We start from the raw sequence: 266,398 nt of genomic DNA on the forward strand, positions 1-266,398 counted from the left end.
CACATTACACGCTCTCTTTCTCCTTAGATAATATGTGGGTCTCCTATCGAACGAATCTATCACTTGCCCTTTCATTGGTGCAATCGTTGGAAACCTCTGCCTATAAAAAAATGAATAGAAAAAACCTACATAGCCCTTTAGAGAAAATAACTATAAGTGATGAATTCAAAATTTTGTATTGGAGCCTTGATTATGGAAAGACATCAAACTTGTTCCCCAACCGTCACCAGGAATCAGTATCGGATCGATCGATTTGTATCAGTATCGATGGAGACCGATATGATACTGATCCAGGGATATTGACCAAGGGTAAAAATATAAATTAAATATTTTTTATTTATTAAAATTTAGGGGTAAAACGTCCAAGATCAATATCATATCAGTATTGGCCGAGACCGATTACTGATCCCAATACCAATTATTATTATTATTTTTTGATAGAACCAATATCGATTACTAAAACCTTGCCCATTAGAGGCGCAGTATCATCTACTTCTATATTAAAGTTTCATCAGTACCCCTTCCCTCATAATGTTAACAACTTTTAAAAAAAAAAATTTACACTAATCATAAAGTTTTATAAGGTCCCAGATATTTAAGCATTGCAAAAGATCCATCATTAGGAGAAAAGAAGAAAATAATATTATCTTTGTCCTTTGCTTTTTCTTTCTTCCATCTTTTCTCTTTTTTCCTTGGAGACCCTTTATTGGTGGGGGTGGAGTCACTAGAGTGTGCTAAAGAATGCTATAGAGAGAGAGAGAGAGAGAAAAGAATCTAAAGTAATTAGGGTTCTTAGATAAATGATCATTTCCCAACTAAATTTATGAAAATTAATTTATACCAGCCCATGAAAAGTATCAGGGACACTTATGATTTTAAAAAAAAAAAAAAAAAAAAAAAAAACAAAAAGAAGCAAAAAAGATCAGTGATATTTTTGCGTGGACTTGAAAGAGACATCATTGAATCGTGTCGCTGCTTTGACTTACTTATTCAATTAATCCTCCCATATCACAGAATCCCCTTAATAAATTGTCTTCATTTTTTCAGAAACCAGGTATTTAAAAATATTAGATTCCCAGTAAAATTATATATCCTTCAAATTTGCTATTTTCTTTTAAAAAGATAATTCAAGGGAAAAAGATTTGATCAAATTTTAGACTTCAATCATATTACTTGACCGATACTAGATTGGTGGTAAAAATTCTGGTGGGTAAAAAATGTATCAAATTATTGGGGACAAAATTGTCCAATATGGGCTGATATGTATTGATATCAGTTTAACCGGTGATCGATACCGATACCATGAAGTTTTATTTTGCCACTTGACATATGACACAAAACCTACCTTATAATCCATCTGACCAGCAAATTTCAACCTCATCCAACATGCCAAATAGCACAAATGAATGTGCCAACCATTGCAATATTAACTGGGTGACCCAACTAAAACACTTTTGGCCAGATTCGGAAGTACAATAAAGAAAAGACAGTTCACCCACACCATCTTAGGGTTCACAAACCCCTCCTAAGGTTTTGGTATGTTCCAAAATACCCTACCAATATCTTTTCCCACCCCTCGATGAATGGATCCCATTCACCGTGGGTGGAAAGAAACTCAGACCATAAAGAAAAATGAAAAATATTAGGGATAAACACAAAAAAAGATATTGCACAGCTCATCAAGGAAACCTTTCCTCAACAATTCAAATCATTGTCACAGAGATGTGATGTGGCAACTTGAGCTTCTGAATGGAAATTATAAACTGTTCGGATTGACCATTTATTAAATCTCAGAGCCAAGTTCATAAGAAAGACTTTGCACAACCCATCAAGAAGGCATTTACCCTTAGAATTTCTGGCTATCTATTTGTTTTCACACATCTTTCAGTAACTCCATTGAACCTAACAATTGACATGAGAACAAAGGACTCCAGAACTTCATGGAAAATATTAGAATCGTGTTACACGCTTAAAAGCACAAACCCTTACATAGATGAGTTCTTTATGATAAATATGTAGACTTGCTTTTCACTGATTTGCAAAATGAATGTGAATGTAATACAAATCCTTGCAAAGTGTATGTGAATGTATGTGACTTTTTTTTCCAAGTGGCCAGAAGTCAAGAAAGCACTGACATCATAGTCTACGCGCCCAGGTAGGACCCTGGCATCACTACCTTTGACACAACGGTCACCTGGTCCAACACACTATCATGGTGGCTACCAAATTGTTGCCCAAATAAGGGGCAACTGGTCCTCTAAAAGAAAGAACTAATCTGAATCAGAAAATCCACTTCTATGTGGTTTCACAATATCTGGAACAGATTCATTATACCAGATTAGAAGCAAAAGGGCCCAATGATAGAAGTGTAAATCAGTTTTAATTCCTAAAAGCACATAATCAGATGGCACTAGAACTGTGACCGAAATTAACCAATATTTGACCATTTCCACCGGTAACAGCTGGACGTTGCCATACCATGACCGGAAAAAATGCTTGAAGTCCTGCCCAGAACTTGTACTGCCAGTGTGGATTGGATCCGGTGTCATAGCAGATTAGTATTTGTCTATGGTTTAGACATGCTTCAGAAGCAATTCCTTTCATGTATACATCTGGAAGCATACACCTTGGACAATCCGACATCAAATTTCCCTTCATACATTCTGAGGAGCCGACAAACCGAGACCAGATGACTCTCACAAGAAGCTCATGCCAAGAGAAAGATCATTCAGGTTTGACAAGATTTGAGCACGGGTTGTGCCAATTTGATTAGCAATCTCCAGCTGCTCCTCCAATGGCAGCATCTCGTAACTGCAGAAACATGGGAATGCCTATTTAGATAGAATGGTGAGCTGATGGGTAAGTATCAGCCTAATGGAAACATGAGCAGTGTGCTTGGCTGCAGACTAAAGGAGAAATTATACAAGACCCAAAAAATTAAGTACATTTTTTTCCAGAAGACATTTCCACAGACAAACAGTCAAATAAGCTATTCTGATCAGGATAAATGCCCCTCAAATATGGCATCAAGAAAAATTAATTTGTCCAGGCTTGCACCATCAGAAGATGATCACTCTATAGACATTTAAACTGAAAAACAATTTAATTTTTGAGAGTGATTGGCTTCCTAAACACACCAAGGGAACTACTAACATTCCATAATTACTTGGAGAAAGGTAAGTAGAAACATACTGGCAGAGCAGCTCACAATCGACAATGTTGTCAGGGCCCGGCTTATGAGCTTTTCCGTTTGAACGGAACTGTCGAAAAGCTCTTGGATTCAAGCCAGCTACATGGGGAACAGCATCGACCAGCTTTCTCTGCAAACTCTGAAGCCTGCGGAAAGTAAGCTCCTCAACAGGTGCAACACAACCAAGGCTCCCATCAAGGGTACCAAATAATAGGGCAAAGCGATTCGTTTTTTCAGAGCCTGGGCCGCCACTCCTGTCAGAAGAAGTTGGGAGCATTTGCAAGCGCAAGAACTTCGTCACATGGGCACCAACGTGAAACTCAGCTCTGGATAGAAGCTTCTGCCCTTTCCAACTCTCCGACATCTTTGGTGCATAATAGAAGATCTGCACAACTTGCAACATGTTGGAATTGTTCCAGATGATCATGATGAGCAAGACAATACAGTAGACACAGCAAGCCAAATAGAAACAAAATAGTCGGACAATGCAATTGACACCTAATTGCAGCTACTAAAGAAGTTCTATGACACAAAGTGGTTAATATATAGATTTCAGAGATCTATATGCTTTTAAGGCATACTTATTCCAGCAGAATAACATGTTCTTGATTTAAGTGATGAGAATGATGCTATCGTCAGGTCATAACAATCCAGAAAGGCAAGCCTATAAGATAAGATACTTGTTGCAAGATAATAAATCCTTTACAGTTCCCATCTGTACTCAGAACATTTCATCAAGAAGATCCAACAACAAACTTATTTGTCTACAATAAAGATCTGTTTGCATGATGGTATCATGTAAGGACCTGCATTTTAATTACCTCGGACAAATGGGAGGAAGGATAAACTGAAACTCAATTTTCAGAAGAGATTTGGATGGAAAGGAATACCAAATATTGAGTCAGTGAGAATTCTGCAAAAGATAAGGTGGACAGCAACCAGAAGGGGCTTATTCAAACTAGGTTTTTCCAATGAAGACATCATCTGCCAAGGCATGGAACATTAACCTGATCACATTGAGGGAAGCCAGTGCCTGTTTGAGTAATAGCTATTGTCTGAAAACTTGTTCAAGATAAATATCTAACAATTGATAGAGTCAAGTACGGGCTTCAGTCTGTTACCAAATGCATGACGTGAGACCATGAGGAGGATGCCTAACATCTATTTGAGGACAACTTTTGGTTGTGAGGGATGTATGGTCATTCCTCAAGGGTTTTTGATGTCCAATGCATAGTTATCAAGGCATCCAAGCTCCTTGGTCGCCTAGACGGGCGCCTTGCTTTTTGGACCCTCTCCAACGCCATGGTCTCCTTGCCACCTTGATAACTATGGTCCAATGGGAATCACATAAAGAAATTAAAAAAATCATCATTCTATCTATAACATTTGGAGAGATTTTGAGGACGTGCCTAGAGAATTCTGTGAAGATGAGTTTCAGTACATTTTATGAAACTGAAGATAGAAATACTTTTGTCCATATCTATCTTTTATGTATTAAGTGCATGGTTGTCTATGTGATAGTATCGTTGTACAGATTCTTGGAGATTGATCGATAAGAATTTGTTACCACCCCCACACCCCCCCCCCCCCCAAAAAAAAAGATTTTATACCATACAGCAAGCTAGATTTGTACATACTCCAGTATACAATCGGTGACAATGGGGGGCATAAAAATCAGATGCTCACCTGAACATTTTTTTGTTCATCTGCCACCACCAAACTCAAAGTAGTTCCATCAATCAAAAACTCTGTGGTGAAACAATCAAGATTACCAAAATCTTTGGCCAGTAAGCTCAATTGAGCACCTTGTTCCTTCCAACTAAGAAAGTAAATGCTTTTGTGAATGTCACCAAGCAGAATAAAATTCTTGACCTGCAAAAGTATTTAACGGCATGATAAGGATTTCATTAACGCATCTCAACATATACATTAGTACCCCAAGGGAAGAAAGCACTGCATAATGTGTACAAAACAATGATCATCTCTCTCTCTATATAGACGTGGGTTCAATTCCTGTCGTTCGCCCATCAATAAATGGACCATTTGTTATGGAGACACAAAAACAAACCTTTCCCAACAAGAAAATAATTTTTTCTGCAAGAGTAATCTCGAGGCTCTCAAACGCATCCAAGCAATTGGTATCTCTCTCTCTCTCTCTCTTTCTCATATATATATATACCCTCGGCTCCCGCCACTGCAGGGTTTGGGAAGGGTCATAATGTATGCAGACTAACCCATTCTTTCGCAAAGAGGCTGTTTCCAGACTTGAACCCATGACCACTTGGTCACAATGGAGCAACCTTACCGTTGCACCAAGACCTGCCCTCATATATATATATGAGGGCAGAGAGAGAGAGAGGTAATAAGCTTTGTTTCAAACTCAGAGAGAAGAAAAAGAAAGGAATCAAGGTCATGGAAGGGATACACTCACAATATTTAAGCTCACAACATACAGTGGTGGTGCATCATAAAATGCAACACCATTCAACTCAGTACCAGTCCACTTGTGCAAGATGATTTTAGGGCCAGATGCAATCAGCAAATGACCTTGAAGTGAGGCTAAAGCAGAGATAGCTCCTTTCAATTCTTTTGTATAAACCTCAGAAACCTGGTCAGAAAAATGAGAAGAAAAGGTAAACAACAATTAGCAACACTCACCAGAGTCCACAGGCAACACTTCCACTTTGATGAGACAAGCAAAAGGAATAAATTTCTTTAAGTAAGCATCCGAAAGAAAAAAAAAAAAAAAAAAAAAAGGGAGGTGGGGGGGGGAGAAGTGGATTTAAGGAATAAGATAAAAAGAAATCCACACAGATACCAAAGTTTGAGGATTATCAGTATTTCTTCCAATTGAATATAGAAGCACGCGTCCTCTCGCAGCCACATCTTCTCCTTGCACATATGCCGTCCCAACGGCCAAAAGTGTTTCATTTTCTTTTGTGGTGGTATTCTGAAAGGGTAAAACAAGACAACTGGTTAGCCGATCCAATCATGCTCTTCTTCTTGTTGTTTTAAATTAAGCACAAGAGACAAGACAGAAGTAGAAAGGTGCATATGCGTTTCACTATAGTATTGGAAAATGTGCTCAATCATTTAGAGAAAAAAGAAGAATGTCAAAGATCAAGAACCAAGTATTAATACAGAAATTGTCAAGAAAACTTACAAATAACGTAACCATTCGTACAGTTAGTGCATTTTCAGAACTTTGCATTGAAATTGTAGCCTTTGTTTGCCAGGGGCCACCAGATTTTTCTGGTTCCAAAATCCGAATCTCAAATTCATCCACAGTGTAGGTCCTATGAAGGTCATCAGAATTTAGGCCATCGTGCTCTACTTGATTTCCACCTTCTTGATCAACAAGAGATGAAAGGACTTGATTCAGTGGCTTAACAACCTGCAGAAACAGAATAAAACTCAGTAGCAGCCACAAAATATTGTCTAAAAAATTACAAACAGCTACAAAGCTTAGGGCCTTCATCAGTAACTAGGCAAAATATTGTACCAGCCTTGTTTAGAAATGCTTGCAACCAGGGTTTATATGCTTTAGTACACAAAGCAATATGATGCACGAGCAGTTCTTTGGACCGGGCCAAACCTGTTTGAGAACTCAGACTGAGAACCGGGTCTGATTGGGTTTTGTGGTCTAGTAGGATACTTAGGATTTTATTTATTTTTATTGGGATAATCATATTATCTTTATTTGGGTAGGCTAAATAGGTTTCCTTTGTTAGTTGGCTTTTTCTTCTTTTATATAGCTTGTACCTAGGATGAAATTTCAGAATGGAGATTGAAGAAAATGGAATTGTGAGTTGTTTGGTTGAAGCCTGTGTGGCTAATGCAATCCCTCCCCCCCCCCCCCCTTCCCCTCTCATCTCTTCTTCTCTTCCCTTCCCCTGCTATACGTACTTCTTCCTCCTCCTTTCTTTTATTCCATTCTTGTCTATCTTTTTCTATCCTGGTTTCCCTTTGAGTTCCCAAACCCATTCCCTTGGTACCCTGTTCCAGCTGTACCTAACAGTCCCTCTTTTTGGTTTCGATCTATCTCATCTCTCTCCTTCTCTCTCTATGATTTTGGATGTGAGTATCTAAAACCTAAACAATCCAAACTCTTGAATCTCATTCCCCCCAAGCCCTTTTCTGTTGGGAGTCATAGGTCTGCAAATGAAACCAGATCTAAACCTACCACCAGTTCGTCTTCTCTTGCTGTTTGAGTGAATAAGAATTGCACTTAAGAAGGTAGTTCATTAGGATACTTACTGATACTCCCAGGTTGACAATGATAGGGGGGTGGATTAGGGTTGCAAAAATTCTTTCCTAATTTTCATAAAAAAAATCTCATCTTAACCATTGTGTCCACATTATACCATTCAGCAAACACAGCCAGCCCCAATCCAGTATTTATTACATCCCTAAGCTTCTCAATCTCTTCTTCAAAATATTCATCCTCAAGATCCACCATCATGAGTGTCCCTTACTGCCAAGCATCAAAGCATGTAAGAGGTCAACCTAGTGTTTCAACATGGTAGCCAGCATCTCTCAACATGTTGAAAATAATATGGAAGTTGGTATGCAGGTGTTCTCCATGCCAGTCAAGGATGTCGTTGCAAACATCCAAAGAGTCTTTTGGGATATATCCAAGAGGATATTTGATACTGTAGAATTGATCGCACATCATTCGTTTTGACCTTGGAGGGGTTTGAACCACTTTTAGCTTCAGCTGAAGCACACAAGTACTATCCCTTACTTAACACCTTCATCCTTGATTTGCATATGCAGTCCAACATAACCAGTCCAAGGCCAGATGACTTCTGAGTAGGTGAGAAGCAGGTCGTCGATTGTCGCCGAAGTGAGAAGCAGGTCGTCGGTTGTTGCCGGAGTGAAATGCAAGTCGTCGGTTGCCGCAGGTCGTAGGTTGTAGGTACTAACTCAGATCGTCGGTTGTTTAGTTGGGGAAGAAGATAAGGGTTTAAAAATGGTTTTTGTCTCAAGGATAGAAATGTCATATAAGGGCATTATCATCTTTTTTTTAATCAAACAGGCCGCCAAAACTTAACAGCAAATGACTAACAGACTGGCCCAGATTATAATTATTTTCTAAAAGTAAGGGATACACACGTAATTTTAGAGAACGTAGGGGAGGGTCTTAAATATATGGTATATTCCAGGGAGGTCCATGTAATTTTCCCAAAAATAAAGAAAAAGAGGGGATGAACAATAAAGACGGGTATTGATCTAATTGACCAAAATGGGGTGTTCTTTTTATGTTTTTCCTTGCCGAAGTTCTACTCGAAGGTGAGTTAAACTGCACTACTCTCCCCAAATTATGCTCTCTTTTCTCCATACACTTCCAAACCCCCCCTGTTCTGATTCTTGTTTTCTGTTCATTTTTTTTTTTGTCCGCTTATTTTGTTCCAAGGAAAGTTTATCAAACTCGGGAGACAAAGAATTCATCAAGTCTGTGGTGCAACTGTTGTGTAATCCATGTTCACAGGTTTGGACACATGAATCACCCAGGGTAGGGACGAATCCTGGTAAAGTAGGTTTATCACATAGTTATGGTTGGATTGTTTGAAAACATATTTATGCCAGACGAGTGAAATAAGTAAATAATTCAACTGATTCTAATACAGGGTAAACTATGCAGCCCACTCACGGGAACCGAAACTATAAGAGGATATAAATTCTTCTCGGCAAAGTAGGTGACTTGATGCGGAGTGCCCTTCAAAGGAATCTGTCCAAATTAAAAAGGGGGGGGGGAGGGGGAAGAGCAAATGATTAAATGATGCTACAGTTACCACAAATATAGAAACAAGCACTCAAGAAAAAATGGAGTGAGAACAAACCACCCACTTTTTGAACTGGCCAATAGTTGTCATAGCTTGATACAGATGGAAGTTGACAAATTTTCAAGAAACCCTGAAACAGAAAAATTGATAATATGTAGGTCATTGTATATGTAAAGACAGTTGTGCTAAAAGCATCGACAAGATCAGATGCAAATGAAAAACTATACAACCTGTGAGGTAACATATATAAGCCCATGATTGCAATTTACATTGTGAAGAACCGTGAAGGCAACAATAGACCCATCACATAGCTGCAACATGGGGGAAAAGAGAAAAAATAAAAACAAAGAAAGATACAGTGAGGTCATAAAAAATTAAAGAAACTTTCTCTGAAAAGCGTAAACAGCAAAGCATCAGTTGAGCCATAAGGTCAAGGTCAATCTATGCAAAACAATCAGGTAGTAACATTAAAAAAAACGCAGTTCAGCATGTCAAGTAAATTATCACAGCCCATTCAAGTAAAGCCGCAATAAGAAAATCAAAGAAATAATAGTAGGAGAAAAAAAAAATGCAGTTCAGCATGTGATGTAGTCAAGAAAATTATCACAACCCATTCAAGTAAAGCCACAATAAGAAAATCAAAGAAATAATAGGAGTAAGAGTAAGAATGCGAGGACTGTGAGCACCAAAACCTAATATATCGTATGGCTAGAGTTCCTTTCAAGTTCATATATAGAGCAAGACATGCCACAAATCTGTAACTAGACTACATGGAAAATGTTGCTTTGTAATTTGTATTTGTGGTCTAGTGATGAGATAACTCTTAAATTTGAAGCAAACAATAATCTACATATTCATCAAATGAAGTGTAACACACATTAATATTTCGAATACAAAGTAAGTCCCTGCTTTGTGATGCTTTTAACAGAATCCACTTCTCATTGAGATATTTCAGCTGTCTTACCTGTGGATGGACTCGAAGCCTCTCCCTGCAGACCATGAACCAAGCTGGCCTTGCCCCACAAAGAAACAAACCTTGGTAACCCCCAACATTCTTGAAAATGGTGATTCTTTGGCATGGGCTCACCGCTGAAGCCTCTTCCCTCGTGAAGGTTTCCAAGGGAACACGAACAAATCTTAAATTTCTAAGCCTAGAAGAACTTATACCGCTAAGATCAACTGAGTTCTGTCCAGAAACTGCTTCTTCAGTTTTTGGTATAATTTCCTGTCCTTCATATAGGTAAGCATGGTAACAAAGCATTGTTCCATCAGTCAATATTCCAAAAAGAAATGGGCGGGTATGCTGCCCTGACCACCTATGCATCGCCAATTCAACAACTTTCATGTTCTGTACAGTTTCTTTCTTGATTTGCCCAGCCACTTCCTCGGAGTTCTTGTTCCTAGATAAATGAGGATCATTGGATGGTTCCCGGACAAAAGTATCTACTAGGAGGGATTTACCAGACACAAATTTATCCACAGAGAAAACACATTTGAAACTAGGCACATCAAAGATTTCAAGGGTACCGCTTTCATAACAAACCACACAGTATATATCACCCTGGTCATGTGCCCCATCAGCTCCATCAATGGACTCACCAACTCCAGTAGAAAGCCATGCATCTGTACTCGCTTTGCGAAGCCATGGCTCAGGTCCCTTATCATGATAAAGTGTACAGGAAGATATTGATTCCCTCAAACTTTCAAATATTGAAGGAATAGTAACAGAGACGGTGCAAGTTGAAGGATCTGCAAACATAATTCAAAGCAACAACAGCCAATAAGTACCAGTATAATGGCATTAAGGAACAGGATAAAACCTTAGTGGAATAGTTTGAAGAACATTTTGGACCTAAAGGAAAAAATCTGTACCTAATGAAATCAAGGACAGGCTTGCTATTCAGTGTATAGTCCAGATTTTTTTTTTTGTTGGGGTGGGGGGGGGGGAGAAGAGGAGTTAATGGCAGTTGTCAAGGTGTCCAGGCACCCTTTGCTGGAAGGGTGCCTTGGATGCTTAGGTGACACCTTGATATGTTGTTGGTGTCACCTTGATTTTCCCCCTCCTCCAATGCCTAGGATCTCTGTGACAACTATGGTTAATGGTGTACAAAGATCCAAAATATACGAGTGAGTATGGAGGTAAAAGAATACAGAGTAAGAACCCCCCCCCCCCACCCCCAAAAAAAAAAAAAAAACTCAATTTACCTAAGATTTCAAAAGCCACAGCAGATCTACTGATGTAAGATGGTTTTAAGATCCTACAAAGAGTAATGGGCCCAAAGATGACAATTCCTACTATGTCAAGGATAGGTTTTCTGTTTGCCATTCAATCTCACAGTCTAATGAATAGGGTTGATGGACGCAGTTGATGGAAATAAGAGAATAAGGGATGAAAACTGAAATTTTATCAAGAAACATTAGGAGTACCAAGAGGTATCTCAAGAACAAGAATGATTTCACATAATTCCACTCCTATAAAGAATAGAAAGATAACTACAAAATTATCAACTTAATTACTAAATTAACACACCTAATATGATTCCCATAACAACTATAGCAACTCCAATGAGTGTTTAACCTTCCCAAACAGAAACCTTAAAGAATAGAATACTAAGTTTTGTAATAAAGGCAGGCCTAAAATGACCATAGAAGAAGTTGTGAAGAAGGGCATGCATAGTTTAGGTCTTGTACCTACCTACCTAGTATGACCTCGGATAGAGCCTACTGGAGGGCAAGGATCCACATAGCAGACCCCATTTAGCTGAGATTCTCCTGACTTACTGGGCTGTGCCTCTTTCCTCTTACTTTCATCTTTCATTTTTCTTTTACTTTCCACCTTTCATTTGTCTCTTTCCTTTTTTTTTTTTATTTACTCATCTTATCCCCCAGCCCTCTTTTCCCATCTCTCCATTCCCCCCCTTGTTTAGACCTCAATTTTACTTTTTTTGTTGGATCCATGTAGCCGGCCCCATTAAGTTGGGATAAGGCTGAGTTTGTTGCTGTTGTACTCAGTGCACGAGGCTCCCGCCACTGCAGGGTCTGGCCATCTGGGGAGGGTCATATGTACGGAGCCTTACCCCTGCTTTCGCAATGAGGCTTATAATTGCAAAATCTTGCTCTCATTAGAAAGGTCAGAATTGTCAAGGTGTCCAGGTGCCTTTAGGATGCCAAGGCCATAGTTGTCAAGGCATGGCCTAGGCGTCAAGGCTTTTTCTTGGGTCCAAGGCGACAGCATGCCCTTTTGGCACTTCATTAGTTTATGTTGATTTATGTTTATTGTTTCGTTTTCTAATGAAAATGCTTACAGTATATCCTATGCTTTGTTTATTATATGTTGGTTCTCACCTATTAGGTCATTACTAGCATAATTATACAATATTGCATTGATATGGCTTCTATGTTGCATGCAAGCAATAATTGTCTAAAATTATCATTGCTATATTATGTAGTCATATACTACATGTCTAGGGCCCCGAGTCGATGCCTAGGTAGGCGCCCCTCCAATGCCTTGCGCCGCCTAGTCGCCATGACAACTATGGTCAAGACGAAGCCTCGCCTTACTAGAAGTAGGTAAGGCGACTGCCTTGGCTACCTCAGCATCGCCTTGGTCCGCCACGGTGGCTAGCGGGCACCTTATGCTGTTTTTTTTTTCGTAACATAATATAGATTCTTCGTTCTTCCCCTAACCTTTTTATTTGGCAATGTACAAGATTATAATGCTCGATATACATGAAATCATTGAATCTTAAACCTTGTTATACTGTTGACTGCTGTATCCGGTTATAACGTTATAGTTTATCGCTAGTTCTCTGCTAGAATCAATTCTGATCTTATGTGACATCAAATATGATTGAACTGAATTACAGAAGTATCTTCTTTGTTCAATTTATCTGACTGCTGGTTTTTACTGCTGATTTTTTTTATTGGCTGTTAATTTACTTATGATGTGTCTATACTAGATATATGGGATAGGGGGGAAAACAGTAGACAAGGCACCCCTCCACCGCCTTGGGTCACCTTGGCCCTTGATAACTATGGAAAAGGTAACATGATGAACTTTTGAAAGACAACAAAATAATGCTAAACAGATAAGTTGTCGATCCCCTAAAAGCTGAGCCAAAGTAGGGAAAATAAACAAAATAATGACACAAATACCGTACGCTTCTCTTGAACCTTTGATCTTACTCCCTATTTCTTCGGTTCTTCCTGGCTTGCAAAGCTGTGATTGCAGCCCCCGAGTGGATCTCCTAGAGGGGGAGGGGGGGGAGATTTAACTGAAGCGAGACGCACCTACATCATCTATTCCAACCCCCTCCCAAAAGAAAAAGGAAGGCCAAATCAAGGAACAACAGAACATCAAAAGTACCAAACCACAAGCTTTAAGGTGAGAAACCAGCTCTGAATTGCAATTTGCAAAATGGAAATCCTTGCACCCCTAGAACACAAAGTAACACAAACTGCTGAGTTAAATAAACCTCACACCCAAAATGTCTACAAAATTTTAATTGTTGAATGATGTACTCTCCTACTAATGGAACACAACAACCCTGCCCCCAGGTAATGAACTGTTTGATTGAAGTCTGTTCATCCCAAATTATTTTTTGGAGCTACAAATGAAAATTTTTCGTCTCTCAAGTTGTTATATGTTAAGAGGACCAGATTTAGAACTCGATGCTTGGATGATTAATCCATCCCAAGCACCTTCTTATTTATAAGAATAATTGAATAGTAAAATATGTACATGAGCAATGTGGGACTAAACCACATAATACAAAAACTAACAAAATAACAAAGAAAAGGTCCAGAATACCCCCACGGTATTCTGGCCATATATCTAACACTCCCCCTCAAGTTGGAGCATATATATCATGCATGCCCAACTTGACTAAGATAGGATGAAACAGCTTGCTACTCAGTCCCTTGGTGAACACATCAGCCAGTTGATCAGTAGACTTCACAAAAGGAACACAAATGAGGCCGGCCTCAACCTTCTCCTTGATGAAATGGCGGTCAACCTCCACGTGTTTAGTACGATCATGCTGGACAGGGTTATGAGCAATGCTAATGGCTGCTTTATTGTCACAATAAAGCATCATGGGAAGATGAATAGCAATACCGATATCCTGTAATAATCCTCTAAGCCATAGAAGTTCACAAATTCCTTGGGCCATCGCACGAAACTCGGCTTCAGCACTGGACCTGGCCACAACATTCTGCTTCTTGCTACGCCATGTGACAAGGTTCCCACCAACAAAGGAACAGTAACCAGAGATAGATTTCCTGTCAGGAGAACCAGCCCAATCGGCATCAGTATAGGCCTCAATATTAAGGTGACCCGTGGGAGATAGAAGGATTCCCTTTCCTGGAGCAGACTTCAAATATCTCAAAATACGACGGACTGCATCCATATGAGAGGAATAGGGATCATGCATGAACTGGCTCACCAAACTCACAGCAACTGCAATGTCAGGTCGTGTGTGAGAAAGGTAGATTAACTTGCCCACTAACCGCTGATAAATACCCTTGTCAACAGGCTCACCCTCTTTCTCCCTAAGTTTTGTAGTAGCTTCCATAGGAGTATCTCGAAGGATGATGACCTAGCAGCCCGTGTCGGTCAATAGATCAAGGACATATTTTCGTTGAGAAAAAAAGATGCCCTTTGAAGAGCGAGCAACTTCTATCCCTAGAAAATATTTCAGAGGACCAAGATCTTTGACCTCAAATTCACGGCCAAGGAGGAGCTTCAAATCCCTGATAGCATCACCATCATTACCAGTGACCACAATATCATCCACATAGACTATGAGAAGAGTTACCTTGTCACCAACTCGTCCGATAAACAAAGTGTGATCAGCATTACTCGCCTATAACTCTGCTGAAATCATAGTCTTGTGAAATCGCCAAACCATGCCCTAGGTATTGTTTCAGCCCATAAAGTGCACGCTTGATCTACTGACCTTGCCCTTGGTCCTGGTCATCAGAGAAGCCTGGTGGAATGTCCATATATACCTCCTCCTCAAGCTCCCCATGGAGGAAGGCATTCTTGACATCTAACTGTTGAAGATCCCACCCAAGATTTATAGCACAAGATAATAGCACCCGGACAGTGTTGAGCTTTGCCACTGGTGCAAAGGTCTCCTGATAGTCAACTCCATAAGTTTGAGTGAACCCCTTTGCAACCAGACGTGCCTTATATCGATCCACAGAACCATCAGCCTTCTGTTTGACCACGAAGACCCATCTACATCCAACTGGTTTCTTTCCCGGAGGAAGAGTCACAAGCTCCCATGTATTATTTTTATGTAGTGCTCTCATTTCTTCCAACATTGCTGCCTTCCACTTTCCATCTGTAGATGCTTCCTGCCAAGTTTTAGGAATCGAAACAGAAGAAAGAGAGGATACAAAAGCACGAAAAGATGGAGAAAGAGAGCTATAAGAAACAACACGAGATATGGGATGTAAAGTACAAGTCCTAGTACCTTTGCGGTGAGCAATAGGTAGGTCGGATGAAGAGGGATTACCAGGAGATGGAGGATCTGGATCTGGGGCCGGCAATTGGATAGGTATTGGTGCTAAAGGGGATTGCAACTACCCTCTGTTGGTTCTGCCCCTCGTGTAGGTGAGTATGTTGGAATTGTCAATTCTCTTCTGAAATGCACCAATAGTTCTCTGGACTGGAGTCAGCTCCCCCTGAAGAGGAACATTAACAACACTATTTTCTATGGTCTCCCCCTGTAAAGGATTCCCATTAGGTGAGGGAGGAACAGCCGGAGGAGTTGGGACATCATCCAAAGGAGGTTGGGCATCAGTCAAAGGAGGCTGGGCAGCAGCCAGAGGAACCTCTAGTGGAGGAATCTCAAAGGGCACATCTTCACTAGAACTCTCCCCTTGAAGAGGTGGTGAAGAATAATAAGAAAGGGTCTCATGGAAAACAACATCCATACTCACCAAGGTACGACGGGAAGGGGGATGGTAACACTTATAACCTTTCTGGGTTGGAGAATAACCCAAGAAAATACAACGGAGCCCACGAGGCTCAAGCTTGCCTGGAGATCTGGTATCCCTAGCATAACACACACACCCAAATACTTTGGGAGGGACAATAAAGGAGGAATGACCCAGTAAAATATCAGAGGGGGTACGGGAATTAAGAACCCGAGAAGGGAGCCTATTGATAAGATAGGCGGCAGTGAGAACCGCATCCCCCCAATATTGAGAAGGAACATTCCTCCCAAACATCAAAGCCCGGGCCATTTCCAACAAATGACGGTTTTTCCTTTCTGCCACACCATTTCAGGCGGGGTATCAACACAACTAGTTTGGTGAATGATGCCATGATCAGCCAAATATTTTGAAATTGTGATTCAGTAAACTCGGTTCCATTATCACTTCTCAATATTTGGAGAGTAGCCTGGAACTGAGTTTGAATCAGCTTATGAAAATGCTGAAAACATGAGAAAACCTGATTTTTAGTGTGCAAAAGATATACCCAAGTGTTCCGAGAATGACAATCAATAAAAGAGACAAACCAGCGATGACCAGAAATAGAGGGCTTGCGACTAGGGCCCCAAACATCAGAATGTACCAAATTAAAGCAAGAAGAACTCCTTTTATTTGAAATAGGATAATTTGAACGTGTCTGTTTGGCCAGAACACAAGCCTCACAAAAAAAGTCATCATTAGTATGTAGGGTGACCAAACGAGGAAATAAATGAGCTAAAATTCCTAAAGGGGGTGACCTAACCGAGAGTGCCACTGGTAAAGTTGAAGAGACCAAGGAGTTCGATGCGGCGGAGAAGGCAAAGGTGGTGGAGAGAAGCGACCGTCATCAAGCGGTACAAGCCACCATGCACTTTACCCAATCCAATCGTCTTCCCGCAGGCCGATCCGAAACACACAATGAGAGGGAAAAAAAGTGACTTTGCAGTTAAGATCACGAGTAATACTACTAATGGAAAGAAGGTTAGTAGTAAAATTAGGAATATGTAAAACAGAAGACAAAGGAAGAGAGGAAGTGCAGTTGATGAGTCCTTTTCCAGATATTGAAGAAAGGGACCCATCAGCCACTTTGACCTTATCTTTCCCAGAAGTGGGAGAATATCTGTGAAACAGACTAGAGGAACCGGTCATATGATCTGTAGCTCCAGAATCTATGATCCAAGGATGGGAAGCCACAGAAGCACAATGACCTACAAATGGAATACCTGACCGGGCAAAATGTGAACCTGAAGGAGCTGAGGAATTGGCAGTAGCTGATGTAGTAGAGGCAGCCGCAGCGGAAGTCCTGAGCATACGAAGGAGGGCCTGTAGATCATCCTGGGATAGACCGGTGTCGATGCGGGAGTTGCGATGTGATCTCGATCGATGGGCCTTGGTCTTTGTCTTTATCTTTGTCTTGGCAGCCCTTTTAGCTTCAAAATCAGCGGGTTTCCCATGAAGTTTCCAACACTTCTCCTTGGTGTGGTAAGGTTTGTGACAGTACTCACAAACAACAGACCCTGTAGTAGAATCACCAAGAGAAGCAATGCCACTAGGTGTAGGAGTGGCAGGGGCAGCAGCTTGGAGAGCTGATCTGTCAGTAATAGGAGGGTGCAACATGGCAGCCCTACGGTTTTCTTCAGAGGAGACGAGGGCATAGGACTGTTCAAGTGTGGGAAAAGGCTTGTGACCCAACACTTGAACCCGAATCTGATCATACTCCACATTTAATCCTGCCAAGAAATCATAAACCCTGATCTTGTCCATGTGTTGCTTATAAGAAGTAATATCTGCAGCTGTACTTGGGTGAAAATCAGAAAAATGGTCCAATTGTTGCCAAAGGCTGCGCAAGGTAGCATAGTATTTGGAGACTGTCAATTCTCCCTGAGTAGTGTGAAGGACCTTCTTCCTAATTTCATATACCTGGGCATCATTGCCAAGCTGTCCATAAGTCTCCTTGCAAGCAGCCCAAATTTCTGAGGCTGTATCAAGAAGAAGAAAATTGTGTTGTAGATCTGTAACCATAGAACCAATCAAGTAGGACATAAGAACTCCATTGTTGGCAAGCCACTTGTCTTGAGCAGCCCCAACCTCAGTAGGCATAGGAGTGGATCCCCTAATATGACCAGTAAGGCCACGGCCAGCAATGGCAAAGGAGGCAGACCTAGACCAAAGTAGGTAATTGGTGCCATCCAACTTGATTGGATTTGGAGAGAAAGTATGATACTCTGGTTTGCTGTTTCCATCACCAACATAAGTAGCAGTCGAATCCATAGAGTCACCCATGGAGACAGTGAAGAATCCCAAATCGGAGAAGAGGGCTGTTGTGAAGAGAAAGCCAAGAACACCTCCAAGTTAAGGGCTGAAATTGCTGAAATCGATAAGATGATATGAGGCCTGGAAAATGACTGTGTGAGGCTGAAATTGCAGTCGAAGTACACTTGAACAGATGTGAAGCACTCCTCAAAAAATCAGAATTAACTGATAAGTGGAACCCCAAGATCGACAATTGTCAGGGTTTTGAAAAAAACCCTGAAAGTGTGAAGAGATATCGATCTTGAGGGCTGGAACTTGATGTAGCTTGATGTAGGTGCTGGAATACTGATCGCCGCAGTCCGAAGCTCCAATATAGTGAACAAAATCCTTGTAATATAGTGTGAATCTGTCCAATGAAGGCTGAAGTCTTCAATATTCGCAGCAAAGGAGTGCAGCACCTTATCGATCAATTCTTCATATCATGGGATGAGGTAAAGGAGGGCAGCAGCTGGATCAATTGATCACCTCATCAGTGCTGCCCTATGGGACAGAGAAGAACAAAACGAAACAAAGGGAAGAAGAGAAGAAAAGAGAAGAGAAAGGGAGAAAGATCGAGAATTAGAGAGGGAAGGAGATCGTGGATTGCAATCTGAGTTCTAATCCAGCTCTGATACCATGTTAAGAGGACCAGATTTAGAACTCGATGCTTGGATGATTAATCCATCCCAAGCACCTTCTTATTTATAAGAATAATTGAATAGTAAAATATGTACATGAGCAATGTGGGACTAAACCACATAATACAAAAACTAACAAAATAACAAAGAAAAGGTCCAGAATACCCCCACGGTATTCTGGCCATATATCTAACATTATATGTTCCATAGGCGGTTTTATAAATAGAATGATTGGAGAGAAATAAATTAGTATACAATTTTGTATTACATGCCAGAAGAGTCATACTGTTCTGTTAAATTCCATATCAGTATTGATTTGGTTCATTCTTTCGGCAGTTAATCCTACCAAATGTTTCAATGGGTCCGTCTGCTTGATTAGCTTTCTTGCCCCCATCCCCAACTCTTTCCCCATTTTTGTGATTGAAACCCAAGATACAAAAAATATATATGCAATGAGTTGATGTCAGAGAATATATTTAAGGGAACTAATGAATCTAGGACTTTGAAAATTGAAAATAATTTGTATTCACATTTATAAATTAAATTTTACTCCAACAAAGTACCCCTTCCCCCCAAAAAAATGCTCACTTCAACAGAGAAAAGGGGGAGAAAATAAATAAACAAGACAGTTGGATAAAGGATGTTCATGCTAACGCCTTCCAAGTTCCAAGATGAAGTATTAATATAAGATACTAAATAGTGTCCACGATATAAAGGTTCAAATATTTAAGCAACCACATGGGAAGGCAAGATCTGTATGTTACACATAGCATGCATAATCATTACAAATCATAAATCCATTAGATCACACATACCTCCAACAAGAAGTCGAATACTTCCATCACTCATTCTTAGCAAAACATATGGATCAGCTATAGAAACCGATGATACTGCTGAACTTTCAGCATTTGAGCTTGATTCAGAATTAGGGACTCCTAGGCTTAAGTCTTGAGTCATGTAGGAACCATCAAGAATACGAGCACCACGCGCGAACACCTGGATAACTCGGCGCCTAGAAAGTTCATGCAAGGTAAGTCACAAAAGCTCTCTGCATTTATCATTAACATAAATTACACCATTCCTCTGACCCTTAGTATCAATTAAGAAATGCAAATACTTGGCACATAAAAGAAAATGATGATAAGATAAAAAGGAACACAAAAAAAAAAAAATTTGGGTGCAGGAGGCTATCCTAGGAAATGTATGGAATTGAAATTACACATAACAAATGACATTCTTAGTGAACATTAAAAATATATATATATATAACCAAGAGCCATATAGAGGTAAAAAGTACAAACAACTTAGGGCATGTATGACAATGTTTCTGTTCAGCGGGAGTGTTTCTGAGCCAGAAGGTTTTTTTTTCCATTCTTGGGGAGTACTTCTGTGGGGAACAAATGCGTTTGGTAAGTATTTCTGTATCAGAGAAGAAACAGAATCGTGTTTGTAAGGCATAATTGGGAGAAAGAGATCAGAGACGCCACCATTGGTGCAAACGGTGCAATAGCTTCAGTTAGGGGAAAGCCCAAAAGAGCATAACCAAATGATTGCTTAGCCAGTGATGGATTTCACACTACAGAATGGATCGAGGAAGTAAGGACGTTTCCAATGCCGACTAATTATCCATTTGATGGACCACACCCAAGATCCAATTGAAGCAGGAATCAATTCAAACATTCAAAACGATCAAATAGCTAAAAGGGAAAATGATGTGAAACACTTGGACCAGATGTCTTTTCATAACACAATTGGGTTTCACATTCGCAAGCTTACATAATTACTGAGGAAAAATCAAAGAAGTGAGAGAAAGAAAGGAAGAGCATCTCGTGTTTCTGCTTTGAACCTCTTTATAAACAAAAAAACCTGTACTTCAAGCCTTTCAGCTTTGAACTCGTCTATGGCTTTCAAATTCAAAATAAACTTCTTTTCTACCCTTTCAGATTTCAAATTCCTTGGTACAATCTATTCTTTTCTACCCTTTCACTTCTTCGTCTTCTTCGCTTCCAGCGACTCCTCTTCTCCTTTTTTTTTATAGGTAATATTCAGTTATTCACAGGCCTTGCAGGCTTGCACAGAGTCACAGAGGGGTTTTTTTTTCTTTTTTCTTCTTCTTGCCTTGCAGACTTGCACACAGTCACAGAGAGGGTTTTTTTTTTCTTTCTTTCTTCTTCCCTTGCACATGACCACACACACACACACAGACAGAGGGAGAGAGTCGTGAGACAAAGCAGGGGGGTATTTGTAGAAAACCTAGGACCTGTAACCAGTAACTTGAGAGAGAAGAAAAGATGAGGAAGAGGAGAGAACTGTTAAACTTATCAGTCTCCCTCATAATGCTTGTAATTATAATCTCAGATTACAATAGAAAGGGGAACTCCTGATCAGATTAGGAATTCCTAATCATGATAGGATTCCAAGTTACAATAGGAAAAGAACTAGAACTAACAACTCAAACTGAAACTAAGACTAACAACTCACAGTAGAATTAGGACTTGACATAATTAGAAACTAGGACTCCAACTAGGACTAGGAAAATAGAAGATACACATATCAACCAAATCATTGTTCACGTGAACAGTGTCACATGAACAGTACTTCAACATTCCCCCTCAAGCTGGATTATACAAATATGTAAAGAAAGAAGATCCAGCTTGAACTAAAAGGAAAAAAAAGAACTCCATAATAATGCAAACACTTCCCCTCAAGTTGGCGCATACAAGGTATCAATGCCCAACTTGAACAAAATGAGAAGAAACTAAGTTGCAGCAGAATCCAGCTTGACAGTAGCTCCCAAATAAACTTTCAAGAACTTGAAATAATTGATCTTCAAAACCTGGGCAGACTCGAGCAGCAAACTTTCACCAATCTTTAACAGCTGTCCAGTGATGAATCTCTGACTGATAATCTTGAAGATAAGCAACTAGGGCAGCAAGCAGATGAATCAAGCAGCAGAAAAGATCAAGCAGCGGAAAAAATCAACCCAACTGTAGAACCTCATATAGGCAGGCAATAACCAAACATGATCCAAAAAATATCTTCAATACTTCAAAACTTCAATCTCCCCCTTACGGCACACTCAACCCAATAACAAGGATACCCAATAGCAATGGTGGAAAACACTGATCTTCTATGTTTTGCACCAATGTTCCTGCAAGTTCTGCGTTCTGCAATGTCTGCAGGTGTACTGTACATAATCCCCCCCTCACGTGTAGTACACGTGGACATAACAGAGATGATGTAAGAGATAGGGCAAAAACATAATATTCCAGATTTTTCCAAGAGGTGCTAAGGGTAATGGAAAAGGAAGAAATGGCAAATTAGAAAATACCATGAACTTCCAAAGGGGTTATGAGTATATGCCAAAGGGATGTTTTGGGATATGAATTAGAATTATTGAAAGGGAACGGTGTTGGAAAAAAGGATGGCATGACTGTAATTTGGTGGAAATCCACTTTTAAATACAATCCAAGCCAAAGGGCAAACTGGTAATAAACCAGAATTTTCAAGGGTCAATTGGGTAGTCAAATAGGAGAATGTATTAAAAAGGTAATGGCAGTTCCGTAAATAACCAGAATTTTGCAAGGTCAATTGGGTAGTCAAATAGAAGAATGTATTAAAAAGGTAATGGCAGTTCCGTAAATAACCAGAATTTTGCAAGGGTAATGGCAGAATTCCAAATAACACAGAGTTGAAAAAGGGATGGCATAGCTGTAATTAACCAACCAGAGGAGGGTCACTTGATAGATTAAAGAAAAGGATACAAAAGGAATTACCAATTATTAACTAGGGATAGACTTGAAAGGGGAAATAAAATAAGGACAAAAGTGAATGAAAGAAGCAGCAGAACTGGACATAAGGAATTAACCAACAATACCGTCTTCAACCTCATGACTCGATCGAATCAGAGAAAGTAGCGAAGAAATCGATCACATCAGAGGAAGTAATGAAGAATTCTTTTACTATTCCAACAGAAATACCATGATACCAAGAAGACACCTTCAAGTCCATCAATTGAGCCAATCGAACCACACAGCAGCAGCGACAATGACGAATTTGATCAGCATATAATCCCAAGATAAAATAAAATAAAATAAAAAGGTTGCGTCTTCAACCTTGCAACCGAGAAATCTGGGAAAAAACGGCTTCAACCTTGCAACCGAGAAACCAGGGAAAGGAGGCGTCAGAGACCGCCGGAGATCAAAAACCTCTAACAACCAGCGAACGAGAACAGTGAAGAAGATTTCTTCTTCCTCACGACAAGCAAAGAGAAACCGAGCAAAAATTGGGCAGGTCGTGAACTTCAGCCCCTCGATCACCGTCAAATCGAGAGAAAAAACAAAAGGGTTTGTACCTTCAACGAAAGCAGGTTCTTCAAAAGCAACTATAGCCTAGAACCAGGTTCCTCATTAATCGATCAACAAATCAGTATGTAGTCTGCAACGCATCTCAGCAGAAAAGCAGAAATCAGATTCGAAATCTGATGTAGAGTTTTCAGAATCGAATAAATCTTCAACAGAGATATTCAAACATCAACGATGGAACCAGCAATAGCAAATCAATGATGGAACCAGCAGTAGCAAACTAGAGTAAAATCAAATAATTCAGCACCAGCAGTATACGAAAGTCATACGAACTCAGTACATGAAACCCTAGTTCTTCTTCTTCTTTGAACTAGGGGTTTCTTCTTCAAACCAGAAACCCAAACCGACTCTCAAAACGGCAATCTTGGAGAGAATCAGTCACTGGTTGCCTAGCTTTGATACCATGTAGAAAACCTAGGACCTGTAACCAGTAACTTGAGAGAGAAGAAAAGATGAGGAAGAGGAGAGAACTGTTAAACTTATCAGCCTCCCTCATAATGCTTGTATTTATAATCTCAGATTACAATAGAAAGGGGAACTCCTGATCAGATTAGGAATTCCTAATCATGATAGGATTCCAAGTTACAATAGGAAAAGAACTAGAACTAACAACTCAAACTGAAACTAAGACTAACAACTCACAGTAGAATTAGGACTTGACATAATTAGAAACTAGGACTCCAACTAGGACTAGGAAAATAGAAGATGCACATATCAACCAAGGATTTAAGTCTCGGACCGTATCGTATCGTCTCGGCCGATACGTCTCGGTATCGGTCGTGGTCGATACGATACAGGCCGAGACGTATCTTTTTTTAAAATGCAAATGTCTCGATCAGATCGAGACGTATCAACCGAGACGCGACGATACGATACGATACGATCGATACGTATCGATACAGCCGAGAGTTTTTAAAAAGATTATTTTATTATATTTAAAAAGCGATATGTATCGAGACGTATCGAGTCGTCTCGATATGTATCGATATGTATCGACCGATACATATCGAGACGACTCGATACGTCTCGATACGGATCGTTAACTTAAAAAACACATGGCCATTTCATTCTTTTCACCTAAAACTCGATTTCTAGCAGTCCTGCGGAAAAAAGCTCTTCCCAACTTTGAGAAACCCTTCCAAAAACACATTTAAACTTGCTTTTTGGGTAAGATTTCTTGAGGGCTTTCAATTCTTTGCCAAAAACGAACTCAGAGGAGCTGAAATCACATCATTTGGTGGATCTAACAGCCCACGTTCGAATTCAAAAGCTGTTCTTGAAGGGTTAGGTAAGTTTTTTGAAAAAAACTTGAATCTTTTGCTTTAATCTTTGATTATTGGTATGTTTTTTGGTATGAATCAAAGAGAATATGTTAAACAAACATAGAAATTGCTTTCTTTGTATGCATTTACAAAGATTTGGTTTCAAATCCATGTTTCTTTGACAATTTTTACCCAAAACCGAAAATTCCTTCTTTAAAATGAGTTTTTTTTTTTTTCTTAACTTTAAAACAAATGGTAATGTTTATAAGATATGGAGTACATTATGTATAGATGTATGACATCCCAAGAAGATTATACATTTACCCTAAATCTGTATTTTTTATTTTTTTTTGGGTATTTTCTGAATTTATAAAATACTTAAAAAAATGTAAAAAATCTGATTTTTCCATCTATACTCTTTCATTATAGTTTGATAAAATGTATAATTGACTGAAATAGAATCAAAGGCTTAGATTCATATATGTAGTACATTATGTCATTTTTTTTCATTATTTAAAAAATTAAATAATGTGTAACTAGTTGTAGAAAATATAAAAATGTTTAAATATTGTTTAGGGCAACTTTGCTAGGTAGTAAATACATGAAATGATGCAATGCATGACATGCATCATAATTCATAATGTCTGTCTATAGTTGTATAAATAATAAATTATTGATGTGTGGATTTGAATATTGTTTAATATATATCTTATATAGTTATCTACTTTTGTTTGGTAGTTAGGACGATGCCGCGACAACAAGACATTGGGTGGTCTTATTGTACCAAAATAAACAATAATAGATTGCATACACAGTGCAACTTCTGTGACACCCAACATCTTAGAGGTGGGGTAACTCGGTAAAAAGAGCACATGGCAGGAGGATATGGAAATGTTTCCAAGTGTACAAAGTGCACTGTAGAGTTAAGCAGGGCAATGCAAAAACACTTTAGAGATTCCAAAAAAAAATCCAAGCAAGCACATGATGATGTTGATGCATTGGTGAAAGATTTGATGGAAGATTTTGAAGATTATGAAGGATCGGATATGGAAGCAGAGGAGGACCCAGAGTTGGCATTGGCGATGAAACAATCAAGACATGAAGCAAAAGAGCAACAATGGAGAGCTGAGCAATTGTTTAGAAGTCAATCAACTCGACCCAACCAGGGCCCTGTAGATATTGGTGTTGGCTCCTCTTGTCGTCCATCTCTAAGTAAGGGTAAGCAGCCTGTTGGCCTTAGTAGAGCAACCAGTGTGAAGGGGATGTTTGACCGGTTTACAAAGAGTGGTAAGGGTAAGAGAAAGAAGAGCCCAGATATCAAAGACATGGATCCTAATGTCTATAGAGCAAGGGATGCTAGCCAACAAAGGATTGAAGAAAGCTTTCAACCCAAAACACTTAGTAAAAGGATAGGCAGAGCAATCTCCAGATGGTTCCACAGTTCTATGATTCCACCACATAAGGCCAAAGATCCCCACTTCAAGGCCATGGTAAAGGAGATTCAACGGTGTGGGAAAAATGTTAAGCCACCCACACCTCATGAGATTGCTGGGCCTTACTTGGATGATATTGTCCAAGAGGTGCATGAGTATGTAGAGAGGTTCAAGGAGAAGTAGCCACTTTATGGAGTGACCATCATGTGTGATGGATGGAGTGGACCAACAAGATTATCCATCATCAATTTTCTTATCTACTGTGATGGAAGGACGATCTTCCACAAGTTGGTCAATGCATCTAGTGAAATCAAAGATGCCAATTACTTGTACAAGTTAATGGATGAAGTTGTGGAGGACATAGGAGAAGAAAATGTTGTCCAAGTAGTAACTGACAATGCAGCAAATTTCAAGAAGGCTGGTCAGTTGCTTATGTTAAAGAGGCAACATCTATTTTGGACACCATGTGCAGCTCATTGCATAGATTTGATGTTCAAGGACATAGGAGAATTGCCCAAGGTCCAACAGTTGGTTGGTAATGCAAGGAAAATCACCAACTTTATTTATAACCATAGTTGGGTTTTGGCATTGATGAGGAGTTACACACAAGGGGATTTAGTGAGGCCTGCAACAACAAGATTTGCAACAAATTACATTGCAATTGATAGCCTCATTTCCCGAAAGCATGGGCTGCTATAGATGTTCACCTGTACTGAGTGGTTGACTAGCAATTATGCAAGGTCTGAAATTGGGAGATTTGTTCAAGATCTTGTCACCTCCTCAAACTTTTGGGCTGCAATGGGCCGACTTTATAATGTTATGATGCCACTCTTTTGTCTGCTTCGAAAGGTTGATGGGGATAAAGAGCAAACCATGGGTAAGATGGTAGAGGCCATGGGATGTGTGAAGAGAAAAATACATGAGAATAACCCAACATCAAACAAGAAGTATTTGAAGATTATATCCGATCGATGGGAAAATATGTTGGTTCAAGATGTTCATTGGGCAGGTAATCTTATAAGTATATGACTTTGGTTTCATTTTAAACACTTAGTAGTTAGTAAGTTACTATTTATTTATTTATTATTAGAATTTCTAGGTTTCTAACCATCCATTACAAACCATGTGCAGCATATTATTTGAATCCGGATATCCTATACTCCAATGATATAGGGTGTAGACCGGATCTATTGCGTGCCCTAAGGAATGTTGTGAACAGAATGGAGCCAGATGTAGCGAAGGCCACACTTGCCATGGATGAGGTTAGAGCTAAATTAGTTGTATAAATGATTGAAACCAAGAATAGAGTGATTGGTAGAAGTGGAACTAATATATATTTTTTTTTAATACCTCTCTAGGCTAAGTATTTTCGGGAGGCCACTCGTGGTTTTGCTGATAGAATGGCTATCCATGCTAGGAGCACACAACGCCCAGGTAAGTTAGGTTTACCTAATTTATTATATCATTTAAAATTTGTTTTAAGGTTTTGTCTTTTAATATTTCATTTATTATTGTGCAGCTGATTGGTGGCTCAATTATGGGGGTACTAGTGCTCCACACTTAACCCGAATTGCAATTCGAGTATTATCCCTGACGGCATCCTCTAGTGGCTGCGAACATAACTGGAGTACATTCGGGTTGATACACACCAAACCCCGGAATCGTCTCAGTTATTCAAAGTTGGAGAAGCTAGTGTATGTCCATTACAACATGAGTCAAGCTTAAATATTTAGAGCTGGAAAGAGAAGGAGATGATGTAGATGTCAACCCAATCGACATCAACCACCTACTTGACGATGAAGATCCAGTTAGAGCATGGATAGAAGATACCGATAAGGTATTGGTGATGGATCAATTAAGTGAGGATCGTCAGACAACCAAACCTGATTCAGTGATAGAGAGCATCATTCAACAGATGGATGAGGATGCAACACAGCCACCATCACAAGATCCTTGTCCTAATGTTGAAGAAAATGAAAGTAGCTCTGAAGAAGGTTTAGTCAGGAGGACGAGGTCAGGTCATCCGTATGGAGGAACTCAACAACATGTTGATGATGAGGATGAAGACGACGATGGTGATGATGATGGTGATGGTGATGGTGGTGGTGGTGGTGGTGGTGGTGGTGGTGGTTTTGTTGCTACTCCTACTGCTGCTGCTGCTGCTTCTGATGATGATGATGATGATGATGACGATGATGATGATGGTAGTGGTGGTGGTGGTGGCTATGGTGCTGGAGGTAGTGGTGGTACTGGAGGTAGTGGTGGTGGCCATGAGGCTTCACAACATCGTGTTGGGGTTCAGTTCACATGTGAGGCAGGATACACACATACTACCCAAGATATGGATCATGGTCCTGAGCCTGCTGACCATAAGACTTACTCGCGGAAGCCGCATAAGGGCAAGTCTGCCAAGCGCTCCCACAATCCATATGATAGTGATGTGCTTATGAGTGGCATGGAGTCACTTAGTATTAGTTCTGATTATGCTGGTGCTTCATCAGGCCATGGGCATTATGCATCAGGTTCTTCTTCAAGCTATGGACATAGGGCTTCTGTAGGGTATGGAAGTTATGGATATGGAGAGAATCAAGCACAAGCACAACCTAGTGTTGTCGTGACATTAGCTACTCCAGAGCAGTACACACGATTCTACTATGAGTGGGAGAGTCACTACCATCAGTATTTTGACTGGGCTCATTATTGTGCTTATGTTCGGACAGTACACAACATCATCCTAGTCGCTCCTATTGTTGAAGACCCTTACAGACATGACTTTGATCCACCCCGACATTCTTCATGGCAATAGAGTGACTCTACATGTAAGGAATTTCATCTTTTAATCTTTTATAACAATTTCAAAGTGACGCACTTGTCTGGTTATTGATTATTCACAATTCTTAGTATATATGCATGATATATGACACAAATTGCTTGTTTATATTGTTTTTTGTGTCCAAAAGTGTATTTTCATGTGTATTTTGATCATTTTCATGCGTTTCTGCACCGATCGATACGTATCTCTGATACCGATACGATACGCCTCTTAAAATCGCCTGACCGATACGATACCCGATACCGATACTTAAATCCTTGATATCAACCAAATCACTGTTCATGTGAACAATGTCACATGAACAGTACTTCAACAGTATTGGTAATTTTTTCATGTGACAGCCAAATACACATGGCTGTCGTATTTTTTTTGTTTGGTAAAGCAACAGCAACAGCAACAGCAGTGTTTTATATCATGTTTAGTGTTAATATCAAAGTAATTTACATTTGATAGGCTAATCCATGATTTCATATTTTCATATACACTAATGGATATTACACTTTCATGAACTAAACCATAGTAGTACACTTTCATGTTGATTTTTGATGTTATAGTGTATATATTATAGCATACTAAATGACATTAAAAATAGGGAAAATAAAAAATAAAACATGGTCACCATGATCGCCGTGGCATTGTGGCAACACCATGGCGGGCGACATGTCAATATATCGATTAGACACCCCTCCACCGACTTGGATTGCATTTCAACTGGAGAATCTCAGTTGACAAACAGTACTCATTTCAACTAAAGAATCTCAGTTGACAAGTTTTGCTCTCTATTAGCTCCTATATAGTAGTTTTCCAGCTAACCAAAGGACTTTTTATTTCTCTCCCATAAACATGTGGTGAACGCTAGAAGCCAAACTAGGTAAGCTGTCAAAAACTCAAATTTATCACACATCAAAAGAGGAGGGAACAAGGGTTATGAAAGAAGTTTATTACCACCAATGAAATGAAACAACAATGCCGACAACATTCAATGAAGAGAGGTGACATTCAGTGACATCTTCTTATTAAAACAAAGGGCATACCCAGTGCACGAGGCTCCCGCCACTGCAGTGTCTGGGGAGGGTCATAATGTATGCAGCCTTAACCCCCGCTTCGCGGAGAGGCTGTTTCCTGACTCAAACCCGTGACCACTAGGTTGCAATGGAGCAACCTTACTGTTGCACCGAAGTCCACCCCCGGCACAACGGTAAGGTTGCATCAAGGGTGGACCATAACAAATAAATGGTTTGTTCATAATAGGCTGAAAAGAGAGAATAAAGCTATACATTCACCTTCCAAACAAATTCCCAGCAGCAACAGTACTTCCTTGAACATAATAATCAACACTTTCAGTAACTTCTCCCAAAAGATCAGCAGTTTCAAGTACCTAGATTATACAGGTATTAGGTATCAGGTAAGCACAAATCTCAAAAGAAAAAAACTGCAGCATCGAGGGGGGAAAAAGAAGGGTAGTCTGGGGGAATAGAGTGACAACATAGACTTCAATATGGTGTTGGGAAATAAAGCTCTAGCAAATTGAAATCTTCCTTCGGGTTTTCTGCAAGGAAAAAACCTTTAACTGTGAATCAAGGGGCAAACGAGGGAGAAAACTCTAATTGCTGCCTCCAGTAGCTACTAGACACTTTATTTGGTGTCAAAGAAATAGGAGAATATGGTGTTGGGAAATAAAGCTCTAGCAAATTGAAATCTTCCTTTGGGTTTTCTGCAAGGAAAAAATCTTAACTGTGAAGCAAGGCGCAAACAAGGGAGAAAACTCTAATTGCTGCCTCCAGTAGCTACTAGACACTTTATTTGGTGTCAAAGAAATAGGAGAATTTTGAGAATCAAATAGATAATGGTCATGAGATTGCAGCAAGGTTTGCAACAGGAAAAGGAGTTGATTGGGGATGATTATCCACTGTGAGAATTTTTCTTGTGTATTGACCTTTGCAGGTGGAGTTAAGGTTCCTTTCTTGTATATCCTACCTCTATCATTCAAATAATCCATTCTTCATCACCCAAAAAAAAAAAGTAGATTATATTATGAGAAGCTCAATTTAACAAGATTACTTGGGCCACAGATCAATAAAAGGTAAATTACATGAGACATTAATATGAAAATTACCATAGTTCGGGATTCAAGACTGATAACCAAATATGCATGATACTCGTCATCCTCAGATCCCACTTTAGAATCTGTATTGAGACCACGTGCACTCTTGTGGTAGACAGTCCAAATTCCTTTACAGCCAGGTAACTCAACCTGCATGCACAAGTAAACATTAAAGCGCTGTACATAATGGTCATGAACTCAATAAACTTCCATGCACAAGCCCTTACACCTACAAATAAATGTGCATATCTCAATGTAATTGCATCCAATCTTTAAAAAACAGACCTGACATAAGACCATCATCTCTTTTTCTTTGGCGGTCTGACAGTCCTTCTGGTATTAATGTATTATATATCAACAACAACAACAACAACTGAGCCTTATCCCAACTAAATGGGGTCATCAACATGGATCCTTGCAAAGACAAAATAATAGTAAAAAGGAAAGAGCCAAACAACATCAACATCAACTCAGCAATAACCCACCTAAATGGGGTCGGCTGCATGGAACCTTGCCCTCCAATCAACTCTATTCGAGAATTTCGAGGTCATACTTGAGCCACGGCCTAAACTATGCATGTCTTTCCTCACAACTTCTTCTATGGTAATTTTAGGCCTGCCCCTAGCTCTTTTAGATCCTTCTATCTGAAGAAAATCACTCCTCCGTACTGGTGCAGCCCAAGGCCTCCATTGAACATGGCTCTGCCACCTCAAACGACTTTCACGTAGCTTATCTTGTATCAGGGCAACTCTCAAATCCGCTCTAATGTGGTCATTCCTTACTTTATCCTTCCTAGTTTTGCCGCACATCCATCTCAACATCCTCATCTCTACTACACTTAGTTTATCTATATGACGCTTCTTCACTGCCCAACATTCCACCCCATACATCATAGCTGAACGCACGACTGTCATATAGAATTTTCCTTTATGCTTTAAAGGAATACGCTGATCACACAGCACCTCTCCACTTCATCCATCCTATTTTAATTCTCTGGGCAACATCGTCTTCTATATTGCCTTCTTCATTTACGATAGAGCCCAGGTATCTAAAATAATCATTTTGATGAATCTCCCTCTCATCAATATTGACCACCTCCTTAACCGTCATCGTATGACTAAAGTTAGACAACATATATTCTGTCTTTGTTCTACTTAACCTAAGACCTTTTGATTCCAAGGTTGATCTCCATAACTCCAACTTAGCATTAATCTCTCTGCTTTTGTCTCATCTACCAACACAATATCATTAGCAAAAAGTACGCACCAAGGAACCTCGTCTTGTATGTCTCTAGTTAAATCATCCAAGATCAACAACACAAACTGATAAGGGCTTAAGGTTGAAACTTGATGTAGCCCAATATAATTGGGAACTCACTACCTTAGCCCCCCATAGTTCTTACGCTAGTCACCACACCATCATACATATCTTTAATTATGTCCACATATGGACATAATGCCAGATTAGCTCTCTTGGGACTCTGTCGTAGGATTTTTCTAGGTCAATAAAAACCATATGGAGATCCTTCTTGCCCACTCTAAACCTTTCCATGAGTCTCCTAAGTAAGTAAATAGCTTTCATCGTGGATCTTCCTGGCATAAAACCAAATTGATTCTCCAATACAGCAGTTGCCTTTCTTAGGTAGGCTTCAATAACCTTCTCCCATAACTTCATAGTATGACTCATAAGTTTTATGCCTCTATAGTTATTGCAGTCCTGAATATCCCCTTTATTTTTGTAAATCGGGACCACAATGCTTCTCTTCCACTCATCTGGCATTTTCTTTGTGCTCAGTATCTTATTAAAACAGCTTGGTTAGCCAGGTTAAACCACATAACTCTAAGCGCTTCCACACTTCTATTGGGATTTGGGACTCCATTTAGGCCTGCTGCCTTACCTACTTTCATCTTTCTTAAAGCTTCTTTTACGCAAACACCCTAATTTTCTGTATATAGTAGTGGCATGTGATGTCTAGATTAGTAGTACTGCCCTCAAGGGAACTATTACTAGAGAAGTCTCCATTAAGTAGACTGTAGACTACCTTCTCCATCTCTCTGTAATGTCCTCGTCCCTAATTAGTACACCATCATCAGATTTAATACATCTAACATGGTTGAAATCTTGACCCTTCGTTTCCCTTACTTTAGCTATCCTATAGGTAGCTTTTTCCCCCTCCTTTCTGGCAAAATTATATCTGTTTAGATCCTCTACCTCTTTATTCCTTTGCCATGTCTTAAAACTAGTTTTCTTAGTCTTAATGGCTGCTTGGACCTCTTCATCTAACCACCAGGTCTCCCTAGGAGCATGGAGTTTACCTTTCAATTCCCCTAACCTACTTAGCAACCTTCTTAATACAAGCCACCATCTTGTTCCACACCGTATTAGTGTCGCCTTCAAAGTCCCACTTTATCAGTAAATGAATTCACAGAGTCTCCTTTTAAGCTCTACCATCTTATCTTAGGGCAACTATGCTCCCCTTTCTTATGATTTTGAATACTGAGGCACATATCTAGGACCACCAATCTATGTTGAGTGGTTAGGCTCTCCCCAAGTATAAACTAAATGTTCCCCTCTCTTTTCAAAAAAAATATTCACAATGGATAATCATAATCTACCACAAAATGCAAACATAGAGATCCCCCCCCCCCCCTCATTCCTCTCTCCAACTCCACAGCCTCCATAAATGCCTTATAGCCTCTAAGATCTCTGTCTACGTGTCCATTCAAAGCACCCCCTACAATGATCTTTTTTTCTTGACTACAACCTTGTACTAATCCATCCATTTGTTCCCAAAAAAGTAACTTACTTTCCTCCAATCCCACTTGGGGTGCGTAAGCACTAATTATATTAACAACCTCGTTCTCCAATATACCCACTCCTCTTCTATTACTTTGATCTCCTATATACCAAAGTTTAAATCCGTCCAACACCTTAGCTTTTATACCCTTCCATCTAGTATCTTGAATATAGGCAATATAGATCCTTCTTCTACTCATAACATCAATCAACTCTAGCCTCTTACCCATTAAGAAATCAATGTTCCAAGATGCTATTCTAATCCTACGCTTTTGGATTAACTTCTTAATGCGCATTTGACCACAATATGAAAGCCCTCAACTACTTGTCACCGCATATGGGCTCCGATGCAGCGTGTCACTTACAAGGGACACCCTAGCATTAGGTCGCACAGTAGCTAACATAAAACTTAAGTAATAAGAATAAGATGCTCAAAAGGGGATCCATGCAAAAGTGATTGGCTGAATATAATACGGTGCCGGCTGCCTACTTGACACACCAAAAATATAGAAATAAAGCAAAATATAAAATATACAAAAATACAATAGACTAAATAAAAAGGGCAGACTCCTAATACATTGATAGTCAACCTCTACACTTGAACAAGAAAGCATACAGGATACATAAACATGAGAAAGTAAGAAACTAGGGGCATTGATGAAAATGATTTTTTTTTTTTTGGGGGGGGGGGGGGGAATGACTTGTGTCCTTAGGGATCACAGCCAACTTCTATTTATAATAAAGGAGAAAAGAACAAAATTACAAGTATACCCTTAGGGCAGAATACACCTATGAGTATACCCAAATTACATATCACACATGCCCAACTTGCACAAAATAGAATGAAACACCTTACTATTAAGCCCTTTAGTGAAGACATCGTAATGTAGTCCTAGATAAGTAGGAGACCTACTAGGAGCCAGTTCAACCAGGATCTAATCTGAACAGGTCATCCGAATGGGTGAAACTTGAGTTTTAGGTCAAAATTAGGGTTAAAGTTAGGTTTAGGTTAGGAATGTCTTATATAGTAATGATGGGCAGGTGTAGGGAAGTCTAATGGTATAGGTTTTATGATGTTTGAGTGAATGGAAGTAGGTTAGGTGAGTTGGGCAGCAAGATAAGATAAGGTTATTTGAGACAATTCCTAATGGAGGTAGGAGAAGGGGATTCTAGGGTTTAGAGATATGATTTGGTTACTAATTTCAGAATTATCATGTCATGAAATCAACTACTTATCCTGAGCATGAAATCAGAATCGAGTATGGTTGAAGGTCTGAAACTGTGCTTTAATGGAGGTAGGGGCAGAATGGGAAATATGAGAATATATTCAAATCAGGCCACAGGAATTAGGTCAAATTTGAATCACTTCCCAAATTAGGGTTAATAGAGGTATGGTGAAAATCTGAGTTCAATCGGATGGCTGGTTTGGTAGATCTCAAAAATCACCTTGTATATGACCTTCTAGAAGAAAGAAGAATAGTTGCAGAATTTCTTACTTGTTGCAGGTCTTCAATGGTAGCAGCTTTGAAGATGAACAATGGGGTCTCCCGATCTTCACGATGCAAGGAGATAAGTAGCAGCCCTCCCGATCTTCACGATGCAAGGAGTCGATTGGAGATCCACCAATCCCTTCACCTTGATATTACTCACAAGGCAACCTTGATATTACTCACAAGGCACACTCACGATGGAGCAAAGGCAGCAAGCATAAAGCTGAGTTTTTATTAATCAAATTCGTATTCAATGCTGGCCTCCCTTACAAACTTATATAGAAGATTCAAAAATAGACTTAGACACTAAAAAGGAATGGCCTAACCCTTTCCCTAACCTATTAAGTAACTTAAACTGACTAGGAAACTAGAATACCAAAGGAAATAGACTCAAAACATGGCTGGACTTATAGAGTCCTAATCCAGCCCAACTTACATCACATGACCACTTAACCAAGTCACATGATCACTTAAATTGAACCAATTGGATGCAACCAAATTGAACCAGTTCAATTAAAAAACATAAAAATAAACTAAGTATTGGGCTAATCCCGTATGCAACCTATATACCCATATTTTAGGCCCATAAAAGTGGCCTATTACATTAGAAACCCATGGGATCAAAGGCCCAACATGTATGTAACCCAACCCTAGACTTATTCCCAATGAAACAAGCCCTATTTGGTGATGAATCTACATCACATCGGCAATTGATCACTATATTGAAAAAATGGGATACATATAACTCCTTGATCCAGTTTCTCCTTGATGAAATGGTGACCTATCTCCACATACTTCGTCCTGTCATGCTGAACAGGATTGTGGACAATACTAATAGCAGATATTCTATCACAGTACAGCGTCATGGGTGAATTGGAACTAACACCGAGGTCATGAAGAAGACCCTTAAGCCACAACAACTCACATATGCCATGTGCTATAGCACAGAACTCTGCCTCTGCACTAGACCGAGCAACCACAACTTGCTTCTTACTACGCCAAGTCACAAGGTTACCTCATACAAAGGTACAATAGCCAGATGTGGACCTTCGATCATTTGGAGATCCTGCCCAATCGGCATCAATGAAAGCTTCTACATGCATGTGACTATGAGGAGAAAAGAGAACCCCTTTTCCTGGAGCTGACTTTAGGTGGCTTAGAATACGATACATAGCATCCAAGTAGGTAGAGTATGGGCCATGCATATATTGACTCACCCGACTCACAGGTTGGTCAAGTATGGGAGAGATATATCAACCTTCCAACCAGTCGTTGATAGCCTCCTTTGTCAACTGGCTCACCATCTTTGGCCTTCAAATGTGTGTTAGTCTCAAGAGGAGTATCAATGGGGAGACAACCAAGCATCCCAATCTCAAATAAGAGGTCCAATGTAGACTTCCTTTGAGAGGAAGATTCCCTTTAAAGAAAAAGTAACTTCAATCCCTTCAAAGAAAGAGTAACTTCAATTCCAAGGAAGTAACGCAATTGCCCAAGTCTTTGATCTCAAACTCTTGTCCCAAATAGATTTCAATTTTTCTATTTCAGCTGAGTCACTTCCAATGAAGACGATGTCATCAACATAGACAATGAAAACAGTAATGTGATCAAAAACCGCTTAATGAACAATGTGTGATCAATATTACTTTGAGTGTACCCAGCTGTGACCATAGCCTTATGAAAACGCCCAAATCAGGCTCTAAGAGACTGTTTCAGCCCATATGATGCACACTTCAGCTTGCACACCTTCCCTTGAGTTTCCTTACTTGAGAATCCTTGAGAAACTTCCATATACACCTCCTCTTCAAGTTCGCCATGGAGGAAAACGTCTTTAACATCAAGTTGTTGTAGTTCCCAGCCCAAGTTAACAGCAATGAAAGGATAACTCGAACGGTGTTCAGTTTTGCAACAGGTGAAAAATGTCTCCTGGTAGTCAATCTCATACGCTTGGGTTAATCCTTTTGCAACCAGCGTGGCTTTATACCGATCCATTGTTCCATCCGCTCTCTATTTCACTGTACATACCTATTTACAGCCCACAGGTCGCTTCCTTGGAGGAAGAGAGACTAGATCCCATGTATCATTTTTTCCAAGGGCTCTCATCTCCTCTATCATAGCTTCTTTCCATCTCGAATCTACCATTGCATCCTGCCAAGACTGGGGAATAGAAATAGAAGACAAGGAAGACATAAATGCATGATAGGAAGAGGAGAGGGAATCATAAGACATAACATGAGAAACAGGGTGTCGAGTACAACTCCTCTTCCCTTTATGGACAGCGATAGGCAAATTCAAAGAATCAACACCGCTAGGAGCAAGAAGATTACCAGGTATAAATGAGATGATGGGAGGCCCTGGGTCTGAGGAGAGCGGTTGGTTAGGTAGAGCAATAGTAGTGGTAATATTTGTTGAATCTTTGCGAGACCGAGAGCGAGTAAACACCTACAATGGTTTAGCACTTGGTACACTGTCAGTATTCAGTTACTCTCCCTGCATAGAAGGGTGCACATCGAGCTCAAGAAGAGACAATGAGGAGCTGTCAAGAAGCACAATCAGCGGCACATTGTCACTAGAATGCTCCCCTTAAAGAGGTGCCGAGGAAGAATAATAAGCAGCGGACTCATGAAACACGACATCCATAGTGATGAACATCGACAAGAAGGCGGATGGTAGCACTTATAGCCCTTCTGAGTAGCAAAGTAGCCAACAAAATGTGAAACACACACAGCCAAAGACCCGCGAAGGAAGAGTAAAAGAGGACCGATGCTAAAGAACATCCAAAAGAGACCAGGAATCCAACACGCGACAAGGCATGCGGTTGATTAAGTAAGCAGCATTAAGGACAGCCTCACTCCAATAGTGTTTAGGGTCATGCATTTCAAACATTAGAGTGTGTGCGACCTCCAATAGGTGGCGGTTTTTACGTTTTGTGACACTGTTTGCGCAGGAGTATCCACACAACTAGTCTGATGAATGATGTCTTCAGTAACAAGATAGGACTGAAAAGATCCCTCAAAATATTCCCGACCATTATCACTGCGGAGAACCTTAACAATAGCATTAAACTGGGTTTTAATCATACAATGAAAAAGCTAAAAGCAATGAAACATCTCACTCTTATAAAGCATCAAATATACCCAGGCAGCATGAGAATGGCAATCAATAAAAGTCACAAAATAACGATAACCAGAAATAGACACACAATGAGGACCCCAAATATCAGAGTGAATTAAAACAAAAGGTTCAGTACTCATAAGAGGGTAAAGAGCATGAGTTTGCTTGGCAAAAACACAGACATCACAAAAAAGTAATTAGGATCACACTTTTGAAATAGACTAGGAAAAACAAGAGATAAAATCCTAAGAGGTGGGTTGCCTAAACGCCGATGCCCCCGATGTAACTCTGATACGGTGGAAGCAAATGAATCTAACTAATGAACTTGAGGGGTAAGAACTGAAGCCACAGAGTGACTGTCCTCTAGCAGATATAGACCACCACTCAATCTACCAATGACAATTGTTCTCCTTGTCACCAAGTCCTGAAACACACAATGCGATGGAAAAAAGGTAACCTTACAATTTAAGTCCCGAGTAATATGACTAATAAAAAGAAGATTAGTAGAAAAATTAGGCATATGGAAAACAGACGACAATAGTAGAGAAGTAGAACAGGAGATAGATCCTTCCTCAAAAACAGAGGAAAAAGAACCATCAGCAACCCGAACACGTTCCTTACCTGAACATGGATAAAAGGTAGAAAACTTACTAGAGGAACTAGTTACATGGTCTGTGGCGCCAGAGTCAATTATCCAAGATGAGGGAACAGTAGAAGCACAATGACCAACAAAAGGGATACCTGAGTACACAAAGTTGGAGGCAGAAGAGTACGAACCAGAGACGGCAGAAACAACAGAAGGCGGTGCTGATGAAGAAGTGGGTTTCAGCCCAGACATTAGTCGGCGGAGAACAAGTAACTCATCTTGAGAAAATTGGCCGTTGGTGGGTGCAAGAAGAGGCACCTCAGTGTGATGTGCATGAGCAGTGTTTGAGACACCACGTCCACATGTACCGGTGGTGGTGGGACGGCCATGTAACTTCCAACAATACTCCTTTGTGTGGCATTCTTTCCACCAATACTCACATTTCACGATCAGATGCTGAGCGACCAGAAGTACAGGCAGAACCACCCCATGATTGAGAACCAGAGCCTGAGCTAGTGTAGAGAGCAGATCTCTCATGAGGAACGGGTTGTAACATGGCTGTATGCCAACTTTCCTCAAGCTGAACAAGGGTATAAGACTGCTCCAAGGACGGAAAAGGGTCCCGACTGAGAACTTGGGACTGTATACGGTCATACACATTCAATCCAGCCAAAAAATCATAAAATACGGATAATATCTTCACGTTTCTTGAAGTTGGCAGCATCGGTAGAACATGTAGCCTGAAAGGTCTTGTAGAAATCAAGTTCCTATTACATGCTGCACAACTCAGAGTAGTACTGGGACAAGGATATCTTCTTTTGGGTAGTCCCATGAATTCTCTTCCGGAACTCATAGACTTGAGCAGCGTTTTCAACCTGAGACAAGGGTTAAAGCATCGGTATGTATCGTAACATATCGGCTTGATACGTATCGGTATCAGTTGGTACCGATACGTCTCTTTTTTCTAAAAAAAAAACGGATTGCCTAAAATGGTATCGAAATGTATTGGCCGATACAGGTCGATACGATACACTATGACCGATACATATCGATATGTCCGGTAAAGGATTATGTGGGTGCTTTAATACGTATCGGTATGTATCGATACGTATTGGGGATACGGTTCGATACATACCGATACCATTGATACAAACCATTAAAAAAAAAGTCATTTTGAGTCACAAACTCGATACAGCACACATCCTGGAGGAAAAAATAAGGGAAACTCTCAACTGAGAGTCTGAAATCTTCCATTTAACCAAGTTTTTTCACACTTTTGGAGTTGGGGTATCTAATTTACACTCAAAAACGAATCAAGGAGTGCTACAACATCATCCAACAAGCTGAGATCAGAGACTGAAGGAGATTTCACAGAAAAAGGTAGGTTTTCTGAAAAATGGTCAAGATACACATGGAAATACACTTTTTTGCTCCAAATGTGTATTTCCATGTGTATCGAGACCATTTCTATGTGTTTCTGTAGTGTACGATACGTATCTTTGATACGATACATCTCTTAAAATCACCCTTCCGATACAATACCCAATACCGATACTTTAAACCTTGACCTGACAGTAGGTTTCCTTGGCTGATTTCCAAATCTTCGCAGCAGAATCGAAGAGAAGATGGCCATGAGCAATCGAGAGTTGCATAGAGTTAATCAAGAAGGACATGGCAAGAGAGTCATCAGATATCCATTTTTTGTAACAAATTACCAGCACTCGTAGGCTTCACAACTTCACCCGTAAGGTATCCGGTAAAGGCACGGGCAGAAATAGAGAGGAAGCAAGAGCGTCACCACATCAAATAGTTGCTGCCCATCCAACTTGATGGAGCTAACAGGGAATGATGGGAACTCACTATTAAGGCAGGTAGGTTGATAGAGCGAGCAGAAAAATGTTTATAGACACAAACCTACCAGCAGATGCTCAGCAAGAGGGGATAGAATTGTTAGAGAGGACCTGGTGGGAACCAAGACACGTCTTGAGTCACTGCAGGTGTTCCACGCAGTAGGCCATAGCCAAAGCCGAACATAGCAGGTCGAAGCAACGGGACAGATCGGAACAAAGCAAGATAGCTCCAAGCACGATAGCTCCGAGGGAATAGAATTGTTAGAGAGGACCTGGTGGGAGCCAAGACACGTCTTGAGTCACTGCAGGTGTTCCACGCAGTAGGCCGTAGCCAAAGCCGAACATAGCAGGTCGAAGCAAACGAGACAGATTGGAACAAAGCAAGATAGCTCCAAGCACGATAGCTCCAAGCCGAATCACCAAGATCAGGACAGACCATAGCAGCACGGGCCAGCTGCCAGGCAGAATCCGAAGAAGATTGACCTAAAGGGACAGATCACCGCTTCGATGCTGGAGTAAACCTTTGATTGAATTTTTGGCAATCTTCGATCTTTAATCTTCAAACGATGGATAACATTCAGGAATACTCAAAGAGAGTAGAACCACAAAATCAGGAAAGCTGAGCCTCTGCTTCAACCCAAGCGAGAGCAAGGAGAAATTTAAAAAAGAAACCAAAAGCTCTGATTACCAACGCATTTATTCAAAACCTCGAAACCCTATAGGCAGACAACAAGCACCTATCGAACCCTATCAAGATTTCGACAATCTCACCAGTAATCTAGACAACAGAACCTTCTTTTGGATCAGAGCCCACGGATCTCGAACTCCGCTGAACAGAGTGCCGCAAGAAGAAGAAGGTAAATCCCCTCCGGAGCCGGTGCTGAGATCTCTGATTTCATTTTCTCTGTGAAAAGCAGACGATGATGGCGCCGGTGAAGTAGTACTTTCATAACAAGATAAAAATATTGTGAATCACAACAAAAGAGGATGTGTGCATTTTATAAAGTCAACACACTTGACTCAGAGCACATAACATTGTGGCATGATTCACTCTATCCACCTCTTTTTATGATCAGTTGTTTAACTCTATAAATAAGAAATATTGCAATGTTATACCCAATCAGGGTTCGGGCCCAATGTTATGAAACCCCTTTTTGTTACCCAGCAGCCAGAGTTCTTCTAACCACCAGGCACCAACACTTCAATTTTCAAAGTAAATGACTGCCAGCATTCAAATGTTTGAAATGCTCTGAATTCTGAAAGGTCTTGACCATCCTCCAGTCAAGGACTGGAACAAACCATTCCCCCTTTCAAGGGAATGGTCCAGACACTGCAACTTCGGCCAAACAGTCCTTAAAACATTGCTTACCTTGTTGCAATATTCAGTTAATTATTGTTCACAAAGACTGCAGTATGAGTAAGAGATCCCCCTCCCCAGTATGCTGTGTGGCATTTATACCTTGTTGAAGTGTGCTTTAATGGCCTCAACGGTGTGCATGATTGGGGACTCCATGTCACAGGTATGTTACATGCTAAGGAGCCTCTAAACAACACGAGAACTTGTAGGCCAGCTTGGTTGGAGGGGACCCTACAAAAATCACCCTAAGCACTTTTGGTACTTCAACTAGCTTTTAGGGATTAAATAGCTCCCCAATTAGGGCACCTTTGAACTCATTTGATGGAAATCTAAATAAATAATCTTGCACGTATGGGGAAATTCTAGCATGCAAATGATGTCACACATCTTTCTTCTTTCAATAATCAAATGATCTGAGTCAAACTGTTTAATAAAGAAAAGGTAACACATTGGACAACAAAAGAAACTTTGCCCACACCTCAGTGATTAGTTCTGGGCGTATTGACTGCTGCAGAACACAGAGAGCACCATTTTTTCCATGACCAGAACAGCACACCTGATAATCCAGAAAGAGCAATAATGTAAGGATGTAGTCCTAAATAAAAAAATGAAAAGCATCTAATAATAAAAAAAATAAAACATTCTTTTCTTTTCTTTCTTTCTTTTTTTTTTTTGGAAATTAACCAATAAAACATTCATTTGATGCATCTTCAACAATTTCACCCAACCATCACCCAAAGAAGAAATACAAAACCAAAAACAGTATATGTTGAAAGATGATACCAAATTACTCATGCAATATCAAAATTAACATACACTATATTGTTACCAACCAGTTCATAATTGCTTTGCTTAGCAATTCCTGTTGCGTTTGGGTCGGCATTAATCCTCAACCCATAAGAGAAGTCTTTCAGAGGACCAACATTAATCAAGGAATCCCTGACTGCAAATGAGAAAACCTTCTGCATATATTGAGAGAAAAGGAAAAGACTATAAAATATGTAATAAAATTTTCAGAGAGTAAAAGGTTTAGATTGAAAAAGAAAACACATAGCAGCAGCACTACACGGAGTAAGTAAATGACTTGGTTAGAGGATAAACAGTTAAGTGAAAATAAAGAAAATGGGTAAATCTCCAAACACAAGTAACCAAACTGAGATGCAACGCACAAGTAATGTCAAAGGGCATGTAAAAAAACTACCGAAAACAACGGGTGAGTATTACTCAACCTGCGCTGACTCTGAATTGTTTGGAGCTGTACCATATAATGAAAGCTCCTCACCACTGACAATATCTTGCAAAGCATCAGATGATGATCTTCGTAACCGCTTAGCTGAAGGGGCATCGGCTTCAATATCTCCCCCCTGTCACCAAGATGGCAATCAAAGATGTTACAACCGCTTATCCCAAAATCTCAAGTTGTTAAGGGCCAGAACAATGTATATCAACAAACTCCAACACCCCCTACACATGCAGGCCCTCCTACACACACACACCCACACACAGCTCTGCATGTGGCACCAAGGAGAGACAAAGCGTAGGGGCACAACAACACAGAACACAAACCCCTCACACTTGCCAGTGATTGAACACCCGACCTCTTGGCTCCACTACCATATTAGATTCCACCCCAATAGCTCGAACTATTAAGTGGAGGGCCCAACTAGTATATGAAGTCACCCAAGGTCCTAGACTAACCAATGTGGGGATATTCCCAATACTCCCCGTCACGCACGGAATGAGTGTACACGGGGTGAAACTATTCCCAATACTCCCCTCATTTGTAGCCGGAATGAGCATACATGTGGAAAGATAATGCGGGGAGGACCAATAGATGGCTTAGAAGATGGGACAAAAGAATGTGCCAATTATAGATTTGGCATTGGGATAAACATGAAACTAAGAATAGACAAACATAGTAAAATAATTGTAACAAGTAAACAACAGTCCACCTAAAACTTTATAAAGTTTAGTTCCTTTCCATTTTTTGTTTTTGTCCCTAATTCATATTGTTGACATTCAGCACAGTAAGATCTAGTAAAACATGTTCAGACAATAATAAACTATAGTATAATATGCTGCTAGACCTTATATTTGTCACCCTGCTAACTCTATCATAGATTTTATATGACAAACAAGATCAGAAGCATTAGTGATAGTTAACATTCCCTGGTAAAGGCAGTGAGAAGTAAAAGATTTTGAAGTACTGAAATAGGGGTTAGAGAAAAAAGCTTGTAAAGCAGAAAGCAAACAGTAAGAAAAAGGTAACCCAAATAAGTATTTCACTCCCAATTAATTGAAATAGTAAAGAAGAACTGTCAACTTTTGATATGAACCTCTTCCTTCACATGGGCAGAAGTTGACATCGATGTTCCCATCCCACAAGTATATTGCACAAGCATACTATCTCCCAAACGACTGGCCAAGAAAAAGAATGAGTTGCCAAGTGTTGCAATTCCCTATAAAGACAAATAGAAGCATCTTTAATTAAATTTTAGATAAGCTGCCAACTGACAAAATACATTTACAATCAAGGTATATTCAACTCAAATCTATCAATGATTATTTAAATAAATGAAGCCAACCGAAGTCAAAACTGAAGCTCTAGACTTTGAAAGTTCAAGTCTTTGCACGACCCTGCCAATTAAAAATAAGAAAATAATGTAAGAATCAACCACAAAATCGCTAGTAAACTTTGAACATAAATATAATAGCAAATATACAATTTCAAATAGAAATACCAAAGGGTAAGGAAGAAGTTCTCCTTTTCCCCCTTTCTTTCTATTATTTGTTTTCTCATCCCATATGGAATGGAAACTCTGCAGATTGAGACCATTACAGATTGGTGTAGGGTTGCTATGGAAATAGACCATATATGTGCAACAGCTAGAATTTAAAAAGATGGACTAATGAAAGTGAGGTAACTGGGAAAGTAGATGTAGCTTTAGTTTGAAACTAATACATTTGACAAGGGAAAAAAAGGATATGATGTGTAAGTATCAGTAGTTTAATATTGTTAATTTAAGCTTTTTAGTAAGCCAATATTTACTATTTATGGTAAGTACAGAGATCACTAGTCAAGTATAAGTTCTACTTTTCTTAGTAAGCTTCTGTTTGAAGGCGCCAACTAGTGCAACTGGTAAGGACATAGGCTTGAAGTCACCAACTCCTAGGATCAAAACCCTTCTTCATAGGATACATAAACTAGTTACTTATGGCGTAATGATAGTAGGTATGTTCACATGATGTTTGCGTCAGAATCTGTGTCCCCAAGTGTCATAGACTCATACACAGGTGGTGTGCCTATTCTGAAATGCCCAGGATTCGCGGCATCTTCATTATAAGAGAGAACTGCCATGAAACAATACAGCTCCAGCAAAAACAAATCCCAAATAAATTTTATTGAAACTAAATCCAGAACACTTCTCAACACATGTATCCCATCTACTAGTAAGACGCTGCACAAGTCCCACACAACATAACTTGAACATATAGAAGGCTTTGGGTGTTTCGCTTTCTGTATCAAACCTCTATTAATTACGGCATGCCTTAAACTCCCACTGACCTACAAAAAGAAAACTAATCAGCCAATAATGGCATGGATTATCTAATAAATTTCAATACCATAGCCAAACTAACATAGAATAGATTGGGCGTACTAGATATTATAGGAATGGACAGAATTTATCCGGGCTACAGTCAGCAGCCTTTACTGAATTAATCATTTGTTGTTCTATAAGTTTCATAGAGGGCGGGCCTTGGTGCAATGGTAAGGTTGCTCCATTGTGACAAAGTGGTCATGGGTTCGAGTCTGGAAACAGCCTCTCTGTGAAAGCAGGGGTAAGGCAGCGTACATTATGACCCTCCCCAGACCCTGCAGTGGCGGGAGCCTCATGCACTAGATACGCCCTTTTTTTATTATTATTCTGTAAGTTTCATATTTTTGTATGTTTGGAACAAGTCAAAGAGATGATACTACATGAACCCTTGCAAGCAAATGTTATCAGAATGAGTAAAGAAATACTTTATATTGTTGATCAAATGGGGAAAAGAAAAATTAGATGGAAGAACCGGAAGTCACTTACCGCCCATCATAAACCAATGTCAGCAGGAGTAGTTCCCCAGATTTAGTTGATAGCATGGCTACATCATGCAGCAACCAAGTTGCATGGGATGCATCAAGCTCCACATTGAAACTTGATCGAGGCATCTCTTGACTGAAACACAAAGGAAGAGCACTCTGATGTTTGAATTTTGGTTGTTCTATCAAAGACAAATAGCCAGCAACAATTTAAACCATATGATAGAAGTTACCACCAACTGAAGCAAAAACAAATAAATTCATTCATAAAAAACATGAAGCAACCTCCACTAAAAATTTTTAATATAAAAGCCATTACCCAGTGCTGGTCCCACCTATGCAAGGTAGTGGGAGGGGTGAGTTTGTATGCATATAAACAATATGAACACTAATGTGCATAGTGACTCATGCATGAAACCTTGATTCGCAGAGCAATGCAAATACTAATGCCTGAATTGTCAGAAGCAAAGTGCAGCTATACATAATATATTAGTCTAATCAATTGAAAATGTGGCCTTTCTATCCAACATAAAGTAGCCATGCACAAATTGGAAGTCAACTCTATTGAGTAGCAGCAAGCCACCAAGAGCATTTATTCATGCCAAAGCATAGCATCAATGAACTAATATGTCTTAAGATGGTAAACAACAACCCAACAGCCACATCATCCAACCAAAAACCAGTTTTTAATAAGAAAATTTGAATCTTTTGAATCTGAATTACAAAATACCTAGATAACATTCAGATAGCTGATGCTAGATCTAAACATTAATAACAAAAGATATAAAAAAACCAATATCGCATAAAAAAGAATAAGTGGACATGAAATTACCTACTGTCAACAGGAAGAGCAAAAGGGTTCAAGGCCAATGTGCAAGATGCTGACTGCAAAAGCAAACAGGGAAACAGAAGATGTCAGACCTAGGAAAATCCAAAAAGCATATGCAAGATTCTAGGTATCACTTAAAAAGAAGAGGATTTCATCAACTCAAAGGGAGAATGTTAAAAGAGTAGCAGGTATAATAAGCAAAGCAAATACACAAAGCACAAAGTTATGCCGGAAGCAAATGTGCATAAACAAGGACAAAATTTCACCTGACTGTGATAATGAATAGAATTTGCACTAATTACAAGAACACCGCCAATAGGAGAAGGCACTGCAAGAAGCTTGTAGGCATCATGGGGAAGATTCTGATGACAAGAAGAGAAAAACAGATAATAGTTTGAGGGTGAGAAAGTTCATCAGAGAGAGGATAGAGCATGTTGTGCAATTCTGGGTTGTTAGGAGCCATATTCCCAACTTATTATCACAATATGAGTTCAGTTGTACCTTCCTTCTTGATGAAACTCTAATTGGTGCAGCTCCTATTGATTTGGTTTAGAGTAGCAATTAGATCTTAGGAGCCATTAACCTTGATCCAAGGTCCAAAGCCCACAAATACAATTACAAAGATCCCATGGCTTCCCGAGTAATGTAGTGCTTCAGATAAAGGGTATTAAGGTCTTTACAACCTTGAAAGAAATCTAGTAGCATTGTAGGCATTTTAGATTATATTTTAAAGGTAGATTAGAAATGTTCTCATCTTTAATAGAATCATAGATGTTACAGGAATGTTGGTGCTTTGGTCAACTTAGTATTTGCAATCTTTATTCAGGCTCATTAATGACAAATTGTGGGAACTGGGTATTTAGTTCAGTCAAAATGTCTTATTAGGCTCTTGACTGCATGTTTTTAGGAGGCTGCAACTTCAGCCAGTTTGCTATCAACCCTAATCCATCCTGAGGGTACATCTCCACAATCCTAACCCTGCTGAACCAGACCTCAGGATGATCTATATCAGCATATTAATTGTAGTGTATAATAATATATCGATAGTATATACACAAAACTTATAGTCTTATGCACTACAGTAACATACTAAATGTAAACTAGGGGCAAGGCCTCAACACTAACCCACCTCAGCCTATACAAAAATCAACTGGTGCCTGATCAAACCAGGGTTATTCCAGCAGCCAGCCTAAGGTTGCACCCTTATATGTTCTTGAAGAATTCTGGAATAAAACACAGGCAAATTAGCTGTTGCAGTAGTTGCTTTATATTACCTATTTACACTGAAAAGTTAAATTCTGCCCTTTTAACTTCTTTTTTTCACAAATAAGCAATGAATTGAAGAGATTGAGCCATATAATTAGGGTATGACTGGTTTTAATGAAGTTGATGCAGATCTGAAGACTTATTCAAGGAAGAAGAAATCCAAGTGAGTGGGCCAATCCATGGCCTACTAGTTACTGTTTTGCTTTTGTTTTTACTTTTACTGATTTCTATACTTAATTTTATTTTCAAGTCTTTGTTTTGTTAATTGAACGATGGTCTAATTCTGGTTCAATGTTTGGGTAAATTTAACTGTTTAAGTTGGACTAAATGGGCTTATTTAGTGGAAATAAGCTTTCGGTTGGGCTATATATGTGTTGGGCCTTTGATCCCATGGGTTTTATTGTGGCTATAGGCTAGAAATACGGGATTAGTTAGGTTAGTGTCTTTATTTCTTTGTTATTTCACTTTTCTAGTCAATTTAGGTTACCATATTAGTTAAGTATTGGGTTAGGCCTTTCCTTTTCAATGTTTTGAGTCTATTTTTTGAGTTTTCTATGCAAGGTTTTAAGGGTGGCAAGCATTGTACACGAATTTTAGAAAAAGAAATCAGAGTTGCTGCTGCTGCAACTTGTCTTCCTTGCTAAGAACTCCTAGTGTTTGATCGAGGATGAAGGAATCAGTGTTTGATCCGATTGACACCTTGCGGTGTGAAGCCCGGGTGGATCGTTTTGTGCTCTTGTTCATATACTAATGCTGGTTTCTTGTTCTAGTTTCTATTTTCAAATTATAGCCATTAACAAGTAAGTTGTTCTTGAATTTTTCTGCAACTAGAACCTAGCTTTCTTTTAGATCACATACTAGGTGTTTTTCTAGATTGAGCAACCAGTCACCCAATTGATTTGAATTCTTACCATACCTTCATCATCCCTAGAAAATAAATTGATTCAAATTTGACCTAGTTCTGATGGTCAGATTTGAATTTTGAAGATATCCCTGTTATTCCCACCATGGTACTAAATCTCGTTTCGTTTCGGTGTTTCGGTTTGACCCAAATTTCGTCGAAATATGGTATTTTCTATGGGTGTAAAATGCCAAAAATGACCTAGATTTCCGAAATTTTCGAAACGAGATTACCGAAATTACCGAGATTTCCGAAATTTCCAAAACGAGATGACCAAAATTTCCGAAATATTCGAAATATTGCATTTTTTCATATCGGACTTGCGTTTCGTTTCGGACAGGTCGAGATACTCGAAATATTCGATATTTCGACCGAAATTTCACGAGTTTTAGTACTATGATTTCCCGCCCCTACCTCCATTAACACACTGTTTCAATCCTTTAAACCTTAACCGATCCTGTTTTCTACCCTGATTTGGCCACTGTTTACAAACCTATTTCAAGTCTGAAACCAGTAGCTAAATACTATAGTCTAACCCTAATTTCAGAACCTAAAATTATCCTTTTACCCCTACTCCTACTGCAGCTAGGATTCAATCATAACTCCAAATCTAACCATCAGATTTGGCTGATACTTTCAGCATACTTTCTCCCCTAACCTACCTACACTCAACCTAAGTTCTAAGCCCATCCAATCATCTGATTTTTGTTATTACAATTCATCATAATCTGAACTTATCCTTTGATTCAAAGATCTTGTTATTGGCTACTGATTTGAGCATTCAAACCAGTATTACATTAGAAGTCCTTTGAGCTATTTTCCATTTCCAACTCTTGCTAGCATAATTGAGGCATATACTGCTCTAGAAAAGTACTAGCTTGTCCCAATAGATATATGCAATTCTATCAAGACGGAGAACTATGAGACATGCACATGTCCAACAGGCCATGTGACTGCCCAATACATTGTCGCAGCTGCTGCAAACCCTGTTGGTTCCTACTTTTTATGATTATGCAGTAGCCACATCATAAAGTTTCAACAGTAGTCCAAACATTAGAGCCCATAATACTACTGCAAGACAGACCTATATGAGGTTTTGCATTCTGTTTCACAGATTCAATAATCTAAAGGTTTTCATTGAATTGTTACTCTTTCTTTTTTTTTGGATTAAAAAAATTTTAAATTGCTTTTTAAAAGTTAAATTACTCACTACAGCAGACCATATGAGGGGATGCTGCTTCAAAGTAGTGCTAATACTAAGCGCAGAAATCATGCATGTGTGATGCTTCCAAGAGATACGTCCTGCCCATGTAAGCTCGCGTTCATGAAGGATTACCATAACAGGCTCAATGTAACCTGAATATTGAAAAATAAATTATTAGACAATGGTTACAGAAAAATAAAATTGGCGGAGAGACATTGCTCTAGTTATAAAAAAATCCCTCCGAAAAACCAAATATAACCAAAAAAAAACCCACTTATACCCTGGCTACATGTCCACCATTATCTAGCCATACAGAGGAATGATGAGTCCAATCTAGATAATGAGGGACCCTCTTGGTTAGCTACAATTGCACTAGTCATCTGCATCGTGTCTCACCATGCAAGGCACATTTCCCTCTGAATTAACAAATATTAATGACTTTCTTCTAAGAAAAAACGTGAGACACAAACAGCTTTCCTACATAGTACTACTGAGATGAAAATCATGTAAATAAAGCTGATGCAGACAAATTTTGAAGTCTTTTTCTGCTTCCCCCTAAGCTGGCATGTGCAAAAATCCAAGCCGGTGAAAGCTCCTTCGCAAAACAAACTCCTTAAACCCATTTTCCAAGGGAACTTAGCAAAACTATCATACATCTCTAACACATCCAAGAAAAATGGGAAATTGAAGCAAAACAGATCACACAAATTCCAAGAATAACAAGGAAAAGAACAACATAAACAGTAATAAACAAAACTAGCAGCAGCAATAAAACCTCAGTAGCAATCTATGATAAAGGCAAGGGCAGCGTGCTTCTCGTGCCAAGTCGAGATCTTTGCCCCAATTCTCCTTAGACTTAAAGAGTTCCTGCGTGGGTGGATTCCCCTCCTCCGATAGGGCCACCTCCGATCTGGACGTTGTGATCTATATCACATCGATGCGTTATGTGTTTAGATCTGTACATCTCATCGGTATAAACTACTAACGATACCCCTCACTCCGAGGTCCCCTACCAACCAAAGCCGTCCCTATGCCATACTGTTCACGTAATAATTTTATAGTTTCTAATGTTATAATCTCGTGGCTATTGTAGATCAGCAAACTACAATAATTATTTGCTGATTAATTATCACTATCTCCGTATATTGAATATTAAACACATTCCAAGAAAAACACTATTTCCTCTTCTGACCCCTTTTTTGCCCCCTACCTTCTGTACATCCTTGTCAACCTTCCCCTGCTCCCGCCCACCATTGGCCAACCACTTGTTCCCATCCTTTACTTGACCTGCCTTGAACCATCCTGAAGACTCCTCTTAAGTGTCTTCCGCCCCTTCTCCCTAATCCCCCTTCAAACCGTGGTTATTCCTCTTTATCTGTGCCCCCAGCCCTAATCACTACCCCCAACCTAACCAGGGCCCTCCCCTTGGCCCTCTTTTTGGTTCTGGCCCTAACCTTAGTCCCATTTTGTCACAGCTCCACCTAAACGCCCAAACCAACCCCATCCACCATGACCCCACACTCCTGATTTGCCCCTTGGGTCAAACCCACCTAATCCTACCCCCTGGACCCGACCCACCCATTCTGCCTGACCCGTCATCCTCTTCACCCGCTAGCGCCCCTGACGAGTCCTCCCTGGTTCAATCCCCACCCCCTTGATCCCATCCCCTTCACCCGCTAGCGTCCCTCTCATCAAATCTTCTCATTGTGCCTTTTGTTGTTTGCTTGAAACCCGAGTTCTCCCTGAAAAATGCCTTCCGCATTGCCTCCTCGATTGCCCCTTCTTGGTCCTTCCTCTCCAATTATGATTGCTGCCCTAATAGTCTTTTTGCATCCTTTGGGACCCCTCTAAAATTCTTATCTCCATCTCCTCCTCCTTCCCCCCCCCCCCCCAATTTCTGCACCTCCAACTCCTCTTCCTGTTTTCACCTCACGGTCGTTTATGCCTTTAACCGTATTGCTGCCAGGATTCCTTTGTGGGCTGACCTCTCCCTCCTTAGCACCCAAGTGGGTTCCCGTCCTTGTTTTTTGGGAGGAGACTTCAATGTAGTCAGATTTAGACATGAGAAAATTGGCAGTACTCCCCTGGATCTCACCTCAGTTAATGCCTTCAATGACTCCCTTGAAGAATTAGGCATCAATGACTTCAGGTAGTGCCCCGGTTCTCACCTCAGATAATGCCTTCAATAGAGTTAACCATACTTTTCTTTGTCTCATCCCCAAGAAGGAAGGTACTTCCTCCATGTCTGACTTCAGATCCATCTCTCTTTGCAACCTCCTCTATAAATTCATTGCCAAAATCTTGGCTAATCGTCTCCAATTGGTGGTCCCTTCCCTGGTCAGCTCTAATCAATTGTCCGAGGTTTTGATCGGAAATCCCATTCCCAAGCTACTCTAATGAAAATTGGCATCCACAAAGCTGTCGACTCTCTTCGTTGGGATTTCCTTTGTGATGTCTTAACTCAGATGTCCTTTCCCCTGTTTTTATCCACTAGATCCACTCTTGTATCTCTTTCCCCCAATTCTCCATCCTCGTGAATGTCTCTCCAGCTGGCTTCTTCTCCTCTTCTATCGGTATTCGCCAAGGTTGCCTCTCATCTCCCCCATCCCCAAATGCAAAGCCCCTCAAGCTCAACCATCTCACCTTTGTTGACAACCTACGATCCTCTCCAAGGTCAATCCCTCCTCTATCTCTTCCATCATGTCCTCCTTGCACCTCTTCGAGAGTCTCTCAGGCCTCTGCATCAACTTCCTGAAATCCCACCTTTTCCTCTCGGGTGTCTTCGAAGTAGAGAAGGATGCCCTCCTTTGCCTAATGGGGTTTTCCCTTGGTTGCCTCCCCGTCAAGTATCTGGGTCTGCCCTTGATCCCTGCTAGGTTGACTGGTCATCACTCTACCCCAATGCTTGACATTATTCCTCAAAAGCTCCAGCTTTGGAAGGGCAAACTTCTATCTTATGCTGGGAAGGTTGAGCTGATAAGATCCGTTCTCCAATCCTCCTATATTTACTGGTGTGCCATTTTCAGGCCGCCTAAATCTGTCATCACAGCCCTAGAATCCGTACTTTGTACTTTTCTTTGGAAAGGAGCGGAATCCTCCAAATTCCTCCATCCCCTCAGTTGGGCTGCTACTTGCCTTCCCAAAGCTGAGGGTGGCCTTGGTTTGAGAAGAATCTGTGATTCCATTATAGCAAGCATTCTCAAACTAATCTGGAAAATCACCTCTAAGCATGATAGTATCTAGGTCAACTGGGTTTACTCCTACCCTCTCAAAAAGGATTTCCTTTGGACAGCCCACCAGTCCGTAGATTCCACCTGGGCTAGCATAAAATCCTCCTCCTCCGCCCCATTGCTCTTAGAGCTACCATCTCTAAGATCGTCGATGGGACATACACCTCCCTCTGGCTTGAACACTAGCACCCTATGGGAGTCCTCTTTTCCACGGTTGGTGCACGAAGGGTTTACTCTTCTGGTGATGTAAATAAGTCACTTAGAGGGCTTATTTTATTGAAAATAAGCTTTGGGTTGGGTTATGTAGTTGTTGGGCTTTTGATCCCATAGGTTTATTTTGTTATTGGCCAATTTAATGGGCCTAAAATATAGGTAGAAAATAGGAAAACGGGATTTACTTCCTTAGTTTAGTTAGAGTCCTATTTTGAGTTTGTTTTCTTTATTATTTCACTTTCTTAGTCAATTTAGGTTACCTTATTAGTCAAGGATGGGGTTAGGCCTTTCCTTTTTAGTGTCTAAGTCTATTTTTGAGTCTTCTATATAAGTTTGTAAGGGAGGCCAGCAATGGTACACGAATTTGATTAATGAAATATTGGCTTTAGCCTTTCCAAAAATCCTGAGATAGGTTGGGGGAGAAGCCCACGCTGAGATAGCCATTCCCTTCCTCAACCCCCTTCCATCGCTTATTGAATCCAAACCCTAATTTTGTTCAAATCGAGTTCAACAGTGCTACAAGCTGCAGGGATTTCTTTCAACTGATTGTCACATTGATTTCTTGAAGATTATTACATCAAGATTATTGCTGCTTCAACAGGTTACAAATTTGTAGGTTTTTATTTGTTACTTCAACCAAGGAAATTGTTCCCTCATTTGAGTTCCCATTGTTCTCTTGTTTCCCTTATTTTTAGTTATTGTTCTCTTGGTTCCCTCATATGATTCTTTTTTTTTGTTTCCATTGCTCTCTTTCTTGTTCTTTAGAGACATTATATACAAATCAACATCAAAATATCCCCACTTCCAGATCTGACGAACCGGAAGACTTTCTATCTCTATATTTTCCTTTTCATCTTGCCTGGGATTAGACCTATTCAGGTTCTAGTCTTACATTATCTGGTATCCCCAAATTTTCCTTTGTTTCCTCTATCATCCACCAAGGTTCCTGCCCCCCCCCCCCCTTCCATCCCCCCTGGCCTCTGTCAGGTCTGGGCATCCCTCCCCTCCCAACCCCTAATCTCTCAATATCTGACACTGTTTCCTGGCTCCCCTCCCCAAATGGCCTCTTTAGCTCCTACTCAGCTTGAGACTTTGATAGACTTTATGCCCCCACTATCCCTTGGCATAACCTTGTTTGGTTTAAAGGTCATATTCCCCCGTCATAGCTTCACTATCTGGAGAGCCCTCAACCATTGCCTTCCCACCCAATCCTTCCTCCACCTCCAGTTGACTATTTCCCCCTCCAATATCCTTTTTTAGAATGGCCTCGAGGACATTGACCACCTTTTCTTCTCCTACCCCTTTGGCCTCTTTAGTTTGGAAAAAAGCTTTGGAAACCTGTTGTCCCCGCCATAGAAGATCCCTTCCCTTCTCTAGGGAAGGATTGTTCATTGATGAGGCCATTACTTACTAAGGACCCCTTTTCAAATAAGTAAGTTAATTTAGATGCATAATATTATAACAAAAATGGAAATCGATTGTCAAATAATTATCGATCACAAGCAACGATAGCCAAAGCTATTATAGTGACCATAAAATAAAAATTAAAGCAGTTTCTCCAAGCAAATTAACTTTTCAAATATGTAAACAATTTCAATTTAATTGATTTCCACTACTGCCTTTTTGGAAGGTGGCACGAAAGCCATATACAAGGCAATTCTTTAAACATCCTAAGTTTAACAGCTCCACATCCTAGCCATTCTCATAGTTACCGATCACATATCTGCTCACAAATGATAAATAGACATCATGTTTTAAGTACATGGTCAACAAAGAATAATTGATAAATTGCCCTCACCATGTACAAATGTAAAATCTTTCACATGCTTCATATCCAAATCACGTAGGCTGATTACATACGATGACTCTATTCGAACAGATACTGTGCCTCCAGAACCACTAGCCTCATCATCTCCAACTAAGCCATAACCAGCCTAAGAAAACACAAGAAAATTAAGAAGACCAAGTAATCAAAATGGAAGAAAACCTCTGGAACAAAGTTTACCAAGTAATCAAAATGGAACAAAACCTTTGAAGCCAAGTTTACTCATGAAAACAAAGATACCCTTTTTTTCATTTTCTACTCAGTAAACTAATTTCTGGGGCAAGCTCAATTCAATGTTCCCCTTGTGGAGGATGTACTACCATATACTTCTTAAATATAAATTAAAAAAAGTTAATTATTAAAAAATATATAAATATGTGTGCTTAACATCCATAACAAATGGATTCTAGGCAAGACAACAGTACATTTCAACGAGTCCAGTCCATCAACAAGAATGTATCACACTATATCAGAAGACAAGCATTGCTACTGCAGCAATACATGCATGTCAAATTGCCCCATACAGTCAAATTGTCTTGTCATGCATCTCCATGCATGTTAATGGAAAAGTCACAGCAAATGAAGGATTTCTGCAAAATTTCTTATCGCAAAAATGTATTAATTTTCTAAATTGTTGCACTTCCTTCAAAGGCAAAACAAATTCTGAAAAAAGACATGTTATCAGAAGGCACCTGAGCAGCCCGAAGTATTATCATTTGCAGGCCATAAACAAGAACTCCACCGCAACGGCCCAAAGGATCAACCTTTACCAATGGACCTCCAGCAAATGATTCACGACCTCTTTTCAAATAATTCCACTCTGAACCCTCGAAACAGTGCAAAGAGCTGCAGAAAGGATAATAACAAAGATGCAAATCATGAAATTACCACCCCACCAGATAAAACAGATAACAAGAAAAAGAAATGTTTTTGTTAGATAAAACAGAAGTGTCCTCCTTTTCAATATTAATAAGAGTTGTCTTCTGCAATTGTCATCTTCCTTTCAAGGGCAGACAACTTAAGAAGAAAGAAGAAGGGAGGCAAACAAGGTACGTAAACAAAAAAAATTAAACAAAAGATAGCTTTCTGGATATCATTCATAAAGTCATTTGAGGCCCCAAAAAAAATTGGGGATGGGGGGGCAATATCCACATACATTTGTCATACAAAGGGTGATTATGAATAAGTTTGATCCGAAGCACCATCTATGCTCTAGAAGCATGGTTCAAAATATTATCTTGTAGCATTGTGCTATAGTGCTTGATTGTAAATTTTATTTTAAAGGCCATTTCAGCCTGACCGAAATGAAATTTTTGGGTTTTATGGCTATTTCATTCTGCACTTTTGGTGGATGTATGTGTGCACGCATATGTAAAGACACATGTATTAGATATTATATATCAAAGAGGAATTTTCCGGTTGACACCTCAAGAGGTGTCAAATTGACTTTAACAGGACTATCTTCACCCACAGGTTCATATGGTATCATTTTAATGATATAACATAGTAATTTTGTTTATTCCCTTCATCCCTTACTAGAATATCAACGGGTACCAATGCAACTGTCTTGATCCTTCTTATTCTCCTTGTTATTCTTGCAATGCTCTGGCAACTACCTCTATTTTTTGGGTGGAAATTTTGCCCCCGTTTATCTCGCCACTCACAGAGGATTCATACATTTGGAGGGAGGTTTAGATTTTAGCTTCATGTTTAACGTTTCATGATCTGAGGTTGTATGGTCTAAGGTTTAAGGTTTCAAATGGTGGAAAAGATTATCTGAGATGGAGAAGATTACTGGTTTCATGGTTTAGGTTCAAAACTTAAGGTTTTACATGGTCAGAGAAAAAGATCAGAGGGAGAGAAGATGAACATTCTCAGTCATTGTGTATTGGTTGTTTTGGTCAGATGACCACTTTTGCCCTTAGCTCAAAGTGCCACAGTGAATAACTATAGGTCAAATAGAGTCAGGTTACAACCAAACTTCACCTATAGAGGTGAAGTTCAGACAAACCTTTTCAAAAATTGAAGCACAAAAAGTATGGATGGAATAGTGAATTGGGCTTGGTTGTAGTTATGAGAATTTTTGTGTTAGAATCTTGCGACAATAAATTGTTTTAAAGTATTTCTTAACATTTTCCAAAAAAGAGCATTTCAGCGTAAATTGTCAAGCTAGACCGGAATGGCTGAAATGGCTGAAATGGCTGAAAAGCTGATAACCCTAAATCATTAAATGAATGATATCAGGAGCCCAGATCATATTGAGCCCATCACTAGTACTAAAATTTTGTCCAAAATTTAGAAACCAAGGCATTGTTAGCAGTGATATGATACACTGTTGGACTAGATTGTTAAGTCATAAGTGTCATAAATTATCGTACCATCTACCATATCATCAATTCATCATACACCATATACTGTACCAAACAAAATGGACATGACCGATAGGCCCAATTTTAAGCATCATTTTCACGATAGTTTTACTATTCAAGCGAGACTAATTCGACCATTTTGTTACAAGGTAATAAGTTGTAGCATTATTAAGAATTAAAACCAAAATCTGAAGCAAGAATAAACTGAATGAAAATTTTGTGTGGCCATTTCCATGACTTCATTCATATGGCCAGTTCACTTTCCTTTCTTTGCTGATATAAAATGTGAAATAGATTAAGGATTACAGACCTATGGAATATCAGTTCCCTAGAACTCAAATAAAATTATAATAAGATAAAAATTCATCAAAGATTACTGGGACCTAAAATTTGTAGGGGAATAATAACTATTAATAATAATGTTATGTTGTTGACTTCTTGTTGTTATTATAATTATTCTTCTTGTTGTTATTAACAACAACCACCACCACCACCACGACGATGATGATAACAATAAAAAAAAAAATGTATGGCATTGTCATTATTGTATTTCTTAGTTTAATCAGTCAGATACCCAATGATCAAAAACTACGTAAAATGACCAATCCAAGAAACCACTACTTATGAAACTAATCTGATAAATTCACACTCCTGTGGCCAATGCCATATTTAAAATTCCAAAAGTAGTTTGCAATTGCATCAAGCTGGTAGAGAGATTTTAAACCTCAGTTTTGAACTTGGTTCCAGCCTGGCTGCAAATCCAAAAAGTTTCTAAAACGGTAAAACCTTAAAGGAGTTTGAAGCTATTCAAAACCAAAGAGAAATACAAAAGTAAACAAAAAATGTCTTGTCCATTCTTCCAATCTTTTCTCCCTGTTTCCTATTCTTTATCCATATAACATGTAGGCAAAGCAAGAAAGCTCTGGTTGAACACTTTGTCCTTCCATAATTCCATCTCACCTTGTACGAAGTCCATGTATTGAATCATCAAATTCAAGCACTGAAATTTTTGCATCTTGAAAGGCTAAGATAATTGAATCTCTTCTCCTGCTACCATCACCACCGCCCATGGACAACACTGCCATTGTTTCCACATTACCATGCAACCTAAAACAGCAAGAAGTGGACATATAAATTGATGAATGTGAATAGAAGGACAAAAATATTTATGGTTTGATTCATGCACTACGTTCAAATCATACATGGTCGCACTAAAATATAAGTTACCTTGACTCCATAAGACTAACATGAACAGTATTATTCACCATGTATCCAACTTATTAAGGTTCTACAGATTCACAATATTCATAGGAGGCTTACACTTAGTGCCCACACTTAACATTTTTCTCCTTCCAAATTGTCATTGATAAATTTTGCCAATCGCATTCTTTTCATGTATGATGAATTTTATTCAACCCAAAAGCAAACTGCAAAAGCAGCAAGTACATCACATGATAAATTTGGCCTATCACATTAGGCTCAATACACTGGTTGGTGCTAATCTGTGATATGTCATGCATAAATGCAAAAGGCAAAGATTCAACGGTAAAAAGAGCGAGAAAATAATACAAGGTTTTCCATAAAATGGCCTTGCCTAGTTCAAATTAAACTTTGTATGCACTTTGAAGATTAGGAGTAGATGATAGGCAGATCATATCTAGTCATGCAGTTAACCAATATAGTGGTCTTATTAAGTAATCATTACTAGAAAGACCTAAGCCTCAACAGCTCGAATTTGAGGTGCTGTCAAATAATCAGCAAAACTGGCTGAAAATGACCTCTAGAAAGGAATTAAAATGGTGCTGGTTTCCTAGGAGCATGATAAATAACCAGTTTCAGATGGTTTTTCAAATGGATACTTGAAGCATTGCTGGTCCACCTGTATTTTGATTGGGACAGCAATCATATATTCCCATCTCTTTCTCCTATGAAGAGTTTATAACATATTAATGAGTTTCAGGGAAAGTATTTAGAGAATCCTTCGCAAGGTCCACTCCTGTCGATTCCAAGTGGTTATGGATATGGTTATTTTGCCTTCCAAAGGGCTTATGTCAGAAGTCCTGCAAATAAAGAACATGAAGTAGTTACACCCATTGTTCTCTTTTCCCGATCACTTTGTCTGGACTCTGGACCATCCTTCTTCCAGAAACTTGAAATCATCATTGAAATCACTACTTCCTCCATCCACCCCTCCTTCCAGAAACTTCAAACCGTCAATGAAATCACTACTTCCTCCATCCACCCCTCCTTCCAGAAACTTCAAACCGTCAATGAAATCACTACTTCCTCCACCCCCTCCTCTATAATCCCACAGAATCAAAAGACATTTCGATGAGAAAAGTAATCTTTGGGAAACAGGTATAATAAAACTTTGCTCGACAAGGGCGGAACTCACCAACATTGGACTTCCAAAAACAAATTTTCACTACATGATGAATTTTAAAAAAAATTGAAGGGGTCCTATAATTCCACAGCTGCACTGGAAGTTCTTGCTTTCAGTGAAATCCACTGAAAAAAAACTCAGAACTCTTCTTTACCTATTATGGAATAAATCATCAGAAAAGAATGGCAGAAAACGGAAGTTCTTCTCGTACTATTGAAATGACACTAATATCGATGACGGTTATAGCTAGACTATTATTGTACCATGTAATGTGAACATTGTGAGTACTATTTTGAGCCAATCGTAACGCAGGCAACACGAAATTTTCTTCTAAACTTTAACTATTAGACAGGATGCGGGGGAAGGGGAATGAATAAAAAGGCAGAAGTTTGGAAAATACTTATAGTTGCAGACTAGCTCAAGCGAAGCGCCAGAAATTCCAGCCATGATACCACCACGATTCGCTTCTGAAGGAGGCCGTGAAGCTCTGTTATCCTCTTCCTGAACTCTGACAACGTACACCTCGAGAACGTTACCAGAAGTTACAACGAGGTTAGGGACGGGCCCAATTCCTTTCCTCGCCGGCCATTCTGATTCCATGTCGTCGGCTTGGATTAGAGGGATCTCTGGAACCAAATCGGCACGATGCGTGATGAATCCGGAGGCACAGTTCTCGATTCCGGTCGGCCAGTGCATCATCTTGAACGCCGCGTAACTCATTTTTGTAAGTACTCTAGGGTTTCAGAAATGTGCTGAAGCTCAAAGCTGTAGAACGATGAAGGTATACCTAATTACTTATGCTTAGAGTAACAGAGAATGGCGGACTATGATCCGCGGCTGAAGAAGTGAAAGAAAGATGATTGGAGATTGTGTTCTTGAATGTAATAAACCCCGCTTAAACCCTGAAGCCTGAGATCCGTTGGCGGGAGAACCGACGTTTTCTGCTGTTTAATTACAAGAGTCGAATCGCAACTCATACATTACGGTTATGAGTTGCGGACAAAGATCAGTTGAGTTGACACTCGAGTCCACAACCCGAACCAGCACTATATCATGTGGTGAATTGCAAAACTTTTTTTTTTTTTTTCCCCTCTATTTTTTTGGCTCTAACAACTATCGTCAAGTATATTTTGTTTACAATAAACAACTCATACTTGTGCTAAATAAATGGGATCGACTACATGAATCATTGCCCCCGAATCAGCTATATGTGAGGTTATATTTGAAACAAGTCCTAAGCTGTACATTTTTTTTCTCACCATGTTTCCTAAGGTCAGGTTAGGCATGCCCTAGATTTTTTATTATCACTTTTTATTTTATTTGGATTGTAACTTGTAAGAAACAAGGTTGCGTTATGTGCTAATAAGGCCGATCTCATATCGATCATTAAGAATGTCATTAGATGGTTGAATGACTTAAATATTCATCCCCCTTGCCAAAAGTCAAAATCAGACCATAACAATGAGCGTACACACCTTCTTCTCTGCAATTTGTTACCTGTTAACATTAACTCCCAATTACCTGGTTTACTGATCGCAGGAATTTTTGAACCCGCACTTAAACTAGCTCAGTGGGCTTTTTACCTTTTGATAGATGGACATCATATGCTAATAAATGCAGGTTGCTTACACACTTCTAATAGTACTGAGGCGGATCTGGTTGGGCTCTTCCATGGATGGTAGATGGTGGGACAATAATCTATTAAGTTAAAGAGCATCTGGACTACGAACAGAAGTTTATATGACCTGCTTAATTCTCCTTTTTCTCTCCCCATATCGTGGATTTCCTTAGGTGTTTATTGTGAACTTATGGACTGAGCCTCGAACTCTTCTAGCATAGCTTATACTATCTAACTCTACCTCCTTCAAATGAATGCTATTTTAGGAACAGAACTAAGATAAGACTGTAGCTTTTTCAGTGGTTTTAATATATGCTTTATTGTCAAAAAAAAATAAATTTACTCATTCGCATTGGAGCATCCAAAGGCCTCCGTTGAACATTGTCATGCAATCTCAAACGACTTTCTCATAGCTTATCATATATTGGAGCTATTCCCAAACCAGCTCTAATATGAGCGTTTTTTACTTGATCCTTTCTAGTTTTTTCTATTCATCCATCTCAGCATCTTCAGCTCCGATACATTGACTTTATCTATATGATATTTCTTAATTGTCAAACATTCTACATCATACATTATAGTCGATCATATGATTGTCCTATAAAATTTTTCTTTTAAGTTTTAAATAAATACATAGAAAGAGACTTGCTCGTATGTTAAGTTTCAACCTAAACAAAGTCAATCAAGTCACAAAATAAAAATTTGAAAGGCAAGTATAATTCGACAAGTCCACCATGTGACAAGTCATAGACGAGGCCTTCTCCCTTATGATCTAGAACAATATATCACAGTATCATGTGACAAATCATTAAAGAAGGCTACTCCACTATTTAGTTGAGGGATTTATACGAAGTGGGGTTCCATTTCTAATCGACATGTTGGCCTAATTTGAAACACAAAGAGATTGTGTCCCAAAAGGATCACCAAAGTGTTTGGCAGAACTCTTGATGGACATAATGACTTGCCTTTGTTGGAGACTAGATTTTTTGACAAAAAAAAATGAAATCATTGCAAGCTTTCAAGAGATACCAATAGATAAAGCAACGAGGGCCAAGTGTTTCATGACTCATCTTCTTTCCATGTGTTAAGACAGGGTTTCAACTTTGAATCCATAAGTACGTTTGGGGGTTTCTCAAAAGATGGTACAATACATGACAAGGGGCCACCAAACCAAACTACTATTGTGAACGTGCATCATATGGTCAACAGTTTCTGAAGTGGCTATGCAGCAAAGGTAGTATGGGTCGATTGGAACATGACCATATCGATTAATAGCTTCCCCGTAGATAAGATTGAGGGTACAAGGTCACCTTTAAAAAAAGGACCTAATATTTTTTGTTTGGCACGGTTTGGCAATTCCATATTTGTTTTCATACAATATTAGGATTATGATTATAAGTGCTACTCCTTGTGAAGAATGATCTTTGAGATTCATTCTTATTCACTTGGCTGTAAAGAAGGCGGTACTTCGTCTTAACTAAGAAAATTCCGTTCATGTAACCACCCCAAACATGAGAAACCTTCATTGGGAAAAGATTGAGATTGAAACAAATCATTGTTTCTATATCAGATGGACAGAAGGAAGTGTATAGCAAAACCACAAATTTTTATCCTATGCTCTTACAGCACAGTAACAGCAAAGGATAACGATTCACATGATCTATCATCTTGAATGCGGCTTTGATGTGAGACATTTGAGAACTAATGTAGTTTTCAAAATCCTTTCTATGATGTGTTTGTTTGGCAAGCAATGAATTGAAAATAAAAAATAAAAAGAAAAAACGCTGCCTGGTCGGGTGGAGCCTGCGCCTCGTCACAGCGACAGATCCGGACTTTGCAGCTATCTAGTATTGCCCAGGCTTGCATTTTGACCAACTCTGAAGTTTATCTTTTCATCTGTCATCATTTCCCCCCCCGTTTTCTTTCCTTTTCCTCTATCAGTTATCAAATTTATTCGTTTATCGACACCCGGTTTCTGCTATTTGCTGTAGTGTGATCGGGTATGAGCTTCTCTGGTTGTTACATGCAATCTTACTCTTACCCAGTTAAGCCATTAATCTGTGTCATTTGGAGAACCCATCATGACCCTCCGTGGAGGGTCTCATTCCCTTGGAAACCCAGAACACTTAAGCCGGTTAAATCCCCTATACGGACAACAGTGGTTACTATTAATGGGATAGAAACAGAAGAAGATGGTGATTTGAAAGAAGAGAGACCGAGGTTGAAGTGGGTTGAGGTAGGCCACAGCGCCACAGAAGAACAAAAGCAGGCGATATCTCAGCTCCCGCGGAAGATGACCAAACGATGTAAGGCCCTCATGAGACAGATCATGTGTCTCTCTTCTCAAGAGAAAAATCTATCTCAGTTATTGGACGCATGGGTGAGAATCATGAGGCCCAGAAGAGCCGACTGGCTTTCAGTTCTTAAAGAATTGAAGAGGATGGAGCATCCACTGCTATTCGAGGTGATTTTTTTTTTTCCGTATATTGTTTTCTAATTTGAGTGTCTTGGTGACATTGTTTTCATATTGAAGGAACTAAAAGAGCCAGGGGCAGACCTAAAATGACCTTAGAGCTTAGGCTTTGTATCAAGTATGACCTCGAATAGAGCTGATTGGAGGGCAAGGATCAACGTAGAGGACCCCATTTAGTTGGGATAAGGCTGAGTTGTTGTTGTATCTGTTATTTGCCCATGTTTGCTGTTTTCTGGATGAATGAATGTGTCCATTTTTGGGACTGTTTTCTCTAATTTTAGTTTAAATTATGCTATATTTATTGCAAGGTGTTTAATTAGTTTACTTTGTTTCTGATGGTTGTGATCTACGAAATTTGTCTTCTTTGAACTTACCAGCCACTCTATCCTTGAATCGCATCTGATTTTGTTTCTTGAAATTCTGAAAACAAATAACAAACCATTTGGGAGCTCAGTACTTCCACCTTTTTTTTTTTTCAATTGCAAGTTGGGTTTGAAGATGCCGGTCATGTTTATTAAAGGTTTGATTGCCCCTAGAGATTTTAGAAAGAATTTCTCTAGAAGCTTTATGATGTATCTGGTACTGTAAAAGGGTTATCTTGGAATTTTTGTTTACAATGATAGGTACTAGAATGCCAGTGGATGGGAGAGCTTAAATTCATTGAATTACTTTGCTCCTACTCTAGATTATCAAAAAAGCGTCTTAGTGCATGAGGCACCTGCTACTCTAGATTAACAATGAGGAAAATTATTTTCATTCTATATCCTTTTGATGGAATCTGTGTTTTATTGCCACAAGGATGGCCTTGCATAGTTCTTTAGGACTCTTGTTCAGTACTTCTGTTCTCCATATCTTACATTCTTCAATCTTTAACTCTTAAATTTAGGGTTACCTTTAAGGTGTACCACCATTTAAATTTTCCCACTGAATTTCTCATGCAACAACCTAGATCTCCCCACTGTACATAGCTTATAACTTGCTCCCTGTTTTTGACATGTTAATGTGAATTACAATATTTTAGTATTGTTATTAGAGGGAGGGAAATAAGTGGTGAGGAATGTCATGCATAGCTTAGGCCTTGTATCAAGTATGACCTCGAACAGAGTTGATTGGAGGGTAAAGATCCATGCTGCCGACCCCTTTTGGTTGGGATAAGGCTGAGTTGTTGTTGTTGTTGTATTAGAGTGAGTGACTTAATAAATACAGATGATCAAATGCTCAAATTCATGTTGGATAATGACCTCCTTCTAACTCAGAGCAATTTTGATTTATTTCAACGAATGCTGTTTGAGATACTTGCTGTAAAAGTATCAGTCATTGTCAAAAAAAAAAATTTCCAACCCAGAAATTGTACAAGTATCCAAAAATCTCTTATCATCCTTGGACAAGAAGTTGGGATCGAAAAAAGGAAGTTCTAGTTATCATGGTGATGGCCTTAGCAACAGCTTCTTTCTGCCAAATACTTGGTTGGATTCTTTCCACTCATCCCTTCCAATGACCAGAATTGTGATTTTGGCCTAGGGCTTTAATCTGCCAGCTTTGAAGGAGCACCTTGAAATTGAGAGGAGGAGACCAACTCATCTCAAACTCTCTCCAAGAAGAAAATCCAATTGACCGAGAGAAAGGGTAGTAAATAAGATATGTAGGAATCTGGATGCTTTCTGCGACCCTTTTGGCCTCTGCAGAGAAGATGTCTATTTGCCATTTAGGAATTAAGGTAGTCAACCATTAAAATCTTGATTCTCACAGTCATCCAGGCAAGAAAAACAATTTTGCTTGGGGTTACCTCCATAGAGCTTCAGAAGGGAAGGTTGAGTAAGTCATTGCATGGAGTTGAATGCAGAAAGATCAAATTAAAACATAGAATCAGTGCTTGGGGCTACCCCCAGTCTTCGTGAAAAACAACTGGTCACTGCAGTCTTCTGGGGCCAGTCAACTCAACATTTTGATAGCATCTTGGACAATCAGTGCTCACATTTGCTGTTTCATAGAAAGATTGTCTGACTAGTTTATGAATTGGTTAGTCGAAATGTCTGACATTTTCACCATTCCAAATTTCCAATTGCTACTCCCAAATGCCATCCTGCTGTCCCTTAAAACACAGACAAAAAGATGAAATTTTGGACGTTAATTCTAGAAATGGCAAAGCTACCCTGGCATGACTGACCTTATTATTGTGTTATCTCAGTTTCTCCATGTGTGATAACCTAAATAAGATCAAATTAAAAAAGACCTAAAAAAAGGTATGCAAACAAGGAATGACTAAAATTTGACTCGTTGTGGGCCCCCAATGATCAAACAGTCTCCATTCTTACTTCTTGAGCTTTGGTTCCCACATAAAGGTGTCTTCCTTTTATTTATTTATTTATTTTTTTTGGGGAGGGATGGTTAATAAAGATGTGTTCTTTTCTATTCAGATAATCACATATGTATTATAATTTATTGAAGCAATAGGCTTACATAGGAACATGGGTTGGACCGTGGCTATTCATGTTCTTGAATATTATTAATAATTATAAGGGAAAATTCTGGGATGCCACCACAGTGCCCAGCATGAGTCTTCCTCTCTCCTCCCTCTTTGGAAAAGACCCCCTTGCCCTCCTATGTCCAGCCCTGTGATTGATGTATGCCGCTGGCTTACTGAAAGCTGGCAGCATGCCCAACCATCTCCCTAATTATAATCTCATTCTCTGCACAAGTTATTTCCTACTGACCTCTTAAATTTGTGTTAATTTTACATGCAAATGAAGTATTGAGTCATGTGGCTATATTTTTATTGTCTGATACATTCTTCTTAGGTAACAGAACTTGCCCTCCCACAAGAATCATTTGAAGCCAATGTTCGTGATTACACCAAGATAATTGATGGTTATGGAAAGCAAAATCGGTTGCAAGATGCTGAAAATGCTCTCCTAGCCATGAAGAACAGAGGCTTGTCCTGTGATCAGGTGACACTAACGGTTCTGATTCACATGTACAACAAGGCTGGTGATCTTAAGCAGGCTGAAGCAACATTCGAAGAGATCAAGTTGCTGGGGGTGCCAGTTGATAAAAGAGCTTATGGATCAATGATCATGGCTTATGTGAGAGCTGGAATGACCATGCAAGGAGAAAATTTACTAAGAGAAATGGAAGTTCAAGAAATATATGCAGGAAAAGAAGTTTTTAAGGCATTGTTAAGAGCTTACTCCATGGTTGGTGATACCAAAGGTGCTCAAAGAGTGTTTGATGCTATCCAGCTTGCTGGGATGACCCCTGATGTTAAGCTGTGTGCACTTCTCATTAATGCTTATGTAGTGGCAGGTCAGAGTGACGACGCACGTAGTGTGTTTGAAAATCTGAGGAGTGCTGGACTAGAGCCTAGCGATAAATGTGTAGCGTTGATGTTGGCTGCTTATGCAAAGGAGAACAGGCTTAAGAAGGCAATGGACCTTCTCATAGATTTAGAAAGAGATGGTGTTATCATTGGCAAAGAAGCATCAGAGATATTGGCTGGGTGGTTTCGTAGGCTAGGGGTGGTTGGTGAGGTGGAGTTTGTATTGAGAGATTATTCGAAGTTAGATGTGAACAAACTGCCCTCTAGTTTCCTTAGAGCTTAGTTGAGTTGTTTACTCTGGGGCTCATCCCCATAATAAATCACTGTGCAATGGGGCTAATGGCATATGCAAGGAATGAGACTTTCCATGTACTAGTTTGGAGTTCTGGTCCATGTATAAAGATAGCCCTTATGAGTGACAAAATCATCCGTTAGACGGACACTGGTTTGATTTTTTTCTCCTTGGACTTGTCTTTCCCCCCCCTCCCCCCCCCCCCTTTGGGTAGGGGGAACAAAATGGTTAGGTGTTGTCATCTTTGTAGCCAACTAGAGCTTGCATCTGCATTCTTCAAAGCTAATGATTTACATTAGTCATTTGACATTAAATGACGGTTTGGAAAGACATAATACGTGATGTTTCCTGCTCCATGCTTCCACCTGCTGTTTGGAATCAATTCATTATGCATTGCTGCCTGCGGTTTGAAACTTTATATCACATTCCTGTGCAAAGATATTATAGTCGGCCTGAATTTTAGTAATGAGATGATGAAAATAGGCCATGATCTTTGAACAAGATGATGTAGGTTAACATCTTCAAATTTCCCATGGAGTCAGGGTCTAGACCACCCTGGGCCATAGCTTAAACTATGAGATATTGGACTGATTTGAACCTTCTGAGGGTACTTAATACACCCCAAAATGTGTGATTGTGTGGATTTGGATAAAATCTATTCATTTGGTCTAGATACACACCAAACTGTCTGTTTGGGTGCATTTAAAAATATAAATTCATGAAAAAAACATATATATTTTAAAATTGCTTACAAAACATGTCTTCTGATCCTCACCCTTTGGTGAGGATTAGAAATCACGTATTTCTTATTCAGTGTATTTCGAATAATTTTTTTCTCTCATCATATTGACATTGCCCTCGAATCTTGATTGAGCCAAGTTCATAGAGAGAAGTTCTTCCTTGCATACAGGAGTTATTCGATTTGTTTATGATCTCACCCTCTCTCTCTCAGGTGAGTTTGTTCCTCACAGACTCACAGTCCTCTGTAATGGTCACTTGCAGAGGTGAGGTTTGGCTTTCAGATCTGCAATCATCTGTAGCTCTCTCATTTGTCCCACAAAGATCTGTGTGCCAAAGAATTAGAGCCTTATCCGTGACACTTATACTATTAATGCTCATTTTTCTTTTGCATTTGGGCCAAATCATTCCCTGTGCCCTAGATCTGCTGCCGTCTGTGGATCTCTGTATTTCCTGGCGATATTCTTCAATGCTGATGAAATATAAACTCCAGCAGTGTTTGATCAATGATCCTTTTTTTTTTATATATATTTGTTTTTGCAAGGATGAAGATTGAATTTGTTGGCAAGAAGATCGTGACCATAGTAGGTGGTTAATGAGTGAAGATCCAGAGGCCAAAGCACCCGGGTTCAGGTGATAAAAATGCTTTGTTATCATTAGAATTGATCAAATTGGATACAAATTATAGTGATTTGATGTTCCAGTGATGATGCCCGGTCTCCCTATTTTGTTTTTCGTTGACTAGGTCACTGAGTATTAGTAAAATGTGACTGCAATTTGGTAATTGGTATTGTGCTTTTACTTAGCAGCAATATTAGTAGTGAACTTCGCCCATATGCACCTTCAGTCTCCTGCTTTGTTTGTTTTCCCCTTACCCTTGTTTGCTCCTTTGCCCTACTTGAATTCTAGTAAGAAGCAGCAATCTGTTTGCTGTTGCCTTCCATCCAGTCTTGAACTGTAATTGAATCTTAGGAACCCCTCCGTTCAACTGAGACTGGTTCATGGGAATCTTTAAGTGGGAATTAATTTCAGTCTCCTGTCATGTTATTTGCTCCATTGGCCTCCTTGAATACTAGTGAGAAGTTGATGCAAATAAATCATATAATTGGGTTTATTTTATTAGAAATAAGCTTTAGGTTGGGTAATACATGTATTGGGCCTTTGGTCCAATGGGTTTTCATTGTAATATAATGGACTCCTGTATCTTGGGTGACTTGTTTGTAGACCTAAGTCGTGTAGTTCTATTCACAATAAAGCTGTATTACTTAATTTAGCTTGGTGCCTTCTCGTGAACCCTGACCAGATTTGGGCTCGCATTTTTAAAGGTAAGTATTTCCTGAGTAGCTCTTATTGAATCCTTCTACTTTGGGCAAAAAAGGTTCTATTATTTGGAACGGTCTTGTAAAACTTCTCAATTACAGTGCTTCATGTGTCGAAAAATTGGGAGTGCGTTGTCCTTATCAATATGGGAGGACCCGTGGATTCCAAGGTTTAATAATTTTAGACTTCCTAGTACTGTTAATGTGAATCCTCTGTATTATAAGGTAAATGAGCTCATTGTAAGTGGCAGGTGGAATACTAACCTTGGCAGGTGGAATACTAACCTTGTACAGTCTCTCTTTCCTAGTAGTATTGCTTCCGCTGTTCTTCAAGTGTCAATATGTTCTAATCTTTCTAATGATGGTTGGTTTTTCCCTCTTAGTAAGACTGGGAAGTTTTCTACAAAAATTGCTGCTAAATGGTTTACTAAGATCCATGATGGTATGAGTTTGAGGCCAGGTTTTGCCAGTTTTTGGAATTATATTTGACATCTAAAGATACATCCAAAGTTTTGTGGTTTTTTTTTATTTAATGGAAAGTTCTTGTTGGTACTTTAGGTACTCGATCTAAAGTTATCCTCTATCCTTCCTGTTGATCCTTACTATATTTTTTGTAAGACTGAAATTAAAACTGAGTGGCATATTTTGTTGTCTTGTGAATTTGCGAAAAGGATCCTTGCTGCTGGAGCACTAGGTTTAAGGACTGAACACCTTCAATCATCGTCCATTCTTGAACTGTTTAAATCCTTTGTTGCTACTTCTCCTATTGATAAGAATGATAAGCAGATGTTATTATCTGTTCTTGCTGTATCTTTTACTTCAGTTGGTTGGCCCGAAACTATGCTATTTTTGGTTCTCATAAGCCTAATCCCCTACGAAAACAATCCAGGCTGATTTTCAAATGGGCCAATGCTTTAAACCTTTGTCCTCCATTGGACACAAGGGAGTTATGTTACATGGGTGAGTACTATAATCTATCAGTAGGGGGTCATGTATCTTACTTTGTGATGTAGTTTTAATCAGTTAAACAAGGACTGCAGGTTGGGCATCTGTCTTATTAGTTAAGTCTCAGTTTCTTGCTCTATATATCGATTGTGGTTTTGTTGGGAGGCCACAGGAATCAGAGTTACGAGGGGTTCTTCAAGGGTTGAAAGGAGCAAAAGAGCATGGCTGGTTAAGATTAGAAGTTCGCCGGATTGCCAAGAAATTGTAACATGGTTAATGCAGGGAAGCTATGAAGGATGGCCATGAGAGTAGCTGTGTAAAATGCAAAATTTTATAAATTTACTAGTGAGTGGGTTATGCCTTATAAGTTATAAAGCAAACTTGAAAATCTGTTAAAATTACTAATGGATGGGACTTTCATTTGAGTGTTCAATTGTTCATATTGCTTATGGGATAGCAGACAACATTTAAGAATCAAAATTTGAAAGTCAGGGTAAAATCAGAATTTCAAAAAAACACAATTGGAATCAATTGTTATCCAAACAATTGGTGAAGTCTTACAGATTTTTGTTCATAATCCAAACAGGCTTCAGGTTCTCCAAATGCAAAGTAGAGGGATTGAACCAAATGCCGTTACTTATTCCACAATCAGCCCTATATGAGGGAAAAGCTGGGAATTGGATCGGGCAGCAATGTTGTACCAAAAGCTGAGGACATCTGGATCACGGTTTTAGGAATTGGTATCACGGATGGAATCGGTCTTTGCCGATACCGATCTGATACCAATTCTGATTGCCCGTATCAAACAAATTTGCTTCTGATTTTCAATAAAAATTATTTTTTAACTTTTTTAACCCTTGACCTGTATCGATCCACCCCAAATCGATATCATCCTCTGTCAATTCCGGCATCCAATACCAATTCCAGAGAGATGACCATCTCAACAGCCGGTCGGGTTGAAGAGGAATAGGAAGCTGTCAGAATGCAAAATCGCATTTCAGAATGGCCTTCATTCTTCAGCCCATTCCTGAATCTGAGAATGGGAATGGAAAACAAACAATTTTTTTATATTTCAGAATGTATTCCAAGAATAGAGTCCTTTTTTTGGTAAGAAAATACATACACAGTCGAGAAGTATAAATGAAGTTAAATCTTATCCTTTCACATGGTCATTATTGATAAGTTATTTTTAAATTTTTTTTAATTTTTTTTTTAGCTAATATAAATAATTTTTAAAAATAAATAAGAAACAATCAAAAGAAAGAAAAAAAAATGTGAGATCAAGGGGAAAGTGGTTGGCCATGGAGAATTTGACATATGGTCAATTCATAAAGTAAAGTTCCTATTATCTGGAAGTAGAATAGATTTTTTCTTACCAAAAAAAAGAAAAAGAAAAAAGAATTAGAATAGCCACACCAAATTAAACTTTCCAGGGGTGTCAAACCCTAAATTGGACATGTCAAATAGGCGAAACCGACTCAATTCCCTACCGGGTGAGCTTCGAATTGGGAGTATAATGAAACTGATTGAAAACCGGACCACACTAGACCGATAAAAAATCGGGCCAAAATCAACACAAATCCGATAAAAAAAGCATACAAACCCAAAAATTGGAAAAACCTTGTTTTCCCTCCTATAATTGTTTATATATACATGACTAACCGAAACTGAATTTGACCATACCCGATATCAAACTATTAAAATCTGATAAAAGAAAATAAAAAAAAACCAAACCTAAATCAGACCAAAACAAAAAATAGATCGAATCCAAGTCTTCCTTTATCAGGCCGGCTTTGATTAACCCAGTCCAACCTAAAACCCAATTTAGCCTGATCAAAACCGGACCGAACTGACCGTTAAAGGCACCCCTAAAACTGTCCATATAACTCAAAATAGGTGACCACTGACCATGCAAAGAAGCTTCTATGGTGGTTCGCTTTCTTGTTCCCCTCTCACTTTTCATTTTAAAGCGGTTGTGTTATATACTGAAAGTGGGAACTGGTGAGTTTTTTGGCCAACAGTAGACACTTTGTTTTCTTCAATCTCTTGTCCCTGCATACAAGTTCCAGATAGACTCATAGAGACCTAATTAGGTAACAAACAAGATGGATATATGTGTCATTTAAGTAATAACAAATATTGAGTAATCTTTAGCACATTAGCTGTTAGTGTCAATATTTTTATTGAAATGGCCTTAAATATCATATATATACTATTTTCTATTTCAATGCCACGTATGTTGCGTAAGTGGAAAGTACCATGCTATATACACTAAGCAAAACCTAGCATCTTCTCTACTAAGGCACTTAGAAGTTGACCTAACAAAAAAAAATAAAATGAAATTCAGGTTAATAGAAAGGCTTCTTTTAAGTATCATTATGCCTAGTGAAGTCTAACATGTTTCATTATTTTATTTTATTATATATATATTTTTTTGAATTTGACTGGCGGTTTTTATTCTTTAAGTTGGAGTGCTCTCGAGAGGATAATGTTTTATTTGATTTAAATAACAATTCAACGTTTTTATGTTCACAGGGGAGCCGTCGGGGTAAAGCACATTATTAGGAGCTTATAATAGATATATATTTCTTTAAGGGGTGGGGAGGGGGATTGTGGAGAGGTTTTGGTAACAACTAGGAGACTCAAACTCGAGACCTCCTAGTGAGCATGGGCATGAAGCGCACCACAGCTCACCAACTACGCTAGGCAGCTGTTGTTATAATGTTTCATTATTTGCTACTTGATAGTTCACAAGTTAATCCATGTCATAGAAAACCCTACATACATGATACATCTCAATAATCAAATTTTAGTCCAAAGTAAGCAAGGAAAGTTGCTCAAACTCTGATTCAAAGTCTTTGTAAAATTACCATAATGCCATTGAATCGAAATAAAAATAAAATACAAAATGATATATTTTGTAATTTTTATTACTTTCTCTACTCAATTTAAGTTGAGATGCTTGGCCATGTATTGTCATATAACAAATAGTGAAACGTTATACTTCACTAAGCATAGTGATGGGGAAGAAATAGGTAACTTGGTTGATCTGTTTTCATAATAATAACTGAAAGAAGCACCTAAAAGACCAATCACTATCAATTCATTCTTTCTTGTTTTGGTAAGAAACCTCCTCATTTCTAACTTCCTCTCTCTTGTTGTCACACTTCACTCTTTGTCATTTGAGATGAGAAGTGATTTGAGAAGAAACATGGTAGGTGGAAGTGAAGCTTTCAGCTGATAGATTGGAATCCAAATAACAGTCTCATCTACTTGCAGTTACACAATTGCCCCTTGGAATTTCCCCCACTTGCCTATAGCCTCAGTAACACTTACCATGTCAAAATTTTCAATCACTTCCTTTTCTTTCATGATGAAAATTATAAAGGGAAATTATTTTAGGATGGCTTTCATGATTTTAGGTTCCTGGAGACCTAATAGGCTGAGGTTGACCATCCAACCTAGTGGATAGATAGGAAATTTTTAATTTTGGATTGGCCATGTAATATTCTGTGGGGCATCTTAATTATATGAACTTTTTCACAATTTGCATTTTCACTATCATGTTTTTAAATGCTTTTGATAGTCCTCATGAAATGATTTAATTATCCCCTTTATTCTTCATTTAGCTACAGGTCTATTCTTTTGGGAAGTAAGTTAAATTTTTTTTCACATCTTTTCTTGTAATTGAGGTTGATGTTCTCTGTGCCGCAGCACAGCCTGTGCCCAGACACATGAGCCTGCCATTCAGGGGGTAGAGTGATCATTTTGCCCACCTCTATGTGTCTGAGCGTAGCGTGCGCCCCCGGCACAGAGAACATTTGGTCTTTTATTTATCATATTAGTAGGGTTTAAATATATTTGGCCGTTTAGTAAAATGGCAAAAATCCTCAAACTTATGTTGTATTAATTGAAAAATGAATGCTTTAAGAATAAAGTGTGACATTAAAATGGACATTTGTATACATTTATCTATGGTATTGATAAGTAGTTAATGGGTTTGACATATAGATTGGACATATATATATATATTAGGAATAATCTCTGGCAAAGCAAAGCGAAGGTTTTCTCTCCCCTCTATGAGTGTAGTTCTCTCCTCCTTGTGAGTGAGTGTAGTTCTTTCATCTATGGATAAGTTATTGATTGAGGAATCGTCAGACTTCACCCACTTTCTACCCCTCTTCAATAGAACCTCTTGCTCCACCCCCACCATCAGAACCTCCTCCTCCTCCTTCTAGGGTTGAGGATGTAATTTTCTCCTCTCTATGGATATATTGGTTTTCTAATTGAGGCGTCTTTCATCTATGGATATGCTTTGCCTTGCTGTGTAGCGATCTATCAAGAGGGTGTCTAGAAGTTCATATGCTTGACAATGCAACATCTCTTGTTTGTGAATTTTCAATTTTCTATCGTTTTAATCTATCCATGACATCTTTGAGAATATGTTGGATTTTGCTACTACTAGTGAGTTCTTTGTTGAAGTTTAGATGCCCACCCCACATTCGGCCACATTTGATTGACCATCTCTTATTGGCGAAGAGGAAGAAGAAATGCCATGGGTGAATTTCAGATGATTGGAGAGGCACTTGGTAGATTAGGGGCAGAGGACATCTCATTTCAACTTACTATTTCGAGTAACAGTCCATCAATTCAATGCCCATTAATTCCATTTACTTGCTAATTGGTCGTGTCCAAAGCGTGGACATTGTGCCTAGACACAGCTGGGCGTGAAATGACCGCCCAAACCTTGCCATGGCGCCTGGAATTTTCGCCATGGAATGGGGGCTGGGCGGTCATTCCACGCCCAATTGTGTCGAGGCGCAGTGTCCACACCTTGGACACGACCGATTAGTGTTCTTTATCCCTTATTTATTTATGGGAAATAGTTTTCTATCTAGGAGTGTGGCCTACACCAGCACTCCCATGAGTCTATCTCTCTCCTCCTCATGAAAATACACATCTAACCCCTTGTTTTGAGGAGGAAAGAGATAGAGACATGGGAATGCTGGCGTAGGCCACACTCCCGAACAAAGTACCTTCCATTTATTTATTCATAAGTCCTTCTAAATGTCACTATTCCTAGTGAGGTATAACGCTTCCCTATTTGCCAATTGACAGTACATGAATTAGTCAATGTGATAGAGGACACCACATACATCTCAATGGCCAAATCTTAGTCCAAAATAAGCAAAGAAAGTTGCTCAAACTCTGATTGAAAGTTTTCCTAAAATTGTCAAAATGCTATCAAATGGAGATGGATATAAAATACAAAGATGGAATTTTTTTTAATAATTGCTATGTATTGCAATATGACAAATAGAGTGAAGCATTATACTTCACTAGGCATAGTGAAGCAATATTATATTATTTATCGGTTAAAGAATGCTAACCGTTCGCGCTCTAAGCGTGATTCCAACGCTTAGACACAGTAACCGCTTTGCATGTCCCATGAAAACGCGGATATCCCGAAGAGAAGGCGTTCATTTCCAAGACGGTGAGGTGAGGTGAGGTGGTTACTGTGTCTAGGCATGAGAGCCACGCCTAGAGCACGACCGGTTAACGTTCCTTTTCCCATTATTTGTTTTAATTTTATCAGTAAAATCCATACACATCTAGTTCTTTGATCATATGTTCAGAAACTAGAAAGGATTTAGATGTTAAAATGCATGCAGCACTGCAACAATTGTATACTAATTTCTTGATTTCATCTAATATATTGCTAAACATAAAGAAGTCAAATTCCAAATTGGACCATCACTTGCCTATTAGGATGAAAACAAATAGGAGACACCCCAAAAACCAGGTAATTAGATATTCCATAATTTTTAGCCGGATTTCCATCGTCGCAGACACCTACGGCCAGACAAGTAACAGTCAGCAATGAGGTCAGTTTCAGAAATTCTTTATCTATAGAGAGGCGGTGGCGGCGGCGGTGGTGGTGGTGGTGGTGGCAGTGTAGTTGTTACTACAGATGATGGTTCCATTGAATGTGATGAACCCACCGAGGATCCATGTCTGAAAAGAAGCTCCCTTGCCAATGCATGAAGATCACCACTACCACCACCACCACCACTTCCTCCTGTGGCAGTAGCGGCGGTGGAGCAACCACTGTATTGTCGGTATTCCATTTTCACTTGAGGATCAAAAAGCATCGATAGATCGAAGTTCGATGCTGCTTGCATGCTTGAAGCTGAGGCAAGATCCGCAATCGAAAGTGAGGGTGAATTCAGTAACATCGTTGGTGACGGAGGTAGAGGCAGCGTTGGAGCTGGAAGCTCCAAGGTTGCCAGGTGAGCTTGCAAGTATGATAGCTCTGCCTGCAAGTTCACCACCTACACCCACAGATTCAAAGACTTTTTCAATAAAAATACAAAACCCTAGAAAGTTATTTATAAAAACCCAAAAGAGAAATGAATTATTCCATTTCTTTGGTAGAGAAAGTCTCTTTCATCAATCATCATGCATAGGTGTTACCTGTTGTTGGAGAGCGAAGATTTGAGCGACGCAACCATAGATAGGATCATGGAGACGAGCCTGAGCTTCATAACAAATGGTGACGACTGCATCAAGGCGTTTATGAAGAGGAATCTGCTGGAGAAGCTTAGAAACGTTGCTTGCACCAAACACCTTATGCACTGCTGCAAAGTGAGCCGCTCCTTGTTCAGAGTCAAAGTATGGAGCAAATATACAACCTGCCAAGCACTTACGCCGCAGGAATTTGCATGCACCACAAGGCCCACCACCACCACCGCTACCACCACCACCACCACTACCACCACTGCTGCTACTACTACTGTTGTTTACAGTGCTACTCATCATGAAAAAAAAGATACGAACTTTAGATGGTGGGGGGGGGGGGGGGGGGGGGAAGAGGTAAAGAGAGTGATTGAAGAAAATGAGAAAGCCAAGAACCAAAAATCTTTGGTGTAAAGATGGAAACTATAATCTTTGGTGGTGGGTCTTGTTTTGATTTTTAAACCCTATTTGAAAACTTTAAAGCCACGCGATACATCCAACCCCCCCTCCTTTAGCTGCTTGCGTGAAGCAAACATGCAAATAACCCTAGCAACTCCCTCTCCAACTGTGCTTTTCTCTCTTTCTCTCTCTCTCTCGTGAAGGTACCACGGCCACGATACGCTGATCGCATTCAATCTATCATTCCAATTCTCTGTGTCTCTTTCTCTCAAGTACTGTCAAGTCTGAAATGTAGTCAGTCACTCACTCTATCAATCCCTCCCTTGCTGATCCTCAAATCTCAATTGAATAAAAAACAAAAAACAAAAACAAACAAAAAATTGCAAAATTTGAGAACTCGAAACGTGTCTATAGCCAATTAGCAAGTCTATATATGGCTGCGTAGAGGGCAATAGACTCCAACTTTCTTTTCTCCTTTTTTGCCCTTTTGCTTCAACCCAAGGGGTGTCAAAATAGAGTTGGAACAGGAAAAAAATCGGTTGGATCGAACCAGGAAACCAATCGAACCAGATCAGATTTTTATTGAATTAGCTTTGGTTTTGGGTTCTCGAAAACAGATAAAATTTGAAACTGATTGGACCAAAAAAAATGGATAAAATGGAAGAAACCAAACAAAATAGTATAAAACTAGCTAAACCGTTAATAGACCAACAAAAGACCGGTAAGAGACTGTTAAAATAAACCGATAAACAATACTGAAACTGAATGGACCAATAACTAGAGTTTATAGACAGAACCTTAGTGGTTCGGTTTTAATCTGACCCAAATCAAACTGAACTGAACCGCCCATTTTACACCCTCTCAGCGGCTCTCTCTCGTTTTCCTCTACATACCCAACCATGGCATTCCCCATAAAAAACAACAATTTTAGTGTTACTGTGCTACTGAAGTGCACGTCCTACTCACCCTACATACACGGCCAACACCATCATGGATTATTATTCTCTCCAATTCCCTATAGTTTGGCAGTGCGGCAGTGTGGGTGTGGATGTTTGACACGTGGCGGCTTAGACATCCAACGATCTGAACTCAACATAATTAATGAGTTCAGACCATTGGATGTCCAAGCTGCCACGTGTCAAACATCCACACTAGCACTGCCGCATTGAGAAGCTATAGGGAATTGGAGAGGATAATTTTCCCACCATCATTCAATTATTTGAACTTTGAATGTTTATTGAGGTCAGCAATCCATTATGATGGGATAATGGTTTTAAAAATCGGAATTGGATCAATCAAATCGGTCAATTTGTATCAAAATCAGCAGTAACCTGTGTGATTGATTCACAATGATTCCTACTGATTCTTTAAGAATCGAGAATTGGATTGATGAATTGGCTGTGATCGATCCGAATTATGACTGATCGGATATGGTTGATTCACAAACCAAAAACCCTAGAAATTTCATGATATTAGATATGAAGATTAATTCTAGAGTTCAGGGAGACCGATTCCTATCCGATCCGGATCGAAATCGCCACAAAACGATCCCACGTTTTCAAATCCTGAGTCAAAGTCAAAAAGCGTGTTCAAAGTATTACTTACGAAGGACCACTTTTTTGCAGTTACATAAATAGAACAATGACACGTGTCTATCGATGAGATCTAAACATAACTGCGGCCTATGACTCGTTTTTATTTGGGGTCCACTGGTCCACACGGACGTTTTCGCTTCTCTGCTCCCGACTACAGCTGTTATATGATTAAATCATTTTTTATTACATTTTTTTGATTTATCAAATAAAAAAAATAAATTCTAAAGCAGTTGGTATTGGTAACGGCACATCGCCGCGCCGTCCGGCTACTGTCCAAAACAAGTGAAGCGATAAGCAAGTACCATACTCTTCAATTGACACGTGTCTTGAATGAAATGTAACCGTACGATCCAATAGGCGGTTTCTTATGCTGAAACAGTTCTCTCTGGCCTTTCAGAAGAAAACTGAAACACCTTTCACTTCACGTTTCATCAGTTATTATTATTAATTTTTTTTTTTAGGGTGGGAATGGGATTGGGAGGGAAAGAAATAAAAACCCCATAAAAATTTATCTTATGGAATAACTATCGGAATGTCAAGATTACCCCCCTAAAATGAGTGGAAAGTCAGAACAGTGCCACCATGGTTTGAGGTAGGAGTGTCAATTGGTCGGGCTCGATTGGACTTAATGGTCCCGCATGAAAACACTTCTGTTTCTAGGTCATGTTAAATTTCTTGCCAAAAAAACTTGTTTAATAATGCATTAGTAAATTCTATTTTTGAGCCAGAGAAAACAAAAATGTGTTTGTTATGCGTAATAATTTCAGTTTTGGAACTTTGATAAATTTTAAAAAATACCATTGAATGCCCAAAAATTTGTGGCGGTGGAAGTGGCTCTAGTGGTGGCGGTAGAGATGGTAGTGGTGGTGGCAGTGTAGTCTTGTAGAGATGAGAGTCGTGGAGATAGTCGAACACCCCCATCCCTTTATTTCTACGTTTTATTACGAAATAAAGAAATTCTAAATTGAAACTTCTTTTTTTTTCTATTTCTCAACTATGATTTTGTCCTATAAAATAATATAAAAAAAACTATGATTTTATCCCGATTTATTCCCAGAAACAAAAAAAAATGAACCAATATTAATAAACAGATTTCTACTCTTATTTGTCCACATCAATTTAAGGCCTTGTATAGTTTTTCTCCGTATTGTATGTTGGGGCATTGATACATTCCTAATTGGTTGATTGGTTAACGTTCCATAATTAGACTCAAGGTAATGGGGTTATACTCAGGTTTTAAATGGGCTTACTGACTCATTAGGCAATAAGAGGTCCTTAAATTGCCTTAAAAGGTCCATAAACAGATTATAATCGGTCTAAATGGCCTTAATCAGGCTATAATTGGTCCGTGCTTGAGCTGGACATATTTAGTAATGGGTAGTGCCGGTATTGGGCTTCAACTAGACTGTTCTGCAGGCCAACTTTTGACACCTCTAGGTTAAGGTTAATTGGCCAATTATGATTGGGAGTTGACCGATTCGTTTCGAACTTTTAGGGTTCTATTAAATTCCGACAGTTTTTTTTTTTGGTAAAATTAAATTCCGACAAATTACAACTGAATCAGAATTGAAATCAGTCCTTGAATTATATTTGAAATTGACGAAGGCTAATCCCATTGCCAATTCTGCTTAGTTGAGCCAGAACTGTACACCAAATTCTGTGATCTTAACAAGAATAAAAATTTAAGGTTTAGTCTTTTTTGTCTCAAACCAGAGTGGAGTATGGACACAGCAATATCCCGTAGAACCTGGCCACTGTTTCTCTCCGCTTCACCTTCACCCTGGTCTTGAACAATTTGCAGAAGAACCCGACATGGACTCTTGCATGGGACATTAATGTGGTCTTGATAGCCTAGTCTTTATTTTATTATTGGGGTAATCGTTCTCTGCATGAGAGCGCAGAGGTCACGTGCATGCAGCAGCCAATGAGAACGCACTAGGACATTGGGGGTCGGTAATTCCATCATTCATGGGGACGGGCAGTCATTTCCAACCCCACCCCCCAATAATGTGTCTAGGTGTAGCCCGTGTCCCATGCAAGGAACTTTTCTCCTCTATTATTAAAAATCCACCTATTGCAAATTATATAAAAAAAGAACCCTGGAAGACAGCATGACAAATGCTCCCAAACAAAACATGACCGCCCTGCCCCAATGAAAGGCAGAAATTCATCCTGCTGATGCCTCTTTGCATGCTTCCATTGGTCCCCATGATGGAACAGGGGCTGCGCTGCCTTTCAAAAATCCCCTCCATAGCATTAGATTATTGTTGTCAGTATCATATGCATTGGACCATCAAGGCCTGACCCGATTTCCAAGGCTACATTTTTTATGAGCTTTTACAAACCTACTTTTATAACAATTAATCACTTCTATTTTTTGTGCTAAATCACATTAGTATCATATGCATTGGACCATCAAGGCTTGACCATGTCACACTCTCGAAGGTCGAGGCCGCAGCAGACTGCATACTCCATATTTGTGTGCAAGGGCAGCTGTAGTATCATGCTGGATCCGCGGTAGACCATACAATAGTGATGTTTGCCAGGTTGGGCAGATGGTTGCGTTCCATGGCCCGCGACAAAACCCACCTGAAATATATACCAAAAAATTGGCACCTGCCCAGCCAAAAACCATAGTTTATCAAAAGCCTGGTCTAAAAATCCCAAAAAATGAAGCAGTAATCAAACACAAGGAATTATTCAGAGCAATATCAATGAACAGCGATGGAATATCTGTTAGATGATTAGGATATCCCATCTTTAGATATTAAGAAGGGCTGTCTTTCTTTCTAGTTGGTTTGGTAGACGGATGAAAGTAGAGAAAGAGAGAGTCCAATAGGACTGACAATTGATGACAAGCAAACACTCTAAAAATAGGTCTTTAAGCAAGTATGACCATGGACTCAAAAAAGATGTCTTTTAGTGTTAACTGAAGTACAACAACTTTTCTGTCCTCATATCAAAATCCACCAGGTGTTGCTTGCATCATCTTCCATGCACCATCCGTTTATTTCTTATCACACAGCAAGTGGCCATCTACATGCCCCAAGCTATACTCTTCTGTGTGCATAAGAAACAAAATCTTCAGTTGATAAAATGAGAAGTCACTAATCAATACTCTGAACAAGGCAGAAAATGAAATAAATTTAGACAAGACAAAAATGGGAGTGTTTTGGATGTAGACTAGCAGTTACAATAGAAATCCTGTCACGAAGTTGAAATCAAATTCCATCAAGATTCCTTCTGACGAATTGTAGAATTTTCAATGATGGTTACACTAGCACCTGATAGTGCCTTACAAAATCAAACATACTTGTATGAAGTCATGCAGAACAACTTCCATCATAACAAACAATACCACAAAGCAGCTGATCTTTTCTGAGAAGTCTTGCAAAGAAGCTTTGGGCAAAGAGCTAGTTTTGAATCTTTTCACATCCCTACTGATTGCTCAAAACGACTTCCTCATCCATCTGGGAGTAACAGCAATTACATAAATGGTGAGATTCAAGATGTTATTTACTTCAAGAAGAATCCAGACTGGAAATCTCTAATATATAGAGGTGTGGAAAGAGGGGATTAAAAAAATATATTTTTAAACGTTCGACTAAAATATCTGAGGGGCTTATTGGTTTGATGGGGCTCAATTGGATGAAGATTTGAGTTTGCATTTCCGTGTGCCATTACATCCTAAATTATCGTCAATCTATGCACCAGAAGGTATGCTTTTCTATTAAAAAGAAAAAGTTTTTTTTTGAGCTGATATATATATATATATATATACATGTATGCATGTATGTATGTAAGAGAGAGAGAGAGAGAGAGAGAGAGAGAGAGAGAGAGACCAAGCTTGGAACTTACTGACTTGGCGAGCTCTTTAGCTTTCTCATCGTCAAAACCAAGAGTAGCCATTATCTTGTGACCCGCTGATTCTTCTTCAGACCATATGCCAAGAAGCAAATGGGTTGTGGTAATTTCCCCACTTTCACCTGGCGTTTCAATAGTAAACTAAATAAAAAGGTTGAGATTTTCCAATCGGCAATTACAAAAACAGTCGTACATCAAAGAAGAATCAGCAGCCAGAATTTAACACCTAATTACATATCAGCTAGTCATCTTGCCTATGCATAGCCTTGGCATTCAACTGGCTACACTAATCTTATTTTTATACTTCACTGGTAAAGGAAATGGTGGCACAGGACTTGTGTGGCCAATAACAAGTGCAGTGCTATGTTGTCCAGGTGGTGTGCCTAAATCTTATCAAGGACGACCTGATATTAATGCGAGCCACAGTGCCCTCTGATTTTCCATTCCTTATAGTATTAGTTTGGTCAGTGAGGGGAATCTTATACAGTTGACTAGTTCTAGGGTTTGGGTGGAGCTCCTTAGAGATGCTCACACTTTTAAGTAGGTTTCTTTTATCAGAACCAGGTTGAACAGCTTGTTATAACAGATAACTAGAAGGACAAAACTTCAGCTGAGAAGCTTCAGAGAATGAAACACATATATCAGCATATCATTAATGGTGAAATCTCTTCATATCTGAGTTGCCATATACCTACGCTAGGTTTAAGGTCTTCCTCATGATGCAATTTTCTAGGAAGAAGAAGAAAGGATTTTGTCCCCTCCAGCTTGCTATTAATAGTGCCTGTGTTGGGGACTGAGAATGATCTTTTGGCTCTCCAAACCTTCTATTTCGTCTTGGGATTTTCAGGAACACTCATTCCTTCAGCATCTTGAATGTACTTAATAGCAATCTAGTGAAGAATTAGCATTGCCAAAAGTAACTAAAACTAGCACACAAAAAAAAGTAACTAAAATTATATATATATATATATATATATATATATAAAATAGAGAGAACAGCAACAATGTTTCCAACAATAACGAAGAAAACAAGCAGGAAAAATATCCAAAAATTTCATCCATTAGAGGAAGAATCTCCTTTTCCATACAGATACATTGAATTTCAATCAAACCTTAGGCTATGTTAATATTTTCCTTACATGGATGTCTTCAAATCTTTTTTTATTATTTTTTTTGTTGGGGGTGTAGTAGTTTGTTTATAAAGAATGAATACTTGATAAAGAGGACCCTGAAGGATCAAAGACTACATAGATCCATCTACACATATACTTCCCTACCCCATTACAATGCCCTGCCAATCATAGTTCGAAATCTAAATCAAAACCACCGAGATTTCCTGAAATATTTAGGTTTCAACAAAGGTTGAAACAAAACTGGGTGCAATTAAGTTGACCGAAGTTTTGGCCATTTGGTTGAAAGTTCTGGTATCGTTTTGAAACGATACCTTCAAATGGTTTTTTTGATCGAAATGGGTCAAATTTTACCCATTTTGACTCTGAGAGGGAGAGAAGTCTGGTCCACCAAGCAGCTACAATGGGTCCATATTTGCATCGTCTTCCCAGCCTGTTGATATGTCCTAGGTTGGGTTGCCTACAGTATGTTGCCGATAACATATCAGCCTGCTGTGTCGGACTTTGAGCATTTCTTCAAGCAAACCATGACATCACCGTTTTTTGTGATAGAGTCAGAGGAACGGTTATGTCAGCGGTAGCAATCTTCTAGTGGTTTTGAGGCTCCCCGGAACTTTATGTGGTACTGACATAGATTCGGAGGAACAATTGTAGAATTGTACTTGACTACTTGTAAGTGTACTATTAAATGGTTCTTTTTCATCCATAATGCATATTTGAGTTGTTTTCATGGTTGGAGAAGTCACAAATGGAGTGCAAATCTGCAGATACACATAATTTCGACCAAAGCCTTCAAGTTTTGGTCAAAATCTTGTGTCATCTCGGTTGTGCCTTTTCGTTTTGCCGAAATGGTACAACCATGTATTATAAAGTCTTAAATTCAATCAAAACTTGATATTTCGATTGACTTCAGACCCCCTTTCTCAGGTTTTGTGAGAAACCTACTGTGAAGTTTTTTTTATTTTAAAAAAGGGCAAATTTGAGTGGATTTTGGCCATTACACTTCCATTTCTTTGTGGAACAAGCTGTTCTAACCTTGTGCAAGTCATCTACAACAAAGATTTGGTGGATTTGAAGGAGATTGGTTGAAGATTCAAACTTCGAGGTAATACCCTATTTCCCTAAATTAATTTTTTTAACAAAAAATGGGGGTAAATATTTAGTGGTTTGGCTTCAATTCTTTATATGTTAGATAGTATTAGCTGATCTACGACTCCACGGGGTTGGACTTTTCTGTTTTAAAATTATTTTTTTAATTTTTTGGTTTAAAAAAAAATGATTTCTTTCAACAAATTTTTAAACAAAATAAGATTAATACTGAGTAGTGGGAGCTTAATTTTATATATGTTGGTCACCACTGGCTGACATACCATGACATGGAGGAAGGGTTTCGTCGGCAGCAAACCAGCCCAGACCTCTTTCTAATATTGACATAGAATAGGAGACTAAGAGGAAAGGCAGGGGATTTTTGCACATTTGCACTTTTGGATTTTCATGTGAACTTGTGATTTGTGAAGTCAGTGTCAGTGACTGTAATATTCTGAAATTTAATAACATTTAAATAATTTTTCTCCATCTGTCACTTGCAATTCCATATTTTAATTGGTCTCTTCATATTTGGTACGTTATAGTACTAAATCAAGTATAACATAGGCTATACTTGATATGGTATACAGGCAAGGGATGGCGTACACTGCCAACCTACGGCACGAAACCAAAGTACCATTTTGAGTGTGTTATTCAACAATCTAAAGGTTCCACTGTGTTTAGGGATGTTTACTTAGGGTCTCTGGCTCTCTGCCAAGTTTCAACTCAAATTATGGTTGTTTAACCACTGAAATGATCAAACAAATCCACCAGCTAAACCCGCAAGAAAGTCGACCAGATTTTGGTCAACTCCCGAATTAATTGGATTTCGATCCGAGTAGAAACCCTGATTGAAATCAGCTTCTTAAACCTTGGTTGTTTTAATTGAATTTTGAGTATTTTAGTACTAAATTATGTGTACTTGTGTAGAATAGGTTTAAATTAGAGAGTATACAACAGGGTACCGGATACACTAGCAACCTAGGGTCCAAAACTAAACTCCCATTTTGGGTTTTTTTTTTTTTTTTTTACAATCAAAAGGTTCCAATATGTTTAGAGATGCTAAATTAATGGTTTTCTTGAAGATTCGGGCCTAAATATGGTCATTTGACCACTGAAATGGTCTAACGAATCCAACAGCCGAAATGTGGAAGGGTTTCAGTTTGGATTCGACCGAAACCCCAAAAAAAAATCGGTGGGTTGAAACATAAATTTTGAATGCTGCTGCCCATAGTTGTCACGGCGTCACGGCGATCCAAGTCGGTGGAAGGGTGTCACGTCGATATATCGACATGTCGCCCGCCATGGCGTTGCCATGGCGAGCATGTCGACCATGTTTAATTTTTTATTTTCTGTATTTTTAATGTCATTTAGTATGCTATAATATATGTCCTATAACATCAAAAATCAACATGAAAGTGTACTACACTACTACTAATATACTATGCCACTATGGTTTAATTCATGAAAGTGTAACTAATATCCATTAGTGTATATGAAAGTATGAAAAATTGAAAATATAGATTAACCTATCAAATAATTGAAAGCAATAGTAAAAATCAAATGATAGGCTAACCTGTTTACTGAAGCTTGATAGCAATAGTCTTTCTTTAGTGTATGTGATTTGGAGCAAAGCATCTAAGCTATTAAATGGTTTAAAAAAAATAAATTTTAATCTAACTTTTATATGTACAAATATCGACCGATATGCCAACATATCGTGGTATGGCGTCCATGGCGACGCCATGGCGTCGCCATGGAAGCCATATCGAACGATATATTGACATCCACCATGGCGTAGCTCGATATGCCCCCTCTCCCAACGCCAGGACGCCATGGCGACGCCATGACAACTATGCTGCTGCCAATCCCAAACATATTGCCACAATGCTAACCCGCACTTTATGGTGATAGTGATAACCATTAAGATATCAGCCATCTTATTTTGCATTCTAATAATGCAACCAATATAATCTTCTTTCAAGAAATCCTTTTGTTTTTCTCCATCCACTACCCACCATCGCAAACTGAAGGGCTCCATACCACTCAACCTTTGTCTGAAACAGGGAACTACTCTACCCATTGATCATCATCTCAACTGATCCAAAAAGCCAATCCATAAGAACATATGACAGCATAGCCTTAAGAAAAGATTTTAAAGTAAATAACTAAATACCCAAAGTCACTACTGCATCAATCCCTTCTATCATCTCTCACCTTTAAATCATATTTCAGACCTCCAAATCAAAGACCTAGCAGCATATAACCTTCTGAACATATAAAATCTTTGGATGTTAGTTTCCAAAATTGAATAAGTAAACAAATACGAAGAAAGCAACATAGAATAATCTTTTTGGCCAGTCAAACCCTTCTGGCTGTACCCCAACTCTTGCAAAAGTTCAAACCTAAGAGAATGCAGTACAAAAAGCAAACAGCCAATAGAATTCTCCTATGCAGGAGACATTGGAAAACCAATAAGACATTCTGAGAACCCTGTTTTGGATAATCTAATTGATGAAGAGTAGTCCGCCTTATAGGATGCAACAAATCCACAATGGATTTCCCAGAAAGAGAAATTTGGAAATCTCTCTTTCTGGACATCCCATTTGGGAGCAGTTGCATCCCACGAGACCAGTCACTCTTCATTAGTTAGATCAACCTGTCCTACAAAAAATTCAGAATCTGGAATGCCTCAAAATGGACTTCTATTTGCATATCTCCAGGCTAGGGTAAGAAAAATCATCTCTCTCAACTTCAAGGAAGATATTTGCCCCAATTTTTCTAACCTTCATAATATATCAGAAATACAGAACGTATTTCCTGTTTGACTGAAAGAAAGTACACCCTAAACCGTAAATATGATTACACCACATCAACTGTATAACTCAAGACTCAATCCCGTCACAGACACAGGGATCAATGCTGACAAATCAAATCATAGCACCAGAACATAAGACCATATTTCTGAAATTGATGGGACATAATCACAGGAGAAGCATAAACATTCTTAGCCATCAAACAAAGCAAGTGCTTTCCTCATCTATGACGACACGTTGCTCTTGCTTGGTCCCCAAACCATCATTTACTTGAGCAGATTGATTTTAAAGAATATTAGCCGATAAATCTATTTTACCTGTCAATGAATTCCTAGACTTTTAGTGGCAATTCATTGCAGTTTCTAGTTCTTGAAGCTGTCTAGTTTTCTAGTAAGAACCTTCTCTACCGACTCCATAGATCAACCCTGAGAAAAATGGACGTTTCCTTTGTCTCAGTTAATAAGAAGAGAATAGAAACTTAACGATCCAGTGCATAGAGGTCAATGCAGATAAAAAACAACTATAACATAATTAAACAAATGGGAGTCTGCCCCAAAATTATGTCATCACGACATCACCATATGTCGTTTAACTAAAAAATCAGCATCATGTCTCAAGGAAGTGATCCTGGAATGAAATCATATCTAAAAAAGGGAAAAAAAGCGGGAAAAAATCTATCACTTTAGACACCTCACCCTCACATGTCAGGCGTGTGGTTACCCATTAAATAGCACTAACTATGACTTCATGATACTACCCACCATCACTATATGATGAATGACTTCATGATAAGTAAGGCATGTTCCTGGGACATATTTCAGGAAAACAAAAAAGATATATAGAAATAATTTGTCATTATATAATTAAAGATACTAATTATCACAAAAAGCAGCTATTTACCTGATTTCAGTTTCTCATCTACAGCCCAATCAAGGGCCCTTTGTGCTGGTTCAGTTAGTGGCGGGTGTTCAGGACTGAATAAGAACATGTCAGATTTTCCAAGTAACTTTATAGTTTCCTCTCGCACCTTGAAAAGCGTAATTCCGTATACATACAAAAATTTTGCTACTTTACTGGTTCCTGGAAAGAAAAAATGTGGAGCATAGGCACATTGAATAGTCCTAGTGAAAAAAGTAAGTTCTATTAAAAAAAATTGACAAATTGCTATCATGATAGGATTTCAATTAGAGAAAGGAATGTGAGTCTACACTATAAAATGGAAAAGATGCACTTTGCAGTCCACCATGCTTCTAGATGTTTTCAGTAGTTACAGTTCCCATTTGAGATCTTGTTCAGCATGCTACATGGTGGATTCAGAAACTTTATGTTTTGATGGAACAAATTTAGAAAGAAGGAATTGATAGGCAAAAGGGGTGGGATCTATTATAGGCATTCGAAATTAAAAACCAAATTAACATTTTTTACAAGTAATGAGAACATAGAAAATTTCTACAACAATTTTGACTTTTCTTTTGCATGGACGATAGAAGAAATGAAAAATACTGAATCTGTTCATAGTAATTAAATCATGATATTCTAAGATTGGTGCTCTCATTCTTTTCTTTCACACACAAAAGTATGCTGTCTCGCATCTTCTCTTGGACATGATCAACCTGAACCAAACTAATGGGACAGCAGCATGAACTCGGTCCTTCTATTCCACTCTATGCGTGGGCCGCGTGGCCCACTTTAAATGATTGGGCATGAAGTTAGTTGACTCATTGACTGAGATATGTACAGAAAATAAAAGTCAGAACTATGCTACTACTAGTTCAGTTTATTGTAAATAAGCAAAGCTAAATCCTTCAGGTATTCTTGGGCTTCTTTTCAGATTGATTCTGGCAATCATCAGAGGTTCTATATCCTTTCTTAACACTTGCTTTTATTTCCTATCTGGCAGTTTTAGTTTAGTCAGTTCTAGCTTACGTCAAGAAAGGTTAACAAAGTCTTTTACTTTAACGGATGAGAAAGAGGTCATGATGATCTGGAGAAATAGACATGCCTTATGATTGTCTTTATCGCTTGGGTATGTTGAGAACAGGAGGGAACTTAATGTTTTGGTGATTTATGTAGCATTTTTGCTGCCTCTTTGTGAGGCATGTTAGCTGTCGTTATTATTGTTGTAGACCACTTTGTAATCTCATTTCAGTTCATCAATAAAATATGTCATCATGATGTTACCTCAACTCAACAAAGCCTTATCCAATTAAATGGAGTCAGCTGCATGGATACTAATACGTCATAAAATTCTATTCAAAGCCCTCCTTGTTGTCAACCCTACAACACGCATTTATTTTCTCAACACATCCCCCAAAGTCATGTTAGGCCAGCCTCTTGCTTGTTTAGATCCTCCAACCTGAATCATATCACTCCTTATTGGTGCATTCAAAAATCTTCACTGCACATGTTCATGACACCTGAAACGACTTCGTCTCAATCACATAACACTTTAGAAGCACCTCGTCACTTCATCCACCCTGCTGTGATTCCATCTGCAACAGCATTATCTATTTCTCTTTTTTATTTAAGATTGAACCCAGATATTTCCAATTATCTCTCTGAGGTTTCTCCCAATCATCAATTCTCACCACCTCACTTTCACTCTTGTTCTTCTAAGTTACAATCCATATAATCTGTTTATGTTTGACTTAAACCTTTTGATTTTAAAAGCATATCTTCAAAATTCATCATAAACCTAGTAAGCCACCTTTGCCTTCAACATTCTTAAATTCCTTTGCTACCACACCATCCAACATACAGCAAATAGGTAAAAGATTTCACAAGATCCGACCTATCTTAGTAAAGTTAACTACCCTCCAAGAAGTATGATTTATGAGAGATGAAAGATTGTGAATGGCAACAAGAGACACCTTAAACTTCCTTAAGAAATGAAACAAAATCTCAAATGTTGAGTGCCTACTTCAGAGAGAAAATACATATGGTGATTGAGGCATTTCAAACACATCTGACAATACAGGTGATTCACCGTCGAAATTTAACTTGAGTTGTCAACATGACATCCAAAGGAAAAACAGAGATCTTTGGGGGGGATAACAGAGTCGGACAGGAAGCTGGGTTGAAAGTATAATGCTCCTATGTTGCCCACTAAAGGAAGGAAGAGAAGAAGCAAAGAGCAAAAATCATCAATTTGGTAGTTAAAGAAGTCCAACTCGAACTTAAGAGAAGATTTGCTAAAGGATCAACCTTCCAATCATTCCGTTCCATATAAATCTTGTAAAATTCCAGTATTCCACAAGAGTGCTTCCTTTTGTTTTGTTTGATTTTCCGTCTTTGATGAATAACTATAGAACTTGTTAGAGAAGAGAAAGAAAATAGGTTAAAGAACTGATTTACAAAACAATTGCAATCCACAGTATTCAAGAACTCAATCCCCATGCAGATCCGAGAGACTCAGGAGATACATAAATGAAAGGCCCATAATGCCCAGCTTGGCTAGTTGATACCCCAAAGAGTTTGTGCAGCAATACTATCCAGTAAAATAAATGTCCATAGGGGGTGCAAGCATTTGGACCTACTTGATAAGATGAGCTAGTCTCTAAGACTAGCCATACTTCTCATCATCCATCAAGTCAACATTACTGAGTCCCCCGCAAATTTCAAGTGCTGAATCCCTAAAGGAACCAACCTCAGCCTCCTGCACAGACTCCAGTTCTAAGATGAAGGCTTATTTTACCAATGCCTTGCCAAAGCTAAAAATACTGACTGAAGCATTTAATAATATTAGGAAATTAACGACTTGCATAAGCTGTTTACATTGCCCAATAAAAAAAAAGTGTATATATATTTATTATGGGGCATCCCCAGGAAAAAGTGGGGGTGGAGGAATTCACAAAGGTCAAATTATCCTTATACATAGAAAGAATTCAGGAGATCCACTTTTAACTGGTGCGAGATTAGATGACAAAATTTATATTTACATTGGTAGTTGTTAAGGTAAGAAGCATGAGACGTATATCATATTTCAACAGGTAATAGAGGAATAATTATGATTGGAATCAAGTACTTTCAAATACCAAAACTTCGGCTGCAATCCTATAAGGAGATTTTTGAGAAGGACAAAATCATTAACCTTCAACCAAGATCCCCATGAGAAGAGCTTCAGTCCCAGTGTTGGGGTACTTAAGCTTCCTGGCTTCCAATTCTCCCATAGCAAAAGACTTAATCGCCCTCGATGACCATCTTCACCGTTATCCCGACATAAAAATTAAAATTGGAACATATCCAAAACACCAATTCAAGTCCAAAAAGCAAATGTGAATGAAGAAGATTCAATGAAACTTACTTGGGCATCTTCTCAGAGGAAACTCTCTCTGGTTTCCTGCAGAAATTAAAAACAAATAAAAAAGAAACTTTCTTTTTTAATGGTAGCTCCACAGAGAAATTGAAGCAGAGCGCAATTGAAACTTACGCAGTCGGAAGACTAAACGAAACCGTCGCAACGGCCGCCCGAGGTCTCCGAAGAAGAGGCTTCAAACGCGAGGAACGAAGCGATAGCTGGTTCGAAAGCAAAGAATTCACCAACACGTCTACTTTGAGATTCCCAGGGAAAGAGAGTGAAGACTGACTGGATTTTCTACAATCCAATTGTAAATAGGCTGTCGAACTATGAAATACGGAGAGCGTTCGTGAAGCCATTTCCTCAGGAACCCTAGTTATTGAGGCAAGAAGACAAAATGGCTTCTCTACTCAACCAGCGAGAACTATAACCCGTTATAGATGGATCCAGACTTACGAGAAAAATAATTTCTTTTGAGCGAAGGAGGAAGAGCAGTGCTAGCTCCAGTTGTTTTGCAGTCTCTGTGTTTCGATGGCTTTGTCTCGTCTCGGTTTCCTTCGGCTCGCTAGTCGAGACAAGTGATGCACCTGCAATGCAATTTGAGGTTTGTTACGAGAATGGAATTAGGCGAATAGGCGTTCGAATTGGCTAGCGCAAATAGCAGGAGCTCGTTTCGCCCTCTCCTCGGTCCTCAATCCTCACGCTACTGAGTCATGAATCACGAGTCAGAGGTTATGACTCGCCCACCCCGGTTTTAGTTCCTGTAGTCCTCATAGGTATTTGGGAATTGGGACGGTTTTAATTCCTGAAGTCCTCTGGGCATTTGGGAATTGTGACTTGAGAACTCGGGATCCTTCGGACAGCTTGCATAAGATTTTAGTCAAACCAATATGAGATTTGGAGTTTTAGACCCGAATCCGGATCAGCTACCCACATGGGAACGGATTTAATTTCTGAAGTCCTCTCTATTGTAAATAAGTCTTTTTGAGATAGGAAAAAAAATTTCTGTTGTAAAAAGACGGTCGTAAATGACCCTCTTTTTTGGGAAATTTACGAATACCCCTTGAAGTATGAACTTTTTACCAATGCATCCATCTATACTCACCATTTACATGTACCTCCCCTATTTTTCATATTAATTGATAAGCTAGTCCAAGCCGATAGTTGTTCTGTTAGTGACAAACAGTAGGTGTTTTATAAAAAATTTAGGACCAATATACCCTTGATAGGGTAAAATGACATTAACGTCCTTTTCTTCTTCTTCTTCTTCCTCTTCTTCCTCTTCTGCATTAACAGATCTCCTTTGCCTTAAGCTTCCTCTAGCAGATTTGTTTCTCCTTCGTCCCCCCCTCGTGGACCCTCGTCTTCTCCCCTGGTTCTACGCTTGCTGAATTGTTGAAACTTGAAACAGGAAACCCTTCTCTCTCCTTGTTCCTCTTGAGTATTTGGACTTCGGAGTGAGGGTCGCCTTTCCTTGATCACCTGATCGATCGGCTCCTATTAATGGGCCGTCATTTGTTCCATCCCTCTCAGAGGTACTCAAGATACCCTCGTCGATTTTTGGTCTCAACGTACCCTTGAAAGTAGGCTCACTGAAATTGTTCTCGTCGTCCCTGTTTTTGTTTTTAAGGGTTTCGTTATATCTATCAACACACACACGTGATCACAATTCCACTCAAATAATATTACATTGTTCTCTATAAGGGAACCAGATCACATGTGATCCACTCAGTACTCCATTATTCTCTTCCTTCCTTTTCTATTCCATTGTATTGTATTTATATCAACTCTCCAAGAGAGATCAATATTGAATGAAAATCAACTCTAATTAGCACGTTAGTACTCTTGTTGATATTTGCAACGCTTGTTTCCGGGTCGTGCTCCACCGCCGTGGTGAAGAAACAGAGGTTCCCGCAAAGACCTAGAATCGGTTCTCCAAGCTTGTACGATGGCTCGTCTCTTTTGGAGTCTTCCTTATCGCTTATGAGCAGATTGGTGGTTAATTTGGGGTCTCTTACGCTTCTGGTCTCAGGTTTCACATTCGCTTCTGGGACTGTTGATTCCACCCTTCCGCCGTCTCTTCTCTGAAAACCAGTAGCTTTCGCCGGACCCAACTTAGCGCTTTCCTAACTCGTGGGATTCTCAATAGGTTGAAAACTATCGTGGCTGTTGGGTTGATTGTCGTTATGATCGTGGGCTTTCTTTCAGGTTCTATCTTTTTCTCTTATAAAATCGGAGTTGAGGGTAAAGATGTTGTAATATCTCTGAAATCGCATCTGGAGGAGAGCAATTATGCAGAGAGGATTGGCGTTAAGAAATGGATGGATGAGAATGATGTCCCTGGAATGATGATCTGCCCAGTAGTAATTTCTGATCTGAGAAACCATTAGTGGTGGACTAGTGGCGGCTTCAAGGTCACTGTACTCGAATTGTTGGATTTTGATCTGAGAAACCATTTGAGGCTTGAACGACACAAGAACTAGCGCCACTGCCTCTTCCTTCTTCTCCTTTCGATTTGGGACAATGGTTCAAGTATAAAAGAATGGCAGAGGTTCAGTTTATATTGAAGGGCAATATGGTCAATTCTTTTTGGGGAACAATTAACGACTTGGACTAACTTATCAATTAATATGAAAAGTAGGGGAAGTACATGTAAATGGTGCATAGAGATGGATGCATTGGTAAAAAATCCATACCTCAGAGGGGTATTCATAAAATTCCCTTCTTTTTTTGTAGTGCTTGTGTGTTTTGGTAATGTCCATACTTGTTAATTGTCAATGCATTAAATTTACAACGTTCATCAGTGAATGAGAGATTCCCAATGTCAGAATTGGCAAGGATTTTAGGTTAGAGATGACAAAAGGACAGGTCTCACCAATACTAATAAGCCAAACCCTTTCAATGTATTACTCAACCCAAACACAACATGTAGCGTCAGCATGGGGCTCACTAATAACCAGTACCCTATTCAAGACAAAGCCCAGTGTAGAGAAGCATCAAACTTGAGCCCATGAGAATAGTGTCGGCCCATGATGTATTTGTCACCCCCAAGTTCCCAACTCGCTAACACAACCAAAACCAGGCATATAAAATCTTCTGCAGTGCGCGGTGCGATGCGGCCTTGCGAGCTCAATTGCATTTCATTTTTTTCTTCTCGAGCTTGGCACCGTAAGATTTCGCATCATCCACGTGTCGAGCTTGCAAGACCGCACCACAGTGCACCGTCCCACGTCCCAGCCCAACCCTTCTCAAAGTATGAAGTCAATAATAGCCCTTGCAAACCAGCTTGGTAAAGAGATTGCCCATGGGTGAAGGAAAAATTCCTCCTATCACCATTATGTAGACATTTGATCCACTCGGAACATGGTTGTTTTGCATGATTCCATTGGAAGTAAGATGTAGAAGCGACTCCTCGCTTCTTCCTTGGTTGCCTAAAGCTACCGGCCATGTCGTGGTTGAGTTTGACTTTGTTCTTTCTTGACAATTCATGTTCCACCTTCTATATGATCATCTGATAACCCATTTTTTTTTTTTTTTTTTAATTACCAAAAAAAAATCTGATAACCTTTTTTTTTTTTTAGTGTGACAATCATATGGTAATTATAGATTATTACCGTGTCAGGCTCTTCTCTAACGAGGAGATTGTCCAATGAGTGTCCAGTGAGTTAGCCCAGCCGTTAGATGCACATTAGGTACGCTCCTTCGATCAGTTATTATCCCCATTCAAAAAAAAAAAAAAAAAAAACAACAGGTGAAATGGATTGGGCTCCTCTCCTTGGAAGGCGTGCATGACCCAATGAGTGCCCAATGAAACATCCAACGACTGTGCTATGCCACATACATTCTGATGACTGATTAGGCACATATCGGAATGGGATCAAGATCGTCTCTAGGGAGCAGGGAATGCCCAGGGTGCTGCCAACCGTTGGGCTGTGCCGCACACATCTCTAAGTATGCGCCGAGATGTGTGCGGCACAACTCAACCACTGAATACCCCCTGGCAACATCCTAGGCGCACACCTCCCTGGAGACGAGCTAAATTCTCCAAAATGTGTGCAGCACAACCCTGTCATTGGGCACTCATTGGGCGATTACCCTCCGAGGAGAGGGGACGAATCCGAAAATATATGGATGGTAACTAAATTTGAAGAATAATTTGATAGCTTGACATGGAAAAAGACATTTCGTCACGGCATGCTTTGACGAGTTGCCTCATACCTTCCCTTGCTGCAGCCTTCACCGACCCCATGCTTTGCAGCTTTTGTACGTGAGGTGAGCAAGGCGCGCCGTCGAGTAATTCTTAATTCAGGGCTTTTCCTTACGCAAGTTTAACTGCGCGCTTTTGTCTCTCTTACAAATCAAATCCATTTATTAAGTGTTCACCAACTAGAGATTGCGTCCTTGGTTTTTCTGGTGCAAAGATTGCGTCCTTTGCTAAGTCAACCCTCCCACGGAGCAGACAAGTGGCGGACGGCGCGGCCCCTGAGTACAGTGCCCTCATTAACACCTTTCTCTGTTTCTCTCTGAAAAAGAGAATAGCTCCATGCGTGTCTGCGTCTTCTCTCTACAGTTATAGGCCTCAACGACTACGGCGATAGCAAGCGAGTGAGAGACCGAGAGAGAGAAAGAGAAGCTGTTGTCACCATTGCATCATACCTATGCATACCAATCACTGCTCCAATCTAAAGGTGGATTTCATATCCTACCCACAACAGAATCGTTGGACTCCCAACCAGCAGGTTGAACATCTCAGATTATTCCCAATCTAAATTAAATAGAAACTAATCTCAGAGTTAGAAACAGCAATAAGTCCCACATATGTTTCATAAGATGGGGCAGGGCCATGTTTGTGAGAAAGAGAAAGACTTACATTGCCATTTCTCCACCCAGAAGCTTGAACCAAGGATGTTAGGAACTCATTTACCCAAAAAAAAAAAAAAAAGGATGTTTGGAACTCCCATTCCTTGGTTAGATCCAGATCTGGATTTTTGTTCCCACCTTCGAGCTTCGCCAGACCAGAGGAGGTAACAGAGCTGATCTCTTCACAAAGGAGCCAGACAAGGAAGACGATCGGCGTGGGTTTAAAAGGATTCAGAGGAGAAAGAAGAGAAAGCTTGGGTTCGCTGGAAAGAAGAATCGAGGATTTCAGATTTGAAATGAGGACGATGGGTTTGTTTCGTTTCTTTTGTTTTAGTTGTAAACCGAGCTGGGGCCAAACCAGTTTGGTAAAACCGACTGATCCGGCTTGGTTTAGAATAAGTTCAACTGTTTTTTATTCAAACATTGCAAAGTTTTCAAATCTAACCGTCGGAATGTTCACTTTACAGGTGTCATGTTCTTGTTGCAGGGCCGGAAGATGGCCGCTTGTTGCAGGGCCGGAAAATGGCCGCTACAGGCTATAACCCAGGCTGTAGAAGATCTGAATCCTTTCCCTACCCAATTAGTTGGGCTTTGCTACGACCCTCGCAGGGTTAAAATCAGATTTAATATGAAATACCCTGCTGCACCCCCAAGGTTACCTTAAGAAATCATGAGTTCCTTGCATGCTTAACAGAGTAGGCAGCTTATAGTTGGGCAGTATTTACAAGGGTTGGGTTCAGTATATGGTGAAAACCAGCCCAAACATGATCCAATTACTGACATCAACCTCCCAAAAGAGGATAACAGGAAAGAAAATAATAGTCTACTTATAACAATGGTATCAGACATTCACCAAAAAACAAAAAAACAATGGTATCAGACAAGGTTTAGTTGTACTTCAATAGAAGACAACTTTAATATCCTCATAGAATGTGGCAAGAATAGCCACAATCATATTTAAAAAAAAATAAAACAAAATGAAGTAAATCCATGATCTCCATAGGGAGAATATGGACAAGAGGATTCACATATGTACTTAACCATACCTACCTATACAATGAAATTGGGCCAAAAACTACGTCAGCTTCCTCCATAGAGAGCCTTTGGAATGAGAGAGAGATTTCACCTTTGGAAAGACAAAACCTGCCTTTGGGGGGTTTCCATCAACAAGTGAATTGTCATAAATTTCCTTGCACTCTTGCACAACCTATATGCAAAAGGTCTCAATCAGTTTAATATAAACCTCAAAACCCTCTTCCTGTACTATATCCATCTAGAAAAACATACGGGTACAAGGAACAGTAACGAATATAGAATGCTCCCTCTGTGCCTCGTCCCCTTTGGAAAAGCAAAGTTTAAAAACAGTTTATTTTACAAACATAAAAGCTTTGAGAGTTGTTCTAGTAAAACTTTGAGAATTATTCTGATTGTGGACCACACAGAATGCTCGAGTTTGATTGTGAGGAACATTTAACAGTCAGAAAATGTGAAGGGTGCAATTACCTCCTTAGCATCCTTCCGTGGTATGCCTTCCCGCAATCCCACAAGCTTCTCCACGACCTCAGGCTGCATTCCAGGATAATAATATATTCACACTTCACATACTTTTCAAGACAATGAAATGAAATATAGAAAGTAGAAATATAAATGATGAATAATATAGCAATTTTCTTCCCTACATCAGCTGGGCATTAGTAAAATACTCAAGCAGGACAATTTCTATAACATACCAGAGATTTTTAAAAAAAAAATTACATTGAGGATGTGCTGATATCACATACCGGGCAGTCAGGTTGATGTTCAAGAATGTTAGTGTAGATGAGCGTGAACATGTCCAGGCTCTCAGCTGAAGCAAGCTCTCTTAGATCACTCAGAATCCTCACTCGGTTCTCAATTTTCTGCAGAAAACTTTACAAACTGAATGAATGAAGAACCATTACATAAAAATTGACGAAAAAATGAACATTACTAAGAAAATACAGGACAGCAGTTTACATATACAAAGAATATCGACTTCAAAGTACATTTCTAATCAAATATTTAGGTGACATTCTAAGAAATTTTCTCACTGTCACTTACTGATACATTTACATACTCCCTGAAGAAATCCAAGATAACCTCTTCATCTAACCTCATCCTTTCAATGGTTTCTTCCTTTATGTAGTTTTTCTAACAAAAGAAGCATCATTAGAGATATATCACATAGATTATAGATACAAAGTAAAATTTTCCAGAAAATGCATGTTAACCAATCTTCCAAGACAAACCTGAGTGATTAGATGATCAACATAAAAAACCACTGTTTCTTCTAAACAAGCCTCAACAAATCTCCTGAAAGATCTTTCTTCAATGTACCTATATGAAAACAATGACAGGAACAGATGAACCATCAAATTGAGCAAGCAGAGAATGGTGACCTCTTCCATAGTTTTGGGTATAGGACTTGGTAGGGGTACATCAGTACATGTACATGCAGATAAATCTAATTGACTTCCAAACATTCATGATAGAGGGACATTTGCCCAAAAAGCGCACCGGTATGGTCACTTGGTTAAAATGTGGCAGGAAAGGGGTTAATGTGCCAAACAAAAAAGGGGTTTGGGGGATAACTGGATAAGAGGTTCATAATCTTCAAGAAATTGACGAGGCAACAAGCACCACACAGATGGGTAGGTCTGCAATCAACATGTGTGCACCTGCCTAGCATAGTTATTAAGGCGTCGCCATGGCACTAAGGCGGTTTTATAAGGGCAAGGCAATTGGACGCCTTATGGTATGTAAGTAAAGCGAGCGCTTTGGTCTCTAAGGCGTCGCCTTAGGCGCCTTAGGACGCCTAATCCTCTGGGCGGTCGCCTTAGTGTCCTTTTTTTAAAACTTTCTGTTTTTTACTTTTTTTATGTTGTTTAAGTTATTCTAATTGCCATACTGTTATTGGTTGTATGGTTTGGTTCCATGCTCTGAGAAGCATGGAATCATATGTTAAAAAAAACAAAACCTAAATCGATTCCAACTCACCGTATCACTCTCACTCACCCATAACCCATTTGAATGATTTCTTTATTGGACTAAAATGAAGTGATCACAAGACCAGAACTTGTAACTATTTCATATTTATGAATGGTTTTGTAGTTTTGTTGCATGATTGGAAATTGGAATACTATTCTAGTATTCTTTACTCCTATTAGTTTCTATTTTTAATATATTCTTTACCAACCCTTTATTCTTTATATTTAATAATTTATAATGTTGTTTCATATTTATATGCTATATTGCTATGATAATATGATGAACTTAGTTTGTTAATTTGTTTTTTTGATGAATATCTTGCATTGGTTTGACTCTTTAATATTTATTTGGCAAAGAATAGAATTATATAATTTTTAATATGCTATTTGTGCCCAATAAAATGGTTATATAAAAAAAAGAACACTAGAACACCTTGTCCGCCAAGGCGATGCCTTGCGGCCGCCCTATCGCCAAGGCGCTTAGGAAGGCCCTCAAACGCCGTGGTCGCCTTGCCGCCTTGATAACTATGCTGCCTAGGATGACAAGATATTACCTAAGCCATGGTTTTTCTATTTTCCTTTTTTCCTTTGTTTTCTTGCTTCTCACTGTTCTGCTCATTGTGAGAGAGTTTGTTGTTTTTGCAAACTGGGTTTAAGTCTCGAGTGCCCTGACTGTGGGGCTTGAAATTTTGAAACCCTCAGGTGATTTGGATTGAAGAACTTGAGCTTCAGACTTCAGGACCAGGCTAGGTGTGCAACTGCAATGTTTCTCTCAATATGGCGCTTTCCAAGGTTGACTAGGGGTGTCAAAACCCAGCCAACACTGGCAGGCATGACCAGACCTGACCAATTAAACCCAAAACTGGACTGACCATTTAATAAATGGTCTGGTCACAGTTTCAGCCCGTTTAATAATCTGTCATCCTGGTTTTGACCTTGACTGACCAGCACCAATCCGAAACCTAAACCTACCTAAACTACCGTAACCGAGCCGGCCAAAACAATAAACTACTTTAACATATTAACCACAGATATGAACCCTAGACCCTTTGACTATCAAACCCTCACTTTCTCTCACTCTCCCTCTGCTCTCCAAGCTGCTGAGCTATTCACTTCTGTCCACTTCATCAGGGACGGCTACAACCCTCTGTGAATCTTTGCGGCGTGCGTTGGGTCCTGATCTGGCGATCATCATAGTCTCTCTCTTACTCTTTCTCTGCAGCGTGCATCGATCCCTCCAAAGATGGAGTTGCATCAATCCCCGCCCACTTTGTCAGATGATGCTCGAGGGTGGTGCCGTCTCTGAAGATTTCCTCTGCTTCAATTTTGAGGGGTCTTGTAATGTTTACATGGATGGTGATTTTAGCATCCAGGTCAGGTTTTATCACTTTCCCCTCTTTCTCTCTTTTTATTTTGAGTCTTTGGGATTATAGTTTATTTTTATTGTCCCCATCGCAGGTGGATTGAATGAAGGAATGTTTGTGTCCTCTCTCAAAGATGCTCTTCTTACATTATTTAGTATTAGAAATGTTAAAAGCATAAATATCGTGGCAGTATGGTGTACCAGCCTAGTTCTATTACGTTATTTATCGTCTTCAGTATAGTCCAAGTTTATCTGTAAGTAGTTTCCTTTTCGTTCTTTACTACCTTATGTTTCATATGCATGTTCCTAAGTGTTATTGGAGTGATGCTGTTTTGACTGCATGCTATTTGATTAATTGTATGCCATCTGCTGTCCTTCACAATATATCTCCATTTTCTATGGTTTTTCCACATCCTCTTTGTTTGGTTTACCACCATGAGTTTTGGGTTGTACGTGCTTTGTTCACAACCTTTGCCCTAGTTCTGATAAATTATTTCTGCATGCTACCAACTGTGTGTTCCTTGGGTATGCTCGCACTCCAAAGGGATTTAGATGTTATGATCCCATTTCGCATCAGTATTTTGTTAGCGCTGATGTTACCTTCTTTGAAGATACACCATATTTCTCTATTGAGAGTCATAAGATGAATACTCATCTCCTTGATCCTCCACCCATTCCTGCACTTATTCCCCTTTCTATTTCCCCACCAAAGCCATTGTAGGTATACAAGCGATGCTTCAAGGAGACTACGACGGCTCCGGCTGATCCTTCGACATAGACCACTACTTCATCAGACCCTTTACCTGAGGATTCTACCTCCATTGACTTACCAGTAGATCTTCATAAAGAAATGAGAACTTGCACTAAAAAAATCTAATGTTGCCTATTTGATTTCTAAATTTGTTTCAGTTTCTCATTTTCCACCTTTACTTCGTACCTTTGCTTTGTCTTTGTCTATTGTGTGTCTGCTAAGTACCAAGAAGCCTTGTTACATCCTGGTTGAAAACATTATGAATGTAGAGATGGATGGCTTATTAGATCGTCAGACATAGTCTATTACTGACTTACCCCCAGGGAAGGATCTTTTGCAGTGTTGGTGGGTGTACACTGTCAAGTATCTCCCAGATGGTTTTGTTGAACGACTAAAGGCTTGCTTGGTCGCTAAAGGATATACTCAGACGTATAGCATTCATTAGTTTGAGACATTTTCTCCAGTTGATTGCCTTAACTCTGTTCGTGTTTTGATATCCTTGGCTGATAATCTTGACTGGCTTCTGTTTCAACTTAATATAAAAAACACCTTCCTGTATGGTGATTTAGAGGAGGTGTATATGGAGCAACCTCCTGGATATGTGGCTCAGGGGAGAATGCATCAAAAGTTTGTCACCTTCACAAGGCCATCTATGGGTTGAAACAATCCCTTGGTGCTTTGTTTGACAAATGCAACAAGGTCATTGGTAGTTATAAGTTCACACAGTGCTTCTCTGATTACTCTGTTTATGTTTGTCGACGTGGGTCCAAGGTGGTTATCCTGGTTGTGTACGTAAATGATATTGTTAGAATATTGTACTCCAGAATACCTTGGGGGTATTCTGGTCCGTTTGGGGGTATTTTTATGTTATTAAGTGTTATTAGCTTATGTCGTCTATGTGGGTTTTAGTCCCACATCGCCTAGCTTCTATTATTTGTAACTTCCCCTCTATTTATAATAGAGGGGCCTTTCAATCATTAATACAAGCCATTCTATTATTTCATTCCATCTCCATGACCCACGATTCAACCAACATGGTATCAGAGTTGGTCTGATCTAGGTTAGAGAGGAAAAAAAACCCTATTTCTCCCTTCTTCTCCTTCGATCGATCTCTCTCTTCTTCTCCCTTTTCTCGGTTTTCTCCTCCTACTGGTTTTCTTCTTCTTACCCATATAAGGGGGCAGCACTAATGAGGAAAATAAAATATCCAATGATTTAGTTGCTGCCCTCTTTCATTCTCTTCGAATTTTTTCATTAAAACCCTGCTGGAAGCCTCATCTGCGATTTGGAGTTCACCTTCTTTGAGATTAGATCTCTATAAACCTGATCCTCTAATTTAGGAACACCCTATGCAGCCTTTTTCCAGCCCTATTCTACCCTATTCCTAAACCTAACTTCCCTTTTTCTTTATCTCCATCAATTGTTATTTTTTCCAGCCTAGATCCCCAAATCGATTTCACCTTGTCAGGGTTTTTCAAAACCCTAACTCCAATCGATGTTTGGGTTTCCCTTGTCAGATGTAGCCAATATTTCAGGGATATTTCCCAACTAATCGAAGCCCTAATCGACCTCAGTTTGAACACAATCTGATGGTTGGATTTGTCCCTACAGCAAATTCTTCTCATCCTGCCTTTTATAGTTCTCTATTAAAACCCTAACTCAAATCGACATTAGGGTTACAGGTTTCAGTTTTTGCTGCCTTTTGGAAGGATGATTACTCCACCTACAAGGATCACTTGACCTCAGTATTAGCCTCTTTCCAAGTGTTTGAAGACCCCTAACCCCAATCAATCCTTCTCCCTGACCCATATCGATTTTAGGGTTAGGGTTGTTTGCTGCTATTGGAATTTTTTGTTGATGTTTCTACCCTTAAGAAGGACATTCTACTTCAACTATTTATGGCTTGAAGAAGGTCTACTGCACAAGATAGCTGCTGTCCTCCTTTTCTGCGATTTTTTGGTATTTCTCCCACATGAAGATCCAGTCTCAATTACCAAGGAGATTGGTCATTCGAACTGGAGATCCATTTCAGCAGTTGTGGTCAGCATGTATTACAAGAAGCCAGCACCTTTGACAAGTCATCATCACTTTTGTTGAAGCCCCCTTCCCTACAATCGATATTCACTTTCAGGGTTTTTTACAAAACCCTGGCTATAATCGATCTAAGGGTTAGGGCAGTCCACTATTGCTGATTTTTTTGAGGAGAGTTCTATAAACATCAGAGGACTATTCAGCCCATTATTCAGCATCATTCATCTGGTTTTTTTTAGTAAAAATTACAGTTCATTCTGTTGGCTTGGTTTATTCAATTTATACCCTATTTCAATTACTTATTCCTCTATGGCGGGCTGCTTCAACTGCCTATGGATTCCTCTGGTTATTTGTCTTGTCTTTGTTGGTTATTTTGAGCTTCACTACCTATCTGGCTGGTATTATTGATTGGCTTTCGTCAGCATGACTGGTTGATGTGTTACTACTGCCTTCAAGTGGCATACTGCTGCCCTATGATTATGACTGAGTTTCCCCTTATTGGAGATCGAATTTCTTTCGTTATGGAAGACTCAAATTTGCTACCCTGGAGATCAGCTTCTTTGGGACTACAACAGTGTGTTCCCGGTTATTGGCTGCACCTACGAACCTATTCAGTTATGTGGAGCTTTTCTGGTTCAAATCCAGCATACTTTGGAGCTTGAATCCTAGCATTGTTACTGATTCAGATCTGATCCAGTCTTTGTTGAAACTTCTTCATTCACCTACTGTCCGGATATCTTCGTTAGTACTGTTTAGCATGTGGGAGTTTCTACCTTGGAGTTTTTCGCACAATTGCTCCTCCCTGTTTGAAGATTGATCAAGCCTTGAAAGATGGAGCATTTCCTTACTTCAAATCAGATCAATATACTTCTCAGATTTAACCATTGGAGTTAGGAGTTTCTCCCCTGCAGGGGTTTCCATCAAAAGTGTTTGTTTGATCGATGGAAGATGGTTAGAACTTTATGTTGCATAATTTACTCCTTCATAATCCCACTGCTATTTTTCCTTCACCACCTCCCGAAACATACCCTGGCATTCCCCATAAACACTTTGGAAGATCATGGTATTCTCTTGTTTGCCTTTTCTTCTTTTTCCATTACACTTGGCAGCCATTAACAAACTCTGGAATGTTTTGTTTTGCCCTATCTCTACAATCATCTCTCATATGTCCACGTGCACTACACGTGAGGGGTGGATTATATACAGGATACCTGCAGCCATTGCAGAGAACAGAACATGCTGGGATACTTGGTGCAAAACATAGAAGGTCAGAGGTTTCACCATTGCCAAAGGGTATCTACTTTGTTATTGGGTTAAGTTTGCCATGAGGGGGAAGCTGGTGTCAAAAGTTTTGAAGATGTTTGGTTATTACCTGCCTATATGAGGTTCTACAAATTGGGTTGATTTTTTTCCGCTGCTTGTTTTTTACTGCTGCCTGACTCATCTGACGGCTACCCTAGTTACTTATCTTCAAGATTATACTTCAGAGATTCATTATTAGACAAAGATTGGTGAGAGATGCCTTTTTACTGCTCAAGTCTGTCCAAGTTTGAAGGTCTATTTTTTTTAAGTTCTTGAAGGTCTGTTTGGGAGCTGGATTCTGCTACAACTTTTTCCCATTTTATTCAAGTTGAGCATTAGTAACTTGTATGCGCCAACTTGAGGGGGAGTGTTAGCATTGTTATGGAGAGAGTTTTTTCTTTAGTAGAGAGTTTTCTCTTTTAGTCCAAGCTGGATCTTCCTTCTTTCATATTTGCACAATCCAGCTTGAGGGGGAGTGTTAGAATATTGTACTCCAGAATACCTTGGGGGTATTCTGGTCCGTTTGGGGGTATTTTTATGTTATTAAGTGTTATTAGCTTATGTTGTCTATGTGGGTTTTAGTCCCACATCGCCTAGCTTCTATTATTTGTAACTTCCCCTCTATGAGGGCCTTTCTATCATTAATACAAGCCATTCTATTATTTCATTCCATCTCCATGACCCACGATTCAACCAACAGATATCATTATTTCTGGTGATGACTCCTCTGGGATTGAGGGTGCCAAGCATATCTACATCGACATTTCCCTGTTGGAGTTACTGGTTGGAGCAGCTTTCTCTATACATTCTCCAATTTGAAGATCTATCTATCTATCTATCTGGTTTTCAGTTACTGGTTGGAGCTTTTGTTTACTGACCAGAGGTGCTTTACCTGGCCTTATTGACTTTTCTTATTGGCTGTCTTAGTTGTTTCCAGTTACTAAACCTATGAAGATGAACTGTGATAATCAAGCTGGTATCTACATTGTCAGTAATCTAGTATTCATGAAAGGACTAAACACATTGAAGTCGATTGTCACTTTGTGCAGAATGCAATTATGCTGAAGTTAATTGTTTTACCCCATTCGTTTCCTTTGCACAACAACTGGGTATGTGTTTACCAAGCCTATGTTTAGTCCTGCCTTCCAGAAAGACTGTTCCAAGCTGGGCACGGGTGATTTATATGCTCCAGCTTGACGGGGGAGTGTTATGTACTTATATCATAGGGGTATTTATGTCTAATCCCCTGTGGTACAGTTGGCATCTAGTCTTTTGGTGATTACCACAATAGGGGAAGTGTCTTCTATCGTGATATGTTATGTTTATGTAGTTTCCTTCTTTGGCTATACTTGTAATCAGTGTTGGTCTCTTAGTATGATTCCTACAAAGAGTACAATTTATATAAGTATTATCAATAACAGGGCAGAACACGATAGACGATTTAATTCAATCTATCGTGTTCTACAGTTGCCTCTTCTTCCTCTTCCATCGTCTCTCTCCTTCTTCTTCTTCTTCTCTCTCTCTCATCTTCTAACTTTGGTGTGTGTGGATTGGTTATTTGTTGTCTTTGGTTACATGCTGTATTAGAGAAAGTATATAGCAGGGTACGACGTACACTAGCAACCAAGGATCCGAAGCCAAACAACCATTTTGGGTGCGTTTTTACAATCTAAAGGTAAAAAAAAAAAACACGTTCAGTGATGCTTAATTAGGGTTTTCCTAAAGTTTTGGACCAAAATATGACTATTTGACCACCAAACTCTGAAATATTTTGACCCGGGTCAAAACCAAAATTCTAAACCTTGCCCCTCTCCACTCGTAATCTCGCTGACTATCCCTATGCCCACACTCATTTTCTCCTCCAATGAGACACCGAGCTTCCTGTCTCCACCCAATCTTTGCAATTTGATTTTCGTACCCAAAAAATAGGTTCGGCAATCAAGCTTACATCAAGGAATTTCTACGATGGAACCTTAGTTTTTCAAACCAATTGAAATGAGCCGGGCGAGTCATTGTTCATGGATGAAGACAGAATCACTGAGGTCGTCATCACCACCACCCAAAAATCAACCACAACATGCAACTTTGCAAGTATACAACTCCAGTTTCCCCTGGTCGACAGCGATGACGTTTGCGAATGTGACTCTAGTCTCAAGAACCTCCTGGAACAAAGCTGCTATTATGATAACCAGCCCATCGGCAATCAATGAACCCACAACTCTCCATATGACGACCTGACCCTGCCCGCTGGCCAAAAATAACATCAAACTTGTCGCACCAGCTCTTGGAACCAGATGGTCAGCTTCTGGGCTTGCAACCCACGATATCTTCCCCACCCCCTCCCCTCGGCTGCTCCAACTTCCCCTCCCTAGCTTTCCCTCCCTCTCCCCTTCTTGGTTCTTCCAGAAGCCTTGCATGAGGTCCACCAGTCATGCATCTTATGTTTTTGGATCAGAAGAATAGGGTGATCTGAATCTGGTGGATCAGATCGGCCGATCCAATTTATGCCATTTTGAATCAGGTGGGATTGGCTGTGGGGCTGGCTGATTCTGCCGATCCAAGCTCGATTCCTCAAACCATGTACGTATTCCATTAAAACTCAATGGGAAATTTTATACGATAATTGTGCAACCAGCAATGGTTTACGGAGGCACAGAGCTAAATGTTGGGCAGTGAAGAAAGATATAAATTTAGGGAGCTGAATGAGGATGTTGAGATGGATGAGCATAATACTCGAAATTACAAAATAAGGGATAAACAAATTAGAGCTTATTTAGGAGTACCTTTGATACATGAGAAGTTGAGAGAGTCATTTGAAGCGATATAGACGTGCAACAGAGAGTTTTCAATTCTTTGGTCAGGAGTGATATGATTCAGATTGGAGGGACTAAGAATCAGGGGTAAGCCTAAAATAAAGCTAGGGGAAGTGGTGAGGAAAGACATTCATAGCTGAGGACTGGTAACACGTACAACTTTGAATAGAGTTAATTGGCAAAAGAGGATATAAATACAATAAGTTTACAAAGTCACCAGCCTTTCTTTCTATAGTACAGTCGAATATTCCTTTCTTTCTATAATCTTCTCCATGGTGTTGACATTGGGAGTCATTCAATAAGTTTACAAAGTCACCAGCCTTCTTTAGGTGGCACAAGAAACACCAAACAAGGCAAGGAAAGCCAGCCATATTCCTCTTAAGACTGGAAAAATGAACTAGCAAGTGATCAACAACTTCATCCTCATCAGCGCCCAAGGGAAATCTATTCGGCGAAAGCATGAAAACATCCTATATTTATCAGAAGGTCAAACAAATGAAATTATCCAATACCACATGAATAAAAATCCTTAGTGACCCTTGCAGGGAACATAGCTGTCACTGTGCGAAGGTGAGCCCAGGTGCCTAGTTGATATGGGCGTAGCACCTTATTGATCAACCTATGCTATATGAAGACTCCCCAGGGGATTATGTGTAAAATACTAAATTTCTTCTTAACTTCAATTTTAAATGGGTTTATGTGTAAAATGAATATTTTTTTCTTATAAATATAAGGTGTAATGTATACAATACAAGATTAAAAAAAGGGCGTACCCAGTACAGGAGGCTCCCGCCACTGCAGGGTCAGGGGAGGGTCATAATGTACGTAGTCTTACCCCTGCTTTCGCAAAGAGGCTGTTTCCAGACTTGAACTTGCGACCACTAGGTCACAATGAAGCAACCTTACCGTCGCGCCAAGGCTCGCCCTCATACAATACAAGATTATATCCTTTAATTTATGAAGAACCATTCATTCACAGAAGGAGAGGATGCAGGATCTTCTTCCTCTTCTCCTCGATGCTGGACGATGAAAGAAATGCTGTAAGATGGATTGGATGTAGCAGCATCTCCTCCAGTGGCATTGGCTGCTGCTGCTATTGTCTACATCTTCTTCTTCTTTGTCTTCTGCTGCTGCTGCTTCTTTTGCGGATTTAGCAGTGACTCTGACAGCTACGCTTCCTATCTTCGTCTTTTTCCCTCCTCCCCCTTTCCTCCTTTTGCCCCATCTCCACACCTCCCCTCTTCTCCCCCACCCCAAGCATTTTCTTTTAGGTCTCAACACCTTGAATACAATGGCAACTGGTTGCCTCAGTACTTCATAGCCATCTTACTGCCTAGGCACTACCTTGACAAATATGATGGGAATAGATCTGAAGAAGGCCATTCACAGCCTAAAAATTATTCACAGTAGACAGCCCTTATCATTGATGGACTGTCTCCTAAAATCATTATACTTTTCCTCCACTCTTTGTTTTGTTGTACTTGTTAAGCATAATATCAGGTTTACTATATAACACTGTATCTAATATTGCTTATTGTTGAGATTGACTACTTTACCCGATAGGGGTAATTTAGTCCTCAGTATTTTAGTTATTTGTCCTAGTTGATTTGTATTTTGTTTTATCTTTTTTCTGTTTTTCCCTTCTATCCGATCTCTATTTTGGATTCCTAGTTGTAGTAGGAATTCCTAATAGGAATAGGATTGGAGGGAATCATACTTGGATTGTACTTTGATTAATTTTATTATAAATAAGGGGCTGGGTGATCGATCTAGATTATCTAAGCATTCATTCTCAAGGCTGTTTATATGGTATCAGAGCCAAATCTGATCTAGGAACAGCTTTTCTCGATTTCTGGTTCTCTCTTCTTTCTCAGTTTTTTCTTCTTTTCTGGTCTTCCCCCTCTCGGTTTCTGTTTTTTTTCTTTTTTCTTTTCTCTCCACCACTTTCGGCCTCTTTCTCTACATCAGGGCAGCAACTGTGAGGTGATCTAATGCAAATTTAGTTGCTGCCCTCAATGTCACCTCATTGAAGATCGAAGAACAGTGGTGTGACCTAAATCTGCTGGCAGGTTATTTCCATCCTTGGAGATCGAGCTCTTCTTACACCTGAAGTTTGATTTCTATTTTTATGGAGATTGTTTCCTGCTTCTATTGGTCTAAACCAGTCCTTAGTTGAAGACTGCAGAAGTGATTTAGATCCCGTGCTGCACTTTTCTGCAATTTTTCTGCAATCAGTTTTTTGCAATCAAATTTTCTTCCTAAATTTGTCAAAATTTAGGGATTTTTATTGGCTCATCAGAAAGAGTTAATTTTTGGAGGATATCTTCCCTAGTATTAGAAGGGAACTCGACCAAGGTTTCAGCCCATTCTGACGGCTGAAAATTCTGCAAATTCAAAACCCATCATTCACATTCGAATCAGGTTCTTTTTGCAGATCTGATTTTTTCTGTCTGGCTGAATCATGGGTGACTCAGAGATGACTACTGCTACTTCTGGAGGAGATCAAACTAGGTCTGATTTTCTTCCCTATGTTGCTGCCATTAAGCTTGATGGTACAAACTACTTAATTTGGGCCAGATCATTATCCCTAATAGTGGCTGGTAGGGGACTCACTGGCCATCTTACTGGCACCACCAAACAACCTACTGAAGAAGGTGCTGCTCGTACTAAATGGGCTGCCAATGATGCAATGGTAATGTCTTTTGTTCTGAACTCTATGACCACTGACCTCTCTAGTCAGTATCTTCTCCTTGACACTGCTACACAGATATGGACAGCTGTCAAGGGCACTTATGGTCGTTCAGGTAGTGGTGCTCAGGTTTATGAAATCAGGAAGACACTCCAAACCACTACTCAGAAGGAGATGTCTGTCACCAAATACTATGCTGCCCTCAAGTGTTTATGGCAGCAATTGGATCACTATGCTCGGTTTCAGCCTACTACTACTGCTGATATTACTGCCTACCACACCTATGTAGACCAATTTCGTGTCTATGATTTCCTGGCTGGCCTCAATGATGACTATGACCCTATTCGGGTGCAAGTCCTTGGACGGGTTCCTTTCCCCACTCTAGAGGAGACCTTTTCTTATGTTCACAGTGAAGAGACACGGAGGGCTGCCATGATGATTACTCCCAAAGTTGAGAGATCAGCCTTACAGACTGCTAGTCCCACTCCTGTTGCTTCTTCTGACAGTGTTGCTGCTTCTACTACTACTACCAAAGAGCCTGTTAAGTGTGAGCATTGTCACAAACCATATCACACTAAGGCTCAGTGTTGGAAATTACATGGGAAGCCAGCTGATTTTGAGGCCAAATGTGGTCGTACTAAGTCTAAAAACAAAGCCAATCACACTGAAAGTGTAGCTCCAACTTCCACTGCTGACATCGGTTTCTCCCAGGAAGAACTCCAGGCTCTACGTCGTATGCTGAACATATCTGCTGCCTCTACTACGTCTGCTGCCAATTCAGGTTCCTTCTTCGCCCGTACAGGTATTTCCTTTGCTGGTCATTGTGCATCAGTAGTGTCCACTCCATGGATCATAGACTCTAGTGCTACTGATCACATGACAGGTTCTTCCAACCTTTTTAATACATATTCTCCTGCTTCTAGTAAGGATAAGGTCAAAATTGCTGATGGGTCCCTCTCTTCCATCTCAGGGAAAGGGTCCATTGTTTGTTCTCCTTCCCTTACTCTGTCTTCTGTATTGCACATTCCCAAATTTACAACTAACCTTCTTTCTATTAGTAGTATCACTAAATCCCTGAATCATAAAGTGACTTTTTTCCCTACTCACTGTGTTTTTCAGGAACTGGAATCGGGGAAGACGATTGGATCGGGTAAAGTGCATGGCGGATTGTACCTGCTTGATGGCGTTACACCTCCTCAGGCTTTACCTTCGGCATCTTTCTCCTTTGATTTACATCAATGGCACTCTAGACTAAGCCACCCCCCTTAGGTACTTTATCACATTTATTTCCAGCATTAATTAAAAACTGTAATAAGGAAGACTTTTTTTGTGAGCCTTGTGTCTTTGGCCAAACAGACACGGTCAACTTATCCTATTTCTAATAAAAGATCTTCTTCCTTATTTTATGTTGTTCATACTGATGTGTGGGGGCCCAGTAGGAAAGCTTCCCTGACTGGCCATCGGTGGTATGTCACTTTCATTGATTGCTATTCTAGGTTCACTTGGGTATACCTTATGCACACTAAAAATGAAGTTTTTTCATGTTTTCAGCATTTTCATCAATTGGTTAAGACCCAATTTAATGCCACTCTTAAAATTTTGAGGAGTGATAATGGGAAAGAGTATATGGAAGGTCAGTTCCAAAAATACCTTACTGCCCATGGAATCCTCCATCAGACCAGGTGTGTAGACACTCCAGCCCAAAATGGTGTGGCTGAGAGAAAAAACCGCCACCTCTTGGAAGTGGCTAGGGCTATTATGTTTGCTCGCAATGTCCCCTCCCTTTATTGGGGGTATGTTGTCCTTACTGCAGCCTATTTAATTAATAGGCTGCCCAGTCGGGTTCTTCTTTCCAAAGCCCCTATTGAGCTAGCATTTGGCTCTTCTTCCTTTATCGTCCCACCTAAGGTGTTTGGCTGCGTTTGTTATGCCAGGGATACAAGGTCCCCTGGTAAACTTGACCCACGTAGCCTCCGCTGCATTTTCTTAGGTTACTCTGCTACACAAAAGGGGTACAAATGTTATTACCCTCCATCCCGCAGGACTTTTGTCAGCATGGATGTTGTCTTTCATGAAAATGTTCCATATTATGTGTCCCCACCTCTTCAGGGGGAGAGTATTAGTGAAGATGTGCTGACTATTGACTCTCCACCTCCACTTCAGTCTGTTTACCATGAGTCTGAACCTGTTCGGCCTGCCCCTAGTACTCCCCCTGAGTCAGGGGGAGAGGTTCCCATACAGGGGGAGGCTATTTCTACTCAGGGGGAGCAATCTAACCCTGTCCAGACTCCTGTCCAGAGGACTATTAGTGAATTTCCGAGGAGGATTGATGAAAGTATTGTGAAGACCTATGCAAGGAAACATAAGCAGGTTTAATCAACTGTTGCTCCAGTGCCCATCCAATTGCCGAACCTGGATCCAGAACCTGCCTCTCCACCTGGTAATGTTCCTTCTCCTGACCTACCTATTGCTCTTCGCAAAGGTGTCAGAACTTGCACTCAGCATCCCATATCTCATGTTGTTTCTTATGATTCCCTTTCCCCATCCTTTCGTGCTTTTGTTTCCTTTTTTTCTTCTGTTCGTATTCCTAACAATTGGCAGGAAGCTCTATCAGATGGAAAGTGGAAGGCAGCTATGATGGAGGAAATGGAAGCCTTGAAGAAAAATAACACATGGGAGCTTGTGGTTCTTCCACCTGGAAAAAAAACCGTTGGATGTAAATGGGTGTTTGTGGTGAAACAGAAGGTGGATGGCACCGTGGATAGATATAAGGCACGGCTCGTGGTCAAGGGGTTCACTCAGACATACGGCATTGATTACCAGGAAACTTTTACACCCGTTGCAAAGTTAAATACTGTTCGTGTGTTATTATCGTGTGTAGTCAACCTTGGATGGGATTTGTAGCAGCTAGATGTAAAAAATGCTTTCCTAAATGGAACATTGGATGAGGAGGTATATATGGACATTCCACCAGGGTTTTCTTGTGACAGCAATCAAGGAAAAATGCGTAGACTGAAGCGTGCACTTTATGGGCTGAAGCAGTCACCTCGAGCACGGTTTGGCCGATTCCACAAGGCCATGATTTCTATGGGCTATAAGCAGAGTAATGCTGATCACACACTCTTTATAAAGAGGGCTGGTGAAAAGTCACTGTTCTTATAGTCTACGTTGATGATATAGTGGTTATTAGCAATGACGGTGATGAGATTAAATAGTTGAAGACCTTCCTTGGACAAGAATTTGAGATTAAAGATCTAGGAAAACTACGATACTTTCTTGGGATTGAAGTGGCCAGATCTTCTAAAGGCATTTTTCTCTCCCAGAGGAAGTATGTCCTAGACTTATTGGCTGAAACCGGGTTGCTAGGCTGCCATCCTTTCGATACTCCTATGGATCCTACTGTTCGCCTCAAGGAGAAAGAGGGTGAGCCTGTTGATAAAGGCCGGTACCAAAGACTTGTAGGGAAGCTGATTTATCTCTCACAAACTCGTCCTGACATTGCTGTCGCCGTGAGTACTGTGAGCCAGTTTATGCATGATCCCTACTCTTCACATATGGAGGCTGCTCTTCGTATCTTGCACTATTTGAAGTCAGCTCCTGGAAAAGGAATTCTTCTGTCTATGCATGGTCACCTACGGATAGAGGCATACACTGACGCTGATTGGGCTGGTTCTGCAGATCGCAAGTCTACTTCTGGGTATTGCTCCTTTGTAGGTGGAAATCTTGTCACATGGCGTAGCAAGAAGCAAAATGTAGTTGCTCGCTCTAGTGCAAAAGCTGAGTTTCGAGCTATGGCACATGGAATTTGTGAGTTACTCTGGCTTAAAGGTTTGCTACAAGATCTTGGTGTTCCTATTCGCCTTCCTACGATGTTGTACTGCGACAACAAGGCTGCAATTAGCATAGCACACAACCCAGTACAGCATGATCGTACCTAGCATGTTGAGGTGGATAGGCATTTCATCAAAGAGAAGTTAGAAGATGGGCTGATTTGCATTCCCTTTGTGACATCTACGGATCAACTTGTTGACATCTTCACTAAGGGATTGCTTGGGAAATTGTTTCACCCCAATCTAGTCAAGTTGGGCATGATCGACATCTTTGCTCCAACTTGAGGGGGAGTGTTGAGATTGACTACTTTACCCGATAGGGGTAATTTAGTCCTCAGTATTTTAGTTATTTGTCCTAGTTGATTTGTATTTTATTTTATCTTTTTTCTGTTTTTCCCTTCTATCCGATCTCTATTTTGGATTCCTAGTTGTAGTAGGAATTCCTAATAGGAATAGGATTGGAGGGAATCATACTTGGATTGTACTTTGATTAATTTTATTATAAATAAGGGGCTGGGTGATCGATCTAGATCATCTAAGCATTCATTCCCAAGGCTGTTTACACTTATGATGTTGACATGCTGTTGGATCCTAGCAATCAGGAATCATACAAATTCTTATGCACCCACTTTTAGTTTTTCCCTAACTTCCCAACAGAATGTAATTGATCCAATTTCAATTGGGAAAATCTCTTGCGAAGGACCAATGGATTCCAGGTCCCAAATGCAAGCATCCTGGTTCATGTGTTCACATAATTCAAATATTAATTAAGAAATATAAGTAAATGCAGAAATTGAAGTTTTTAAAGTGAATCTAGGTAAGAAGAATGTATAACAGGTTGAAGTAGATATTGTATTATTGTAATTTCAGCTTCTGACCATTTACCTTGTTACTTAAAATGTTTATCTTTTGAATTTCTTTTCATTCATTTTTTAACTTCAAATAGGTTTTCACTATCTATCAAGCAACATGACAAAGATACATATTAAAGATAGCTGCACTACATGATCTTGGGAGGGAGACACAGAATTTCTATGTGATGCTTTTATAGCCACACTTCCAATAGATGTAGTTTTAAACTGGGTACAACAAATAGTTGGATAGCTACAAGTACAATACTCTAGCTGCTAATGAGGGAATGAAAACTAACCTGTCAATTCTGAAAAGAGTATTATGAATGGCCTAAAAGTGAATTACACTTAAAAATGTTGAAAAAGTAATGCTGCGTCTTACAGGAGAATGAATAGCTTACATCTTCACGTCTTTAAAATAATCATCAAATGTAGCAACTAGATACTCAGTAACCAATCCTTCAGACCAATCTGAAATTCATTACAGAAAACAATAACATGGCATTATAAATTGTTCCAACAGAAAATTAAGAAACTCAAAGAAAATCGTTTGTCATTGGTATTTGTTAAACAGGACACAAATTGTAAGTTGTTTTCTGGAGAATCAATAATTTACAACAAAGGCTTGACCCAAAAGAAGACATATCTACTGCAACAAATGCAACCATAAGCAGGGATTAAAAACGGAACTCAAATCATGGTTGGCAACACATTAAAGTCGAGAAGATAAATTCCAATTTGGAACAGTACATATGAGAATCACATGAGAACCAGGACAACTGGTAAGACACAGTACTATGAAAACAAGTAACACTAAACATTTATTATTCAAGAATCAGCACAACGGAAATGAAAACTTTTATACACAGAATGTGTTAGAAAAAAGTTTACCTTTTTGGTAAAGCTTGGCAAGCAGCTCCTGCACACCTGGATCTTCAAAGATAACACTAACGGTCTGATGGACAGCTTCCTGCCGCCAAGAGAACAATTCCAATGTGACAGATCTCCAACCGCCAGAGGGAAATATGCAATGATTTGAAATATATATATTGAAGTTTTAAATAAGATGCAATACCACGGCTACATATATTACTTGATGTATAAAGTAGGGATGCAAAATATCAGACCGACCTAATTGAACCGACAAAATTGACCGACCAAACTCCTTATCAGTTCGGTATTGGTTTTGGTTCTAGAAACCTCTAAAAGACCGAAACCAATCGATAAGACCAACCATCTGGGTTAACAAAATAGCAGTAAAAACAGAGAAATTCTCTGGCGAACCTCCTAGCTGTCCTGCTTGTCCTCCAATCATCTCTAGTCTGTCTGGGGGTATGAAGCCATCCCCCAGAACCTCCCCCTCCCAGTTTCCTTTGTCACCTCCTTCACCTCCTTCATTGCCATCTCCCCCGACACCACCTCCACCTCCCGATGTTGCTCCATCAACCTTACCTGGCCTTACTTCCAACTGGTGAGCCCTTTTCAATTCATCTTCTATTTCTTCCGATGGTCTTCCCCTGCACTTTGTTGCCCCCTCCACTATCGGTTCTTCAAAAGTCGCCCTTTGCCCTCCTGGCTTTCTTGAAGATGAAACCAAGCTCTGGGAAAATTGTTTGGTGGGCAATTTTCTCGGTTCCAGACCTCCCTTCCATACCGTTAAGCTCTCACTCTCCAAGCAATGGCGTCCTCAAGGGAATCTCCACATTTCTCTACTTGATAATGGGTTCTTTATCTTCAAGTTTTATGAGGTTCTGGACAAAGTTCGTGCACTTGAGGGTGGCCCCTGGCATGTGGGAAAAAGGCCAATTTTCCTTTGGCAATGGCACCGTCAGCTTCAGCTCTAGCGAGTGGATATTTCTTCACTTCCCCTTTGGGTCTCTCTTCCTGGCCTTCCCCTCCACTACTGGTGCATTGATGGACTTAGCACCGTGGGTTTTGTCCTGGGTACCCCGCTCTTCTCTGATCTTAGAACCTCCAGGAAAGATCGCCTTGCTTATGCAATTTTTTTTTCGAAGTCTCCGCTGCTGATCCCCTTCCTACCTTCATCACGATGCATGAGGGAGATGATTACACCTTCAATCAAGAGGTTCATTACGACTGGAAACCTCCTCAGTGCCTGGTCTGCAAGTCTTTTGGTCACGACTCAAAGCTCTGCGCCTCCAAGACTACCGACCCCATCTCCTCTATTGAAAATAGTGAGACCCAGCAACCTCGGTCTCGTCCCCTTCATTCTGAGGACTTTGGCCCTTCTCGTGGCAGGCCTCGAACCAGGTTTAAGCGTCGAAGCCTTTGTCGGAAAGCGTCTTTCGCCACTGCATCCCCTGGGGTTCGTGCTTTAAGCCAAGGGTCCTTACCCTCTGGAAACAAATGTTCTCTCTCCTGTCTTCTGATGATGCGACAAAAGCTTCTGCTTGCCTTGAGGTGCTTAAGTCCTAGATCTCCCATCGCAGTCGATCGCGCATGTCGGATTTCCCTCTTCGTGGTTCCTTTGTGCCCTATCCTACTGGCAATGGTCCTCCTCCTCCTGCTTCTCCTCTTTTGATGGTAAACCCTCTAAACCCCCTCGAAGTGCTTCCCTATGCTAGACCTTCTTCTTCGTCTAGTTTTCCCTTCAACTCTGCGATTTCTAAAAGAGCCCTGATCCTTTCTAATTATGAGTCTACTCCCCTTATCCCTATCTCTCGTCCCACCACTTCTCTCTCTTCCACCTGTCTCCCAGTGGCCCCCACTTATAATCTCTCCTCTTCGATTCTTGGTCCCTCTCTCCCTCTTTCGGGTTCTTAGGTCTCCTCCTCTGGAACTCTGTTGACCCACCCAAACCTTAACCCCCTAACTCGAAACAAGCTAATGCTCCCCTTGGACCGGTTCAAACCTCGTTTCCTCTTGACTCGGTTCAGGATATTATTCCCTTGGACCTTGTGATCCCCTCTTCCCCAGCAGCCCCTCCAGCTAAACCATCCCCTTCCTGCATTTTTCACCACTGGCATCAAAGCCCCCCTCTCCCAGGTCCTTTATTTCTTGGCTCTGTGAGCCTTTGGAGCCTTTGCCCCCACTGTCCAAACGAATCAAGGTATTTTCTGGAATACCAGGGGACTAAATTCCCCTTCTAAGCATGCTGCTGTCCGATCTCAAATTAGACTTGTTCATGCAAGTTTTTGTTGCTTGTTAGAAACTCATATGAAAGAGTCCAACTCTGCCCGTATCTTGGCTTCCATTACCCGGGGTTGGTCTTTTCTCTCCCAGATTGGAAATACCCCTCGGGGGATTGGAGAAGACTTTAATGTTGTAAGATACAGCCATGAGAAGCTTGGGGGAGACCGGTTGGACATGGATGCTATGAACTCTTTCAATGATTGCATTGAAGACATAGGGGTGAATGACCGAAGATGGACTGGTCCATCCTTCACTTGGAACAACAAAAGGAGGTCTGGCAGCGCTCGCATTACTTGCAAGTTGGTTAGGATTCTGGTAAATGAAGTTTGGCTCTCTTCCCTCCCTTCCTCCATTGCCACCTTTGATACACCCGGAATTTCTGACCATTGCCCTATTACCCTTTCCATCCAACCCTATATTTCCTTTGGCCCAAAACCTTTTAAATACTTTGACATGTGGTCTTCCCACCCTACTTTTTTATCCACTGTCCAGGAAGCTTGGGACAAGCCTGTCCATGCTTTCTCCTCTCCTCTTGTTGTTTTTGCCAGGAAGCTTCGCAATGTCAAGGATGCCCTCAAATTCTGGAACACCAACTCTTTTGGTAATATCTCCCAGCAGGTTTTGAATTGCAAAGATAAGCTCTCTAACATTCAGATGCAGCTCCAATCTGATATCCTAAATGTTGCTTTGGCTAAAGAAAAACAAGAGGTTACCCCTGAGCTTTCATCCCTTCTTTCTCAAGAAGAAAGCTATCTCAAGCAGAAGTCCAGGATCAAGTGGCTGGAATTAGGAGACTCAAATACAGCCTACTTTCATCGCTCCTTGAAAGCTAGGACAAATGCAAATTCCATTCTCATGCTAAGGGGACCTGACGGCTCTACTATTACTGGAGTCAATGATATAAAGAATATGGCTGTGAAGCACTTCAAGGATATTTTCAATGGCTCTTTAAATGACCCTGGCCCTTTCCCTAACAAGTTCATCCCTGCAGAGCTGCTCCCCTCTCTTCGACCTATTTCTGATGAAGCTGAAATTGAGGCTGCTATTCGAACTCTCAAAGTGAATGGATCTCCTGGCCTGGGTGGCTTCAATATGGGCTTCTTTTTAGCAGCCTGGGATATCATAAAGAATGAGCTCATCAAAGCCATTCAAAGCTTCTTCTACAGGAAGGGATTATTATGTGAAATGTTTGAAGAAATCTTGCAAAGAACATTAACAAGGTCTGTGGAGACACCAAGAGAAGATCTCATTTGAAGAAATAGACATTTGGAGGTCAAATCAAGTAAAACCAGCCAAAAGGGCAAGTTATGGGTACTCTCTCTCTCTCTCACTCTCATCCGGCTAGCTTTGGTGTTGGAGTTGGACCCTTTTGGATCGCCCTAGGGTATACTTCCATTCCCGCATGGTCTTGTCATGTGATTTTAAGAGTTGTTACTCCACAACTCATTTTCCCCTTGTTTCTTGACTTACCGCCAGCCCCTGTTTTTCTCTGTTTTGCCTGTAATATGGGTCTGTGATGCTTCCGGCTGCTTGGTGTTGGAGAGATCTGTTGTTTGAGCTTCCCTAGTGGTTGTATGATGAAGCTATTCTTTGACGAATGTGGTGGAGTTGAATTTCTTTGAGATGTTTGCCTTGTTTGGTTGTTGGATTGTGTTTACCAGTGTTTGGGTAGAGTGTGTACTCCCCATTTGGTTTGGGTATCATCCCCCTTTTTACGTGTATTCCTACATTATGTCAGCTGTTGGAGGAAGAGGCCAAGTTCCACCCCAAGGGAATGACAGAGATAGATTCAGATATGATCATTGTGGGAAATTTGGCATAAAAGGGAGATGTTGGATGCTTCATGGCTGTCCACCTGGCATGCATGGTAGCAAGGGAGGGGGAGCTAGAGCACACACTATGATGATTGAGGTTGAACCTATAGGATCTCCATATAGACTACAGACAGACTCCAATTCCCTCACTCAGGATGATATTGCAGCACTTCGCAGGGTATGTCATATCTGGGCAGCTCTTCCTCTATACTAACAATGCTAAATTCTTCAGCTTCCACCTTGCAGGCCTCTACATCTGCTCCTTACACCGCCTCTTCTTGGGTCGTTGATTCTGGAGCTACTAACCATATAACTAGTATGTCTGAGTGTTATGACTCATACTTTGTCTGTTCTAGTAAGGATAAGGTTAGGGTCGCCGATGGTTCCCTTTCTTATATTTCTGGTAAGGGCAACGTCCATGTTACTTTTCCTATTTCCCTTGACCCTGTCCTTCACGTTCCTCAATTTAACACTAACATTTTTTCTATCCATCTAACCAAATCTTTAAATTGTTGTGTCACTTTTTTTCCATCCCAATGTATTTTTCAGGATTTGGTGACAAAGAGGATTATTGGCAGTGGACGTGAGGAAAAGGGGTTCTATCTTCTTGATCCAGGAACATCGATTTTGCCAGTTGCTTAGTCTTATATGTGTGGGCGTAGTGACCGTAGTATTGTTGACTCTGTGATGCTATAACTGGAGATGACAGAGCTGAGATAACTAGGCTGAAGACCTACTTGGCTCAATAGTTTGAGATTAAAATTCGGGTCCTCTTGAAGTATTTCTTGGGAATCGAAGTGTCAAGGTCCAAGAAGGGAATCAACATATGTCAAAGGAATTTGTTCTAGATTTGTTGAAAGAGACAGGGATGTTGGGTTGCAAACTAGCAAGTTCTCCTATTGAGCAGAACCACAAGCTAGGAGAAGACCATGGCCCCTCTCATGTTGATGCAGGGAAGTACCAGAGGCTAGTGGGGAAGCTCATCTATCTGTCAATGACTTCCCATATATTTCTTATGCAGTGGGAGTGGCGAGCCAATTTATGCATGCTCCCAAGAGTGGCCACTTGATGATGATACTTGAAGTCTTCTCCAGGGAAAGGACTATTGCATGCCAAACACAATCACTTGAGGATATTAGGTTTCACAGACGTTGATTGGGCTGGATCCATCTCAGATAGACGGTCTACATCTGGCTATTGCACATTTGTAGGTGGTAATTTGGTCACATGGAGAAACAAAAAACAGCTTGTTGACATTGTAGCTAGAGCCAATGCAGAGGCAAAACTTAGGGCAATGGCTCATAGAGTTTGTGAACTCATATGGTTGAGGTGAATGGTCCAAGAGTTGGGGTTTTATACTGAAGGATCTATGCGGCTCTATTGTGATAACAAGGCAGCTATAAGCATTGCTCACAATCCAGTGCAACATGACAGAACAAAGCACATCGAAGTGGATCTGCAATTCATTAAAGAGAAGAAAGACTTTGGCTGCATTTGCACTCCTTTCGTGAAGACATGTGATCAATTGACAGACATCTTCACCAAAGGGCTTACCTCTTACCAGTTCGGTACCCTATTATGCAAGCTGGGAATGCATGACATTTATTCTCCAACTTGAGGGGGAGTGTTAGAGTTTCTGTAGTAAGGGTACGTTAGGAACAAGTTTGCTGTCTAATTGTCTTACATTGTATTTTCTCTTCTTTAGCTTTTACCTCCCTAGGGAGGTGTATGTAATTCCTTACATCTTATTAGTGAAGTAATATAGGTGTGGTAGAGATTATTCTCTAACACACAATATTCTACCATCACCTCTCCTTCAACCCTCTACTTTCATCTCTCTACTTGTTCTCTTACAACCTTTAACTTCCAAATTATGGAACTTCTAATCTTTTGAGCCACATTAAACAATTGAATATTAGAACAATTTGGATTAAAACTGAGGCTTCAATTGTCACTTTTCCAATTAAAACCAAAAAACTCATGGATAACCTAATCAATCTATTATTGTTTGAATTGTGTTAGTTAAGACTATGTAAGTCTCGGTATTAGTGCCAGGCGCTACTACTGAGATGTTTAGGGTAGTTTAGGTATTATGTTTTATTTTTCCTGTTATGCCCTTGGTTAATTATATATATTGAATAGAATGGGAGATCAAACATTAAGTTGCGACTCCCAAGTTGCACAAACTATCGCCTCGCTCTCTCTCCCATTTTCTCTCTATTTCTCTTCCTTCTTCTCTTATGATTTACATGGTGTCAGAGCTTTAGGCACTATTACAGCTCTCTTAGTCTATTTTCTTCTCTTTTCTCAAGGCTCTCATCAGTATTGAAGTGTTCGTATCAGCTTAAGCTTTTGCAGCTTCTCTTGTCTTTCGTTTGAAGGGGTGCAGCACCCTGTGTTGTGTTTTAGGACTGTTTAGAGACTGGTTCATGTCCTAAATTAAGAACTAGGTCTCTCTTTATGGTGTTTGGGGCATATGGAGTGAAGATTGCTGCTGAAGCATTAGGATTTTGTAAGGGTTTTAAGATCGATTTTTCACTAGGGTGAGGAATCAGTTTTTTGTTTTAGTTTTTGGAAATTTTTGGAGTTTGCTGGAGAGATTGAATTTTTGTGCGATTAAGTATTTGAAGTTGATTTTTGTCGGGGTTTCTGGCAAAATCAATATATGTCAGGGTTTTTGGGAATCGATTTTTTCTAGAACTTTCACTTCTTGTTGCAACTTCACTCTAATTCTTGACTGTGAATAATGTCTGAGCACTCAAAGAATGTGGTGACTGAGGTGTTATCCTCATCATCGAATCGTATTACTAAAAAGAAGCTGGAGGGGATTACCAACTTTCAACAATGGAAGAAAACTGTTAAGTTGGTTCTGACTGGACGTGATCAACAGGATCATTTGTCAAAGACTAAACCTGATGATGACCCATTATGAGATACTATTGATGCAAGAATCTTGGGACAAATGCTGAATTCTATGGAGAACCAGATTGTCGATTTATTGACTCACATTTACACTGTCAAGGAGCTATGGGAGTATCTTAATGTTATGTATTCGGGACAAAACAACCTTTCTCGCATCTATGATCCGTCTCAGGAGTTCTATAGGTCTGATTGAAAGGGTTGCCCTTTGACCCATTACTTTGCTGACTTCAAGAGGATGTATGAGGAGCTGAATTCTCTACTTCTTATCACCTCTGATGTGGAACAAATGCAAAATCAGCGAGAGCAGCTCGCAGTCAAAGGGACATTTGGGAGGACTCCGGAAGGAGTTTGATTCAGTCTGTTCTCAAATTCTTGGTGGTGATAAGGTAGCCACACTATCAGATACTTTTTGCTGAGTTCTACGCGTCTCTCGTGAGAATTATCGTGATTCCACTCCAGTGGGTACATCAGCCTTGGCTTCTTTACCACCTAACCGTGGGCCCAATTGGGGGACTGGTAATGGTGGTGGTCATGGTCGTGGGGCTGGTTATGGTAAAACTCCTACTTCAGATAATTCAAATTTGGTGAAGACTTGTCACCATTGTGATCGCCCAGGACATATCCAAAATTTTTTTTTGGAAACTTCATGGCAAACCACCTCAGCAACAGTTGCCAATTCCTCTGCCACTATTGAATCTACTATTTCTTCATCTCCACAGTCTGAGGGTAAGACCGTGAAAATGTTTGATGAGGAGTGTTAGATATGGGCCAGAATACCGTGGGGGGTATTTTGGACTTTTTTTCCTCTTTATTTATTTAGTTGTTTGTATGTGGTTTAGTTCCACATTGCTCATGTACATATGTTTATTCTTTTATTACTCTTATAAATAAAGAGGTGCTTGGGGTGACTAAGATCATCCAAGCCTTTCCCTGATTTTAAATCTCTCTACATGGTATCAAAGCAGGCAGAGGTCACGGTATCGAGTCCCCCTAAGAGCGGGTAGGTGTTAAAAAATTATTTATCCACCCGTGTCCCCCTTTGGATAGTCCGCCATGTTAAAAGCTCCTGTATGATATACATATTGTTTCCTCCCTTTCCTACAAGGTCGACCTTTTAGAGGAAGCGGTTTCTACATGGTATCAGAGCTGATTTCGAATTAGGGACCAACCCCATCGATTTTTTTTTCTCCTTCTTCTCTCCTCCATCGTTTTTCCCTTCTTCTCCCTCTTTGTTTCTCCTTTGTTCTCCCTTTTTCCTAAGGGCAGCACTACAAGAGGTGGTCGTATGGTTCAGTGGATCAGTATAAGGCACGTCTAGTTGCAAAGGGGTTTACTCAAACTTATGGAGTTGACTACCAGGAGACCTTTGCACCAGTGGCAAAGCTCAACACTATCAGAGTGTTATTATTTTGTGCTGCAAATCTTGGGTGGGATCTTCAATAGTTAGATGTAAAGAATGCCTTCCTCAATGGGGAGCTTGAGGAGGAGGTATATATGGACATTCCACCAGGCTTCTCTGATGACAGGACTAGGGACAAAGTCTGTAAGTTGAAACGTGCTCTATATGGGTTGAAGCAATCAGCTAGGGCCTGGTTCGGCAGATTTCAGCAGGTTATAAGCAGAGCAATGCTGATCACACTTTGTTCATCAGATAAGTTGGTGACAAGGTTCCTCTATTCATAGTCTATGTGGATGATATCATGGTGACTGGTAATGATAATGCTGCTATCAGGGATTTGAAGCTTCTCCTTGGCCGTGAGTTTGAGGTCAAAGATCTAGGTTCTCTCAAATATTTTCTAGGGATAGAAGTTGCTCGCTCTTCAAAGGGCATCTTTCTTTCTCAAAGAAAATATGTCCTGGATCTATTGACTGAGACAAGGCTGCTAGTTTGTCATCCTTCAGATACTCCTATGGAGGCCACTACAAAACTTAGGGAGAAAGAGGGTGAACCTATTGACAAAGATGGTTATCAGCGGTTAGTGGGCAAACTAATCTATCTTTCTCACACCAGACCTGACATAGCAGTTGCTGTAAGTATGGTGAGCCAATTCATGCATGATCCCTATTCCTCTCATATGGATGCAGTCCGTCGTATTTTGAGGTATTTGAAGTCTACTCCAGGAAAGGGAGTTCTCTTGTCTTCCAATGGTCACCTCAAGGTTGAAGCTTATACTGATGCCGATTGGGCTGGTTCTCCTGATAGAAAATCTATCTCTGGCTATTGTTCCTTTGTGGGTGGAAACCTTGTCACCTGGCGTAGCAAAAAGCAGAATGTTGTGGCAAGGTTCAGTGCTGAAGCCGAGTTTCGTGCGATGGCCCAAGGCATTTGTGAACTTCTATGGCTTAGAGGATTATTACAGGATATTGGTGTTGCTGTCCATCTTCCAATGATGCTTTATTGTGACAATAAAGCTGCCATTAGCATTGCTCATAACCCTGTCCAGCATTATCGCACTAAGCATGTGGAGGTTGACAGACATTTCATCAAGGAGAAGCTTGAAGCTGGCCTCATTTGTGTTCCCTTTGTGAAGTCTACTGATCAACTTGCTGATGTGTTCACTAAGGGGCTGAATAGCAAGCTGTTTCATCCTATCTTAGTCAAGTTGGGCATGCATGATATATATGCTCCAACTTGAGGGGGAGTGTTAGATATGGGCCAGAATACCGTGGGGGGTATTCTGGACTTTTTTTCCTCTTTATTTATTTAGTTGTTTGTATGTGGTTTAGTCCCACATTGCTCATGTACATATGTTTATTCTTTTATTACTCTTATAAATAAAGAGGTGCTTGGGGGTGACTAAGATCATCCAAGCCTTTCCCTAATTTTAAATCTCTTTACAAGGAGTATACTCATTTTACCCAGTTTTAGATTTCTCAGTCATCCTAGCCTCCAATGGCCACCTTTGTTTAGACAGGTAATGCCACTGCATGTCTTTCGACTACTTCTCGCCCTGGAGCATTGATTTAGGTGTTTCGGGTCGTATGATTGGTGTTTCAGGTATTTTTTTCTTTTTTTTCAAAATCATCTAGTGTTACTTTGGTTGATGGTTCCTTAGCTAAAGTGACTAGTACTGGTACTGTTCCTATTACATCTTCTTTGTCCTTGTCTTCGGTTCTTTATGTTAGATATATGGGCCAGAATACCATGGGGGCATTCTGGACTTTTTCCCGTTATTATTTTATTAGTTTCTTGCGTGTGGTTTAGTCCCACATTGCTCATGTAATTACGTTCATTCTTTCATTATAGTTATAAATACATATGTGCTTGGGATGAATTAATCATCCAAGCATCGAGTTCTAATTCTGATCCTCTTAACATGGTATCAGAGTTGGTTATGAATTAGGACTCACATTGCCATCCACGATCCCCTTCCCTCTCTAATTCTCGATCTCTCTCCCCTGCTCTTCTCTTCTCTTCTCTTCTCTTCTCTTCTCTTCTCTTCTTCCCTTTGTTTTGTTTTGTTCTTCTCTGTCCCATAGGGCAGCACTGATGAGGTGATCTATTGATCCAGCTGCTGCCCTCCTTTGTTACCTCATCCCATGATATGAAGATTTGATCGATATGGTGCTAGGCCTCTTTGCTGCGAATATTGAAGACTTCAACCTTCGTTGGACAGATCCACTCTATACTACAAGGGATTTGTTCACCATATTGGAGCTCCAGACCTGTAGCAGATTAGTATTCCAGCACCTGCATCAAGTTATATCAAGTTACAGCCTCTCAAGATCGATATCTCTTCACACTTTCAGGGTTTTTCAAAACCCTGACAATAGTCGACCTTGGGGTTCCATCTATCAATTGATTCTGATTTTTTGAGGAGTGATTCTCCCCTGTTCAAGACTAATTGGACTGCAATTTCAGCCTCATCCAGTCACTTTTCAGGCCTCAATTCATCTTATCGATTTCAGCACTTTCAGGGCTTTTTTCAAAACCCTGAATAACTCGATCTCAAGGTTCTCTTTGTCTGGTGTTGCTGATTTTTGGAGACATTTATTCCTTCATTATTAGAGGGCTTTCATCCTTGTTGCAGCCCTTAACTTGGAGGTTTTCTTGGGTTTCTCTTCACAACAGCCCCCTTCTGCGATTTAGGATTCTTCACTGTCTTCATGGGTGACTCTGTGGATTCGACTGCTACTTCTGTTGGTGATGGAAACAGCAAACCAGATTATCATACTTTTTCCCCAAATCAAATCAAGTTGGATGGTACAAATTACTTGCTTTGGTCTAGGTCTGCCTCCTTTGCCTATGCTGGCCGTGGCCTTACTGGTCATATTAGGGGAACCACTACTATGCCTACTGAGGTTGGAGCTGCTCAAGACAAGTGGCTTGCCAACAATGGAGTTCTTATGTCCTACCTGATCGGTTCTATGACTATAGATCTGCAGCACAATTTTCTTCTCCTTGACACAACCTCGGAAATTTGGGCTGCCTGCAAGGAGACTTATGGAAAGCTTGGCAATGATGCCCAGGTATATGAAATCAGGAAGAAGGTCCTTCACACTACTCAGGGAGAGTTGACAGTCTCCAAGTACTATGCTACCTTGCGCAGCCTTGGCAGCAACTGGACCATTTTTCTGATTTTCACCCAAGTAAAGCTGCCGATATTACTTCTTATAAGCAACATGTGGACAAGATCAGAGTTTATGATTTTTTGGCAGGATTAAATGTGGAGTATGATCAGATTCGGGTTCAAGTGTTGGGTTACAAGCCTTTTCCCACACTTGAACAGTCCTATGCCCTGGTCTCCTCTGAAGAAAACCGTAGGGCTGCCATGTTGCACCCTCCTATTACTGACAGGTCAGCTCTCCAGGCTGCTGCCCCTACCACTCTTGCACCTAGTGGCACTGCTTCTCTTGGTGATTCTACTACAGGGTCTGTTGTTTGTGAGTACTGTCACAAACCTTACCACACCAAGGAGAAGTGCTGGAAACTTCATGGGAAACCGGCTGACTTTGAAGCAAAGAGGGCTGCCAAGACCAAGACAAAGACAAAGACAAAGACCAAGGCCCATTAGACTGAGACTATCACTGCAGCCCCTGCTACTGACACTGGTCTATTCCAGGATGATCCACAGGCACTCCTACATATGCTGAGGTCTTCCGCTGCTGCTGCCTCTACTACATCAGCTACTGCCAATTCTTCTGCTCCTTCAGGTTCACACTTTGCCTGGTCAGGTATTCCATTTGGAGGTCATTGTGCTTCTGTAGCTTCACATCCTTGGATCATAGATTCTGGAGTTACAGATCATATGACCGGCTCCTCTAGCCTGTTTCACAGATATTCTCCCACTTCTGGGAAAGACAAGGTTAAAGTGGCTGATGGTTCCCTTTCTTCCATATCTGGAAAAGGACTCATCAACTGCACTTCCTCTCTTCCCTTGTCCTCTGTTTTGCACATTCTTAACTTTACTACTAACCTTCTTTCCATTAGTTGTATTACCCGTGATCTTAACTGCAAAGTCACCTTCTTTCCTTCTCATTGTGTGTTTCAGGATCTGGACTCTGGGAAGATGATTGGATTGGGTAAAGTGCACGGTGGGCTGTACCTGCTTGATGACGGTCGCTTCTCTCCACCACCATTGCCTTCTCCGCTACACCAGAACTCCATGGTCTCTTCTGAACTATACCAGTGGCACTCTAGGTTAGGTCACCCCACTTTAGGAATTTTAGCTCATTTACTTCCTAGTTTGGTCACCCTTCGTACTAAGGATGACTTTTTTTGTGAGGCTTGTGTTCTGGCCAAACAGACACGTTCAACTTATCCAATTTCAAATAAAAGGAGTTCTTCTTGTTTTCAATTGGTGCATTCTGATGTTTGGAGCCCTAGTCGTAAACCATCTATTTCTGGTCATCGTTGGTTTGTCTCTTTCATTAATTGTCATTCTAGGAACACCTGGGTGTATCCTTTGCACACAAAAAATCAAGTTTTTTCATGTTTTCAACACTCTCATAAAATGGTCCAAACTCGGTTCCAGGCTACTCTCAAAGTATTGAGAAGTGATAATGGAACAGAGTATACAGAATCACAATTTCAAAAATATTTGGCTGATCATGGAATCATTCATCAAACTAGTTTTGTTGATACCCCTACCCAGAATGGTGTGGTGGAAAGGAAAAATCGCCACTTGTTAGAAATGGCTAGGGCTTTGATGTTTGCGAGGAATGTCCCGTCTCAATATTGAGGGGATGCGGCTCTTACTGCGGCCTATCTCATCAATAGGCTACCCTCTAGGGTTCTTAACTCCCACAGCCCCTCTGATATTTTACTGGGTAATTCCTCCTTTATTGTGCCTCCCAAGGTGTTTGGTTGTATGTGTTATGCTAGAGATACCAAATCTCCAGGGAAACTTAAACCTCGGGGGCTCCGTTGTATTTTCTTGGGTTATTCACCAACCCAGAAAGGTTATAAATGCTACCATCCCCCTTCCCGACGTACCATGGTTAGTATGGATGTTATTTTCCACGAGTCCCTTTCTTATTATTCTTCGCCACCTCTTTAGGGGGAGTGTTCTAGTGAAGATGTGTCCTTAGAGATTCCTCTACCTGAGGTTCCTCTGGCTGCTGCCCAGCCTTCTTTACCACCCACGGCTGCTGCCCAGCCTCTTTTGGATGCTTCCCATCCTACTTTGGAGATTGCCCAACACCCTCTGGCTGTTCCTCCCTCACCTAATGGGAATCCTTTATAGGGGGAGACCATAGAAAATAGTGTTGTTAATGTTTCTATTCAGGGGGAGCTGACTCCAGTCCAGAGAACTATTGGTGAATTTCAGAAGAGAATTGACAACTCCAACATGATCACCTATACAAGGGGCAGATCCAACAGAGGGCAGCTACAACCCACTATAGCACCAGTACCCATCCAATTGCCGGCTCCAGACACGGATCCTACATCTCCTGGTAATCCCTCTTCTTCCGACCTACCTATTGCACTTCGCAAAGGTACTAGGACTTGCACTTTACATCCCATATCTCATTTTGTTTCTAATAACTCTCTTTCTCCCTCTTTTCGTGCTTTTGTATCTTCTCTTTCCTCTATCTCGATTCCTAGAAATTGGCAGGAAGCATCTACAGATGGAAAGTGGAAGGCAGCAATGTTGGAGAGCACTACACAAAAATAATACGTGGGATCTTGTGGCTCTTCCTCCAGGGAAAAAACCAGTGGGATGTAAATGGGTCTTCGTGGTTAAACAGAAGGCTGATGGTTCGATGGATAGGTATAAGGCACGTTTGGTTGCAAAGGGGTTCACTCTGACTTATGGAATTGACTATCAGGAGACCTTTGCACCAGTGGCAAAGCTCAACACCGTCAGGGTGTTATTATCTTGTGCTTCAAATCTTGGGTGGGATCTTCAGCAGTTAGATGTAAAGAATGCCTTCCTCCATGGGGAGCTTGAGGAGGAGGTATATATGGACATTCCACCAGGCTTTTCTGATGACAGGACTAGGGGCAGGGTCTGTAAATTGAAGCGTGCCCTTTATGGTTTGAAGCAGTCACCTAGGGCCTGGTTTGGCAGATTTCATAAGGCTATGATTTCAGCAGGTTACAAGCAGAGCAATGCTGATTACACTTTGTTTATCAGACGGCTTGATGACAAGGTTACTCTTCTCATAGACTATGTGGATGATATTGTGGTCACTGGTAATGATGATGCTGTAATCAGGGATTTGAAACTTCTTCTTGGCCGTGAGTTTGAGGTCAAAGATCTTGGTTCTCTAAAATATTTTCTAGGGATAGAAGTTGCTTGATCTTCAAAGGGCATCTTTCTTTCTCAAAGAAAATATGTCCTTGATCTATTGACTGAGACAGGGCTGCTAGGTTGTCATCCTTCAGATACTCCTATGGAAGCTACTACAAAACTTAGGGAGAAAGAGGGTGAGCCTGTTGACAAGGGTGGTTATCAGCGGTTAGTGGGCAAACTAATCTACCTTTCCCACACACGACCTGACATAGCAGTTGCTGTAAGTTTGGTGAGCCAGTTCATGCATGATCCCTATTCCTCTCATATGGATGCGGTCCGTCGCATTTTGCGGTATTTGAAGTCTGCTCCAGGAAAGGGAATCCTTTTATCTCCCAATGGTCACCTTAAGATTGAAGCTTATACTAATGCCGATTGGGTTGGTTCTACTGACAGGAAGTCTATCTCTAGCTATTGTTCCTTTGTGGGTGGGAACCTTGTCACGTGGCGTAGCAAAAAGCAGAATGTTGTGGCAAGGTCCAGTGCTGAAGCCGAGTTTCGTGCCATGGCACACGACATCTGTGAACTTTTGTGGCTTAGGATTATTGCAAGATATCGGTGTTACTATCCATCTTCCCATGATGCTTTATTGTCACAATAAAGCTGCCATTAGCATTGCTCATAACCCTATCCAGCATGATCGCACTAAACACGTGGAGGTTGATAGACATTTCATCAAGGAGAAGCTTGACGCCGGCCTCATTTGTGTTCCCTTTGTGAAGTCTACTAATCAACTAGCTGATGTATTCACTAAGGGACTGAGTGGCAAGCTGTTTCATCCTATCTTAGTCAAGTTGGGCATGCATGATATATATGCTTCAACTTGAGGGGGAGTGTTAGATATATGGGCCAGAATACCGTGGGGGTATTCTGGATTTTTTCCCTTTATTATTTGTTAGTTTCTTGCGTGTGGTTTAGTCCCACATTGCTCATGTAATTACGTTCATTCTTTCATTATAGTTATAAATACATATGTGCTTGGGATGAATTAATCATCCAAGCATCAAGTTCTAATTCTGATCCTCTTAACACTTTATTTACCAGACTTTCCTTTTAATCTCTTGTCCGTTAATAGGTTTACCAAAACCTATAATTGTTCCGTAAACTTCTTCTCTGACTCTTGTGTATTTCAAGATCTTACGACGAAGAAGATGATTGGTAGAGGTCGTAAATCAGGGAGGGGGGGACAGTATATACTTGGGGACATTTCACCTATGGCATGTTCCAATGTGGCGTCACCTCACCAAATTCATTGTCACTTGGGTCATCCTTCATTGGAGAGTTTAAAGCTTTTAGATACTCGTTTTCGGTCTCTTTCTAGTTTAAATTGTGAGTCTTGTCAATTTGGGAAACTTCACCGTGTGAGTTATCCCCTAGAGTTAATCCACGGTCTGACCAACCTTTTTCTTTAGTTCATTCTGATGTATTGGGCCCTTGTCCAATCATTTCTCAGTTAGGCTTTCGTTATTTTGTTGCTTTTGCTGATGACTATTCCAGAGTTACCTGGATTTATTTAACAAACAAATTAATAAACAAATTTTCAGAGTTGTTTTCTATTTTTTCTGCATTTGTGAATGAGATTCATACTCAATTTCAGACTCCTTTGTGTATTCTTCGTAATGATAATGCTAAGGAGTATTTTTCTGCCCCCTTTACTGAATTTAGGGTTCAACCTGGTATTATTCATCAATCCTCTTGTGCCGATACTCCACAACAAAATGGTGTGGCAGAGAGGAAGAATAGATATTTAATGGAGATTACCTGGTCTCTTTTGTTTGAGATGAAAGTGGCCAAATCTTTTTGGGCAGACGCAGTTTTGACTGCATGTTACCTCATTAACCACATGCCTTCCTCTGTTTTACATGGTGGTATTCCTTATTCTTTGTTATTTCCTTCTACGCCTTCTACCTCCATTTTGCAAGCCTCTCCCTCTTTTTCCTGAGGGACTAGTCTTGCGTTGATTGGTTTGTTGTCTTTGTTCTTCTTCCCCTCTCTGGGTCAGGGCTCCTTGTTTTCTTTTTCTCTTTGGTAATACATTATTTATTTACCAAATAAATAAATAAATAACTCCACAACTTTTGAAGCAAGCAATGAAAACACAAATCAGAAAGGTATGCCTCTGAGAGTCCACATGGAAATAAGACTCTGAAACTTCTAGAGCCCAATCCATATTTAAAGAGGGGGAGGGGGGGGGGGGGAGGAGAACCCATTCTATCAACAAATCACAGTTTTGTTCCATTTTGTGGAAGCATATGGAAGTCAAAGCAAAATTGGGTCCACGCAAAACTAAAACATAATGCAAAATTAGCATACAAAAATCTAGTCCAGCATGCAGTTGATGATCTTGGTGTAGTTGGTAAAAGACGAAAGGAAACATTGACAGACCTTTGCAACCTCAAGAAAGCCTTTACAAGTATCTTCGAAATTGACCTGAAGAAATGTAACAATGAGAAATAATGCAAAAGTTGAGGGACGGAAAGGAATCGTATTCGTATCATAGTACTATATAATTTCATTAACCAAAAGACTTGTTTATACGTCTAAAAATATAAAAGTACAAAAGAGGCTAAATTGCTGTATCAGATGTTGCTTCAAGCGATCCATCAGGAAGCTTGAAAATGATAAATGTTGATTGCTCCATTTTAGGTAGGCAAGTAACATGCCAAAATAAATGAACTCCTTTGACAGAGTCCAACCCAGTGTCACTGTCCAGAACTGCACTGTTCTATTCTGAGGTTTTAAAGATAGTATTGTAGTCCGGATCATTCCACGCAACATCAATCCCGATTGAGGGATCTAGAAGGTTCAGGCCACTGTATTAGAAGATGAATATATTAGTGGCAAATCAAATGGGAAACAATAGATCTGCAAACCCTCTCTGTGGGACAGGCTTGAGTACCCGAAACCCCAAGGGTTACAGGGCTCCAAAACCCATTCATAGTCCATTAGATGAAGAACCAATTGTATTATAGCAATTTGAATAATAAAGTACCCCTCAATCTCTAATCACTATCTACTTATAAAGTAAGGCTGGCCCCCCCAACTTTGCTGGCAACTTACTAGCAGCTATTAAATGAAAAAAGAGAAATAAAATAGCCTAATCTGGCTGCCCCTTATGCTCCCTCATCATCTGGAGTGGGCCCAATCTATCTTAAAAGAGAACTTAGTACAAGAATGAAAAGGTTAAACATCCTCCAGTAACCTGATTTATAATAGTAACGAGGAATAGTTAAAGCAAGCAAGAATTGTACAGAAATCATACAAATTACAAGAATTCTGAGCTGAAAAAATCTAGACATTGAAGAGAGAAAAAGAAGAAATACGAGAGAGAACCAAGCAAGAAAAGGCCAAATGGAAGACTGAAATGCCAATTCACTAGACACATCACACATAAATGAGGCATCAGAAAAAGTGAGGAACATGGTAAAGATAAAACTGGACTTTAGCACCATGAAACACGTTCAAGAGCACATTAACATGACATAACCTGCTCAGCATAGTTTTGTGGAAGGGCTTCCAGGGTGCTGTTACTAAGCTCCATTGCAAGATCATAGCAGCGGAGATTGTTGTTAATCTGTCAAGACTCAAATTTAGTAAGTAGTAAACTAAAACATTATCATAAGATCTTGCACATAGAACGGAGAAACAAACCAACCATTGCACATATAGGTTCTAAACCAATCTCAGATGCTGGTTCTTCTAGCCTCTTCCTTTCTGCTGCTTGAAAATCAATCATGACCTGAAGACAAGCAAGTGATCACAGTTATCAAAGTGAGAGGCACAAACTAGGCACCAAGGCCTCCTAGCACCTACTGCACAATGAGAGTGCCTATGGAACACACAAATGGCAAAGATACTAGGGAATAATTTACTACAATTAAGAGCTATGTTTGCTTCAAAAAACCAGCCTTACCATAATGACATGTATAGGCATACAAGTACACAAAATATGCCAACAGCCGGCAAAGGTATGCATCCTAATGTGAGCAGGGTGTCAAGTCTCAATACATATCAAATTAGGCCATGTCTACACTAAACAGCAGGAAACAATACAAGAAAAAATAAAATCCTTTCATAGCGAGCCGTCTCTACCCGTATTGATCGATACGACCCGATACAGGTCAAGATAGCTCGATACAAATCAAGACAACATGCAAAAAAGAGAAACACGTTAGAACTGAGAACCAAACTTGAAAAAAAATCATTATATAGTTTAGATCTACAAAAAAATATATTAGACCATGATCCTATATGGAGGCCTAGATGTAAGCTTGGAAAGCCCAAAAGGGACAGGTGGCAATCCAATGGACTAAAAATAAGCTTTGGACATTTATATTATAGGTTGCACACTTGCACCTTTATTTTCCTAGGTTTTATTGTAACGGGCCACCTCGAATAGAGCTGATTGGAGGGCAAGAATCCACGTAGCCGACCCCATTTATTTGGGTTAAGGCTGAGTGGTTGTTGTTGTTGATACTCATTAGTAAATATAAAATCATTTTTAGTCTATTTACTTTTTGTCTTGGTGAATAAATAATTCATTACCAAAAACCCCAAAGGGGAGGAGAGAGAGAGAGGGGGGGGGGAATACACAGGGAAAGAGAGGGAGGGGAGAACCATACAAAGTCTCAAGCCCTAAAAGCCCTAGAGGGGCGAGCTAGGAGACTGAAAAAGAGAATCATCTAAGCCCTAGGAAGCAACAATATGACTGTTCCTGGGAGAATCTAAGAGAGAACCATGGCGGAGCAAGTGGAGCCTGAAGCTAACATCAAAGAAGATGATTTTCCAAATCATGTCAAAAGAATGGGAATTGGAGGTTGGGCTACTGTTTTCTTCTCTTCTTCTTCTTTTTCTGTTTCTGCTACTCACACTTATAGTAGCACTAGGATTTCCCTATATCTAACTGTTTTGTTAGAATTTCTTCAGATACTGCAGGCCTATTCTGTTGATAGAATAGACAACTCGATTAGAATTGGGCTAGAATTGGGCTGTTCTGAACTCTGTTCTGATTATAAGTTCTCTCCATATTCTGGTATACATTCCCTGTCCTCCGATCCTGTTTGAACTAGTCATATTAAGCCAAATATGACTTCTTATGTCTTCCGCATTCATCTTCAACCACCTAATGCAAGCTTGGCTATGCTATATGTGAATGATGAATGCAAGGAATGTATCGCGTTAGAAGCTTTGGTGGATTTGTATGCTGAGAGCCTGAGACTATGTTTCCTTTCATGTTCCTATGATGGTGCTTGGTGTCATGAATTTCCATCTTCAAAAGCACATCCTCAAAGTGGATAGACAATAGTTGGAAGACGTGAAGATAGACTTGGTTGTGAAAATAACATATGATTTTTTATGTCTCCTCACACATCGAATTGGTCTTTGTGGGTTGCCTAAGAAAGAAGTAAAGCCGAAGAAAGAACCTACTGAAGAAGTTGTTTTATATGGAAAAATTCCTAAACTTTCTACTGAAGTACAGTCAGAGGAAGACACTGACGTGAATCCAAGCATACAAGTGAAGGTAAAACCAAACAAATCAAGGAACCTAATGAAGGCAAGAAGAAGTAATGGATGAACAAGAGGTGGTTTGTACTGATGCTTGCTGATTTTCTTGAAAAACAGTTGCCCATCGAGTTCATCCAACCGCATCAGTACATTGATGAGAAGGGACTCCATGTTGCTGATTTTGTTTGTGCGCAACAAATTTTCTCCCTCGGTCTGAATAAGAAGATTGGAGTTGATAATGTCATGAGGATACTTCAACACTTTAAACTCGAGGATAAGTTTTTTCCAACACTGGGGGAATTAACGCAGTTGCACTAGACTATTAGAGTATGATCCCGAGACTTAAGCTTGGAAAACCCGCAAGGGGTAAGTGGCAGTCCAATGGGCTAAAAACAAGTTTGTGTAGTTATATTATAGGTCACGCCTTATATTTTCTTGGATTTTATTGTAATTGGCTTAATTTATAGGGTGCGTCTGTTTGTAACCAAGCAGGTTACAAACAGAAGTTGTAACCTTACTTTAGATGCCCTTCGATATTCTGTTCTTTCTTGGATTGAGGAGTATAAAGCAAACTTTATGTTAAATTTCTTTCCCTCTCAGACAAAGATAAAAACTCACTGTCACTACCATTAAAGCCGGCGACATTCTATGCAGAACCCTTCACTGGCAAGGCTTTTGTTTCTGAGGAACTTTGCAGCCATCGCAGGGGAGCTTGTATGTTGACAAGGGTTGTTAGGCTTCAAGTTTCATCTCCTGGCAGAGGAGAACCTTGATCATTCATTTAAATCCCAGAAACTAACTCTAAGAATCACACTATATTGCTTCAACAGGAATGGATTCATTGCAGTGAATCTCAACAAAATATGAATGCTTTCTATTACATTTTGGAAAATTTCTTGCATCACTTCTTTTTAAGGTTTTCTTTTAGAAAATAAAAATATTGTGAATGTGGAATTCTCAACAAAATATGAATGCTCTCTCTCTCTCTCTCTCTCTCTCTCTCTCTCTCTCTCTCTCTCTCTCTCTCTTATGAATTTCTTTTCTTTCAATAAATCAAAACCATTGGATTTAGACGACTTAGTAAAAAAAAAAAAAAGCTTCCTAGTCCAGTGCTAAACCACATTTTTTGAGGAATTTTTTGTTAGAAATAAGAATAGTTGAATATGGAATTTTTCATTTTTTGCTGTCTTACAAAGTTCTCATCCAATAAATTAAAAAGCTTGGATTCAGGGCACCTACTAAACATTAATTAAAAGTACCTTCTTTCTCCCTCTCTGGAATTCTCATTGGTTACTCACTACTTTTTTGAACTTTTACTACTTCCAATAAATCAAAACTATTGGATTCAAAACACTGGTGATACATTATCCCTATAGTATAGGAAACTTAATCTTTCACATCCTGCATTGTATCTTCTAGAAAAAATCATGCAGATAGCTAACAACCATGTTTTTCAGAATTTAGGAGTGCAAATGAGCACATCTTTAGCATAAGGAACATATCCAAAATAAACTAAACCACAATAAAATTGCACTTGCCTGGATAAGAGCCAGAGCAATTCGATACAGCATGACATCGGTGCTATTATCACGAACTATTTGCACTTGCTCTCCCAAGATCCTAAATAAATCAACAGCAGCTGGAGTATATAGTTTCCCGTCTTCTGTTTTCTTTGGTGGTTGTACCTTATCAGCCTCCAAGATATTTAGGTACCATTTCTATACAAAGTGGGACAGGTAATAAGCAGTATTCCCAACTTGCCATAAGTTAGCATAACAAAAAATGAGGACGTCGAATGATTACCTGTGTTGTGGCTTGCATTCTCTCAACATATGAATTCATTAGAGGATCCATTGCACCACTCTCTGAACAAACTTGAGCTAAAGACTCATCAACACCAAGCCCAATCAGATTATCTTGGTACTCAACTACCCAACCTGTTACCTATGTAAAATCAATAAAACATTTTAATATACTACAAATTTTTCAAATTCCACAACCAGAAACCACAATTTCATATTATGATAATACAACAAAACTAAGAGGGATACCATCATGCTAATACCATGAACAAGTACGGCCTACTAACTTTTCAAATCATCCCTTCCACTTACACATGGATCTTGAAATTTTTATTTTGTATTTTCTGATTTTTAAAGTCCACATGTAAGTGGAAGGGGTTGTTCATAGAGTTTCTAAGCCTCCCCATTCATAGTTCCCATATTCCAAAACTGAACTGGACATTTGCCTCTTCTATTTTGCCACTTTTAGGGAAATGGGTAGAGAAAGCCATTCATAAAAATTTCCAAAGGTGCATTTGGGTGGGTGCCCAAGGAAAGGGAAAACATTTGTAGGGATAATTTTAGGAAGGTTTCTCACAAGTCACAAAACACATTCTACAGAAAAGGTGGAACACAAATGGAAAAGAAAAGTCTTTCCCAGACTCCCAGTTTAACCCACAATTGTCACGGCATCTAGGCAACCCAAGGCATTGGAGGGGGCGTGGACGTCAAGGCGACACCAACAAGGTGCCTAGGTGATGCCCTGACAAGTGACAACTATTGTGCAACCAATAATCATTATGAAGAGAACCATTTCACTCACTTTTCCCTTCACCTTTTGCTTCCCATGCATCTTCCTAGGAAAGCAGCCATAGTTGTCAAGGCATCTAGGCTCTTTCTTGGGTCCAAGGCGATAGCAAACCTTTATGTTAACACATCACAAGTTTACGTTGATTTATGTTTATTGCCTGATTTTTCATGAATATGCTTATATTGTATCCTATTTTTATTCCTATGCTTTATTTGTTATATGTTGGTTTTCTCATATGAGGCCATTACTAGCATAATTATATCATATTGCATTGATATGGTTTCTATGTTGCATATAAACATAATTATATAAAGGGATTTTTTATTGACACTCCTTAAGGTGTCAAATAATTTGTAATGTTAGTTTTTTGCCCTTAAAGTAAAATACACAGTTTTTTCATTGAGGGTAAATCCTGTCATTTCACATGTATTCGAAAAATACGCAAAAATAATGACTACTTTTTATAAAGCCATAATGACAAGTCACTTTCAATTTATTTTGAAAATCCTTTTTTACCCTTGGTTTAAATAACTTTTGGGAATAAGCCACGGGGCAATCAGAAATTCAGAAGAAGGTTACAAGTTCTAAACACAGATATATAGGTATCATTTAGATAGTCCTTTATATAATATTATCATTGTTATGTTACATATAGTCATATACTGCATGCCTAGGCAGGCGCCTTGTCTCCTAGGCGCCCCCCCTCCAACGCCTTGGGTCGCCTAGTCGCATTGACAACTAAGAAGCAACAAAAACAGCTTAAGTAACTCAAAAAAAGAAAGTCAAGTCAATACTAAAGAACCAGTGGTCAATATCGTCCGCAGAGTCCGGTATTCAGAAGGTGCCATGTTAATTTAGGAATTGGTATGTTCATACACAGAAGTTACAGTGGTTAATGAACCATTGTATAAAGAATGTAAAAGTCGAAACGTTTGAACATTTAAAGTGTCAATATAGCTTTCCAATTAACTTTTAAGTGGAAATAGATCTTTTCATAAGATGGCAACATAAAAGAGGATGGACATAACATGCCATCTAGATGGACATACCCTTAAATTTCTCTATTTGTTAGATCATTTTCCCTTTTGCCGAGTAATCATAATATGAAATCTAAATGGACATACCTTTAAAATTTCTATATTTGTTAACTCGTTTGCCCTGTCGCTGAGTAATCTGAGAAACTGAATAAACCTCTCGGTATAAAGATTAACCATGAGTTGGAATATTTCGTATCTGATATAATGATAAATAATTAGAGCAAAGAAAATAGATAATCCAAGGAGGATAGGGTTGACATCATGCAATATTTCCATGGTTACACAATTATAAAGAATAACACAACAGCACAACAAATAGAAAAGCAGGATAGAAAACAAAGACCATTTTCAACATAATGGGAAAGAAGATCAAGTTATCCAGAAAATGGAGATATTTAATCATAAAGAAACAATTATGAGGCAAAACTGAAAGAGCCTGTTAGTTCACACTACTTATAGATGACTACTAAACTTAGTTCTCCAATCCTTCCAATATGGACTATGATCTCACCCTCAATCCTTGAATCAGGAATGACATTGAGACCACTTACAATAGTCGAATTCAAGTGCCTGAGAGTACACTCACAGAAAACCAGTCCATCAGGAGAGCAAACTCATCCTTCAAGATTGATAGAACCTACTGTTAACAGGGAAAAAATAGGATTTAATGCTAGGATGATTTAATGATCACCCCCAGCCTCTTATTTATAATGAATGAAAGAGAATACATAAGACAGAAATATCCCTACTATAGCCGACTGTATTAAGAGTCGGCTATACATAAAATAAGCCCTAAAAAGACCAGAATACCCCCACAGTATTCTGGTGTATATAATTCAACACTCCCCCTCAAGTTGGAGCATAGATTTCAAACATGCCCAACTTGACTAAAACAGGATGAAACAATCTGCCAGTCAGCCCCTTAGTAAAAACATTAGCTAGCTGGTCACCAAACTTCTCAAACGGAACACAAACTAGTCCTTCTTCCAACTTCTCCTTAATAAAATGCATGCCAATCTCAACATGCTTAGTTTGATCATGCTGTACTGGATTATGAGCAATGTTGATCGTTGCCTTGTTGCCACAATACGGCATCATAGGAAGATGAACAAGAACACCAAGGTCTTATAGTAAACCCTTGAGCCACAAGAAGTCACAAATACCTTGTGCCATAGCACAGAACTCTGCTTCAGCACTAGAATGAGCTACCACATGCTGCTTTTGCTGCGGCAAGTGACAAGATTCCCACCTACAAAGGTACAATATCCAGAGATAGACTTGTTGTCAAGAGAACCAGCACAATCAACATCAGTATAGGCCTCTATCCGCAGATGATCATGAGGAGACAGAAGAATCCCTTTCCCTGGAGCTGACTTCAAGTAATGAAGAATACAAAGAACAGCCTCCATATGAGAAGAGTTAGGGTCATACATAAACTAACTAACAAGACTCACTGCTATAGCGATGTCAAGATGCGTATGCGAAAGATAAATCAGCCTCCCCACCAAACGCTCATGCTGGACCTTGTCAACAGGTTCACCCTCCTCCTTGAGCCGCACATTAGCATACATAGGTGTATCAGAAGGATGACAACCTAACAATCCAGTCTCGGACAATAAATTCAGGATATACTTCCTTTGAGAGAGAAAGATGCCCTTTGAAGATCTGGCAACTTCAATCCCAAGAAAATACTATAGTTTTCCCATATCCTTAATTTTGAACTCCTGTCCAAGAAAGCTCTTCAGCTGACCGACGTCATCACCATCATTTCCGGTTACCACAATGTCATCGATGTCATCGACAGACACTATGAGAATGGTGATTGTATCACCAGCCCTTTTTATAAATAGAGTATGGTCAACATTACTCTGCTTATAACCCACGGAAACCATAGCCTTATGAAACCTGCCAAACCATGCTCGAGTTGACTGCTTCAGCTCATGTAGTTCACGTTTCAATTTGCAAACCTTGCCTTGGGTTTTGTCACATGAGAACCCTGGTGGAATATCCATGCATACCTCCTCATCAAGTTCTCCATGGAGGAAGGCATTCTTCACATCCAACTGTTGCAAATCCCATCCCAAATTTACAGCACAAGACAATAACACTCTTACGGTGTTCAGTTTTGCAACTGGTGCAAATGTCTCCTGATAATCAATCTCATATGTCTGAGTGAACCCCTTTGCCACAAGTCGTGCCTTATACCTATCTATAGTGCCATCCACTTTCTGCTTTACCACAAACACCCACTTACATCCAACTGGTCTTTTCCCTAAAGGAAGAACCAAAAGATCCCATGTATCATTTTTTTGTAAGGCTATCATTTCTTCCATCATTGTTGCCTTCCACTTTCCATCTGCCAAAGCTTCCTGCCAATTCTGAGGAATAAAAACAGAAGAAAGAGAAAAAACAAATGCACGAAAAGATGGAGAAAGAGAGTTATAGGAGACAACATGAGATATGGGGTAAGTACAAGCCCTAGTACCTTTGCGAAGAGCAATAGGTAACTCAGGAGAAGGGGTCTTACTAGATGGAGAAGTAGGCTCTGGATCCAGGATCGGTAAGTGGATGGGTACTGGTGCTGCAGTAGATTGAAGCTGTTTGCTTCTGGTACGACTTTTCTAATAGACTTTAAGATTAGAATCATCAATTCTCCTCTGAAACTCACCAATGGTTTTCTGAACTGGAGTGAGCTCCCCTTGAAGAGGAACTTCATCATTACCATTATCCATAGTCACCCCCTGTATAGAATCCCCTTCACCCGAAACAGAGAGAGGGGCAGCAGTAGGCGGAGCAGGAGGATCAGTGTGAACAATAGGACTAGACTCAAGTTGGGCATATTGTAGAGGAGCCTCAAGAGTCAACACATCTTCACCAAAATTCTCCCCCTAAAGAGGTGGTGATCAATAATAGGAAAGGGCCTCACAGAAAATAGCATCCATACTCATCATAGTATGTCGGGGGGGGGGGGGATAGTAACACTTGTAGCCTTTCTGGGTTGCAGAGTAACCCAAAAAGATGCAACAAAGCCCACGGGGCTCAAGCTTACCAGGGGATCGAGTATCCCTAACATAACAAACACAGCCAAATACCTTAGGGGGAACAAAGGAGGAGGAGCCATGCAAAACCTCAACAGGGGTACGAGAGTCAAGGACCCGAGTAGGCATCCTATTAATGAGGTAAGCTGAATGAGAACAGCATCCCCCTAATATTGGCTTGGAACATGGCGGGCAAACATAATGGCTCTAGCCACGTCCAATAACTGGCGGTTTTTCCTTTCGGCCACTCCATTCTGGGCTGCGGTATCAACACAACTTGTCTAGTGTATATTCCCATGGTCAGCTAGGTATTTTTGGAACTGACTTCCAAATATTCTTTGCCTTTGTCACTCCTCAAGATTTTGAGGGTGACATTGAACTAGGTTTGAACCATTTTATGAAAATGTTGAAAATAGGAGAAAACCTCACTTTTAGTGTGCATCATGTACACCCATGTATTCCTAGAATGACAAACTATAAAGGAGACAAACCAACGATGGCCAGAAAGAGAAGTTTAGTGACTAGGACCCCACACATCAGTTTGAACTATGTGAAAAAGAGCAAGACTTCTTTTATTTGAAACTGAATAAGTTGAACGAGTCTATTTAGCCAGAACACGCCTCACAAAAGAAATCATCCTTACTTATTACATTGCTTAACTAATGGTTTTAGGGTTGATGCTAGCTCTGACACCATGATGGTTTTGGGGAATGAGCTTATGTCGATGAGACACCAGCCCAGCTTTATTTTATAATTGAATGTTATGAGGTACAAGTACAATAATGCCCCTACGATAACACTAATAAACCCTAATAGACAATTATACCCTTGTACCCATATTACAACAAATATAATTACCATGTTTTGCACGTAATGGGTCAAAATTTCGACACATTTCGTGCACTTCGCCTGGTTACGACAAAGAATCTTGAAAAAACCAGTTTTCTTGCTCCTTTGGCCAAATCACTACCGTCCAACCATAGTACTAAAACTCGCAAGATCTCAACGAGTTTCTCGCTATTTGAAAACCTCAAGACGAGATAAGAGGCGATACTAAAAATTACACCAACTCGGGCGAGATCTCGACCCTGAAACAGTTAAGCATCTTCTAAATCTCGCAAGAGAGTCGAGTTATGGACTCTTATCTCGACCGAGAGGTTGCTTGGGAGCTGCTGTCACAGGTTTTTCACAATTTTTGAGCTGGATTTCGTCGTAGAAGTTGTCGGAGACATCATTCAGCTTCTGTGGTGCAAGATTTGTGCATGATTTGTGGTTCTTCAGCGGGTCAGGTTTTATGGACATATTCCCAATCCCAAACCAGCCACACCCATACATGCCTCAATATGACAGCAGCAGTGGATCTCACGCTTCATGGCAACCGACTCTTCTATACCCTAAGATAGGGGACTTGGCATATGTTGATGACAACCCTTATATGAAACTGTGACAAACTATGTGCAATACTACAACAACATTATGACATGGGAAGAATATGTGGACCGACTCGTTCTTAATGAGTGAATGCATTACATTTTATGGGATGATAAACCATAGATGTAATATGTTAAACATATTGATGTATTGACATATTGTACACTTCAACATTTCTAATGCTTATTGAAGTTGTTTTACATTAATTGAATGTTTTGATTGCTTTCTATTACTAAATTATGTGTAGAGTAGGGTATTTTAGTACGTCGTCGCCTACCAACCTAGGGTCCAAAGAGAAACTCTTATTTGGACTTTGTTTTTGCAAAATCTGATAGTGCCATTGTGTTTAAATGACCTAAAATAGGCTGAGTACCAAGTTTCAGCCCCAAAATAGGTCTAAAACCCATTGAAACCAGCCATCGAGTTGGAAAAAAAAATTACCCCAACTCGCTATTTTGGCTGGTCAAAACCTGTACTCGAGACGAGTTTTAGTTCCTTGCGTACAACGTTGGAATCAGTGCTTAAGCAGTAGAGGAATGCAGTGGAAGTGAAGATTTGTTGTGTTGGAGGAATTGGAGCGTTCTTCCGCCATACTATGACATGGCCATCTTTTGTGATACAATCAATGAATAACTTGATTTGGCACCAGCAACAACATTCTAGTGGTTTTGATCTTGTACGGCATTCGTTTCAACGCTAGAAGTCTAGGTCCAAATTTGGTATGGTTTCTATTTCAAATTCAGATTGAATAGATTTTTGGTCAAGAAATTGAAATTGTTTTGGTTGCATCAATCTGCAATATTTCAAGAATAAGAAACCCAATTGGTAGTTAAATTTCTGAGAATAAATTCTCTACATTTCTTTGGAAGAGGGTGGTGGTGGCAATGGCAGAGGCGAAGGCGGGGGTAGGGGCCGGGGCGGGGGGCGGGGGCAGGGGCAGGGGCACGGCTGGGGCGCGGCTGGTGGCAATGGCAGGGTGGTGGTGGCGGTGGCATGGTGATGGTGGTGAGACCATCAGGGGAGAAGGTTGTGTTTTATTTTTAATATGATATACTGCTTTGCCCATCAAATCAACCATGTTCTTGTTAAAGAACTAGAGTGAAATCAATTTCAATTTCAAAATTGAAACAGCTCCTCAGCTATTTCAGAATTTCTATTCCATTTGATTTCTATTTCACTGAAATAAAGTGCATAAATCAAACCAAACAATTTTCGAAATAGAAATCACCTCATGAAATTGAATTAGAAATCATACCAAATCAGGCCTAGGACTCTATGGGCATAAGGAGACTCATTTCTTGCATTCTAGTATTGTTGACTTTGATATATTTGACTCTTTGTAACAAACCGTGCATGATCCATGATTTATGAAATGGTTTATACTTTGATGTTGAATCATTCCTAATACATATTTAAATTGTTTTACTTGAATTATATGTGTTCAAGAACTAAACAATGTGTGGAATAGACCATATTAGAGAATGTATACAGCGCACAATACCAACCTAGGATCTGAAGTCAAACTACCATTTTGGATGTATTTTTTAAAATCTAAGGGTTCAACTGTGTTTAAAGGGCCTAAAATAAGGTGTCCTAGAAGTTTCAGGACCTAATTTAGCCATTTGTCCCCCGAAACCAACCATTGAAACTTGAAAAAGAAAAAAAAAAGAACGAGTACATGTTTCGACCGAAATTTCAGTTTCAGTCAAAACATTTCAATTTCAATCCAAATCAAAACCAGGCTAGAAACTGAAACCTCAAACCTTGCCTTTCCATGTGTCACAAATCAGTGTGCAATACCAGAAAATTTTTCAGGATCATTGAGAGCAGGAAACCTCTTAACTAACTTATTCAAAATACAAGTGGTGATGATCTTTAAGAAAAACCTTGGAGGAAAACAAGGAGCGACGTAGTCATATATATCTCCAAGCTCTTCTCCAATCTGCAGGTGAAACCATAAAACCAGTTACAACCTACAAGTAATTACATTATACTCTCAAGAAATGCCCTTAAAATTACATAACATCTCTCTCTCTCTCTTTCTCTCACTTGTCACCTAGGTGACCAAGGTGTGCATATACCAAGGGGGTTTCACATGTAAAATAAGATATTCTTTCCTATAAAATGTAAAAGAAAAATGAAAAAATATATTTCTTTTACTTAGAATATCATCTTCAAAGTTATAATATAACAAATTGTTAAATTATGTACACCAGAATACCATGGGGGTATTCTGGTCTTTTGGGTGTTTTATTTATTTTTTATTTATGTATTTATGAGCAAGGGTAGAAATGTAATTAGGGCTGTGACACTGTTCACGTGAACATTGTCGTGAACAGTGTTTCCCCTTGTAATCTCTTTTATTATTATTATAAATAGAGAGCTTGACTGATCTCATTGATCATTCAAGCATTATTCCACAAACCTGTTTTGTTAACATGGTATCAGAGCCAAAATTTCTCTGATCTAAGTTTTCAAAACCTACCCCCTTCCTATCGTTTTTTCTTTCCTCCCCTTCTCTCGATTTCTTTTCTCTCCTTTTTTCCCCTTTGCTTCTCCTCCCTTTCTAAGGGAAGCACTACAGAGGTGATCATATGATCTAGTTGTTGCCCTATTCCCACCTCTGTTTTTCCCCTTTATGAGATAATTTATTTGGTTCGATTGCTGCCAGTTCCTGTCTGCGATTTTTGAAGTTTCCAGATTTTTGAAGCCCTAGCCACTACCATTGATCAAGGCTGGTTTTCTGCATATTGGACACTCATCTGCGATCTGGACCAGCTGCCCTCAAGCCTTTTTTGGTTGTTGAAGACCCCTTCTCCCAATCGATTCCTCTTTTTTAGGGTTTTCTAAAACCCTGGTCATTATCGATTTTTGGGAATTGGGTTCTTTGCTGCTGTTTTTTTATTGGAGCTTCTTCTCTTCATCAAGGACATCCTCTATAGGTTCCTGGATAGATTCGATCAAGCTTCTTCGTCAAATTTTTTTTTCGATCCCCATCACCACATCGATCTCCAATTTCAGGTTCTCTTCCAAAACCCTGACATTGTCGATCTCTGTGGAAGGGATCTCTCTGCTGCTGCTGATTTTTTGGGAGCTGTTTTGCCCTTCATATTGGCCCACTCGACCTTGATTTCAGCTTTTGGTTTGGTGTAATTGCTGGTTTTTCATTCTCCACAGCCTTGTTGCAATTATGGGTGACTCTGCTGATTCCACTGTAACTTCTAATCAACCTGGACATGAAAAATCAGATTATCATACTTTTCAGCCTAATCCCATCAAACTTGATGGCAGCAACTACCTATTGTGGTCTCGGTCAGCCTCTTTTGCTATTGCTGGCCGTGGTCTCACTGGCCACATTGATGGCACTGTTCCCATGCCTGCTGCCCCAGGTGCTGCCCTGACTCGCTGGCTTGCCAACAATGGTGTTCTCATGTCTTATTTGATTGGTTCTATGATTTCGGACATTGCACATGGGTTCCTCCTTTTTGATACAGCTTCTCAGGTTTGGTTAGCCTGTAAAGAAACGTACGGACAGCTTGGTAATGATGCACAGGTCTATGAACTCAGGAAGAAGGTTCTTCATACTACTCAAGGGGACTTCACAGTCTCTAAATATTATGCTACTCTGCGCAACCTTTGGCAACAGTTGGACCACTTCTCTAATTAACAACCTGATAATGCTACTAATCTGGCTGCCTATAAGAAACATGTGGATAAAATCAGGGTCTATGACTTCTTGGCTGGGTTGAATGTTGAGTATGACCCAATTCGTGTTCAAGTGTTGGGCCATTCCCCTTTTCCCAAACTTGAGCAGTCTGATGCCTTGGTCTCCTCTGAAGAAAATCGTCGAGCTGCTATGTTGCACCCTGCTGTCCCTGACAGATCAGCCCTTCAGACTACTGTACCGACTCCTTCTACACCAGTTGGCACTCTCTGTGTGGGTGGTACTAGTATCGGCACTATTACTTGTGAGCATTGTCATAAGCCTTATCACACCAAGGACAAATGTTGGAAACTTCATGGGAAGCCTGCTGACTTTGAGGCTAAATGGGCTGCTAAGAGAAAACCAAAAACCAAGGCCAATCACTCTGAGTCTGTCACTGCAGCCCCTACTACTGACACTGGCCTATCTCAGGAGGATTTACAGGCATTCCTACGTGTGCTAAAGTCTTCCACTGCTGCTCCCTCTACTACACCAACTACTGCCACTTCGTCTACTCCTTCAAGTTCACACTTTGCTCGGTCAGGTATTTTGTTTGGTGGTCATTGTGCCTCTGTAGCTTCCCATCCTTGGATCATTGATTCTGGAGCTACAGATCACATGACCGGGTCCTCTAGCCTCTTCCATCGTTATTCTCCTACCTCTGGGAAAGACAAAGTCAAGGTGGCTGATGGTTCCCTTTCCTCCATTTCTGGAAAAGGAATCATTAACTGCACTCCTTCCCGTCCTTTGTCTAATGTTTTACATATTCCAAATTTTACTACTTTTCTATTAGTAGTATAACTCGTGATCTTAACTGCAAAGTAACATTTTTTCCTTCCCATTGTGTTTTTCAGGATCTGGACTCTGGGAAGACGATTGGATTGGGTAAAGTGCATGGTGGCCTATACCTGCTTGACGATGGACGTCTCACTCCACCTCCATTACTACTACTACATCAGAATTCCTTAGTATCTTCTGAAATTTATCAGTGGCACTCTAGATTAGGTCACCCCCCCTTAAGCATCTTAACATCTTTATTTCCTACTTTGGTCAAACATTGTGATAAGACCGATTTCTTTTGTGAGGCTTGTGTTCTGGCCAAACAGACACGTTCAACTTATTCTATTTCTAATAAAAGGAGTTCTTCACTTTTTCACTTAGTACATTCTGATGTTTGGGGCCCCAGTCGTAAGACTTCGGTTTCTGGCCACCATTGGTTTGTCTCTTTTATTGATTGTCATTCTAGACACACATGGGTTTATCTTTTACACACCAAAAGTCAAGTTTTTTCTTGTTTTCAGCATTTCCATAACATGGTCAAAACTCAGTTCAATGCTCCGCTCAAAGTCTTGAGAAGTGATAATGGGACTGAGCATACAGAGGCTCAATTTCAGAAATACCTTGCTGATAATGGGATTGTTCATCAGACAAGTTGTGTTGATACCCCAGCCCAAAATGGTGTGGCTGAAAGGAAGAACCGACACTTGTTGGAAGTGGCCAGGGCGTTGATGTTTTCGCGCCATGTTCCCTCCCAATATTGGGGGGATGCTATTATTACTGCAACCTATCTTATTAATCAGTTGCCTTCCCGTGTTCTTGACTCCCGCAGTCCGGCCGATATTTTACATGGGAATTCCACCTTTGTGGTTCCTCCCAAAGTTTTCGGTTGTATGTGTTATGCCAGAGACACTAAACCTCATGGCAAATTTGATCCTCGTGGGTTAAGGTGTATTTTTTTGGGTTATTCTCCAACCCAGAAAGGTTATAAGTGTTACCACCCTCCTTCTCGTCGTACTTTGGTCAGTATGGATGTGGTCTTTCATGAAAGTCTTGCCTATTATCAGTCTACACATCTTCAGGGGGAGAATTCTGGTTCCAGTGAAGATGTGCTTGTGTTTCCTCCCCTTGAAATTCCTCCTTTAGCTGCTGCCCAACCTCCTACCACTGCTGCCCAGCCTCCTACCGCTGCTGTCCAGCCTCCTTTGGCTGCTGCCCAGCCTTCTTTGGCTGCTGTCCCTTCATATGTAGGGACTCCTTTACAGGGGGAGTATGTAGGAAATAATGGTAGTAATGATCATTGTCAAGGGGAGTTGACTCCAGTCCAGAGAACCATCAGTGAATTTCAGAAGAAAATTGACAACTCTAATATCATCACCTACAAGAGACACTCCAACATAGGGCAGCATCAATCCACTATGGCACCAATACCTATCCAATTGCCAACCCAGGAGTCAGATCCTCCTCCTCCTTGTGGTGAGACCTCTCCTTCCGATCTACCTATTGCTCATCGAAAAGGTACTAGGACTTGCACCCTGCATCCCATTTCTCGCTTTGTTTCTTATAGTTCTCTTTCTCCATCTTTTCGGGCATTTGTGTCCTCTCTTTCTTCTGTTCCTATTCCTAAAAACTGGAAGGAAGCATATACAAATGGAAAGTGGAAGGCAGCTATGTTGGAAGAAATGAGAGCTTTAGAAAAAAACAACACTTGGGATCTTGTAACCCTCCCTCCAGGAAAAAAACCAGTGGGATGTAAGTGGGTGTTTGTGGTCAAACAAAAGATTGATGGGTCTGTGGATCGGTATAAGGCACGTTTGGTGGCAAAGGACTTCACCCAAACATATGGGATTGACTATCAGGAGACTTTTACCCCTGTTGCAAAATTGAATACAGTTCGGGTTTTACTATCGTGTGCAGTTAATCTTGGATGGGATCTCCAACAGTTGGATGTGAAGAATGCCTTCCTAAATGGGGAACTTTGTGAGGAGGTATACATGGATATTCCACCAGGTTTTTCTTCTGACAATAATGAAGGCAAGGTGTGCAAATTGAAGCGAGCATTGTATGGGCTGAAGCAGTCACCTCGAGCATGGTTTGGTCGATTCCACAAGGCAATGACATCTGTTGGTTACAAGCAAAGTAATGCTGATCATACTCTCTTTATAAAGAGGGCTGGTGTGAAGCTCACTGTTCTTATAGCGTATGTGGATGACATTGTGGTTACACGCAATGATGGGGATGAGATCAGCGGGTTGAAGAGGTTTCTTGGGTAAGAATTCGAGATTAAAGATCTAGGGCCGCTACGGTACTTTCTTGGGATTGAGGTTGCCAGATCTTCTAAAGGCATCTTTCTCTCCCAAAGGAAGTATGTCCTAGACTTGTTGGCCGAAACTGATCTGTTAGGATGTGACCCTTCAGATACTCCTATGGAGGCTACTGTTCGTCTCAAAGAAAAGGAGGGTGAACCTGTTGATAAAGGCCGGTACCAACGCCTAGTGGGAAAGCTGATTTATCTCTCACACACTCTTCCAGATATTGCTGTTACTGTGAGTCAATTCATGCATGATCCCTATTCTTCTCACATGGAGGCTGTTCTTCGGATTCTCCACTACTTGAAGTCAGCTCCTGGAAAAGGCATTCTTCTGTCTCCTAATGGTAACCTACAGGCAGAGGCGTATACCGATGCTGACTGGGTTGGTTCTGCAGATCGGAAGTCTATCTCTGGGTACTGTTCTTTTGTAGGTGGCAATTTGGTCACTTGGCGTAGCAAGAAGCAGAATGTGGTGGCTCGTTCTAGTGCTGAAGCCGAGTTTCGGGCTATGGCACAAGGCATTTGTGAGTTACTTTGGTTGAAAGGCTTGCTACAAGATCTTGGTGTTCCTATTCATCTTCCCATGATGTTGTACTGTGATAACAAAGCTGCAATCAGCATTGCACACAACCCGGTACAGCATGATCGCACTAAACATGTTGAAGTGGACAGACATTTCATCAAGGAAAAGCTGGAAGAAGGGTTGATTTGTGTTCCCTTTGTGAAGTCTACTGATCAGTTCGATATCTTCACTAAGGGATTATCCGGGAAATTGTTCCATCCCATTCTAGTCAAGTTGGGCATGATTGATATATTTGCACCAACTTGAGGGGGAGTGTTAAATTATGTACACCAGAATACCATGGGGGTATTCTGGTCTTTTGGGTGTTTTATTTATTTTTTATTTATGTATTTATGAGCAAGGGTAGAAATGTAATTAGGGCTGTGACACTGTTCACATGAACAGTATCGTGAATACTGTTTCCCCTTGTAATCTCTTTTATTATTATTATAAATAGAGAGCTTGACTGATCTCATTGATCATTCAAGCAGTATTCCACAAACCTGTTTTGTTAACACAAATGAAACACATTTTATAATTTAACAAATGAAACCCATTTGGGGGTCTTCTTCCTCTTTGATGTCAACAGCGGAAGAGGTGGTGGTTGCAGCAGGAATTCCAGGTACATAGCTCCCAGCCTCCTCTTCTATGGTAGTGGTGGATGGTGGCAGCAGTGGCTGCCACTGCAACCTTTTAGTGGCAGCTGCTACGACGGCTTCTCTCCATTTTTTCTTCTTATTTTTCCATTTTCTGGTTTTTCTCCCTCATTTCCCCTCTTTTCCCTCTTGTTCCCCCCCCCCCCCCCCCAGCAGGAATTCCAGGTACGCAGCTCCCTGCCTCCTCTTCTATGGTAGTGGTGGATGGTGGCAGCAGTGGCTGCCACTGCAACCTTTTAGTGGCAGCTGCTACAACGGCTTCTCTCCATTTTTTGTTCTTATATTCCATTTTCTGGTTTTTCTCCCTCATTTCCCCTCTTTTCCGTCTTGTTCCCCCCCCCCCCAAAATTTCCTCCCACTTTTCCTCATTTTTTCCTTTCTTTTCCCAATATTTACTTTCCGGGCACCTTGAACAATATGGAGACCAGTCACCTAGGCGTTCAAGAACCGCCTTTTCTCCTAGTCAGCATCTAGATGACGCCTTGACAACAATGATAGGAATTAGGAATTGTTGGATCCCAACAACAAGAGACATTTGAGACTTTTAAGGAGGTGTTTTTTTTCTTGATAGGTAAATATGTTAGATTTCATAAATCAAAGGGGAAGATTACAACCAGAATATGATCATGTATAAATATAATGAGAATGATCCTTTTGAACAAGTAAAGAAAGATCAGGGGGGAATGTGAAGGATGTAGCAACATTTCTTGAGTGCCCGTGTTCTAAGATCTTTTACGCAAGAAACTAAAATAGTGTAGCGAACAGAAGTGTCCATCCTCCCAAAAAAAAAAAAATTTCCACCCACAGACACATGAGACTGACTTTGGACAAATTGTTCTTCTTTCTTTGAGCTACTAATTCTCTCCGTCTCTAAGTTTATACTCTAGTCTTCTCTACAATCAATTTCAAGCTCAGTAAATTAATTCAATTCTAATGACCATATAAGCAGCCCACACCGCTGTTTGGCCTTAGATATTTATTCAAGTGGCAGGATTTCAAAATCACTCATGCTGGTAAATTGCATCCTAATTAGGTACTACTCTGGCAAATGATATTCTGCCTTCACTTCTTAAAAAATATGAAATAACTCTAACACCTTGCTAGACCCTGAACTGTCATTCCTTTAATAAAATCACCTCATTCAGTACCCACTTTGTTTCTATATGAGAAGCAATACTATTTGGAAAACAAATGTTCATAGCATTAGATGGAACAACTAAGGGAACAGAAAACATTCTGACATCCCAACACATGTAACACAGATGCTATTTGCTTGTGATAAATTTTCCAGACGTAGAATAGGCACCTATCATATAGCATTTTATTTTTTGTACTTCATACCAAAACATATCAAGTAATATTGTCTTTGAATATCTAAAATACAATGTTGCAGGTCTCCCTGGAAGGAAAAAAAGCAGACATATTTTTGAAAGTGTACAGAAGCTAAGGGGCAAACTTATAAAGAAAGAAGTTGAAGTTCTATTTTCGGGCCTCAACTGATAAGAAATGTGTGCACATCTTTTCTGATTCTAGGATTGAGTAGTCTTAATCTATAGAGCAGAGTAGGTGAATTTGCATATCATTTAGGAATTGTTGACATACAAATAGTTGTCAAGGTGTCTTGGGGGCCACCTAGGCGTCCAGGGTCTTTCTTGGGTTCAAGGCGACAACACGCCCTGTTGACACTTGACAAGTTTAGATTGATTTATGCTTATTGTTTTGTTTTTTGATAAATATGCTTATATTATATCCTATGCTTTGTTTATTTTATGTTGGTTTTCCCATAATAGGTCATTACTACCATAATTATATCATGTCGCATTGATATATCATTACTAGCATAATTATATCATCAGAAAGGTGATCATTTACTGATGACGTGGTCAAACAAGGAAAAGTGAGACTTTGATGGAGACAATAATACAATGTGGAACGATATTTATGCTTGTATTAAGAAGGTTGTTAAAGATGTCCTAGGTGAATCTAATGGAAAACATCATTCCTCTAGGGAGATTTGGTGGTGGGATGATGAGTTTCAAGCCTCCATTACGGCTAAGAAAGCTAGTTTTAAGACATAGCAAAAGACTAAGAATGTAGGGGATCCAAAAAGGTGTAAATTTGACAAAAATGAAGCTAAGAAGATTGTGAGAAATGCAAGGGCGAAGAAATATGAAGATCTTTATAAAAAACTGAGCACAAAAGAAGGGGAAAAGCTATCTATAAGATAGCAAAAATGAAGGAAAGGAAGAGTAAATATTACGACCAAGTTAGATGTATTACAAGTGAAGATGGTAAAGTACTAATAAGAGATGAGGACAATAAAGAGAGATGGAATGATTATTTCTACAACCAACTAAATGCAGACATCTCGAGTAATAGTGTCGCAGAAGGCTGCATTACCCATCAAGACACCATGATGTAAATTGGCTGTCTAAAACCAGCGGCAGGTGTAGGGATTCTTCCCTATACCAGCATGAGTAGCAATAGTGTAGGTGTAGGGGAATCCCTATACCAGCAGCTAAAATCGTGGGCTGAGTTAGGATTTTTAATTTGTTATTTTTAAGTCAGTCTTTTATTGAGTTGTAATTCTAATTAGGATTCCTAGTGCACATTTGAATCCTAGTTAGAAGTCCTAGTTAGTATTCTCATTTCAGTTATGAGTCCTAGTTAAGTTTTGAGTCATAGTTAGAGTTTGAATTCTGTTCAGCCATAAGGCTATTTATATGTAAGAGCTCTTGAGAGCCTCCCACGATTTAATGAATGAAAATTTGCTTTGCAAAACAACACTGTCCTGAGATAGGCTGTGAGGGTGGGATGTCCAGGCTGAGATAGCCTTCACTGCCTTTCTCTCTCCATCGATCTGCATTCAAGTATTCAAGTTTCTCTTTTACCAAAAAAAAAAGTATACAAGTTTCTCAATTCTGCCATAGCCAAAAGTTGAAGATTTAAATTCAGTTGCTGGTTTTCTGCTACAAGGTTCAAGGATCCCTAAGCTAACAAGTAAGTCCATAACCCCATCTCCAAACCCTTCTTCTCCTAATCCTCTAAACCTAACCCTAGCATTCCCCATATCCGAAATTCATTCCCCAAACCCTAAACCCTGTCCAGCCCAATTCCCTCATCAAAATCTCATCTTTCCAGGTTCGATCTATTCCCCACACCATAAGGGAAACTTGATTCTGGTTTTAGCCCTAGGTGTCCACTTTTAACCCTAGATTTTTCTATATTCCATTTTCCCAAAACCCAGAAACCCAAACCCTAATTTAATATTCATCTTTGTTTACATACCCCACCTCCATAAAACATCTTAGGACCCTACCTTCAAATCCTAAATTCCATCTAACCCTAACCCTAATTTCAGAATTTCATCTATTTTAACCTAACCGATCCCTCCAACCCTTAGCAGATCCTGGTTATTGGTTCTAGTTGGTATTCCAGCCATCTAGGATTCCAGTACACCACATGTGCTAGGTATATACGAAAAGTAAGGGTAGCTGAAGTAAAAGAAGCTTTAAAGAAGATGAAAGTAGGCAAGGCACCAGGTCGAAATGGGGGTCCCAATAGTACCAGTTTACCTTGGCTAACCAAGTTGTTTAATAAGATTATGGGCACAAGGATAGTGCCAAATCAATGGAGGACAAGAATTGTGGTTCCAATTTATAAAAATAAAGGTGATATTCAGAGTTGTAATAACTATAGAGGCATAAAACTAATGAGTCATACTATGAAATTATGGGAAAGAATAATTGAAACTCACCTAAGACAAGACACTACTATTACGGAGAACCAATTTGGTTTTATGCCAGGAAGATCTACTACAGATGCTATTTACTTCCTAAGACTCATGGAAAGATTTAAAGATTGCAAGAAGGATCTCCATATGATCTTTGTTGTTGTTGTTGTTGTTGTCGTTGTTGTAGTTGTTGCTGTAATTGGGTTTGGGTTACATCAAGGATCAGCTTTAAGCCCTTATTTGTTTACGCTTATCATAATTGATTTAACCAAAGACATTCAAGATCAAGATCTTTGGTGTATTCTTTATGCTGATATTGTTTTCGTGGATGAGACAAAAGCAATGATTAACGCCAAGTTAGATTTATGGAGATCAACCCTGGAATTAAAAAGGTTTCAAGATAAGTAGTTACACTAGGTATCTAGACTCAATCAAAATAAAGAAGGTGATATAGAGGATGATGTTTCACAGAGAATTAAAATAAGATGGATGAAGTGGAGAGGTGTGTTTGGAGTGTTGTGTGATCGACGTATTCCTTTAAAGCTTAAAGGAAAATTTTATAGCACAATCATAAGACCGGTTATGATGTATGGTGCAGAATGCTGGGCAGCTAAGAGGCATCATATAAATACTCACTGTAGCGGAGATGAGGATGTTGAGATGGATGTGTGGCACAATTAGGAAGGATAAAGTAAGGAATGACCATATTAGAGCTGATGTGGGAGTAGTCCCGATACAGCACAAGCTACGAGAAAGTTGTTTGAGGTGGTATGGCCATGTTCAACGAAGATCTTGGGATGTGATTCAGATTGAAGGAACTAAAAGAGCAAGGGGGCAGGCCTAAAATCACCCTAGAAGAAGTGGTGAGGAAAGACATGCATAGCTTAGACCTTGTATCAAGTATAACCTCAAATCACAGAAAAATAGATTTCCACACTAAGCAAGAAAAACTTATTTCTTATAGGATTAATTTATCAGTAGCAAGCAACTTTGCTTTGTAACACAGAGAATCTTTGATTCGTGCTCTCCTGGTGTGAGAAGAAATCTGCTTCATCAGCCACGGTGATGGCCTGAAGCCTTTCCTCAATGTCCAACCTCCCTGGGTTGGTGCTGCCACTACCCAGGGCCTCCCCTCTCCCTGCCCTGAACCTAGACCTTGGTCCTCCCTCTTCTCACCCCAAAACCCCTCCTCCCGTGATGGCTTCCCCCCTTTACTTTGTCCCTCCCACCTTCATCAGTGGCTCCAAGGCAGCCCATTACGAAGCTGATCTCCTCTTTCATAAAGCTAAGAAATGGGATAACTGCCTAGTGGAGCACTTTATGGGAACCCGATCCCCCTACCCCCTTGTAAAAGCTTCTCTTTAAAGCAAATGGAAAACAAAGGGTCGTTTTGAAACATTTCTGCTAGACAATGGATTTTTTATCTTTAAGTTTGCTGAAGATGAAGACAAAAGGAGAGTTTTGGTTGCAGGTCCCTGGAATGTTGGAAGAAAACCCCTCTTTCTCCGGCAATGGATCCGTTATCTTCAGCTGCATCGTATCTTTCTCAGTTCTCTTCCGCTCTGGATCTCTCTCCCTAGGCTCCCTTTTCATTTCTGGCGTGAGGAGGGTCTTAGTGTGATTTGCTCGGTCCTTGGAAATCCTCTCTATTCCGATGGCAGAAGTGCAGAACAAAACTCCATGATCACCTCACCTTCGTCAGAATCTGTGTGGAAGTTCCAGCGGATTCTCCCCTGCCAACTTCCATCCTTATAGTTGATGATGAAGGGTTCTCCTTCAACCAGGCTGTTCACTATGACTAGACCCCCCCCCCCCCGGGCAATGCTTATCTTGCAAGGTCTTTGGTCATTTGACCGGAAAATGCCCTGATGCTGGGAGTAAAGCCATCGTTAAAGCTTTTTTTGCTCTGCCTTCTTCTATCGAAAGTCCCATCCTGGCCATGGAGCTAAGAAGACCTCTAGTCGAAGTCTCTGTTTCTCTTCCGGCAGCTTCTGAGCATTGCAACCCTAGTCGTGGCCGGAGAAGAAGTTGCCATCGGAGAACTAGCTGGAAGGATCTCCCGGCTTCGATCTCTCCCTGACGTCCTATTCCCTCTGAGCAAATGGTTCCCCCTGCTACCACAGGTTCAATCCGCTTCTCTCTCCTCCAGGCTGCCTCCCTCTGCAATGATGCAGCTTTCCCCTCCCCCAATGAGCTGGCCTCTTCCCTGCTTAACCATAAGTCCGGTCTTCTTCCTGCGCCAGTCTCCACTGGCCCTATGCCTGCTGACCACATGGAGCCTGTCGTCCCTCCGCAATCCTCCCCAAAGTCTCTCCCCTTACACCTCGGTATCTCCTCCTTTCTCAAATCAAAGACTAAGGGATTTTTATCCCCTAGGCCTTCTCTCTCTTCGATTCCCCTTTCAAATGTCGTGGTCCCCCCTTTATCCATTCCCTCTGTGACCTAGCCTAACTCCTATCCCTCATTGGCTGGCCCATCTGGTTCTAATGGGCCAGTTCCCTCTCCTTATCCTTTTCCTCTCTGTCCCAGCCCACCTCCTGTTCCTCTTAGGCTGGCCCATCTGGTAATAATGGGCTAGATCCCTCTTCTCTCTCAACCCTAAACTCTACCCGGCTTCCCCACCCTTCCGCCTTCCCGTCTTTTCACGTTTTCCGTCGCCGTAACCCGAGCTCCCCTCCTTTCCCTAAGAAGCATCCCTAGCTTTCTTACTCCCTGCCCAACCTGGAGTTGAATGCACCTTTCAATTTGGATATCAGAAATTTCGCTCTAAATGGTGAGCCTATTGACCCAGGTTAGTTGGCCTTCTTCGAGCCGGACTTGGTTCTTTGGATTGCCTAGCGAGTGTTTCTTTTTGCGCATTTTTTGGGTTGGGCTTTAGCCCTTTGTATTATCCCTGCTTTTTGGTAAGGCTTAGTGTGGCTTTTGCTTGTAACCTTCCCTCCCCCCCCCCCCCCCTTTTTTTTTCTTTCTCCCGTTGGTAATTGAATTATTTATTCATCCAGAAAAAAAAGTATAACCTCGAATAGTGCTGATTGGAGGGCAAGGATCCGTGCAGCCAACCCCATTTAGTTGGGGGATAAGGGCTGACTTGTTGTACAGTTGCACAGTTGCAGGCTTGCAGCAGCTATACGGTCCTCGTTTCTCCTCCAGGTTCTGGTTGTGTTCTTATTGATCTATGCAGTTAGATCTCTTTAAGTTCTTCCCTACATTAACAGGGGCTTCCCTTCATACTTGTTTTACATTTTCTTCCTTTTCCTTTTTGTTTTTCTTTCCCCTTTCACCAACCTTCCATGAACATTCCAATTTCCAACAATTTATAAGAAAAGGAAAAGAGAGAAGAAAATAAGAAGGGGATACAATTCCAACCTCAGGTTCAAGAATTTCAAAAAGAGACAGCAGAAGAACAAGAAAACAAGAAAATAAAATAAGAACATAATCATGGAAGCTCAAGCTCCTCAAAAAAAAGGGGGGGAAATTACGTATACACCCCCTGTACTTTGCCTAAAACATTAATAAACCCGAGGTTTTCAATAACCACCTTGTACACCCCCTCGATTTATAAAAAAACACAAAATTAACAGTCCGTTAAGAACTCAACGTTAAATGATGACGTGGGATATATTTTGGACATGAAATGACTCTTATACCCTTTCATGACACCCTTAACAAACCAATGACCATTGTCTTCTCCAAATCTGTCTTTGTTCTACCCAAAAAGCTTCAATCAAGCATAGGACCGTGTAATAAGGTAGCTCCGGCTGCAGATTCTCACACTTAGGGCAACGGACAACCCGAAATTTCGTTTCTTCCGCCATATCCAACAATCCGAAGGAAGAGAAAATGGGGAGACAAGTAGCAGAACTGCTACAGGAGCTCGGAGAGCCCAATTACCTTCTCTCCACGTTTTTAAATTGTTAGCGAGAATCTACCATTTTGTTTGTTTCAGGGATTTGCTGTCAGCCGCTTGTTCCATCAATCTAGGTCTCTGGCCTTAATTATCTGCTGCAATTTCCATCCAAACCTCAAGCTCCCCCTATGATTTCCCCTTTGGTGGGATCCTTTTTGACGGAACTCAAGGCAGGAGAGTTGTCCTACTGTTGTTGCTGTTGTTTTTGTTGTTGTTGTTGTGTCAATGGTTTCTCCTTCTACGGTTCTACCTTCCTCTTATAAAATCAAACTTATTATACTACCTTCCTCTCAAGGGTTCTCTTCAGTCTTCATTGTTTTGATCAACAGGGTCTCCTCCAATCTCATCGACATCCTCAGTTTGGTAGTCTTGATGCTCAGATTGCTTTTACTGAGTTTCCTTCAGTCTACATTTGATCAACTGGGTTACCTTCAGCACATGAAAGTGTGTTAGTAGAACCCTGTAGGAGGAGAGCGTGGCAATGAATCGGAAGATGCACATCAGACCACTCTCGAAAAAAGCAAAGCTGGGGGAATGCTAATGGGAAATCGCTGGCGGGAGAATGAGAGAAACTGAGAGGGGTCAGGGGGGAAGAGGAGAGAGTTGCAGAGCCGGAGAGGGAGAAGAAGGTCGATTGCCAGGGTAGGGGAGGAGACTCAGACACATGAGGGTATAAGTGTCACTTCAAGTCCAAATTATATCCCACGTCATCACTTAACAGTCAATTTCTAACGGACTGTAAATTTTGCATTGTTTTATAAATCGAGGGGCTGTACAATGTGGTTATTGGAAACCTCGGGTTTATTAATGTTTAAGGCAAAGTACAGGGGGTGTACACGTAATTTTCCCCCAAAAAAAACAGTTAAACAAGGCAAACTAGGAGAAATTTTGCAATCTGGACAACATTTTCACATACCGTTCGAGCTTCCTCTAAAGCAGCTTTTAGCTCTTGAAAAGCAAGCTGTATACACAAATTACCATAAGAAAAAAAAAAGTATGTAGAACTGGAATGTCAATATTTATGCTCCCTGCTAGCAGAAAATGTGAAAAAAGTACCTCCGTCAACAACTTGTTAAAACGTCCTTCAACTGTCTTTCTTATTTGCTCATAGCATTTATCCTTGTAACCTTTCCCCTGAACTTTCAACTTCTGCTGTGTTAAGTTTCTAGAAGAAGCTGTTTGACTTGTAACTTTTCTGCAGGTCATAGGGAACCATCGCAAACAAAATTAGTAACAAAACTGAATTAAGTTAATTCCATATGAATTGAAAGCACAGCTATATCAAGCAATCTGAAATAGCACTGTGAAGAACTAAAATGCAAACAGGTCAAAAAGCATCAGGTTGAATGTTAATATATGAAAGAATATTGCTCCAAACAAATTACTTGGCAGATCTACGAGGGTTGGTAACTGATGCCATGGCACCACCACCCTCTGCCTCCGCTGCCTCCTCAGCTAGTTGCTGATCAAGTGTTTCTTGCATTTCAACCACCCTGGAAGAAATAGAAAAGCAAAGAGGACATTGAGAGAAACTTGGAAGGATTAATTGAAACTATGGTAATAGAAAAAAAAAATGTAGCATAAATAACACCTAAAATTCGGCAATCAAGTCAAAGATCTGTCCATTAATAATAAAAGAACCGGTTTGGAGATAAGGAGCATTCATATCCAACAAACATCTGCATTTGCATTTCAAAAGCAACGCGATACAAACTTCAAAATCTGTTGGTTTGATATAAATATGCGCCCTTTATTGGCCATGTCTGTCCAATACGTATCGAATTAGGAAAAGTTAGCAAAAATAACCTCAGTTTGAGGCTGAAAAGAGAACGACACGAGAGAGATCAGTTCTCTCTTGGGGATCTCAAACTCCCGTCAGAACAGAATATCGATAACAATGAAGAAGAAAAACAGACAAGAAGAACAGGAAAGGAAGGAAGAGTTAATAGTAGAAGAGAAGAGGGAAGAAAGATCACAACTAAGAAGAAAGAAGAACAGAACTAGAAGGACAAAGGGAGATTAGTTCTGGAAATACAATCCCGTTTTCATAGCTCAATAGCACCAAAGCTCTTCAAAAAATTCACATTTCTTTATGCAAAACATGACTCTTAAAAGCTATTAAGTATCCTAAACTAACTCAAACACTTAACTACTAATCATGTGTACCAACTTCATCCCCACTTTATGAACTTATCATAAATTAAGCATTTTACTTCCTCTTCAAATCGTATTACCGAGAAGAAGTTGGAAGGGATTACAAATTTTTTACAGTGGAAGAAAATTGTTAGGTTAGTGTTGACTGGCCGTGATCAGCAACACCTCTTCAACACTAAGCCTGAGAATGACCCTTCGTGGGAGACAGTTGATGCTCATATCTTGGGACAGATGTTGAATTCTATGGATCACCAAATTGTGGATTTGGTAACACACATTGATACAGAGAAAGAGTTGTGGGAGTATCTTAATGTTTTGTATTCTGGACAAAACAATCTTTCCCGCATTTATGACTTGTCCCAAGAGTTCTACAGGGTTGATCGAAAGGGTCGTACTTTGACCCAATATTTTGCTGATTTTAAGAGAATGCATGAAGAGCTCAATTCCTTACTTCCTATCACTGCCAATGTGGAACAAAGAACGACTTGCTGTTATGGGTTTTTTGGGAGGCCTTGGGAAGGAATTTGACTCTGTCCGTTCCCAAATTCTTGGTGGTGACAAGGTAGCCACTTTGTCTGAAACTTTTTCCAAGGTTCTTCGTGTTTCTCGGGACGATACTACTGATGGTGATACTTCAGCCCTAGCTTCTTTCCCATCCAACCATGGGCCCAACAATGGGGCTGGTAGTGGTGGTGGTGGTGGTGGTGGTGGTGGTGGTGGTGGCCGTGGTCGTGGTAGTGGGGTTGGTTCTTCTAACAAGGCACCTACCTTGAGTACTCAAGGTAATTCTAATGTTTCTGGTGGTTCAGTGCGCACTTGCCATCATTGTGGTCGTCCAGGACATATCCAACGTTTCTGTTGGAAACTTCATGGCAAACCAAATCAGCAACAGTTTGCCAACTCTGCTACAGCTGATTCTCCTGTATCTCCACAGCCTGAAGGTAAGACTGTGAAGATGTCTGATGATGAATATGCCCATTATACACAGTTCCAGATTCCTCAGTCAGCCCAGCCTCCAACTGCAACCTTTGTTCAGACAGGTAATGCCACTGCATGCCTTTCGACTGTCTCTTCCCGTCCCTAGATTATTGATTCAGGGGCCTCCGAGCACATGACTGGTGTTTCAGGTATCCTTTCTTCTTTTCAGAAATCCTCTTCGAGTGTCACTTTAGCTAATGGTTCCTTGGCTAAAGCGACTGGTACTGGTACTGCCCATATTACGCCTTCTCTTTCTTTGTCTTCCGTTCTTTATGTACCTGATTTTCCTTTTAACCTTTTATCTGTTAGTCGGTTCATTAAAACTCATAACTGTTCTGTAACCTTTTCTTCTAACTCTTCTGTATTTCAGGATCTTTCGTCGAAGAGGATGATTGGTAGAGGTCATGCATCGGGGGGACTTTACATACTTGAGGACACTTCATCTGTGGCGTGTACCAGTGTGGTGTCACCCCACTAGATTCATTGTCGTTTGGGTCATGCTTCGTTGGAGAGTTTGAAGCTTCTTGATGGTCGTTATCGGTCAATTTCTAGTTTTAATTGTGAGTCATGTCAGTTTGGGAAACTCCACCGTGCGAGTTATCCTCCTAGAGTCAATAAACGGTCTGACCAACCACTTTCTTTAGTTCATTCAAATGTTTGGGGACCACGTCCTGTCATGTCCACTTTGGATTTTCGTTACTTTGTAACTTTTGTGGATGATTATTCCAGGGTTAACTCGATCTACTTAATGAAATAGCGTTCTGAGTTATTTTCTATCTTCTGTGCATTTGTGAATGAAGTAAATAATCAATTTTCACACCCTTTGCGTGTTCTTCGTAGTGATAATGCTAAGGAATATTTTTCTGCTCCTTTTGCTGAATTTATGACTCAGCGTGGTATTATTCATCAGTCCTCTTGCGCTTACACCCCACAGCAAAATGGTGCGGCCGAGAAGAAAAATAGACATTTGATGGAAGTTACACGTTGTTTATTGTTTGAAATGAAGGTAGCTAAATCCTTTTGGGCTGATGCTGTTTTAACCTCGTGTTATCTCATTAATCGTACGCCTTCTTCAGTTTTACGTGGTGGTATTCCTTTTTCTTTGTTGTTTCCTTCTGCACTACTGTTTGTTTTACCACCCCGTGTGTTTGGTAGTGTTTGCTTCATTCATGATCATCGTCCTGGTGTTTCCAAGTTGGATCCCAAGGCTCTCAAGTGCATGTTTATTGGTTACTCTCGCACTCAAAAGGGTTATCATTGTTATTCTTTTGACTTGCGAAAATATTTTGTTACCCCTGATGTTTCTTTCTTTGAGTCTACACCGTTTGTTCATTCTTCTAGTACTTTGTCTGACTTGGATGATGATATTCCTGTTACTGTTGTTGGGTCTACTGTTCACCATGCTCCGCAGGCTGCCTCATTACCGGCACCTCAACCTAGTGTGTATAAACGTCACCAATGGAAAGTATGTGCTTGGACCCCTGCTACATCGACTTCTACACCATCTCCTCCTTTGCCGACAGATCCTGCAATAGGTAATGATCCTCCTCCTTTAGAACCTTCTTCTGATCTTGATGTTCCTATTGCTCGTCGTAAAGGGGTTAGGGCTTGTACCCAACACCCCATTTCTAACTTTGTTTCCAATGATGGTTTGTCTTCCACTTTTCATTCTTGTTTATATACTGTTGAGAACCATCCTGTTCCTAAGTTTGTCGCAGAGGCATTGTCTAGTCCAGGTTGGAGGGCTGCTATGGATGAGGAATTATTGGCATTGGAAGAAAATCAAACTTGGGATCTTGTTCCCTTACCTTCAGGGAAGACTACTATCGGTTGTCGTTGGGTGTATGTGGTGAAGGTGAACCCGGATGGGTCATTGGCTCGCTTGAAAGCACGCCTAGTTGCCAAGAATTATGCCCAAGTATATGGTGTGGATTACTTGGATACTTTTTCTCCTGTGGCAAAACTTACATCTGTTCGTATTTTGATCTTTCTTGCTGCCACTTACCATTGGCCCCTATATCAGCTTGATGTCAAGAATGCATTCTTGCATGGTGATTTGCATGAAGAATTTTATATGGAGCAACCTCCTGGGTTTGTTGCTCAAGGGGAGTCTGGCTTGGTGTGTAAATTGAAGAAGTCTCCATATGGGCTGAAACAGTCCCCTAGAGCTTGGTTCAGCAGGTTCACTGAAGTTGTGTTAGAGTTTGGGCTGACACGGTGTGATAGTGATCATTCTGTATTTTTACGCTGTTCTGAGGTTGGAAAATTGTTTCTTATGGTTTATGTTGATATAGTGATTACAGGACATGATGTTTCTGGAATTGATGATTTGAAGACACACTTGCAGCAGAAATTTCAGACCAAGGACCTGGGAAGGTTAAAATATTTTTGGGTGTGGAAGTTGTTCAATCAAAGAAAGGGATTTCGCTCTCACAGCGGAAATATGTTCTTGATCTTCTGTCAGAAACAGGAATGCTAGGTTCTAAACCTCTAGATACTCCTATGGATCCTAATTTAAAACTTGTTGCAAAGGATGGTGAGGTCTTAGGTGATCCAGAGAAGTACCGGAGGCTTGTTGGAAAATTGAACTATCTCACAGTGACTAGGCCTGATATAGCTTTTCCTGTTAGTGTGGTGAGCCAGTTTTTGTCTGCTCCTCGGACGTCTCATTGGGAGGCTGTTATGCATATCTTACGCTATCTTAAAAAGGCTCCTGGACGTGGTCTTCCCTACAGTGATCATGGTCATGGGCGGATAGTAGGTTTTTCAGATGCTAACTGAGCTGGATCTCCAGTTGATAGGCGATCCACTACAGGTTACTGTGTATTTGTTGGTGGAAATTTGGTGTCCTAAAAGAGTAAGAAACAGACAGTTGCTGCTCGCTCCAGTGTAGAGTCAGAATGCAGAGCTATGGCACATGTTACCTATGAGTTGATGTGGGTAAAACAATTAGCGACTAAACTTGGCTTTGTTGATGGTGCTCCAATGAAACTGTGGTGTGATTATCAAGCTACTGTCCATATTGCTTCAAATCCGGTGTTTCATGAAAGGACGAAACACATTGAGGTTGACTGTCATTTCGTTCGAGAAAAGTTACAACAAGGTTTAATTTCTCCTGGCCATGTCCGTACAGGAGAACAACTTGCAGATGTGTTCACAAAGTCTTTGGGAAGTGCAAGAGTGGATTATATTTGTAACAAGCTGGGCATGATTGACATCTATGCTCCAGCTTGAGGCAGAGTGTTATTGTGAGCTTGGTATTAGCGCAAGGAGCTAATACCGAGAGAGGAGTGAGGAGGGTAGATTGGTACTTTAAGTTGTTTAAGTTATTTCTTTTATTGTTATTTGTTTCCTGTTTTGCCCTTAAGTGAATATATATATTTGAGGTTTATAGGAGAGTTACACATATCGTGTGACTCCCCAAAGTTACATATTCTCTTCTCCTCTTCTCTCTCTCGGTTTCTCTTCTTCTTCTTCTTCTTTTTCTCCATTAATTCACACAAACCAAGGATCTGTCTAACCAGTACCAAGTAAAGAAAAGAGAGAGAGAGATTGAGGGAGAAGAAGAGAAGGGCAGCCAACTATGTTAGCTCTCAGTAACGTGAGAGTAGTCTCTTCTCCCTTTGTCTTATTTATAATAAAATCAAGAGAAAGTTACATTAGAAAAGGAAACTAACTCCTTGTAAGCCAAGGAGAGAAAATAGGAAGCTAATCTAATAAGGAAACGAGAGAATCTAACCTAGAGTAGGAAACATAGCAAAGAAATAGAAACTAGACTATGTAATCACGATAGGGACAAACCCCCTACTCGTGATACATTTCTTAACACTCCCCCTCAAGCTAGAGTATACATATATCAAAAGCTTCAGCTTGGAATAACAAGAACATAGATTAAAAGCCACATCAATCTTTAACAGCAGTTGTAGACGCCAATGAACACAGGGAGAACTTCATTCAGGTAGCAGCATCAACTCAAGTACATCAACCGTCAACAATTTCAGTAGATAATAATCTTCGTGTCGAAGAAGTCCAAGCAGCAATGAGTAACAAAATAAGTGGCAGCGACCGTAGCAGCAACATCAACAACAAGAGTGTTTTGGCTTACACTCAAACCACGTGGTTTTCATAGGAGGCTCACCATATAAACCTCAATATCAAAAAACCTCAAAAGGGCACAAAACCCCACACAAGGGTCACAAGGCCAGAAAGCCTTAATATCAAAACCCACAATTGTAGCATAAGGTAGCTACAGCCCAGACAACATCAGGTTGTTGTAGACCAAATAAATATGAATTGTTGTTGATTACCATCTTCATAGATAAAATTGTTGCTAAGGACACGGACAAATAAATGAACAATAGCAATCTTCAAATATAAATAATCTTAAGTTGATGACTTGAGCAGATAATATTAATAATCTTCAATCTGCCTCTCACGTGTAGCATTACACGTGGACAAATAATGACCACCAATATCAGTATCTCAAAGGATGAACATCACAAAAAAAAACAATAATCAAGAATAGCTGCAAATAACCGCCATTAAAAAAAAAATCTCCAATCTCCCCCCCTCAAGGTAGTAAATAAAATCCCAACAATAATTTCCAATCTCCTCTTCACAGTAGCAAGTAATCTCTATTGAAGTATCAAGGGTGAAAAAAAAAATGCGAATTCCAAATGATGCGATTCAGGGCCCACCAAAGAAATGAAATTTGCAAATATTCAATCCCAATGGTAATTCTGTAAATAATTAATGCAATCCCCAACAAATGCAAAAACCGGATCAAAATACCCAATTGGCTTCGGTGTGGACCCACCCAACTACACAAAATAGGCAATAATAAGGGTTAATGGGAGAATTGTAATTATCTCAATGTGAAAAGTGTAAACTAATGAAGAAAAAGGAAGAAGACGAAGAAGAAGAGAAGCCGAGAGAGAAGAGAATCTGCAGAATTGGGAGAGTTAAAGGGTAAAACAGTAAACACCTCAATAAATAAAAGAAACAACCTAATAACTAATAGACTAATATACCCTCCTCACTGTGCTCTCGGTATTAGCTCTATGTGCTAATACCAAGATCACGATAACACTCCCCCTCAAGCTGGAGCATAGATGTCAATCATGCCCAGCTTGTTACAACTATAATCCACTCTTGCACTTCCCAATGACTTTGTGAACACGTCTGCGAGTTGTGCTCCTGTATGGATATGGCCTGGAGAAATTAAACCTTGTTGTAGCTTTTCTCGAATGAAATGACAGTCAACCTCAATGTGTTTCGTCCTCTCATGAAACACCGGATTTGAAGCAATATGGACAGCAGCTTGATTATCACACCACAGTTTCATTGGAGCACCATCAACAAAGCCAAGTTCAGTCATTAATTGCTTTACCCACATCAACTCATAGGTAACATGTGCCATAGCCCTATATTTTGACTCTGCACTGGAGCGGGCAACAACTGTCTGTTTCTTACTCTTCCAGGACACCAAATTTCCACCAACAAATACACAGTAACCTGTAGTAGATCGTCTATCAACTGCAGATCCTGCCCAGTCAGCATCTGAAAAACCTACTATCCGCCCATGACCATGATCACTGTAGAGAAGACCGCGTCCAGGAGCCTTTTTAAGATAGCGTAAAATATGCACAACAGCCTCCCAATGAGATGTCTGACGAGCAGACAAAAACTGACTCACCACACTAATCGGAAAAGCTATATCAAGCCTAGTCACAGTGAGATAGTTCAATTTTCCAACAAGCCTCCGATACTTTTCTGGATCACCTAAAATCTCACCATCCTCTGCAACAAGTTTTAAATTAGGATCCATAGGAGTATCTAGAGGTTTAGAACCTAGCATTCCTGTTTCTGACAAAAAATCAAGAACATATTTCCGCTGTGAGAGCGAGATCCCTTTCTTTGACTGAGCAACTTCCACACCCAAAAAATATTTCAGCCTTCCCAAGTCCTTTGTCTGAAATTTCTGCTGCAAGTGTACCTTCAAACCATCAATTCCAGAAACATCATCTCCTGTGATGACTATATCATCAACATAAACCACAAGAAACAATTTTCCACCTTCAGAATAGTAGAAAAATACAGAATGATCACTATCACACCGTGTCAGCCCAAACTCTAACACAACTTTAGTAAACCTGCCGAACCACGCTCTAGGGGACTGTTTCAGCCCATAGAGAGATTTCTTCAATTTACACACCAAGCCAGACTCCCCCTGAGCAACAAACCCAGGAGGTTGCTTCATATAAACTTCTTCATGCAAATCACCATGCAACAATGCATTCTTGATATCAAGCTGATATAAGGGCCAATGTTAAGTAGCAGCAAGAGATATCAAAATACGAACAGAAGTAAGTTTTGCCACGGGAGAAAAGGTATCCAAGTAATCCACACCATATACTTGGGCATACCCCATGGCAACCAGACGGGCTTTCAAGTGAGCCAAGGACCCATCAGGGTGCACCTTCACCACATACACCCAGCGACAACCAATAGCAGTCTTCCCTGAAGGTAAAGGAACAAGATCCCAAGTCTGATTTTCTTCCAATGCCGATAATTCCTCACCCATAGCAGCCCTCCAACAAGGACTAGACAATGCCTCTGTGACAGACTTAGGAACAGGATGGTTCTAAACAGTATGTAAACAAGAATGAAATGTGGAAGACAAACCATCATAGGAAACAAAGTTAGAAATGGGGTGTTGGGTACAGGCCCTAACCCCCTTACGACGAGTAATAGGAATATCAAGATCAGAAGAAGGTTCCAAAGGAGGAGGATCATTACCTATCACAGGATCTACCGGCAAAGTAGGAGATGGCATAGAAGTCGATGTAGCAGGGGTTCAAGGACATACTTTCCATTGGTGACGTTGAAACACACTACGTTGAGGTGCCGGTAATGAGGCAGCCTGCGGAGCATGGTGAACAGTAGACCGAACAACAGTAACAGGAATATCATCATCCAAGTCAGACACAGTACTAGAAGAATGAACAAACGGTGTAGACTCAAAGAAAGATACATCAGCTGTAACAAAATATTTTCGCAAGTCAAAAGAATAACAACGATAACCCTTTTAAGTGCGAGAATAACCAACAAACATGCACTTGAGAGCCTTGGGATCCAACTTGGAAACACCTGGACGATGATCACGAATAAAGCAAACACTACCAAACACACGTGGTGGCAAAACAAACAGTGGCGCAGAAGGAAACGACAAAGAAAAAGGAATACCACCACGTAAAACCGAAGAAAGCATACGATTAATGAGATAACACGAGGTTAAAACAGCATCTGCCCAAAAGGATTTAGCCACTTTCATCTCAAACAAGAGACAACGGGTAACCTCCATCAAATGTCTATTTTTCCTCTCAGCCACACCATTTTACTGGGGGGTGTAGGCACAAGAGGACTGATGAATAATACCACGCTGAGTCATAAAATCAGCAAAAGGAGCTGAAAAATATTCCTTAGCATTATCACTACGAAGAACACGCAAAGAGTGTGAAAACTGATTATTCACTTCATTCACAAATGCACAGAATATAGAAAATAACTCAGAACGATTTTTCATTAAATAGATCCAGGTAACCCTGGAATAATCATCAACAAAAGTTACAAAGTAACGAAAACCCAAAGTGGAAATGACAGGACATGGTCCCCAAACATCGGAATGAACTAAAGACAGTGGTTGGTCAGACCATTTATTGACTCTAGGTGGATAACTCGCACGGTGGAGTTTCCTAAACTGACACGACTCACAATTAAAACTAAAAATTGACCGAAAACGACCATCAAGAAGCTTCAAACTCTCCAATGAAGGATGACCCAAACGACAATGAATCTGGTGGGGTGACGCCACACCGGTACACGCCATAGATGAAGTGTCCTCAAGTATGTAAAGTCTCCCTGATGCACGACCTCTACCAATCATCCTCTTCGACAAAAGATCTTGAAATACACAAGAGTCAGAAGAAAAGGTTACAGAATAGTCATGGGTTTTAATAAACCGACTAACAAAGAAAAGGTTAAAAGGAAATCAGGAACATAAAGAACAGAAGACAAAGAAAGTGAAGGTGTAATATGGACAGTACCGGTACCAGAACCAGCCACCTTAGCCAAGGAACCATTAGCTAAAGTGACACTCGAAGAGGATTGCTAAAAAGAAGAAAGTATACCTGAAACGCCAATCATGTGCTCGGAGGCCCCTGAATCAATGATCCAGGGATGAGGAGAGACAGTCGAAAGGCATGAAGTGGCATTACCTGTCTAAACAAAGGTCGCAGTTGGAGGCTGGGCTAGTTGAGACATCTGAAACTGTGTATAACGGGCATATTCATCATCAGACATCTTCACAGTCTTACCCTCAGGCTGTGGAGAAACAGGAGAATCAGCTGTAGCAAAATTGGCAAACTGTTGCTAAGTTGGTTTGGCATGAAGTTTCCAATAGAAACGTTGGATATGTCCTGGACGACCACAATGATGACAAGTGCACACGAATCCACCAGAAACATCAGAGGTACCCTGAGTACCCAAGGTAGGTGCCTTACCAGAAACACCAGCCCCACCACCACGACCACGGCCACCACCACCACCAGAATTGACATTACCACCACTACCAGCCCCATTGTTGGGCACATGGTTGGATGGAAAAGAAGCCAAGGCTGATGTATCACCATCAGTAGTGTGTTCCCGAGAAACACAAAGAACCCTGGAAAAGGTTTCAGACAAAGTGGTGACCTTGTCACCACCAAAAATTTGGGAGCGAACAGAGTCAAATTCCTTCCCAAGACCTCCCAAAAAACCCATAACAGCCAGTTGTTCCCGCTGGTTCTGCATCTGTTCCACATTGGCAGTGATGGGAAGTAATGAATTAAGCTCTTCATACATTCTCTTAAAATCAGCAAAGTACTGGGTCAAAGTACGGCCCTTCCTATCAACCTTGTAGAACTCTTGGGACAAGTCATAAATGCGGGAAAGATTGTTTTGTCCAGAATACAAAACATTAAGATACTCCCACAACTCCTTCACTGTGTCAATGTGTGTCACCAAGTCCACAATTTGGTGATCCATAGAATTCAGCATCTGTCCCAAGATTCGAGCATCAACTGTCTCCCACGAAGGGTCATTCTCAGGCTTAGTGTCGAAGAGGTGTTTGTGCTGATCACGACCAATTAACACTAGCCGAACAATTTTCTTCCACTACAAAAAATTGGTAACCCCTTCCAACTTCTTCTCGGTAATACGATTGGAAGAGGAAGAAAAAATCTCTCTGGTTACTGACTTTGAACCTTCAACAGATTTCAACTCATCACCCATGATCTACTTGATGAAGTGAAGACAAAATACAATGAAGAATGCTGAAAACAGGGACAGAAATTGATAAAGACTAAAGAACCTTGATAGAAGTCAATAGAGGCAACAATCAATTCCCTCAGATAAAACCCTGACAAAATCCGATACAGAAAGTGGAGGCAGCAATCCATCTCCTTAACCAAAACACTGACAAAATCGTCACTTCATCGGAAAAAAAAAAAACCTTCAAATATTCCTCAAACAAAAAGAGAGACCTAGTTCTTAATTCATAGCATAAACTAGTCTCTACACAAATCCAAAAAACAGCATAGGGTGCTGCACCCCTTCAAACGAAAAATAGAAGAAACCGCAAGTGCTTCAAGTCTTCAAAAAATATTTATAACTTCAATCGAATGTTGTAGATAAGGGAAGCAGTGATCCATGAAATCTGTACAGTCCTTACAGCTCTGATACCATGTAAACTAATGAAGAAAAAGGAAGAAGAAGAAGAAGAGAAGCCGAGAGAGAAGAGGAGAAGAGAATCTGCAGAATTGGGAGAGTTCCACGATATGTGTTACTCTCCTCTAAACCTTCATTATGTAAACACTTAAAGGGTAAAACAGTAAACACCTAAATAAATAAAAGAAACAACCTAATAACTAATAGACTAATATACCCTCCTCATTGTGCTCTCGGTATTAGCTCTCTGCACGAATACCAAGATCACAATAACAAAAAGGAAAGGGCATGGCTGTACTTAGCCGAAATCCAAGTAAAGCACAAGTAGGGCTAAGGGTAAAAGTGGAAGATAGGATAAAATATGGATATTATGGGATAAGGGAAGATGATAAGGGTATAAAAGGGAACTCAACGAATAAAAGAAAGTAACTAATGCATGATAGACTCGTGGGACATTAGTGATATAATGGTAAAGATGGGGTTAATTCTGGATTCCAAAATAATTAAAAAAAAAAAAAGGAATTAAAACAACAATCGTGAGGTTTCTTCAACCTCGCGTTGAACAGACTATGACGGAAGAACCAGGATAAAGAAAAATGAAGAAGCAGAATTTTTTTTTTGCTTTTTAAGCAAATTGAAAGCATGAAGAAGCAGCAAGGGGAGAACTCCATCAAACCTTCGAACCATGAGGCGGAGAACCAAGCGCAAGCAAGGAATCGATTGCAAATAGTAGCAGCCATACCAAAATCGAAAGTATTTTTAGTAATTGATAGAAAAATTCAGATAATTAGCAACAATCAACCACAAAGGCAGCGTGGGGAAAATACTTCCCTCCCTCCATAAATGTTTTGATGATAACAAACGAGTTGGCACAAGCCATTGTGTTCTATTATGTCAACAGGTTTGATGGAATAACAAAGAAGAACAAGTCAAGGCATAAAACAAAAGGAAGCTCAAGACAAAGCCTGGAGAGACCAAGACTTTGAAGAATTTCCAAGATACTCAAGTAAAGTAGATCTTGAAGAAAAGATTATTTGAAAATTGAAGAACATCACTTGAAGAAATAAAGTTGAAGACTTAAATGAAGATGCTCGTATGCACGTACACACACTTGCATAATCGTAATTGTAATTGCATACATATAAATGAAATTGCATTTACATCATATAGAGACTTTAGGAAGGTACTTAAAGACCCTAGAAGTTCTTAGCATTCGTTGGGAAAATACTGGACCAAAGACCGTCAAAGATAGACTGGCAAAATGCCCTAAAAACCCAAACTGTCGGGCAACCGGTCGACCGGCTGCAGAGCCAAATCGACCGCTGGCAACAGTGAGCAACCAGTTTTAATCGGTTCCCTCAAACGGTCGCTCAACGCCTGCCGGTCGCACAACCGGTCGACCGGCTATCAACCGCTTGGACAAGTAATGTCCCAACAGCTCTATTTTCCCCAACGGCTATATTTAGCGGTCGACTGGTTGAGCTAAAAACTAGCCATTTTATAGCCGTTAAGAATAATTTTGAAACATGATTTTTGAGCATTAAATGATGCCTATAAATACCAAACGTGTCAGTTGACCATCACTACAATCCAAAAGATTATTTTATTGTGAGGTGAAAAAATGTCAATTCAAACTCTTAGTGTTATTATTTCAAGTCAAGACGAAAGCTTAGTTACTCAAGCTTGACATCATCATTCAAGGCCTTGTCTTCTTCTAGTTTAAAGCTTAAAGGTCAAGCATCTTCATACTATTCATTGCATATTCACAATTACATTACGAGAAATAAGTTGGAACACTTCTTGCTTAGATAACGTTTCTTTTCAATCTCTCTTGTTAATTAATTTCCCTCTTTTGGTAATGAAATTTTTTATTCACCCCAAAAAAAAAAAAAAAAAATTCTTACTCTTGAGTCGGGTTGACTCTAGACGAGAAAGGTGTGCTTACATTTTCCTAGACTGTACTTAGATTTTATAAGGGATTCTCTTATCCTTAAAAGATTGTGAGATTCTCTTATCTTTAAAAGATTGTAGGATCCTCTTATCCTGGTAAAAAGATTTGTAAAAGTGTTTTTCCCACCTATTGTACTGAAAGGGAAAAGATTAGTGGAATTCTCTCAAGGTTGAGAGGAGTGGATATAAACTCAAGGTTGAATCGAACCACTATAAATGCTTGTGTCTCTCTTGTTTTAATTTACTTTATATTACACTGTCTTGGAACTCTAGTATAATAAAATTCCACTAAGGTAACCTATTCACCCCCCTCTAGGTTATCCAACAGGCAGCATATCTATAATAGAAAATCCGATAGTTGAAAAACATAGCAGCAAATCCACAGTATTCAAAATGTCAATCGATCAAACCCCATCGTGGCAGTATATCAATCAGCAGCAATCGATTATAAATCAGCTACTAGTCGTAGCAGGGAACACGATAGTAGTAGAAATTTCTCAGCAATAATTGAATCAATAGCCGGTATGATACCATACCATACTTCAGATTTTATTAAAACCCATACGAAACCCAAGTTCCTCCTCTTTCTTCTATTAACTAGGGTTTTCTTCTTTAAACCAGAAAATTAAAATGACTCTCAAAATGGAAATTATGGAAGAGAATCAGGTACTAGTTACCGCTCTGATACCATGTAACAAACTAAGGATCTGTCTAACCGGTACCAAGTAAAGAGAAGAGAGAGAGAGAGAGAGATTAAGGGAGAAGAAGAGAAGGGCAGCCGACTATGTTAGCTCTCAGTAACGAGAGAGTAGTCTCTTCTCCCTTTGTCTTATTTATAATAAAATCAAGAGAAAGTTACATTAGAAAAGGAAACTAACTCCTTGTCAGCCGAGGAGAGAAAATAGGAAGCTAATCTAATAAGAAAACATGAGAATCTAATCTAGAATAGGAAACATAGCAAAGAAATAGCAACTAGACTATGTAATCACGATAGGGACAAACCCCCCACTTGTGATACATATCTTAACAGGTATGTAAAAAAATATTTTCATTTTGAGCGATTTTGACAGCATTCGTGCACACCAAATAAGGTTTGACACTTTGACCGATACATAACTCCTTCCCATACATAACTCCTTCCCATACAATATCTACATCAAAAAAAACAAAGCCTAATTCTTACCATCACAAAAACCTAACTGAATTTCAAAAACTTCAAATTTATATTTGTGGCCTAATATTAAGAATTCATATCCACAATATGTTTCCAAAGTGTATGGAGTCAGATTTCCCTTCTTCACTCTTCGACACACTAAACAAAAAAATTCCTAATTCAAGAATTAATGGCGCAAGATCTGACAAAGGAATGGGAAAAAAGCGTAAGTTAATCACATGAAGCACAGCAAGAATAATGCTAGATAAACAACAGAGAAAAACTAGTTCCAGCACAAATGTCAAGAGTAAAACCCTGAGAAAACCTTCTAAAGGGATTTCCAAGATTGTTTAAAAAATTTACACCAACAAGCATAAAGTAAATCTTCATTCACTTGAACAGATCTCCACTTTAATATTCTCATGAGTTGCAAAAGCCACATTAACCAAAGCAAATACCCATCACAGGTTTTTTTAAACCAAACTTGGAAGGCCCAGCAAAAAATAAATAAATAAATAAAATATAATAAAAGTAGGAATAGATTGTGCAGAATTTCTGCACACAAATATCTACTACTTTCATTTGATAGTGTTGCTGACAAAATTAAGTTGAACACTGATGAACAAGCTGGACAAGTTTGATGTTAGAAATGTTGATGGGTCACTCATTATTTACTAGCCAATGTAGGTACCATCACCATGACATCGCCACATAACAACACAAAGAATTACTTTCTTCCTTTTATTTGGTGGGTGATTTACAGAATTCTGCATCTACTAATAAGAAGCAGTGCGAAGCAGAATATCCAAAAACAAGGAAGTCCAACAACATATAAGGAAAAAGCACACAAATATCGAATAAGCGTAGCATTGAACAACTAAATGTAAAACTAGAGAGAAAATCATTGCAAATGTTTATTAATTGATCATACCTAATAGCACGAACCAATGTCTGTGGACTACAAAACAAAGAAGTGTAATAAGGAGAATTAGAAATATCATAAAATGCAGAAAAATAAAAGGATAAGAAAACAGTCAATTACATATTTCAGATATAAATGAAAAGATAAGCACACTAGTAGCACAATAGCAATCCATGCAAACAAAGCATACCCCAAAAAGAAATTGAACGGATATCAGCAACGAATTTCAATGTAAAATTAATTGAATCCAGATATATGGTCCCAATATATCATGCATGCAAGAAAATAAACACACAACCAGACAATGAGCATCAGAAATATAACTGATGCAAAGAAAACATAAAAGATTGAAATCATGAGCTAAGTTTAATTCTAACGGAAAAAAAAAAACTGTACGCACACATAAGCAAGGTTTAAGAACCATATCGCAGAGACACTAAGAGATGCTGGATATGCTCAAGATAGGTATGGATACATACAAAACTAGTGTTATTTAAAACATAATACAACATAAATAAGCAATAAAATGATATCTAATCATTATGAGCATAGTTGTCGAGGTGTGTAGGTGAGCCCAATCAATGGTTAGGCACTTTGGAGTCACTTTATTACATAAGGCGGCCCTTTAAAATGTAAGGATATTTTACAAATTTAGAGATTCCAGTACAATAATTTTAAGCAGGGGTGTATAGTTTTGGCCATGTACAGTCATACATAATATCATTTCCCCAATAGAACATTGATGTCAAAAGCGTGAAGGGAGAAGTATAAGTTAAATACTTATACTTCTTCCATTGTACTTTCCTTTTTCTACATCCACAAATCACGAACAAACGCCTTGTCCTTCTCCCACCTCCGCAAGTCAAGCATCTCATTCATCTAACATCTGCAAGTCGAGCAGGAAAGCTTAATCGAAGATCCTAACGAGCAGAAACAGGTACACTTTCGTCTGTTCTTCTTCCTCTTCTTCTTCTCCTCTTCCTCCTCCGACAGTGGTGGTGACAGTGTTTGCCATTGCAGCTTCCTCTTCACTTCTCCCACCTCTGCAACTCGGCCTCAAAGTCACGAACAGTTGAGAAGAGAAAAATTCAGAGAATGGTTTGGCTTGTCTGATATGACAGAGGCCGTTATTATTTATAGTGTGGATAATGGATTACACATAAGGTATGCTTAGCTAAGGCTGAGCCACAGTATAGTCACAGTCCTTAGCCAACATACAATGAATCTAGACAGTCTACGTAACCCTTATCCTTTAACACCCCGCGTTCAAGTTGGTGCAAAGATATCCCTCATGCCCAACTTGAATACAATAGGATGAAATGACTTAGAAATCAAACCCTTTGTGAGTACATCAGCTAATTGGTTTTCGGAAGTGATGAATGGAATGCAAATCAAGCCCTATTCAAGCTTCTCTTTGATGAAGTATTTTGTCAATTTCAATGTGTTTGGTCTTGTCGTGTTGGACTGGATTATGAGCTATACTGATTGATGCCTTATTATCACAGTAGAGCCTCATAGATCCTTCAGGTGTCACTCCCAGATCACCAAGTAACACTTTAAGCCAAATAAGCTCATACCCTGTGCCATTGCTCAGTAATCTGCTTCCGCGCTAGAACTAGATACTACTAGTTGCTTCTTGCTTCGCCATATAACCAGATTTCCTCCAAGGAATGTACAATACCCTAAAGTTGAGCACCGGTCATCAATAGAGGCTGCACAGTCAGCATCAGTACAAGATTCCAACTTCAGATTAATGTTGTTGGAATATAAAATGCCTTTTCCTGGTACTGATTTAAAGTACCACAGAATCCGGTATACCGCCTCGAGATGAGTAGACTTCGGATCATGTAGAAAACGGCTAACAACTCCTACAACATGAGCAATATCTGGCCGGGTATGAGAAAATCATAGTTGTCAAGGCGTCGCCTAGGTGTCCAGGCAATTTTGTTGGGGCCTAGGTGACAACCGCCTTATTGCAGGGCGCCTTGCACTGGTTTTTATTGGTACCAGGTTCCGGTATTGACCCTTATTTATGCCAAATATCATTGAAGTAAATGATTTTATATTTGTAATTTCATTTACTTAAGATATTATTCATAAATAAGCAAATACCCCCCTATTTAAATCAATAAAAATAGTTGACAAATCAAATTCCAAAAGGATAAAAAGTCAACCCCCAGTTCAAGAACAAAACTAGATTTTCGGCGGTAGGTGAAATTTTCAACTTTCAAATGCTAGGGTTTTTCTCAAATCTAAAAATTTTATAAATCTTAATATGGAAAAACATTGCTAAAAACCAAAAGTACGGTAAAATATTCATTTATTTTGATATATAAAAAAAATTTATTCAGAGCGATTTTGACAGCATTTGAGCAGACCAAATAAGGTTTGACCGGAACATAACTTCTTCAATATAAATCAGATTTAAGCACTTTTAGATTTGTTGGAAAGCTGGTTTTGTGCTCTAACTAATACAAAAAGTCTTATGTAAAACTAAAGTCATTTGACTAGTCAAACTTCTTAGAGAATAAGAAAAACTCTCTAAATCGAGAGCAATTTAATTACTTATAGATAAGCTCATATTTTCTAAGAACAGTATAAACAAAATGTGAGACTAGTATAAACCAAATGTATGTTTTGATTGTTTCAAACTTCCAATAGCTTGCTTCTTCAGTTCTGCTGTCTTCTAGTTCTATGCTAATTTTTTATAACTTGATACAACAACAAAACAACAACAACCATAACCTTATCCCAACTAAATGGGGTCGGCTACATGGATCCGATAGATGCTATGACAGTAATGGAAGTAAGAGAAATAAAAGGAGTAAAAGGGAGTTAGAAGAAAATAAGTAAAGATATACATCGAAGTAGTAGTCAAAGCAGCATCCTGGGAACAATCCTCTACAAGGGGTCAGCTACACGGGTCTTTGTCCTCCAAACAACTCTATCTGCGGTCATATTAGGATTGAGCCCTACCACATGCATATCCTTTCTTACCACTTCTCCAATAGTCATTTTAGGTTTGCCCCTACCTCTTTTAGCTCCGTCAAGCTGGATCTGGTCAGTCTTCCTTACTGGTGCATCCATGGGTCTCCGTTGGACATGGCCATACCACCACAATCAGCTCTCACGAAGCTTGTCCTGTATTGATGCAACCATAGTTGTCACGGCGTCACGGCGATCCAAGTCGGTGGAGGGGTGTCACGTCGATATATCGACATGTCGCCCGCCATGGCGTTGTCATGGCGAGCATGTCGACCATGTTTTATTTTTTATTTTCTCTATTTTTAATGTTTTAATAGATGTATACTCAAGCCATGTTTTATTTTTTCTCTATTGTTTCTCAAGTTTTAAGAAGAAAATTTAGAAATCAAAGAGGGAAAGAAAAAATCGAAAGAAATCGAAGAGGGAAAGAAGACAGGAAGAAGAAATCGAAGAAGAAATCGAAGAGGGAAAGAAGAAATCGAAAGAAATCGAAGAGGGAAAGAAGAAATCAAAGGAGGAAGAAGAAATCGAAGACAGGAAGAAGAAATCAAAGAGGGACGCCATAGCGTAGGTCGCCATGCAGTCCTCTCCAGCGCCATGACAACTATGGATGTATACAATCATTCCTTTATCTCTTCTGGTCTTGCCGCACATCCACCTCAACATCCTCATCTCCGCTACACTCATCTTGTCTATATTACTCTTCTTTACTGCGCAACATTCCGCCCCATAAGTCATAGCTGGTCTTATTACTGTCTTGTAGAATTTTCCCTTAAGCTTAACGAGCATGCATTTGCCACATAACACTCCCGATGCCCCTCTCCACTTCATCCACCCTATTTTAATTCTGTGGGACATATCATCCTCTATATCCCCCTCTTTGTTAATGATTGATCCCAGGTAGCGAAAGCATTCACTTTGTGGTATCTCCTGCTCCTCAAGTTTCACCACATCATCACCTCTCCTGTTTAGACTAAAGTTACACATCATATATTTTGTCTTTGTTCTGCTTAACTTAAAACCTCTTGATTCCAAGCTTGATCTCCAAACCTCCAGTTTCGCATTAATCCCTTCCAATGTCTCATCGATCAAAACAATATCATCAGCGACTAGCATACACCAATGAACCTCATCTTGGATGTGTCTGGTTAAATCATCCATGATGAGTACAAACAAATAAGGGCTTAGAGCTGATCCTTGGTGTAACCCAATTGTAATTGGGAATTCACTACTTTGGCCCTCTGCAGTTCGGACACTCATCACCACACCCTCATACATGTCCTTAATTATACTCACATAATTACTTGAGCTCCTTCTCTTGCTTAGGACATGCCAAATGAGCTCTCTAAGGACTCTGTCATAAGCCTTTTCTAGGTCGATAAAGATCATATGGAGGTTCCTTTTGTGAGCTCTAAAAATTTTCATAAGTCTCCTAAGAAGGTAAATAGCTTCTGTCGTGGATCTCCCTGGCATAAAACCAAATTGGTTCTCCGATATATCAGTTTCTCTTCTTAAGTGTGCTTCAATAATTTTTTCCCATAGCTTCATGGTATGACTCATTAGTTTTATGCCTCTATAGTTATAGTTGATGTAGCTTGATGTGGTTTAATATTGATTTTTTATGACTTAATGTGACTTAATGTTATTTTTGATGACTTGATGTGGCTTAATGTTGATTTTTGATGACTTGAGGTGACTTAATGTTGATTTTTTATGACTTGAGGAGGCTTAATGTTGATTTTTGATGATATAAGGTATATATTATAGTATACTAAAATATTGTAGAACACTAAATAATTTTAGAGAAGGGGGGAAATAACAAATAACACTTGAGGGCGCCTTGGTTGCCTAGGCGACCCCTAGGTAGGCACCTTGTCGCCTAAGCGCTTAGGCACCTCTCCACCGTCTTTGGGCCGCCTTGACAACTATGGAGAAAAGTATATCAGTCTTCCCATAAGACGTTGGTATCTCTCCTTATCTACTAAGCCACCCCCTTTACAGCTAAGTTATTGAAAATCTGTAGGCTTACATCCAAGCATTGTTAGAGTTGTTGTAGTTTGGGAACTAGCCTTTAGTTCAATAGTCATCTTAGGCCTTCCCCTACCTCTTTTAGCTCCGTCAAACTAAATCCAGTCACTATTCCTTACCGGTGCATCCATAGTTCTCCGTTGGACATGACCATACCACCTCAAGCAGCTCTCACGAAGTTTGTCCTGAATTGGTGCAACTCCCAATTCGGTTCTAATCATAGTTATCAAGGCGGGAAAGCGACCATGGCGTTTTAGAGGGGCAAAATTCAAGGCGACACCGCCATGGCGGCAAGGCGCCCGCCATGGCGGCAAGGCGCCCGCCATGGCGCCCAAGGCGACCAAGGAGCATGGACGCCATGGCAACGCCTTGATAACTATGGTTCTAATACAATCATCCTTACTCTATCTCTCCTAGTCTTGCCACACATCCTCCTGAACATCCTCATTTCCGCTACACTCATCTTATCTATATTTCTCTTCTTAACTGCCCAATATTCCGCTCCATAAATCATGGCTAGTCTTATAACTGTCCTGTAGAATTTCCCCTTAAGCTTAACAGGCATGTGTTGGTCACATAACACTCCCGATGCACCTCTCCACTTCATCCATCTTACTTTAATTCTGTGGGAGACATCATCCTCTTTGTTAATGGTTGACCCCAAGTATCTAAAACATTCACTTTGTGGTAGCTCTCATTCCTCAAGTTTCACTACTTCATCACCTCTCCTGGTTTGGCTGAAGTTACACATCATATACTCTGTCTTTGTTCCGCTTAACTTAAAGCCTCGTGATTCTAAGCTTGATCTCCATAACTCCAACTTTGCATTAATTAGTACCAATTAATTCTCAACTGATAAATTAACTCTCAAGTATTTTAAAGAACATAAAGTGAATATAAAGGAATATGGGATTTCTCAAAAAAATATTAATATAGGCACCACAAAGCCCAATTAACTTGAGCATAACCATTAACCACAAGATTACACACTTATACTGCACAGAGAAAATTCCAAATTCCAAAGTTTCTATAAAAGAGGGTACCTCTCTTTTGCATGTTTGAAAAAATTTGCAATGTGGCCCCATAATGTCTTTTCAAATGTTTCCCAAGTCCGATCTACATCTTCAAAATATTCCCTGTTAAATTATCAAATCATAAGTTTCACGAATCTACATTTTCAAAATATTCCCTGTTAAATTATCAAATCAGAAGTTTTACGAGTACAGAATATTCAACCTAACACACACCACAGCCATGCCCAATGAACCAAAAACCATGAAATGCACTAATTCAATATCAATACTCCACACTGATGATTCAAAAAATAGCTGTTAAACGACATTAAGTCGCAGAACATTTCAATGAATGACAGGGAGTCTTAACAGCATCCAAACAACAAATTTTGTAGCTCCTTGCTTCCTCGTGCATTTAAATTTATTCATTACACTCCACCATTATAAAACTATAAAATCCTATCAAGTACAACCTGACCATGAAGTTCCTTTATTCCAAAATGGGACCAGCAAGCAAAGCTCACTGAGCCAAAGATCTAAGCTTGATAATGGTCCGTAACACAGGAAACACCAAAAACAAACTGAATGCATGCCTATACAACTGGTCCATCATATTCTAACATGATTAATTTTGTGAACCACAGGCTCACACCATACCACCTATATGAACGATAAGATTTACATGACATCATGTAATCACTAGTACCAAGCCTATATATAGGACAACATTCTTATGACCGTGTATAATCACTGGTATGACACCAAATTTCATAATCGACAGACAAGACATCCCAGACTCAAGAAAATATAAATATATATATAATAACAGAAATTGCCAAAAAGAAACAGCACAAATGGAACTGACCTGAGCCTGCCAACCTCTTCCTTATGGGATGCCGCAGCTGCTAATGCAAACCTCCTTTTTCCATCTAGTGCTGTTAACCTCTACTTCAACATAAGCAGAAAAGACATAATTAAAAGCAAGGTCACTGGGAAGTTCAAGCTGCACTCAGTTATAATAGAAATGTAACATTGAGACTGGTTTCAATTTGACAAGGACACCTCATATGTGCTAACGAGTTCTTTATCATCACGCAAAGAATCCCGTGCTTCAGCTGCTTCAACAGAAATAGACATCATCCCCTCCACATCCTACAAAATGGACACGGTAGTCATTTAAATCATCAGAGAAGTAGATGACAAGGACCTTCACATCCATAACTTCCAGGAAGATGTTTGTGAACAATCACAAAAGTCAGATCAGTTACAAGCAATTATGTGGGCTCAAATTTGTTCTTAAGGTTTGTTTGGAGAGAAAGACGGGACTGAGAGACAGACTGAAGCAACAAAGTTTCAAGCATAGACTAACCTTCAGAGTTGTGTTTAAGTTGTTCCTTGCATTGCTAAGGAGCTTTATCTGATCATGGTTTTCAATCAGCGTTTGGCATTCTTGACACAGCCTGATGCACAAGAAAGTGAGACAAAACAAATAATATACAGCTTCAACCATTAAAATTTTAACTGAGGGAGGGCTTGTCTATATGGCAACCCCCATTTAAGAGGCAACTAAACTGATTGGATCATTCAAAGAACCATGAATCAACGTACTTTTCAATACCAATAAAGTTTTCCCGAAGCTGGTTTATTGCCTTCTGAGATAAGGCCAGAGCTTCTAGCCCAGCATGTGCCTGTTCAACCTGTAGGGAAGGACTTATCTGTTAAAATTGTCTTCAATTTTGCAACAGAAGATCGCTGAATTCATGTGAATGAATATATTAAGCAACTCTATTATATCTATACTATTGTATAATGTGAAGCAGGGTTCCTGCATGACTACTATCATGAATGGTATGCGTAAAGCTGCCCCCCTCCTTCTATAGAGGCGGTTCTTTTTTTTTTTTTTTTTGGGGGGGGGGGGGGGAGTGGGAGGGTTTCCACTCCAAGGTTTAATTGGAATCAGATCGACTGTAACACCCACTCAGTATTGGGATCAGCAGCCACTGATCCAACCCATAAGACAATCTTTGGCCAATCTTCCCCAATGATCAGCTGATATGGGGCTGGATAGGCTGGTCCAGTCTCTCATACCATTTTTAAATCCTTAGTCTACTCCAATGCCAATGGCCAATGTGATCCTCCTTGTTTCTTCCTCCTTCCTTCGTCTTGCATATTATGTATAACTACTGTCCCCTTCTCTCAACCCCAAACTCCAATTTAACTTTCTTAATATTTTTCTATGTATACAATATACCCCCCCCCTTGCAACATCTTGTATAAATTCATTGCCAAGATACTTGCCAATAGGCTTAAGTTGGTGGAACCAGTCGGCTTTCATTCCGGGTATGAGCATATCTGATGCTTATGCAATGAGATTGTTAGAGGCTTTGATAGAAAATCTCACCTGCCAGCTGCGCTCATAAAGATTGACATCCACAAAGCTTTTGATTCTCTGAGATGGGATTTTATTTCTAAGGTCATGCTTAAGATGGGCTACCCCCTGCCTTTGTTAACTGGATCCACTACTGATTTCCACTCCAAGCTTCTCAATATTGGTTAATGGCAGTCCAGCGGGCTTTTTTGCCTAATCAGTGGGAACACCGTCAGGGAAGCCCTATTTCTCCATACATCTTTTCCCTGGTGCTTGAAATCCTTTCCAGAAGTATTCAGCAGTGTACAGATCAGCAGTTTATCTCCCCTATCCCCAAGTGCAAGAATATCAAGCTCTCCCACCTTGCCTTCGTAGATGATCGCAAGATATTTTCCAAAGCAAGCATCACTTTCATTGAGACCATTATGTCTTGTCTGCACTCTGCAGCATATTGAGGATTTGTCGGACCTTCGCGTCAACCACAACAAATCTCTCTTGTTCTTGGTAGGGGTCTTGGAATCTGTCGAGGTTAGCTTGATTGAGAAGTCAGGCTTCTCCATTGGCCTCCCTTTGATTCCTGCTAGACTGCCTGCCCACCACTACAACCCCATGCTTGACCTTATTCATAAAAGGCTTCAACTTTGGAAACGTAAGCCTCTCTACTGTGCTGGTCAATTGGAGCTCATCAGATCAGTTCTTCAGTCATCTTACATACATCGGTCCGGTACCTTTGGGCTACCTCAAGCAACCATCAAAGAGATGGAATCCCTTATGTCTGCCTTCCTCTGGAAAGGAATTGATTCTTCAAGATTTCTTCATCCTACCAGTTGGGCTTCGGTCTGCTTTCCCAAGGCGGAGGGAGGGCTTGGTTTGAGAAGAATCAAAGAAGTCAACTCAGCCGGTATCATCAAATTGATTTGAAAGATTGTGGCCAAGCAGAAAAGCATTTGGGTGGATTGGATTCCATGACTCCATTTGGACTGTCTCTTCCTCTTCTGTATCTTCTTGAGTTTGGCGCAAGATTCTGCAGCATCGGTCTATTGCTTTTGGAGCCATCTCCACCATTATAGATGATGGTTTTTCTACCTCTCTTTGGCTTGACCATTGGCACCTTATGGGTGTGCTTCTCAAATCTCAACTCAATTGTGCAAGAGCCATCTATAGTTTGGGTCTCTCCAAGCAGTCTATGGTCGCCGATATCATTAGACTTGGTGATTAGGCCCCTCCGGCTCCTAACCCTCCTCCGCTCTCAGTGGTGTGGAATTTTTTCCCTCCTTATATAATAGGCTTCAGGGTAATGGAGACAGTACAATCTGGACCCCAGTCTCCACAGGGCTATTCAGCTCCAAAGCGGCATGGGATATCATCTGGTCTAGGGGCTCATTACAGCTTTGGCACAAGCTTGTTTGGTTTAAGCACCACATCACTTGCCACAGTGATGCAACCTGAAAATCCAGATTAATGATCTCAGATGCAAGCAGACCCAATAATTAAATCTGTGATCAGATCTGAGATAAAGGAAGCAACTGTGTTGTCATGAGAAGAAATCAAATTGATGGAAGGGGAGGGAAGAGAGAGGAGATTGATCTTCTTGGGAAGAAGAAGAGAGAATAAGAGAAGAAATCAGGTTTGGGATACCAATCCCGTATGCACTGCATAACAGCACAAAAACTCGTATTCTTTACTCCAATCATCTCTAATTGATGGGAGGATGTATCACATATATATAGACCTTCTAAAATTCCTAATTTGACTCGTAAAAGGGCTTCTAATCACTCTAATACACTCAATAAAGTAAACAAACTCATAACAGAATTCTATCTAGATATTAAGTATCCTAATTTAACTACTAATCCCGTGTACTAACATTATCTCCACTTTATGGGCTTATAAATTAGGTCCCATTACATCAAATAAACCAAAAACAAGAAGCCCAAGGTCTATAGAACTCAACCATGGGCAAAAATAAAGTCTACTGAGGCTTAATTGACCCCGTTGGACAATCTTAGCTGCATCAATTCTCCCAGTGTTGAGAAAAACTCAACCTCGAGTTTTGTACAACAAGAGAATCTGCACCACTCGATTGACATACACAGACATTGACTTCATAGCGATGATCCAACACACCTCATGATCAACCGTCACGATCTTTTGATAGTCGTTACCAAATGACGTCTCTTCGATGGGAATTTGATCGTGGGGTTTCGCAATTGAAACCGGACTGTCGATCAATTCTTCAATTTCAACCATGATTGGATCGTTCACTTTAGCTTGATCGTCACGTTCGTCGACCACCATTGATCCGCTTTCGAAAGATTCTATCATACTTGACACATTATCATAGAAGCGGTTATTATTATTGGCAAGCTCCCGACAACCAGTTTTCAAATCAAGAAGGTGTCATTTGCAATTTATGGGACCCATCTCTAATCGAAAGAAGGAAATTGTATCTTTCAATCTCCATAATGTAGCCTCAAGTTCAGCTTTGAGACCAATTGATGCAATATGCATATCTAGATTAAGGATCTCAGATGCAAGCAGACCCAATAATCAAATCTGTGATCAGATCTGAGATAAAGGAAGCAATTGTGTTGTTAAGGGAAGAAATCAGACTGATGGAATGAGATCAGAGTGTTTTTCCTTGGAGATGGAAAATTCGTCCACCGGGTTTTATCACTTTGCAAATTCTTCTGATCAAAGTGCTTTTCCTTGGAGATCAGTGTTTTTCCTTTAAGAGAGAAGAGAGATGAGATCGATCTTCTTGGGAAGAAGAACTGAAGATAAGAGAAGAAAAGAGAAGAAATCAGGTTTGGGATACCAATCCCGTATGCAATGCTCAACAGCACCAAAACTCTTAGAAAAAACTCATATTCTTTACTTCAATCATCTCTATTTGATGAGGGATGTATTACATATAAATAGAGCTTCTAAATTCCTAATTTGACTCATAAAAGGGCTCCTAATCACTCTAACTCAATAAAGTAAATAAACTCATAACAGAATTCTATCTAGCTATTAAATGTCCTAATCTAACTCAAACACTCAATTTAACAACTAATCCCGTGTACTAACATTATCCCCACTTTATGGGCTTATAAATTCGGACCATTACTTCAATAAACTTATGCCCTTATAAAGAACTAAGGTAAGGAGGGCTTTTGCCCCTCGATAAAATAACGGGCTTTTCCATCTGCACCTTGCTTAACCATCGTGTGAATTTCAAAAATAAGAAGCCCAAGGTCTATAAAACTCCCAACCATGGGCCAAAATAAAGTCTTCGGAGGCCCAATTGACCCAATTGGACAATCTTAGTTGCGTCACACAGCTTCACGGTTTGGCGAGCTCTGTCCAACTGCCTTCCAACATAATCCTTCCTCATTCGTCGCCATATCCCAATGTACCCCTCTTGTTGCCTATGTTGGATGCTGAGAAAGATATTAATCATCTATTTTTTTGTTTGTCCCCTATCCTCTTCAATTTGGAAAGGGATTCCTAGCAAAATGCTGGCCCAAGAATCGTAGGATTCTCCCCTTTCAGCGAGAATGGATTTTGGTGGATATGTCCTTTGCCAGATCTTCTATCTGTGATGTCGTGGGCAAGCTCGCCTTCAATGTTGCCATCAACCAGATTTGGTTGGAGCGAAATATCAAGAAATGGTCCCTCCACTCTCTATCCTTTTTGCAGATTTAGGACACCATCTCCTTTGGCATTAAGAACAAGCATTCCTCTATCTCCTCCCGCTGTACTGATTCCCTAAGGAACAGGCATAGTGTTGCTTCATGGGGTTCTCTCTCCCTCTCTTTTGCAGGCCTCTCCCTTCTCCTGAGGGCCTAGTTTTGTTTATTTGTTGTTTTCTCTTTCCATTTTCTTGGGGGGCCCTATATTCTTTCTTCTCTTTGGTAATGAATTAATTATTCATCCAAAAAAACAAGAGAGACTCAAAGATTACCATCCTTTAACAACATATGTAATTAATCTCTCTCTTTGCTCTTAATTTGCATGAGAAAGCGACCTCCTACTTATATTCTTTATCCTTGGCCTTACCTTACTATTTTCCAGTACAGCACTAACTTGGGAAAGCCCCCAACTTCCTTTGCATCAACCACTTATGCAAAATGCCGAAATTGTGACGAAACGGTGCATTTTTTAGACCAAAATGAGCGAGAATCCAAAACAAATATGACAGAAATTTTGCCGAAATTTTGAATTTTTTCATTTTGAAGCAGCATTTCATCTCGGTAGAGTCGAAATTTCCGAAATCTCCGAGATTTCAGCGAGATTTAGTACTATGGTAAGGTCGGCCAATACATGTCGATACTTGACACCATACTCCCAACTTGGATAGTGACACATCACGTTGGTGCCTCAAGTCTGGCTTAAACCTGAATAAACTAGGGCAAAAAAAAATCAGACCATCTTGGTTCAGAGTTCAGTTTAAACCTGTCTTATTATGCAACTAATCTCAACCCTCTTCCATTATGGCAAAAACAAAAATTATTTTGACATCTGCCACTCGAGCAAGAAGTACGTCATGATTGAGTATCTATGATTTTTTATCTTTCCAGGACTGTTCTACTCAACTTGTAAATAAGATAAGAAGAAAGAAACTGGAGAAACAGGAACTCCGACAAATACTGGAGTCAGCATAAATACCAGCATCATCTGGAATATAAGATAGTTATACCTGCTCTGCAACCATTGTACTGAGTTGTGCATCATTTGCCTGACATCACAGATCAAGAGCGACATTAAGCATGTAAAAGGGACTCCTAAAATTATATCAAAAGCATATACAATATGATAAAGATTAGTCAAGATCATAGTTTTCAAGCAGCCAGGAGCCTTAAACCCTAGGCAGAGGCCTAAGTGAGACCTTATTGGTCAAGGTGTGCATAAAACAGGGGTTTCAGGCTATATTATCCATTTATCCTAACCAAGTTACATCAACTAAATGAACTAATATTTAGTCTTCATAAGAGTTAATTAGATGAAAAATTAAAGAGGAGACATCAAGCATTCACTAATCAATCAATGATCACTCAACATCATCAAAACAAGCAACAAACAATCCAGCATCGTTTTGCCAATTACCAAAACTTTAGGGCTTATTTATATCAGTTTTTCCAATTTTAACCTGTTAGTTTTATTATTTTCCAATTTTGACCCCCTCAAAAATATGATAAGCTGCTCAAAATGGAGCCCATCTAGGTCAAAATCTGGCAACGTATAGCCAAGGCCAAGTTGTAAAAAATTAGGTGACTGCAGGGCTCTCAAGGTGATGTAGATCACAAGTCCATATGTACCCGAAAGAAACAAGCTCCAAAACCAGCCCAGCAAGATTGTGGATTCGACTGCTGTGACAGGCAGCCTGGTCTGATGATGTGGTAAGTTTCTGTTGGTTCGATGGAGCATCACCTAAGGCAGCCCCAGCCCAGAGAAGCATGAAGAAGAAGAAAAGAGACCAAGACAGAAATTTATTATTTTTTTTTATAAAAAAAAGTTACTGTTCACATGAACAACACCCGAGTTACTGTTTGTGTAAACAGTGATTTGGAGGCTGATATGAACAGCTGGTATGAAGATATAATTTTATTTTGATACTATTCTCTTTGTAGTAACTAGTTACTAAATCTATTAGTTTTTATTTTAGTTATTCTTGCATGTGGCTGAACTATAAAGCCTAGTAGTTTCTAATTTTAGTTAGGTTTTAGTAGTTTCTATTTCCCTACTTTCTATTTTCAGTTAGTTTCTATTTTTATTATAAGTTTGCCTAAGCTATTAATAGGCCCCCTATTGTAAGGAAGGATCAGATTTGGAGAAAAGAATTTTCAGGCCTTGTTGCCATCGGTTATGGGAGAAATTCCATGTTTCAACAACTGGGATAGCTGTGGGTGAGAGACCGAAACCAATCTATCTTCACAACAGCTGGGATAGATTGGTCGACTTGGGCACCTTGGTTGCCTACCTGGTGTCGCCTTGATTTTTTACCCTCTCCACCGCCTAGGGTCGCCTAACCGCCGTGACAACTATGTATGCAACCATGAATGAACACACGAAACCAATCTATCTTCACAACCCATTAATTTCATCACCATCTCCAACACCTCTCATTCTACAAGATTGTATATACCCATCCAAGGTTGACTTTGAAAACCAAACAATTTTTTCTCCTCAGAATTGCATCAACGCATTCATTCATTGTGAACCCTCCATCTAAAAATGCCTATCTCGACACTTTTAAGCTCATTAATAGGCTCGTATTTCCAGTTTTTTTAGCTCATAAGCTACCTTAACTAATTTGTTCATTATTAAATTACGCTAATTAATATTTAAAAATTAATTAATTCAATCATCAGTCTCAATTACAAGCAATACATTAAGAAGCATCAATTAAAATATAGGCCTGAAATGCCAACAAGTTATCACCAGACTTCTTTCCCCAAGAGTAAAAGTAAATAAATAATGCTAAAATCCTATCCAAAGAACCATAGCCAACAAATAAAGCATTGACATGTAAATAAGCATGTAAGCACTTACCATGATCAAGTTTAAGCAATAGAGGTTTTTTTGTTTTCGTTTGTTATGTTGCAGATCGTACATAAATTGAACTTGGTTAAATGTAAGCACCATATTCTTTAATAGTCCTGCACTTCCCTACAACATCTCTGCTGACTAACCTCGAAGTTTTAAGCTTGTGCACAACATAAACAACACTTAAATCTCAAAAATTGTGCATGTAATGGTTAAATTGATACCTGTTGACGAGTTATGTAATCTGACTTGATCGAAGCTATGGATGACAAAAGCTCAGGAAGAGGCAACAGCTTTGCAACCTCGCGAACTGCAGCTTCTTTAGCTTCAACGCCTAGATCTTCAACCATCATTGTGGTTATCTACACAGTAATCTCAATCTAAAAAGGTCAAACCCTTAGACGTAAGAAGACCAATTAAGAAACATGTGAAATTTCATTCAAGCAATGAAATAAATTTTCTCAAAATAAATCAGCAAGATCAATGTGTTTCAAAGCAAAAGAGAATTGTCTCACATAAACTAAAAGAAAGGACTGCATTGGCTGAAATAAGTCGTCAATTAAAAGTAAAGTTCTACCGGAAGAAATTGCCAAAACCAATCTCATTGCTTAAAGCTAATTTTCTCAAGGAACACAGGCCTGATGAAGTATCTCAAAAGCTAGTTAGAAGTTGTGAAAAGCCTGCCTCGGACCATTGATGAACTCGCTTTATTGTGATTTGCATGGGCATTACACAATGAAATACCGGTTAGAGATCGATGAACATCTTCTTTGTAGTACTGCATCAGCTCCTACTCCTAGTGCAACTGTTGTCACTCTTATTAATGAGAGTACTAACTCGTCCAGTGCTAGTGATAAGGAGGAGGAAATAGATAAACAATAAGAGAAGGAGAAAGATAAAATTTGTGCGGATGTAGAACCTTCACAACAAACGAGTACTCTTCCAGTGCTAGTGATAAGGAGGAAGAGATAGATAAACAAAAAGAGAAGGAGAAAGATAAAAGTTGTGCGGATGTAGAACCTTCACAACAAACGTCGGAAAACCATATCCGAAGTTTAGAATGACTTTGAAAGGATTGTTCATGGGGATGAAAGTGTGACAGTTACTTGCAAACATTATAAAAAGGGTCTTTAATGGCTTAAGTGCCTTGGGTACAACTCATTTAAATAGACCCAAAAAAAAAACTTGTAGCAGGAGAGCCCACAAAGACGTTGGTCAGCGACTTTTAACACTCTCAAACAGTACTAAGTCGACTCCTAAGTTGGCAAACTACAAGTTTTATCCAAAGCATGCCTGAAAGGATTTCGTTCAGATGATTGCCCAGCATGTTTATCCATTCAACATGGTTGACCATGAGTGTTTTTAGATACATGTAACATAAATCCTATGATCAAATTTTATTGAAAAAATATGATGAAAAATGATGTTATGGATGTGTTTCGAGAGGAGGAAGAAAAATCAAATGGATTTTTGGATGAGTTATCTTCTCTAATTAGTCTCACTACAGATTAGTGGACAACGCAACAACAAAACCTTGGCTATTGTATTATTACTTGTCGCAATATTGATGATTATTGAATTTTTTATAATTCATTATTTCTTATAAGATGTTTCCAACCCCACATAGTGGAGAGGCTATTAGAGAGCACTACTGGAATTTGAATAAGAATATGATTTCTTATAAAATCCTATGATCAAGATTATTTTTTATAAGATGCTTCTAACCCCATCTTCCTCCTTTTGCCAAAACCAAACCCCTCACTTCCTTTGATTTATCTCTCTCCCTCTCCAAATCTTCCTTTTGATTTCTATCCAAATCTTCCTTTTGATTTCTATCCAAATCTTCCTTGGGATTTTCCCACAAGTCTTGCACAAATTTCGTTTGGATCATTGCGAAAATCTCTTCAAGTCTAGAATTTTATATTCTTCAGCAAAACTAGACAAGAAATTTTGCTCATAGGAACTCAAAGTTCAAAGGTTTAAATGGCATCAAAGTCCTAAATGCTACGACTAAATGAACCTGGCTCAACGGTCATTGCCCTTCCATTTACCCATTGAATTAATAGAACGAAAGGACCAACCTGGTGATCTGTGTTTTGGATAAAGAAACTTCTAGGCCTCCTCAAATATACGGTACCATGAGTAAGCATTAACAGTGCAGCCATTACCTACACACTAACTTTTAGGCCTCCTCACATATACAGTAACATCAGTACCATTTCGGTGCTGCCATCAATCACATTTGAATGGAGCGTAATCTCAGAAAATGGTCTTCCAGATCCTTGTCCCTTCCTCAAATTGGAGACTTCATCACTTTTGATATTAGAAGCAAGATTTCTTCTTTTTCTTCTAGATGTGTTAACTCCCTGAAGAACAGGCATATTGTTGTTTCTTGGGGCCTTCCCCCCTCTTCTACACCTCCTCTTAGGGTTTTGTTGTGTTTGTTTTGTTTGCTCTGTAATTTTTTCTTCCCTCCCCCTTTTGGGGGGCCCCTGTTGTTCTTCTTCTTTTGGTAATGAAATCTTTAATCCAAAAAAAATCAATAATCCACTGCTTACTTCAACTCAAGAGGACTTTACCACGACCTAGTGATCCTTTTATTTATCTATATAGGGGAAATTTCTGCTAGTCTGTGCGGTTGTGACATCAAATATTCAAGAACTTCATTGGACATAGGATCAATTAGAACAATCCTCAATAAGATTGAACATTTACTCATACAAACAAACTAATATAAGCAATAGAATCCACCAGCACTTGCAATGGATTTTATGCAGAAACAAATGGAGCATAAACTTATATTTCAAAAAAAGTTCCCATTTGTTTGGTTCAATTCTCCGGGAAAAAAATTATGAAAAAGAAAAGGTTCAGTTATACCTGTTAGGAATTAGGACCGTGTCAAGCTCAACCTGTTCAATTTGGAGTAGGATACTTGCTGCCTGACATGTGCTTTGTGGCATCATAAAAGCCATCTAAACATTGCTCAATTTTTTTGCACTTCTCCCACTCCTCTATAATTAGCAATGTCTTGAAATTCTTAGCCAATTCTATTGGACCTTTAAATACTACTCTAACCTCTAAAACATTACGAAAGCATTTCATAAGTTAAGTTTCATCTTGTTGGAACATCCAAAGAGACACTCTTTTATAGGAAAACCTACTTTGTGCCAATTCGTTCCTTCTAACGTGTTGGGTTGTGCATCTTTCATCTTTCACTTTTCATCTTTTTTTCTTTTATTAATTTTCCATCTTCATTTGTCATTTTCCCCACCTCTGCTTTCTCCTTTTTGTTAGAACTCAGTTTTCCCTATTTTGTTTTGTTTGGATCCATGTAGTCGACCCCATTAAGTTGGGATAAGGCTTAGTTTTGTTGTTGTTGTTGTTTGTTGTACTCCTTTACAACCAATCCATTGTTTTAGATGATTGATCATAGAATCATTTCTGGATACATTGTCCTGTCCATGACGAGCAAAATTTCCTATCAAGATTTCAGCTGAATAGTTTAGCCTTTATGTGCTCGTTAATAGTCTCCCCAATCCCCACTATGGGGGTTGGAAGCATCTTATAAGAAATAATCTTCTTATTCGAATTCCAATAATCATCAATATATTAATAACACAATAGTCTAAGGTTTTAATGTTCCACTGTCCACAAATCTATACAACACAACTCAGTCTTATCCCAACTAAATGGGGTCAGCTAAATGGATCCTTGCCCTCCAATCAGGTCTATTTGAGGTCATACTTGATACAAGGCATAAGCTGCCAATTATTTCTGTTCCTCCTGGGAGAGATTGTCAAGAGTTAAAACTTTCGCCAACGATAGCTGGTGTCACTCTGCTTTCTCTAGGCAATGGTGCTCCTGATGTCTTTGCTAGTATTGTCTCCTAATAAAAAGTCCAGAAGATGGCAGTGGCCCTTGTAATGTATGTAGACATTAAAATTGATGCATTGGAGTCAAACAAATGCAACGCTATATCATTACCAGATCAAAGCATGAGAGAGAAGAAAATTATAACAAATCTCGAGTTAGATAACAGTTAGAAAGTCATTCATCAGAACCGGGACAGAGATAAACATCGGAGCTAAAATGGATGTAGAAACAGGTGGCATTAGAATTGAAAACACTTGCAGCATAACAAACATAGAGATAAATCAAGCACTTTTAAAAGTTAAGAAAATCAATCACTTGCAAGATGAACAGCCAGAAAGATAAACAGAGAGGAAATCTTGTTTCATTAATAAAAGATAAATCTAAGTGATGACTCTAACAACCCTTACCGGTCAAGCCACGAGTTAGAGTTTGAAAGAATTAAGGTTTGAAATCCACACTCATCGTATAGGTCTGGTCGAAAACGAGAGAGAGAAGGAAAAAAGCGAAGCCAGAGATTTCAGATCAGGAAGACGAAGGGAGAGAGAGAGAGAGAGGTACATACCGGAGAAAGACTGACGAATTCCTGCCACCGCTCTCGGGGAAGACGATGTGTGAGTGACTCTCGGGGAGGACGCGCTGACACGTTGGAGAGTCGGATCAGAGAGATTTGTGTTTAACTCGCTTTGTTTATAGTTAATACAACAAAGCATTTTTTACGGCAAAATAGTTTTTTTGGGGAAACAATCACTAACAATTTCCAGCTTAGTATGGTGTTAAGAAGTAATAATTCACAAAAATTAATAAGTACTTGGTCAATGTGAAATCATAATCACCATCATATATCAAAGTAAATGATGTAAACATTCTCATATCCATCTACTTGTATATTCTACCCCCCAAAAAAAAGTACTTCTATTCAATTAGAAATTAAAATAAATTTTTCTCCTCTCAGGTTCTTGCCCAGTCAAGTTTGTAGGTTCCTCTCATAGGGAGGGCAAAAATGATGACCTCACCCCACCCGGGCAGTGTGTTCAGGCAGGGGGTGAGGTCGTCATTTTCGACCCCCTATAAGAGAAACCTACGAACTGACCAGACAAAAAACTGAGAGGAATTAGATTCAATGAAAATTGCTTTGTTTATACAACAAAGCATTTTTTACAGCAAAATAGTTTTTTTTTTTTTTTTTGGAAAATTATCGGGACCACCTCTTGACATTTGCTTATATTTTAAAGCACATCATTTTTATTTTTTTTTGATAATATTTTAAAACACACCCACTTATTATCATAATATCAAGGGAAATTTTCGTCAACACCCCCTCCGATGGACCGTTGAATTAATGCTACCCCAGTAAACACCAAAATATCATTTTGTGCCCAAAAACTAATGGAAATAGCATTGAAACTGTCACCATATTAGTATTTTTGTAAAAACTATTTTACCCTTGTAATCGTTTTTTCCTTTTTTTTATTAATCAATGAAATAAGAAATCAAAGAGGGAATATTCCCTCTCCTTCTTCCCCAAATCGCAAAACAGAGGCGAAGAGAAAACCCATTTTAGGGCTGCAAAACCCTACTGCCGCCTCTAGCGATGGTTCAAGGAGAGGGCTGACAGCCTTGATGTTACCGACGAACAAGCCCCCCCACTCCAGCGGCCATTTGCGGTGGTCCAACCAATCGGCTATTTGTTTGAAGAATCATTTCAAGAGGAGCCATTGTCCGAAGCTATTCTCATGCAATCCCTGCAATAAGAAGAACTTTTTCTGTGGTGGCTGGCCTCAAGAGCCACCAGAAGCACTGTGGGAAGTTGAAGTGGAGGTGTTCATGTGGTTGGAGCTTCCCTAGGAAAGACAAATTGTTCGGCCATATGACACTCTTCGAAGGTCACATGCCTGCTTTTGTTGCAGAAGAAGACGCAGGATCAAAAGGAGTGGCAAGGAAGGGAGATGATGAAGAAGAATTAGAAGATCATTACACGTCGAAGACGAGATGGGAGAGGTAAAACCAAACCCTAATTATTCAAGAGATGATTCGATAAGTTGGGGTCGGGTTTTTTATGTTTTAAGCATAAAGGGGAGTTTAACTTAATTGCAATCAGTTAACCTAGGGATGTAAACGGATCGAATTCGGTCGGATAGTAGCATTATCATATTCGTATTCGATTATATTCGGACGAATTCGGATAATATCCTATCGATTTTCGGATGGATTCGGATAATTTTCGGATAGTGATTTTTTTAATATAGGTTCTCCTAAATTGATATGAATGCGGATCGAATACGATTTTTTGACTATCCATTGGTATATTTACCGTTTTTATTATGAGGGTTAGGGTTGAGACTTGAGACTTCAGTAACTATCATTTCTTCTACTTTTCTTAGTTTTTTATTCTTTTACTTTTTTTACTTTTGATTTTTTAATAGATATGTAATTCCATGTATCACATTGCATAAAACAATAACCAATAGCAAATCTAGAAAAAGAATCACATTAGCTTAACTTATAAATTTATAAAAATAAAATAACAAAATCCAATAAGGTAACTTAAAAGGATAGACAAACACAGCGTTATATTTCAGATATTTTATTACCGTCTGACTGCTAAACAAATTGGATAATAATCAGTCAGATAGGGGGATTATCATATTCGTATTCGATTAGTTTCGTACGGATTCGGATTCTCCTAAACGGATACGAATGCGGATCGAATACGAATTTACAAATATACATTTACATCCCTAAGTTAACCCCATTGGTTTTTAGACCCAAAATGATATTTTAATGCTTACTAAGCATTCAATGATCCATCAGAGGGGATGTCCATAAAAATTCCCCCAATATCAACCGTTACCCACTACCATTTTTTAAATGAGTTGTACCCAAGGCACTTAAGCCATTAAAGACCCTTTTCATAATGTTTGCAAGTAGTTGTCACACTTCTATCTCCCCATTAACAATCCTTTCAAAGTCATTATAAACTTCGGATATGGTTTTCCGACGTTTGTTGTGAAGGTTCTACTTCCGCACAACTTTTATTTTTCTCCTTCTCTTTTTGTTTATCCATCTCCTCCTTCTCCTTATCACTAGCACTGGACGAGTTAGTACTTTCATTAATAAGAGTGACAACAGTTGCACTAGGAGTAGGAGTTGATGCAGGCTTTTCACAACTTCTAACTAGCTTTTGAGATACTTCATCAGGTTCCTTGAGAAAACTGGCTTTAAGCAATGAGATTGGTTTTAACAGAAAAAATGCTAATCCAGTTAGTTTTTGGGCTAGAATTGAAATTTTTTTTCATAGTGAGGTTGCATTAATTAAATGGGATAGCGCAGGGGTAACGCTGATAATTTTTACAGAGTTGATCACAGAATACATGTATAACACTAACAAATATCTCTGTGGCAGCAAGTTTTGCAAGAAGGGAAACAGAACAGGATAAAAAAAAGTATATGATCACAACCAAACACAGAATTGTTGTGTATACTACAAACAGGGGAAATGGTTTTACCATTTAAATGTACAGTGAGGTAACAACACGTGCATGTGGCAATGGTGTTATTACATGGTTTTGCGTGATTTCTCATTTTTCCATGCGGATGCTACATTTCGTGGATCCAGATCCTCTATTGCCGAGCTGTCCGGCAGGATCGTACTGCCCAGACACGGTGCTACACGCAATGTCCGCCTTACCCCTGCCCAAGCGCCTTGCCCAAGTGGGGGTAAGACGGTCATTGCACACAACACCGTGTCTGGACAGCATAATCCTGCCGGGCAACAGTAGAGGATCCAAATTGACAATTCGTAAGGAATGCGAAACTGTGGAAGGGAGTGAAGGTTACATCAATGACATCATCAGATACCACGTGTCACATTGATATTGAATGGTAACAACACGTGCATGTGGCAGTTTTGCATGAATTTTCTTTTTTTTTTTTTTTTTTGGTAAAATGATTTTTCATTTGTCTGTGCCTATGGAAATGACATTACCCTTTTAAAGAGTTCGGTTACTCTACACGTACCAACAGGTGAACGTATGAGAGCCAACTATTTGTCCTATTTTTACCATTTACAAGGGAAAAAGGGGTTTTTATGAAAATAAAGTTAAAATGTGATTGACTCTAAAATGTACGTTCACCTGTTGATACATGCAAATGATCCATTGTACTTTTAAATTTGTCATAGAGGGTCTGGTTGGATGTCACTTGCATTCCAAGGCCGCATTTGATAAGCGTAGGTAGATAGTATAACTGTTATAATCCACATAGTATACCTACTTGATAGATTCTAAATCATTGAATAGAATAACATGTATTAGTCTGGGTCAAGGTGCCTTGATCATATGTTCCACCTTGTTTAAGCATATTTATGGCAGGCAAAATGATCGTCGCATCCTCAAAAAATTCCACCTTTTTATTGGGATACATCGATCATTTTGCCTACCGGCCCCTTGTGTGTCTGGGCGTAGGAGCAATGCATTGCACGTGCCCAAGTAACGTGTCTCTCTTATCATATCTTGTGTAGTCTAAAATTGTTTAAGGGTTTGAATCTTTCTATTGTTTTATTTTAAAAATTGACAGATTAAATTCGGCTCAAGTTTGGCACATAAGTGTAAGAGACTTTATACTTTTCCAAATTGATTCCTTTGCATGATTTTAATTAACCGCAAGTCTTTAATTTGACAATGATTGAATGTTGCCAACTGACCATAACCTTGCATTTGAAGAAGTCAAATGCATCTATTTTCTCCCAAACCTTGTTCGATACCACACTCATGTTGGGCTAGAAAGTTTGTGTGCACCGTAGATGCAAGAAAAATACACTCATTTAGGGTCATTAACATTAGTAAAGAAGGGACCAACACCTTTGAAATCTTTGGTCCGGGCTTGATTGCAAGAGTTCAAGCTAAACACAAATGAGAGAATACAAAGACTCATGAAGGAAAATCTTTGTAACCAAAGTTGGTGAAAAAAAATAATTATAAAGTACTCCCGCCCCGCCCGCCTTTCCTTTTCATTGATGAGAATGTGAAAAACACATGGAGTCCGTTACATTGTTGGATCAGCCATGGAGTGGATACAGGTCAGGTCATCTCACACTCTAGAGATGAGGCCTTCCTGATCAAGGTATGAGCAACTTCTCACTTCACCACTTTAGTAATATAACAAAATAAACCCACTAAAAAAAAGATCCCTTAAAAAAATATTACTTTTTTTTTTTAAACCAAAATGTAATCACATAATCCACACATCAATCCCAAAAGGTTAATTGACATTTAGGATTGTGGAATGATGGATATACACAACACACACCACACACCACACTCACACGCTAGATGTGACACTGATCCACACATATATATATTCAATGTTGTAACAATCACTAACTATTTCCAGCTTAGTATGGTGTTAAGAAGTAATAATTCACAAAAAATAATTAGTACTTGGTCAATGTTACATCATAATCACCATCATATGTCACAGTAAATGATGTAAACATTCTCATATCCAACCACTTCTATTGAATGAGCAATGAAACTTTCGGTCACTGGGCCCCCCGGATAGTCGAGCTCACAAAGACTTGACTTGATGGTTATTTTTTAACTGTTATAGAGTTCGCTAAATAAGCACAAGGTTGGGACCAGATAGGCCTTGACCATCAGGCACGAGTCAAGTCATGAGTCATGACAAGTATCTCAACTAGGATCTAAACTTTTAAGGTCACGTTTGGATACCTTTTCTGTAGGATTCAATTCACCAACGGTAAAAAGAAAGAGAGAATCTCCTCATCATGGAGATCTAAACCCTTTGATTAGTTGGGAAGAGTATCTTCGACTTGTAAATGAAGGGTGGAAGTTAATGATGATACAAGATTCTAATTACAAGATCACATCACTAGTAGTGTGATGATTCTCTCTTCTGGTGAAGAAACATTGAATCCTTTTTAATTAATTTTTGAGATTTTGAGGATTCAATAATCAATCGATCATCACAAGGATCAGCTTAATGTTGGGGGTATGATGTCTTGTATTTGGTTGCTTGATTTGAGAATTATATGGGTATTATAGTAATATTTTTATATACAATTTTGTTATAAATATGTAGCAATGATTCTTTTTCTGTAACACAATCCGAGAAAAGTGTGAGGACGAACGACGATAACCCTATTTTCCATTGATAGTAAAACAAATCTCATCTTACCGTGGATGTAGGCAATCTTACTGAACCATGTAAATCTTTGTGTTCGTTGTTTGCAATTTTCATTCTTTTGTTCATCATTTTAGGATTCATTTTCTGTACTTGGATTTAGAATCGCAGTGGAAGAATTTATCCAAGCTCAACATTTAATCATTAATTCTAATTCAGATCACAACATTTAGAATCAAAAACACATCCAAAGTCCAAACATGACCTAGGAATTTCCAAGTATCAAAGATGTAGACATAGTACAGATGCATACTGCCCAATGCACCACGCCACCACACTTAAGAATCCAACTATAAAAACATGGACAGTAATGTCTTTTTATCTTTTCAAGTGTTCAGAGGACGGTTGAGTTCTTAAATGTGTTACACTGGACAGTACACAGATGAAACCCATTTTCCAGTATGATTCGTATCTCGACCCGTATGTGTGTTTGCTTCACGCAAGAGGTTGCAAGGGTGGCTATTGCAAGGCCTACCGTGGCTTTAAAGTTTGAATCCCAACACAATACATTGAATGGAAAAAAATTAAACTATTTTCTTTGTATGACCCACCAGAGCTAACTACGATTCCTATCATTATATTAATCATCAAACACCCCAAAGTTACACCATCTCTCGTCTCCTCTCCTTTCTCTTCTTTTCTCTCTAAACACTCCCTCGACCCCACCGAGACTTGAGTGGAGAAAGGAGGATTTGTTAACCTCTGCAGAAACTAGAAAGAATAGATAGATAGATATGAGCAAAAGTATTAACAGCAATGATGGTGGGCCTTGTGGTGCTTGCAAGTTCTTACGCCGGAAGTGCATCAAAGGTTGCATCTTTGCACCTTACTTCGACTCATCAGAACAAGGAGCCTCGCACTTCGCGGCTGTTCATAAGGTGTTTGGTGCAAGCAACGTTTCCAAGCTTATCTTACGGTTACCCGTCCATATGCGTGTTGATGCTGTCCTTACCATCTGTTATGAAGCATTGGCTCGGATTAAAGACCCTGTTTATGGCTCTGTTGGTCAAATCTTTGCTCTCCAGCAGCAGGTATTCCCGGCCCTTTTTCTTCTTATTGCTTAATTAGGAACTTAAATGGGTAATATTAAAACGTTTAAAATTTGACTTTTGCAAGTGTTTATTAAGTCGATGAAGAAAGGATCCGACTCCTCTACTTCCGCCTGCCTGGTACTATCGTGAGTCTTCACACACAAGTGCAGTGAAAAGTACCGTCTTATCCCCGCTCAGGCAAGGGTAAAACGGTACATTTCACCTTGCTTGTGTATAGGACGCACAAAACAGTAGGGACAGGCGGAAGTAGAGAAATCGAATTGAGGAAAAAATCTAAGACATAATTAATCTGACTTTCGTGTTCTCTCATGGAAGAGTGTGTAGATCATTTTGATCACAGAGCATGCAGGGTTAGAAATTAAGATTTATAAGATCCACTACAAAGGTGCCCTCTCATGTTTGTGGAGGGAGGGAGGAAGGAAGGAAGAAAATAAACACCGAAGGTGACCAATAACACTATTTGGTTAGGTAAAAAACCAACACTCAACTTAAATTCAAAATTCTTTCTCATGCATTTCTTGGATAGGCCCACAACTTTGCCTAAAAGATAATGAAAACAAATATAGCTAGTTACAACTTACAAGTAGGTTGTCATCAAATATATGGATCTAATTGACCATTCAATAACTAATAATAATGGAAGATGTATCCTAGACTCCTAGAGCATATCATATATATGACTTAGTTTTCAGTTACGGATAAAAAATATATATCAAGTCTCCAATATAGTTTTCATTAGCTAAATAGTCATTATTTTCAATATTGGACCGGTCAACTTTGGACCGACTAACCTTGAATCAAAATTAAATAGGGAAAATTGCTTAGGTTTACAAATTTGATAGGTTTAAATTATAATTTACAATCACAAGTTACAAGTTTGAAAAGATTAACTAAATCCCCATTTCAGTAAAAAAAGCTAAAGGAAGAACCTAAAATACCCCTAACATCGTTTTCTCTCTCCTCCTTTTTCCTCCTCGGACGAAGGAATACCTAGGCAACCGCTCTCTTCCCCTCCCCTGCAACCCCACCTCGTCCTCCTCCCTGCAAACCTGTCTCGTACCACCACCTATTGTAAATTATATGCGTTTGATGAATACAACTTTAGATAGCCTCTCAGTACGCTAAGCCCTTGGGAGTCTTTGGACTTTCTCTCTTGTGCTTTCTCTGTGCGTGAAAGTAGTAAGGGGGAGATCCTAACACTCACTTTACCTTTTCTCCTTTTCAATTCTTACACACTGGAAAGAAGAAGGAAGATAGAAAGGTCTTTAATGAGTTTCTCTTTTTCGATCGATTAATCCTAACGAGAAAGAAAATAAAACAAGTTTTAGGATCTCACTATCTAAATTTATACATTTTCATTTTCAGATCTGTTCGTTGGGCTGCCGATCTATTCATATCTGATGTTAATTTAGTAGATTGATTCCTATAATGGTCAAGTGATGGAGAAAGAGGGTTTTAATTGTTGTTCCTTTTCACTTATATTGTTAATGCAATTAATCGATTCCAATTGACAAGACAATTCTTCGTAAAGAGAAGAATTCCATATTGAAAAAATAAAAAATCACTGACTTGAAAGTGTTGGACCTACAACATGCTATTCCGTTCTCATTTAATGTATTATTTTTCGTACTTCTCACTCACTCTTTCTATGTTGTCCAAGATGGATTCTGAATAAGAGAATTTCGAACTCATCCACCAGGTTTTTCTGGGTCATAAAGTTTAACATCTGAAATGCCTCCTTGAACTAGAGACACTTTGCTTCAACATCTCTTTCTTTCACCCACGCGTCTGTCTTTCCATGCCTCTCCCTCGCTTTCTGCATTTCTTTTCTTTCCTTTGCTTCTCTCTTTTGAAGGTAAAGCAAGGGGTGATTGGCGGTAGTGGTGCGGGGAGGGGGAGGGAGTGGTTGCAAAGGTGTTGTTCTGTTAAAGGAAGAGACAGAGAAGGATGTTAGGGGTATTTTAGGCCTTTTTTTGAACTTTTTTTTTACTTATATGGGGATTTGGTAAATCTTTTTAACATCATACCTTGTGATTGTAAATTATAATTTATACCTATTAATTTTGTAAATCTTTTTTTTATCTAGTAGATCTAGGCAATTTTCCCAATTAAATATACCACATCGCACTACCACAACTCGACTCTATGCGTACCCGTATATATTTCTATCAATTCTCTTCCACTTCTAATGTGGGACTTAAAGCTTGACACAAGTTTTAACTTCATTCTTCATTACAAAACAATAAACCAAAATGCGAGGAGATGTTGTGAAATATTTTTTTTTAAATAATAATAAAATACAATAATTTCATACAAACAAATGACCTTTTTTTTTTCTTTCTCTAATTCTCTTGCAAAATTTCCTTTTTGAAAAAGATAATGAATTTTCTCAACAATTTTTTTTATTTTTTCCATACATACCTATGCCTTTTAATGTAGGGTGCATCTTGTTGTCACCAAAATGATAAAATGAGAGATTATATCCTTTTTCTGATTGCCATTTATTCCCAAAAATTAATTAAAATAGGGGTAAAAAGGACTTTTAAAATAATGTGAAAGTGACTTGTTATTATATCAAAAGTTGTCATTGTCTTGCACATTTTTCAAGTACATATATGAAATGACACAATTTACCCTTAATGACAAAAAAAATGTATTATACCAAAATAACAAAAAAGTAAGGTTATAACAAGATTTTTTTTATCATGCCTTCAATCATTGAATAGGAGAGAAAGAGAGGATGTGTAGTTACACTTCTACCCCCAACCCCATCCAACATTTATAAGGCATAATCATGTACATACATGACCGTGCATAAAACTAGATCCCATTATATATCAAGACTTTTTCTAACAAGTTAAATTATATTGGTTAGATTTCCAATGAGAAACGGGCCAAGGAATAAAAAGAAAAAACTTCTAAGATAATCCTCTAGTAGGTATATTGAATTTTTCATACTTGCAATAAAGAAGGTTTATATTAGCTTTTTGGCCTTGTTTATGCCTTAATTATTTATGCAATCACTAATAAAGTTCAAGTAATAAATTAACAGATATTTAATTCTAACACATTAATATGTACTATTTTATATCATGGTATGCGTAGTTCTATATAAATACATGAACATGAAGACATTTATTAACCTAAGTTTACGTTACTCTTATCCGCAAAAATTATTATCATAGTAGTATAATAATATACCAGAATATCTAACATAATTTTTTGTCAACAAGTTATCAAAGTTTATTGGTTGTGTATTATAGAAGTTTTATCTCATTTGATATTGGTATCAAATATCCTTTTATACAAGGGTGGAACTTTTGTTGATGAATGCTAAAAATTGAAATTATTATTTTTTTAATTATTTTTTGACTGTGTATCCCTTCACCCATGATGAAATAGGAATTCCCTCACCATGGTCATCGGTACTGTTGGATTGGCATGAGGAAGGATAGTTTCAACTCTATACAATAGAGTGTGAGAGTTAACGATAACATATGAGTCCAATCACACGATCACATCACCTTCGTTTTCTACAGATGAAGTAAAACTTAGTCCTTTACTTTTAGTACAAGTAAAGAAGGATGCACCAATTTCATTTCGTTTATCGGTTTGGTTTACCATGTAAATGAAAAAAAATAATAATTTGTTTTTAAATGAATTTCAGGCTGGTATCAATTTCGGTACATTTTAAAAGGTCAATTCAGTTTCTTATTGGTTTCGGTGTGGTCCAGTTTGGGTTTGGTGTCATAAAATCTCAATCCTTAATAGATCCAATAGGCTTCATTTTGATTTCAATTCAGGCCAGTTTGGGTCAATTCAGTCCAGTTTTGTTGGTTCAGGCTAGGGTTTGACACCCAATTAAACCCAACCTGGCTAACTGAACTGGCAAACCAGTGAAGTGGTGAAAAGAAGGATTGTTATCCTCCCAAGTGCGGTGCACTACCCAGTGCTAGTGCACCACACTTAAGAATCCTACTGTAATAAAAACATGGGCAGTGACATCTTTTTATCCTTTCAAGCGTTGGGTGGACAATTGAAGTGTGATGCACTACACTTACCCGAGATGACAAATGTCCCTGAAAGAACAGGAGCAGAAATGTAATATTTATTGGGTTAATTAACCAGCTTTGATCACAAATTTTGACCTCTGGAGAAGATGTATTTTGGAACTGTAGGTGGTGAATTTGCAGACAGAGCTAGCCTTTATTCAAGCCCATCTCGCAACCTTGGAGCTTCCACCACCGCCCATGTCGCCAACACAGTCTCCAGCTGCCTCTGCAAGCCTCCATGCTTCTGGTACATCCACATTATTGGATCCTGTGCAGTTACAAGAAATGTTTGAGACGGCAAGTTGTTGGAACCAAACTGACCACCAAGATGACAACAATGGCGATCTGCCGGCATTAGCACGAGAATTTGTTTCTAAATACTTTCCAGGAGCAAGATTTCAGTCACCGGATTCCTGTTAGAGAGCCCAAAAGCAACTTGATGGAACCAATTTGAGATCAGTTTCTTAAAAGCAATTAAATTACCAAAACTAATGCTGTTGAAATATTATTTTTGGGATAAGCTAGCTGACATTAATCCTCTGTATGTTTTTTATTTTCAGTAGTTTTTTATTTTTTTATTTTTGGTAAAGTTTTATTTTCAGTAGTAGCGTTTGTAAACCATATGAAATGAAATCGTTTCATTTTGGTTTCTCTATTGCATTTCAATGTATGGTACATGTTTAGAAAGAAACTGAGTCACAGATTACTCAATATTTACAAGGTCTGTGCACAATTCGTGGGAGATCGAATACATAATATTGCTCCGAGTACTCCAGGCATGTAATGAAGAGTGACCGGTTCTGTATTGTGTGTATCATGAATTGAGGTCTCACAAGTCATATCCCCTGACACCACCTCCAATTAGAGTTCACATCCTCTACTTCCGTCTGTCCCTACTTTCGTGTGCGCCCTACACACATCGAGGAGGTCTTTACGCGCCTCGATGTGTGTAGGCCGCACACGAAAGTAGGGGCAGGCTGAAGTAGAGGATGTCGATTCCCTCCAATTACTATGGATCCTTTCTAGTACTTGTCAGTTCTAAGTGTGTTCCTTAAGAAAAGAAAAAGGAAGAAGTAAAGAAGAAAGTGCTCTCTTTACATAAAGGTTTGTGGGCAATTCTAATTAACCATATGGTACATCTAGTGCTATTTTGATTTTGTATGCTTGTGTTCCACATCACCATCTCTTCATGCAAGTTTTTGAAAAATTAAAGCATTAGTCATTTTTAGTATTGGGAAAGAGAACGCTAACCCGTTGGGTGGTTCTTGTGCCCAAACACAGGAACACATGGAAAAAGAGTTCAACCCCCAATGAAATCGAAGTTCTCATTCAAAAAATGCCTTTGTGCAAACTCTCATTGGCTCTATTGTTGGTGAAGGGGCTGCATGACCCATTAGCATTCTCTTGCCCTTAAGTTTTTTTTTTTTTTTTTTGGTATAAAGCCCTTAAGTATTTTAGGGTTGAAGGAATGAAAAAAAAATATGTGTGTGAAAAAATTAAAGAGGACATTTCCCAAAAGATATCTATCCATGCAAATTTTTGTTGGCAAATATTTTTTGGCTTAAAATCAGCACAATGATATACCATTTCAAGAAATCCACAAGCTTTTAATCAACTTTTGGATTCAGAAAAGTATTCAATTGATGGTGTGCCATATGATAAAGTTTAGCTATATTATTTAAGAGACCAACTTAAAATTTTTTTTTATTCCATTCAATGTTTTAAATGTTGAAAAATAAATCTCAATTAAGAATTGGTTTTCCTTCTTTCATGATTGATGATTTTACTTTTTAATTGGACTTGGTATGAGCACATTTTAACATTAACTCTCATATCCAATTGTATAGGGTTGAAAATATATTTTTCCTGGCATTTGATAGGAGAGTCAGATCCCATGGTTAAAGAGATTCTGTTTTCACCATAGGTGAAGAGAACCTGAATTCCCTCACTAAAATCATGGGAGAAAGAATCCTATCATGCAACATGGTAGTTAAGATGGCCCATGAAAATTGACATGTGAAGGTGGGGGTAAGGTGATATTTTCAGTCTTTCTGTGTGTGAGGCGTACATTAGTACCAGGCAAGTGGAAGTAGAGGATCTCGATTGAGTGATTGATTAATAAATAATGAAACATGCCCGTGTAGGAATTCCAGCCTACTCTGCCACAAGATCAAGAGGAAACTGGAAAAGTGAGAGGAGGGAGGGAAACAGAAAACTTGGTCCAAAAAGAAAAGAAAACATATCCTCAATCTAATAAAGTAGCCTTGATGTCAGAGTAGAAGAGATATGAAGCTTAGGTTTACTTTGTGGAAATCAACCGTCACCATCAACTCTATTTCTCTCCACTTTTCTCTGCTTCTGATGAGCCCCTACAAAGCTGAGGACCTCCTCCACCACCACCACTACTACCACCACCAAATCATGGACCAGCCAGAGGAATTGCAACCTCCACCTCAAACCCATATACAAGAGCCCTTCTCTCTCCCTTCGATGCCCGAAATTATGGTTTTCAGAGACGAGGACGACGAAGAAGAAGACGAAGACAAACACGGCGACTCACCAAGCCCTAGCTCCTCCGATGCCGACGACACCCATCACCAGCACACCACCACCGCTACCGCCTCGTCCGCCGCTGCTGGCACAGTTCCCCCCGGCATACACCAGCGTGCACCGGTCTACATCAACCCTGAACCCCATATCTCCTCTCAATTCTACACCTTCAACCGCGACTCCCATGCTCTGATGGTCCAGTGCATTCTAGACCGACGCCTTGCTACGCCCGAAGAGATCCGCTGCGCCACCCCTCGGGCTGTCCTCAAGAGCTGGCGCTCCGTCTGGAAGGACCGTAACGAGGACACCGCCTACCTCACGGCCTGGAAGCGCATCCAAGACAAGCTCAATGCTCACATCGATGTTCAAGGTAACGAGGTATTGTATTTCAAGAACAATTCTCAGCAGTATGTGTCTCATATTAATCAGTGGCAAGACATCGTCATGAGCTTCCACGGTGATGCCGATCTCAAGCACCTAGGGCTGAAGGAGACCATTGAACGAATCAGGCAAGTTTGGACCGTAGGAGCCAAATTCTACGGAATTCCCGAATCATTTATTAGGGTTTGTGTTGCGTCCTGTCCTGTTTGCTCCGATGCTTCGGGGTCCGCTCCCAAGAGTAAACGCCGCAGATTTGAGTACACGGAGTCGTTCGATGTTCCTGCCAAGGAGGTCCCTCACCGTCTCCAGCAGCTGGCGGCGAAGCACAAGGTTGTCCTTTGTATTCGTCAGAAGTATATCAGGTACAAACCCTTCATGGCGGAGGTTAAAGATTATGCTTGTCATCGGGCTGGGGAGCCTACGGCGAAGAAATCGAGGATTTTGAAGAGGGAGCCTTATGCGTCGAAGCGGTGCGGTTGTGGGTTCCGGATTAGGGCAATTGTTCCGATTGCAAACTATAACGAGAAAGACAAGACATTTGTGTATCAGGAAGAGGGGATGGCCGTGTTCAAGCTTTATGCTGTACATTCTGGGCATGAACCAGGGCCGTTGGACGGAAACGCTAGGATCATACATAGGGTTGTTGGGCATAAAGGTGGATTCTTGATGGATCAGGATACTGTTTATGGGTTGAATGAGGATACTGAGACGGATGCATTTGCCCTTGTGGCTAGGGACGATGGTGATTTTCAGCTTTCAGTTTTGCACCAGGTACAGGAACTTAGGGCTGAAATTGGGCTGCTTGAGGGCAGAATCACAAAAATGCCGCAAGAGCTGTTGGGTTCGCTGTCTAGAGAACTGTCAGAAGTTGTGAATAGGGTTAGGAGCATTGGGGAGGATGCATCTAGACCAATTGGATTACTTCACGATAAGCAGCAGGTGGAAGATGTTTTGGTGGCAGAGAATGAGCTTGCACATTGGGGTGACCACCACCATGATCGGTTATATGGGGATGGCAAGGACGCTGAGCTCATTGAGGATGATGATGATAGTTTTGAACAGACATTTGTGGATGTTGCATCTTGGGATCGAATGAGGACAGAATGTAGGAGTAGAAAATCTCTGATGAATGATAACTGTAAATCTGATAAGTGGTTGAAGGATGCTTGTGTTGATTTCGATGAGAAGAGCATCCTCAATTGTGAGGATTCGAAGTTAATTAAGCCCATGAGGATTGATGGTACAATTGATGCGAGTCTTGTTGGTTTACAGGTAGACAGCTTCTACCCAGATAATTCTAAGTGGTATGATTCACCTTGCAGTTTGGATCCTAGTACAGATTGTGGAGATAGTGGATTCAGACATGAGGAGATCGTGTAATTGTAGAGCATAGTTATAACTTTTGAAGTGATGGCCATTAGTTGGAAGTGGGATTATAAATTATGTACACTGAAGATTGGAACCTACCGCACATACTTTGGCATCTTTACTGTTCGATAGCTGTGTGGAGTATCCCTTTTTGCTGCCTGCACAGGCTTCATTAACTTTTCTAACCATGTTGTCAGCCTTTGATATGCTAGACTTGGTTCTTGACAATGCATATAATTGACTTTTCTCCTTGTTGGTTCTTTGAAGCACTTTGTTAGTCAGAGTATCTTGTCTACATAGAATTATTTAGTTCATGTGCTGTATTTCCCACTGCATCCCTACTGCTAAGGGGGGCATTTACATGGGCTCCACTGGATTCATGGCTGCAGGAACAGCAACATTTCTGATTCAGTACCATTTTTCATTAACAACTTCTGCCACTTTGCTTGATTTGCATGGGAGCCGTTCTGCTTGTGTTGCTTTTGATGTAAGACCGTTGGAAGTATGCAGGTAGTAATGTAAACCAATCCGAATCAGGAAATTCCAGGAGATTATTAGCTTAAACAAGACCGCAAAACAGGGGAACAAACCAGAAATTTGAGTTAAATAGAGATGCTGCAGGGTAAAGAATTTCATAGAAATCTGAACTGTAAACTTGAATAAAATAGATAGAAAGATAGAAGGGATAAAAAGGTAGGCATCCACCTGCAATGGTTATGGAATTCACCAAAACCTGTGAAGAGAATCCACTCTTCCACCAAGAAATCCACCTTAGCCTTCACTTGGAATCCACCAAGCACACTATTGAATCCATAACAGCAAAAACTGAACTGATGGTGTACCCAGTGCATGAGTCTCCCGCAACTGTGGGGTCTGGGGAGGTCATAATGTACGCAGCCTTACCCCTGCTTTCGCAGAGAGGCTGTTTCCAGACTCGAACCCGTGACCACTTGGTCACAATGGAGCAACCTTTACCATTGCACCTAGGCCCACCCTCTTTAAAAAAAATTGAACTGATGAATTGCTTTAAATCATTGAGAACCTACAACATTTACATCTATTTATAGTGTGAGACAACCCAAGTAGGATAGTGTCAGAACTAATTACAGATAATGATGCATATCATATCCTGTGGAAGAAGAATTTACGGATTTGGGTTTGGTTCAGCTTTTTTGGGTCAACTTGAACCCGCGGTTCAATAAGTTAGGCCCATATTTAAGTCCCCAATGGGTTATATGGGTCATGGGCCAAATAAATTTTGAGTTTTCTATTGTAACGAGCCCTTCTTTAAGCCCAAACATTAGGAATTTAAGGGCTATACGGGATTAAGTAGTTAGTTTTTATTTTCTTAATTTATAATTCCATGTAATGAGTCACTTAGTGATTAAGATATTAACTAGAAGTTTCTAATTTTGCTACTTTCTATTTCGCATGTAATAGCAAGGGATCCTCCAGAAGGATTCCATCCTGGTTTTTATTTAAGTTGCTTTCTATTTTCCTTGTAATAATTAAGGATCCTTTCTAGAAGGATTCCTTTTTAGTGTTTGCTTGGCAGCCAAGTAGCAAGGAGAGTTTCTATTATTGTAATCAGTTCATTGGTTATTATAAATAAATAGCAAAGGGCACACTAGCCCACAGATTTGATGTATGAGAAAACTAACTCTATGTGAGGGTGTGCATGGTGGTGAATCAGTCACAGCCCTTGTGGTGAAGCAAGTGGTAACCCAAGGTGGTGAAGCCTTTCCTGTAGGCCATCGGTTGTGTAGTCTATGATCATATTCCTTTTTTTCCCTTTTCTTTTCTTCTTCTTCGTTTACTGCTCTGGAGAATTTCCTGCAGGTGGGAGATTTCTTACATCTTTTGTATTCTTATCTAATCCTCTATTGCTCTTGCAGCTTCTCTCATCTTCCACTGATTTACATACTGTTACAGATCTTGAGATAGGATTTGTTTTCGTTTTCTAATTGTGAAACTTCAGCCTGTGATTTCAAAGAATTTAACTATCAAATTAGGCTGGATTTTGGATGTGATTCCCTTCCCCGTCTACTCCATTTGACCCATACTTGAGCACCATCGCACTGATGATTGAGAGTTATGTTAGTTTTCCTTACTATTTTCTGTCTGTGTGTTTCTCCTAACTTAACCATAGTCTTGCTTTGATATTTTTACCACATACTCACTCCATTAGAACCTCTTAACATATGTTAGTTTCAGCCCCATCAGATTTGTGGTGTGCAAGTTCTAATAACGTTTAGTTTCTTCCATATTCATAGTTTTCTGGTTTCTAGTGTTTTTATCTTTCAACCTAGCAAACCTCATCAATTGGTGTCAGAGCTATGGCCAGAAGTGAATTAAGTCCCTCTGAATGGCCTACTCCCAAAATGTTCTTAATCAACTTCTTGGGGAGTTGAGGCAACTGGATAAATGATTGGCTCGAATTCACATAGTTGGGGCATGCCAAAATTACCCTCTACTTCACTTATTGATCCCAACTTTATACCACAACAGGAAGAGAGGAGAGCAGCAATCAAAGCACAAGAACTTGAAGTGGAGGTTAAAGTTGAAGAGATTCCAAAATTGGTGATGACAAGGAAGAGACAGTGCTTGATGTTCCTACTGTTGACGTTTACATTCAAGAGGTTGAAGCAAATGAGGTCAAGACAGTGGATGGTGTGGTCGTGAGTAAGGAATTTGAAATTGTAGTTGAAGTGGAGGTTGACAAAGCAGTTTTGAAGACTCCTACGGATGCACCCTTCACAGCTTAGATTGATCCAAAAGTGGAGCACATCGAATTCATGATGCCACCAAAGTTTTTCGAGGATAGGAAGTCACGTCCTGAGGACTACATTCCTAACTACTGTGAACAGCAGGAATACTTTTATGGGCTGACGCTGGACTGTCAATATTCCAGCAACCACCTTCTCCTCTATCGTGGTCATCAGCAGGTAATATCTATTCCCTTTTATGCCTTTCATTTATATCTATAATATTCTTAGTTATTACTCGCTGTTTCTGCAGTATATTTTCTGCTTTTCCCTCTCCTAAGGTTTATGGTTTTATTCCTTTTCAAACAGTTGCTTTGTCATATTGTTTCTCCATATCCAGCCATTGGGTAGGCTGATAGTGCTCGAATTTTAGCCAAGTATTCTACCCTAAGACTACTTCCTTCGACCAGCATTGGAGGTCCATCAGCCCTCTGGTTTGTGAGATATTACTACTTGTTTTCTGTTCCTAAATTCTGGCTTCATAAGTTTCTAATTTCTGTTACCTACTGTTCTGGCAGATCCGATCAGCAGATCAAGCTGATCCGACTGTAAGATTCTGAGATATCTGAACTCCTTATATGCTGGTCTGTTTCCTTAACTCTTGCTCACTGTCATTCTGTTCCTGTAGTTTGTGTTCCATTAATCTGTTCAACAGGATATTAATCTTCATCAGGGAACCCCGGTAAATAGAGCATACGAGGGTGATGTAGATGGAAGCATGAAGAATAAAAGGACCAAAACACTGTTCATGTGAACAGGGGTGTGGGCCCATATTTGCCTTGCAAGGAGAAGATTATGAAGAGCTCGAGTTTGAAGCAGAGAAGGGCATCTTAGTTAGAATCCTAGTACTGTTGGGAATCCTAGTTAAACTCAAACATCACTAAGCTTGAGTTGTACTCCTAATTATGAATCCTAGTACTGTTGGGAATCCTAGTTAGACTTCACTGTCTAAGTTTTGTTCCAGCTATTAGGCTATATAAACATGTAATCGGCTCTTGAGAGCTTCCACGATTTGAATGAATAGAAAAGTTTGCTTATGCAATGCTGAAATCCTGCGATATGATAGGTCAGAGGCCTAGGGTAAAGTACCCATTCCCTTCCATCGGTTGCAAGGTCTTAGGGTTTTCAACTCTTGAAACTGCTCTAGCCGATCTCAAGAAACTCTTCGAAGTTACTGGAATTTCTCTGCCAATTGTTCACATCCTTCCCATGGGCATTCTTATCAATTTTAAAAATTCTAGTTCTGAATCTAGTTCAATTACATGTTTAAAAATTTCATTCTATTAGGTAATGTTATCTTAACTTCATTTTGTTCTTACATGCATTAGCAGCAATACCTAAGGAGTTCTGATTGTGTATCTTCATATTTCATGCAAATTCTTGTATTGAGAGCTAATGTTCAGAGTGTAGAACTCTGGCTACTGGGTTACAACATATTTAGAGAACATTTGTATCTGATCTATTGATTCTTGAAATTTAAGTGATCAAGCTTTCCAGATTGAATATTAGACCATGCTATCTTCTAACTTCGCAAGTAAGAAATTTCATCATTCATGATTTTATCTTGCATGTCCAAGTTAATGTCCTTAAAGGTGTTTCCATCACTATTAGATATCTGTAGGCATCTGATACAATAATAATGTAAAAGGTATTCTATTATTTAATCCTGTACAATGTTTTTTGTGCATAGACTTGACACTGCTTTACACTGTTTAAATAAATGTTCGGGTTCATAGATCCTGATATTTAGATTTGCTGAAACCAACGTTGTGCATTCATGTTGTTACAATATCAGAACTAGGTGAAATCAGTACCTGTGCAGAGAAATATGGAAGAGAAGAAGAAGAGAAGAAAGGAGGAGGGGAAACATGACTCATGGTTAGACAAGTTATTCCAACTGTGAGCTACCACCGTAATGTAGTCCTAGATAGGTAGGAAACCTACCAGGAGCCAAGCAACAGGATCAACTAAAAGAGGGGCTGCTGGTTCGAATGGACAGAATTGAATTTAGGTCAATTTCTAGGGTTAGGTATGGGGGAATGGGGTAATTTATATCTGGTTTTAATAGGCAGGCCTAGGGGAAGCTACTAAAACAGGTTTGAATCAGATTTGAATCAAAATTCGAATTCCAGAATTTTAGGGTTAGGGTTTGGGTTTTAGGTTTTAGAATCTAGGTTGAAAACTAGGGTTTAGGATGGGATTTTTGGGCTGGGTTTCTGGTCGAGTTTTACTGGCAGTGGGGGGAAGGTTCGATCAAAATATTGGCCAATTTTGATGGGAATAGTCTGGACAGAATTTAGACTATCTTAGGGTTTTTTGGGTTTTGTGGGAGATGAGGGAAATTAGGGATTGACTAATCAGATTGGGCTCAAAGCTGGATCGATTGTGAGGGTTATGGCAAGGATGTTATGCCTGAAATTTGAGGGGATTTGGGTGAGGGGCTGGACAAAACTTAGATGTTCTAGGGTTTATGCAATTAAAATAGATAATAAAGGGGGAATCGATTGGGGAAGGAGAATGAATGGAAACAGAAATTAAAATTCAAACTTACAGTAGAACTCCACTGGCAGCAAGTCTGAACAATGGTTGAAGGATAGAACCACCTTGAGAGAGAGAGAACCTCCCAGCCGTCATTGCGTAAGGAGTCTCAGGAGATCCACCTGTCCTTCCTTGATAGAACCACAAGGCAACACTCCAAAGGAGCAGCAGCAGCAGCAATCGGCAGCCAACAATTTCTGTTTTTTTTTCAAATATTCAACTGTGGGGGAGCCTCTCACGATTTGTCCTTTTATAATTAAAGGCCAAAGGCCAATTCCTAATACAATCTAACTACCTCCTCACTTAAAATCGTGGACGGGACCTAATTAAAACAAAGTTAATAATTTAAAACCCTGAAAAGACTTAATTACCCCTATTAAAAATCGTGGAAGGGACCTAATTAAAACGAAGTTATAATTTAAAACCCTGAAAAGACTTAATTACCCCTATTAACTTAAATTAAAAGATTCTAACTTAAAACTGCTGATTTAAAAGAAGATTCCTTACTAGCCAATAGGATTTAAGAACCTATTAGCCAATAGGAGCACTTCACTTAAATTAGACTAACTGAACCAATTAGATGCAACCAATTTAAACCGGTTCAATTTAAAAAACAGAAAATAAACTAAGTATGGAAAATGCAAGCAAAATAAACCTAACCTATGGCTCCCTAATTACATCCTAAGTTCAGGACTTCTTCTTCTTCTTCTTCCTACTTGGTGCTGCATCACACCGTTATTTATGAGAGATCAATTAACAATATTTACAAGTAAGGACAACCCATAATAACTACCGAGGATAGATCTTGTACATAATTTTGTGTAAGTCACTGACAGAAACAAACATTTGATAATACATCCCCCTGCACCACTACTAGTTATAATATTCTTAACACTCCCCCTCAAGCTGGAGCATACATGATAAGCTCCAACTTGAGACGACTAGAACATAAATGACCAGCATAAGCTCCAACTTGAAACAAATATATTAGAAATAGAGGCCAGTGGTCAGCAACCACACCCAAAGATGTAGCAAACAAAAGAACCGCAGTAAGGAGAAACTTCTAGTCGCAGCACATACAGACCAGACCAGCGTAGGTCCGATCAGAATTACCAACTGCCATAAGCAGCAACAAAGAGAGATCTTTGTTAAGAAGAAACCTAAACAATAACAAACCAATATAAGTGGCAGAAATTATCAGTCACAGGCAAGAAAACAACAGCAACAACAACAGAAAGCCGAGAAAATAGCAGCAGTAGAAATCTTCAACTAGAACTCCAGGCAGATAAGAAATCTTTTTTTTTGGATGAATAAAAATTTCATTACTAAAAGGAGAAGAACAAGGGCCCCCCAAATTAAGGGGGAGAAGAAAGAATTACAAAACAAACACAGCAAAACCCTAAGGAGGGGGCTGCAGAAGAGAGGGGGAAGGTCCCCGGGAAACAACAATAAACCTGTTCCTTGGGAAGTCAACACATCTAGAAGAGAAGGAAAGAAAGCTTGTTCCTGATATCAAAAGCTATGGAGTCCCAATCTGATGGAGGACACTGAATTTTGAGGACCACTTTCTGATATTAAGGTCCAACCAAATATGATTGATGGCTGCACTAAAAAGCAAGTTTACCTACAGCATCACAGTCACAGATGGTCGAATCACCAAATTTCATATCTACCCATATCCACTCTTTCTGAAAGGGGAGGATCCTCCGACTTCAAGGCCAGCATTTGGACAGAAGACCTTGCCATAAGGAGGTGGAGAAGGAGCAGGCAAAGAAAATATGCTCGATATTCTCAGTGCCATTCGAGCAGAGACAACAAACAGGGGAGACGGCAATCTGGTGATGGATCAAAAAAGACTGTTGGGAGGCAGTTAGAGAGGGCCTGCCAAACAGTGAAACTATGCCTGTGGATGTGAGACTTGAACCAAACCAACTTGTGCCAAGGGGCCACAGTGCGATGCACTCTAATGAGATTCCATTAGATCTCATTGTTGTCAGGGGCTTATACGTAATTATGCATAAATGTGATACGTAATTATGTATTCACAGTGTCTTCTTATTAAATTGTCCATGTGTAGTGCTTTTAGTTCCACATTCCTTAGGCATGAAAATACTTACGAGATGCTATTGTCTAGCACCATCCATCTTCTAAAAAAAAAACGTGTCTAATCAGATTTTGGTAAAATTAATCGGAGAGCTTTGAAAGGAGCACAAAGAAAGATAATACATGGAGCGATTTGAAAGAGCAGATTGCACAAGGGTTAGTTTCTCGTCGACAAACATCCTTTCTCCTAATCTTCTGTTCATGGTTATGTTTATTCCTAAAATTTTGTGGTGTTGATTTCTGTAAGGAATTTAGGAAGAGTAATTGTACAAGTGCTTTGTAGCATCTGTTTGTTTAAGCTTCATTATAATCTGCTAAGTAACATCGATTTCTGGTTTCTACATAATTGTTGGGGTCTGTCAACAAATATCATGGATTTTCTATGCTGAAGTGATGGACTTGGAGTCTACCAAACCTATTTTTTTGGCCTGCAAATTTTTATGCTGCTATGCCACTGAATGAAGTGTGAGATTCTTAGGTTTTGGACTTTGACCTTATTGCTGTGTGGTGACCCATATATCCAGCAGTTGGATTGGCCAGATCAGCCTACCACTTGTATATGAGTGTGTGTGTTTGTTTGTTAGTTATTGGGACCGTAAATTGAACCATGCTTCCCCAACTTGGGAGGTACTGGGCCTTATTGTTTAAGTTGTAAGGCTTTTTGTGCTATAGTTTGCCAGATTTGGCAGGAGCATAACTTAAGAATATTTTAAAATCAGTTCTTGCCCTAGGAATTCATGCTAAATGTGATCGTGTTCAGATGTGAGGTGTCAGTTCCTAGGAGTGGATGCTGAAGTTCTGGATTCATCCTTTGCCTGGAAATTCTTTTACTCTTGAAGTATGTGGGTTGGTTTTCTCTCTCCTGGTCACTGGATGCTGCAGGCTGGCACCCCCGGACCTGTAGGGAAGCTGCTTGGACACAGATGTGCCACTTCATAGTGACATTGCTGGATGTGGCTACTTGACTGCAGACCACAATGCTTAGGTCCTTCTCCAGTGGCAACCTTAAGTATTATACATGAAGTAGAAGCTATTGTCAGAGGGCTTAAGGAATGCCAGCTTGAAGGCTACCACCAAGTAGAAGTTGGCTTGGATTCAGTAGTGGCAGTTTGGTGACTCAATTATTTGATCTCTTGGTCTTAGGAAGCCATGTCTGGACTTTCTTCAAATTGAGTTTATAAGAGGTGATCTGAATCTCTCCTTTTGCTTCTGCCTTGGAGGAACGAACCATTGTGCTGTCCACCTAGCAAATTGTGATTACTTAATTAGATTACCCCCTTCCCTCTAACTCTTATCCCATTTTCGGTGTTCTGTAAAGGAGGTTGCTAGAGTGTTTAGATATTCTCAGATTCTGGGATATGTGTGCTCAGCTTGTCAATATGGTTTGCATCATGGATGGGATTCTTGTGCTGCTCAGTTATCCTGCTATGTCCTGGAAACCCATCAGTTTTATTATTAATATTTGTGGGGGTGTGGATTAGACCGGCGGAAGTATAGCTAGAGGTTTTAGAGAAGTGAAAATAAAGGAACTGCACACTCCTAGTACAGTTCATAAAGGAAGTGACTTCTCACTTGATGGGAAAGGGCTTTCTGTAATGCTAAATCAAGTAGTGATCTCTTATTCCTAGGAAGATTATTGGATTTCGTTAGCAACTTAATATGAACCCTTTATTGTTGTTGGGTGCCGTTACTTAAGACACGAAGTAATGTAGGACAGGAATGAAGTTTCAACCAGTCCCAAAACAGGATCTGAAATCAGGGAAAAGGTTCAGCTCAATGGGAATAGGGATGGGATTATTGAATAGGTTAAGGAACAGGTTTAGGTTAGGTTAGATGATGGAATAGGTCTGAAATAGTAGGGGATTGAAGGGGCTAAACCAAAACCAAATCACCAGCAGGTTTCCCCTTTGCCGATTTCAAAATTAGGACAGAAAACTGGGGTTTTAGGAGTTATGAGAGAAATTCAATGGTAGCCAATCTGCTGAGCAAAGGAGTGAGGGGACAGCATTAGACGGTTGATTCAAAATTAGAAACTAACCACAGATCTGGTCTAAGACTTGCAGCAGAGAGGTTTGAAGGTTGAAGATAACTTCTAATGGCCGTAGAACAGTGTTGGGATGAAGGAATCAAGTTGATTGCAGCCTCCCGGGCTTCACACCGCAAGGAGTCGACTGGATCGAACACCAGTTCCTTCCACCTTAGATTGAACATTAAGGAAACTCTATAGGAGCAAACATGCAAACAGCAGCACAGAGTTGAAGCCAAAATCGTGGGCTCTTCAGCCCATTGGGTTGCTTTATATAATATTAGAAAGAGCAGCAAGGGTCCACAATTAGAAAGTTTCAAAAATAGAAAGTTTCCAGTTGGTCCCCTTTGCTTGAAGTACATGACGCAATCAGTTTCTAAACTGATGTGAACTACTAATTGTTGACAGCTACTAATTATGAAAATAAAGCTAACTACTAACAATGAAAATTGAAAATAAATAACTTCAGCTAGACCACTAGACTGGACCATAACTTAAACTGAACCAACCGGTTCAATTGAACTAACCCAAACCAACTTAAAAATAAATTAAGTAAAGAAATAAACTAGCTAATCCCGTATGCAACCTTATTACCCATACTTTAGGCCCATAAAAGTGACCTATTACATTGAAAACCCATGGGATCAAAGGCCCAACATATATAGAATCCAACCCAAGAGTTATTCTTAAGAAAACAAGCCATGTTTGGTTATGAATCTGCATCACAAAGGGTCATCTAAGATTGGTGGATTAGATCCCCTCTGTATTTTAGACTTTCTACTAAAGCTGCTGTGTTATCCCTGATTTAGAAATATTTCTATGAATAGAATTTCATGTGAACTTGGCCAATGCATTGATATTAGTGGGAACTGCGTTGATTTATGGGCTATTTAGAAGCAGTTCTGTTTATATGGCTTACTTTTAGAGGATGTCCAAATAAAACAAATGTGCAAGCAGTTTTAGCTATTTCAGTGCAGCTTTGTGGCGTAGAACATAAAGTGAAGTGGCTCTTATCCATGATCTGCTCTGACTTGTGCGCATTTAAATTGGATTTGAATTAAAGTTCAGATCTGTTTTAATACTGGGTTGGGTTTTGGTTAAGCCTGTCGAACCCTGGTCAAATTTGGATCTTGATTTGGTAGAGGGCTTCTGTGTGTCTTGTATAGGAATAAACTATGATTAATCTTGAATTCTGATTGGTATTTAGGATAGAATTTTTTATATTATCAGATCTGGATCCACAATCATGGATCTGACCTGGATGTGGCTATGTTAATGATCAATCAGATTTGGACTTGGTTCTCTGTTGCACTAGTTCAAGTCAGCCGTGTTGTATGCTGTATTTTTTTTTGGTGGTAATCAGGATATTTGGTTGTTCAAGGGGGGTTCAAGAGGCAGCTTTATAGGCATATTAATCGATTGCTGGAAAATAAGTAGTTGGGCAGTAGGGGACTTTTTCAGTTGAGTGTTGAATATATTGGATTAGGCATGTAACTGTTGGAATTTGGGAAATTATGGTTCTCAAAGGAGAATTTTATAGGACGGTTACAAGACCAGCAATTATGTGTGGAGCTGAAAGTTGGGTGGTGACAAAGCGACAGATAAATAAAATTTGTGTAGTGGAGGGTGGTAAAACTATATAAGATAAAAAAAGGACGAGCACATTGTAGGTAATTCAAGAGTAGTTTTGATACATGATGAGTTTAGAGAAATGTCGTTTGAGGTGGCATGTACAAGTACAATGAAGATATCTGAATGTACAAGAATGGAAGAATGAGATTACTCAGAGTGGAGGTGCTAAAAAAGCAGAGGGCAGTCTAAAATGATTTTGGAATAAGTGAGAAAAGAAATGCATGGATTAAGACAAAAAGTATGGCTTACATTTGAATGTGAAACAGGATCCTTTTACCTACCCATTTATTTGGGTTAAGGCTTTGTTGAGTTGAGTAGATTAGATGCTTTTATAATCCTGGTAGTGGTTGAAAGCAATCTGTTTGTGAATGCAGAGATCCCGTGAAACACTGTTTCCTTTTTGTGGGAAACAGTGTTTGATCCTTGGTATCAGAGTCAAGAGGCAGGTGTTTGATCCTTGGTATGTGCGAGGGGTTTGTATTGTGTGTGGTTGTGCCCCTTGGTGCCACGTGCAGAGCCATGTGTGTGGGCCTAGGCCTACACATGCAGGGGGGTGTTGTGTATTGATATACATTGTTGTAGCCCCTGATAACTCGAGCTTTTGGGACAAGTGTTGTAACAGTATTCAAATTCATCATGGAATTAGTGGTCCACACATCCTGTGTTTTCTATATAGTTAAAATTTCAGTTTCTGGATGATGATCTGGTTAGTGTACTAATATCACCTTTGCTTCATTTCATTGAGCGATCTAGATTATGTGCTAAGATCTTCGAGTACACTGGTAAGGAGTGAGGTTTAGATTGGAGGAACTAAAAGAGCAAGGGGTTGGCCTAAAATGGTTGTGAGAGTAGTTAGAAAAAGATATGCATGACATATATTTGACACTGAATATTGTTTTGGAGTTGAATGGCAAAACAGGATGCGTAGTCGACCTCATTTAGTTGGGATAAAGGTTTAGTTGAATTAAGATGGTTTCAGAATCATTGTATTACCAATTCCACGATGCAGAAAAAGCATCCAATGGCTTTTTAAAAATTTAACTTACCCACCCACTGTATTCACATAAATACTCCTAGATGTTTTTTTTTCCGCCTTTGGTTTGAATTGATCTGGTGATGTAACTAGTTCATACAGAGTTCAACCACAGGTGGATGATGTTTTGTGGAGGATTCAGGGGCTCAGAATGGTGCTTCTTTATCACTGCATTACAAAGTCTGCCTAAGCTATTCGAAATTCAGTGGGAGATCCTTATAGAAATGAGAAACAAGATGGTATTCGGAAGGAGTCCATTATAAGGTAACATCTAAAAAAAATTTGTTATGCAGGACCCAGCCAGGTTCCTCAAGTCTTGCATTGATATAGATTCTGGCGGAACATACATAGATTGTTCTGTCTAAACATGCAAATGCTCTTTGAAGGTTGTGTTTCTGTTTTGGGTATACTGGTATTTATCCGAATTTCAGATAGTGACCTGGAAATCACGGTGTTCGCGTAGTATTGAATGAGCCATGCCCAAGGTTGAACTTATTCGATGATCCTACTTGTATTGTCAATGATAGCTATACATGTATTCAGTGCAAAAAGCAGATCGCTGGATGCAAATCCTACCCTTTTGGGTATGCCTTTAGGCATTGCATCATGATGAACTGGGCTAAATCAATGGAACAAGGTTTACCTGTGGAAATCTGTCACCTTTATTCTTCTCATGAGGGAGGAGGGGACACCAAAAGAACAGAAAAGAATTCAAAGAGATATTGTGCAGTAACCTAAGAACTCATCAGCAGCTATGTCTTCTGAGCCTTTATTATCCCTGGCAATCCCTAAAATCTTGACTGTTGTAATCCTTATTTTTGTTTCAGATATAGATTTAAGCAGCAAATTTGATTTCATTTACTTGCTTTTATGGAATCTGCAGCTAAAAGCTTCTGTTTGAAACACACGACTATTATGTGCATATGTAATTTCATTTCTTTGTATTTTCTGATTGCTGTGATGTTACTCTTCCTTGTGACTGTTTGAGCTGTGGAAAATGGGTTATACCTTAAATAAATACTTATTAAAGACTTGCATTATTAAAAAATTATCATCAGTGGGCATAAGAGGTCCCCCCCCCCTCCTAGGTTTACCTATTTTTTGAACTCTTTGGGATCTCAGATATGCACTGCATGCATCAGAGATACAGATAATAGTAAGTGTTATATCTATTGAGTTTCTCCCTTTTTTTTTTTTTTCTCTTAGAGGGGGAAAAGTATGAGGATCGAAAACATGTCAAAGCTTGAAAACTAGGTGGTTGGCAAGAATTTGAAAAAAAAAAACCACATCTCCTTATGAAAAGGACTATTAAGTTGAACTTTAATACATTAGTTGCATAGTTAGTATTATTATTATTTCAAATTTCTCATGTTCCCAGTGAACCAAACAAAGTGATTAACTATATGGTTAAGATCTCTCAATCAGGAGTTTAGTTATTATCTTCCTTTAATTGTCATTTGAATTGTTCCCTTGATGGTAGACAACTATATATTGCCTATTTTACAATTAAATTTCATATATCTCCACAATTTTCGATCAAATTTTAAGAAACTTCACCAAAATCCCCCAAATTTTGTATGGACTAGACCTATTTGAAAACTTATTGTAAGTGAGAAGACTCAAACCAACCCTTTTATAGAATAATGTCTTAACCACTGAGAGAAAAGAAACACCTTGTTTTTAATATAAAATATAAAATATTATTATTTTATAAACAAATTCTATGAATTTTAACAATATATATACACAAAAATATAAATAATGCATATACATACACCTAAATATATGTATTTATATCCACTAAAAAATTAGACCTAAATTTCCTAATTAAATGTTTGATTTATCCAAAAAGGCCACCGAAACTTAATTTACAATTTTACTATAACATTGTGGAATCATCTGGCTTAGGTGAAAATTGTTGGATCGCAACAATCGTAAACAATGAAACATGATTCAGATTCAAAATCACTGACAAAAAACAATTGAATTCTATTCTAGAAAAAATCAGATTCATTTGAAGGGTTGTGAATTATGACCAACTAGAGTTGGATGCTCTTTGTAGATGTTTATGATGGTTCAACACACATGGACATTACATAACACATATGGACATTACATAACAAACTTACCCTGAGCAAATGGAGTCGACTATGTGGATCCTTTTTTTTCAATCAACTTTATTTAAAGTTATACTTGTTACTAGTCCTAAGCTATACATGTATTTTCTCACTACTTTTCTTAAAAGTCGTTTTAGGTCTACTCTTTTCATAAAATATAAATAAAAATAAAAATTTAGGTATACTCTTGGCATCCTTTTTCTCCAATCAATTTTATTCAAAGTTATACTTGTTACTAATCCTAAGCTATAAATGTATTTTCTCACTACTTTTCTTAAAGTCATTTTAGGTATATTCTTGGCATCCTTTTTCTCCAATCAACTTTATTCAAAGTTTTACTTGTTACTAATCTTAATGTTATACTTGTATTTTCTCACTATTTTTCTAAAAGTCATTTTAAGCATACTTGGCATTTTTTAGCTCATTTAATTTGAATCAAATCATCCCTCCATATGTACTGGAGTATTCACAGGCTCTATTGCACACATCCATGCCATCTCAAATGACTTTATCATAATTTATAATGTATTGAAACCACTTCTAAATTTGTCCTAATTTATTAATTTCTGATTTATTTTTTTTTTCTAGTTTTACCACTCGTCCATAGAATGAGCATTCTCATTTTAGCTCCGCTAAATTATTTATATGTCATTATATCATTGTCAGCATTCAACTCTATACATCATTATTGGTCGTATAATTATTTATAAAATTTTCTTTGAATTTTAATGGAAGACGTCAATCACACAATTCTCTAGACACAACTCAATACTTCATCTATGATATTCTAAGTATATGTACAATATCATCTTCTATTTCTCTTTCTTTGTTTATTATTGAATCTAGATGCATAAACTTTTCACTTTGCGAAAACTTTCTATCAATTTTTTCCACCTCACTTTCACATTACCGACGGATAAGTTCAACAACCAATTTGATAATTAGATACAAAATGATTTGACTTGATGTTAAAATTATGGTGATAACTTTTTAACCAAAAAAAAATAATTTATGGTGATAACCATTTTGCATTTTTATTTTTTTAATTAAGAAATATACACTGGTTGTTGACATTAACTTATTTATTCATACATATACATACACAGCTATAATATTTATTAATCACTGTATTATTTATTGAAATGGAGGAAGGAGAGGTTGAGTTTTTGCCTTATTAAATAGGTTACCTTTTACTCCTCAATTAATTGCCCTAACTAGTGAGTTAATATACTCTCTAACTTTTGGGAGTATTTTTTGAATTGCAGCCATTTGGGATCCAAAGTTAGATGGTGATGCTTACTTGTAATAGAAGAATTCATGTTTAGTCCACATCATATGCCTATGAAGTGGACAGATGAACCAATTAATTAAGAGCTCATGTCTTAAATCATAAGCTTCTAAAAGTGGTTCCAAAAATAGGACCCCCTCATCACTAATAATTAAATTGGAAAGTTATTTATGTTTGTTATTTCAACTTACACAGTTTAAATTCGATTTTATTTATGAAAGTTATTTATGTTTGTTATTTCAACTTACACAGTCTAAATTCGATTTTATTTATGGGGATAGTTTTCATACATGGTTGTGTAAGCCGTGCATGTGAGAGGGTGAGAGTTTTAAAACATTAAATATGAGTGGGGGTTTATGATTTTTCCAATTCTTTGTGAGAGGGGACACGATTGTGAAATCTTTAGCCTTTGTTTTTTTGTAATTAATTCTTTTATGCAGAAAAGTAAATTTAATTAGGGCAACCGTTTTGTGTAGCTCCTACACTAGCGCGGGGCCAACGAAAGCACGCAGGGGTATCAACATTGATGGAGTTTTTTTATTTCATGAAGAGTAGGATGGTAATTTTTTATGCTCTTGTATTTAGGTGCAGGATCCACACGACCAGACAACATTCTTTTTCCTACTTAATTAAACAAGAACATATCCACATCGTGTTGACTATGCTTTAGAAAATTTTGTCAAATATATCCCATTAACCACGAGCAAAGATCAGCATGATCCATCAAAACCTCCATTTGCTTGAGTCCGGTTTCCACATCGTGTTACGAATTCTTCATGACGTTTTTGACTTTTTGACATCAACATTTTTCTAGATACATCATAACTTAAAGAAGCATAGTGAAACTTTGAGTGAAATAGAACAATAGCAACCCAACCATTCAAACGAAATGCATGCTTGATCTAAACAACCATCACAAATGATAATTGGGGAATCGATTAAGGGAAGAAATTTTATTTTTATTTTTATTTTTATTGTGGGTAATAATTAAGGAAAGATTTAATTCCATGAAAACATTGATTTTGATCCCACAAAACCTAAAAAAGAGATAAGGTGATGATAATGTTTGTGGTGGGTAAGCTAGAGGAGAAGGAGAAGATAAACTCAACAGAGAAATAGGGATTAGGAACCATCATAACTGAACCGCAAAACCTTGAAGATCTTGTGATTATCATTTTTATAAATTTTTTTTTTAATAAGTTTTTTACTTATACACTAATTGATCCGATAAAACCTGGATTTTGGTCATTGTTTGACCGATAGATATTGGATCGGTTTCGCCCTTGATCGATCCCGAGACTGATTTTGGGATTTTGAATCTTGATCATGGTTTTAGTGCATGGTATCTGAATGGGTATCGGCAATATGTAAAATCGATATGATACCGATACGATAGCGGCCTGAATTGATTGTATTGGACAAAATTACCCTTGAAATTCCTTTAAAAATGAATTTTTTGATCATTTTACCCCTTGTCTGTACCGTGCTGTCGATATAGTACCAACACGATATCGTACCAACACGATATCGGTGACTAACAAAACCGATACATATCGCCCACGGGCAATTCAATACCGATACGACACTTAGAACCATGACCTTGATTGAGATACTCCAATAGCGATTTTGTTTTCTTAAATTTCAAAATTTACCGCCATAAAACACGCGCCATAGACGTGGTCAAAAGAAGACCACAGAAAAGAGCAGCGACATCAGGACTATCGTCCACGTTGCCGTTTAACCTTTCCAACACTCTCACCATCGTGTACAGGAAAGCTGATCCTGTACGAACGACGTAGGCAGCGATTGCCACTGCATGCTCGAGGGTCCAAGTCAAATTCATCAACAATTGATTTTTTTTTTACATTTTTTTATTAAAAAGAAGTAGGTTCCAGCCGTCGAATAAGAAGAATAATAGTCCAACTTTCCAGAAATATCCATCTCCCATTTACCATTTCCCCCAAATTCGAATTGTTCTCCTACGACCCAACCAAGGTTTCAAAAAATGGAATCGTAAATCAAATCAGTCAATGTCGATTTCGATCTCGAAGGAAATTAAACAGAATCAACTAGAATCAGTTGAAAACGGAATAGAATCAGTTGTATCAAATTACGATCATTTTTCATTCGCATAGATCAATTCACCGATTTGATTCATGATTCTTCTGTTACCTCCTTACTTCACCAAGTCAATCTCAGATGATTTTTGATCCGATCCTTTTGCTAAGAATCGGGCAATCAATTTCAATTCCAATAGGTTAGAATCAGCAATCTGTTTCTGATTCCTCAAGTCATGCCCTTCCTAGGTCCCTTGGTGACCACCAAGAGCCAATTTCTCTCACATCCATGTTTTTTGAATATTGATTAGACTAGGCTCCTTACCACAAAAAAAAGATTAGAATAGGCTAGCCTAAAAGCAGAGTTTTGATATCCTAAGTCCTAACCCTAGTTCCATATAAGGATTGGATAAGTTGAATTCTTGAAACATTAAAATCAACTTGATTTCAATGTTTGGATATTAAGGAATGAAAATAAAATTTTCAAAAAATTGTATATTTGAGGAGAGGCGCACATTAATCAAATGGCCTTTATCCACTCGGTGGTTTCAAGCTCTTTGTATTACTGAAGCCTCTGTTGCTCCTTCTCTAAATAAGATTTTATCTTACAAAAAAAACAAAAAACAGACTTGATTTCATTATTTGGATGTAAGGAATAAAAATAAAATTTTTAAAAAACTGAAAAATTAAGGAAAAATGCACATTAATCAATCATAGCAGCAACATGATTTTGTCTTATCATGATTTTTCTGTTTTTTTCTTACAATCCAAAAATAGCTTTAAATAAAAAAAAATTTTAAATTCACGAATTTAGTAGAATCTTGACTTCTTCTCCATTCCGATTCCTAGGGTTTTGACCAGAAGCATAGGCTCGCCGCGATCCTATGTTTGATATCAGGTTTTTGAAACCTTGGTTGGCACAGCATTCGCCAGCCGTAATAGTTAACAGTTAAGCGTTTGCTGGGCTTGGCCCCATCCCTCTCTGCTACTTTTTTTTTTTTTTGTGTGTGTGTAGAAAATCCCGCTTTTGTCTCTAACCCCGCATAGACTTTTCATTGATGACCTGGCGTCCATTATCCAATTGGGCGGGAAATTCGCTTGTTTCTCCCGCCACAAAATCCAACAGAAAACTTAAAAGCTGACCGGTTCCAGGCTTCCAGCTCGGGCAGTTCAGATTGTCCCTTCACCAGTGAGGCAGTGACAGGGCAAGTGCCCCTTCGTTCAACTGTCCCAACTGACGTATTAACTGACCTTCTCTTCTGCCGTTAGTTCCACACAGAATAAATAAATAAAAGCGGCGGGTTTGTGCTGCGATGTGGGAGTGGGTCCCATGGAGGAGGTGCTCTGCTCGTTTCTACAACGCACGTCGAGATGTCTACGTGTCGGAATCAAGACACGACGTGCCAAAGGATGAAGAACGATCGTGCGGCGTAACAGTCGATAAGAGGATATTATTGAATTTTATTTTGTGCTGTTCATGTTCATGTCGGGGAGTAATAAACGGTCACTGTAGAGAGTCAGTGTAGGGAAGAACATCTCTGTACCTCTAATCACGTTATCGTCGGTGCCTTATATCACGGCGAGCCTTGTTGCACCTGTTTTCTGACTCCTATCACATGACTGACCTTCTTCAGAGTCCAGACAAACAATCTTCTAATGGGACCCACATGGTGGCCTTTCTCCCAGCAATTAAAGAACCGATTTTGTTCTAGCTTTTAACCATCCTTTAGCCGCATAGCTGAAAGCCTGAAATGTTTTCTAATAAAACCTTGCGTTTCATCTATGTTCCAATTGATAGCCATCAGATTGGCATCTTCACCTGATATCGAAAATTATGATCAGATCGCACGAACGTGCGTAGTGGCTCATGGGTCGTTTATTCGTATAATTGAAACGAGTGCGGAGCATGAATTTCGTTCAGAAGTGTTTTTTTTTTGATGATTAAAATAAAGAAAAGACTACAAAGTGTTTTAATGCAACACAATAAGTCCGAATCAGAACGCGTGTTTCCAGGCTGTCTGAAATCAGCCGTTGTGAGACCGCGGCGCTTCTTCACCCAATGTAAGTACGACACGTCGGAAATTTGGGCTGCCTTTACTATGTCGAACATGGAACAAACCAACAAAGGGACCAAAACAATGGAGCGTGCTTCACTTTTTAGAGGACTAAACTGCCCCTAAATCAGGAATATACCCTTTTAGATACCTCGTAATGACATGATCTCATGAGTCATGACACATTAATGATGCTCATGATTAAGATTTCTCTTCGTCTAATCACAAGAAGCATCTCATTAATATGCCCTTTTACCTACTTGCATTTGTTTGCAAGTAAAATGACTTATTTACCCTCAATTACGGCCGATAAGAAGCAGAAAGTAAACGAGGGAGACGAGGGTCTAGTTATTAACAGGTACACATGAGGGAGACGTCAGATGAGTAAAGGAAAAGCCGACACGAGCGGACGTGGAGACCATAATTCCAGTCGGCAGATCCAGACTTGATTTCGAAGCCATCTCCCATCTCTCATTTGTCATCCCCAGTGATGTGGGACCTACCAATTCTTATCATACGTGGATAGGCCTGCTTGCGTTGATCGAGAATCTCATACCAACTCTCCCCCCACGCCAACTGGCTTCCTTGAGTGGAATGCACGCAAAGTGTAAGGTGAAGTACGGTCCGGTCCGGTCCGGTCTGCAAAGGTGGCATCCAAACTGGACCAGTTGAACCTTTGGGAATGGCATCGAAGGACACGTGTTCCTTTAGGGTGGTTGACATGTAAGTTGGAAATAGCTGGCTTAGGCCTTAGGGTTAGAAAGGTCAGAGTCAGCGTGGGTCGGTCGGTCGGTCGGTCATCCGGGCATGGATGAAACAATCACGTCATAGGACCCGTCTCCGCTTTGCGTACCGGCGTGGTTTTGAAAATTATAAAATAATACTTAAAAAAATAATAATAAATAAATAAAATTTAAAATTTAAAATTACTTTAAATTATATAGCGATATAAATAAAGACCCAAGCAATAGGCAAGTGAGTGAGGTAACGTCTGCTTTCTGCTTTGCGTTCTAAAATTGCAAATCTGACTCACTTGAGAAGTTCTGAGCGAAGAAAGAGAAAAGAAATTTGAAATCGTGGTTTGAGATTTGAGAGAAAGAGAGAAGGAAACAGGTAATCAGAAGAACAGAGACTTTCATCTTCATCACAAACCAGGGCAAGTAAAGAAGAAGAGTAGGAGGTTCTGGTAAGGTTTTTAATGGCGATTTCATCGTTGGAGAAGATGAATGTTCAGAGTTCAGATAAGGAAGGGAGGATGGTTGAGTTTACCTTGCACTGAGCTATATTTAGCACAGACGCGTTATTTTAGGTGACTCCCCTTCTTTGTTTCACTTGGCGTTGGTTGAGAGATTTATTGCTATTAAAGCCGGGATATAAGGAGGAGTTTGGTTCCGATTTTTGGTAATTTTGCTGGACGAGCGAACAGCGAGGTAGTGTGTGGAGAAGGAAGGATGGAATGGTCTGCATGTTTAGACGAATATGAGAAGCTCGTCATTCGTATGACTACTCCAAGGTTAGTGTCTTCTGGTTTGTTTTTGTTTTGTTTTTTTTTTTTAAATTCGGTTTTCTCTTGTGTTTTTGATGATTTTCTCCGGTTGTCTGTTTTATAATTTTAAAATGGAATACTTGTTTAGGTTAGACTCTGTTTTTTATGATTTTTTATGTATCAGTAATGTTCTGCGTTTTACAAATTTTCCGAGCTTCCTCTGTTCTTCACTTCTCTCTCTCTGATAATATAAAGAGCTTAGAATTGGTGCTTCCGTAAACCTTAAGAAAGAGATATGGCCACTTGCTATCATGGATTGGCTGCCTAAAAGTTTCTTAACTTGTCTCTGTTTCTGTGCTTAGACGTTTTGAATTTTAACAAATTTGATGGAGATTACGGCGTTTCTTCGCAACTTTCTTTCCTGAATATGAATTCAATTTCTATTTTTTGTTTGATTTCGTCTTCATTTGCGGTTTTTTTGATTTTTTTTGTTTGATTTCCAGAAGTTTTCATCCCAATCTAGCTTGACTTTTGAATGACCGCTGTTCTATTCGCTTCCCCTTATTTTCCTCCTCCACCATTGACGAAATTCTTGCGTTCTACCTTTGATTTATTTATTTTTATTTTAAAGGAATGTTGAAGAAGAATTTTTCCCTAATTTTTCCACTTGACTTGCTTTGCAGGGTCGTGATCGACAATGCCGTATGCGATACTGCCACTTTGGTCAAGGTGAGCTTCTTAAAAACCTTCAAAGCTAAGAGGCATAAACCCTAATAAGATTTAAATAAAAAGGGGTGAGAAATTTTTACTAACTTTTCTGGTTGTTAATTTTAGGTTGACAGTGCTAGAAAGCACGGAATCCTTTTGGAGGCCGTTCAAGTCCTCACAGATCTGAACCTTAGTATTAAGAAAGCTTACATCTCCTCCGACGGCAGATGGTTCATGGATGGTAAGCAAGCAACACCATCTCTAGCCATGGATTCCCTTCTCCTGAAACTTCTGAAATTCCATCCTCTAAAAACTTCTATATTTACAGTTTTCCACGTGACGGATCAAAACGGAAACAAACTCACCGATGAGAGCGTTATCAGCTACATCGAGCAGGTAATTCAAAAAGCCTTCGATATTCCTTCGATTCAAATCGCTCAGATCTCCGTTTCTGTTTATAGTTATTTCTTAATAAAAGCTAAGATGGGGTTTCTTCTTCATTGGTTACAGTCTCTTTGTACCTGTAACTCCGTCAGATCTAACGGCTTCGAGGACCTAACGGCATTGGAATTAACCGGAACTGACAGGCCAGGTCTCCTCTCTGAGGTGTTTGCAGTCCTCGCTGACCTTGAATGCAATGTTGTGGAATCCAAAGTTTGGACTCACAATGGACGGATTGCTTCTCTGATCTATGTCAAGGACTGTGATTCTGGTTCCCCAATCGAAGACTCCCAGAAAATCAATAGGATTGAAGGGCGTTTGAGAAATGTTCTCAAGGGAGACAACGACATCCGAAGTGCTAAGACCGCCGTGTCCATGGCCGTCACCCACACAGAACGCCGGCTTCATCAAATGATGTTTGCAGACCGTGATTATGAACGGAAATCAACACTGGTTTCGTCGGAAACCACACCAACTGTCTCAGTTCAGAATTGGGCAGAGAGAGGTTACTCCATCGTTAATGTCCTGTGTAAAGATCGGCCCAAATTGTTGTTTGATGTAGTGTGCACCTTGACAGACATGGACTATGTAGTCTTCCATGCCACCCTTGACACGGCAAGCAATGAAGCATATCAGGTATTTATTTATTTCTGAAATCATTTACATGATTTTAGTCATATGAAAGCTCTGTTTAATTCAATTTTATCATTGAATTCTGTTACAGGAATTCTACATTAGGCACACAGATGGTACCCCCATTAGTTCAGAAGCAGAGAGGCAAAGAGTGATTCAATGCTTGCAAGCTTCTATTGAAAGAAGGGCATCTGAGGTATTAGAATATTCTGTTATTTTCAAGTTGTAGCTACTGGATTCAGAATTTAAGATGATTCGTATCTTGGAGGGAAATCTAAAAAGCTTTATTTTGTTTGGTGGGCTCAGGGAGTAAAGCTAGAGTTATACACAATGGACCGACGGGGACTGTTATCAGATGTGACCCGAACGTTCCGAGAGAATGGGCTGAACGTGACGAGAGCTGAGATCTCTACTACAAGTGATACGGCAATGAATGTGTTCTGTGTAACAGATGCAGCCGGTAACCCGGTAGAGCCGAAGACGATTGAGGCTGTTCGAGAAAAAATTGGGTATAGCAACTTAAAAGTGAAGGAACCACCATTGATCTATCACAAGGCGGTGAAGGATGAGAATACAACGATGAGAGGCACTGGAGGGGCTGTGCTATTATCCTTGGGGAGTCTAGTGAGAAAGAATCTATACAATTTGGGATTGATCAGATCTTATTCTTAATCTGAACACAATTGGGTAAGGGAGAGAGTCTCTCCCTTTTCGAGTTGTGTTCAGATTAAGAATAAGAATTGAACAAATTCCATATTGTATGGGGATAAAAAGGAGAATTGGGTTGGGGGGTTTACTGGGCCATGTGTATAGCATATTCCTTACTTCAGCTTTGGGTTTTTGTACATATGAAGCAAGAAGGAAAGGAAAGAAAAGGAGAGGAAAAAAAAGTGATTGTGTTGGTGATATATGGTTAGGTTTTGGTTGATTGAGGTAGATATGAAGGAGAAGAGAAAGGCCCAACCCCAAAACTTCAAAAATCAGAACGTTGCATTCTATCTACTGATTGGAAGAAGGAGACAAGGCATGGGAATAGGTGGGAGAGAGTGGATAGACAAAAGGAAAAGGACTTTGGTTGGAGGGCTCTGACTTCTTCTGCTAGTGTGTTCTGTTCACATCTGCTGCCAAAGGAGAAGAAAGTAAGCAAGTTAGGTAGAGGAGAAAAGAAAACCCAGAAAAATTTAGGATCAAATATACGACACACACACCCTACCTGTACGTAACCGATTTGATTGTAACTGTTTTAGGTATTAATTCTAATAGTTTGACCAGATTTGTATATTTTCTCATTCTCTCTCCATCCATTCACTTGTGGGTTAAGTTTCTTTTGTGTTGATAAGACTGGCTGGCTCATATTGGTCTAATTTTGACCAAGTAAGCACTCACCCAGGGCCGCAATCAAGAGACATTTTTTCTAAAGAAACAATCACACTATAATAAAGGAAATGAAAAGAGGAAAAAGATGGCATTCAAACCTAAGCATTATAGAAATCGTCTTGAATGGGTCATTGAGGCGTGCAAAGCAGAAAATTTTGGCATTGAAGCGTGATTCCAATCACAAAATGCCGGGGAGCATGTGGTGTTGTTTGCTTGAAGCGGTGGATGAAGTACCTCTCATGAAAACAACAATTTTTGAATTGAAACTCCAACGGAATTTTCATGGATTGGTGGGTCCTCAGCACTTATTCCAATCCATTTGTAATTAGTGTTGGGAGGAGTTCACGGATCACAACCATTCGATATCAATTATTGAGAATACTTAACTGTGTAAGCGAACAGGTAATAGTAATTTCTGATCAGGTTTGGTCGTGTCGGTGTAAATGTCCAGTGTGTGAAGTGATATTAAAGCCAAGTTATGATAGAGCCAAGATGTGGCAAGGCCATAAATTATGGTAGAGTCAAGTACATCTCAGTTCCTCCCTTGTGAAGGAGGAGATGGAGAAGGTTAGCTCCCGTGTATGGGGGAGATTGTTGGAGAGATTTATAGGTACTTGACACCAAGGATCAGTAACTCGGGTTTCGACCTAGCTAAAATCGGGATTTGGTTGAAACCAATCGAAATCAGGTCAAAACCTATTATGTTTCAATCGAAATCAGGTCGAAACCTTATATTTTTTTCCATTCTTGGGGAAACTTTGGTTGGAGGGGCTTCTGTCCAAACCAAGTCGAGATATGCCTTTCTCGGTTGAGATAAGGTATTATATAGGCCTAGTTCTAGGTGGTTCAACCTGTTTTGACCGAAACATAATTGAAACATGGTCGAAATTATCGAAACTAAGTCGAAACCATGTAGTTTTTAAAATACCCCTCCTCATCTCAAAAACCTACGAAACCAAGATGTCTCGGTAGTTTCGACAGGTTTCAACCGAGTTTTCCTTCCATGCTTGACACCCTCTCTTTTGAGGATAGTTCTACCCAAGTTCTAACATATTTGAGTAGTTTTCTTCACCTAATGCCTTAGGTTTCAGGTTGAATCCTCCAATCACCTTCAAACAATTATAATCTTAAATTTCAAAATGTATAACTTTTCATTTGGTATCAGTATCCTATGGATACAGCGTGCACAAAAACCCTAATCCAAGGTTTACATCAGAACGTAGTGTCCTCCAAAGTCCAAAACACAGGAACTCAGTAAGGGACAAAAAGAAAGATTAAAACCCAAACCCAACATTAGGGTTTCGAGATGGGTTAAAGCCACTAGTGCTTGACACAGACCTTCGATCCAAAATTGACTTTTCAGTAGCCGTTATGTCCACCGCTCCTCCCCAAACCCCAATTCCGGATTCCCGAATATCAAGTTCCAACTTATTCCCTGCCCTGCCCGAGTAGTACCAGCGACCAACACCAATCCTACTTTCTACCTTTCTTTTTAATTCTGATAGGGACTCTCAGGGAGATTAAGTCAATTACCGAAGGGAAGGTACACCTTCCTCTTCTCTCCCAGAAAGGTCAAAATAAAGACGACGAAGGAGTTGTTCGTTCTAACTTCCAACTTCTATCTTCTTTTTGGTATGAAGTCTTGTCTTCTACTTTTCAATATCTAAAGCTTAGATTTAATGGCTGACAGGGAGAGAGATAGATAGGCCGGAGAAAATAGGTATAGCATCACTGCATGTGGGAAGTGGTCTAGTCCCCCAGTCCCCACTAGTGAAGATTGAGGAAATATAATTTGGGTCGAGCAGGTTATATGTGGGTTTGGTAGAACCCCAACAACCAAACCTAACCATTAGCTAAAAAGCATGATATGGGTCACTTGGGATTGGTCAGTCTGCGTTGTGGAGGAGAAATTGAGAATTGAGATCTAGGTTTTAAAACTTGTGATAAAAAATAGGATCAATTTGTATTGGATTTCAATTCGAAACAGATCGGAGTCGATCAAACTCGATTCTGATTAATTTTGAAGATCTAAGTACATTCATGATCGATTTAAAAGAGATATTCAAAAATCGAAGAGTTAAATGGAATCAGGGTCTCAACTAATTTTTCCCGTTCCAAGGTTCTAGTTCACAATACTATATAATAATTGATACATATCGACCGATATTGATCAAAATCGGTCAAAATAAAAATGATAATAAAAAAAAAAAAATTTTGGTCAAGACTAACGTAACCAATCACGTACTGATATCATATCAGTCCACATCGATATGGATTGGCCACAATCTGATACCATTATCTAAAACCTTGGCCAGTTCCAATCAGATCCTTTGAAACTTGATTAAGATGAGTTCGATTCGTCTGCACGTATCAACAGGTGAACATACATGTGAGAGTCAACCTCTTATCCTATTTTTGCCATTTACAAGGGGAGAAGAGATTTTTATGAAATTAAAATGTGATTGATTCTGAAATGTACGTTCACTTATTGATACATACAGATGATCCATTCTTGATTAAGATGAGGTTACCATGGCACTTTACACTTCACGTTTAGGCATGGATGAATATGTGATGTGATGAGGTGACCCATTGGCCATTAGTGAATACTGAGTAGTAAGTCGCGGGTGGTTGCGGGCCCTTGAGGCTTGAGCTTCCTAAACATAGTAACATGCAGGCAGGTGCGCCGTGTAAGGCGGGTAGCTCACTGACGAGCTGATGGGTCAAACTCTCAACTTATCAGAAGAAACTGAAAAGGATTGCAACTTACAATTTTCTTTTCTATATTTTAACAACTCAGGTGACTCAGGTCTGAGGGAGAAAAGAAGAGTCAAGAGAGTGTTTTTCTACTTTTCTTTTCACAGTGGCTCGGCTTTTTATGGGAGTTGGCCAGGCCAGTTGGGTTTTGTTACTGAGAAGAATTGATCTTTTTTTTTTTTTCTTTGGTTTCTTTCTCGTAATCAAATATCCAGTGGACACACATCACATGATCTCACATGGGGGCTCGAAAACCTCTTTGACTACAGCAGTTTCGTTGTCTCACTTCTCAACCATTCACCTCTCTTCTTATTAACCTTTTACAGGTTTTAAGGGGAAACCACTACTCTGGTCTCTGGTTTTCTCATTTCTGCTTTACTGTTCCACCACGTTCTCTTTCTTTCGCCTTCGTTCTGTATCACTTTGTGTGGTCCCTGTCAAGTGAATCTCAAAGCCTCAAATGGGATTTCATTATTAATTATTCTTAAAATCATCACTTTGTACAAACGATACGAAATCTGGAACATCCAATGCAATGTTTTACTTATATAAACATTTTCACAAACAATACGCATGCGACAACATATACGAAAAAAACCAACTGTTCTCCCTTTACTCAGCCCATGCCAACGCCTACTACATAGGCGGTGCTACAAAACCGAGATAAAGGTGCGTGGAACGGTGAAAGAGAAGAATTACTATATTGGAAGTTGGAGCACTATTGGGTTTATTAACTATTAAGAAAAACACAGCCACTGAGCCACAACATTCGGGGAAGATTCAAATCAAATCAAAGTGAGAGAAAAAAAGGAAGAATTACTACGTAATTGTCGAACACTTTGAATGGGTCACCCGTCACCATTCACTAACACGGCAGCCCACATGAGTACTACTATTCCATGTTTTGATTTGATAACTACTGGGTATGTCATCCATATCTGCTTTCAAATCCACAACATTTAGATTGACATGCTCGCTTCTCTTCTATCATTAACTAGTTAGTTAATCCATCAATCTTCCCCTGTTCACAGTAGTCTCTACCGACTCTACGTATGCCCATATCATATGAATGGTGCCAAATTTCACACGCAGTCAGTCCCTTTAGTTTTAATAAACCCAACAAACCAAATGGCCTATCTCTGTCTCTCTCTGGCTCTCTCTGGCTAGTAGTTGTACTATAAATTTTTTCATTTAAATTGCTATATTGAAGTGAAGCTTTGATGGTTCAGAACTTCAGACCCACTTTTCTCACTTTAAATTCCCCAACCTTCCCTACCCAACTAAGCACGCTTGGCTAAAACTCTCTACCCAGCCCACTATCTAAGTTACTTGGCTCACTTTAATAAGTTGCAGTACTGCACAATTAAAAGTAACAAATGGGCTCTGGTTCTTGCACAAAATGTACTTCTAAGTAATTGTCTCCTAGATCCTTTATCTATCTATATAACTGACATGTTTTTTTGTATTCATATCTTTTAGTTTTCTCTCATCCATGGTGAAAACAGATTCTTTTCAGTCACAAGATCTAAGATTTGACTCTTTAATAGGATGTTTGAGACTCATTAGCATCAAATCACCATGGATAAAGAGATTCTCTCTTCACCCTGATGACGAAAACTTTCGCCTTGATGTGATACACTACTCTTTTTCCTCTACAAAAGTTTATACCATTTCAGCAATGTAAAGTAAGTTCTTTTAGGATACTACCACACCTATTGTCATCAAATTTTGATCCTAAAAGATTTAAGCTTTCCATCCACTCCAAATAAGTGCTGATGCGATTAATGAGCCAATCTTAATTGTGTTTAGCTCACGATTTTAGGTATCGGTATTGGATCAACCATCGCCTATATCGATACTTGACCGATACTGTATCAATGGTACCGGAACTGGGAATGTAAAATGGTCCAAAAAAAACTTGTATCAGTATTTTGAGGAGTAAAATGGTCCAATCCTGCCTGATGCAGCTAATCCTATTTTTACTGATAAAGTGCACTAAAACCCTGGTTCAGTTGCTATTGACATCACTTCCATATGTATCTCTGTTGCAAGTAGTCTTTTTTTTTTTTTTGTTCCCTGACTACTCATCTTGCCTGGTAGTTATTCTATATCTCAAAGCTCTAATCTCTCTTTTATATTTTGAGAATTCCATTCTGGTTAATGAGCTTTTAACTTTGATTCTTGATTCTAAATAGCTATTAGGTTTAAGCATATGCCTCCAGGATTCCATAACCACTTATCAAGCTGTGTCATTAATGATAAAGAATATAAGGCAAGATAAATAGATCAGAATAGAATACTTCAATACTAAAGGGGGAAAGAATCTAAGTGTTGTATTCTGAATCAGCTGTAAGAGAAGTTGAGTACAGAAGCTAATTGATAGAGGGTTATAAGAGAATATTGGTTATTATACAAAGCTATTCTCTCTTATCTGCCGAATCTATGTCCCTAGTGCATGTGTGTAATTGGTAAGTTTATACCTTAAGAAATGTTTCTCCATTAGATTTTATTCGGGACATGGCATTCTTGATAGCTGTCAATCACAGCTGACTTGGGTACTCTAGTTGCTGGTTCTGTCTCTCCGAAAATTCATACAAAGTCAAATTGTTGGAGGCAAAGGTGATAAGAGAAGGATTGCTACTTGCTTTTAAAGATGGAATTGATCCTCCAGATATCGAATCTAATACCTTGAAGGTGATTGCTCTCTCTTTTTTCTTTTAGGCTTTTTGTCGAACAGCAAACCCAAGTTTGGGTTAAAGAACTCTTTTTCTTCATGTTTTACATTCTACCCATGCTGGCTTGATCTCTTGATCATCTCTCTATTTAATGAAATTAACAAAAGGGAAAAAAAAAGAAGAGATTGAGTAAAAGTATTTCAATGATCTTTATGCTCTAAGGAATTTGATTCACAAGGCCCCCCTCAACTTTGCCATCAAATTGTAATGATAATAAACCCCATACAAACACTAAATGAATAGAAAGTTTATCTCAGTTTTTTTGGAGTTTCATTGTGTTTGTACTCAGTTTCTTTTCATCTGTGGTGAAGAGAGAATCTCCTCACCATGGAGAACTGACCCTTTGATTAGCATGTAGAGGGGTATCTTCGATCTTTATATACCAACTGAAATGTGAGAATTAATAATACACAAGAGTCCAATCATAAGGTCACATCATCAGCAGTGAAGACATTCTTCTTCTTCACTCTGAACGCTGAAGGAAACTTAATCAACAAAGTTTTTCTTCATCTTCCTTTCGTGAATTCATATGACATTCCAAATTTAAAGTTCTTTCAAATTTATTTAAGGGGAAAAATGGCTGCCTGTTAGTGTTGCCTTGCATCTAGACACAACCCCCTGACATTACCGCCATATTCCTCTACAAAATGAAAATTCCCTCTTGGTTGATGCCCCTATGTATCCCCCAATTCCCGCATTGGCTTCCACGCTACTGCAGGGACCACGCTACCGGACAACGCTCTTATTCCCTTATTTATTATCTCATATTTTCATTTTCTTTATAGGGAAAAATTTCTCCCATGTTGACATAGTATTGCAATTTCACCCTTACATAGGTTTTTTTCATTATTCTCTCTTTGCTGCACTGAATATATGGGCCTCATGTGAATGATAACTTTTTCAAAGACAGAGTGACATGTAGATTCCTTCCCACACTGACACCATAGGTACCCTCTTCCTTGTTTACTGTAGAGAGAAAATATCCCCATCACATCCTTGGGGGTAGGGGTGGCAACCTGTAGCGGTGTAGCCTATCACGTGTTGAGTTGGGCCTCAGCCTGGAGTTTCTCTAATAGGGCTGGCCCATAGGACCCGTTTCATTCAGGCCCCAACCCAATTCAAAGCCTTGAGTTTTCACTACTTTGGGTTTCTCTCAAGCCTTAGCCCCGCCCAATCTGAAACCGGATTTTTGGACCCAATTTTTTTTTTGATGAAAGTGTAATCACACAAACCATACACCAATCCCAAAAGATTAATTGACTTTTAGGACCTTAGAATGGCGGATATACATAACACACACCACACTCACACACCCGATGTGGGACTAAACCCAGATTTTTGGACCCAATTGTTAAATCGGATTTGGATCTGAACCGATATGGATCCTTCCAAGTTTTTAATTAGATATCAATCAACATGACCTGATTAGGATCTGAACCCGAATTTGGCCCTGGTTGTGAAATTGGAATTTGCTCTAAAGTTTGAGGTTAGATATAGATCAATAAACATGACTTGACTCGGGTTTATATCTGGATTTCGACCTAATTGTTAGATTGGATTTGGATCTGCTTCAAACCCAGTCATTTTACACTTTATGGAGTGGAAATTTAAGAGTGTCAAAACCAAATCAAAATTGCTTACCAAAATTAAATTAATTATATAAGTGAGCGTATATAATAATATAATAAATGAGATATTGTATAATATTCTTTTTGGTAAGAGAGATTGTATAATACTATAATGTATATATAATATGTAAAAACATGTAGGTGTATTTTAATGTTTTTTATGTGTATCAGGTCGAATTGGTCGATCCGAATCCATATCATACCATAACCAATGTCGTATCATGTAAAGGTATTGGTATCTGCCATGATCGATATTAATATGCCATATCTGATGCCAATTCTTAAATCGTGTGGCCTACGTGGCTCCTGTGACTAGACACAGAAGCATGAGAAAGTACCACACTGCCTCCCCCCAAAATAAAAAATTGTTGTTTGTTGCCCCCATGTTGCAGTACGTTCGTTCTCATTGGTCTGTGCGCTGATGCAGTCGCTAGAGGCCCAGATAGTGATCTTTTGCCCAAAAAATAATTAATTTTTGAAATTCAAATGATTGGTTAGATAAAATAAGGCAGAACCTATAGTGGTCCCACCATGGTTTTAATGCACGATATCAAAAAGGGAAAATTGCCTAGATCTACAAAATATAAAAAAGATTTACAGAAAGGGTAGATGTTAATTATGTTTTACAATCATAAGTTGTAATGTTGGAAAGATTTTCCAAATCCCCATATGAGTAATAGAAGCTTGAGGAATAACCTAAAATACCCTAGCATGCCTTTTTTCCCTCTGTATTTTCATTTGACTTTTCTATTTTTTGTTTTTTATTTTTTATTTCTTCTTCTCCTTCTTCTTTCTCCTCTGCCTCCGATGGGAGAACACCTCCTCCACTAGTCCCACCTCCCCCCACCCTTCTCCCTCCGCCGGCCCCTGCAACCCCCACCCCACCCTCTTCCGTGCAAATCGGTCCGCAGTACCTCTACCACCGCCACGGCCACTTCCATCCACCCCTTCATCCTTCTCTCGCACTCAAAACCGTAATGTTCTTATGTTCTGCCTCACTTGAGTGAACCCTTCGCCATCATCCATCAACGCATGCTTAGATTCATTTAAATTATTCTTCTAATTTAGACGTTTCCTGTCGGTTTCGCATCTACTCCCCAATTCGTTCTGAATTTTCCCAATTTGCTTGGAAATATCCAAAACCTCTCTTTATGAGCTTTTGAGAAGGACTTTACTACTTCTCCAAAGTTTCTGTTTATCTTTTTTTTTTCTTTTTTTTCCCCAAGTAGGGTGATTCAGCATCGATCAGTTTATTCTATTGTTTTTCTAAGGCATTGTGAGGGGCACATGTTGGGAAGAACTAAAGAAGGTTAAAAGTGTAGTTTTTCCCCCCGAAAAAGCATGTAGTTCAATATGCAGTATTTGCAGCCTATCATCTTAGACTGACTTGCACCCTCAACAGCAAGGAAGGAGAAGCATCTCCACAGACAGCAAGAAATGGTTTCACAGGGCTGGGAGGGGATGGGGTTGCAGGGAAGAGAAGAGTCAAGAACGGGAGGGAGGGAGGAGGTGAATGGCAGTGATGGTGTGGAGTTGTAGCGGAGGAAGGAGGGAGTGGTTACAGAAATGTTCACCGGAGGAAGGAGAAAAAGAATGAAGGGTAGGATCATTAAAAAAACTAAAAAATTAAAAGGTTAAATAAAGGAAAAAATTGAAAGAGAAGGATGTTAGGGGTAGTTTAGGATATTCATTTAGTTTTTTTTCTTATATGAGAATTTGGTAAATCTTTTCAACATTGTAACTTGTAAGGATAAAACATAATTTACATCTACTAATTTTGTAAATCTTTTTATTATCCAGTAGATCTAGACAAATTTAAAAATGATTTTTTTGACCTACCCCTTGTTTGTATCGTGTCACCGATACTGTATCAGCACGGTATCGAGATCGGTCAATTGCAAAACCGATACGTATCTCCCGATACGATCAATATGATACTGATACCTCAAACTTGGGTCTCATATGATCATATCTCACAGCTGACAGTCCTCACCCAACGATCCTGATCCGCATCATTCCTCCAGCAGGGTCCACACCCTAAATCTCAACCTTCTATTTGTTTTCAGTAGAGAGGATCTGAACCGTAGCTCATCCAACTGAATGAGTGGAAAAGGGATCTAAGGGCGTGGACTGTCACAATACCCCAAAATGCAAATTTTCCCCATGCAATAAAAGACTATCTGTTGACACTGGTCCCACAGTGGGGTCTTTTCAAATTCAAATTGCTCTTCGTCGCCATTCGAAGCTCTCCTCATTAAAATATACCTAAAATCACTCGTTTACTTGCCTACTACAATCTCTCGTTCTGCGGTCCCCAGGTTCACTCTGTTCCATATCTTTTTCTCTGGTTTCGGTCTCTTTTTTTTTTTTTTTTAAATTGTTCATGTTAGTTTTTTCTGTTTATCATTCTCTGAATTGTTTGCGTATTTCTCTGTGTTTACATTTGGTTCCATTGCTCTAGGAAATCATAATTTGTCTGTTGTTTGATTTTTATTATCCTAATGTTAATTGTTTTTTTTTTTTAAACATTTGATGGCACAATAGTCGACTATGGGATTTATTCTTGATTTTTAGATTCCAGATTCTGAACCTGGGGTTTTGGTAAGCTTGACAAGGAGAAAAGTAGGAAACTATGAGGAATATCTGATTTTTCTTTTTGATTTTAGGTTTTTTGTAATGTTATAAAAATGGGAACTTGCTTTGCTAAAGGTGATAAAGTAATTAATTAGATGAACCTGTTACCTAATTCTGACATACAAGAAAATAGAGAAGAGCAGGAAGAGTATAGAGTTGAAATATGAGGAATTGAGGATCAAGGAATGGAAACACAATGGTAAGAGATGAAGACTTCATGAACTTGCATGCACTGGTAAAGGTAATAGAAATGTTTCTGCCTCTGTTTCTCAAACATAGGAAGGATGATGGTATCTCACAGATACCATCTTATACACTCAAAAGAGGAAAAAGAAATAACCAGAAAAACATGAAGTATTTGACGCAGACAAGGAACCTACTCTGAAATTTTAGATGACCAGCTGCTTCACATAGCGAGTAATTCAACATCTCTCTCGAGAAAAAGGTCTTCAGATATATTAAATTGAAGAAAAAGACGACAAATTGCAGAAAGATGCTTCAGTCTATTGAATAAAAAGAGATGCCTTTTGCAATCATGTTTCGAGTTAAAAGGTTTTACATAACATGGGCATGCTAGTGAAGAGGGCAGGTAAGGTGTTTCCTCACTAATTACTATCTTAGGGGTTTAAATTTAGATGATAATATTTCAACTGAGTGCCTAAGATAGAAACTAGCCAACAATCATTGTATAATTCATTAAGTTAATTTAAAAGTAACTACATTTATAAATATAGCGCTCATTGGGAGAACTATACAAAGAATAACAGAAAAAATATCATCAAGTACACATTATTCAAATGAAAATAAAACAAAAATTTTGGTTACAAATCCACATTTCAGTAGATCTCAGTGAATGGATTCCTTTATCCATTTTTACAGTGTTAACTAGGCAGGGCAACAACTTGGCGACGCCTAGACAATGAGCTAGGCACATGTCTAGAGTTCCAGGCACGGCTAGGCAACCAGGAGTGCACCTAGCGAACCACCTAGTATGCCATATTGAGTAATTATAAAACTATTGGAGACATAATTAGATTTCACTCCATATGAAGATCAAGGACATCTAGTTTATTTTTTGGATTTTATAGTGCTTCTATTTTTCGAGTACATAGACTCCTTTTGTATCTTATGCCATATTTTGATATAAACTTATTACAAAAGCAATCAAGAAGAATGGGACAAAGTTTGGCCTGTCCAGTTCCAGGATTATGCCTACATGTGACCAGAAGGTCTATCGCCTAGGCGCGCCGAGGCAATTTGGAAACCTTGCATTGTTACATATCCTATGGTCTACTTGCTAGGATTTATCTTGTCAATCAATTTTTTTTTTGGCAAGTGGTATGCACTTGCAATGTAAAACCGTAATGGCTGAGCTGTACAGAGATGAGCTTGAATTGCAACAAACTTACAGGCATTATGTTTCTGGTATAATCTTGTCCATTGGTAACTTGAACGGAGTAATAATGATTAGGTTTGTTTCCTATCAATTATGCCTGCTTAAGAAATAAAAACCAATCTCCTACAGTAATAGAACCTTGTTTTATAACCTCACCTAGATACAACCCTTCTCTTCAATGGTAATATTTTATTTCGATTTGTTATTTTTTCTCTTTACTTACACAGACCTGTAACTTCTTAATGATTATCTGGTAGTTTTTTGTTATAGATCATAAGCCAAAAGGTCCGTTAACTTTGCATTTTGGATCTCTGTGTGAATGTTTAGCATGTCCTGCTGAAATGATTTGTCTTTGCAGAGAAGTATTTGCTTCAACGTGTTCAGTCTCAAGTCTGATCAGCTAATGCAAATGGAAACACCTTCTGAATCTCTACTACATGAACTTCAGGTTCTCATTTGCTTCTTTGCAAAATAACTACTCTGTTTCTTATGACATTGCATTTGTTTTCTCCCTTCTTCGAAACAGCTGTTACAAGATAGACTGGTTATGTTTCAATGCAAACCAGTTGGTATAGGATGTTCAAGCTTTCTTATCGTATGTTTAATTCAGACCATATGGGATGAAGTTGGAGAGTCTGATGTTGAAAGAGATAAAATGCTGCTAGAGTTAGAACAAGATTGTCTAGAGCTATACAGAAGGATGGTGGATCAGGCAAACCGGTGTAGAGCTCAGCTACGGCAAACGATTGCAGATTCTGAGGCAGAGATTGCAAGAATCTGCTCTGCAATGGGTGAACGACCAGCACATATCAGGCAGGTGGGTCTCTTGGCCAATTTTCCAGAAAGTTGCCAACTTGGAAGTAATAATGAATTCAATCTGCTGCTGACTTTATGTTCTGATTGATGCACCACCTTTCTGACCTCCTGTTGAACTAGTTAAAAGATAAAAGATCTTCTAATCAACTACTTACTTCAATTACTGTCTTTCTCTTTTAGTGTGATCAGAAAGCTGGAAATCTGAAGGAAGAGCTGAGGGCCATTGTTCCAGAACTGGAGGAGATGAGAAAGAGGAAGTGTGAAAGAAGGAACCAATTTGTTGAAGTCCTTCAGAAAATACAAAAGATCTCAAATGAGATCTGTAGTTCCACAGACTATAATCCCTCCATGGTTGTGGTGGATGAAACTGATTTGTCCGTAAGAAAGCTTGATGAATTGCACAGGCAGCTGCAAGCACTTCAAAAAGAGAAGGTTTGACTTCAGCTCCTATACCGTCATGTCTTACATGTTTCATGAACGTAGCTGATGTTGTTTCTATTCATATGCAGGGAGAACGCCTGAATCAGGTCCTGGACCACCTTAACACCCTGACCTCTCTATGTTCAGTGCTTGGTATAGATTTCAAGGGCACAATTAATGAAGTCCACCCCAGTTTGGATGATTTCGAGGGAACAAAGAACATAAGTGATGATTCAATTGAGAGGTTGGCTGCTGCAGTTCAAACACTACGAAAAGTTAAGATAGAAAGGATGCAGAAAGTAAGCATTTGGAGTATGAATATAATTCTTAATGTTCTGTATCAAATCTTTCCTGCTAGACTTACTGCCTTACTGACTTTTAACCTGTGGCAGCTTCAAGATCTGGCAACGACAATGTTGGAACTGTGGAATTTAATAGACACACCAATTGACGAGCAGCAGATGTTTCAGAATATCACATGTAACGTAGCTGCTTCAGAACATGAAATAACTGAGCCCAACATTCTCTCTGAGGAATCCATTATTTACGTTAGTACATAACTATAAATCCATAAATTTTTTGGGTAGTTTTTTGCTAAGATTGTGTGGTTCCATTCCATGAAGTAAGCTTAAATTTATTTATTATGCAGGTTGAGGCAGAGGTATCTAGACTTGAAGAATTCAAAGCAAGCAAGATGAAAGAGCTTGTTCTGAAGAAAAAATCAGAGTTAGACGAGATTTGCAGGCGGACACACTTGGTGGCAGAGGCTGATAGTGCAATTGAATATGCAATTGAAGATATTGAGTCTGGCAAGAAAGACTGATGATATGTATAATAGAACTGCTTCTCTGCATTATGCAGTAATATGATCGTCTTGTCTCGTGCAGGTGCAGTGGATCCTGCAAGCATCCTGAAACAAATTGAGCTTCAAATTGCAAATGCTAAAGAGGAAGCATTTAGCAGGAAAGAAATACTTGAAAAGGTTGAGAAATGGTTAGCTGCATGCGAGGAGGAGTGCTGGCTTGACGAGTATAACAAAGTACAAATTTGTATTTTCCGGAGGAATTGTTTTCATTTAGTCCTTTTTTTGGACTTCATTTTCACAATGGTGGTGTTGCAGGATGAAAATCGCTATAATTCTGGTAGAGGTGCCCATCTAGTGCTGAAGCATGCTGAAAAGGCTCGTTTGACTGTCAACAAACTTCCAGGTGCATATCTTGCATGATGCATTGTTATTCCCAGTTTGGAGAGATCAAGGTTATACTGGACTCCATCAATCCAAAATGCAGTTCCTAATTTCATAGTCCAATGATCCAGTCGCCACTCGCCAGGACATTATTTAAGGCTAATTGAAACCTTTCAACAGCTTCTCATTTTGGTTTATTTAGATGAATTCAATTTCATAAATTTCTGTTTGTTTGGTGTTGGAGCAGCAATGGTGGATGCATTGGCATCAAAAACCACAGCATGGGAGAAAGAAAGAGGTGTAGAATTCACATATGATGGTGTAAGCAATCCCCTTTTTATCTACCAAAATTTGGTTTAAAATCCACCGAGTCCAACTTTGAATTGGTTTGGCCAGTGTTGGAGTAAATTCTGTCTAGTTTATACTTGATTATGGTTCTCCCAACTTGGAATGTATTTCCGAATCCAGATGCTTTACTTTCACTCTTGATTATGCACATGTGTCTGGACTCCCAATTATTATCTTTCATTCAGATTTGGCTTCTTTCTATGCTGGAAGAGTATCGTATTTTAAGGCAAGAGAAAGAGCAAGAACGCCGAAGGCAGCGGGTATGTACTCTGGTCTAGAATCATTCTCCATCAAATCATTCATGTTTTGTGACATCTGTACCCAATTTAATCCTTGCAGGAGCAAAAGAAACTTCAGGGGCAGTTGATAGCAGAGCAGGAAGTGCTTTTTGGGTCAAAACCAAGCCCTTCAAAGCCCCAGAGTGGAAAAAAGGTACCAAGAACTTCAACCGGTGGTCCAGGCAGCAAAAGAAATTCCCTTGGTGGAGCAATGCTGCACACTCCTAAATCAAATATGCTTAACACCGCAAAAGCTACTCAGTCACGCGCAATCAAGAAGGTTCTATTGCCAAATGACATGCTAAACCACCATCAGGATGAAGGTATTGCGGCTTTGCGTGCAGGTTATTCTTTCTCCCACTTTGTTTTCCTTTCTAAAAACTTTTTCAGAGCAGGTATTTTGAAGTTGTCCTCAATATGTATATTATATATAGCACAAAATTGACTTTTTATGTAGGTGGGAGAGGCTTGGACAGTGCTGGCCTCTCAATTAAACAGCACTCCTTGAAAGCTGCAAATGCTTATGACACTAAATCACCCATGTCACAGAAGCCCTTCTCTCCCGTCTCCAAGGCCAACATGAACTTCATGGAAGACATGAACAAAGCACAGAAAATGCTTCCAAATAACAAAACACCAATGACCACACCATCCAAGTTGTCTTTTCATACTGATGAAGAGAACAGAACCCCCATGTCAATGCCGATTCCGGTGCCCACTACCCCTTCAACTGTGTCAGTACCCATGCAGACTGCCACAACACCCATTCCTGCTTCTGTCCTTTTTGTAGCTAATGACATAGGAAAGATGCCTCAAGAGATTGAATACTCATTTGAGGAGATAAGAGCCGGTTTTATCCTTCCTCAGACACATCTGAAGTCTTTTGTTCAAGTTTGAAACATTGGATGAACTTGAATCAAGATGGTCTTCATGCATTTCTTACTTCTCATTTTTTATGCAAGTCAATCATTATTGGCTTTTTACATTGATGTACATAGTCGCCACTATGCCTCCAATTGTTCAGTACCCATGCAGACAACCGTAACTCTTCTCATTCAAGTTTGACATGTTGGATGAACTTGAATCATGTCGGCTTTTCCATTCATGTATATAGTCTGGCAGCACTGAACATGCGAAACTGTGACAGCAGGAAATGTGAAACTGGTTCTTTTTTATTAATGTGGAAGTCTCTTCTTTTTCTTTTCTTTTTTTTTTTTGGGGGGGGGGGTGTTAAATGTGGTTTTCTTACTCATAGTGTGTTTTAAGGTACAACTTGGATTTCCCGACCACGTGTCATCCCATACAGGAACCATGAATATTTTTGGTTAGCTGCAATGGTAGATTGGTAAATTTTTTTTTCCTAGGAGCAATTATGTTGGTTTTTCATTTGACGAGGGTGACATGGAAGATGAACTTTGTTTGAAGTGGTGAAAAAGGACATAAATGCTTATAGTCAATGGCAAGTAAAGTTCTTGACTTCACAAAACTGCTCATTCCAAGTTTCCAACAGAAGCAAAGGCCCGCAAATGATTTGGTAGACCTTATGGATAAGATAGGACTGTGAGATTGAGGTGATGTTTAGGGCTGTCTGTCTATTATTGCATTTTGCTTTGTAATGTTTTGGGTTTCAGGTGGATGATTTTTTTCCCTTTGTTTTGGTGTATTGATATTGTTTGGGGTTTATAAAGCTGAGGAGGATTCTGCCAGAAAGGAAATTGAAGCTGAGTTCCTGTAATGACTTCCACTATATCTGAGGAATTTGGGATGATGGAAGCTCGATTCAAGGAGCTTAAGTAGAAAGATGAATGAACCAAGATCCCAGCAGATAGATGTGCTGAACAAGCTGTAGAAATCATCCCTTAAAAATTATTGATTGATGAATTACAGATGGAAAAACAGGAATCAGAAATCTTCTTGGAAACACATGGGGCAAAGCTCTTGTACAGACTGAAGTCTTGAGAAGTGCTCTTGAAAAGCATAGTGTAGTACTATGGTTTAAAGCTTCCAATGAAGCTAAGACTGCTATCCAACAAAGACTTGCTGATGCTGAAGCTGAAATAACTGATTTGAGGGGCAAATTGGATGCTTCTGATTGGGACTCTTTGGAATTTTCAAAGGCCATAAAAATCAAGGATGGAGACACAGATCCAACGTGTGTTGTAAGAGGTCATTGGCAATCTAAACTAGTATCTGTGAGTGTGGAAACAGAGCAGGTACAGTCGCACAGAGCTTTCTCCTTTCTGAGAAACAGTTGTTTGCAGGCAGTTCCAGCAAGTTAATGCATCACTAGAATCCTTAAAATCCATGATTTCATGCAGTAAAAGAACAGATGAAAGCATAACTCACAGAATATGGAAAAGCTTGAGAATAGAAACCTTGACCTCTAACATGAAAATTGCAAAATGAGACTCAGTAGACGCTAAGAAGTATTTGAAATATCTGAAGGTGGTTGTTGCTTCCTCAGGAAAGGAAGCATCAACATTGAATAATGCCTTTTCTTTTTCTCCCCATCCCTCTTTCCTTTTTATTTTTTAATTTTACGTTAAAACGAACAGTGAAATATCCCAGTTTACAGGAAAATGTTTTTATCACCCTTTTTTACATGTAAACAAACCTAATGGACATTGCTTACTTAGCCCACCCACCCTGCAAGTTTTCCATCTAAGTTCCATTTTAGGGTTTGTAGCACATCATGTACCTTGGACCAAGCTCCGACAAGCCCATGGAAGTTGCTTTGTATCACAACTTCATATGCACTAATAGTGTAAGATGGGCCTGTGGCATACAAACTAGGTCCATTAAAGTTGTAATGTTTATGAGTTTCAACTTAGTATCTTATAAGAGGGTAGGGGACCTAGATTGGGAGTGCCAGGGCACTCCTACGCAGTTGGTTATTCTGCTACGAAAATGAAATATGTGGTTTGTAACTTTAGCTACACTAAGACAGATAATTAGGTGATGAAAATTAATGAGAGGGAGATTCCGTATAGTGATTATTTTCGTGTCTAAGATCAATCTTAAATAAAGAGGGGGGATATAGAGGATGATGTTTCACAAAGAATTAAAATAGAATGGATAAAGTAGAGAGGTGCATTCGGAATGTTGTGTGATCGACGTATTCCTTTAAAAACTTAAAAGAAAATTTCATACGATATTCATATGATCGGCTATGATGTATGGTGTAGAATGTTCGATAATTAAGAAGCATCACATAGATACAATCACTGTAAGATGAAGATGGTGAGATGGATGTGTGGCAAAACTAAGAATGATCAAACTAAAACTGATTTGGGAGTAGCTCTAATTCATGTTTGAGGTGTCATGTATTGGGGTTCCACCCGAAAGGCAAAAATAATAGTCCTACATTAGATATGAATGGGGAATATGGGGGGTGTTAAAGGTGTTTGGGTACCTTGTTTTTAACGGCTAGCTTTGGAGGATGAATTCTACCCAAGTCTCTAACACCATGATCATCTTCAATGGAAGCCTTTAGATGCTCCAGTGCAAATGAGTAATTAGATTCATATTGAAGGAACCAAAAGAGTAGTTGTTCCTATTTAGTTGGTATAAGACTGAGTTTTTATCATTATTATTGCAAATAAGGAGTGGATAGAATAGAGAAATTCTAGTTGGTTTGTTGGATTTTGTGAGGGAAACCCTCTGAATGAACTTTAGAATTGAAAACCTAAAAATTTTTCTCCCAACATGCCACGTGGCACAATTAGGTGTGCAGTCCATAGATTCACAATTTCACTTTGTTTTGGAATTTAGGTTTTAAATCTCTAGATTAGATTAGGCCTTATAGGACGATCTATCTTGAAATCAGGTGATGCTGATATCATACCCAATTTTGGGTTATACCATAAGATATATTTGTTTAATGGGAGGGGGATCATTGTAGGTGGGGGTTGGACGTAATTTTTTATAATTGTTTTTGTATCATTTGGGTATTTTTGAATGTTAATTCTGTACTATTTATTATTTAATTCCACTTTGCTGATCCTTGGCCAAAAAAAACGAACGGGGTGGTTGTCAGGCTGCATGGCCCCTATATCAGCACGGGACATCCCATAGGTGGTGGGATCTTTATTTTTACCCTTCTTGTGTCTGGACACAGGTGTCACATAGCACCAGTGGCCGAATTCGTCAAAGGATCTACATCTATGGAGAGGGATCATTGAGGATTTTCCCTTTTTTTTGTTCCAGAGAGTTTGGGGGGAGAGGGTAAAGACAATTGGCTGTTTTCACAACATACTATAGATATGGATTTCAGTGTTTTGTCCAAGATGGCAGCCTATGTCCTTCTCTCTCTTTATATTATTACTTATTGAGTATTGTTGATTCATTTGATGGTTTTTATGGTTAGTAAGAAATGAGTATATATTTGGGCATAACGATTGGTCTCCGGATGATACAATTGAATTTGAAAGTGCTCAAGTCTCTTCTGCATCTGATGGTGCTTCTCCACAACATCAGATATGTCTGCAATAATTTCATGGTGTACTCCTCCAAGTGGTTACGTGAAGGTAAATTGTGATGCTAGTTAAGTGCTAAATAGTACCACTAGTGGACTGGGGTTTATATTTCGGAACCATCAGGGACGTCGTCTTCTCGCTGTTTCTAAAGCTGCTGATTTTCTAAATGCAAACATTGGTGAAGTTTTTACTCTACATTCAGCCCTATTAGAAGTAATCTCGGATGGATGGTTATGATTCTATGTTGATGAATTCAAATAATAAGGGAGATTATATTTTATCTTCAACAGTAGAAGAATACCACATATACCTCTGCATCCCATTCTTTAAGATATATTTTTATTATCATCTTACTTGGTGTCATGTAATTTTTCTTAGGGTTGATGTTCTCTGTGTCGCTGCGCAATCTGCGCCCAGACACATGGGTCTACCATTCAGGGGGACAGACTGATCATTTCACCCACCCCCATGTGTCTGGGCGCAGCCTACACCACTGGCACAAAAAACATTCTCCTTGACAAGGATGACGTTATCAACGGTCTGACTTAATCCCAATCTATGGTTCGTGGAATTGTGTTCCTCATCCATGATTCAGATCACGTTGATACAAATAAGGTATCTAGGGGTACTTGAGTAATATCGTATATTCCCATAACTAGCACACCCTGGACACACCTTTACACCCAAAACTATTTGCCAAGTGAGCTAATTAGGTTAGGTCACCAACGGGTGATGTAAATCACTAACCAGTCCACACAACGCTAACGCCGCCGCAGGTCCCAGCCTCAGTCAAAACCCCATCATCTCTCTCTCTCTCTTTCTCTCTCTTGTCGTACTTGCCACGTAATCTTCAGTCATGCACCGTCTATCAAAGATAAAACGGTGGGGCCGGTCTGTCCACTATGCACTGAGTTGACGTGGCCGTTAAGTCATCAAATCAAAATGTACGTTTTTTTTTTCCTCTTCCTTTGTCATACACTCATAATCTCTCTCACTCTGTGTCAGTATAAACGCCCCTTTAGTTAGATTAAAATTACTATACTACCATTGAGTGTCATTACGACACGGAGACTAGACTGCACGCGAGGGGATAAGGGTCCTACTATGTTTTCTTAGCATCCAAACATAGTCCAAATCCAATGGAAGATCATATGAGGATCAGTTTGGGGTTTGGACTTTTAAGTTTAAACCCTCGGTTTTTTTATTTCAATTTCCCCTCTCCTTCTTTATACTCTTTTGGGGTAAGGTATATTAGAAAGCAAATTTCATGGTAGGGATTCATTGACCTTCTTTTTTTTTTTTAATTTAATTTTATAATTTGGCCCTGTCATCATCAAAGATTGACTTGCACCAAAGTACACGTCGACAAGAAATCAACTTCACTAAATGTTCTATTAAGTCTTAGCATCAAACCTTAGGTTATTCATTTTTGTGAAGAGAATTGGCTGCTTAGTTGGTGGTACATCTACCTTGAGATGTTAATGGATGAAGGTTAAATATGATATATAATTTAGGTCATTTTTAAGAGAAAGAAACACAAAAAGTAGGGATAGTATTCATCAATAGGGGATTTCATTTTGTTTTCTTGGTCTGACACTTTAGATCATAGATTCTCTTATTTGATCTACGGACCAAAAACTTTTCTCTATATATTTTTGGAGAAAATTTTTCTTCACCACGTGGCAAGGGTCCAACCAACATCCTAGGGTTCTAAAATATTTTCTTATTTACAAATGGTCGAAATATACTTTTGAGCTATATCTTCTTCCACTCATTTAAAAGCCATGGTCAAGAGATTCCCCTTTATCGTGACTTAAGGAAAACTTGATTCTATATTTTATATTTAAAAAAAATTAAAAAAAAAACTTAAATCTTTATGATTAATTGAAGGGAGAACATAGAAGTCAAGGACTCAAGGAAAAGCTGTATTTTGTTCCAAGAGGCCCGTTTAGATGCTACAAAGAGGCCCACTTGATTGGAGTATTCATTGCCCAAATTGAGATTGGTAAGACTTTACAATTTCTTTATTTTTATTTTTGTGTTTTTTTCAAACAAGGGATGAACTAGAGTGTTGGGATGCGTCAATGTGGGTCGGCCTTCACTAGACAAGTTATCCAGAACTGGTCCCACCAATTTAAGGTATGAAGAATTTGAGAAGGGTTGTCTCGAGGGGAAAGTTATATTCGAGAATTTGTGTCAAGGGAATCGTATCTTATCATTTGTTCCCTAGCCAATTAGCCATTCAATAATTAGAAAGTAATTAAATTATTTCATACCCAAAAAAGGAAGAAAGTATCCACTAATACAGAAATAATTTTCACACAAAAAAAGATGAAATAAGCATCCAATAATTTAGAAGTAATTAAATTAAGGGGAAAAGAACATGCCCTGGTCGCCTACGTCTAGACATAAAATCGCACAAAAGTATTATACTGTCCTCATGAAAAGCAAAAATCCTGTCCAAGACGATGCTTAGGCATGTACTCTCGTTGACCAAGACACTTGTGCAGGCTCTAGAGGCCAGACAACAACAATCTCTTTCCCTTAAATAAAAGAATAAAATAAAAGAGGAATGAAGCATTAGGAAGTAAATACCTTAAATAAAGGGAAATCTTGTTGTAACTAAAGTTGGTGGAAAAACAATATAATTTTATTTTTTTAAACCTTGTAATATAATAGACCTTTTTTCGTTTGATAAGGGTAAACCTTGTTCTTTCATATGTCAATTAAAAAAAATATGTAGTTTTTAATAATCACATAACGACAAGTCACTTCCAAATTATTTTGAAAAATTATTAAATAAAATTTTAAAATAAGGGCAAGAGGCAATTGAAAGAAGTTCTCACTTCACCATCTTGGTGACAATAAGATGCACTCAGAGTACTCATAAAAAAAAAAGATGCAATCATAATAATTTTCATAAAAAATAAGTAATTAAATTACATGGATTATTTAGAACTTGACACCTTTTTATTGTCCCTTGGTTTATTCTTAAAAGTTCTTTAAGTCATGGGTAAAAAAGGCGTTTCAAAAATAATTTAAAAGTTAATTTATCATTATCAAAATATGTCATTAATTTGCACATGTTTGGATGGTACATATGAAATGACTGTATTTACCCTCTTTGAAAAAAATATAATACTAAAAAGACAAAAAAATAAGATTACAAGTTATTTGACACCTTAAAGGGTATCAATAAAAAAACTCCATTAATTAATGACCATCACATTAGAAGTAATTAAACCCCTATGCCCAGACACATAGGGGGAGAAATAGCCTCCCTGCCTCTCATGAAAAGTGAAAATTCTATCCCTAGTTGCTTTCACTTGCATTCTCATTGGCCCTCGTGTTGGCACAAGCGCTACGTTGTCTTTCATGGAATCGTCTCCCTTAAATTAATCTCATACCAAAAAAGAAGCTATACTATTTGTTGGGTTTCTAATTCCTAGAAGAGATTGAAGCTACACCATTAATTAAAGGGTTTTTTACAATTACCATCCCAAAAACTTTGATATCTACTATTTCCCTCCTATAAACTTTCAAACAACTATTACCCTCCCCTGTTGCATACTAATAACTAACTGGCCTTCACCATTATATTTTGGTAACAGAGAGGGTTAGTCGTGACAATGTGCCGTTGTCACGGATTTTCTAAGACCAAAATGCCCTTTTGGGGTGGTAATTATAAAAAAAAACCCCACCCCTTCTTCTTCTTCTTCTTCCTCCTCTGCAACCCCAAACATTGTTTTCTCCACTTGAGGTCCTAACTCCAAACCATGACAGCCCTTCTTCTTCTTCTTCTTCTTCTTCTTCTTCCTCCTCCTCTGCAACCCCAAACATTGTTTTCTCCACTTGAAGTCCTAACTCCAAACCATGACAGCAAGAATCATTGCACCAACCATCACCCATTCATTTCTTGTGACAGGATCCATCTGCTCTAACTTCTTTGTAGCCATGGCAAGGGCTTCTGGTGTGTCCTTAATTTCAGGAGGATAGAGGTTATACAGGATATATGGAGTGGCTAGAAAAGAAACAAATGCATCGGTCCTTGGTGGGTCCAAATTTAATGCATTTTCAGTTTCACAACCTCTTTTCAGCTTTTGACAATTGGGTGTTTCACATAGTAGAATAAAAATGAAAAAACTTCGAGATACTGACTGCCATGGGGATGATGATGTCTGGAATCTGGACACAGAATGAGGTGATCATGTATTCACAGCAACAGGTGCAGATTAATGACTAGCTTGATGAACAGAATCTAAATAAGGAACACTAAGCAGCGATGTCTAAAATTTTGGTGGGATGCTTTTAAACCAGTAAATGAGTAGGAGGATAACTCATGACAGACAATTGTACACATTAAGACCCCATGTTCTAATTCTGTCAAATTAAACACTGAGGAGAGTTATTTGCAGGAATTTTTTTTTTTTTTTTTTAAAAAGGTAATCACAACTGTAACTTTTGTTTATAATGGGATTTCTATTGCAGCACATAGTGAATCCTTTGATGTGGAGTCAGCTGAAGAAGTGGAGCTTCAGGCACTCACCGTGTGAATATTATATGCTCAATACATAGGAGTGAGTTCCATCCAGTTCAACTACAAATGTCAGTATTTTAGCCAAAAAAAAAACCCACAAGAGTTAGACAGGTACTGACTGGATATCCTGCATTTGTTTCTCTTCTAGCCTCTCCATATATCCTGTATAACCTCTGTCCTCCTGAAACTAAGGACACACCAGAAGCCCCTGCCATGGCTACAAAGAAGTTAGAGCAGATGGATCCTATCACAAGAAATGAATGGGTGATGGTTGGTGCAATGATTCTTGCTGTCATGGTTTGGAGTTAGGACCTCAAATGGAGAAAACAAGGTTTGGGGTTGCAGAGGAGGAAGAAGAACGAAGAACGAGAAGATTAGTAGAAGGAGGAGGAGGAGAAGGGTCGGTGATGGGGTGGGGTTTGTTTTTTTCCAATTACCACCCCCAAAAAGGCATTTTGATCTTAAAAAATCTGTGACAACGACACATTGTCACGACTAACCCTCTCCGTTACAGAAATGTAACGGTGGGGATCAGTTAATTATTAGTATGCAATAGAGAAGGGTAATAATTGTTTGAAAGTTTTTAGGGGGATAATAATAAATATCAAAATTTTTGGGGTGATAATTGTTAAAAACCCTTAATTTTAAATTTGACTTGTCGAGACACCAATTGAGGACTTTGGAATGTACATTCTATGGGTAATCCTTGCATATTGTGTTTAGTGATGAGGAAAAATAATGAAAAGAAATTTTGATTAATGAAATTTTGGATTGACAAAAATACCCACATGATTCTCTTATCCTCCCTATATATGTGGCATACAGGCCTATGTTGGAATGCGTCTTTTGGATGATCTGAGCTCAAAACTAATTTCTCTGGCATAAATCATTTCTTTTATGAAAATGCTAAATTTTAATGGTCAACATTGGGGAAATAAGATGACACACCAATGACCAATGGCAAGGATTGTTTTTAATTTTCTTTTCTTATTCTTTGGTTTACTATTATATAAATATATATAGATGCCATCTCACATGGGATGTTAGGACTAGAGTGTCCACCCATAACCCATTCCCTCAACATAGACTATTATTTTTTTTTTAATGGATGATACGTACCGATTTTGCTAGTTTTCGATACTGATACCGTATCGGTAGCATGGTATGGATAATGGGTAAAATGGTCTAAAAATTCATTTTTTTAAAAATTAAGGGGTGATTTTGTCTGATACAATCGATCCAAGCCAATACCGTAAGTTCAATATCACCGTTTATAAACACTTACGTTTAAGTACGAACTTGCCTTAGGAACTTGTGTCCAAGATACCAAAAAACAAAAAAAAAAATCAATAAATGATCCAATACATTCGGTTGTTATTGTTCAATTCCACCAAAATATAACTATTCAAGGACTAGGGATTAGTCTTCATATGAATATGTCCACTTCAAAAGGAATAAGGGTTAGTTAGATCATACTCACTGGATTTAGCTTAAACATTGATAATAGTTGGAAGTTGTTCCGAAATTGGCGTAAAGGGTCTTGTAATCATTTATTAGGTAAGAAAAGAGTAGTGATTAAATTATCAAAGACTGTTTAGGTCACCTGCAACCTATGATTGCTCTACACCCTATTTCTCTTATATCTTATTTATCAAATAAAAAAAAATTAATAAATAGAAAAATCAAAGAACAATTGAGAGATGCAAATTCCATGGGGGGTTTTACATTTATGACCCTTTTGAGGATGCCATAATTTTCGGTAAGATATTTATGCTATATGTAGGGGTGTAAATGAATAGCCGAAATTCGTTTTCGTATCCATGTCTATATCTGTTTAGTACTATCCGAATCCGTCCGAAAGCTAAACGGATGCGGATACGGGTAAGCTATAGTTATCTAAAAAGCTATATTTACATGTAAACAGATAAAATATCCGATCCGTATCCGTTTAGCACTATCCAAATCCGTCTGATAGCTAATCGGATGCGGATGCAGATATAGCACTATTCGAGCCAAATCCGATCTGTTTACAGTCCTTGCCTATATGTTGACTAGCGAACCATTCACATTTAACAAAAAATATTAAATAACTATAAGTTGGAGAAAAAATAAAATAAAAACTTAACATTGATGATAGAAATCCAAATTTGGAGGAGATATTAATAATCGAGAGTTCAATAGTTAAAATGTGACTAGCTATCAAATGTAGCTACGAGTTAAGAATATGCAATGGTTTGACTAAATGATTTAAATGATGAGTTTATCAAATTTTATGATTGGTTAAATTCTTTCTAAATTTAAGAAAAAGAACATTTACTATTAATAAGCATCATCCCGATTATATGGTGGTATGCAAATTAAAATGAAGAAAAAAAAAATGGAGTTTAGTGATGGCGGGACCTAACTATGTACCTTAGCTATGAAAGACGCCATAATTACTTATAAGAAATATGTACTTGATATTTCTTATCTCCATAAAATGTTTAATGATTGAAGTTACAATAAAGAAAATAAACTGAACATTGACATAGTATGGAATTGTTATAGATTTAGTCCAGACATCAATGATCAAGAAGTCTACAATTAAATTTTAATACTATCAAATGCGATATGAAAATTTTAAAATAAGTGATGATTAAATGATTTGATGGATGATGAACTTGATTATTGAGCTTTCTCACGACGAACTTAATTCTTTGGAAATTTAAGAGAAAGATCATTTGGGGTCAATCAATGATATATTGGTTGTTTGATTAATCAATCATTAGAGCATTATCTTAATTCCTTTGGTGATTTGTAAATTCCAACAAAGGAAGAACATTAAAATGGCTCTAAGTAGCAATCCCATTTGAAGGGGGAGGGGGACCTAATTGTGCCCTTGGTGAGAGATGCCATCGTCTTCTATAAGAAAATTAAGTTTGTATTGATGGTAGTAGAAAATTGTCCCAAATTTAAGTCAAATTGTTCATTAAAGAGAAGTTGAAATAAGGAAAAACAAATCAAGGTCAACATTTATTATGATTAGAAATTTTTTCATTGGTGATCGATAAGGTTTTGACCATTAATTTTTTTATATTGTCAAATATAGCAAAGAATTATAATTACACGATAATTGATTGATTCGAAGAATATAATTAAATCGAGTTTTTTAATAACCGATTTTTCCCCTATATTTAAGAGAAATAAATTTTTTGGTCCGATTGTTTGATCAATCAATCATTGGGGCATCATCAGCTTATCTAGATCCCAACAAAGTAAAATGATCTGAAAATATCAAAGTAGATATGTCAATCATTGATGATAGTAGCAAATTGTTCCAAATTTGAAGGAAATGTCGATAATTGAAAATTCGGCAATTAATTTTGATACCATCAAATGCAACAAAGAGTTTGAAACTACGAGATCATTGAGCAATTTAAAGGATGAACATGATCGAACTTTCATTTTATTTTTTTCCCTCCTTTGTGGTTGACTGAATTCTTCCCAAATTGAGGAGCGATAATATTTCAATGGCTCAGTGGTCGACAATTTGATTTTTCGATTGAGTTCAAAACTATCGGGTCATTGAATGATATAAATGATGAACTTGATTGAACTTTTAACGTACTTTTTCTAAACGGTGGCTGGATTCTTTCCAAATTGAGGAGAGATAATATTTTTAGGGTTCTTCGGTCGACAAATTTACTCTTTGATCGTTCGATCATCAACCTGTGATCTAAGGGTGTCAATTTGGGATCGGAACCGGGAATCGTCCCAATACCATTCTGCTAAAATGCGGTACCGGACCGTCCCATTAGTAAATGGGACGATACTGGTATCTGATTTTGGTACCAAATGATAAATGGGACGGGACGGTTCTGGGACGGGATTCCCAATGGTACTAGTACCGAAATACCAATTAGGTACCAGATGGTACCAAAACTACTAGTACCGTTTAAAAAGAAAGAGTATATAAGATAATTTTTTTTTAAAAAAGAAAAAAGAAAGGGTATAAGAATTACGACTCATTAGGGTTTCACTAATTGCCTTTTGAATATGAAGAGGAACAACAGGTCAACAGTCGTAGCTTGAAGTCTCTCCTCACAGAACCTACTGCAGTGCTACTCCCTCCTCCCTCCTGCCTCGACTAACTACATCTACCAAGTTCTTCCTTTTTGCACTTCATACTTCATACCATACTATCATGTGACATGTGTGATAAATAGAGTTTTGTTTGGGAAAATCAAAGAGGAAACATAACGGGATTCTTCCATTTTGTAGGACGTCTTTAGATTTAAAAAATTGAGAAGCTTATTACATATGATCTTAGGGAATTTGAAGAAGTAAAACTATGATTTCATAATTTAAGTTGTTTTATAAAAGCAGTAGACAACTTAAATTTCATGATAGTGAAAAAATTCCACAACACTAATAAACCCGCCTTATTAGAAACAATTAAACTTCTTCTTCCTTTTTCTATAGTATCTAGAACCGTTTAAGAACTGGTACCGTCCCGTCCCGCTAATAATCGGGATTGAGATCTAGGTTTAGTCCCGTTAACTAAATGGAACGGTACTGGGATTGGCACTTTTAGTACCGATACCGGTACCGTCTCGTCCCAAATACCGAGAACCGTCCCAATTGACACCCTTACTGTGATCCCGTTTATTTAACATATCAATGATTGAGAAGTTGACAATTAATTTCGATACCATCAAATGTGACAATGAGTTTTTTTAAATGATTGACTAAATTCTTTCCAAATTTAAGAGAGATGAGATAATATATGAAGGGTTCACCGGTCGACAATTTGATTGTTCAATCGACCAATCATTGACCTGTTATCCTAATAATTTAATTATTCGTGCCATTAGTACGGTTTCGCCATATGTAATAAAGACCAGACATATTTGGTATGATTTCTATTTTAATATCGAATTGATTTCATGAAATAGTCAACAAATAGCTTTTTGATCAAGAAATTAAAACTGTTTGGTTTGATCAATCTAAAACATTTCAAGAATAAGAAATCCATTTGGTAGTTCAATTTATGAGAATAGATTTTCAATATTTCTTTCGGATTCGGTGGTGGTGGCATCGTGGGGGTGTGAGTTGCGTGATTGACCATTTAAAAGAAGAAGAAGGGTGGTATTTTATTTTTAACATAAAACTGTTGCTTTACCCATCAAATTAACCATGTGCTCATTAAAGAACAAGAGTAAAATTAATTTCAATTTTAAAATTAAAATACAATTCGAGAACAACTGCCTAATGTAGTTGGTAGAAATGTAGAGCGTAAAAACCCACCCTAAAAGGGGGTCTTGAATTCAAAAGCCTCATGGTTCTCATCTTCCCTCCCTCCCCAATAGAATATGTACCGTATAAAAAAAATAAAAATTAAAACAACTAGTAAGCTATTTCAAAATTTCTATTCCATTTGATTTTATTTCTTTGAAATTAGGTGCAAAAATCAAACCAAACAATTTCCAAAGCAGAAATCATGCATGAAATTGAAATAGAAATCATAAAAAATTAGGAATTTTTTTCTTTTTAGGTTCTCCGCCTGTTACGATTGTTTGGTTCCTCTCATAGGGGTTGGAAAAGACGACTTAACCTCACTCAGGTAGTGTGTTCGGGCAAAGAGGTTAGGTCGTCATTTTCGCCCCCTATGAAAGGAGTCAGACAACTGTACCAGATAGGGAACCTGAAAGGATAATGATCCGAAAATCAGGCCTAAGTTTGTTAAAAATGATTAATGTGAATCTAACAAGTTTAACAAAGGACTTTGGAGTTTGGACTATATTTCTTTATAGAACAAAGTAGCTAATTTCTTTGTTAATTAATTGGAATCAGCCACACCCACTAAACTTTCCGGTCCAAATGTGGGTCCATGATATATAGACTGTAATAGAGCAAGCGAGTACAGATTTTGCTATCCGGCGATGTGGGTCAATGTTCTAAGTATCGGTATCGTATCATCTGTATTGGGCGATACGTATCGATTTTGCTAGTCATTGATACTGATATCGTACAAATATCATATCGGTAGTACGATACGGATATATTTTTTAAGAAAATCAAGGGATAATTTTATCAGATATAGACGATCCAGACCGATACCATATCGATATCGTATCGATTTTTCATAATCGTTTCGATACCGGGCACTAAAAGTTTAAAACCATGGAAGCAACAACAACCAAGGGAGGAGAGCAATAGAACGAAGAGAAAGAGACTCATTTGGACATGTAACGATTAACGAATACTTGTCAAAGTACGTATTTTGTCTACTAATGGCATTTCTGTAATCACGTAAACTTAGAAGGGCAATTGAACTCACATACCTGTTTTAAATTCCCAAAAAAAGACAAAGAGCAGGTTCAGTGTAAGAAAAAGGGCGGGTCTCTAACGTTACTTTGGCAGCTTTAAATGGAAATTATAAAAATGGGAAAAAATTAATTAATAAAATAGAGCCAT

The 266,398-nt window shown here is 39.3% G+C and overlaps 9 protein-coding genes and 1 long non-coding RNA gene across 13 annotated transcripts; 6 read left to right on the forward strand and 4 right to left on the reverse strand.

Moving 5' to 3' along the window:
• Positions 1 to 2,136: 2,136 nt before the first annotated feature.
• LOC122663801 (cleavage and polyadenylation specificity factor subunit 1) lies at positions 2,137 to 61,219 on the reverse strand. The gene is made up of 26 exons (XM_043859444.1): positions 60,775 to 61,219; positions 58,952 to 59,098; positions 56,315 to 56,468; positions 55,596 to 55,731; positions 50,361 to 50,506; positions 47,250 to 47,345; positions 46,987 to 47,039; positions 46,159 to 46,290; positions 44,659 to 44,710; positions 44,410 to 44,532; positions 43,303 to 43,437; positions 42,907 to 43,035; positions 42,552 to 42,629; positions 30,896 to 31,033; positions 30,063 to 30,157; positions 19,703 to 19,899; positions 9,941 to 10,725; positions 9,207 to 9,287; positions 9,041 to 9,106; positions 8,844 to 8,921; positions 6,354 to 6,584; positions 6,009 to 6,140; positions 5,622 to 5,798; positions 4,877 to 5,062; positions 3,193 to 3,575; positions 2,137 to 2,811 (listed from the first exon to the last, which is right to left on the reverse strand). Exons 1-26 carry the CDS (start codon positions 61,092 to 61,094, stop codon positions 2,697 to 2,699), a joined length of 4,365 nt encoding a protein of 1,454 aa, XP_043715379.1. The 5' UTR covers positions 61,095 to 61,219; the 3' UTR covers positions 2,137 to 2,696.
• A 2,693-nt stretch (positions 61,220 to 63,912) lies between these two features.
• LOC122663802 (pentatricopeptide repeat-containing protein At1g01970) lies at positions 63,913 to 68,242 on the forward strand. 2 transcript variants are annotated; one of them, XM_043859447.1, is made up of 3 exons: positions 63,913 to 63,951; positions 63,994 to 64,456; positions 67,264 to 68,242. In XM_043859447.1, exons 2-3 carry the CDS (start codon positions 63,995 to 63,997, stop codon positions 68,062 to 68,064), a joined length of 1,263 nt encoding a protein of 420 aa, XP_043715382.1. In that variant the 5' UTR covers positions 63,913 to 63,951; position 63,994; the 3' UTR covers positions 68,065 to 68,242. The 2 variants fall into 2 exon arrangements, with proteins under 2 accessions (XP_043715382.1, XP_043715381.1); XM_043859446.1 differs by lacking the exon at positions 63,913 to 63,951 and having other exon boundaries at positions 63,963 to 64,456.
• Positions 68,243 to 76,978: 8,736 nt separating this feature from the next.
• LOC122666023 (LOB domain-containing protein 18-like) lies at positions 76,979 to 77,891 on the reverse strand. The gene is made up of 2 exons (XM_043862139.1): positions 77,550 to 77,891; positions 76,979 to 77,407 (listed from the first exon to the last, which is right to left on the reverse strand). The coding sequence occupies exons 1-2, from the start codon at positions 77,889 to 77,891 to the stop codon at positions 76,979 to 76,981; spliced, it is 771 nt and encodes a 256-aa protein (XP_043718074.1).
• A 4,899-nt stretch (positions 77,892 to 82,790) lies between these two features.
• Positions 82,791 to 93,354, reverse strand: LOC122665682 (ATP-dependent Clp protease ATP-binding subunit CLPT1, chloroplastic-like). Of its 2 annotated transcripts, none has more exons than XM_043861832.1 (6): positions 92,911 to 93,354; positions 92,785 to 92,820; positions 92,572 to 92,681; positions 89,382 to 89,561; positions 83,444 to 83,571; positions 82,791 to 83,055 (listed from the first exon to the last, which is right to left on the reverse strand). In XM_043861832.1, exons 1-6 carry the CDS (start codon positions 93,135 to 93,137, stop codon positions 83,023 to 83,025), a joined length of 714 nt encoding a protein of 237 aa, XP_043717767.1. In that variant the 5' UTR covers positions 93,138 to 93,354; the 3' UTR covers positions 82,791 to 83,022. The 2 variants fall into 2 exon arrangements, with proteins under 2 accessions (XP_043717767.1, XP_043717768.1); XM_043861833.1 differs by having other exon boundaries at positions 82,791 to 83,273; positions 83,428 to 83,571.
• Positions 93,355 to 98,713: 5,359 nt separating this feature from the next.
• On the reverse strand, positions 98,714 to 193,377 carry LOC122664800 (exocyst complex component SEC6). The gene is made up of 25 exons (XM_043860781.1): positions 193,222 to 193,377; positions 191,151 to 191,189; positions 185,707 to 185,795; positions 185,468 to 185,558; positions 185,161 to 185,250; positions 184,964 to 185,043; positions 184,129 to 184,221; positions 178,082 to 178,108; positions 162,536 to 162,643; positions 162,207 to 162,345; positions 162,067 to 162,111; positions 147,388 to 147,443; positions 141,120 to 141,228; positions 139,207 to 139,347; positions 138,942 to 139,121; positions 135,554 to 135,637; positions 135,386 to 135,472; positions 134,284 to 134,328; positions 117,165 to 117,243; positions 116,675 to 116,744; positions 99,906 to 99,993; positions 99,718 to 99,807; positions 99,420 to 99,536; positions 99,142 to 99,204; positions 98,714 to 98,845 (listed from the first exon to the last, which is right to left on the reverse strand). Exons 1-25 carry the CDS (start codon positions 193,348 to 193,350, stop codon positions 98,714 to 98,716), a joined length of 2,271 nt encoding a protein of 756 aa, XP_043716716.1. The 5' UTR covers positions 193,351 to 193,377.
• A 10,395-nt stretch (positions 193,378 to 203,772) lies between these two features.
• Positions 203,773 to 208,601, forward strand: LOC122664874 (LOB domain-containing protein 19-like). Its single transcript, XM_043860899.1, has 2 exons — positions 203,773 to 204,102; positions 208,302 to 208,601. Exons 1-2 carry the CDS (start codon positions 203,806 to 203,808, stop codon positions 208,593 to 208,595), a joined length of 591 nt encoding a protein of 196 aa, XP_043716834.1. The 5' UTR covers positions 203,773 to 203,805; the 3' UTR covers positions 208,596 to 208,601.
• A 1,937-nt stretch (positions 208,602 to 210,538) lies between these two features.
• On the forward strand, positions 210,539 to 212,725 carry LOC122664873. Its single transcript, XM_043860898.1, has one exon. The coding sequence runs from the start codon at positions 210,597 to 210,599 to the stop codon at positions 212,484 to 212,486; it is 1,890 nt and encodes a 629-aa protein (XP_043716833.1). The 5' UTR covers positions 210,539 to 210,596; the 3' UTR covers positions 212,487 to 212,725.
• Positions 212,726 to 233,233: 20,508 nt separating this feature from the next.
• Positions 233,234 to 245,098, forward strand: LOC122665343. The gene is made up of 3 exons (XR_006333474.1): positions 233,234 to 233,488; positions 238,325 to 238,333; positions 245,082 to 245,098. It is a non-coding gene; the product is annotated as an uncharacterized LOC122665343 (long non-coding RNA).
• On the forward strand, positions 233,510 to 236,638 carry LOC122665342 (ACT domain-containing protein ACR8-like). Of its 2 annotated transcripts, XM_043861462.1 has the most exons (7): positions 233,510 to 233,600; positions 234,257 to 234,302; positions 234,408 to 234,522; positions 234,610 to 234,677; positions 234,792 to 235,358; positions 235,447 to 235,551; positions 235,662 to 236,638. In XM_043861462.1, exons 1-7 carry the CDS (start codon positions 233,539 to 233,541, stop codon positions 236,025 to 236,027), a joined length of 1,329 nt encoding a protein of 442 aa, XP_043717397.1. In that variant the 5' UTR covers positions 233,510 to 233,538; the 3' UTR covers positions 236,028 to 236,638. The 2 variants fall into 2 exon arrangements, with proteins under 2 accessions (XP_043717397.1, XP_043717396.1); XM_043861461.1 differs by having other exon boundaries at positions 234,610 to 235,358.
• A 2,752-nt stretch (positions 245,099 to 247,850) lies between the features above and the next one.
• Positions 247,851 to 251,870, forward strand: LOC122666024 (65-kDa microtubule-associated protein 3-like). The gene is made up of 14 exons (XM_043862140.1): positions 247,851 to 247,957; positions 248,110 to 248,113; positions 248,223 to 248,330; positions 248,493 to 248,699; positions 248,879 to 249,130; positions 249,208 to 249,417; positions 249,511 to 249,666; positions 249,768 to 249,927; positions 250,006 to 250,157; positions 250,239 to 250,326; positions 250,552 to 250,625; positions 250,838 to 250,912; positions 250,992 to 251,274; positions 251,388 to 251,870. Exons 1-14 carry the CDS (start codon positions 247,851 to 247,853, stop codon positions 251,825 to 251,827), a joined length of 2,316 nt encoding a protein of 771 aa, XP_043718075.1. The 3' UTR covers positions 251,828 to 251,870.
• Positions 251,871 to 266,398: the final 14,528 nt, after the last annotated feature.

This window comes from Telopea speciosissima, chromosome 6 (genome assembly GCF_018873765.1).
Source record: "Telopea speciosissima isolate NSW1024214 ecotype Mountain lineage chromosome 6, Tspe_v1, whole genome shotgun sequence".
NCBI lineage: Eukaryota > Viridiplantae > Streptophyta > Magnoliopsida > Proteales > Proteaceae > Telopea > Telopea speciosissima.

Bases quoted from the DNA above. Each gene is read 5' to 3' on its own strand.
- LOC122663801 (XM_043859444.1), bottom strand. From the start codon at position 61,094: ATGAGTTACGCGGCGTTCAAGATGATGCACTGGCCGACCGGAATCGAG. The intron at 46,291-46,986 runs GTAATTTCATGT...TTTGTGTTTCAG, and splicing joins GCTCTTCCTGTTGACAGTAG to TCAAGAGATGCCTCGATCAA. The intron at 6,585-8,843 runs GTGAGTGGGCTG...CTGTTTCTGCAG, and splicing joins CTCTTATAGTTTCGGTTCCC to GTTGTTAAGCCACTGAATCA.
- LOC122663802 (XM_043859447.1), top strand. From the start codon at position 63,995: ATGAGCTTCTCTGGTTGTTACATGCAATCTTACTCTTACCCAGTTAAG. The intron at 64,457-67,263 runs GTGATTTTTTTT...CATTCTTCTTAG, and splicing joins AGCATCCACTGCTATTCGAG to GTAACAGAACTTGCCCTCCC.
- LOC122666023 (XM_043862139.1), bottom strand. From the start codon at position 77,891: ATGAGTAGCACTGTAAACAACAGTAGTAGTAGCAGCAGTGGTGGTAGT. The intron at 77,408-77,549 runs GTAACACCTATG...CTGTGGGTGTAG, and splicing joins TCTTCGCTCTCCAACAACAG to GTGGTGAACTTGCAGGCAGA.
- LOC122665682 (XM_043861832.1), bottom strand. From the start codon at position 93,137: ATGGCTTCACGAACGCTCTCCGTATTTCATAGTTCGACAGCCTATTTA. The intron at 92,821-92,910 runs GTAAGTTTCAAT...TAATTTCTGCAG, and splicing joins TCGTTTAGTCTTCCGACTGC to GAAACCAGAGAGAGTTTCCT. The intron at 83,572-89,381 runs GTAAATAGCTGC...TTGAAACGCCAG, and splicing joins AGATGAGAAACTGAAATCAG to GTGAAAGTGGGGAAATTACC.
- LOC122664800 (XM_043860781.1), bottom strand. From the start codon at position 193,350: ATGATGGTTGAAGATCTAGGCGTTGAAGCTAAAGAAGCTGCAGTTCGC. The intron at 139,122-139,206 runs GTAATCATTCGA...CACTTTGTATAG, and splicing joins GAATGCAAGCCACAACACAG to AAATGGTACCTAAATATCTT. The intron at 116,745-117,164 runs GTAAACTTTTTT...AATGAATTTCAG, and splicing joins TGCCAAGCTTTACCAAAAAG to ATTGGTCTGAAGGATTGGTT.
- LOC122664874 (XM_043860899.1), top strand. From the start codon at position 203,806: ATGAGCAAAAGTATTAACAGCAATGATGGTGGGCCTTGTGGTGCTTGC. The intron at 204,103-208,301 runs GTATTCCCGGCC...TTGGAACTGTAG, and splicing joins TCTTTGCTCTCCAGCAGCAG to GTGGTGAATTTGCAGACAGA.
- LOC122664873 (XM_043860898.1), top strand. From the start codon at position 210,597: ATGGACCAGCCAGAGGAATTGCAACCTCCACCTCAAACCCATATACAA.
- LOC122665342 (XM_043861461.1), top strand. From the start codon at position 233,539: ATGGAATGGTCTGCATGTTTAGACGAATATGAGAAGCTCGTCATTCGT. The intron at 233,601-234,256 runs GTTAGTGTCTTC...CTTGCTTTGCAG, and splicing joins ATTCGTATGACTACTCCAAG to GGTCGTGATCGACAATGCCG. The intron at 235,552-235,661 runs GTATTAGAATAT...TGGTGGGCTCAG, and splicing joins TTGAAAGAAGGGCATCTGAG to GGAGTAAAGCTAGAGTTATA.
- LOC122666024 (XM_043862140.1), top strand. From the start codon at position 247,851: ATGGCTGAGCTGTACAGAGATGAGCTTGAATTGCAACAAACTTACAGG. The intron at 249,131-249,207 runs GTTTGACTTCAG...ATTCATATGCAG, and splicing joins AAGCACTTCAAAAAGAGAAG to GGAGAACGCCTGAATCAGGT. The intron at 250,626-250,837 runs GTAAGCAATCCC...TCTTTCATTCAG, and splicing joins TAGAATTCACATATGATGGT to ATTTGGCTTCTTTCTATGCT.